General features: G+C 39.4%; 9 protein-coding genes and 1 long non-coding RNA gene across 25 annotated transcripts; 6 read left to right on the forward strand and 4 right to left on the reverse strand.

Moving 5' to 3' along the window:
• Positions 1 to 2,338: 2,338 nt before the first annotated feature.
• On the forward strand, positions 2,339 to 22,870 carry LOC148046023 (uncharacterized). Its single transcript, XR_015696452.1, has 4 exons — positions 2,339 to 2,614; positions 11,957 to 12,051; positions 15,804 to 15,988; positions 22,088 to 22,870. It is a non-coding gene; the product is annotated as an uncharacterized LOC148046023 (long non-coding RNA).
• On the reverse strand, positions 10,010 to 41,215 carry KCNA7 (potassium voltage-gated channel subfamily A member 7). Its single transcript, XM_014065088.2, has 2 exons — positions 40,046 to 41,215; positions 10,010 to 13,762 (listed from the first exon to the last, which is right to left on the reverse strand). The coding sequence occupies exons 1-2, from the start codon at positions 40,619 to 40,621 to the stop codon at positions 12,872 to 12,874; spliced, it is 1,467 nt and encodes a 488-aa protein (XP_013920563.1). The 5' UTR covers positions 40,622 to 41,215; the 3' UTR covers positions 10,010 to 12,871.
• Positions 41,216 to 47,564: 6,349 nt separating this feature from the next.
• Positions 47,565 to 59,478, forward strand: SNRNP70 (small nuclear ribonucleoprotein U1 subunit 70). 2 transcript variants are annotated; one of them, XM_087713669.1, is made up of 10 exons: positions 47,565 to 47,695; positions 48,594 to 48,750; positions 48,905 to 48,967; positions 49,153 to 49,207; positions 49,378 to 49,442; positions 49,934 to 49,996; positions 50,866 to 50,947; positions 57,000 to 57,101; positions 57,865 to 57,952; positions 58,603 to 59,478. In XM_087713669.1, the coding sequence occupies exons 2-10, from the start codon at positions 48,604 to 48,606 to the stop codon at positions 59,246 to 59,248; spliced, it is 1,311 nt and encodes a 436-aa protein (XP_087569795.1). In that variant the 5' UTR covers positions 47,565 to 47,695; positions 48,594 to 48,603; the 3' UTR covers positions 59,249 to 59,478. The 2 variants fall into 2 exon arrangements, with proteins under 2 accessions (XP_087569795.1, XP_087569796.1); XM_087713670.1 differs by having other exon boundaries at positions 47,613 to 47,683.
• Positions 59,479 to 61,758: 2,280 nt separating this feature from the next.
• LIN7B (lin-7 cell polarity scaffold B) lies at positions 61,759 to 73,883 on the forward strand. Of its 2 annotated transcripts, XR_015696453.1 has the most exons (7): positions 61,759 to 61,888; positions 62,390 to 62,508; positions 63,216 to 63,287; positions 65,636 to 65,845; positions 67,329 to 67,492; positions 70,625 to 71,888; positions 71,996 to 73,883. XR_015696453.1 is itself a non-coding variant. In XM_014065575.2 (6 exons), exons 1-6 carry the CDS (start codon positions 61,852 to 61,854, stop codon positions 70,644 to 70,646), a joined length of 624 nt encoding a protein of 207 aa, XP_013921050.1. In that variant the 5' UTR covers positions 61,759 to 61,851; the 3' UTR covers positions 70,647 to 73,883. The 2 variants fall into 2 exon arrangements, 1 of the variants encoding a protein (XP_013921050.1); XM_014065575.2 differs by having other exon boundaries at positions 70,625 to 73,883.
• A 22,717-nt stretch (positions 73,884 to 96,600) lies between these two features.
• Positions 96,601 to 161,982, forward strand: PPFIA3 (PPFI scaffold protein A3). 7 transcript variants are annotated; one of them, XM_087713671.1, is made up of 30 exons: positions 96,601 to 96,846; positions 108,886 to 109,189; positions 119,326 to 119,427; positions 120,845 to 121,009; positions 123,298 to 123,372; positions 125,959 to 126,039; positions 126,820 to 127,038; positions 128,720 to 128,866; positions 129,120 to 129,254; positions 129,433 to 129,516; positions 129,925 to 130,056; positions 130,748 to 130,810; positions 130,994 to 131,073; positions 131,542 to 131,686; positions 135,382 to 135,566; positions 136,395 to 136,617; positions 138,241 to 138,404; positions 143,541 to 143,686; positions 144,135 to 144,228; positions 147,094 to 147,175; positions 148,116 to 148,316; positions 148,464 to 148,526; positions 149,667 to 149,693; positions 152,100 to 152,275; positions 153,247 to 153,344; positions 153,519 to 153,694; positions 154,238 to 154,306; positions 154,396 to 154,549; positions 156,136 to 156,210; positions 160,619 to 161,982. In XM_087713671.1, the coding sequence occupies exons 2-29, from the start codon at positions 108,953 to 108,955 to the stop codon at positions 156,192 to 156,194; spliced, it is 3,582 nt and encodes a 1,193-aa protein (XP_087569797.1). In that variant the 5' UTR covers positions 96,601 to 96,846; positions 108,886 to 108,952; the 3' UTR covers positions 156,195 to 156,210; positions 160,619 to 161,982. The 7 variants fall into 7 exon arrangements, with proteins under 7 accessions (XP_087569797.1, XP_013921004.1, XP_013921011.1 ...); XM_014065529.2 differs by having other exon boundaries at positions 96,602 to 96,846; positions 154,396 to 154,567; XM_014065536.2 differs by having other exon boundaries at positions 96,602 to 96,846; positions 143,541 to 143,668; positions 154,396 to 154,567.
• Positions 161,983 to 165,880: 3,898 nt separating this feature from the next.
• Positions 165,881 to 172,210, reverse strand: HRC (histidine rich calcium binding protein). The gene is made up of 6 exons (XM_087713672.1): positions 170,885 to 172,210; positions 169,819 to 169,901; positions 167,247 to 167,315; positions 167,083 to 167,134; positions 166,551 to 166,587; positions 165,881 to 166,244 (listed from the first exon to the last, which is right to left on the reverse strand). The coding sequence occupies exons 1-6, from the start codon at positions 172,101 to 172,103 to the stop codon at positions 166,208 to 166,210; spliced, it is 1,497 nt and encodes a 498-aa protein (XP_087569798.1). The 5' UTR covers positions 172,104 to 172,210; the 3' UTR covers positions 165,881 to 166,207.
• A 15,701-nt stretch (positions 172,211 to 187,911) lies between these two features.
• Positions 187,912 to 225,307, forward strand: TRPM4 (transient receptor potential cation channel subfamily M member 4). 2 transcript variants are annotated; one of them, XM_087713673.1, is made up of 24 exons: positions 187,912 to 188,020; positions 188,108 to 188,175; positions 189,874 to 190,051; positions 190,614 to 190,794; positions 192,622 to 192,788; positions 193,192 to 193,369; positions 194,740 to 194,804; positions 195,851 to 196,033; positions 196,172 to 196,271; positions 200,975 to 201,090; positions 204,052 to 204,180; positions 207,345 to 207,474; positions 209,575 to 209,720; positions 211,052 to 211,164; positions 211,592 to 211,690; positions 212,122 to 212,478; positions 212,615 to 212,747; positions 213,652 to 213,826; positions 214,892 to 215,060; positions 215,885 to 216,066; positions 216,829 to 216,961; positions 218,440 to 218,512; positions 221,511 to 221,607; positions 224,755 to 225,307. In XM_087713673.1, the coding sequence occupies exons 1-24, from the start codon at positions 187,994 to 187,996 to the stop codon at positions 224,757 to 224,759; spliced, it is 3,204 nt and encodes a 1,067-aa protein (XP_087569799.1). In that variant the 5' UTR covers positions 187,912 to 187,993; the 3' UTR covers positions 224,760 to 225,307. The 2 variants fall into 2 exon arrangements, with proteins under 2 accessions (XP_087569799.1, XP_087569800.1); XM_087713674.1 differs by having other exon boundaries at positions 212,125 to 212,478.
• A 1,988-nt stretch (positions 225,308 to 227,295) lies between these two features.
• On the forward strand, positions 227,296 to 255,287 carry PNKP (polynucleotide kinase 3'-phosphatase). 4 transcript variants are annotated; one of them, XR_015696454.1, is made up of 18 exons: positions 228,704 to 228,826; positions 230,392 to 230,531; positions 233,043 to 233,089; positions 233,244 to 233,678; positions 234,670 to 234,749; positions 235,634 to 235,691; positions 235,778 to 235,885; positions 242,150 to 242,221; positions 242,331 to 242,379; positions 242,827 to 242,897; positions 244,559 to 244,651; positions 245,421 to 245,517; positions 247,014 to 247,075; positions 247,159 to 247,268; positions 247,374 to 247,461; positions 251,025 to 251,215; positions 253,425 to 253,486; positions 254,978 to 255,042. XR_015696454.1 is itself a non-coding variant. In XM_014065495.2 (17 exons), the coding sequence occupies exons 2-17, from the start codon at positions 230,393 to 230,395 to the stop codon at positions 255,096 to 255,098; spliced, it is 1,692 nt and encodes a 563-aa protein (XP_013920970.2). In that variant the 5' UTR covers positions 227,296 to 227,721; position 230,392; the 3' UTR covers positions 255,099 to 255,287. The 4 variants fall into 4 exon arrangements, 3 of the variants coding, with proteins under 3 accessions (XP_013920970.2, XP_087569801.1, XP_013920962.2); XM_014065495.2 differs by lacking the exons at positions 228,704 to 228,826; positions 251,025 to 251,215 and adding an exon at positions 227,296 to 227,721 and having other exon boundaries at positions 254,978 to 255,287; XM_087713675.1 differs by lacking the exon at positions 251,025 to 251,215 and having other exon boundaries at positions 228,677 to 228,760; positions 254,978 to 255,287.
• Positions 255,288 to 255,598: 311 nt separating this feature from the next.
• Positions 255,599 to 267,555, reverse strand: RUVBL2 (RuvB like AAA ATPase 2). Of its 2 annotated transcripts, none has more exons than XM_014065475.2 (15): positions 267,450 to 267,555; positions 264,455 to 264,503; positions 263,849 to 263,904; positions 262,823 to 262,964; positions 262,554 to 262,683; positions 262,094 to 262,160; positions 261,843 to 261,949; positions 261,246 to 261,339; positions 260,732 to 260,855; positions 259,406 to 259,500; positions 258,581 to 258,699; positions 257,839 to 257,958; positions 257,567 to 257,696; positions 256,390 to 256,504; positions 255,599 to 255,712 (listed from the first exon to the last, which is right to left on the reverse strand). In XM_014065475.2, exons 1-15 carry the CDS (start codon positions 267,462 to 267,464, stop codon positions 255,690 to 255,692), a joined length of 1,386 nt encoding a protein of 461 aa, XP_013920950.1. In that variant the 5' UTR covers positions 267,465 to 267,555; the 3' UTR covers positions 255,599 to 255,689. The 2 variants fall into 2 exon arrangements, with proteins under 2 accessions (XP_013920950.1, XP_013920942.1); XM_014065467.2 differs by having other exon boundaries at positions 255,599 to 255,715.
• Positions 267,556 to 269,093: 1,538 nt separating this feature from the next.
• BCL2L12 (BCL2 like 12) lies at positions 269,094 to 283,804 on the reverse strand. Of its 3 annotated transcripts, none has more exons than XM_014065455.2 (7): positions 283,727 to 283,804; positions 282,383 to 282,612; positions 280,488 to 280,855; positions 274,892 to 275,053; positions 274,132 to 274,238; positions 270,635 to 270,886; positions 269,094 to 269,947 (listed from the first exon to the last, which is right to left on the reverse strand). In XM_014065455.2, exons 2-7 carry the CDS (start codon positions 282,535 to 282,537, stop codon positions 269,900 to 269,902), a joined length of 1,092 nt encoding a protein of 363 aa, XP_013920930.2. In that variant the 5' UTR covers positions 282,538 to 282,612; positions 283,727 to 283,804; the 3' UTR covers positions 269,094 to 269,899. The 3 variants fall into 3 exon arrangements, with proteins under 3 accessions (XP_013920930.2, XP_013920934.2, XP_013920923.2); XM_014065459.2 differs by lacking the exon at positions 283,727 to 283,804 and adding an exon at positions 283,374 to 283,720; XM_014065448.2 differs by lacking the exon at positions 283,727 to 283,804 and adding an exon at positions 282,706 to 282,954.
• Between the last annotated feature and the right edge of the window lie 4,554 nt (positions 283,805 to 288,358).

The raw sequence follows: 288,358 nt of genomic DNA on the forward strand, positions 1-288,358 counted from the left end.
AAAAGTGATTGGTTTTGGGAGAAGGAATGGAGCTCAAATGGAGCTGAGCTGAACACATCTCTTTAATTTGGGAAATTCCACACTTTAGAAACAGTGATTCTACTGGGACAGAAATGACCAGATGCAAGAAAGGACTAAATCCAATTCCACAGTTAATGGTAGTTCTTGTTTGTGGGTTTATGGGCCTGTGATGATAGACTCCAACCATGTTTACTCTCTTTTTTCAGTTATCACAATATCACAGAATGTTAGGCTAGAGGGGCATTATAGGAAATTAGTAACTAAATTTAGTAACTGCATCAGAACTGGGTCTGTAAAACCTGGGTTTGTAGCAGCTACACAAGGGAATTTGGTGAAGTGATTGGCCTCGATTGACAAGAAATAATGGTTTAAACAAGATAAAAAGGGGCCACAGGGTAATATTGCTCACTTCTAGACAGCACTTCTTTGTACATCTAGAATAAATGATGTTCATTAATTTCCAAAAAATAAACAAACTCTGCAAGATATATTTTCATTCCATTTGTAGACATTGCCCCCTACTGCACACAATAGGAATTACAACTTTTCACTAAGGCTTAAATCTTGATTTTCTAACACACAGCCTCATGGGCTTAGGGTTACCGAAATAGAGAAGGGAGGTGGGAGGAAGAGGAGGAATTCTGTGCTTGTATAAGAAGCATTACATGATGTCCTACTTAGCCAAAAGGTTCAGCTTTCCTATATAGTATGAAATTATACAGAGCCTCTTTAAAAACAGAATAAGGGCTTTTTTTTTTGAGTCATCAGAAATTGCTACCCCCAGTTGGCATTCAATTCCACTTTGGGCTTTTCCCATATCTAAGCCAAGAAGAAGGTAACCCCCATTTCTCTCCCTAGCCATGTCTTGTGTTTCAGGACAGAGCTATTCTTAGCTACCATAAGATGCAGCTTGTTTATGTTGGAGGAACAAGTTTGGCCTCAGCTGACAGGGAACCACATGTGATTCCCTAAACCCAAAGTTAGCACAAGGCATGGCATGGGGTCAGGTAACATCTTGAACTTTCTATGCTGCCTACAATGACCTCTCCCTTGTGGATCCACCTATCTCCAGCCCAGTCCATCCATTACTAAAGACCTATGTTGGGCTCTTCCTTGTAACAACATTAATATACATTCCTCATGTCCTTCAGTTGGCAGAAAAATATTGTTAACATACCATGACTTTATCACACCTTAAGAATGTGATCTGGCAATGCTGCTGCCCTTACAAGAAACAATGTGGGACATTTCAGGACAGCAATTCACGGAGTGTCCTCCTTCACTTCCTAAAATGGGGAAAAAAACCATTAATTACTCTTCATATTGATGTGCCAGGTGGGATTGAGGGCTTGGGTGCTTCCTCCAGCTTCATCCTGCACTCCTGGTATGCTTTATTTATTACTTATTTTTACTTACTTAAACAGTGGGGCTTCAAACCACAGTCCCAAAATGAAGACAACCTCAGCCCACTTAATAACAAGCAAGCTGTATAAGCATGATCCTACTCTCACCTGCTCTTCTCAGAAACCCCGTGAGAAATCAACTCTAGAGAACTAAAAGGAAATATTCGTATAGGCCCACCCAGTTCCCACAGGACTGATATTTCCAATCTCTCCAGTGGAGGCAGGGCATTTGTGAGCTGTGCAAGGTTGTGTCCTCAACGTACCCCCTAGCATTTCCTACCACTTACAAACACACGTATTTTTCTTTTACAGTTTTTCGCATGATATTCATATTGTTATGACAATCTCTCAAGAAACTGGTAGACCATTATTAAAAATCTGCAATATTTAAAATGTTAAAACTGGTACAGAAGTAAAACTATCTTAAGGAATGACCTCATTACTGGCAGGACCAGGAAATATTCTGTACATATACTTCTTTTGGAAAGCAGCTGTCTATTTAATATGAAATATGAGCTACCAGGAAATTAATAAATCTATATTTAAAAATAGGATAATTTATACAATGTAAAACTGATTGTGGAGTTTTAAAGAACATACTGATTGTTGTTGCAGTGTTCTAATTCCCCAGATGATCAATGTTTCCATTAAAAACCAGAAAGAGGATGCAGAAACCAAGTATATGAGCCAAGGTGGCGCAGTGGTTAAATGCAGCACTGCAGGCTACTGCTAGATCAGCAGGTCAGCGGTTCAAATCTCACCGGCTCAGGGTTGACTCAGCCTTCCATCCTTCTGAGGTGGGTAAAATGAGGACCCAGATTGTTGGGGGCAATATGCTGACTCTCTGTAAACCGCTTAGAGAGGCCTGAAAGGCCTATGAAGCGGTATATAAGTCTACTGCTATTGCTACTTTCTCACCATCTGAACAAAATACCTGCAGATGTGGGGAAGGGGAATGCCTTTAGCAGGTTTAAGCAGCCAACAGAATTGGGCAGATGCCTCTCCTGCCTATGCCTTCCCCATCTCTATCAACAAGTCATTGTAGATGGTTTACACAACAAGGTGTGTGGCAGAAGAAGAGGGGAAGCACAATTTAATAGGCAAACAACTAAATATGACTTCTGCTTCCCACTGAAGTAGTCTGAGGATGAGATGGAGAAAGTGACATCATGAGGACGTCTCTTAAAAAAGTAAGTGAGGTGTCATAGATATGCTGTGATTAGGACTCATAGATGAGTCCTTCACCTCTAGTATATAGTATATTTCGCTAGACCTCCTTATCTGGTATGTATTATCAGGATGACTACAAGATGGGAGCAAAGTAAGAAAAGTGTGGATGTTTCTTCACAGCTATCTAGTATTTATCTGGATTTTGGTAGCCCAAATATGCTAACCTTACAATCTGCCGTTGTAGTGCAGAATTTCATCATATTAAATATTTATCCAAATCTTTAATAAGGAAATCAATTTAAATCATTATTTTTCTTTAGATATTAGGAAGAATTTCTTGAGGATAAGAGCTGTCAACTTCTTCCAATCCTGTTATGTTGCCTCACTGTGGTTTGGGTTGGGAGGGGTATTCTTAGGAGGGATGAGCAAACAACATTAGAAGTGTATACTAAGAATATATATTCCTAAAAGGGTCACTGAAAGTGTGAAGGTCATCCCAGCTGCCTAGTTAAAGCAAGTAGACACTGAGCAGACATTGGGCAGTAACAATATAAAAAGATTGTGAGGCTGATCATTATTCTCGGTGTTATCCCTAAGTATGAATTTGTTGCTTTTGAAATCTTTCAGCAACTATATTGGCCATTTTATATAACTTTTGTTTTATAATAATTCTGGTGCAAATATGTATATGGGATATATAGTTTATGAGGTGCAATAAATACCCATCACCCATCCTCCAATGTTTTACTTTAATCTCCAATAACCAGTTGATGGAGTTGAAGTAAGCAAATTGGATCCTATGAAGAAGCTGGATTGCCTACACTTGCTCTTAAATAGTACTTAGTGAAAAGCAGCATTTTTGCTGAAATGACTAAATGCTTTTAACATCTGCTTGGGAGGCTGAAATCTGGCAGGCATTTCCCCCCTCCTGTATTAAATTTCTGTATCTCAGTGGGCTGAAGAAAAAGCAAAGATAGAGTAATGGAAGGAAGAGTGGGCAGACATAGATCTATAGAAAAGAAGAAAACCTACTTTCTAATAATTCCTAATTTTTCTTCTTTTTCACCCTTTTTAAACCTTTTGATTTTATGGAGATGGTAAATTGTGAAAAGATTAACATTCTAAAAACAACAAAAAGTCATGATAACAATGTTACTTTTTTTGTTTGCACACACCTTAATTCAGGTTCAATCTCTTCCAGTAGTGATTTAATACTGTATACTCACCATACATATCTGAATTTAAAATTATAACAAGGCCATTTGTGTCCTAAAGCAGTCTTCAACTGATCTCAGCCCAAAAGTTGAATTATTTTGCATTTTGATTAAACCTCTTTCCTCTGTAATAAAATGGCAACATTTTAAAAAATACAATGCATGGCTGCCTCGTGATGTTAACAATCTATAAGGTGAGGCAGCTGCCTGATTTTGCCTAGAGACAGAATTAGTTTTGTAGTCAAATTAAGATCCCCAAGGTCTTAATCCAGGATAATGTTTCCATCCAGAAAAAATATTTTCAATGGAGATTGTCTCATTGTTCATGCTACCCATACAGTGCTTTTTAATGCCTAAAACTAACTTCTCTTAACATTTTACTTCTCAGTCATAGTGGTGTAGAGTATTTGTGTGTGTGTTGGGGGGGGGGGGTGTCAAGTCTGTCTGGAATTCAAACTGCTTATATTTAAACTTTGCTAACTCAGCAGAGGAGAGCAGATGACTCAACTGCCAAGACAGTTTATATCTTGAGAAAAGAAATGGGAGTTGTTGAGTTTGATTGAAAGAAGTTCATTCTAGGTTGCTCCTGAACTAATCAAAGGCCTTGCTATTTGCTCCACCCTCCAAATCTGATATATTTGCACTAAAATACAGTTTGTTTTGGCTTATCTTACCATTTCAAGCTGGAAATTATGATTTAGCACACCATTGCCTGAAACTAAGGTAGTAGGAGAAAGACTGGATGAGAAAAGCAGTTATAATGTTGGAATAGCATGTGGGAAACCAAGATTCAGGTCCACAGTCTGCCATAGAAGCTTACTGGGAGATTTTCAGATAGACACTCACTTTTAGCCCAAATTATCTCATGATGTCGAGAAGATGGAGTGTTCAATATGCTCTGAACAAAAAACAACAACAGAATATAAAACAAGCAAATAAATTCTTGGTCATTACATTAGAGATGTAATTATCTGCATTCACCCTCTATTTTTTCAGTAAATAACCATTTACCTGTACTTGAAATTTATTGTAGTTTGATAAAGGAAGCATATCTTCATGACAGCATAGATGATGACAGCTGAAAAATATATGATCATTTATAGTAAATGGCAAAGTTCTGTAACAATCTGTTTCTGAATATCCAGAATTCAATTCAAAAGGATTGCCGTGTGATTCCGAGATACCTGGTTGGATCTCATTGAATAGATCTAACATATAAACCTTCTCTTCTTCAGATAAGGTTATGGCCTAGAAACCAGTTTTGATGAAGAAATTTAGATTAATCCCCAATATTGATGATTCTACTAGTGCAAAAAATAATAATACATGATCCTCTTTCCTCATTTATCAAATATATTTTCATTTTTAGAGGAACTTATATAAGAGTTCCAATTTCTACTCATCAATGGAATTTCAATTTTCATTCCAAAATGGAAGGGGGGGGGGAAACTAAGCTAGATGTGAAAAAGACAGGGCAATTTATCCATTTTCTAAAAAAGCAACTGCTATATATATAGAAAAATGTGATTTAACCAACAATGTAGTAAAATGACAATGCTTAAGAGATTCTTGCCTAAATATCTGAAGATAAGGAACCTTGCTGGATTACCTTTGCTGGCAAAGAATCAAAATTAAGGTATTTGTAATTAAACACCTTGACAGTTGTCGTTTTATTAGAAGCTAAAGGAATTATTGATGAACATCTGGTTACGCGACTAGTGCAAAAAAAGAACTATATATGACAAAAAAATGATCTATTTATTACTAAAATAAGAGATGGGTCAGAATTGAAATTAGTGACATATATGGCCTTTTCCTCTTGTTTTCTATAGGTCCAAGACGTGGAGGATCAGATTTCAAAAACTCATAAGCCCCTATTATAAATATTTTAGGGTAGTTAACAGTATAGTGGAACAGTGCATGGTAGTAACAACTTCTTTAAACAAGAGTTCCACAATCAATCTTTATAACTACTATGTACTTTTATTTTTTTCCTTATACCTGGCCAGATAGCATTCAGATACTGTCATCCTGCCTATACTTACTTGAAACAAATCTACTCAGATAATCATACTTAACACATCCCTACTAGAAACAGTAAGTACAACAGGATGTAGCTTATCTGTCATGTTTTATAGTTAAGATTTATTATGTTTTGAAGAACCATAATTTAAGCAGCTAATTCTCAGACTTTCAAAAAATTATACAAATAGATCTGCTGGGGATGGGGATGGAGTAGATTTATTAGAAGAATTTTTATGGCAGGGAGTGCTCTTTTTTTAACGCTTTTTCTGCTTTTTCTCAGTGCTGGGAAAAGCATTGGCCGAATTTCTGATTATTCTGCAGTTATTAGTTATAAACTTTTTAAAAATCTGTCAGCCTTATTTAGTAAAATAAGCACTCACTACAGAAGCAACTTCTTCAGCTATATGTACCTCTTAGATCTGAGAACTAGGAAAGTTGGTTTCTGCTAAGTCAAATTGTTTTTGACTCTTTCTAAACCATGCTTAGTTGGATTGACCCAGACTCAAGATACACATAAGCCCTAGATCCTACACAGGTGGTTTCTTTAGTAAAAATAAACATATAAAGGTAATATGTGAGTGCTTCCTATAGTTTGTCCTTTGGCAATCACTATGTTATTATTGCTAACTATTATTAAAATTACTGTACTATTACTATTCAATATATTATACTCTATTGCTTTTACCTATTAAAGGTAAAGATTTCCCTGTCCAGTTGTTTCCGAATCTCAGGGGCGGTGCTCATCTGTATTTCTTAGCTGAGGGAGCCAATGTTGTCTGAAGACAATTTCCATGGTCATATGGCCAGCATGAGTATACAACGAGGTGCATGGAATGCTGTTACCTTCCCACAGATGTGATACTATTTATCTACTTGCATTTGCATGCTTTCGAACTGCTAGGTGGGCAGGAGCTGGGGCAAGGAATGGGAGCTTGCCACATTATGTGGCGCTCAGGTCTCAAGCATTAGCTGTCAGCTTTCCAGTGGACAAGCTCAGCATCTGTAACTGCTGAGGCATTGCAACCCCATTACTTTATTAAAATTGTCGATATGTAGTCCTCAATTTATGACCATGTTTAGAACCAGAATTTCCATTATAAAAGTGACTATTAAGTGAGTTATTTCCAATTTTATAATTTTTTGCCAGTTTTTAAGTAAATAACTGTAGTTGTTAAGTGAATCGCATGGTCATTAAACAAATTCAGAATCCCTCGTTTATTTTTCTTGTCAGAAGCTGGCTGGGAGGGTTGCAGATGGTGATCACATGACCCTGGGATGCTGCAACCATTATAAATATATGCCAGTTGCCAAGCGCCTCATTTTTGACTGTTTCTGTGGGATGCTATGATGGTTGCAAGCATGTGTATTGGTCATAGGTAACTTTTTCATTTTAATTTGAATAGTTGCTAAACTCAAAGTTGTTAATCCAGAACTACCTATAAACTATGCTGTGCACTATTACTAGTATGCATCCACAATGCCAGCATGTAGAATGTATTTTACCATTTTTTTATATTATGCTTCACCTTGCTGGGTTCTATACTTTTCTTCTCTTTTGGACCATCCATTCCTTCTAAAGAAAAAAAACAACAGTTTCTTTAATTTGGCTGATTGTCTAATTGCTGGTGGTTGCAGAGTTGCATAACACATGTCCCTTGTGCCCCCTTCCCTCACCTGTAACAGAATAACAGAGTTGAAAGGTGACTTTGGAGGTCTTCTAGTCCAACCGCCTGCTCTAGCGGGAAACCTATACCATTTCAGACACATGGTTGTCCAATCTTTTCTTCAATGTTGGAGCATCCACAACTTCTGGAGGCAAGACTTTCAACTGATTAATTGTTCCAACAATCTTGAAATGTCTCCTTAGTTCTAGACTGGTTCTGTCCTTTATTAGTTTTTGTCCATTAATTCTTGTTCTGCCTTCAGGTGGCTTTGGAGAATAGGTTGACCCCCTTGTCTTTATGGCAGTCCCTTAGCTAGTGAAACACTGCTATCATGGCAACCTTCTTCTTTTCCTTAAACTAGACATACCCAATTCCTGCAACCGTTCTTCAAATGTTTTAGCCTCCAGGCCCCTAATCATCTTTGTTGCTTTTCTCTGCACTCTTTCTAGAGTCTCAACCAGTGGTGGGTTCCTACTGGTTCGGACCAGTTCAGTCAAACCGGTAGTGGTTTGGCAGTCTGGGTCACTGGAATCGGCAGCGACCCAAGCCTGCCATGACCTTAAACTGGTTCTCCAAGTGGCACCATAGGTGCCACCATCTTGTTTTTTCTTTTGCGCATGTGCAGAACAGTTTTTATTAGACTGTGCATGTACATACTGTGCGCATCAGGCATGTGTGCATGGCGTGTGCACAAGCAAACCAGCAGTAGTGACTGCCGGAACTCACCCCTGGTGTCATCATCTTTTTTATATCATGACAACCAAAACCAAATGCAATATTCCCAAGTGTGGTCTTACCAAGGCATTATAAAGTGGTACTAACACTTCACATGATTTTGATTCTATCCCTCTGTTAACACAGTCTAGGGCTGCAATGGCTTTTTTGGCAGCTGCAGCACAATGCTGGCTCATATATAAGTGATTGTCCACTAGAACTTCAGGATCCCTTGTATGTATTGAACCAGGGACCGTTATTCTATATCTCTGCATTTTATTTTTCTAGACTAAATATAGAGCCTTATTTTTCTCACCATTGAATTTTATTTTACTAGATAGAGCTCTTCTTGAACCCATCTTCTGGAGTGTTGGTTATTCCTGGCAGCTTGGTATTGTCTGCAGACCTAATGCCTTTTCCTTTTATCCCCTTGTTAAAGTTACAACTTTACTGGCAACTCTGCCTCGGCCAGCATTTCCTAACTTTAGCCAATTTAAGATGTGTGGACTTCAATTCCCAGAATAGCACTGCTGGCTGGAATATTCTGTTAGTTGAAGTCCACCCATCTTAAAATGACTAAGGAGGAAAGAGGGCAGCACAAGTACCTATAATTTTGTTCAAGCCATCTGTTCTTCCACATGCTGATGGCTACAGCGCTGCAGGCTTTCAAACAGGTTTTCCAGCTGCACACAAAGCCATTGAGCTGAGACCTGCCTGAAAGATCCTGTTGCCCACCTCCAATGTAGTTTTATTAAGACATATATAATGCATGATAACATTTGACACTGATACAGATGAGCCTGCCAATTCATTGAAACCAAAGAAACCAAAGAAACTATAGACAATGAAGCATTTAGTTTACCATTAACATTTGATTCAAAGCATTATGGAAGAGAAGGTTAGCAAAAACTAGTCCAATATCCTTTTTATATCAATGCCTAATTATTATTTTCTGGAAAAAATGTGGAGACTTCAACACTGATGGTACTGTGCCAAAAAAAATAATAATGGAGGGGCAACACTCCCATGTTATACTGATGAATGTAAAGTTTATCAGTCTAAAGCAAATGTGGAGCATCCCTAATGACTTTTTGCAAGGCTCATTATGGGGAATGCTGGAAGCTGCCCTTTAGCAACTTCAGAAGGGCAACAGATTTCTCAACCCACATCCAACAGGTGTTTATAATTATCTCATTATCCAACAAAAGCTGTAGCAGCTTCCATCTGGATCCCAGCTTTGGAATGCTTATATATGTTAATTTCTTCCAAATATTTTCTAAGCTTTTACTCTAATCCTATATCCACAATAGTTGAGTAATAAATGCACATACATTTGTGGATGGTACCATTTATAAATATAGCCACCGTGACTATACTTAGCAACTATAGTGCAATTGTTTTGGTCATAAGCTACATCAGTTACTGAAATTATGCAGAGAAATTACATGCTACTCAAAATGTTTAAATTAGAGTTGGCCCAGACAGTATTCTTAGTTGTTAAGAAGGATCATTAACACCTATGTTCCTGGCAAAGGCACTATGCTACCAAATAGCTACATGAACTACATACTGTATCATGTAACTTTAAGATTCCTTCACACAGAGCATTTATGAGCAACAAGGTGGCAATTCTCACCAGAGTAATCCATTTCTTCTTGCACTTATTTTCATTGTTAGTAAGCATGCCTTTGCATAATGCACAGAAGGCATATAGATGTTTCTTTTCCCCCTCGCACACACAATAGTAAAATATTTTATCCAGAGAAGAAAACTTGCAAGAAATTTAGGACAAATAAAGTTAATTTCTTTAGACAATGCTTAACTAATCTGTAGAATTTCCTCCACAAGACATAATAAAAAGTCCTTTTTAAAGAAGAGACAAATTTATAAGCAGGGTTCTCTTAGTACATTTAGCCATAGTGTTTTATTTGTCTTATTTTTCAGCAAACCTTATTTTAAACATAGCTTCTCATTAAGTTTAAAATTATAATTCTGTAGTGTTTATGCTCTTCCCATTTCTTTCAGGTACTAGTAGAAAACAGGAATTCTTTTAAAAACTCAATTATTTCACTCATATATTACAACTCTATTTAAGAGCTGGTTTACTGCCAAGGCGAATTTTGCTCAATCGGTTGTATTTTTTGAAACACTGGGCATCAACTCCCAAACTTCCCAGGTTTTATGGGAGCCAAAGTCCAACTTACTCAGACAGCAGCACCAATACTGGAAAATAAATACTGTGTTGGTTTGGTCCAGCAGGCTCTTGTTATGTTCACTCTGGCTGACCCATTCCATTTGTTGAACCTTCCCCTTCCAAGAGGAAGATGCAAGAATCTTGTCTTCCTTTGCACCTCTTCACCCTACCCTGCCCATTCTTGTTAACAACATATTCTACATAGCATTACTTTGTCATTACATTCCTGAACTAAGAAATGGGCAGGGGGGTAATTTAACTGTAGCTATAATATTTTTTATACATACCACATTATCCACTTGCCAGCCATTTCTATTGTATTGCATTTCTGTTGAGATATTTGTAGCCTCTGTACTCACTGACACAACTCACACTATTGTTTAGATTCACTTATTCACACTCTGTCCTTTAAGCTTAACTGAGCTCAAGAAGCTTTTTTTAAAAAAAAATTATATAGTTCTTTTTGCCCTACTTTAAGATAAAGCAAACATAATTAAGAGAAAGTGCTGTTGTTTGACCAAAAATGTAAACTCTTCCCTTTCTCTCATTTTAAGACTACTGTGATACAAATTTTATTAATACAAATAAAAGTATCTGGGAAATGCCGGTTAGAGAGGTCTTTCTCTTTTTCAGTTTCACTTTTACCCCAGCTGATGGGTATTTATTATTAAGACTTTCAGAACCACCCTCACTTCCATTCCCCATGAATATTTCATGGGATAACTAAAAGGATTTACCTTTAAAATTTAACCCATTCATTTCCAGTTTAGTGCCCTCTCTAATTATTGGTCTACAGGTTTAAAAATTCCATCCAGAAAGAATGTAGCTGTAATCTAATGAACATGGAAGAGATAAAGTTGGAAAAAGCTTGTATTTTAAAACATATGTAAAAGAAACTGCTTGAGAATAGCTAGCAGAAAGTTAACCTGAATTAAAAGCTTAAGATTTTTAACAGTTATCTGGCTTTTGGTGGAAAAGGTCTGTGTTGTCCCTGAATGCACTTAACAGTGGTTAAATTGAAGCAGGAGAATTTTTATCCTATAAGTATAAAAAGCAATAGAAGAGCACAATGGATTGTGCATATTTGTAAGAAAAGACTATTGAGTTGTCCAGGAACAACTCATATTTTTGGCACCATAGGCAAAAGAAACAATAGTGCTGAATGAGGGATTAAATAATAATCAGTTGCTGCTCTTTAATGGTATTCTAAGGAGAGTCCGTATGTGATTAATGCACCAGGCTAGAAACCAGAAATTTTTGCCTTAGAGATAAAATCAATTGGGTGAATTTGGGCTCGTTGTTCTCTCTAACCCCAGGAAGAAGGTAATAGAAAACCACTTCCAATTTTTGGAAAACCTGGACAGACTAATCCTAGTAGTTGACACAAGTCAATGTGTCTCAAAGATATGCACATGTGCACCCACACAATGTCTGTTTCTCAATCTAAGCTCCTTTACCCTGCTTTTTTAAAAAGTTGGGCTGGTTTGAGGTATAGTTAACAGGGTTGATCTTAGTTTCAATGTTATATTAAATTATCCTTTTTCTTTGTAGGAGACTGAACATGGAAATAGAAGAATGTGCTGAGAAGAGGATTGCATTAAATTACAGAAATAATAAAGTAGTTTCTAAAACACATTATACAACTAGTATGGTTTTGCTATTGCTTAAAAAACAAGAGCAATTTTCGAAGTAAATTCCCAGAAACATGAAGGCAAATTATCTGTTGTATAATCTAAGTAAAGAAGTCCTATGTTAGGAAAGTAGGCTGATGAAAACCTGTAGAAGTACTAGTAGTAGTAGAAATAGTAGTAGTAGAAGTAGTAGCAACAGCAGTAGCAGCAGCAGCAGCAGAGTAGCAACAGGCCTTCTCTTACAGATGTATTTACAGTTCCTTCTTAGTATGATGACAATGTTGCTTGTAATATCCTGAATCAAAAATGACTGCCTGATAGCACTCCCTTATTTATCCCCACACTTGCTATTTGGGGTCTGCTTGTCCTGGGTATGTTCCATTGAACGATCCAGCAGATGTAACCCAAGAACACAGTACTGTGGTTTCAGGAAGGCATGTTCGTGCCCTTTTGAGTCACATAAGGATGGTAGGTAACGGGGTAAAGGGAAATAAAAGAAGCAGAAAGAGCCTTTTTTGATGACTGATTACAACTCCCAACTTAGGAAAGAACAATATGGCAGAATACAGTATGTGTTTGTTGAACTGCCTCTTTGTGATTTAATTCATTTTTCTTATTATATATAGTCTGATCCTTTGGCAGCCCATTGTAATTTGTCCCATTCCAAACCCTCCCCTCTAAATTAATCTCTGAACCCATTACAAGTTTTTAAGCACAACAACAGGTCAGACTTCTCGCTCATGGCCTTATTATGCAGAACTTTCAAGTTAAATACACTGAGATGAAGTAAAGAAAGTCATGTAGCAGACAAGAATTGCTTGGGTAGATGAGATGATCAAACTTGGGTCACAAGACGTTTGTTGGGTGCTTCTGAATTGCCTATAGGTACCATACCATCTAGAAATTCTGAATTGGGTACAGTAAGTTCTTTGTCACCATGTTTCTCTCTATGTAGAGCTTTCTCATGAATATGAACTTTTCTCTGGATGGCAGCAAGTTCTGGGGATGGTGGTGGGGTATATGGGCATGTTGTAATGTGGGTGTATTGACCTTGATCTTCACAATCAGTTTCTCGGTGATAAAAGTAGCTGAAGTTGGAGACAATGACAGGTACTGGAAGTGAGATAGTGAGTACTCCAGCAATGGCACAAAGAGACCCCACAATTTTGCCTCCAATAGTTTCAGGGTACATGTCACCATATCCTACAGTCGTCATGGTAACCACAGCCCACCAGAAGGCAGCAGGGATGCTGGAGAAATTTGATTGTTCGTGATCAGCTTCTGCAAAATAGACAGCACTGGAGAACAAAATGACTCCAATGAAGAGGAAGAAGATGAGCAAGCCCAGTTCCCTCATGCTGGCTTTAAGTGTCTGACCTAGGATTTGCAATCCTTTGGAGTGTCTGGAGAGTTTGAAGATTCTAAAGACTCTCACCAACCGGATGACTCTGAGGATAGCCAATGACATGGCAGGTTGACTTACCCCACGCTGGCGTGCAAACTCTGTACCAAGGGCAACAAAGTAAGGGATGATAGCTATAAAATCAATCATGTTCATGATATCCTTGAAGAAAGCTGGCTTACTTGGGCAGGCTAGGAATCGCACCAGGAGTTCAAAGGAGAACCAACAGATGCAAATGGTTTCCACAATGAAGAAAGGATCTTCAGAATGAGATTTTGGTGGCATTATATGCGGCACACTGCTATTCAAATGATGGTGCACAAGCTGTGGAAAGGAATAAAGGAAAACAGAACAACTTGATTAATGTGACTTAATTAATCTGAAGGATGTGAAGTACAAAACAATGATTTCAATTAGAAGAGATGGGCTAAATTGGTGAGCATATTAAAGCAAGTTTTTTCAAACTGGCAACTTAAGATGTGTTGACTTCAATTCAGTGGTGGATTCCTACCTGTTCGGACCGGTTCGGCTGAACCCGTAATAGTTTTGCAGCCTGGGTTGCTGGAACCAGCAGTGATCCAGGCCTGCCACACCCCTGAACCAATTGTCCAAGTGTGCCATAGGTAGCGGCATCTTGTTGTTTGCTTTTGTGCATGCGCAGAACAATTTTTATTTCACTGCACATGCACGCACAACGCACCCACAAGCAAACCGGCAGTAGTGCCTGCCGGAACCCACCCCTGCTTCAATTCCCAGAATTCAGGGAGTTCAAATCCAGAAATCTTGGAGTTGCAAAGTCTGAAAAATGTTACTAGAGATTACAATGGAAACACACTCAGAAGGCTCTACAATTGAAATGGCTAGGCCACCATATACTCTGCCTAAAAATATCAATATTTTTCCAAAGACAAATATGTTATGTGCCCATATATTGAAGTCTTCACAACTGTCACTTTATCATCATAAACACTGCCCTTGAATTATATTTCTACTGTACAGGTAGTCCTTGATTTAGGACCACAATTGAGCCCAAAATGTATGTTGCTAAGTGAGACATTTAAGTGAGTTTTGATCCATTTTATGACTTTTCTTGCCACAGTTGTTAAGTAAATCATTGCAATTGATAAGCTAATAACATGGTTGTTAAATGAATCTGGCTTCCCCATTGACTGCTTGTCAGAAGGTCCCCAGAGCACTACAACTGTCATAAATATGAATCAGTTGCCAAGCATCTGAATTTTGATCACGGAACTATGGGGATGCTGCCATTTTTGTAAGTATGAAAAATTGTTATAAGTCACTTTTTTCAGCGCCATTGTAACTTTCAACAATCACTAAACAAACTGTTGTAAATCGAGGACTACATGTTGCAATTTTTCCTAGTTCATTCTCACTAGCATGGCCTGCCCTTTGATTAGACAATAAAATTAATGAGGACAATAAAAGTTAATAATCACCAACCATGTTACTATGCTCACTGATTTTTCCTCGATTTAGTGTGCTATAATGTCTGGGATTGCTTTCTTTATCACTCCCAACTGGAATTGACAGAAGCAGCCAATTTTGCCCCATTTTATGACCTTTCTTGCCATAGTTGTTAAGTGAATCATAGTGGTTGTTAAGTTAGTAAGATGGTTAAGTGAATCTGTCATATTATATAGAAATAGAATAGAATAGAATAAAATTCTTTATTGGCGAAGTGTGATTGGACACACTAGGAATTTGTCTTTGGTGCATATGCTCTCAGTGTACATAAAAAAAAAATACATTTGTCATGAATCATAAGGTACAACACTTAATGATAATAAACAACAACAACAACAATATAATCTGCTTTCCTCATTGATTTTGCTTGTCAGAAGTTCACAAAAGTGATCCTGGGATCATTGCAACCATCATAAATTCATGCCAGCTGCCAAGAATCTGACTTTTGATCATGTGACAATGAGGATGTTACAATGGTTGCATGAAAAATGGTCATGTCACTTTTTTCAGTGCCTTTGTAACTTTGAACGATCACTAATTGAATTGTTGTAAATAGAGGACTATCTGTACTTCAGCATGCCTAAATTTCTTGCTATTATCAAGGACAGAGGGCTGAAATGAAGTCTTTCAAGCATGTACCAACTTTATTTGATGCTTGACAGTCATCTGATATGATTTCTGCAGAAATTAAAAAGCAATCCAATTGTACAATGAAGGGAAATGTCCAGGACTCCATTCTGCACAATGAACAAGAGTGCCCAAATAGAACAGGGCCAGTGTACAATATCGTATTTTGAAAATAAACAGAATATGTTTCAACATTTAAAGAGGGAGGACTCAAATCACCACCACTTCAAACTCTTTCTATTCCCCCATCCAGAGCTATTCCAGACAAATTCCCCTATTTCCATCACCCTGCCACATTGTTCCTGCATCTAAAGATGAAACCAGGAGAGCACAATATTTTACATCTCTGACAGAAGGGCAAGGTGAAGTTTGCCATACTGTATTCCCTTCATGGCTGTTCGGAGTTCTGGCTCAGGCAATGACGTGGAAGGATGGAAGGTAGGTTAGAGATTTTTAAAAAACTTTGATTTACCAGAATGGATTCTTGGCCATTGTTGCATACAATATGGTTAGTCAACTGGCAAAAAGTCTGAATTGTGAAGCAGAAATCTCCTATTTGATGAATCATAGTTCTGCCATTAACTTTAGGAGTAGTCTTATATGAACCTGTCTCTTTCCCATCTGCTATGTGGGTGATGGGGGTAATCATGTAATAAAATTTACAACTAAATCATGCATATGCAAAATTCTGAATCTTATAAAATGCTATACAAATATTAAAATTTTTTCACTCTATGCATTGCACATGTTACATATTCTTGTGAGATAGAAGGGGAAAATAATATGAAAACTGATGTGCTCCAAACTTAATTCAAGAAAACAGACTGGGGGGTGGGAGTGGGGAGACAGATTTGGAAAGAGATGGTAGAGAATATGGGATACTATGTTGGTCCAGTTATTTGCAGAAGGAATCAAATTAAAGTGTGCCTAAAGGCTGGAGAAAAGCAGAATGTCAAGGTCAGATGTTTCTCCCATCTCTGTCCTCTGGTCAGCTCTGATTTCTTGCCTCTCTAATTTTGACTTCTGTAGTGGGGCCTGCTTGTTCTGCAAAGGAGGGAAGTACCTGTTAGTTGTCTGGAATTTCTAAGATCAACATGGACTTGGAAAAACCCCAGGACTGAACTCTGTCTGTCTGATATGTTTCTAGAACATGTTGAGAATATTTGTTCAGCACATCCATATATTCATATCCCTGGGCTTAGGATATAAACAAAAGTATTTTTACTTCTTTGCATTTTCCACACAGTCTTTTTTGTTTCATTAATATTCCATCAGAGGGTTTGTGGCAAATCCACTGACATGTCACACACCTCTATCTATCTATCTATCTATCTATCTATCTATCTATCTATCTATCTATCTATCTATCTATCTATCTATCATCTACCTACCTACCTACCTACCTCTCTCTAGCAAAGGAATTACATTAATTGACTTCAGTCAGCTCTCTATGCTCAGATCATATTATACCCTATTTTCTACTTAGATGTTTATGTAATCAAATTGACATCATCTATCTATTAGAGGGAGGTATCAGCAGACTTAAGAAAATGCTAGGCCTTGCAGAAATGCACAAAATTTTCCATAGGCTGGTGGTGGTCAGAATCCCCAAGAGTCAGAAAGCTCCAATTGGAACTGCATATATTAAAATGGGGAAAATATCAAATCCAAAATGCAGGAATAGAATGACATTTGCTAGAAAAGAGTGCAGTTGTCTGGCAAAAGAAAATTCCACACTGCAATATATTCTTACTTTTCATGTCACACATATTTTACATAATACTTCAAAACACATATTTATTAGTTTCTGTGCTATACATTTTTATTTTTTGTGGATCATTATTTTTGCCTCCTCTGATCTTTTAAAAGATACTCCAATACACACTACATAGGCTACATAGTATATATTGGGATAGATCTACTAACTGCAGATGCAACTACTGTACAACTATTTTATCCCTCTTTTCAAATCTGCTTTAATTGTAAGGGACTATGGATGCATTCTTAATTTCCATCTCCTACTATACATTCACAAAAACCCTGCAAGGTAAACTTGAAATAAATAAATGATACAGATATTTACTTATTTGTAACCCATCTTTATTATTTTTACAAATAATTCATTGAACACTTCCACAATTCAAGAATATAAGGAAGAGAGAGAAAAAATATTTTTACTAAATTTAAAACATTAGCTACCTTTAAAAAAAAGTTTATAGTGAACAAAATGTTGAACTCAGCACAGTTATTTTAAAAAGTCACCACTGAAAACGCATTATTATTTTTTTGCTAGAAAAATCAGGCACACTCTGAGTAGGATTAAGATTAGGATGCAGCCTAGGGTTAAATCCCCACAGATACACAAATGTGCTTTCCTCCCTTCTTTGATGGAAAAGATATTGAAATAACTCATGCTGACCCACAGCCTAGCATTACTGCATCTCAGTAAAAAGGCCCAACACTGAAATGTAATGAGGAGTGGCATCAAGTTAGCAGTGGGCAGTTTTTCAGTTGTCCTTCTCCCTTCCTGCATTTCCTACCATCATGAAAACCAGCCCCTCATTTTTCTGCTGAACATGTGCTGGAGAAGGGCAACTTGGAGATGGGACCATGTGCAGCAACAGTCAGTTCAAATGGAGGGAGCAACAGGGTGATCAAAGCCCCATCTCTTTTTAACACAAATCATATGGATTGCACATACATGTGCTGAACTTCAATGGCTTAGTTCTGCCTGCCATTTTGAAGCCACTTATCATCACTGTGGATGTTCTTGGTTGGGTGTTCATTATTATTATTGTTATTATTATACAATTGTATCACAGCGGCCAGTTGTTTCGCCGGATTTGGCATTGGTTACTAGTCGGGCCCCATCCAGGGGCCTAGGACGTCATAAGGTATTTTCGTAATATGCGTGCAGATCCAAGCAGTGCGACTTTTTGCATTTGACTGATGGTGATTTTGTCAATGTTTAACTGTTTTAAATGTAATTCCAGTGCTTTTGGAATAGCACATAGTCAGCCAGATGTTCAGACTGGATTTGACATGTTTGTCTACCAAGGACCGGGATGTTTGATGGTGTTATAGATATTGTCGCAGGATGGAAGCTGTTCCAAGTAAAGCATAACCTTCTGCAATTGATGGCAAATTTGTCAATACCTATGGTGTTCAAATGGTGCTCCAGTTGTTTTGAGATTGATCCCAAGGTACCTTAGAATCAGAATGTTCAAGTCTGATAAATTTAGAATTTCCAAATAGAGAGGTAGCCGTTTAGATATTGTTCCAAGGGCTCCAATTACAATCGGGACAACAATCGGTTTCTTTTTCCACAGTCCTCAATTTGCAATATATAACTTCAATATGTATGTATGTATGTATGTATGTATGTATGTATGTATGTATGTATGTATGTATGTATGTATGTATGTTGCTTATCTTCAATTCGTGCCTCACCAGGTATTGCAATGTCAATGAACCAAACTTTTTTTCTTTTCAAATATTGTTATGTCAGGTGTATTGTAGGCCAAGTGCCTGTCAATCTGAATTCTGAAATCCCACAAGATCTTGACTTTTTCATTCTCTAGAACCTTCTCAACCTGATGTTCCCAGTGCTTTTTGCTGTACTCAAATCCAAACTTCTGGCACAATTTCCAGTGAATGATTTTAGCAACTCGGTCATGGCGTTGTTGGTAGTCAGTTTGTGAAATTTTGCTGTACCCACTGATCAAATGGTTGACTGTCTCATCTTTCTCATTACAGAGGCGACATTTGCTATTGGTGGTAACATACTGAATTTTTGAATTCATGTAATTTGTGGCTAAGGATTGTTCTTGAGCTGCCAAAATAAAGCCTTCTATTACTTTTTTCAGTACTCCTGATCTTAACCATTTCCAAGTTGCTGTTGTTGATTTAATCTTCAATTTGATTGACAGTCTGGATTGGTAAAAACTTAATATTTCAAGTCCTAACCAAGAACCTAAGAGCTGTTAAGGTAATGTCTGAGTATATAAGAAGCTCTGAGTCAGGTGGTTTTTTGCAGTCAGAATATTCAGGTCTGATAACTTCAAAATTTCCATGTATCTAGACAACCCTTTGGGTATTGCTCCAAGGGCTTCTATTACTATTAGTAAAACTATTGATTTCTTCCTCCACAATTGCTCAACCTCAATTTGCAGATTGTAGTATTTTGTTATTTTTTCTAGTTTTTTCTCTTTAATTCGTGCATCAGCTGGTTTTGCAGTATCAATGAATCAGACTTTTTTATTTTCCACAATATTGATGTCAGGCGTGTTGTGGGCCAGATGTCTGTCTGTTTGGATTTGAAAGTCTCAGAACATCAATTTGATGTTCCGAGTAATATTTGCTACATTTGAAGCAGTGGTGGGTTCCTACCAGATCCTACTGGCTCACCTGAACCGGTGGTGGTTTGGCGGTCTGGGTCGCTGGAACTGGCAGTGGCCCAGGTCTGCCATGCCCCCAAACCTGTTCTCCAGGCAGCGCCATTTGTTTTTCAGTTCTATGCATGTGCAGAACAATTTTAATTGCAGTGTGCATGCATGCACAGCACGCATCAAGCACGTGCATGCACACACACATGTACGGCATGCACACAAGCAAAACGGCAATAGTGGCTGCCAGAACTCACCCCTTATTTGAACTCAAACTTCTGGCAAAGCTTCCAATGTATGATTTTGGCAACTTGATCATGATGCTGTAAATGCTTGATCATGATACTTGATCATGATGCTGTTAGTTTGTGAGATTTTACTACAGTCACTGATAAGATGATCCACTGTCTCATCTTTCTTGTTGCTTAAGTGGTATTTGCTGTTGTTACTGACATGTTGAATTTTAGCTTTCATGGAATTGGACTGCAGGGCTTATTCTTAGGCAGCCAAAATGAAGCCTTCAGTTTCTTTCTTTAGCACCCCTGATATCATCCAGCTCCATTTTAGCTTTGTATCTACCTTTCCTTCAGTGTCCTTCAGGTATTGACTGTGAAGGCTTCTTTTTCCAGTTAGAAATGCAATGCTCAATTGTTTCATTTTGATATTCTGCTTTCAATCTTACTGTTTTCAAGAAGTTTCCCTTGAAGTTCACCTCCTTCAGCAGGGGCTCTCTTACTTTTTTTACATAGTCATTTAAGCAGTGTTTTCCACTTCTACAGTTTGTTTCACCTGTAAGAGTTCTCTGCCACCATGACATCTAGGCAATTACAATAGATCAATATCACTTTTTGGGTGCAGAGTATGATGATTTTCATTAGTTTTCTTGAATTTTGATCTAAGTTATCAAGTTCTAGCTGAGTCCAATCAATTATTCCAGCTGGGCATCGCATTACAGGCACTGCCCAGATGTTAATTGCCGTTATGATATTTCCTCCACTTAGCTTTGGTCTCAAACTTTTCTGGACTCTATGTATTTTGTTGTAGTAACTTCTTTGACTTGGATGTACAACATATTGAAGCTTCCAAAACTCCTAAGTAGTTGTACCATTCTTCTGGTGTTACTGCTTTTATCAAGTTCAAATTCATCATCTTCAACAATTTTTCCTGCCTTAACAACAATTGTTGCACATTTGTCAATGCCAAATTGCATCTCAATGTGTCTATTAAACTCCTCAGTGCCTTTCAGCAGTGAGCTCAATTCAACTTTTGTTTTTCCAAGAAGTTTTTAATCATCCATGTAGAGCAAATGTTAAATTTTCAACCTTTTTTTGCCAATTCTTACCCACAGTTTATTTTGTTCAAAATGCCTGTTAGTGGCACCATCGAAAGTACAAATAACAGAGTCATTTTGAATGACAAAATGACAATGAGTCATTTTGGAAGATTTCTCGTTTGAAGATTTGTTAAATTCACCAAGTTCTTCTCCACAGGCCATCAATTTAGTTTGCCAAAGTGTTATGGAAGTCTTCAAGAATTTTTGGATGTTGCTGCTAATTCCAAAAATATCTAAGCATTTCTCAATCCAGTTGTATGGGCCCACATCAAATGCTTTTTTATGATTAAGCCAGACCATGAACAAATTTGTTTGTTTTTTCTTTGAATTCTTCAAAACCAGCTTATTATCAGTTGGTCTTTGGTTCCTCTTGAATTTTTGCAACACCAATTCTGTTCTACAGGTAAAAAGATATCCATAAATTGCTTTGCAATAATGCCTGTAAGTAATTTGCATGTTGTTGACATTAAGTGATTGGCCTGTAATTTTCAGGTTTATTTCCCCTTTCTACATCCTCTGAATCAAAAACGTTCTTCCAGTTGTTAGCCATTTTTCACTTTCTGATGTTTTCAGAACCTGATTCATTTGGTTTGCTAATCTTGTATGCAACCAGAATCCATGCAGCTCCAGGTTTTTTTCCAGTTTTTTATATTCTTTGTTTGTTTTGCAACATTTCTTTTGTTATGTGAACATCTTCCAGTCACTTTCAACTTGCTTGATCCATTTTGCTTCTTGCTGTTTTCTCAACAGGTTCTTCCAAAATTTCACTTTCAAGTGTCTTATATAAATGATCCTTTTTTGCTTGAAATTGTGTTTTAGGGACTGACCAGAAGTACCTCAATGAGACAGACAGAAAAAAACATGGGTTCTGAAGAGTCTCACATAAATTCTGTCTGACAAACTGATGCTGATTGATCTTCGGATTGGAACTTTCCTGGAGAGAAAGTGAAGAAGGAGCTGCGTCTCATTATACCCAGAGGAATGTAACAGGTTCCTCATAGGTCAGAGATTGGCTCTCTGAATCAGCGTCGGGGGAGGCAGCATGGCTGCTATCAAGTCAGGGGCTTCTGGACTAAACATTTGAGCAGGAGCGGTGTATGAATGGAATATGAAACCTGGTAAGAAGATTAAATTAACCAATTGGCATAAATCAGAATCTGGAAAAGGCAAAGAATTTTGTGAGTATAAATAATATTGACGGATAAATTGGGATTTTGGCAGAAAGAAAAGAAAGAAGGGGGGGAAATTGTGTTTCAAATCATTAAGCCCAAATAGAACTGCTTGTTTTAAACAACTTGGAGACAGAAATGACAAAACAGAGAATTGACTAACTCATTGAAATACAAACTTTGAATTTTAGATTTGAAAAGATTGTGTCTTTAAAAGAGATTAATTGACAATTGGGAATTCTATAAAGGGAAAGGATAGGAGAAACGAAACTTAAAAACATACCAAGGAGACTTGCTTTGTTTGAGTTTATTCTAATATGCATACCTTAAGCAACTCTAATCAATGAGAGGTGGAAAGTAACAAGGAAAAAAAATCAAGAAAAAGCACTATTTACTCCACTCATAATCCTATCTTCTCTGGATTTAAAACTGGATTTAAAAATATCATACTGTATTTCTGGGAATCATCGAGTTGACGCAATATGGAACCATTTGCCAGAGAAAAGAACAAAGAACAAAGAAAGTGAAGTGATTAAGATGGCTCCCCCTTTTCTTCCTGTCCATTTTAGCTGAATGGGAATATGCTGGATCAGAATTGTGAAATAAGAAGAAACCTTGGAAAACCTGGAACTTAAATTATAATTAACTGTATAACTAATTGTAATCTTGGAACTGGTCATTATGGAAAGGTGGGAATTTGAAGAATTATGTCAAATTATAAAAAAAATGCATAAATCATTAAAATTAAGCCTAAATAGAATCTTGAAGTTAGAAACTGAGGAGATGCAGGAAATGAGGGAAGAAGAGGGGGAGGGTAATGAAATGGTAGAAATGAAGGAAAATAAAAAGCAGACAAAAGATTTCACTGGGTTTGACAGTGGCATAGGGAAAATTGAAAAGGGCAGATATGTCCCAACAAAGAAAAGGGAAGAGACAGGAAGAGAAAAGAAAGAGGGGGGGAAAGGAGTGATAAGAGAAAAGAGGAAGAGAAGACAGGGAGACAGAGGATATGCCAAAAGATGCAGAGTGGGTGGAGAAGAAGAAAGATATACCAAGAAAGAAAAAGCAGTTTAGAATTTGGGATAAAAGACTTACTAGGAAGAAATCAGATATTTAGAAATTGTTATGTGGAGAATATAAAGAAGAGGTATGTGATTTATTCTTTTACATGCTAATTAAACTGAGTTGCTAATTGATTGAATATGATAATGGAAAGAATTAAACATAGGTCAAAATCTATGAAATATAAGAATTCTTAAGATGAACAAAAGTGAAGTGTGTATTGCTTGTTATTATACATAACAGACTAGCGGAATTCTAACGAGCATTGAACAGCAAGGATTGTTATTTAAAGACAATTAAATGTAAGCTAAGTTAAGATATGGAAAAATGGAGCGGGAACATGAAACATACTTATAATGGAAAATTATTGAGATATAAAGACAGAACTAAAAATTGGGGCATGTAATGATATATAACTATACAATATTATGAATAGCTGGGAATTGTAACCAGGTCCACATTTCGGCCAAAAATAAGTTGGGTGTGTGTGTTTAAAAATATAATTGCTATATATGTATACTTTTTGCTTTTCTTTCAAAAAAAGGGGAGGATATATGTTAAAATTAAAGATGTTTAATGAAATGAAATTATAAATACCATCAACATAAAATGGAGCCCGCTCAGAAGCTGAAATACATCAAGTAAATGAAATGAAAAGTGGGGAAGAAAGTAAAGGGAGGAAGAGCGGGTTAGGAAAGAGAGCGGGAGAGGAGGAGAAAAAGGAAGAATGGAAAGGGGAGAGAGGAGAAGGAGAGGGGAAGAGGAAGTAGAGAAAGGATGACAGAGGGAAGAAAGGAGGTAGGGAGGAGGAGGAGAGTGGGAGAAGAAAGTGATGGATAAGGTACAAATATGGTCTATGGAAAAGAGCAGAAGAGCCAATAATCATTCTTGGGGATTGATGGTAAGATGAATTGGTGTAAATATTTAATAATATAAAACAATGTTGGTTACTTGTATGAAAATGAAAAAATAAAAAAAACTTTTTAAAAAATGGACAGATTGACATTAAAAAGAAAAGAAAAAGAAGATACAGAGTATTTTCGAACATGGGGCTTGTTTTATAAATGGTTGGACAGTAGAGGTAGAAATTCGGAGGGAAAAAATATTATTGTATATTAATAATTTGATTCAGACAATACACTGTTCACTAAGCATTTATGTATGTAATGTGAAAATATATAAATAAACTGTTTAAAAAATGAGAGTATTTGTTTGGGCTGCAGCCTGAATTATACTAGATTTCAGCTATTTATTCAACTGTACTAATGTTAAACCCCTGGTCCATGCCATCTGTAAGTTTAAATAAAATGATAGGCTATGGTAAACAATGACATCCTACTGATATTGCAATGAGACCAATATAGTGATCGTGATACTTACCAAAAATATAGTTTAGGATTAGAACACTTGGACTATCACTGTGCTTAGCTCCCTTTTAATCCCAACCAGAGTGTCAGGATATAAACTTGTAAATAAAAGGCACTTAGGATCAAATTGCATGAGTCCACAAATTCCTGAGTGAACAGAAGCTGTCGCCACCAATACATGGTAAAAAGTTAAACACAAGACCCTTCTGCAAATTCCAATGCATATCACTATGTACAATAGTTTAAAGTTTGAACATAGTGGATGAAAAGTATAGATACTCTTTCAGTTTAATACTTTGTAACACTCCCTTTGACAAAAATAACAGCTTTACAATATTTTCTGTAACCTGCTAAATATCTTTCTATTCTTGCTTTTGGATTTTTCCTCATTCTTCTTTCTAGAGATCTTCTAACTAAAGAGACCTAAAATTTTTAGGTCTCTATCAGTGATGGGATTCAAAAATTTTTACTACCAGTTCTATGGGCGTGGCTTGATGGGCTGGCATGGCTTGGTGGGGGTGGCAGGGGAAGGATACTCCATTCCTTCCCCACTCTAGGGGAAGGTTATTGCAAAATCCCCATTTTCTCCCGATCAGCTGGGACTTGGGAGGCAGAGAATAGATGGGGGCGGGGCCAATCAGAGGTGGCATTTAACGGTTCTCCAAACTATTCAAAATTTCCGCTACTGGTTCTCCAGACCTGGTCTGAACCTGCTGAATACCACCTCTGGTCTCCATACAAGGACTGTGTTATGAGATCTTTCAACCGATTTTCAGTAATATTTAAGACTAGGAACCATGAAGGCCTTTCCATAATTTTTATCTCTCTTTCATGGTTGGTATGAACATTATTTTAGATTGTTGTTTTATTGAAGTATCCACTTTTCAGCTTAGTTTCTTCATTAGTTTGTTTGAAAACAAACAGTAGTTTGAAGACCAAGAAATATATCTATTTGAATTGTCTGAAAATTGGCCAGATCTGCAAAACAGAATCTACTGATAACTGAAAATGGTCTGCTGAAGGACTTAGCTGACACTGTATCCACAGTTCAGATCTGCATGGGCGAGCTATCAGAAGGAAAGCAAACTGCAGAGAATGAGACCTGCTTATTGGTGTGTGTGTGTGCGTGTGTGTTTGTGTGTGTGTGTGTGTGTTCCTCCCAAAAGAAAAAATATTGTCTGTTTCACTATAAGTGTTATACATCACTGCAGGCAACAGGCAGGTCATTTGCTCATTTCCTGCTTTTAATCAAATCTGGCCATAGTAGACTTCTTACTGACGTCTGGCTTTACCGTTGGTCTTAAACTCAGACCAGCAAATCTGATGCTGGTTCTACCACCAGCTTTTCTTTTCTTATCATGCTCTTTCATAAAGATATTTCTAAAACTGAAAAAAAAAAAGTTTTCAAGAGACTAAAAAAAAAAAGCTGAGAAGAATGTTATTTTTTTGATCGTCACATTATATTATGATATGTATGCACATCACATATTTAAAGTACATTTAAAAAGAAAACATTTTGAAGAGCAAACAACAAATAAAACATCAATTTTTTAAAATGCTAAAATTAACTGAATTAAAATAATTACTCTGGGTTGAACACTATTATTTGCTCAACAACAAGCATGTTTTAGATTAAATGCAGTAATTACAATTTTAATATTGTTTTGCTACTATGGCCATTTTGCTGCCTGAATCAGAGTACAAGCCCACTCCTTTGAAAGGCAAGATATTCTGGTCAAATTGTTTGGCAGTGAAGCAGAAAATTAGACATGCCTACTCTGTAAGTATCTGCTACCTTTTGTCACATAAACTCAGCTGTCAGAGGCAACTGCCTGCTGGATGAGAATTTTGGCACTCCATACAATTTCCAATTAAGGCAACTTTATTTCACAGCAGAGAAAATTTAACTTGATGCAGCAAGAATCATAACTCAATTTAACCCTACCGGCTGCGGTCAGGCCATTACATAAAATAGCTTGGCTCACAAGTTCTAAGCAACCAGTTGTGGATACTGATGGTTTTCTCTTGATGGGGAGAACAAAATGAGAGGAGAGTCTGCAGATTATCTGTGCTTCTCAGTTTCTGAGAGAAGAAGTGCTATAAAGAGACTGAAAATAATATTTTGAAAATGATCTAAGGGTTAACTGCAATTTTAGGAAGAAAAAAGCAGTTATATATAGTCTGCTCCCTATTTGCACCTTATCACGGGAAAGAATTCATTCTTTGACTCCAAATGGAAACCTTATACTGTATTACATTTGGAGGGAGAAGGCTTTGATTCTGGTCCCTATGGAACTCTATCTGTACCATCAGCATTATGGTTGTTTTTTCAACACCATCTTGGAGCTGTTACATAAAACACAATCACTGAATTATGATTATATTTTAAGTCCTGTATTGTCTCTGGCCTTCCTCTATATGAAAAGGCCATGGAAGGATTTCACAGAATATTAAATATGTAACAATTTTTATTAAAATCATGTAAGTGCATATGAAGAGCATTATTCACTTCTGTGTCGCATTATTTAATATGAACAACTTGAAATAGAGTAAAAATGCCTCATTAAGCTTAATTGAGTGACTCACTCATATAATTCATAAATGTTTCTTGCTTTTTCTTTATATAATCTGCATTTCATCTATATTGTGATTAAAGTAATGTTTCCCCTTTCTGTCTTACATTTACAGCATTCCTATATTTATGTACAAAAACAGAAAAGATCCAGTAGCCTTTTTGGTGTCCCATACAAAAGTTTTAGTTGTTTAGTTTTTTTCTACCTATAGAAAGTTTCCGCATTACATAAAATCTTATGTCTCAATGAGTAACTACAGTAACAACCCAGCAAAGGATCTTGGGGTGCAATGAACCATAATGACCCGCAATATCCTTTATTATGATAATACTTGACTCATTCCAAATGTATATATAAATATTGCAAAAATATGGGGTAAGGTATTATAGAAAGTGTTTGTACTTTCTTGAGAAGGCTACTGAGCTTTAGACAGATTTAGGCCCAGTTCAGTGTCAAGTAGCCCTGCTTTTGCCTTCTATTGCACTAAGAGCTTTCAGCAATTTTTAAATTGTAAGCTTAATATTAATTACAGCATAATCTGTACTAAAGTGCTAGATATTATTCCCAATGCAACTGAATTACTCTTATATTTACTTTAATATACTGAAATATTTCAAAGATCTAGACAATGGCCCAGTTTACTCAACAAGCTAAGAACAAAAATGCCTTCAATAGTTTTGGCATTGTATATTGTATGAATTGGACCATTGTATGTTTAATGGACCACTATGTGTCTAATGAGAGAAAATTAACTGATGACTTCAAAATATGGCAAAGCAAATCATAGTGTGGAATAAGCTGTATGAATTTTATCATATATTACATGAATATGCGAAGACCATCAATGTTTTACAAGAGTATTTCTATGATTATTTCAGCACAGTGTCCTATCTTATATCATGTCAAATTAATTATTTAATATTATTAGGTCATTAAAGTTTATTCAAGCTGTATGCAAACATTAATAAGGAGCACTGGATAAGACACTAGTGTTTATGTAAGTTGAAGCAGATGCTAATTAACAGAGATGCATTTAAAAGAGAAAATATTTAAGTTAGTACGGGAGTACATTAAAGTTAACATAATTATCATTTCTCTTGGATGTTAATAAATGACATAGCATAATAATTTAACTAGCAATGAAGAAATAAAATCACTTGGTTGAGACATATTGTGCAGTGTCATAATACACTATGGTTTAGTTTCAGTTTAGTGTTAAATTCTGAACTCAGTTTTTGTCAGTTTATTGTGACTTATTGGTCTGACATAATCATGGCAGAACCCAGTTAAAAGAAATAGATCAAATAAAGTTTATTTGCTCCCAAAAATTGTATGGCTCATATTATTAGGGTATAAAGTGTATCTTGTTAAAATTATTTGTTGTCTGTACAATACTAGCTCACTTAATATGTGTACTGATGCTCACAAATGTTTTAGTATCTGGAAGAAGTCATGGTGAGCATTACTTGCATAGGATTCAAAATATTGATCCGGTTAGAAAAACAATGTATGCCTCCTTGAATCTGATGGAGATGGTAGAGGCAAGGAAATCTAGGTAGTTAGGCAGATTGATAATCAAAATATAAAGGAACTAGAAAAAAGGAACATGAAGGATCGCAGAAGTTTGCTAAGAAATGTAAATCAGATTATCACTGCCTGAGAGACCAGTGTAGCAGAGAAATGAATATTGAAGATGGGTCAGAACAGTGAAGTACTATACAACTTAAAAAAATGTCATTGGACCTAGAGATAGATGATATAATTGGTAAGAAATGGACATTGCAATCCTGGAAACCTAAATTAGTACACCAGCCAAATACTGTTCCGAAGATACAGTATATTTGGATTTCAATAAGGCATTTGACAAAGTAGGCCACAGTCTACTTCTTGGTAAGCTGAAAAATGGGGGCTAGATTGCATCAGCACCATATGGATTTGTAGATGGCTGACAAACCACACTCAATATATATTCCTTAATGGAACTACATCTACATGAGGGAAGGAAGCAGTGGAGTACCCCAAGGTCCTGTTTTAAACCGAGTACTCTTTAATAGAGTATCTTCATAAATGGTTTAGATGAGGGGATAGAAGGGAAATTCATCAAATTTGCAGATGATACCAAGCTGTTAGGAATAGCTAATATCCCAGAAGATAGGTTCAAGATCCAGATGGATCTTGACGGATTTGAACACTGGGCCGTATCAAAACAAAATGAAATTCAATCTAGAGAAAGGTAAGGTTTTACACAAAGACAAGAAAAGTCAAATGTACAAGTACAAATTAGGTGAAACGTGGCTTAATAGAAATAACTGCAAGAAGGATCTTGGAGTCCTAGTGGATAATAATCACTTAAATATGAACCAGCAGTGTGCTGCAGCTGCCAAAAAAACCAATGCAATTCTAGACTGCATTAACAGAGGTATAAAATCAAGATCACATGAAGTATTAGTACTGCTTTATAAGGCCTTGGTAAGACCACACTTAAGATACTGTATCCAGTTTTGGTTGCCACAATATAAAAAAGATGTTGGAAAAAGTGCAGAGAAGAATAACAAAGATGATCAGAGGTCTAGAAGCTAAAACATATGAAGAATGTTTGCAGGAATTGGGTATGTATAGTCTAATAAAAAGAAGGATTAGGTGACATGATAGCAGTGTTCCAATATTTAAGAAGTTGCCACAAAGAGGGAGGGGTGTCAACCTTTTTTTTTTTGCAGGTTCAATTTTTTTTAATTCTCTTACCATTTTAAGTATACATTCACATAATTGTTATTCTTCTTTACATTTGTCATACATTTGTTATTCCATTTAATAAGTTAGAATATACAGTTTGGGTTGCTTTATTTACCATCCCTTCCATCTGTTGTAACACCACCTTATTTTCCCTTTCTTTTCTCCCTTCCTCCCTTCTCTACTTCCTTCCTTCCTCGTCTCCTCCCCCTTCCTTCTTCCCTTACCTCTCCCCTACTCCTACTCTTACAACACAATACAATAACAGAGTTGGAAGAGACTTTGGAGGTCTTCTAGTCCAACCCCCTGCCTAGGCAGGAAAACCTATACCGTTTCAAACAAATGGCTATCCAACATTTTCTTAAAGACTTCCAGTGTTGGAAGTCTTTAAGAAGATGTTGGATAGCCATTTCCATCTTCCTCTTCCCTTTCCTACCCTCTCTCTCTATCTCCTTTCTCCCTTCCTCTCCTTGCCACTTTCTTCTTTCCCCTCTCTTCCTCTCATTCTCTCCTCCTCTCTCCCTTTCTTTTTCTGTTGTTATAGGGGTCTCTTTCAAATCTCAGTTTGTTTTCTTGCGATGGTATTTCCGCAAATATAATTTAGTATCATTTCTTATTCCCTTACCTTCGCTAATCCTATGTCGCCCCCCCCTTTATATCTCGCTCTTGAATATATACTTGTATATCTAATATTTTCTTTTCTGTTTTCCCCCTCCCTCCTTTTTTTCATTTAATAGTGCATTTTCTGGGTTCTGTATCTTCTCCTTACTTTCTTTTCTAGCTTCTTTTTTCTAGTCCATTATAAAATCTCCCCATGTCTTGAAGTACACTGATTTCTCTTTATCCTTTATTTTCAGTGTCAACCTGTTCATCTCTGCACAATCTAGTATCTTTTATTATCTCTTCATCTGTAACTTATTTAATTTCCAATTTGGGGCAAATACAATTCTCGCTGCTGTAATTACATGTATAATCAAATAAGTATCCTCTTTCTACTCTGGGATAATACCTAGTAAAAATATCTCTGGTCTAAATTATATTTCTTGTTGTAACATTTTCTCTAGCCATACTCTTATTTTAGTCCAACATTTCCTTGCTTCTGCACATGTCCACCACATATGATAATAAAAACCTGTTGTTGGTTGACATTTCCAATATTTCCCTGACTTGTCTTTTAAACATCTTTGCTAATTTTTCTGGTAACGTGTGCCATCTATAAAACATTTTGTATAAGTTTTCTTTGACATGGTTAATGTATAGTTCCTTTCCCACAGTTGTTGCCACTTTTCTAGCTCAATCATGCAGCCAAAGTTCTTTGCCCAAGATATCAACGTATATTCTAAAGCACCAGAAGGAGAAATTTTCTAATAGTTAGAACAATAACCCAGTAGAATGCCATGCCTTCAGAGGTTATGGGTGCTTCATCACTGAAAGCTTTTAAAAAGAGACTGGACAGCCATTTGTCTGAAAAGGTATAGGTCTCCTGCTTGAGCAGGGGATTGCATTAGAAAACCTCAAAGATCCCTTTCAACTCTGTTACTCTGTTAAAGCCAGAATTAGAATTTTTAATAGGAAGGACTGAAAAGAAAATTGCCTTCAATATAATTCTGTGCATAGTCTATAGGATTATAATATGCTATCATTTTGGATTAATCATTAAAGGTAAAGAAAAGAAATGATAACCTCAAAACTAGGTTTTAAAATGTTTATAAATAGACCATGCTTTATAAGAGAAAAATGAGTTGGCTTCACAAAAATAAGTTGGACTGCAGTAGTAGAATAACTCCATTTTCATGGGCATACATAGCTGGATGACTGCACTGAGACTGGAATGAAGTCAGAGGGGAAATGTTGTGTGTGACAGAGAGCACAGGATGGAAAAGAATGGGAGGATCTCTATGGTAATGTGCTCCAGAGGGATTCCCCTGTTGTTTTCAAAAGGTCCTTCTAGCCTTTAGAATTAAGAACTTTATATCATTTACCCCCTTTTTCTACTGCCATCAGGATCCCTAGTTGGTGAACTCTGCAGTATGGAAGATATTAATCCTGTTCATCTGCTTTCTCTAGCAGATAATTAGCACCAGTTGCCAGCAGGAAAGCCGACGCCAAAGAAATCTTGTTGGACAGAATCTGTATAAGCTATTTTGGATGAGTGAAGATCTGCAAGGTTGGAGTACAAGCTATTCAGGAAGTATGTGGGGATAAACAGGATAGCGCTGACCAGGAAATTCCTTACACCAGCTTTTCCTGATAGGCTATATTATGTGTATGAGTAAGTTTTTTTCCCCCTAAATGGCAAATTTAGGTGAGATTGGCACTTGTTGAAATTAGATTTATTTCTGATCCTTACATAGTCATGCATTTCTAGCAGTGGTGGATTCCGGATCATGTTGCAACCGGTATGGTGCAATGGGGCTGGGCGTTCACCACACGAATGCGTGCAGCGTGCACGCATGCGTACTTACTATCCGTGACACTCTGCGACACCTCTGTGATGTTCCAGCTGCTTGGCAGAGCGTTGCGCAGGCACCGTATCCTCCATGCGCATGTGTGGATGCCCCGAAAACCTTACTTACCGGTAAGGAGTACAGGCAGGCGGGCGGGCCCTCCAGAGCACCGTATCAGAACGGTACCTGGCATCTAATGACTTGATTTGGGGTTTACAGTATTCAAGATAGATGTTCCCGGCAGGCACTGGTACACCTGTACCGGGGCGTATCGGTCATAACCCACCACTGATTTCTAGTCAGTACTCTCATGATATTTGGACAGCACAAGCTTCAAAAAGATGCACAAGCACATCTATCCTGAATACTGTGAACCCCAAATCAAGTCATCAGATGTCAGGTTGTTATTTCTTACTAGACAAATTTGGTTCAAAATTCTTTGGAATGAAAATATAAATTTATATTTGACTTCTTTCAAACATAGCAAGAATTTCATTTTATTGTTCACTTTCCTCTTCACAGAGTAGAACTGTATTTTTTGAAATATGACTGTCTGCATGATCATCATAGATACTACTAAATATGAGAGAGATAGAAATTATCCTACACGACAATAGGAAGTGAAAGGGAAAAGCTCTGCATTTGAGAAACTGATTAATAGAATAGTGCAACGTGAAGAATAAGGTGAAAAACAAGTTTTTTTTAAATGAGTTAATTACAATTGTGAAACATTTCATTTTTTTACTCTGATGTCATGCAAGTGGATTCCACTTTCATTGAAGTTGAAGGAGTTCTATCACATTTCCCAAAAATGTACTCTTATTTTGATACCTGAGAAAAATACTATAACTTTTAAAATATTTATCATAATAAATTAGGACAGATTAAATTAAAATGAAAGAAAGAATTGTAGGTCTTATTCTCCTTCATATTCCTATTGCTTAGCTTTGTGGTTCTCAGAATTTTGGGTGGGTGGCATTGGTAGTGAAGACAATGCACACAGGTCTAGGTTTCCAGAGTTGAATGCCTCCTTCTTCACCCCAACTGAGACAACAGTCACATCTTCTTTCTAAATAAATAAATTCACTGGTACATAGGGAAGTTCTAGGAAAATGTGGTAGTGGAACAACTGGGCCCTTCTTGACCTCTCAGCAGCCTTTGATACCATCAACCATGCTATCCTTTGGGATCTGCTACAGAGCTTAGGACTGAGCGGCAGAGTTCTGTGCTTGTTTAGCTCCTTTCTCAAAGGCTGTTTCCAATCAATGTTGATAGGAAATGAGAGATCCAGCCCCAGGCCACTCCAGTATATCATACCACAGGGCTCAGTAATTTTTCTGCTTTCCACTCCTGGAGCTTCAAGATCCTGGTCTCTGACATCTTTGGTTCTTGATGGAGTTGAAGTACCCAGTTCAGACCTTATTATTCACAACTAAGAGGTTCTTTGCAGAGCTTTGGTATCGCACCAACTGCAACCTTTTCTAGATCAGGACTCCCTTTTCTGGGTCATTCAAGCCCTAGTCATCTGTCTTCTGAATTATCACAATGTGCTTTACATGGAGTTATCCCTGAAATGCATTTGGAAGCTTCAACAGGTACAAGGTACAGGAGCAGGAGCAGTCTTTGGGGCCTATAGAATGACCCATGATATATCACTGCTTTGCAAGTACATTGACATTGCAAGCAGATTTAAATTTCTTCATGGCATAGGTCCAGACCACTTTAGGAACCAATTCATCCCACTTGTGCTCTACTCGTGCCAGCAGAGGAGACCTGCTTAGGATCCTGTCGGTCAAGGAACTCTGCTGGGATCTCATCAGAATTCCTTGACTGACAGGATACAGAAGAAGAACCTTTTCTACCAGTCCTGTGGAATATCCTGCCTTCCCCACTATCCTTTAAGTTTCCCCTCATCCTCCTATCCTTCTGCAAGGGTCTAAAGATCTGGCTCTGCTAGTTGGCCTGGGGACTGAATGGGGGAGTACATCACAAGAAGTGGCTGCTAATTAGCTGAGCCCACTCCCCCCTTAAACTTTCCGTTCCCCCTTTGCTCATTTTTTTAATTTCACATTATTACACTCCCATTGTTTATTTTTATTCTTTTATTTCGTTTTACTTGTTATTTTATACCTTTTTTCCATTGCATTGTTTTAACCTCCACCCCCCCCCCAAGAGTAGCTCCATGATAAGATGGGAGGCATATAAATTTAGCAAACAAGCAAACAAGTTGCACTCATCTGCTTCATTTTCCAAAATGCAAGAGTTCTGTAAAATGTGTTTTAAGGAAAAAAAAGAATGTCTATCAATTCTATAAGAAATAGTGGAAAAAATTTAGGCTCAAGTCAAAATGGGCCAACTTGCCACAAACAAGATAACTTGATGCAGGACAATTCAACAAATACAAAAGTTAAATTAATTTCAGTGGAACTGTGACCAATAATAAAAGGTCAATCCAGAAATACAAGAGTTACAATAATTTTGATGAAAAGGTGGTCACCAATAATAAAAGTAACTGAATGAAACTATTAATGCAGCATTGAATTGTCCCACACTGAGTATTCCCATGGCAAGTTGGCCATGGCAAGTTGGCTGCAGCAAGATGGCCATGGCGAGTTGTCCTAGACCTGGCTCAAGTTGCTATCAACTCCTGGACAGATCTCATGCATTTTTAATACAAATATGGAATTGTTACTTCAAGGATTTTCCCCCGACTTCCCAGTATCAACTATAGCCATAGATTTTAAAGTAATAACCAAATCTGACTCTACTTAACTTTTTCAAGATCAGCCAAGGTTGGCTAGTGCACAACCTGCTGTGAATGGAACAAAGAGGAAGTTAAGAAAGAAAATATATTTGTTCCTAGAAGAGAAGAGAAATTCTGTTTTCTTTTCAAATGGTGGGAGCAGTCACTGGTGCAAAAGGACAGATACAGTGGTGATATGTGTTTACACTGTAGAACAGGGGTGTCAAACTTGCGGCCCGCAGCCCCAATGCATCACATGCTGGGCCCGCCTGGTTTAGTGAAGGGGGGGGGGAAAGTCCTGATACTTCACATGACACTGCTGTGACGACACAAGTTTGACATCCCTGCTAAAGACTGATTAAGACTTCTGATTGCCTTCTCTTCTGATGAAGATTGCAACTCCTGAAAGTTTCCTGACATCCAATTCACATAGATAAGCCAAAGAAGAGGTCAAGCTTTTCCTTGAAGATGTCCATAGCAGTGTTAGGAAAATGACAAAAAAACAACAACCCCACAACAGGAAGGTAATGGAAAGAGCAGGGCTAATAACTATAGCAATTTTGATTGTGACTTGACAGGAACACCACAGAATTGTAGAGATGTGGAGCTGGATCATATTACAAAGATCCTTTAATCCAGCCTGCTATAATGTGTAGGAAAACTAAACCAACCATCTTAAGGGGTCTACTCATTTTCTTCTCTTTTTTTGTTGGAAAACCAACAAATTCTGTAGATAATGTTGATTCTACAAGATAAAAGACTTATTCCAAGGAAAGGTTCAAATATGTCATCAATCTACTTCCAGCCCACCTTTCTTTATCAACTGCTTATTTGCTTTGACTGTAAGTAGTTCAGATTCTCATAGAGAACTATCATGGAATAAACTTGTACTCATTTAAGCAGCCTTGGTTCCTGTTTTTTTAAGCCTGATAGTTCCACTGTTGTACAGCTCTTTTTGTCAGAGGTTTTTCCTTACATTTAAATCAAATATGGGTAATTGTAACGTATACCTATTATTTCTGATCCTAACTTCTAAAACAATGTATAACTGTTTCTGACAATCTTCCTTAAAGCACACTTTTATATTCCTGAATGTTGATATCATGTCTCCCCACAGTCTTCTTTTTTCAATGTGAATTTCCCAATTTTCTTCAATGTGAATTTCCTTGTATCCTTGTGTCCCTGTATCATCTTTGCTCCAATGTAGTGCTTCCAAGCTATGAATGTGTAGCCTATATTTTCCCTCCCTAAATGGAGCATCTTATATTTCTCCTATGGGCCAAGGTGGCGCAGTGGTTAAATGCAGCACTGCAGGCTACTGCTAGATCAGCAGGTCAGCGGTTCAAATCTCACCGGCTCAGGGTTGACTCAGCCTTCCATCCTTCCGAGGTGGGTAAAATGAGGACCCAGATTGTTGGGGGCAATATGCTGACTCTCTGTAAACCGCTTAGAGAGGCCTGAAAGGCCTATGAAGTGGTATATAAGTCTACTGCTATTGCTATTGCTCTTAATTAAAAGGCATCTTGTCCTCTAAACCCAATCTTCCAATCAGTCTTCATTAGATTGCAATTGTTTGTTTTCGTATTTATTGCCAAACCTTCCAATTTTGTGTGTCCTCCATAAATCTGATAAGCAACCTAGCAATCCCATTATACAGATCATTTGTAAAAACGTTGAATAATACTAACTCAAAGATAGACATGGCAGGAGCCCATTGGTTACAGCTCCTCAATTTAATGTAAAGCTATGGATGCTAAATTTATGAATGCAGATAGCCAGCCTGTTGTAGGCCCACTTTATTGTAGTGTCTCCAAACCATATTTATCTTGAGCATACAGACAACAATATTTGTCATTTAGACACTCTGCATTATTCCTAGAATTTTGTGGTTGAGCGGCGATAACAATGCTCCAACCTGTACCTCTCTAAGAACAAAATATCCCCACAGTGCTTTTGTTGCATTAGGAATTATCCAGCTGAAAACATGTAGGATGACCATGTCTTATAAATTATATTGCTTTGAAAGGAAAAAGATGAAGCTATTTAATATCTGCCCTTCCTTAAAAAGATCAAGGTAAACTATATGCAAAGCTGGAGAATAGCTTTTATCCTTACAACAATTATGTCAGAAGTTGAGCTAAGAGATATTGAGTGATCAGAGATCACCCAATGAGCTCCATAGTTAAGCAGAAACTTTTATCTCCCTAGTCCTTCTTTAGACACAATAACAAACTAGTTCTGAGTTAAATAGAAGGAGAAAATGTATAATATTCTACTTTGCAACTGAGTTTTTGCTACAACTTTTCCTGGCTGAACTACTTTTCCCCTCTTAAGTGTCCCAGTTTCTTATTTCCAAAAGTATGAGACTCCGAAATGAAGCAGCTTAATAAGTGAAGTATCTAGAAACCAGCTCTCTTGAGTGCTCTTCTTTTATAACCTAGAGGGTAGAATTACAAATTTCACTAGCCAAGATCGAGAATTTCCAGAGGTTATTCAATGAAAGAAAAATTTAGGCTTTTCCTCCATATGTTGAATTTTCCCCTGAAAACTTTTCCCTTCCAACTTAAGGAAAACTTAACTTCAGAGCTGGTTGGGAATCAGACAAAGGACAATGTAAATTAACCACTGGAGAAAGCATTGTATGAAGCGGAAAGATTATATATTTATTTTATTTCATTCTTATTCCTGTACATCCCTACAGGTATTTTATCTCACTTTTTTTCTATCTTACTTTCTCTACGAAGTCTCAATATTCCCAATGTGCCTGGGGAATAATGGGAGTTGTAGCTCAACACATTTTGAAGCAAAACATGGAGCCAAGCTGCACTATTTGTACATTGATGATAAATGATCTACTGGGGACTCCATAATATGTATAGTCTCTGGGTACATTTTTTGTGGCAGACATAAAGACAAAGGCAAAATCAGAGCTCAGGTACTCATTGGGTTCAATATCTCCTATGTGTTACATCCTTACAGCCTCCTCTTCCAACTGTAATTTTTTTTTCAGTTGTCATTAGATTAAACCACCTGATCATTAACCATGTTCACAGGAAATGTCAAGCACATTTTCACCTAATCTCATTTAATAGCTCTTGGCTAGAAGGACTATTCTACAATTTCCTAAATTTTACCATCTTCTTCAATATTCAATGGCACAATTGGGTTTAGTGTGATTGAAGCATTCCAAAGATAATAGAGTCAAATGAAATGACATTAGTTACAGAAGGCACATGGTGGGTGAAGGCATACTCAGAATAACCAAAAACATAGTTTTAGCTGAGAGACTCAATCTCAATGAACAAGGAATTTATAAAAGATGCTATATATGTTGACACTGTATCAAAGAATGAAACTGCAGGAATTTTATGTTACTTTTTCATCTATCCCATTATCAACTATCTAGAGGTGCTGAATTGTTATTTCCCCAACTTTTAAAATCTGGGATTTGCAATCTAAACATTTCTGGAGAATACTACATGAATGAAAGCTGGTTTAGAAGTTGATGCTGAAAGTCAAACAAATCTGTCCATCTTGCTTTTATTTTGTTCCTTTTTGAATTCCAAGGTTCTGCAATCGTAGTACAGTTATACAGATTTTTATCATTATATTTCTTGCTGAGTCAACTAGCAACACAATCAGTCAATCCATCAGGACAAAGAATTTCAACTTTTTGTTTGAGAGGGCTGAAAACCACAGAGGCTAACCATTACAACATGGCAGCAGGTGGGGGAAGAATCAAAACACAGAATGATTAGCATTGAAAGAAAAATGTTGATTTATGAGGGAATATTACCTTACCGAGAGTTACTGTTGTCATTATTATTGCTGCAATAATTTTCAGCCCCGGTGCCTAACTTTATTCCCAACCCCATCACACAATACTGTAGAACAAATGGAGGCTCTGAAAGCCATGTGGAGCAGCAGTTGGTAAAAAGGACATTGATTATTGAGTAACATTATTCTAGACCATAATAGTTGGAGATTCCCACATTCTTTATGGCCTATGATATAATAATAGACACATGAAAAAGCATGACTATTTCAACTCATTCATTGGTGATTATGTTCGCAATCAGCTATGAAGTTTCTGCAATGAAAAGTATGGCCCACTGTAGTTAAAAAAGTGATATTAAAGAAATTAGAACCAAGATGGCATTGAGTTTTCAGATGCAGGCCAATAAAGTAAAGAAATGGTTGTATCATTAAGCTACTTATTTTTAAAAAGAATTAGAGAAGTGACAATTTAAAATTTGTATCTGATTTTTGCAAATATCAGATTTGTAATAAAATATTCTTAGAGTAAGGGTATCAGAATGATAAACTCTAACTCTTGAATGGCAAAAGTCTGTTAACAAAACTGCTGTTTTTATGATAGAAATAGAGGTTCATCTGAAGCAATAAGAGAATATTATATCTGAAATTCCTAAAACAATTTAAATTATTATTTGGCATTAGAGTAATTCCCCTAAAAGCTAGAATTCTACATTTATTGAATTGCAACTCTCATTATCATTAGATAAAACATCTGCTCTTGTCTAAGACATTTGGATACCAATTAGGGAAGGGGATTTTGAAGCAAAATATATTCTGAAATATCAATAATGATTATTCAGAGAAAGGAGAACAGAGAAAACAATATAATCGGTTATAGGAAAAAAAATCAATACAGCCTTCATTACTTACCGGCAAAGACATATCGGTCTCATCCCGAAACTCAGGTAAAGTCTCCAGGCAAAAAATCACAATGGAGATAAGAATGACCATAACTGAAATGATGGCAATGATGCGGGCAGCCTGAGAACTCTCTGGATGTTCAAAGAGCAGCCACACTTGTTTGAGGAATTCTCGATCAGGCATGGGCTGCTCTTCTTCCTTGATGAATCCTTCATCATCACGAAATTTAGAGAGAGCTTCTTCACCCAACTGATAGAATTTGAGTTCCTCCAAAAAAACATCAAGAGGGACATTGATTGGCCTTCGAAGCCGTCCTCCAGATTGGTAATAATACAGAATAGAGTCAAAGGAAGGCCGGTTGCGATCAAAGAAGTACTCATTACGCAATGGATCGTAATATTGCAAACGCCGCAGAGGATCACCCAGTAAAGTATCGGGGAACTGTTTCAAGGTCTTTGCTTGGGTCTCAAATCGTAGGCCAGAAACATTTATCACCACCCGCTCACAACAGTCCTTGTGGGAATGTCCCCCACAGTGGACGATGGGCTCACTTTCCCCTGTAGTCAGTGGCAATAGCTTCTCCATGGTAGAGCTGGCAGCTACAGAGAGCCTGAGATGATGTAGGAAGTCATGATTCGAAGTTCACCCAAATGCTGAGGCCTTCTCCAGAGAACTCCCAGTTCAGATATTCTATCCTGTATCCTTTCCAATATTAGTCTATTCACACTATATGTATCTCAGCTGGCATCTTTTCTCCTAATTCCCCTTCATCTATTTTCACTCACTGCTTTAAACATATCTGCTCTAGTTTCTAATTTACTTCTCTCCTCCTCCTCCTCTTGCTATATCATTTCCTTAGTTCATGCCATCTTCTTTCTTTTCCTGCCTTTCTCTTAAAGCTGATTTTCTTCAGCCCTGGATAATCACTCTATCATCTCAACACTACTCTCAAAGTTGCTTTGGTATTTCCAAAGGGGTTATAGCCACAACTTAGATCCCCCCTCCCCAACTGTCCTTCTCTATGTCCCCTTTCTGAGAACACCCCTGTCTTCCAGTGCCAGCGTCAAGGTTTCTGCCTGTAAACACTTTCCCTAGACTTAGGGATATCAGATTGCCCCAGGACGTTACAGACTCTTGGCCCCCTTGCCAAAATCCCAGCACCGCCTCCAACTCTATGCCTAAAAGCAATCCCAACAGCATCTGATCAGAAGAGGGAAGAGCTAAAAATAACTGAGAGTGACATAGGGGCAGGCAGAATGCCCAGGGCAGAGAAAAAGGTGGGCAGGACACCTTCAGGAGAATACAGAAGACTGCCAGTGAGAACCTTTGTGCTCCCCTATAAAGAGAAGTAGTGTTTGAGCCTGGACATCCCTGTCTTTCAAAGGAGGCTAGGGTCTCATGAGTAATATACAAGAGTAAGCAAAGATTGAGTCTGAACTCAAATGATACTCTGAATCATAAATTAGAGGTTGAAAAGATGAAAAACTAAAGCAAATTTAAGCTCTATCCTTTCCAGAAACAATCAAGTCCTTTCTGAGTTGTGATTTCAAGTCTTGAGAGATCAGAGGCAACACAAGTGTTGCATTCTCACCTCCCCCGATCTTAAGTATGCCTTATACACAGGCTGTATAACTAAAGTAACATAGTACAGTATGCTGTTTACATACATCAGAGAAAATATAGGGGAAAAAAATACAAAATAAGCAAAAAAATATTTCACAGTACTGAAATAGTCACATATTGTTCAGCCTGTTGTTCGAGTACTGACATGAATGTGATTAACATCAAGGTGTTTACTTTCCTTTTTGATGGTTCTCTAACTTTAAATTGGACTTTGACAGTATCTCTTCAAGAAATAATTTCCTGAAATAGAGGGTTGTTCTTGAACATGCTTTTAGATAAAGGATTTCCCCTGCATGACATGTAACAACCGTGCATAGAATTGTTTTTGGTGCCTTTAGATATTTAACTGGTCTCCTTTTTGACCTGCTTTAAGATCTGATCAAAAACACATTTCTCTTGCTTTTCTTTCAGGATGTTCTATTTGGTTCCTTTGATCATTGTCTTTCTGTGCTAGCTTTATAATTGCATACAGTACAGGTTTAACCCTCTCTTTCACTTTCCATTTAACGTATTGCAAAGTTGGCCCCAAACTTCTAACATCTCAGTTTTTCTCTCAAATTTGTTTAACTATAAAAACATACAGAGTCTGTTCACATTTGTTCACATTATCCAATATAATTTTACATTATTTTATCATTAAGATGTAGCTACCTGATATATATTTCAAATGTTTTGTTCCTCATTCTAAAATGTTATATAATATTAAAAAGAAAGCCTCCCACCCCCCAAAAGATTTAAAGCAAGGCCTTATGTTCTGAATTGAAAGGAAAGTTTATGGAACTAGATTATGAATCAGATCATCTTCTTGATTGTGATCAATATGAACATCTATTTCTCCATTTAAAGTATTTTGTATTTTTAAAAAAGATTTAGCTTCTTTTTCTAGTCTCATGCCTTCTACCCTTTACGTGGCTGGGATTCAAGATCCTTTGTCCATTTTTTTCACATTGATTTGGAACAAAAGGCCAAACTAGGTTTAATGATATTGTGCTAGCATTCCACAGATGAGAAATGTGCAGCTTTTTTTCCTGTAGGGTCCGGAATTAAGACTAGTCTACCATAACTGGTCTTCTGAACAACTGCTAAGGTGCCATATGGTATTTATCCAGAATTCTGCAGTCCATGTATGGTAATTCTTGACCTCTACTTTGTGTGCTAGAGGCCATACTCCATAAAATTGTCAGGATCTGAATAAAAACTTTAAATTAACTGATTATTAAGCGGAGTGTATATATTTTTTATAATTTGTTGGATGATTTTATGAAATAAATGAAACAAGGACAGACATTGGTGTATTTTTTCTAAGCTATATTAGCAGAAACAAATTTCTATCAACTTACAGTAAACTGGCAAAGATATGCAAAAATTCAGATAACTGTACGCCATAAACATTCAGTGGAAATCTTTTCACCATTGCTAATCTTAAGTACTACAATAAATATATCAGAAAAATTAAATTTGGAGTAGAGTTTTAAAATGATTGCCCCAGCTAATTCTAAGAGGCCCAACATTATTATTTCATTCTGCTTACTGTATTACAGAAGCTAAAAGAAAAAGTTAGTTGAGACCAAATCTGTAGCCAGAAAATGTATGGGCAGATGACCTTCATGCAAAGGAACAGGTGTGTGTGTGTGTGTGTGTATTTTGTGTGAGTGTATTTTAGGTGATGCTGTTCTATTTGAACATAAGGCCCTGCTTTAAAAAAAATTCAATTTGTGCATATTAACACACACATGTATAGGTGTTTATGTGAGTGTATGTGCATGCTTGTGTGTTTCAAACTGAAAACAATTTTCAAAAATGGATTAAATTAAAAATAAATTGGCTTAATACACTTTTAGTCTTCTTGCATGAATGTCTATGGCCGTGATGGCGAACCTATGGCACACATGCTGCAAGTGGCACACAGAGCCATCTCTCTGGGTACACGAGCTGTTGCCTGTTGTTCTTCCAGGTTCCGGCCAGTTGGTCTTCATGTGCATGGGAGCACTGGAAACCAAAAGAGCAGCTGCCAGGTATGCATGTGCGCACCTGGAAGATGAACTTCCAGTTTCCAGCGCCTGCATGCACACCAGCCAGCTGGTCTTTTCAAATGCACATGTGCCAGAAAGCAGATCATCTTCCTGGCGTGCATGTGCACACTGGGCAGCTGCTCTTCTGGTTTCTGGCATGCATGTGTGCTCCCATTTTGGCACTCAGTGCCAAAAAGGTTCACCAATACTGGTCTATAGAATGAACGCTTGGATATTTGAAATCTTGCAGAGGCTTTTTAAACTTTATGATCCTACTTTGTGTAATTGCTTGACACCATCACTGATCTTCCAAGGAAATGCTTTTACCTGGTGTTTTCCCCCTTAAAGTGAAAGAATAGGTTTTCCACAACCTTAACAGTACTGGTAAATAAGGAAGATGACAAAAAAAAAATGAAATACATTCTATTGAGCCACCTTCTGGACCTGTAATGCTGAAGCTTAAAATTAAGAAAATCTGATTTTTTTTAAAAGGAAAAGAGAAAATGTTAAATTACTTTTTCAGGATTTTTTATTTTATTTTAAATATTTAATAGTAATAGTTGAAAGAAAATATTTGATGATAAAAGAGAGAATTTAGTATAAAGGTAAAGGTTCTGTGCTAGTCGTTTCTGACTCTACGGGGGCGATGCTCATCTCCGTTTCAAAGCCAAAGAGCCAGCGCTGTCCGAAGACATCTCCGTGGTCAGGTGGTTGGCATGACTAAACACCCAAGGCACACGGAACTCTGTTACCTTCCCACCAAAGGTGGTTCCTATTTTTTCTACTTGCATTTTTACATTCTTTCAAATTGCTAGGCTTGCAGAAGCTGTTACAAGTAACGGAAGCTCACTCCATTAAGCAGCGCTAGAGATTCAAACTGCTGAACTGCCAATCTTTCTGATGGAAAAGCTCAGCATCTTATTCAGTGAGCCACCATGTCCCTTTTTAGTATATTTAGTATTTATACATTTAGTATATATATTTAGAATTTAGTATACATCAGTTAATCATCAGTTGATAAGAATACTACAAAGGATAAGTAGAGTTCGGGACAAGTTACAACAATGTTGTCAGAAAAAATATAAAAAGTCAATATGATGATTGTAGCAGTGTGATCAACACACGGTCCCTTTATATGCAGCTGTAGAAAAGAGATGATTTGATCATAGCTGTGATGTGAAATAAGTGCCAAGTTCCAGAAAAAACCTAACCATTTAGTCAGCATGCACAAAGACTGTAAATATCCGAAACAATATAGCATTAATTAGCAGGCACAGAAAAGACATTAAGCTTAACACGGCTCTTTGCTATTTTTTCTATTTTACTAAAGAACAGATGAATCAGAGGTGCTTTTACCAATTTTGTTACCTGAAAAATCCTGCTTCCTGCAAATTCCATCTTAATTTGAGGCTGAGCAAAAATATTAAATCCTAAATTTTCCATCTTCTCATCCAGTAAGTTCTACCTGATTTTAAAAGTAAAAGTAAAAAAAATATTTCTCCAATGAAAGACCATAGACTAGAACAACAGAAATGGGAATATTGTAGACCTATTCTCCAATGCATTTCACTGTTTATGAAAATGAGTTTAGTATCTGTTACTAGCCTCAGTGAACTCAGTTGGGCTCACAATTGTGACTTGTACACACTTTCAATTCTTAATATTCCAAGTTAAAGTGGCAAGTTTAATTATCAGAGGATTGTGTTCGTACTTGGCAATTTATGAAGTATTTTTGCCTGTTTTATATGACCCAAGACAAGTATTTAATTTGCGTAAGGGGCTTTTAAGAGATAAATAGTATCTCAATATTATTTTTATAATTTTGTCAGAAAAACAGATCTTTCATATCCTCATTAGACTCTGAAAAGCAAGTATAAATTGTCTTTCCCAAACACCTTCCCAAACAAATCTCTTCCTGCTAGTTGACCAATAGTGCCACCTATTGCCAGGCAATTCACTTAAAATAACTGTTTCCTAATATACCAATATATGGTTTTGTTTATACATCACATTTAGAAATTGTCCATCTCCCTCACAGAGTGACTCTGGGCGCTATACAAGTAAAAACATAAAAGCTATACATATATTTGGAGGCAATTAAGAATATAATTAAAATTAAAAATTCAAGGGAAAGAATTCAATGTGCTAACCAGTCCCATGGGCCCTAAAGAAGTAAACAGAGCCAAGTCTTCAGACATTTTTGAAAGCTAGGAGAGTGGGTGTCCATCTCACCTCTGGAGGACAATGTTTCAAAGGACAGGGGCAATGGCAGGAAAGCCACTCATCTTAGACTAACATTCTAAATGAGATATGTTAAAAATAAATATCATTTAATGCAGTTAATAAAGCTTCTGTGAGCTAAGATATCAGCAAGAAGTATCAATTGGCTTGAGAAACAGAAAGTAAATACAAAAAATGGCAAACCATGTGTATCCATGAAATCAACATGGATTTTGACTTGAAAGAGATTTTATTTTTCTAACTGGTATTCTAAAAAAAGCTGTGTGCAGCCTTTCCTCTTTTCTTCTTTTTATTTTTGTGATAATAACGAGAAGTGTTATTCTTTTTACTATATAGGAAGTTTATAAATAGAACTCCAAATGAATTGCTATAAAATTCTATCAATGGAGTGAGATATTATCATAATACAAACCTGAATGGATTACTGAAGATTATTCTGTCTGTAGTTGTTTTCATGGTGTATGTCTATTTCACTTGCTGTATTCTCTTCCATACCTCCTTTGATATTTTTTTCTCTAAATAGAATGTATAATTGACATATTTACACAGTTGCTCTTTTATATCCGCTTCTTTACAAAACGCAACATGGTCACTAAACGAACAGTTATAAATCGAGGACTACCTGTATTACTAATATTACATTCTAAAATACGAATTTGGTCTTCCTAAACAGATACTTCTACGCTCGGCATATTTTTTTCCTAATCAGTTAAGTACCAACTTTTAAGCTTCCTTACCCCACTTTATATAAGCAAGAGGGAGATTGAATTTTTTTTTTTGCTATACTGTATATATACTGTCCTGACACAAACTGCTTTGGTAGCCCCTGCTTCTCGTATTACAGTAATCTAATGGGAAAGTGGCAGATATTTGCCCCCCTCAGTGCTGCTGTCATTCAAGGCAAAATTGATTCTGTTTCTTCCTTGGGCAAAGAAAACCAATGCTGTCACTAACTATAACCATAACTAAGCTCTCTTTGAATAAGTCACTTAATTCAGTTACTTAAATCACTTGTTAATTCACACAAAACTAGAGAAGTCAGGAGTAATGCTGTCCCAGACTCTGCCACAAGGGAACAAAGAATAAGCCAACTAGATATATACGTGTTCGTAAATAGATCATTACAAAAACTGGCAAGCCTTTAGACCTGAACCTTGACGTGTAACAATCCGAAGCAACCTTCCGTAGCTGGCTGGATATCCGGGATCCAATACTACGGGAGAACATCGGCTCAGAGGAAGCTTTCCATTCCTTGATTATTTCTTATTACAGAAATACTAACGCAGATTCATACTCCTATAACATTTTACCTAGCACTGTTAATAATTAATTTAGCAATTTAGCTTTCCCCTTGGACCAGCGTAAATGTTTTTGTAAAAATATCAATAATAAACAATTAAAATGAGTTTTATTGATTTGGTTGCAAGCTGCAAATCAAATATCGGGAAAGTCGCACAGGATTTCCGATTGCCATCACTGAATCAATGCCCAATTCTGACAGCTCGGACCAATCCTTTATCATCACTGACTGGCGTACACGTTTAAATCTATAGACCAAGATAGTATACTGGGAAAGACTACTTTCTTCCCCACCGCCCGTGCGCGGATTGATCAGGTGACGGCAACGAATCAAGAACCGACGCGTAAGGATTCAATGGTAGTGATGGGGCATCGATCCAAGCATGCGCAGATTGTGCGCCCAGTAGGCCCGGCCTGAGGCGGCGGGAGTCGCCGAACAGCGGAGAGAGATCATCGAGGGTCACGACGGCTAGTAAGACACAAAGTGCGTCGGGGAAGCGCGTCTAGGCTATTGTTTTGTGCGAACCGGGACGAGGGCGTTTTCTGTCTCATTCATACGGAATGGAGATGAGGGGGTTGCTTGGGAATAATAAGGCCGGGGGGGGGGAGGTGTTGTTGCTGATAGCGAGAGATCTGAGGGCAGTGATTTTGCGCAGCCTCTCGAGGGGGGAAGGCCTGCTACCGAAGGGAGGAGGAGGAAGGAGGGAGACGAGCTTGAGGTTGTGGGTTAAAAGGGGAGGGGGGGCGACGTCTTTGCGCGCGCACTTTAGAGCAAATAAGAGGTCCAAGGGACTGCTGGGATAACAACGGCAGCAGCCGCAACAATCGGAAGCACGCGCGCTGCTTGGGTTCCAAAGCTCCTCGTGCACGTTGCCTTCGTGCAACGGCAGATGTCGCGTGTTTGACAGTCCTCCACCCCAGCACCCTGTTACCGCTGCGGGTTGTTCAGCAGAGGCGCGTTGGCCCATGAGGTGGAACCAGAGCTTGAATACTGAGGTGTCGTAGCGGTTTGTACCAATTCCTACTGTAGGAGGGACTTTTCAAAAGCTGCCCAATTGCACTATAGAGGACAGTCTGATTTGGACCATCCCTCTGGGATTTTTTCCCATTTCAAATAGTACATATGATGGAGTACTGAAGAAAAGCAATTTTCCACTTGCCATTTCAAAAAAATAGAACTTTCAGGATACTAAAGTATCTACTGTGTAAGTAGCAACAAAGTTCAAACTGGAGATATCCCACAAAACGTCAACTGTTGACTATTTTTACCCTGTTGCAGGCAGTTGTTTTTATATATAAAAACATCAGGGATCAGATCCATAGATTAGTTGCTGCCGTTCTTTTTTCAAACTTACTGATTTTTTTTTCTTTTTACATGACAGGTGTTTCAAGATGACGCAGTTCCTGCCCCCAAATTTGTTAGCACTATTTGCGCCCCGTGATCCTATACCCTATCTGCCTCCTTTAGAAAAATTGCCCCATGAGAAACATCATAATCAGCCATACAGTGGTATTGCTCCCTACATCCGTGAGTTTGAGGTAAGTCCAGTATTCTTGGTCTTGACTATCTTTGGCTTGTTGTTGTTTGGCTTGCTGCTTTTGGGGTCAGAATGACTGCTGTAGCAATTACTTCCTCGGCATCTTGTCTTTTAATTAAATATTCAGAGTTATTACAAAAGTGCTTCTCTTTTAGGACCCACGTGATGCTCCCCCACCGACTCGTGCAGAGACACGGGAGGAACGGATGGAACGGAAGGTATGTTACAGCACACAGTTAAATGTGAGGTATATCAATATTTGCTCTGATCCAAGTTCTGAAAATAGATTTAAGGAGAAGGATGTTGAACAGTTGAACCTTGAAGGATTCAGTTATCTTTCATGAGAATACACTGAAAAACAAGATAAACATTTCATATGTTTTCTTGGTCCCTTTCATTGCAGAGGCGAGAGAAGATTGAACGCCGACAGCAGGAGGTTGAAAGTGAATTGAAGATGTGTAAGTGAGACACAGTAGAAAGTTATGAAAAAGTTTTAAGTTTATTATTAACTTAAAGCTAATAGCAGTCATTTTAATTAAAAATGAGACCTGGCACTTGTGAAAAAAGATAAGTAGAAGTATATTTTTCTCATTTCTCCTCTAATTTGATTCATTATCTTTTCATTTAGGGGATCCACATAATGATCCCAATGCTCAAGGAGATGCCTTCAAGACACTTTTTGTGGCCCGAGTTGTAAGTTATTTCTCTCTCCTTCTATCAGTGCTTGGATTAAAATATATATAAACAACTTGCTACTTGCACTCTTTCTGAGCTCCAAATATTATTGCCAGTCCCATGTAATCTAGTTGATCACTTGTTGGGAAATGGGAGAAGTTCAGTTATTTTGTCACAGTTTGGAAACCAATGCAGCTGAGATTGGTCAAAGACAGGATAGGATTAATTTTATTACTCTCCTAATTCCATCCCCAAATTTATCAACTTTCCAAGAAAAAAATTTATAGCAGTGGTGGGAGAAGTAATTTCTGGGGTGAAGAGGGGTTTCTTTCCATTCCAGTTGGTAGAAAATATAATGCTGAGGTTTGCCATACATTCAGTTTATTGTATAAACTGACAACGTTGTTTACAAGAGCTGTTGAGGTACCAAATGAATTAGTTAGTTTCTTTAATGAGGTATCTTTGGTTTTCCATAAGTTTTATTTCTGCGCTTCCTACTTATTTTCCAGAATTACGATACAACAGAGTCCAAATTGAGGCGGGAGTTTGAAGTCTATGGGCCTATCAAAAGGGTGAGTAATTTAGATCAGTTCTCCAGAAGACATATCAGAATGAAAAAAAGAGGGGGGTATCCTATGTTTTGAGCATCTTTTGTACTCATAATCTAAGATAATATTCCTGTGTAAAATTTAACATTCCTGGTTTTGATTTCTTAAGGAAAGGAATTTGTGTTTTCTTTTCATATGGCAGTTTTCATATAAAAACATAAAGGAATTTCAGAAGAAATGTAAAGTAAGGGGGTGCACTATAATTTTTGGATCCTTAATCTCAAAAATTTAAAATTTGCAAAGGCAATACCAGCTGAAGTTTCAGACAACATAAACAAAACTCAGGAAAAGGAGGTAACTATCATAAGGAATCTTCCTATGGAAATACCCAGGTAAATCAGAATAAATGAACAATAATAATGAAGGATAGCTTAAAAGGGGATGCTGTTTTTCCCCCCAACATTCCCTGGTAGTCTCTGAAGTGATGGGATTCTTCAAAGTGTGTGGGGGGGTTGGGGGGGACTCAAATGAAGATTAATAGAAGGTGTCAGACAGGCACGTAAAGTTTCAGGTTTGATGGGTGGATTTTTAAAAATATTTGTGCATGGCTGAGAAGAAAAATTGGGTGTAATTTAGGGTTACACACACCAACACACACATTTGAAGTAATCAGTTTGCCTCTTAATATCTTCAGACTCTAAAAACATTTTGTAGCACTTTGCTGTTGCAGAACCCTACAAAACTGTCAAAATGTAAATAATAGATGTATAAGAAGTAAAAGATGCTGGTAACATTGGTAAAATTTTCAGTGAACCACTTGAAATCCAATATGATCTTCAAGTTGAAAGAACTCTTCATTGAGTTTATATGTCTGCTTAATTATTCCTTTCTAGATCTACATGGTATACAATAAGCATTCCGGCAAGCCACGTGGCTACGCCTTCATTGAATATGAACATGAACGTGACATGCACTGTAAGTCCTTTTATGGGATGAGCTAAACCTTTTCTATATGCATATTTTAAACTAAATTATTATAAAAGCATGTGTTTTTTTAAACACTGTTAATATTTTAAGCCCTTAAGTTATTTGAGGGCCTGGGTTTCCCCCAACAGGTAAGTACAAAGTGGGGGAGCCTAGTTTGGTTTGGCGAGCACCCAAGTTCCGTTAATGTCATTCAGATAGTATTTCAAGGGATCTTTATGATCAGATCAACAAAGTAATCTAAAAGGAAGGAAGGAAATTTTTATCCCCTTCTTAACAGATTTCATAATTCATGGAAGATACTGTATTAGATCTTTCTTGTTGTAGGTAAGGTATTTCTTTTGGAAGCAACCTTTTCATTCTTTATCTAGTTTTGGAAAAATCAAATTAACGTAGCTGGGGTGCCGCAAATTTAATATGTGTGCTAAAGTAACAGGCAACAGTTCCTCCTTATCTTCTAAATTCCTACGTATTTGGGATGGATCCCTGTAAACTAAGGGTGGGCAACTAGTCATATCAACATCTTCTGGGGCACTCTATAGTTATGCTTGCATTATGGGTCCCAGGAAAAGTTGCCCCTGCGTTCTGAACTGTTGCCCATTCTTTTATGTTTTTTTTTTAATTTTTAAAGAGGGAGAATGAATGCTATGAAGAAGTTCTTCTTCTGAAGCAAGTGTAACTTTGACCTGAAGTTGTGTTTTGAAAAGATGCTTTTGTTGAGAGGCTGTTGTGAGCGGGTTGTATTAATTCTGTGTTCTTATTGTCACTGCAGCCACCTTTCTGATGGCTATTGCCACTGCTGGCTTGCAGCTGATCCTTATGCTTCCCCTTTACAACATCTCATTGTATGGTTGGTATAAGGGTTTGTATAATTGGTAAGAACCTCAGTACCCAACACACTTCTATACACAAGCCAGGTCAAAGGCAGATGGTAGATAATATGGTTGAGATGGGGGTGGAGGGAAGGAAGGAATCTATTTCTCTTTTGGTTTCTGTAAACTGTCTTGCTGAATAGAAAGAGAAAAAGAAATAGGTTCCTCATGGTCTATGTTAGTTATACATTGTTCAGTCTGGATTAAAGGAGAGGGAGGGAACAACAGGCCAGCCATTTGTAGCATAACTCAAATATCCTGAGTGAATCCTCCCTCCTTAAGTCACACATATGCCATTTTATAGTCTTTATAATCTATGGATGGGGAGAAAAATAGGCAGAATCTGTTTTGAAGAAATCAAAATGCTTTGTTTTTTTGGTGACATATGAAACTGGTAGAGTATATTTCATATTGCCTAATCCAAAATAAATATTTCTTCTTAATCAAATTCTAATTGGATTGTGTCCATGTTAAAACTAGGTAAATCCATAGTTTGCCATGCCATCCAAAGTTCTAATGTAAGGTCCACAAAATAAACAGAGTTCCTATCTGACTGAGTTAATTCTTCAGAAGAACACAGACAAAACTAAAATGTTACTACTTATTATAAAGCATATAAAATATGTGACAGTAGCATTGTAATTTAACATGATTAATTACCTGATCATTCAAAATCACTGAGAGTGTATCTTCATAGAAAGAAATATCAGCATTTGCACAATTTCTATAGTGCTTTCTTGGTTAACATAAATATTTTGTCATCTACTTCCACAAAACAAAAATCTTTAACGCTGTCATTTTAAAAACAAGACAAACTATGGAGTGTGTGCATCTTGCTGTTAAATTTACTATTCTCCTAGAAACACTAATTACCTGGGAGGAATGGCTAATAGTAGCTGGGTTTGAAGGACAGATTAATTTAAATGGAAGTTGGCGGTCATCTATGAGTGTTTTTTATATACTGTATGATAGCTAGCTTAAGTGAACATGTTCCTAAAATCTTTAAAGTTGCATTTAAATAATGAACACATTCTTTGCAGTTGCTAGATTATTTGCATATGAAATACCAGAAGGTCTAGTTTTATCCTTTGAATTCTATATTTAGAAAATTACTTATCTATGCAGATATTTTAGAATAGATACAGCCTATTTTTTGGTTAAACTTGGGATAGATAAACTCAAAATGTCATAAAATGCACAGATTAGCTAGTAATATGTGTTTCTTAGGAGGGAGTTCATATTTTAGCATGTGTTCTGAACTTTCAGTTGATTTGAAGCAATACTGAGGATATCTGAGTTATGCTTTTAGTAAATTAATGGGCAATTGTACTTTAAAATCTAACTTGGGGCACAAAGCTAAGTAAGTGGATTTTCTTTAGCTACCCCCTGGTATGGCTTGTCAAGGCCATAATGAACCTTTAAGCGGGACATAGTTGGGATGTCTGCCTCAACAGAGATTCTAACTTATTGTTCCCTTAAATAAGGGTTTCCACATGAAAGCAGGCAACTATATCACTGTTGCTGGGTTCCTGGATAATGATAGTGAGGGCATTTCAGACACATCACACATTTCTTGCTGTTTTTTCTTGTATCTTTTTTTCTGTCTGGCTTCTTTAGTTTAGCTCTTTTAATTGTGTAGCATTCAGAGTTTTCCATTCTGCCTGAAAGAGGCTACAGCTAGGAATGTCAAGAAAGCTCATGGCTAACATTCAGGATTTATTTGGCCTCCCTGAATTTGTAGTTGTAAGGGTATCTTCTGTTAGATATATTCAGTCACTGGAATTGGGATTTTAAAATTAGGAATTAAATGGGGCCATTATCAACTAAACTTTTCCAAATCAAAACTCTATCTAGAAATGCCTTTCCCAGCCTTAAATCTTCTGGATATATAAGATTACCATTATTATTCCCAGAGTATTCTCTTTGGGAATTATTCTAATCCCTATTGTTGGGAACTATTTGGAAAGACTGACCAAAGCAAAGACAAGACAAAATGGTGAATTTTAAAAATTGACAAACATTCTTCATCTTAATTTTGTATTAAAATACTATTGAGTTGTTAAAATAAACAGTCCCAACTCCGAAAATTAGTTGCTGGCCCCTGAATCCAGGAAAAAATTATAAATTTTATCTTTGAGTCCCCCAAGGCAACTCCCCCTCCCCTCACGCTATTTGTGATAATCAGTATTGACCTGTAAATCATATAGTGTGATCAGTTTACATTGCTCCCTTGAGGGACTATCTAAAAGTTAAGTCTTCATGGAACCTTTCAATTCTATAGTTTTCCTTATTCAGACCAGATACCCAGCTGTGGCAATTCTGAAAAAATATGTAAATTGTCATGTAACAATCTCCCTAAAAAGACCATGTACTTCTTGCATATTTATTTCTTTTCATAAAATATGCCTTCCAATAAAACACATAAAAGAAGTGAAAATCAAATATCTCTTCCCTTATTATTTCTCCCCCTTGATGCTTACATATAAGCATATGGAAATTGGAAGAATTACAAGAATTTCTCTTTTGAGAATGGGATATCTGTATTAAAAATGAATGTTTCATCTCATCTTTTGGAAGACAAGTTGCTACCTCTAAGTTAAGGCAATAATTTGAGGTTCCAATTTAGTATTCAGAAGCTTAGAATTATAAATTTACTGCCATTAGTAGAATATAAGGGCTTTGAAAATAACTTTTCAGGCCTAATTATATGTAAATCAGATAATAGTTTCTCATTAGTTGCCCCCTTCATTCCATTTAGTATTGTTCCTATCCCATCAGAAGTCTTTGAAGTTCTGAAAAAACCAGAGGTGGTTTTTATGATAGGCCTGTTCTGCTTTATATAAAATGTTCTAGAAGGTAAGATTCAGTACAGAGGGTGGTTTCAGGTAAGCATGCTGCAATTCTTCTTGCCTCGGACTGACCTCTTCATTGGAAAAGGCCCAGCTTCGTCTCCTTTCTACAATAAAATGGTGGTGAATTAGTGACTCTGGTCTATTGGCTGCCTTATCTGGAGAGGAGCCATGAATTTAACTTTGTTTGTAACAGAGGATGGTGTGTCATCGTGTCCAACATCAAACTTGACTGATTCTCAGCCTGATGAGTGTCTTCAAAATGCAGAATGACCTTTTAATTATGGGAAACAATTTGGTGATGACAATTCAGTCAAGTTCCATATTTCAAATTTCCCTTTTTTTAATGGAGGAGGGAGGATGGCAGATTGTTGGGAAATGGATCTCTCATCTAAGCTTGTCTGAGTAAACTAGACAAGGTAAAAATGTTCTCAGGGATAAGATGCTAGAGTTAGTATTTATTTTCATAAAGGCTTTTGCCCAAAACTATTCAACATTTTTCTGAAGTAATATTTTTTCTCACTATACACTAGAATACATTTCTTTGAGAATTGCCATCCCCCAAGAGGAAATGGGGAAAAGCATTTCTGCATTATTTCTATGTGAACATTTCAGATGAGAAAAAATTTCTTTGTATTTTGTTTATGTGTCCCATGAGTTCATTTTCTTCAGTATGTGTATAACTTTGCAAACCCTATTATTTTAAAAAGTTTGTGAGTTTTTAAACGCAGCCACAAATATTTTTCTTGCAATTTTGTACAAACACTGTTTTCTTTCTAGTCTGAGACATTTTAATTAAGCCATTACATTTTAATAAATATCCCCCACCAAAAAAAAAAAAGTTAAAGAATCATTGTGGTTATTTTTCAAGGCTACAAGTAGTTTGATAGCCAAACATTTTTGGTACATTTTCTTAATTATCTGAAGTTGAAAGCTATTTTATTTTCCTTAAAAGGAAATATTTCTGAAATGTCTAGGTTGGATATTTAACTTTATCTAGCACTTAATTATGTGGCTTCTGTCATACTTACAACTCATTGCCACATATAAATGGCTTCTGTAGGTTTGGAACTGTAGGGTGAGACTTCTAAGACTTATGAGGACCCCTAAAGGATGAAATGTATCTAAGCTCTTAAAAGATTTTATCTAGTTTGGTGAAATGGATTGAGAATGGGGGAACTGGGCAGGGGCTGGCAGGGGTGGGGATCTGAGTGTCCGACTTCTGCTGCTGAGACAGGTAAGGCAGGGAAGGTCGGCTCAGCAGCTAAAATGCAAAACCCAAAATACCGCCCCAGCCGGGGGCGCCCGGGAAGGGGGGAGCTGCGCCTCGGGCCCCAGCGCTAGCAGCCCGATGCAGTGAGTTTGAGGAGTTAAAAGTTGCAATGGTTTTGTAAGTAGTTTCTCCAGGTAAATGCTTTTATTTCCTTATTACATATTAGCTGAACTTGCCCTACCCTTCCTTTAGCAAGTTGCTTCAGAATATTTCCCTTCCCTAAAAAATAACCTAGAGATTTGCAACTGGGTGATAGTGACAAGGGCAGTATAGAAGGATAAAGTGGGTTGGGTCTCTTAAGGGAGGGCACCAGCCAGTTCCTGTAGAGAATTCTTACGCTAATTCTTTGGTGCATATTTTTTCCAGTCAAACCTTCCACTACCTCTGTAACTAGAAGAAAAATCTATTTCCCTTTTCACTTCCCTTTTTCCTTGAGCTATTGTTCAGTTTAACCACAGAAGTTCTTGCTTTGAGTAAGTGATTTGGCCTAGGTTTTTTGGGACTGGCTGGTTGGGGATACTATTAAAAGAAAAGTAGATCCTGGCTCACCCTAAAGTGAGCTGGAAGGATTGGATGAAGGAATTGTTTTTACCCAGACTTTTTTCCTCTGGGAAAATGATGAATGTAATGTGAATGTCTTGACTGCTCAATAACATTTCCTTTTTTTGCAGCAGTAGAGTCTGGGGTGAGGGATTGCATTATGGGATGGAACTGGGCTTGCTCCACAATCTGAAGGATTCATAGCTGTTGATTTATACCAGTTTACTTTTGAGATATGCTCGCTACTTCCATTATTTTGCAGTAATGTAGATTTTGTTCCCTGCAAGCACACTATTTGGGTGTCCTGGAAACTTTAGGCAAAAATTCCCAAACCAGGTGTGGAGCAATCCCTTATCTAAGTAATCATTGGAGCCATAGGAGCTACCTCTCCGAATCCTTTTCATATGATTAGTTTTGGGGGAGGGTGGGCTTGTTTATGTACATTGTAGATAATGGCAATTCCATTTGCCCTTCCCTTTCCCCTGGATATTCCTCCTAATCTATTGCAGCGGCATACAAGCACGCCGATGGGAAAAAAATTGATGGCAGGCGAGTGCTGGTGGATGTAGAGAGAGGACGGACGGTGAAGGGATGGCGTCCACGTAGACTTGGTAAGCATGTGGAAAAGCATTACATCAAAGTCATATGCTTTAATTGGTTCCAAATGCCATTTAAAAAATAATAATAATAATGTACAGGAGTACTGTGTGTAGTTCAACCTCCCACATTAAGTTGTTCATATTTACTAAAGGTGGAAAAGTTTAGAAAATGATAAATAAAATTCAATACAATGAAGGGCAAGGAAATTAGTATTTTTTTTTCCTTAAAAAAAACTTGCATAGCATTATCAGCAGATTCAACCCAAGTAAATGATGTATTCTAATTAGGCTTTTGTTAAGCTATATTAAGGTGCTTTGTGATGCGTTTAGACAACATTAAGCCATAATTTGGACTGTGCTTTGTGGAATAAATTGTAATACTCTGGGTTTTACTTACCCCACGCCATGAGTGGTCTGGCACTTCATACTAAGCAAAACCAAACTTTTTTATGGCTTAGCATTAAATGTTAACCATTGTTTACAAAATATTATTTTCTTCTTGAATCTTCTGCATTAAACAGGATTCCCTTTCCTTAACTTTTTCTCCTGCTTCCAAGATGAATTATTTTATTGTATATATAATTCAGATGCTTTGAGTAGCTTAAATTTGAATATCTGATAAGGTTGTTTCCACAAAATGTCTAAATTAAACTAAACTGAGTAAGGACTCCTGCATGAGAATATGTTTTCTACTAATTCTATTACATTTTAACGCAGTCAGCTTCCAAAAAGAGAACACAACTGGAAATAACTTATATTTTCTTTTCATATGTAGGTGGCGGTCTCGGTGGTACTCGAAGGGGAGGTGCTGACGTAAATATAAGACATTCAGGTCGAGATGACACTTCTCGGTATGATGAACGGTAAGCCAGAATGTATTGGGATAAAATAGGATGGTGTTTCTACCATCATTCCTAATCTTAAGAGGTTAACTCTGTTTCCTTGTGAAAGCAACAGAAGAAAAAAACAGTCTGTTTGGTATAGTGGTTAAGATACCAGGTTAGAAAACAGGAAATTGCATTCTAATCCCATCATAAGCATGAAAGCTGATTGGGTGACTGGGCCAGTCACTCTCTTTCTCAGTCAATCCATATCTTAAGGTTGTTGACATGTTCATTGCCTTTTTTATTATTTAAAAAAAAAAATAAAGGCAAGATTTAAAAAATTGAATAACTGATTGCTTTTTTTCAAAATTTTATGTAATTCCAGCTACATGTTAAAAGCTGATAGTGAGAAGGAATCATCTGATATTTAAAATTTGAGGATTCTAAATTGAAGTAGAAAGTCTTTTATTTGATTAAAAAAATACATATGTACAGATTGGATAGATAGTATTTTTTAAGATACTTAGAAATACAGTATGTTTGTGATTTCATTCAAAGTCTGTTGATCACAATGGAAGCTTCAATTTTCCTTAATGAAGAAACTAGATTGTATTGCTGGTATTGTGTGCTCAGCCTGATAGCTTTTTCATTATACTTGGGTGATGCTTATTTTACCTTGGTTCTCTCAGGGATAGGGACCGTGAACGTGAACGTGATCGCCGAGACCGCAGCCGAGACCGGGACAAGGAGCGGGAACGCCGTCGCAGCAGATCCCGGGAACGCAGGAGGCGAACACGGAGCCGAGAAAAAGAGGAGCGGAAACGCAGCCGGGAACGGAGCAAGGATAAAGACCGTGAACGTAAACGTCGAAGTCGTTCTAGAGATCGCAAGCGAGATCGGGACCGGGACAGAGAAAAGAAGGAGGAAATGCCAGAAGTGGGAGAAGCCCAGCCTGATGAGGCTGTTGTTGGCGAGATAGGTGTAGAAGGGATAGAGGCAAAGCCTGAAGGGGAAGAGAAAGGGAGAGAGAGGGAGAGGGATAGGGAGAGAGAGAGGGATCGTCGGCGTGGTCATCGTGACAAAGACAGAGACAGGGATCGTGATAGAGAGCGCCGGCGTGATAGGGATCGAGATAGAGACCGTGATCGTGAACACAAGCGTGAGAGGGCTGAGCGGGGTGGAGAAAAACGGGAGGAGAAGGGGCAGGACAATGGGATGGGAGGAGCATTGGAGGAAACCAGTCAGGATATGTTCCTGGACCAAGAATCCATACAATCAGCTGATGGCTACTTATCTACTGAAAATGGATACATAATGGAGCCCCCTCTGGAGTGACGAATGGAGACTCTTTCTTGTCTAGCCAGGTGAGGCTCTGCTTCCCAGGCTGCTAGCCAATGAGGCCCTGTCAACCAGTTGAGGTAACTGATTTTAACTGGTTTTGTTTAGAAGGGTAAGTGTTTCAAGTCTGTTTGTCCCATTCCATTTCTCCTTAACATGTAATTTTCCATCAATCCCTTGTGTATTTGAATATTTTTGTTTAAACAAGAATAAAGTGTTCAAATGTTTTCTTCTTTGTGTGCAATGTATATGATATTGGGATAATATGAGAGGTGCTTTGCTGATTCTCAATTACTAGTAAGTGGGAGATTTGTTAAAGGTGTTTAGTTATATACCAAACTGCTGCTGAAAACACAGATAATCAGCGACCCAGGGTTTTACTTGTGGGAGAGAGGGAGGCTGGAGCAGTAAGCAGCAAGTAGAAAAGCATCAAAAGGTATTGAAAAAGTTCAGTTGTGTGCCCTTACTAGCTGGGAGCAAAAAGACCAAATACTATAAATAAAGTTCAAGTCTTTGTTCACTTATCAATAGAGAATGCGGTTTTAGCAAACTTCAACAAGATGCATTGAGATCAACCTGGTTTTGTGTTTTTTTGCATTTGACTGATGTGGGAAATGACATTAAAGAGAATATTTAGTTGAAATTACATTTATACAGAGACAGGAGAGAGAATAATTTCAAAGTGAGCAATACAATTGGAAGGTTGCACCTCACAATTTAAGTGCATTTTTAGAGCTTATTTGATCTAATTCTGCATTTTAAAACCTATTTTACCTTGCTTAATCTATATACTTAGGAAAGGGATACACAAGAAATTAGGATGCAATACTTATTTTAAGTTACTGGGCATGGTTCACTTTGCTTTTAGCATATAAGATTTTGTGTTGTATCTGGTTTTTTCAAACACATGGTTGAAGTCCCAAAGCCTAGAAGCTTATTATTTAATTATGAAGTGAAACATTCTACAGGGAACAAAACTGCACTAAATACCGTATTGAAATAAAACGCCTTTGAGTGAAACCTGACTCCTGGTGACTATGTGAGCAAGAACACTTAGTTTTTTGGCAATGTTTTTGGATATCTTGGCTCCTATGAAATTCACAACTTTCCATGAACCTATATTGGTAGTTAAAAACTAAAATGTAGGTTTTAGTTGGTACAAAATTGTCTGGAAAATTGCCAGGATTGAATTACTACAATAGAAAACCACAAGCAAAATATTTTTTTCATTGAAGGCAAGAGTATAGAGTGATACTTAACTGAAGTTATGCTTCCAAGCCCTCAGCTTCTCTGCTTCCACTTATATAACACCCAATACTGAAAGGGAGTCCATGCTTATTTCACAAAACAGTCACTCCAGTATGATTTAAATGATGGGCAAGTTCTTGCAATCAAATATAGCAAACAAAATACAGCAATTGTATTTGGCCCTGAAAGGGAAAAAATGAGAACAGAACAGTATGTTAAAAGAAATGTATGCAGGAACTAAAGGGAAAAAGATCTTTGTTGGTTTGCACATGAATTTTCTTCATAATGGGGTTAGATTTTTACAAGTTATTGACTTGTAGAATTGAATCCAATTCTGTGACCTCCATCACACCACCACAGGAATCTTGATTTGTTTGCCATGCATACTTTTATATGATATGCAAAGGCATTTTTACATGATTAAGCTATAGTCTCTGCTACATTATAGTAATGTTCTATTAACGATAAGGGTCTTCTTCAAATAGAACTTGACTCCTGGTGAATTGGGAACACATGTTCAGTTTTCTTGGTATGACTACAAGAAGTGGTTTGCCATTGCTTTCTTAAATCTGTGTACACCCTTGTTTTAAACTTCTGAGGTGTCGCTGTCCAAGCCAAATAAGCTTGGCCAAGTGCTGTTCTTTAATGAGAGTTTTGCAAAACAGTGTACTGTTGCATAATTAAATGACAAGCAATCAAAGTATTTGCTAACAAGTCACAGCAGGTTCCTCAGATATTCATTTAGGTAGCAGGAGTTGTTGGAAATGAGCTTTCAATATAACTAAAGACCTTTAGACGTCTGAATGAAAATTTAAAAAAAAATGTACAAGAGACCAATTTGTACCAGAAAGTCTTGCAAATTCTTCCTGAATGCAGAAATGAGTTTAACTGGCTCCTATCCCTGCGAAATAAAAGGCTTGACTGCTTTGATGTCGCGGGGAAGGCAGGCACCATGGGTGTATTTTGCTTATGTAAAGATTCATCCAGCGATTCCAGGCACGTTCGACTAGAATCCATCTTACGTTTAAGGGAAAATTAGGCACCTACTGCTTATGCACTGTCGGCTCTAAGCCAAATTATGGAGGAGGCATAGATTTAGAATCTATGAGAGTTGAACTTTCAGCTACCGGCTATCGGGCTTCGTAGCGCCTTCCTTTTTCTGGGCAACAGAAGAGACTCTTGCCTGACCTCAGTAACGCCCGGGAAACGGGGTCTTCAAAACACGTGCCCAGGCAGACACGCGCATCAGTAGCCCGGAGGTAGGGCTGCGTGCCGGCTTGCAAAATCCTACACGCACTTCCCACCCTTCCGCTTTGACGTGCGAGGCGGCGGTGGGGTTCTCGGACGTGAAGATGGCAGCGCTGGCGGAGCCTCTAGGGCTGGAGAGAGGTAAGGATGGAGATGGCTTTGCCTCGGAACGGAGGTTCGCGTCGAATGTGCCTGGTGAACCGAAGACAGAAATGGTAGGGCAGCCTCTGGAGCGAAGGAGGGGATGTGATCATAGCTGGAATCTAATCGCCCCGACTGGCGACAGAGAGGACGGAGTATCTGCAGACTTCTGGGGAGGGCTGGTGACATAAGAGTCGCCGTGGGTTCGGCGGCAGAAGAGCAGGGATGGAAGGTGAGGACATGCGGTGCTTCCTGCTAGAATATGGTGGAAACTGCTGCTAGATTTCCTTTCTGGCCAGGGCCCCGGTCGAGGAGACCCGAGCCAGGTTCTCTTCGTCTCTCCCCTTTCCCTAGGTAGTGAGAAGCAGCGCCCCGGAACGGCGAAAGCCAAAAGCCGTGGCTAGGTTACACTCTTCCTCCACTCGCCTTCAGTTCGGTCGCAAATGCTCTCAACGACTCCCGTTCTCTTTCTTGTATTAATATTATTATTTTATTTTGCAGATGTGGCTCGAGCAGTCGAATTGCTGGAGCGGCTGCAACGCAGCGGGGAGGTGGCCCCCCATAAATTGCAAGCCCTTCAGAGGGTGCTACAGAGCAAATTCTGTTGTGCCATAAGGGAGGTGAGACTGAGAAGTTTGTCCTATTTAAGTTGCCCCTCCTTACTTATCCTGCCTTCCATATTTCTGCTTGTGTTTAACCTCCCCCCCCCCCTTTTAGGGATGAGCTTCTTTAGAAAGATATTTGGGAGTTGGGGAGGCGGAGTTAAAGATGATGGTTAGAGTGCCAGTTTTTCAAAATACATTTAGTATAAATGCTGATTGGTTTCTACCCTGTGCTTAGGCTGGGCCAAAAGATGGTTAGGAAATTTTGTTGGAACCTAATCTTTATCTTATTGCTTATTAACCAGGCCCATGTTAAAAGGCAGAATGTATCTGATTTGAATGGGTATAAACAGCTATATTACAAAACAGACAGCATTTGTTCTGAAGGTCCTCTCCTCCCTTCCCAGCACCCAGTCACAATTCTTCATCACCTCCTAACATGTAATTTCTGGTAATTGCACAGTTGGTGTGATACATATCATGATAGCATTCTCCTTTCAATCCACCCCCTACCACCATTTCAACCTTTTACTCTGTATCAGATTCTCTCCAAGAATTTTGCTTAACCTCTTCCTTTTCTGGCTGATAGTTATTTCTGATTTTTTGATTCCTTTAGTCTCCCTTTTTCTTTTATTACCAATTGCATCTAACCTGGATCTTGAATTTTGCAGAGTCTTGCCATTGGAAAACAACTTCCTTATATCCTCTCTTGTATTTCTGGACAGGTTTATGAGCAGCTCTATGACACTTTGGATATCTCGGGAAGTGCTGAGATCCGGGCACATGCTACTGCTAAGGTAATTCAACAAGCTTGTTATGGTGCTACTACTGATAGTGCTGTAGAAGTCTGTATCTGTGTCTTGCCCTCTGCAAATCTAGAAAAAAGCACAACTCTTTAAAGTTTTTATTGACAAGTGCCATAAGCACATCCATGTGCTTTCAAATCATATTTTCCCCTTCAAATCTGCATCTCTTCTCCCCCAGTCCATTGATTTCCTGTTAAGGATTCAGGATATACTAGGGTTGTGTAATGAATTGGATTTGAATGAACAAAAGTGTTTTGAGACATATGGGGGCAGTCAGTAATATGTGTCTACCCTCCACAGCTGCAGTACAACCTGAGATATGATGTATTTGATTTCAGACATGTGTTATGCGCCTATACCTAGTGGGTGTGGGTGGGCAGGAGTAATTCCATAACTTTGCATTTCCTTCCAAAATGAAATACATCTGGCATTAATATCTCTGTGTAAGACATCTGCTCATGTTGTGCCTGCTTTATTGTTATATTTTCCCTTTTGGTTTTCTAATCCAGCCACCAAAACCTGGCTGTTCCGGCAGGCCTGGGGCTGTTGATTAATGTCCAGCCCCACCTAGACAGAATGGATGGTGTGTAATTTTAATAACTGTATTTTTATTCTTAATTTTTTTAAAAAAAATTAATCTCGTTTCTGTAGGCCACCCAGAGTCCTACGGGATTGGGCGGAATACAAATTTTATTAAATTTCAAATAATCATTACTTCAATGTGTTCAGTATAATTAATATTTATTCATGCTTGGTCAAATATTTTGGGAATGAAACGTGGATCAGGAATTTTTGAAACAATTATTTTAAATACTGGAAGAATGTGAACAAAATAAAATGATGGCTACCTATACATGTCTTTGAGTATCATAGAAGTAGGTCATTGGTAGTAACTCATCCTACTGGGTCTATGTATTCTTGGAACTCAAGGCTAAAAACCTTTCATTGTGACTAAAAAAAAATAAAAATAGAAATATATCTGTTGTGAGAAACAGTGTCACATTCCTTAAAACTTCTGAAATGGAAATGGATACTCGTTTATTTATTGCCTCACCTGCTCTTCTACCAAAAACGTTCTCTGAGGCATTACATAAAAATAATTCTTTATAAAAATAAGTATCTTTAAGATTCATAATTAAGGGATATGACTGAGCAATGACTGCAGAATGAGAAATAAAAGCTCTTAAAATATCAAATTGATACATGATCATAGATCATATTGACTTTTTAATGTTACAGTAAATGTATATAGAGGGAAGCTTTGTCTTTTTCCTAACATTTGGTAAACTGTTACCTAATGCTTGTAATTTATAAATTCTTATTTTTTTTCTTTGTGTTTCTCTTCTCCTTCCTTGGTTTCTGGTCCTCTTCCTCCCCCGCTTTCTGTTTCTCCTGAAAAATAAAATAAAGTAGATAGGGTGGCAGCAACCATACAATTAAAACCTCTCTGCTTTTTAAAGTGTATTGCACTTGCGACACACATTAAAAAGGAGGTAGAGCTTTGATTGTGTGGTTGCAGTTGCCACCTTCACTCTTCCTCCTACTGTACCTCTATATTTGAAGCAAAGGGGATTGGGAGGAAGAAAATGAGGTTGGAAGTTTACACCTGTTGCATGTATAGAAGAAACTCATATAGTTGCTACATGGTATTGATTTTCTTTTCAGAACTTAAGCTCCCTTTTTGTTTTTAAACACATTTCCAAAACCAACATATAGAACTATTTGGTTCACCGACAAATGTGCGATAGACATATGCGCACCGACAAAACCGCGACGTCAAAATCGCTAATTGATTTTCAACAATAGCGCGACGACAAATGTGCAATGACAAAATCACACATACGTACGTTATAACCCTAACCCTAAACATTTTTCAATTTTATTGTCATTGCACTTTTGTTGGCGCGATTTTGACGTCGCAGTTTTGTCGGCGCGCATATCTCTATCGCGCATTTGTCGGGTCACGGAACTATTTAAGTTATCCGATTTGGATTAAGTACAAAAGGAGCTATTGGAAAAATAGAATTGAAGGAAATTATGTAATTTCAATATAGACTGAAAAATGAATAGAGCTGGGTATCTAGCGTAAAACAGGAATGGTCACATTTTAATTTATTATCTCTACAATATTTGTCATTAAATGCTCAATTTCCACTAACAGTCGTGCTACAAAGCTATGTGCCAAATTGTGATAACAGAACATGGAAGTAACCTCAAATATAATTTCTATGCAGAAATTTGTTTACAGTATCAGAACTAGAAATTCTTTAAAATTTGTACTGTTTGGTATGTTGTGATTATTGACTTGGAGTCTCCTGGTCTTTCCTTTGTGTATGCAGGCAACGGTGGCAGCCTTTGCAGCTAGTGAGGGCCATGCGCACCCCCGGGTTGTCGAGCTGCCAAAGACAGATGAGGGCCTAGGCTTTAACATCATGGGGGGCAAGGAGCAGAACTCTCCCATCTATATTTCTCGCATCATCCCAGGAGGTGTTGCTGATCGCCATGGTGGGCTGAAGCGTGGAGATCAACTGCTGTCTGTCAATGGTGTGGTAGGTATTGTGTGAGAGGAGACATGGGACCTTCTATGTATGTATGGCAAAGAGGTAGAGATGTGCATGGTATTTTGGGGCACTGATTGTCAACTTCCTGATCCCAGTGAAGGGTGAAGAACAAGTGCGTTAGGCAGACAAAATGTCTTTCAGCAAATAGTGGGATAGAATCTGTTGCAGAGTTGAGGGGAAGACAGAAAAGATTGACTAGCCTTGAATTATTGATGTAGAGTGAGAGACTGAGGGGGATTGTCCCTAAACATTCACATAGTTCTATCCAGTAATATCTGCAACGAATGCCTTAGCTTGGCAGAATTCCTGTCAATAGGTGAAGTAGCATAAGCATACCATTCTGCGTCATTCCTGGTTCCTGTGCCTGACAAATAGAGAGGTGTGTACCTTCTGCCAGTCTTATCTAGTATCAGGTGGCCTGGGAATAGGGAAATTTTAATTTCCTACCATTTTTCCAGAATTGCTCCAGGCCACTGTAGGAAATGATAAACTGTCATTTTAATTTCACACAATACTTCGGCATAATGCTTCATTGAGCAAACAGAAAGGCAGCTCTCCCAGACCCACTTCTCTTCACCCTTAGAACGTTGGGAAAAAATACTTAAAGCTCAGAATAGGCATCGGGTGAGGCTTGTAGTGCTGAAAAGTGCCCAAAATGTCCTCTGCTTACGCTGGGCTTATGATTTAATAGATAGGTTGGTTAAGGATTTGAGAGCATTTCAATGAGCAGAACCTCCATTTTGGATAAATTACTTTAAAAGTTACGATATTTTTTAGCAATTATTAAGGTTTATAGCAATTTATGCATGAGGAAAATAATTTATGACATGAAATAAATCTATATATTGATTATGTAAGACATCAGTTTGTATTACAGGATATGTGGTAGCGGAGATAATCCCCTCTTCTGCCTTCTCTTAAACTGGCATTTCCTAAAACCTAAGCTGGTACAATTCTCTGAACTACAGTCCCAATATATCCAGAGGGCATCCATTTGTAGAAAAAGCTATACATTAACAGCAAATCTTTATGAAGCCAAAACTATATAATGCATACTCTTAATAGAAGTCATTCATTGGAATATGGGTCCAGAAACATCTTTTTGTGAAAAGATGGACACTACTATAAGTTGTAGCAGAACCTTTCCTTACAAATCCCAGCTCAATGACAAGAACCATGCTTATTGCCAAAGAAATACAGGCCAAATAAGGGGAGAAATAGTTTGAATGATCTTTTTAGAGATATTATTGCCTGGAAAACTGAATAACTACCCTCTCCTCTCCGTAGCATTTTTGTCTGAAGTAGCACTTAACATAAATTTGTAATTTAAGGTAGAAAAGGTGGCAGTTCCTCACCGACCCCACCAGTGATGTGGGGGGGCAGGATTGTGGGCAGGATTGTAAGAGGAACGGTCCTTCTCCCCCTTCCCTCTCCTCCCAAAGACCCTGCCTTTTTGTCTCCCATCTTGTAGAGTGTGGAGGGGGAGCAACATGAACGGGCAGTGGAACTTCTGAAAGCCGCACAAGGCACAGTGAAACTGGTTGTACGCTACACACCCAAAGTACTTGAAGAGATGGAGGCACGCTTCGAGAAGATGAGGACAGCACGGCGCCGGCAGCAACACAACAGTTACTCGTAAGAATTGATTCTGAAATAAGTGTTGAGAATTGCAGGTACCCACCAGGTTGCCAGCTTTTGTTTCAGAGGCAAGAGAAGAAGTTGGTGGCTTTCCCCCCTCCCACATACTCCCCCATTCCTGAAAACACCAGCTTCTGCTTGTGCTTTAGAGCAGAACTCCCCAACCTTTCTTGCACCAGGGACCAGTTTTGAAAGAAAAACTGTCTTCCACAAACTGGGCTGGAGGGTTTCACATGCAACCTAGATCTGTTCATGCACAGATGAAGCTTCGCTCGCTCGCCGCTTCTGTGGCCTGGTTCCTCACAGGCCATGAACTGGTATCAGACCACTGCCCAGAAGTTGGGGACCACTGCTTTAGAGGATTGTCTTGTCTTCTAAGCAAAAATATTATGGAGTGGATGGTTAATTTTGTGGGTTTTTAAAACACATTCAAAAGAGAGCAATATTTATAATGTATCTTTTACTGAAGCAGTTCAGGAAGATGGTTTTAAGTTCATTGGGAAATCTAAGAAAAAAGCTCATTCATTCATTCATTCTATTTGCCACCTATATCTCTATAGGCCTATTGTGGAGGCCTACAACAATAAAATGGAAAAAAATGATATAATGATAACAAAGGAGAAAATCAATAAAAATAGTGCAAATACAATAATATGGAATTAAAAGGATGAGTAGAAGGGAGAGCAGGAAGTGCAGAGGGGAGGTAGGGTCAGCAAGTTAGTCCAGAAGCCACTTCCTATATTTTACTCACCGATTGGGTCCCCAGGCCAACTGGCAGAGCCAAGTCTTCAAATTTGTGGAAGGATAGGAGGGGGGGGGCAAATCTTACTGGGGGGGGGCAGGAAGTTCCAGAAGCCTAGCATTGTAACAGAGAAGGCTCTTCTCATGAATTCCATTGGTCAGAGTTCCTTGACTGACAGGATCCTCAACAGCCTCCTCTGCCAATATGACTAGGGTGGGCTTGTTTTAGAGGGACCAGAAAGTTCATCAGGTAGTCTGGACCTCTACCGTGGAGGGCTTTAAAGGTCATAACCATAATTTGAACTTCCATAACTTGGAAACAAGTGGCAGCCCTGCTGCTTGTGAAGCAGTGATGTAACCTGGATCATTCTACAGGCCCCAAAGACTGCTTATGATGCTGCATCTTACATAATTTGAAGCTTCCAAATGCATTTCAAAAGTTGCCCAAGGTAAAGTTCATTTTGTTAATCCAGATGAGAGATGACTAGGGCTTGAGTGACCAAGTGCAGGGAGTCCAGATCCAGGAAAGATCAGAGTTGGTGCACTGGTCAAAGCTGTGCAAAGGCTCTTCTAAACACAGCCGCCACCTGAACTTCAAGCAGAAGTTGTAAGTTCAGCAGAACTCCTAACTAGTGTAGGGGTTGTGAACTGGGTCTGAATGGGGTACTTCAACCCCATCCAGAACTAAGGATGCCAAAGACTTGTATCTGGAAGCTCCATGCACCCAAAGCCACCGTCTTGCCATGGTTCAGTCATAACACGTCCCATATCCAGGCCCCTACAGCTTCCAAGCACAACAGAGCAGGAGTATCAAGGACCACGGGCCAGATCCGGCCCACAGGATGCTTTGATCTGGCCTGCGGGGCCGCCCTGAAAACAGAGAAGCACTGGCCCGTGATGCCTCTGCCAGCAAAAATGGAGCTCAGGAAGGCCACATGCAGCCCTCCTGAGTTCTGTTTTCACCGGCAGAGGGTTGGAGGAGGCCGTCGCAGCCGAAAATGGAGCTTGGGAGGCCATTTTCTCTGACATAGCTCTCGGGCCACCACAGACATCCCTGTCATGAGTGATGTTGAGCTGGCCATGCTAACTCCGCCCCACCGAGGTCAAACACGTCCCTAATGCGGCCCTCAATGAAATTAAGTTTGACTCCCCTGCCGTAGAGCTACCCTCATCACCAGGTTACCAGGTGGATATGTGAAGTTGAGTATCATCAGCATATTGATGATATTTCAATCCATGGTGATGGATGATCTCACCCAGCGGCTTCGTGTAGATGTCAAAAATAAGTGCAGTGAGTACCAAGCCCTGGGATAAGGCATAAGAGAGGCTGGATCTCTTGCTCCCTATCAATACTGATTGAGACCAACCTTGGAGAAAGGAGCTCAACCAGCACAAATGCATGTTGCTAAGTCCTAAGCTACGAAGCAGGCCCACAGGATATCCTGGTCAATGGTATTAAAGGCTGCTGAGATGTCAAAGAGAGCCAGGATGGTTGCACTACCTCCATCCCGCTCTTGCCAGAGATCATTCACATGTGTCATTCAATGTGATTTCTGTGTCAATAGCTGTGCCTGAAATCAGACTGAAAGTTTAAACATTGTTTTCAGAGGTTCTTCTTGATACAGAGGTTGTTATTTAGGAGCACATTTTCTCTTTCCAATTAATTCGATTGGAGCCATGACTCAGGCTGGGATTGTAATAGAAGATGGAGGACCGAGTCTATTTTCTCCAAGCCAGTGTCTGAATTTAAGTTTTTAACACACACACACACTGTTGCCAACTTTGCAAATTGTATGTCTAGTTTGGCTTTCAGTGGAATTATCAGCCAAGCATTCAGCTCGGGACTAAAACAAACTATTTGCAATCCAAATCACTTAAAACGGTGTTTCTCTGCAACTTTAAGGGGTGTGGGCTTCAATTCCCCTAGCTCGACAGCTGGGTGGGGAATCCTGGCAATTGAAGTGCATGTATCTTAAAATTTGTTGAGATGAAGAAACACTGATTTAAGCCACAGTGAACAGATCTAGCTTCAAGTTCCAACAAATCTGAAATGTGGGTTTTCATATATTCTGACTGTTAGATATTCTTGTGAAAATCTAATTTTTTTACTCAGTCTTGAGAATTTTGGCTGTAAGTTTCTCTAAGCAGACGTCTATCTGCTTAGAGACTTCTGAAACCAGTGCCTGATACTTCCAAGTATTACCTTGTCATTGCTGCAGAACTGAAGGGGCTGGGCTAGGTATATGGAAGACTAGGTGTTTGACTCCATCAAACTTATATGCTCTGAGAATAGGGGGCACTTAATATTGGTTCCTGCTTGGTTATACATAGAATCCATACCATGTTGCTGTCACAAATTTGGGGTTTTTTTCTCTTTCATTCCTACAGATCCTTGGAGTCCCGGGGATAAATTTGCACAAGAGTTAATTGGGCAGCTGATGAACCTGATCCATCCTCCCTATCCTTTGGAATGGTTTTATCTGTATAGCGGAGACATATTTATCTAGTCCCTTTCCCTGAGTTGGGAGGTGGGCTTCAGTGTACAGTATTTATTCTTTACATTCCTCTTATTTAAAAAGATGTTCGGTGTAAACAATTCTATATGTTTGTGCAACACCTTAACCTTTGTGAAACTGCAGACAATAGCTACAAAACTACCAAGAGAATCATCCAAGCCTCTGATATATAGAGCTATGAAAGAAAAATATACTCTTCCACAAGAAAACTTAAAGGTGCATTCACCACTGTAGGCAAAGAAACTCCATTTATCCAATTTTCCAGCAATTCCCAACATCATTGCTGCACTTTTGGTATAGGAAAGGTTTTTATGTTAAATAAGCAGCACTATTGAGATGTACCGTAATTCTAGATAAAGCATTAGACGTATTCTGTATTCATAACATTGTTAGGTGTCCATATTGTTCTTTCAGTCCTGCTTCCATGACAGGGTTATTGTGAGGAAAAAATAACAAACAAACATGTTGTATGTTTGGTGCACTGATTGGGAGAGGCTGATAGTAACAATAGCAACAACTTGGGAGGGAGAAGATAATCTGAGGTCATTAAGATGATATCATAGTTAATCAAAACAATTTTATTTAGTCCACATTAGAACATGATACAGCATTTACAGGAGACAGATATGGGAAACACCAGTTTCAGCCCACTTGATTGTCTCTCGGTCTTCTGCTCTGTAAAATGAGAATATAATTGCCCAAGATCTAAAAGAGTTGGAGTAAAATTCCATGAAGGAATGAATTACAGAATATTTCTGAGATACAAAATACTACAGATATATGCATAAATGAAGTGTATTCCATTATGGCAGTGGTTCCCAAACTTGGCAACTTTAAGACTTGTGGACTTCAACTCCCAGAATTCTCCAGCCAGCTGGAGAGTTGAAGTCCACAAGTCTTAAAGTTGCCAAGTTTGGGAACCACTGCATTATGGTATGAAAGAGGAGAGAAGTTCCCACTCCCCCAGTGACATCAGAATAGAATCTATAGTATGTTTTATCAGCTGTTTCCAGCAGGGTTTCTTATCCTTGGAAGCTTGAAGATGTGTGGATGTCAACTCCCAGAATTCCCTAGCCAAAATGTTATTCTAAACGTATTTATTTGGAAGCAAATTTATTGGGGACTGCAAGCAAGATGTAAGTGGTAACCTCTTATTTTTTTATCCCTTTGTGTTACCCCACTTTTCACTGCCTCCAGTTTATTCTCTTCCTCTGACCCCCCCCCCTCCTTTCTACCTCCCCAGTTGCTGGCCAGAGGAAAGGAACCAGCAGCATGAACAAAGTGTTTGCAGAGAGCTTTTGTATCAGGTTGAGCTCTAGAGGTTTTCTGTCCCTCTTCCTTTTTCATGGCAGAACAGCAAAGTATGGAGCAAGGGAGGAATAGTGTAGGAGGGAATGCAGTGTTTTTTTATCTGTCTACCAGCAGGAGGGGATATTACTACAGTGATGAACTAAAAACCACCCTTCTAGTTTTATTCAGCAAGCTAGACTGCATTCTACAATTCACACAATCCAGTTATTATATTAATTCACTGTCTGCTTGCACTTTCGAACACTAAGCCAATAAATTAAGCCATGAAAAACTAACCAAGAGGAACACTAATCAAGCTGCATATGTAAACCCAACTGTTAGATCTTTTACTCACCTGGGTCAAGTAGATGTACCAACCTAACTAAAGAATTTTAGGCTGAGATAGCCATTGCTGGGAGTTGGCATGAAATTGATCAAGATTCAAAGCCTTTAAATGGTCATGGAATGCAATAAGGAAGGGCTGAAACAGAGTCTGTGTACTGGCATGATCAAGACCTCTGATTTTCATGGAGGAGCATGTGACAGGCGTGGTCTTCAACTCCACTTATGCAATCCTTGGGTCCAGCTTAAACCATTCATTTACCAACAGTTCGAAGTTAAAGCTGTACTGAAAAAGTGACTCATGATTGGCTCTTTTGTCTATGACTGTGGAAGCATTTTTGTATTCGGGATATCAAAATTTGGGTGTTTGGCAACCGACATGTATTTACAATAGTTGCATTGTCCCAGGGTCACGTGATCACCATTTGTGACCTTCCCAATCAGCTTCCAATAAGCAAAGTCAAGTGGGGGGGAGCACATTTGCTTAACTGTCACATGATTTATCCCAACACCTGCAATGATTTGCTTAACCACCATGGAAAAAATGGTCATAAAATTAGGACCGAGTCACTGAACAACCTTTGCTTAGCAACAGAAAGTCCCAATTATGGTTGTAAGTTGAGGCATACCTGTACTGCTGCTACAACACCTACTTATTTTGCTGCCAAACCTTGACTGTGTATTTATAGACTTTTAGCAGTGCATTTTTTTTCTCTCTTCTCAAAGATAAGCCCATTTCTTATCAACATGGAAAATAACTAAAAGAGTCCTCGCCCGGTACATGCTTGGCAGCTTTTTAACTCAAAATGCAATATAGAACAGACATCCACAAACCTTTTTAGTTAATGGCATCCTTGGTGGCTTTGTAATTTTTTCATAATGCTCTGAGGCCAAAACTGTGAACTATCTTAAATTAATAGTTCGCTTGCTGTCTGACAGATGTCAAATATCACTGTGTTTTCCTTAAAAAATTAAATATTCCATGATGCCCCTGTGACTTTGTTGCCACATCCTAGGATAGAAATAAAGTTCAAACCTAACCTTATATTTAATCCTAGAGGAATTCTGCTTCTAAAAAATAAATCATAAAACTTTGAGGGAAGTTGAAATTATACTCCAATAAATCTGTTTGCATTCTTCAAAACCCCCATGAGAAAAAAAAAAGTTAGATCTTTACTCTGCATGCAGTGGTTTCCTCATGCTGATATTAGTTATGTTGTTCTTCCCTGCTCTGTTGAGGATGTGGTCCATATGCAGTATTATGGTCAAAGAAGTAGGCATAGTTTTCAGTGTGTTGGCTAAGAACTTAAACAATCACTAGAAAGCTTGCTATTTAAAAGTTTTGAACTTGTAGAAATATTTGTTATCATATTGTATCTTTTAAGTCCCAGGAAATGTAGAGGACTCCTGGACATTAGTACTGTGTACCTCATTATTTAACCCTTTCCTCTCAGGGGCTATCCTAATGAAACCCCCACTCCTAAAAGTGCATTAGTTGGGAATACCAAGAGTGTACTTCCTCACCCTCCAATCAAATAATAGCTTTGGCTCCTTTTGTGGGGGGGTAGAGAGTGGGGAGGCACTAACACTTTGTTCTTGCTAATTATCTGTCTACCAGTTGATGCTATTTGTGCTTTTTAAATCCTTGTTTTATCCAAAGATGCACTTAATTAGTTTAGCCCTGACAAGGTTTCATGAGCAGTTGATTATTTAAAACCTCACCCAGAATTAAGCTACGGCTGATGTTTAATTATTATAGTCTGCCCTATGTTAGTATAATAAGCATCAGTAAGAAGGATTCAGAATGCAAAGAGGATCTTTAGAGAGACATTCTTTCAAGATCTCCATCTGCCTATGGGGATTGATACGCTTGTAATTGTTATATCATTGTATGGCTTGTCTTTAAACCTTCCTTTGTCCTGTCCTATTTGGGAAGTACTCTTCTTCACACTGTTGTTGACATAGTTCTTGTAAACAACCTCACCATAGAGCTGCTTGCAAGTAACCACGTTGTCATTGTTCCTGACATACATACCGTATACTAAATTTTTAAAAAAGGATGAGGGAAAAAAAGGTGAAAGATTTATACGATCTGAAGAGAAACCAGAGTATGGACGAGGAAATTATTTGGCTGGGATACACTACGACCTGACGCTAAGGACCACCTGATACTACTAGGTAGTCTTCATCATTCTTGGAGCGAAGAAGTGCCAGAGTTATTTGTGAAATTGCAACAAATTAAAGATGTGTGTGTAAATACATTAGTAAATGAAGCATGGTATTTAAGAGAGCAGCCTTGAAACCGAGTATAGTAATATCCCTGGCATTTTTCTCCTCATGTTGAAAAAGTTGTGGAGGCAAAAGTGTTGGCATCCCAACTAGAGAATTATGATACAAATGTATGTACCAATGCTTGAGAAGCAACTTGTGTCCCGGGCTTTGTCTGGTCAAAGCAAGTTAAAGTTATTGTCATTTACACAGAAATATACTCTTGTGTTACATTACAGGCTGGTCAATTCTTCTACAGCAGGAAGGCAAGTGAAGAGAAAAAATGAAAATAAAATGTAAGAAAATGAAATTCTGTTTCTATGGGAGCATGATGTAGGTGTGACACATGGTGATGTTCCTAGAAATAAGGCCAGAAATGGGTGACTTATTTTACTAGTTGTATTACTTCGAGTGGACTGCACATAGAGATGTGCTAGCAGTGGCTTGTCTTCCTGCTGGTTCCCACTTTCTTTACTCCAGATAAATCCATATACCACTTATTGCCAGGAAGAAAGTAAGTGGCAAGTCCTTTCTGCAAGTGGCTTAATGTGTCAGTGAGATGCGTGTTCTCACTGTGAGCACCAAAGGTTCATTAAGAATCTAAAATCATTATTATGTATAGTAAGCTCAGAGATTTAGGAGAAAGTGAAAAGAGAAGAGAAGGACTGAACATTCCTTTTTTGAATAGGCTGGTTTCAGACACCTTCAGCTCAAGAACAATAATTGCTCTCTCAGTGAGGCTATCATTTAAGTACACATTTACGGAACATGTCTACCCAGTCCAGATCTCCCTCCCTAAAACAGTATATTGCAACAAGTGTCCCTGACCTCCATTTGCTGTTGAAATCCACTTGGTTTTAGCCCACTGGCTGTTGGTTGGGACTCTGTCCTTATCTTAACTTTAAAGAGGAAAACACAAAAGAACAGAACACCAAAATGTGGACCATTATCAAAACTCACCTGAAAGGGAAATCCCATTTGGCTCTTTAAGGTTTGAATTTCATAGGCTTCTGTGTTCTCTGCCCATTATCAATCATCTGGGATTGACAGGTCAGCTACCTTTCCTTTCTGTTATGAATTCAAGACCTTGAGTTAATTGAGAAAATATATATAATAACATTAACATTGAGTAAATGCATCCCGTATTCACAGAATTGCTTCTAAATCTGTATTTAGACATTATATAGCTGAGGAATTTTTTCAATGCTTCCCCCCCCCCCAAAAAAGACTACAAATATGATTAATTGGAAAATGTCAGATAGCCGTTTGCCCATGTTAAAGGTAGATTTTTAAGGCATGGCTTGCGCTTTATATGGGGCTGCCCTTGAAAAGTGTTCGAAGACTTCAGCTAGTCCAGAATGCAGCTACGTGAGTGATTGTGGGTGCACCTAGGTACACCCACGTTACACCTATCCTCTGCGAGCTGCACTGGCTGCCCATTGGTCTCCGGACTCGCTTCAAGGTGCTAGTTGTTACTTATAAAGCCCTACATGGCATCGGACCTGGGTACCTGATAGACCGCCTCCTGCCAATTACCTCCCAAAGACCAATTCGATCGCATAGGCTTGGCCTTCTCCGGGTTTCATCTGCCAGCCAATGCCGTCTGGCGACCCCCCCGGGGAAAAGCCTTCTCTGTTGCTGCTCCAGCCCTCTGGAACGAGCTCCCCGTGGAGATCTGGACCCTTACTACCCTCCCGGCCTTCCGTAAAGTTACTAAGACCTGGCTGTTTCGGCAGGGGGGGGGGCTGTTAAAGCACCCAGCCCCGTCTTAATTGTGACTGTTGTGGATTTTAAAATTGTTGTATTGTCTTATTTATTCCCTCCCCTGTTTATTGTGAGCCGCCCGGAGTCCTTCGGGAGTGGGCGGCATACAAAACCAATAAACCTAAACCTAAACCTGATCATGAGTGCTTTGGTTGTAAGTTTCAAAGGAAACATACCTCTTTTCCAATTAAGTGCTGGAACAACACTAATATGGCCCCCCTCACCTTCACATGGACATAAAAATCAATAATGTCATAATTGTACATTTATTATTTACATTCAAACATACTTACAAATATATTAAAAAGAGAATAGGTACTTCTGTAAAAGATAATAAAAACAATAATACAAATTAAAATTAGGTTTTGTAAAAGTTTTAAATCCCCCCCCTTCCCTTTGAGCTCCATGGACCCCAGAATAATGTAGTGGCTGCACTCCCCTCTCCTGAGGCCTGCTCTTTTCTACCCATTTAGAGCTCTGGCAAGATTACGGCTGCAGCAATATAGTCAGACAGTTTTTATAACTATTTTTTTCAGTAATAATTGTTATTGTATCAGTAATTGTAATCAAATAATCAGTAATTGTTTTTTAAGAACCACTACAGCCTGAGTTGCTGTTTGAGAAACACTGTCTCAAATTTTAAAGCGATTGGGCTTCCTATTAGATAGCGATATATTTATATCAATATAAATGTTTGCCTCAGACTGACTTGTGATTGTGTGTGTGCATAAATGCCTACATAGTTAATATAATGGTTAAGATGTTAAACTGAGACACCCAGTTTGAGTTCTGGCTTATTCCTCTGAATTCACCTGAGTGACTTTGGCCTAACCCTCTTCACAGAGCCATCCCAACCTATCCCACTTCACAGGATTCCTGAGGAAATAAAACGAGAGGAAGCCCCCCAGGTATACCATGTTGAATTCTCAGAGAAAGGCAAGATAGAAGTGCAATAAATAAATAATGTCTTATGCATGCAGTGGAAGTTTTCAATGGTTTATGTACCTGTCAGGATGATCTAATGTTAGTGTTTTCCCAGCAACAAGAAGTCTTTATAAAATTTTGCCCCATCATCTCTGTCAGAAATCAATCCAGTTTGAACAATTCAATCCAAATATGCCATTTCATCATGAGCGCAGCTCAAACTGCTGGAGGTAGGATCTTAACAATACAATTTTAACATAAGAGAAAAATAACTATTTTTTTTACTATTTACCATCTACTTTATACATGCTATATCTGTTAGAGATTTTTTTTTAAAAAAATCCTTCAAAAGAACATTAAGCACGAAACAATAATGAGAACAAAAGAAAATTCTGTAAATATGCCCAGATAAAATCAGTTAAGCAAATAATTGAGGCTACTTTAAAAATTAAGATAAAAGCAACTTAACAAAACAGAAGCAATCCTGCAACCAGGAGAAGAAACAATTCATTTTCATCCAAGTCTGAAAGGATTAAGGGCTCAAGTAGCTACCACAGAGAAGGTGCCACATTCGTAAAGGCCCCTTTTTATAGGCCATTAATCCTCCAACTGATGTTCATGTGGTGTGCTTCTCATTTTCTTGAGCAATAAGAAATTTCAGAAGCAACAATAATAGGCTGATTTTCTTTTGGAAGGGAGAGAGAAGACCAGAGGCTTAACGCCTGTCTAGTTGATTTATGATCATGGCACAAACAGCAGAAGCAGAGGTTAGCAGGTACTCCTAAAAGGCAAAATATCAGTGGAAAATAATTTGGCAATGAGCTCTCCTAAACTGCACACTGATCAGAAGTCCTATCTCTTTGCCACTAAAATAACTGCCAATTGCATATTTCTCACAGATTGGCTCACAATATATACTAAAGCTAAATTTAAATTCAAAGAAATAAAATTGTTCGCATACCATGGTATGCCCAAATACATAGATAATACTATGGTTCAACCAATAATTTGATTCACCAACACATTAAGGCAATGGCTGTGTCCTCAGAATCACCTAGCCTTGTGGGTCACTGGGTCTGGTTCCAAAAATGTTGGCTAGCGTCCCTATAATGAGCATCTTCTCCAAACTCGTACCCTTCAGATGTATGTTGAATAACTCCCAGAACTCCCTACTCCATGCTCTATAGAAATGTTGAATCAGCACTAGTATCATCCTCAACCAACATAGCCAATCATGTTTTTATTTGTATAATGGGACTTTAATCTATCTATCTATATCTATATCTATCATCATCTATCTATCTATCTGTGTGTGTGTGTGTGTGTGTGTGTGTGTGTGTGTGTGTGAGAAATACCACTCACGCATCATCACAAAATCTCCAGAACCGTAAAGCCTAAAAACTTGAAATTTGGCATGTATGTTCCTCTTGGCTTCTAGATGCTCACTTAGAAAGGATTTTTCAAAGCGACCATCAGAGCATTAGTATTTCTTATATTATTATTAACATGCTCTGATGCCAAGGAGTTAAATGTTCTACTCCCCCTCCCCACCTGAAAAGAACTCTTCCAACTGCCACATGAGTGTAGACGTGGTGGCCAGGGCGTGACTCATCCAGCCTGCGGGCTGGGAGTTTGAAGAGGATCAACGGGGCCAGTTTGAGGGAGAGAAGGGGATAAGATAGAAGAGGTCTCTGTGGGGCAAACTTGAGGAGAGTAGGGGGATAGGAGAGGACAAGCTTCTGTGGGGGATACTTGAGGGAGAAAGGGGGAGATGAGAGGTTTATGTGGGGCAAGCCTGAGGGAGAGAAGGGGAGAGGAGAGGCCAATCATAACTATTCATTAATGTTCAAGCTTTAACTGTCAATTTATCAAGCCCAATCACATAGTTCCGTAGTGAAGCACGGATATCCAACCAACTAGTTTTATATAAGATTTTCTGCAGCAAAGCTTAAGCTCTCAGAAAAACTGAAATAATTGGCTTTAATAGCCCTCTTCTCTCAATTTACCTACTGGTCGTTAAAGGCCAATCCACATTTTCTGCTTGACCCATTGTCAGTAGCTCTTGAGTGCAGAAATAGATACAGGTAATCCTCAACTTATTACAGTTTGCTTCGTGACCATTTGAAGTTGCAACGGCGCTGAAAAAAGGGGCTCATGACCATTTTTCACACATATGACCATTGCAGCATCCCCATGATGTGATTTATATTTGGATGCTTTACAACTGACTCACATGTATGATGGTTGCAGTGTCCTGGGGTCAGTGATCCCCTTTTGCAACCTTCTGACAAGATCAATGGGGAAACCAGATGCACTTAACAATCATGTTACTAATTGAACAACTGCAATTATTCACTTAACAAATAAATGCAGCAAGAAAAGTTGTAAAATGGGGCAAAATTCACTTAACAATTTTCTCACTTAGCAACCTAAATTTTGGACTCAATTGTGGTCATAAGTTGAGGACTATCTGTACTGTCTTCTTCCCACTCCCAGCTCATTGCAAATGCTCCCTGTTCCTGTATTTTCCAGATCTGATAATGGAAACAGCTGTTTTCCACACCTGAGCTACCTTAAGCCCTTCAGCATACCTTGTGCCATGAGCTTTGTTCAATTCTAGAATAACAACATAGTTGTGATTATCTCCATGATCTGGCCTGCTTCCTTCCTGTTTTTGGCTGGGCAATCTGGCTATATGTTCTCTTCTGGGCAACAGTTTCTTTTTTGTTTTGTTTGGAATAATATCTTATAATTGATCTAACAATGACCCATTGAGTCCTATCTTGAACCCTAGAAGCTCAGGCTCCACTTAGTCCGTACTTCTCCCTGTAAGCACTGGTTTCATTTCTGTTCAGGTTTAGTGAAGCCTGCTTCCCTTGCTTCCTCATTGTCTTTATTTTATATTTGTTAATATCTCTAAGTTTTAACTTGGGAACATTTCTACTCTATATTAAGCTGACCTATCAGTTCTTCCTTGTTACACATTTTCCATGGACCTATCAAAGTGAAAGAACAACCTGTTCCTACTGCTTTAGTTATCATAGCAATAGTACCATGGTACCATAAGGGAAAAGGGAAAAAAAGGGTTTGTCATAGAGTCCATCAAAATATGTGGGAAAGAGGTGTAAAGAAGTGTTTGTGCAGATCTGGAAAAGCAAAAGAAAGGCATGGAGATGGCAAGGAGGAAATAAATTCCTAAAAAGAAAATAATAAGCTTTGGTGGCTTCTCCATACAGGACCAAACAAGATAGGATTGGCTTCCCTGCAGAGAGGGAATGGGAAAGAAGTAGGGGAATGACCAATCAGGTTTTTTGGTAGTTTAGACCAGATTGGGCACCAGCCCAACTCCACTGCCAAATCACTGCAATCCCCACGGGAATTTCTGAAGTTGGCTTAAGAAACAGATGGATGCAGTATGGGAGAACTCCAGCAGCTTAGGATGTAGTGCAGTATGGCAGGAAGAATCAAAAAGACCATTGACCATTTGGTTTGGTAGGTTCTGAATAGGCTGTTTAACTGAAACACCCTCTCCCCCCACATTCTCTAAATTTTCCTGCTTTCATCTGCACCACTCCCACCCATCATGGCAATACAAGTCTGAGCTGGTTTGGTGGAAGCTGCATCACTTGAAAATGACAACTTAGGCATTTAGATGTCCAACACCACACCCCTTGCTTTCATTCATATTCTAAACCTCACTTACTTCCAAGACCAAAGAAGACAGCAGAAGTCAAATTCTGCTCTGCCCTGGGTTTGTCACCTAGATATTGAAATCTCATCTTGCATCAGAGGAAAAAAAATCCAAACCAGAATGGAGACTGCTCCCTGCCCAGCAGCTGCATGAGTCACCTCTTCTGTCCTTCCCAAGTTGGTTGAACCAGTTGGGTTGCCCTTTATAGATTCTCCATTAGTAGGGATGGTGAGAAGGGAGGAGCCATGCCTCGTTCACGGGGATCTTACAGAAAAGCTTTTGAATTTTTGCTGGGCTCAGTTGAGTTTCTGCTCCTCTGTATTGAATCTTTAGCATGCTGCCTTTTTATAGGTTTATTTGTATCACAATAGCTTTTTAAAAAATATGTTTTGTATGATTCAGAATGCAGGATTCTCATGGACGTCTTACAATAGGCTTTGATATTCAAATCCAGCATTGGGTTTGGCAGGGATAGTGTGGATGGGGATTTATCTGTTTATAAATTGATAATATAGCCCATATAAATCCCAAATATTAATTCATTAATAAGAAAAAATATTACAATTGTGTAAAAGTTCTACGCTAAATGGAATTCTGGCTTTTAGAGGATTAGATCCAAGTAATTCTTGACTTACAACAACATTGGACCAGAATTATTGTTGTTGAGCTAGGTGATGGTTAAATAAATCATGCCCAGTTTTGATGATGTGACTGTGAGGATGCTATGACAGTTATAAGTAACTTTTCAGTGCCATTGAAACTTTGAACAGTCGTTAAATGAATGGTTGTAAGTTGAGGAGAACCTGTACTTGCAAGGAACTGTGATAAAACAGTAAAAAGTTAGAACATCACCTGATCCTCTTTGGAATTTTTTTTAAATGGAAGAAGAAAAATATAATAAAATCTTTGAGTACAGCTCAAATACTGGTGACTTTGTGGATAGAGATATGTAGTTGCTCAACTATATGACATGATTTGTTCTCCAATCTATGTTGTTGTTTTTGATTGGCCTAAACCCTACAATTATTTGGTGATCTTCCTTCCAAATGCAAAGTCAGCCCATTCCTGTTTCAGTCATCCAAGGCCTTAATTGTTATTTACACCAGAAATGCAATATATCAAATATGGTCTATTAGATATATGTAGAGTAGAGTAGAGTAGACTAGAACAGAATACTATGTTCTATATATAGAATAGAATGTTCTATATAGAGAAGAGAATAGATGGGTTGAGAATAGAAGAATTTGTAGAGGACATCAAACTGGTAGGAATAGCTAACACCCCTGAAGATCCAGATGGATCTCAACAGAGATGAACAATTGGCCCTATTTAATAAAATGAAACTCAGTATAGAAAAAATATAAGGTTTTACAATTAAACAATAAAAATCAAAGGTACATGTACAAATTAGGTGAAGCTTAATAACAGTAACGTTGATCTTTGAGTTCTAGTGGACAGTCACTTAAATATGTGCCAGCAGTTGCTAAAAAAACAAATGCAATCCTAGGCCACATTAACAGAGGGATAGACTCAAGATCACATGAAATGCTACTACCACTTTATAATGCCTTGGTTAAACCACACTTGGTTGCCGCAATAGGAAAAAGATGTTGAGACTCTGGAAAGAGAAGAGCAACAAAGATGATTGAGTGCTGGAGGCTAAAACATATGAAGAATGGTTGAAGGAATAGGGAATTGGGTACGTGTAATGAAAAGAAAGACTGGGGTGGCATGATAGCAATGTTTCAATATCTGAGGGGCTGCTATAAAGAAAAGGGAGGTCAATGTATTTTCCAAAGCAACAGAAGCAAGACAAGAAATAATAGATGGAAACTAATCAAGGAGAGGACCAACCTAGAACTAAGAAGAATTTTCCTGACAGAACAATTAACCAGTGGAATCACTTGCCTTCAAAAGTTGTGGGTGCTCCATCATTAGAGGCTTTTAAGAAGAGACTAGACATTGTCTGAAATGGAATAGGATCTCCTGCTAGAGGAGGGAGTTAGATTAGAAGACCAAGGTTCCTTCCAACTCTTGTTATTCTGCTCTGTACCTAATCCTGACAGATATGCAGAAACACCTACACTTAAAAGCAATAAATTATATATTTATAATATAAAGTTCAACATAATTTTAAAATGATGATATAAATAGTACAAATAATATCTCCAAGATTAATACTTTCTTCAGTCATAAGTGGGATGAATAGAACAAATAGAGGCACAGAATATGGAAAAATCTAGTCAGACAGAAAAAAATGACAAATAAGCTTTGTACTTTCATTTTTGCTTCTTCTGTCTGACCAGGAAAAAAATCCAGGAATAAGTCTTCCAAATAAATATTTAAGAAATACGAAATCTAATTTCAGAAGACACGACAGCAAGAAGTTGCCAATTTATATACTCTTCATCTGAGACTAAATTAAATTTAAAGGTTGGTAAGACTTATTGAAGTGATGGCACATTGAAAAAGATCGTCTATATGTTAAATAAGATGGTTGAACTCTAAAGAGTCTTCATTACCTTTCAGAATGCAATTTTTCTAAGATCTGAAATTTAGAGTTCAGTTCTGAAATTCTTCTAAAAGTATGTGAAATCCTGAAGGCATTTTGAGGTCCCATCTAATGGTGTTTGTTTGGTTTTTTTGCTAAGAATTATGTTGAGTATTGATCGGATAACATAAATGGAGTATCATTGGGAGTAGAAAACTTTCTTAAAGGAACTGAATTCACCAGAGGCAGATTTTTTATAGCTGAACAAAGTATTTGAAACTGGCACATCCTGTTTTTTTTTTTTACCCATGCAACAAAATGGTTATTTGGTTTAGATATTATAATCCTTTTATCTTATGCTTTCTCAACAAAATTTGTTTGGAATAGAGTATATGATCTGTTCAACTGTGGGCAGATGGCTTTGTCTTTAACCTTTGCAAGCTTGATCACTTTGGGATCAACATTCTTAAAAGTCAATTAAAATCATATTTCATAAATGAGAAATTAAAGTAAGTCTATCCCTTTGCATATCCACACTGCTTCCAAACACAATGATGCATTTTCTTTACCTCACTATCTGATGTTGTTTACATAAAACTTCCCAGGTAACTTCAAGATGAAAGAGTGGAAATGCCTCATCCACCAGTCAACTACTTCCCTGAGATACTGGTTTAAGTAGCCCACATCATTTTTGATCGATTAGATCTTAATCTATAACTCTTTTCCTTTTGATTGTTCTCTCTTTCTTTTAGCATTCCCTGTGTTGACACCCACAATTTCTTGGCATCTCCTAAACTAGCCTCTTGGTACTAAGACACACCCTACTCAGCTGGCAGTGAGGTTCTCTAGTGCTCCTCCTCAAAATAGTTGCTGTCAACTCTACCTTTAAAGCATTTTGATGGCAATGAGAGGATTTGAGCTGATTTGGCATCATCTTTGCTTAATCACTACTTATTTATACGTCAGTTCATACTCCTATTTCTCTGTGAGAGAGATTGTGGAGAAGCTGAGATTGTGGAGTCCCAAGGGAGTGGGCGGCATACAAATTTTATTAAACTCAAACTCAAACTGTAAGAATAATGGAAGGAATGTTAGACATAAACAATCAAGAGGCAGAATAAGAGCCTGTTGGTAGTTTAACTCATAAAAAACAACGGAGTCCAGGTGATAAGAAATCTCAGAAGAAATATTTCAAAATTTAATTTTTGCATTAAGTGAACTTGCTAAACGAGACTAGAAAATTCCTCTTCCAGCTTCTAATATTCTGTATTTATCCTAAGATTAATATTAAAGACATCTTACTGAAGTTTGTATAATTCTTACTTCCTTAATCTTGTACAAATCTGTCTTATCTTTCTTTTTTGTTTTAATATAACTTGGGTTCAATTGTTATGAGACTTCTATATTCTTAATTCAATCAATCAAAATAAATACTGCAGAAATTAGAACAAATACAAATTTGTGAGCCTATATGTTTGTTTCTCTTTGGTAAACCACAGCAGAAAATTATTAGAAATGCACAAACAAACGTAAAAACATGAAGTTCCATTCCATTAGTCTATCATTCTCCTTGGTAACTAACATCTAGTCACAATTCCTTATTTTTATTTACAAACAAATCAGGAACAACCTTAAAGAAAAGAAAGTAATAATGTAATCTAATTATATTGTAGATGAAAGAAGGGCCAATTTCTAAATCATTCTCTCTATGTTGCTAATCTTTTCTTGTTCCTCTGCAAATTGGTAAGAATCTTCGCAATCTAAAAACAAGTCAAGTCCACTAACAAAACTATCATGATCCCAAATAGTTAGCAAAGATGAAGAAGGGAACACCACTCTCTAAGTAGTTACCCTGGACCAAATTCATGTATTGGCTTTCAGATTGATATGCTTCTTTGTCCTTTTTTTTTTTTAAAGTTTTACCCTAAGGTTCTTGAGTGAAGATTTGAAAATTTCCCATCATCACAAGAAACAATAATCCAGGAAAGTGATTTCGACATTACAGAATGATTGTTGTGTGCACTATCTAAAATTAACCTACTGCTACTATGGAGACTGGGTGTGGAATAAAAAGGACATTAAAAAATATCCAGATATGTACAGAAATAGAATCCAGCAAGAAGTCTCTGGAAAAATAACAGAAACTTGAAATTGGAAGGGGCAAATTAGACTGTCCAATGGTGCCTCTTGTTCCAAGCTGCCAACCATAGCCTCCCATACAATTGGCTGTCCAGCCTCTGCCCGTTTGAACATCTAGATAATTGGCTCCGTTATTGAGCTGCTTTTTCTACTAGAATTCCTCCCACCCCAACCCCCAAATTAAATTGAAATCTGCCTTCTTTTACCTTAAATCCATTATTATACGTCCCTCCCTCTGCAAGAAGACAGAGAAACTTGCAACATCCTTTCAGATCTATGCCTCCTCCCCAATTTTTCTTCTCAGTCCCTTCAGTTTTATTTTAATGGGCTGAATTTCCAGTCTTCTGATCATCCTCAGTGAGATGCAGGAATGATCAGATAAAGAAGTTGTATCTCTCCATGCAGAAGGATTCAGATGTCATTTGTGATGTCTCCAGGCAAAGCTAGAATAATCCTTTACTGCCAATGGACAAATGGTTTTATCCATTATAAGACTATTCTAATGTTTCCTACTTGGTACATATGAACAAACCTTAAAAGCAGAATATTCTTCCCCACTGAAGATTGAGGCAGAAAGACTGGTGAAGTCAATGAAGGCAGGACAAGCAGCCATTTTCTCAATTAGAGGAAGCAGCTTGGCAAGTCAACCTATTCCTTTGCACCGGCCCTTCCTGTTCTGAAACACTCAAACTGGAGAGACAGGAGATCAAATAGAGTATATTATAGCTTCAGCATGCAAAGTGTACATTATAGGGTGATAATAATGCAGGCAGAATATTTGAATATGCATTGAAATGCATTTGAAGAGACATTTCTTATATTTCACTTGTGATTTCCCCAGAAAATTACATGAGTATCAACCATGTGCAGCAGAGGTTTTTCCTCAAAAATTACCTCAGTGGGGGGAGAGGGGACAGGCTAGGTAGTACTGGGAAAAATTGCCTCCTTCCCAGCAGCATTTTGTTTGGTTTGGTTTAGACTCAGGATCTGGAGAAGGTGAGGGTTGTTCCATTTTGCTGATGGCAAAATTCATAGTCATTTTATGGAGATTAAACTGTAGGCCATAAAAAAGGAGGTCTGAAGGAAGCAGCCTCAGTCAGACCCCAGAGGAGTTATGGCCAACTTTTCCCTCTTTGACATTCATCCTCCTTTCTCTTTCTTCTCCTGATGACTTCTTTCCCTTCTCTTTATTCCCCACATAGAAGGCTATCTGCTTGGGAAGAGGTGAATCACTTTTGCCAGAAGGCTAAACCGATTGCTTAGATGATACTAAGACAACATTTGAGTTCCTGTAACCAGCTGAATCAAACACTATCCACCAAGGCCTATTTTAGCATAGTCCAATACATAAATATAACCATAAAGTGTCATCACTCTCCTCTTTTCATTTTGTTGTCAGCAATAAAGCATAGAAGACTAAAAATGGAACATTCATTGTTTCAAATCAAGAAAGCAAAACAAGGAGTCAGACAAGTCCTCTGTGCTGTAGAAACAATTGGGGCACTAAAAACCCTATGCTGGCTGAGGAATTTGGGGAGCTGGAGTCCATGGGTCTTAAAGACAATTGCTTAGGGCATTTAACCACCTCTCCCTCCCCCGGGAGGTCCCTTTGGCTTATGAGGAAACTTCTCATGGAATTGTTTTACTAACTTCTCCACTTTTAGGTTCTAACTTTTCACCCAAGTAGCTTCAGACAAAGGGTAACCCTTCCAATGCACTAAATACTATAAGTGACCCCTGTTCAGCCTGGAGTCCATGATTTTTTCCACCTCAGATTGTGTTTCTCCTTCTATCACTACAGGAGGTGAGAAAGCTTGGGTGGATGGTCTTATGATGGACTCAATTACTAGTTTCAACAAGCTACAATGAAATTCAATTTTCCCAGACTTCCCAGACTTCTGAGTAGACTGAGTTGAACTGTAATTGGGTTAACTATCTTCACTATTGGGAATGGATCTAGAAATTTTGGATGAATTTCCTTACTAGGCATTCTTAATTTCATGTATTTGGTAGATACAAAAACTTTGTCCCCCACACGAAAGGGGGTTTGGAGCGAGCGATGTTTATCAGCTTGCTTCTTGTAGGCTTCTGCCGCATCTGCTAGAGCTTTCTTCGTATTCTCCCATCCTTTCTTTAGTGTGTCCATCCATTCATTAAGAGACATAGAGGAGGCATACAATGAGGAGGGAGGTTCTCTAGGCAGCTCAGGCATGGGAACAAATTCCATGCCACTGGTAATCTGGAAAGGAGTTAATTCAGTGCTGCTGTGGACTGCATCATTGTATGCCACTTCAGCAAAGGGTAGCAAGTCCAACCAGTTGTCTTGCTGTTAGTCCACATAACACCGGATGTATTGTTCCACCACCGCATTGGCCCTCTCTACTACGCAGTTCATGCTGGGATGAACCTCTGAGCTCAGTTCTTGTGTGAACCCAATGGATCTCAGAACCTCTCTACAGAACTTGGCTGTGAACTGGACTCTGTGGTCTGAAATGATCCTTTTGGGCACTTCGTGCAGGCGATAAATGTGTTTCACAAACATTTTAGCTAATTTCTTTGCAGACGGCAACCCTGAGCAAGTGATGAAGTGTGCCTGCTTGGAAACCAAATCAATAACTGTCCAGATTACTCTTTTCCCACTGCTGTCTGGGAGTTAGACAATGTAGTCCATTGCGATCTCTTCCCATGGTCGGTTAGGGCTGGCCACTTGTTGTAGTAGTCCAGGGGACTTCTCTGGCAGTGGTTTCATTGTTGCGCAAGTAGCACAGCTTTTTATGTAATTTTCCACCTCCAATTTCATCTTTGGCCACCAAAATTGATGCCTGGCGAGGTGGAGCATTTTTAGGAATCCAAAGTGGCCTCCTAGTTCCGCCTCATGGCTTCGCTGTAGAACTTCCAGCCTCAAACCTATGGGGATGTACAGTTTGGACCCCTTCCAGGCTAATCCATTTTCCATTGTTAGGATATCTTGGTTATTGTTGAGCCACTGGTCTGTTGGGAACGCCAATTTCATAGCTGTCATCAGCTTATCCTGGCTTAGGTTAGTGACTTGGGCTGCCTTTTGATGGGAGGAAGAAATGATAGGGTGAACAACTTCTCTCTTCTTACTGTCGTCCTGTGGTTATCTCAACAAAACATGCCCCAACAAGGTTTTTGGTACTTGTTGGACCCCTGGGGTTTTTGCTCTGCTGCAGGTGCTGCAGGTTCTGGGCTCTTGGGTTCAATCATCTCTGGGTGGTCCTTTTCCTCCACCAGTGGTAGTGGCCCAAATGCAATCATCAATTTCCTACTGCCGTCTTCCCACTTTATCATAGGTTTCCACTTGTCAAGCCATGCAAGCCCCAAGATAATATTTTCTGGCATCTCTGGAGCCACAATGAATCTGAGAAGCTCATAGTGACGGCCCACTTGTAACTTTACCAGTTCAGTTATTAGCATGGCTGGGGCCCCTCCAATTAACGGTCCAACTACCTGCTCAACCCAAATGGGACAGGCTAGAGGTCTTGTGCATATGCCCAGTTGCTTTACAATCGACATGCTGATTAAGCATCGAGTGCAGCCAGTGTCCACGACTGCTTCAACTTCCCCTTCCACCCCCGTCTCGGGTATTTGGAGGTTGAATTGGAAGGTGAAGGGGCGGATGGGCGCACTCAGCATTGGGCCCTCTTCGGCATTTTTTCTCCTCCGAGGCCTCCCCATTAGTAGGACTTTTCATCACCTTATGTTGGGGATCCTCTTCCAAAAGGTTATTGGCCCAGATGACTCTTTTCTGGTGGCATCTGGGGCCTTCTCTTTACTGCCGTGGCGGTTGGCGTAACTTAGGCGCTTCCTAAGTTTAGAGATGTAACTCGGTTTCTGGTGGCATTGGGACTGGAGCCAAGCACTCTGATGCTCTGTAACCAAGTTGACAGCAACAGTAGCATTTTATTGCCCCCCTCCCACGAGGGAAGGAACCTAGTTACATCTCTAAACTTAGGAACCACCTCATCACATTGTTCCACTATCCATCCTGCAGCTTTCCCCTCATTCATTCCTTTTTCCATTGTCGAGAACTCTTCTCTGTAAGGTGCGGTAAGAACCTGTTGGGGCATTGCAGGTGCTACTGGAACCAGGGGGAGGTCAATCACTGGTTTGGCCACTGACCAGTTATCTGCCATGGTGCCATCTGCTGAGGGAAGACGGGTGCCCACTGGCATCTCTGCCATCCATGACCTGGGGTTGCTTGACTCATAGGTTGCAGTTCAACCATCAATGGCTGGCAGGGGGGTTATGGGCCAAGGACCCCTCTGCTGGCTTGGAAGATTTTCCCATGTTGCCCAATGGCATCTCTGCCATCCATGACCTGGGAAGAAAGCCCAACCTGGTGGTGCTTGATTAGTGAGAGATGCTGGCCAAATCCCTTCTTGCTGGCTGCTTTGAATTCCCCATCCTGATAGGGAATCTATCTTCAACTCAGTTGCAGGGTAATGGGTCATTTCATTTATTGCTGTTTGGAAGGAGTCAAAATCTCCACTCCAGTTTTTCCCCCCAAGCCTTGGCTGTGGAAGGAGGGGGGTATGCACTCACATTTAGTTGTCTGAATTGGTCTGGGAGGCCAAACATCTTGTCGCTTCCAGCCGTGTGTAGAATAAACCTTTCCAGCTCCTTTCGGCAGCATTCTTCCAGACACTATGAATCTTCAAATAGAGACTCCTTCACACTTCGAGGCTTTGCAAAGAAGCTTCAAACATAAATTCTTCTGCACTTTGAAGTTTTGCAGAGAAGCTGTGTCCAGCTAATTTTTCTTCGCTGATATTTTACGCTGACCGTGTTAGTCAGACCTATCCTTAAAGTCCCAATTTAATAAGACAGACATGTTGGCACAACTGTGGAATCCCAAATCTAAAAGCTTCCTCGGATTCCCACTCAGTTCATAATCTTATCCCCACACCCATAAATCCATCACATGGTCCAATCTTCTTTAGCCACGCTGGCATTTCCACCCATCCAATTCCGGTCAGATGCAGAGGTGCGGAGACAAAGAATGATCTTGGGCTTCTAGAAAGGAATGACAACAACACATTCTACAATTCTACTCCTTACTGTTCCCCCTCTCAATTACTATACTAATGAAACAGCATAGGAAAAAATAGTGTGTGGCAGGCCAAAAATCCTAAAAGGAAAATTACTGCAGGCCCGACAATAGGTTTCACTTTCCACAGATTCAAACAATTTATCTCAAGATGTCAGGATTTTACAGCTCAACCCTATAGCTCAAGTTGCAGATGATGATTATAAGGTTCCTTTTTTAATTAACACATGCCCAGCAGCTCAGAGTCTGTATGAAGAATGGAATATAGTGAGAGTATAAAGTAATTATTTATACGTACATACATACTCATGATGCTATTCACATTTCAGCAAGCAATGTTATGTAGAGCACAAAAAAAGAAATAGCAAGTTAAAGTATTTAAAGACAAATATATATATTTAAAAATCACTCTATCTCTTCATTATTTTTTATCCTTGCAAATAACTCTTGCTTCTTCCACATTTATGCATGGCTTCATACATTGCCTTTCTTCCTTAAAATTTTCATCTTTGTTTTCTTGAGGATGTTATCAATTCTACCCAAGCACACTCTTGACCCATTCATTTTCATTTGTATACATACATTTTTGCAGTTGAATCATTCTTTCTCTCCATATTACCAAACCAGCTCAATAGATTTCTTTCATACTAGTCATTTTGCATACACGTCATACTAAAAAAAAATAAGCAGAAGCACAACCCTATTACAACCCTTTTCTGACAAGTAACTTACTACATACTACTCATTACCTTTCTGCAAGCATTTGTATGTCTTAAAATTTCTCCATCTATTCATCTACCGAAAACATATTTTTCATCTACCGAAAACATATTTTTCATCTACCGAAAACATATTTTTCCTTTCCACAAACACAACTTTCTCATATTAACATATTTGCTAAAGAGGAAAAAAAATGTATTGCAGTTCTTCTCAAACTTTGCTCATATTTATCTCCAGTATTCTTTAAACACATTTCCAGATATGTTTACCAAATTATTTCCTTTTTCTAGTACCGTAATTCTTGTATTTGTTCTTGCTATCTTTCTCCTTATACACAGAAACAATGGCAATATTCTTCTAATATTAGGCACAGATGCACTCTTCATACATATTAACTGTCAATTCTGTAGGCAAATGACATCAATTTTATAGTATTCTTCCAGTCATACCAGCCTTATAGGCAGCCTTTTCATTTTTAACTTCTTCACAGCACTTATTATTTTTTCATTACTTTTTCTTCAACACCAATATGTAGCATAGCATAGCATAGCATAGTGTAGCTTAGCATATTAGCATAGAATAGCATAAGCATTAGCATAGCATTAGCATAACATAGTGTAGCATAGCATAATAGCATAGCATAAGCATTAGCATAGCATTAGCATAGCATTGGTTTATGATGTATATTTTCACTATTCAACATATACCCACACTGTAGTTTCATTCCAAACCATGTCATTCCTTTCATTTTTAATTCCATTCACTCTGCTGGAAGTTCTTTGTTTAGCCTTTTATCTATTTCCAAAGCAAATATTATTCCCCTCAATATTGCTCTGCATATTTTCTGTCCTTCTTAATTTTGCTTCTTGATCTCTTTGATTATATTGCAATTGTTTTCTTCTCTCTGAATAGAGTAGATACTTTTATCTCTTTCTCATGTTTTTTCTTACACAAGATCTTTATCTTTTATGCTTTTTATCCAATCCACAGCTTCCTTCAGTGCCAATGTATTTTTTTAAAAAAAATGTTCTTAATTTCAAAAACATGCAGAGTAAAATATAAACAAGAAAAAAAGAGACTTGAAAAGAAAGCAAAGTCAAACAGAAAGAAGATAGAAGTGTAATAAGAGAAAGAAAAGAAAAATTGCATTAAAAAAAAGAATGACTTCCAACTGTCTTCAGTACAGATATATGTAAAAAGGCATCCATCTCTTACTCTAAAATTATCAATAGCCTACATTATTTCTATAATAACATATTCCAATTATCTTTCACTGGCAAACCAGACCAGGCTTAATTTTTCTTTGAGGGTTCTTCAAGACTTGACATAGAAGAAAAATATCCCATAAAATATGGTGCCTCAATAAGGTTTGCCACTTATGAAGTCTTTGCAACTTTTAACATAAGGTGGTTTAAGGGGATGAGCCTCAGCTGAAGGGTTTTATCACTTTCAAGTTACCCTAAGTGACAGGTCATTGCTATGGAAATGTTCCATGAGCGCTGTTCATTTGCACTATTGCTAAACATGAATCTGGTGCTTGTCTGGAAAAGTGTTATAGAAATAATATTCTTAAAAAATAAAGCAGCATGGCTAATAGGCCATTATTTGGACCCAGGATTGGGCAGAAGAAAATATTTGATAAATACTACTAAGCATACAGCCCTGCTGGCCCTGGGCAACACAACATACCGGTAGAAATGTTTGTGTCTGTGTCTCTCTGTCTGTAGTACTTGTTATATTTTGTTTCTTAGTTTAATATAAGATTTTTAACTTTCCACTTTTTATTATATAGCTTTTCAGTGACAGGTTAGATTTCTTTTTTAACTTACACAGCTCTCTCATATAATAATAACAAAAAACAGCAGTTGTTATATTTGGTTGTGTTTTTCTAAAAGAAATTCAGTCGCTATATTTTTGAAGTTTTATCAATTTTTTAAAATAAAAAGTGAAAACAGGCATGCCTGAAGCAAACTAAGATGGCCAATAAAGCTGAGCAGATCCTACACGCAGAGCCACATCATCAGCATCCTCTACAATGAACAATCCAGTAAGACTTGGGTTGGGAGAAAGTAATGAGAGTATTCAAACACTGAAGGCTGCCTCTGCAGTGGGCTGGGATAAGACAAAAGTGGTATCATGTAGACATCTAATTTTAAAACAGCTTCAATGGCATCCTTGTCCTTTAATTGGTGGAGCATGGGATGAATCCTTGGGTGTACAGCTACTATATGCACTCTAAGCCCATTCTGGCCATTAAGCCACAAACACAATCAAAATTTGATTTATTTCAAACAGTACCATCTATCTTACAAGCCAATGTGTTGTTGCTTACTTCCCACTAACAATGAGGAAGACAAGTTGTTCTGACACATAACATATGGATGTACAATCTTCCAGAATTAACTCTATCTGGGTGTCCAAAGGCCCTCTTCCTTGGCTTGGTTCAGTTTTGGAAATGTGCTTATGTTATCAGTATTGCGCTATTAATTAATTAGATGTCCTTTTATGGAGGTAGTACACTTTAGCTTAATTTATACACATTCTTAAAAAATAAGGCCCTCTGTCCCCTCCTGGCAAATGTCTTATAACCGCTTGTCTGTTTTAAGTCACAATGATGGACTAGGTCAAGGTGATATTCTTTTTCCCTGTCAAGTGTGCATTAGAAGGAAAACGGCATTTCCATCCAAAATTTCCCTTCTTCCCCTTTATAGATGAGGAAAAAGGCAGGACAAACTTGGGGGAACAAAAGTTAAAAGAGAAGTCAAGCACCTGCAAGAGAGGTCAAGAGGCATCTAGAGGGAATTCTAGTTTGATTGAGGAACACTTTATGATGGACACATTCCCATCACAGAGGAAATCAACTTCCTCTGAAATGCTCCTTTATTATGAAAACACCCAATACATGTTTGAAAAATATCTACATTGTTACTCTATTGTTTACAAATTATTCTTATCTTCTTATAATAATAGGAGAGTGGATCCGGATTTCAGTAGATAGATTCTGAAGAACAGCTTTCAACATTTATGCACTGCCCATTTCTTAGCTGTATGGGAATTTTATAAATGCATGAATCCAAGGTGTGTATATAGTTCCCTAGAATATTTTGTTATTGTTGATTGTATAAGTAGGGGATGCAGATTATTTTTATGATCACTTGCACAATATATGACATTAATGTATGTGTTTTCTTGGTTTTTCTGCACCTGTAATTGAAATTTTAGGGAAAGGTGTATTTTATTTTATTGCTATGTCACTGTCTATGGCCACACACTGTAAATGAAGTTTTCTGTTCTTTCCCAGGTTTATCTTCCTATATGGAATTATCCTTTTGAACTCTGCTGTTTAATATATTTGTTTGTGAATTAATATTTACTGAGGTTTGCTGGCATGCTTCATTTATCATATTGTTTTTGCTTGCATGTGTTAATATAGCTTGGATAGTTACAACCTTGTTGATTATTATCTTGGGATTTTTGCAGACTTTATTAAAAGTGTAAGTCGTTATTTAGTCATCTCTCCTCTAAATTGCATTTCCTTTAAAAGGGAACCATGTAGCACCAACCCTTAAACCCACTTCTGCATCCTCATGCTGTCTTCTAATGCCACCAAGGTCTGTGGCTGCATAAGTACTGTACCCAATTGGCTTGTAGCCACGCACCACTGAATTTTAACTAAACAATTACATTTAAAAAACTGACTACATACCAAACCCACTTAAAGACAAAATTAAACATAATACACCTGTCCTTTTGCAGTATTGTCCTGTCATTTGTTGCCTGTTTTGCATTCATTGTCTCTTTAAGAATGTTTAATGAAGGAAGGAAGAGCACATTTGTCCCATTTTTAAAGAAAATGTCAGGAAAATTAACCTCTCTGGTCTTCCAAAGCATTTATGTGGGGAGAACGTAGTGTGCTGTACTGCTGTTGATTCAGCGCTAGCATTTATATAGCACCAAAAATAAAATGTGTTATTCCCCTCCACCTCACCATCTGGAAAGGACTTTAATGATGCATGTGCTGCCTCTCCATCCCTGGATTGTCTTCTGTGTTGCATTGATTTGCAGTTCTTTGGCTTCATGCATTGATTTTTGCACTTTCCCCTACAGCATCTCTTGACATATTTCCATTTCTGGGCTGGTTTCCCTAAGCAAGCACATTTCATCCACAGTGCCAGCAAAGAACACCTTCCCTTCCAGGGCTATAGGTTTATGTTTTGTTCTTGAGAAGATTGCTATAGTTTCCTGCATGAATTTTCTTCCAGAAGATGAAAAAACATGTTCCCTGAGCTAGTTCCTTCTCTCCATCCATGCTTTTCTCAAATAATCCTCTTCTTCTCTGAGGTATATGCATAGGACTTCCCCTCGGTTAAACAGACTGATGCATCATTTTCTTTCATAGTGGGCGGCTTGATTAATTTCTCTTGATGTCGCATGGACTGGTGCATTTCCTCGATTGCTGCTTCCCTCTTCATAATACATGCATGAAACGATCCTCTTTTTGGGGTGGAGTTGTGCATCTTCAGGATAAAGTAATGTGCTTGATGCTTTCTCCAAACTGCTGCATTTTCACAGGTTCAGGTGTTCTTCCAGGTAATGCAAGTAGCCAGACCCTTCCTGAATTGTGTTTTTTATGCCAATGGAAGTATTTGGTGCATTTTGTACACTGGTCGACGTCTCTTTTTTTTTAAATCTCACCACCGGGTTCCCTTCGATTAGTTAACAAGCGCTGGAATATTTGTTTGGGCCAGAACCCAAAGACTGCTTGCTTTTTTTGTTACTTCCCTCACCGGTTTTACCTGCGATGCATCTGATTTTTCTTCTCCTTCTCTCCCCCCCACCCTTTTTTTCCTGAAGAACCACTGAATGACATCATCCTAAAAGTCAGCCCCGCCCTTAGGCTTCCCCAATTGGTTTCTCGTGTTCCCCTCCCGCCCACTAGCTCCTCCATCCATTGGTTTGGCCTCCTTGCCACTCGGAGTATGGCTTCCCCTCCCATCTCCACGAGTGGGCTGTAACTCAGGGTCTCCCCCGAAGTATGCGGGTAGCTCGTTGGGCAGAGTACACGTCAGTCAGGACTTTCTTAAAGGGGCAGGGGCACCGTAGCTTTGCATTGGGCAAAGGGGCGGGATTGTCTCCTCCTTTTGCTCTCTGGATCTGCTTGGGCGGGCTAGAGGGGGGCGCCAGGCGGTGGCCGACCGGCCGGCCGGGAGGGAGGGATGCCGGAGCTGGGGAGTGGATTCTCCCGGGGGGACGGGAATCAGGATCCATCCCTGAAAGCCGGGAGAAGGGGCTAGGCATCAGCCCCCTCCCCCCCGGCTGTCTCCTGCATCCCTCTTGAATCAGCACCATCACCAGCAGAAGCAGCGCCGCCTCCCCCGCCTGCTGCAAAGGCAGGTAAGAACCGGGCTCGTGAGCTCCCATCTCCTCCCTGGAAACCTGCGTTGCGCCCCGCTGCTTCCGTCCTCTCTGTCCTTTCTTAGGATGCTTCACCTCTTCTAGTACCAGCTGTTCCCTGCCTTCCGCTGAAACCTCTGCTCCTTCTCCCTTTCGCAGCAGCGCTATCTGAAATCGTCCGGCTCCGCATCTCTGCTCCCCCCCCCTCCCTTAGCTCGTTTGGCTCAATGTCTCACTGGTTTCCGCATCCCCGGGCTCCCGACGGCTTCCATTGCTCTCCACCCGCGCCGCTTCACTCTCACCCTTCTTGCTTTGCACCTAGAGCACCTGCGTCTTTCCCACGCACTCTGCACTGAGCCTCAGGAAGACCCCCAATATACAGAGGAGATCCCATAAGCCATAGCATCCATAGTCTGCCCCCCCCCTCCCAGCCACCCAGATTCTCCGGCAGGCTCCGGGCATCTCATTTTTCTGTCCAATCAACCACCAAGGCTTCTGAGCCCATTCCCATGAGATTGCTTCTTGTTTATTCTCTTTTGCTTAACCTGCTCTCCCCCAGCCACGTTGTCTATTACCTCCTCCTATCCTTTTCTGGGCGCCCCCTCCCTCCCAAACAGCTCCCAACATCTTTTCTCCTGGAAGCTTCTAAAACCCTAGCACCTAACCCAGCCTCATTTTCCTATTTAGCTCTCTGTCTGCCAAGGCACTCTAGTTCCTAAAACAGATGCTGACCAGCTTGGACTCAGGCGCCCAACCAGGTCAGTTTCACAAGGCCCTCTATAGGAGGGGGCTTCTGCCACTGTCAGCCCTTTGAATCACCATCCCCAAGTGCTATGCATCCCACCCATTTGCCTCATGTCATTGGCTCATCAAAAGTCCTCTTATCTTTCACAGCAGCCTCTCATGTTCCACATCCCTTTAGATCTACCTGTAAAATAGTGTCCAATCCATGAGAAAAGAAGGCTTTTTTCAATAGCTGTTCACTATCTTCTCACCGGCCTTGCCTGTGTTCTGCTCAGCTGTCAACCCCTAAGCTCTTACCTACCTCCATAGAGAACTTTTGGTTTCTACCCTGCAACTGCATTCCCCAATAGCACTCCTCTTTTCTGATGTCATCTTATCTGTGCCTCCAAAGCCTCCAAGACTGAAAGGTATCAAGTTTCAATCTCATACTTACCCACTACTTACACTTTGTCTCTCACTTTAGCCAACATCTCCTTACTTTCCAACCTCCATTTGACTTCAAGTGCAACACCCACATTTATGCCTTAGCAGCCTCTTTGTCCTTTGCCAAAGGGTCTGCAGTCTATTTCAGTTTACACCTTTACACGTTTACACGCACATCCCATGTTTTCATGATGGTCTTACTCCATTATTCCTGTCTATTTCAGAAACTTTTTTCCCAAGTACTCCACAATTACCAATACTATTTGCTCCCCAAGATTCAAGACATGTAGCCCTAGATGATCCTGCCTTCTACCCGATGGCAGGAAATGTTCACCACATTAAGCAATTATATGATTTGCTTGGTTGACCTTAGTCGGTTGGATGAATGCAAACATTGTAATTTGTAAGCCATGTTTATGATTTGCTGTGTTGCTTGATGTGTATTATATAAGTCAATAATTACTTATATAATAAACCATGGTTAATTATAGTGTAGTGTGATGTATGAACATAATTCAACTTTTGATTCCACATCCATACCTGCATCTACTTTTTTCTTTTTTTAAAAAAAGCCTCTGCTTCCAGCACAACATCCAGCCACTAGTTCATTTTTCTCTTCATCTTTTGACTCTCCATATGTATTGTATCAGATCAATATTTTGGTTATTCATTCATTCATTCATTTTGCCTATTCATGTTTTCATCTCTCAAACATCTGCACTGAATTCTCTTCAGATGTCATTCCTATTTCCCAGATGTTTGCCTGGGAAATCCTTTCTTGCATCCACAAATCAGACAATGTGTTTGTTGGATGAGCTGCTCCTGCTAAGACTCCCTCTTGCTATATATCAAGGCTATAGTACCATAGTATATAGAAAAAAGAATATGCATGATGCTTTGATAGCACACAATATTATGGGGTCTGTATTAAAATATCTATTTGCAGCCAATAGATTACAATCTCTTCTCCAAAGCCTAAAATTCTTTATATGAAGTTAAAAGTTGGAGTGTTTCCTCTTGTGGTCTCAGGGAGTTACATTTTCTATCCTCATTTCATGCCTATTGAAGGAGTTGATGGATTTGCTGTCTGCTTCCTATTTTTGCAGTCAAAGATTTGACAGCCTTCCATAGTTATTTTTGATAAACCCATAAGACCCAAATGAAGATACCATGTAGTTTAGACACTTGAGACAGACTCATAAGCGTACCTCATGCACCACCTCTTTTTGGCAACTGTGTTCATACAGGTTTTTGATAATAAATATTTCTAGGGATTTTTTTAAATTCTTCCCATAGAAATGTTTATGTAATTATAGTTGGGGGGGGACATTTTTAATTTTGTGGGCACAATACACACATACTGACACAGATTCAAACTTACGTACAACAGTGACCAGTGTTGTAGAGTAACACAATAATATTGCATAAGTGTTTGAATGTGCATCTCTGAACAGAAGAATTATTCCTTTACATACTTGCAATCAGTGAAATGTACATATCCATTTACCAAACTGTTGGAGATGAAATGGTAAGGGTGGACCTCTGTTATAACATGTATGAGCAGAGGTATTGGAAAATATTTTAAAAATACAATCAGTATTACGAATTCAAAGTTCTTTCCTGTGCATATTTCTCCTGGAATATACATGTTTACAGATGTATGTCCATATTAAGTGTGACATACATCTTATTAATATGTTCCAGGTGCATATAATAGAATGATATTTGATTCTGAACAATTGGTTAATGAAATCAAAACGTTGTTTCTTGCATTTGTTTAGAATCACAGCAATGGATAGATTCTCCCATAATAAATATACTATTTTTAACTACATAAAATAGTTTTCATGTTTCATTTCTTTACCAAAAGTGTAGTTAAACTATGAAGTTCATTGCCATCATCTATGGTTATGGCTTTTAAAGGAGACTTGACAATTTCATGGGGGAGGTTAACACAACTAGTAATCTTCAAGACTGTTAAAGCACTTCTTAAAGCACCAGAGACATACCTTTAATAATAGCTGTTGGAGACCAACCATGGAAGAAGATTGCTTTGTGGTGCTACTTCTGATCTTCTCCAGTGCACTAGCTTAGCCCTTGGGTGACACACAATATTAAACTAAAATGTGCTCTTGGCCGGACCCACCTGAATTCTTCTGTTTTTATACCTCTGCAATGACCCTTGACTTCGTTGACATTCTCCAAGACATGCTTCCCCAAACTCACGAATAAATATGAAGATTGTTCCTGGATTTCACAGGTCTTATCTTTGTTCTGCCACATGTGGCTATGAATCCAATCTATACTGTGACAGCAAAGATGTTCTGATGGAGGCAAATGGAAGTTGGCATTATTGCACAAGATTGGAGCACCTCCATTTCTGTCCCAATCCTAGCAGTGCCTTTATAGGCTAAATGTGTCTGATGAAATTGTATATTAACTTCCAAATATATTGAAGTTTTTCATTCACAATAAACTCATATTATTTTACTTTTATATTAGATTACCATGGTTTGGAATGATTTTACCATTCACCCTCCCTTATAATTCCATAGGAAAAAGTCTCTAGATTTTGCTAGGGTGGGTTGACAAACAAGAAGATGCAGTTACTGAATGAATGAATGAATGCTGTGCAAGAATAATTTTATTAGATGTCATCTTCACTTCTTGAATCTTCACTTTCTTATAAAGTCACGAAGATTACAAATTTGTTGGTTTTGGAATAAAAAAGAGTGAGAGATTACCTGAATGTCCCCTTTCATATTTCAAGTATAATTCTAAGTTTTTCGATGTATTGACATACTAGCAGACATTTACTATTGATAATGATTTGGCTTTCACAGCTTTTGTAATATTCTTTTGCAATCCTCTTTACTTATTCTTGTCTGCAAGTCTGAAGAAGGGAGACTATGAGAATCATCTTTCCAGGTCTTCCCCATTGGTTGCAATTGCTACAGTTTTGTGCATACATTCCCATTGTGGAGTCCTTGGTCCTCTTTGAGCTTGCCAACTGAGTTGAGAGAGCACCAAGGATTCACAATTCAACTCTGAGCCACAAATATTCTCTTCTATTGAAAGCTGCTATTTTTAGTTTTTTTTTAAAAACCCCACCTTTATTATTTTTATAAATAACTCAAAGCAGTGAACATTCCTAATACCTCTTTCTCCTATTTTCCCCCCACAACAACCATCCTGTCAGGTGAGTTGGACTGACTTCTCACCTAGTTGGCTTTCGTGCCTAAAGTGGGATTAGATCTAACCTGGAGCTTTAACCACTAGACAAAGCTGCCTTTCTTATTACTCTAAAGGTAAAGATTTCACGCACATATATGTGCTAGTCGTTCCCGACTCTAGGGGGCAGTGATCATCTCCGTTTCAAAGCCGAAGAGCCACCGCTGTCCAAAGACGTCTCCGTGGTCATGTGGCTGGCATGACTAAATGCCAAAGGGGCATGGAAAGCCGTTATCTTCCCACCAAAGGTGGTTCCTATTTTTCTATTTGCATTTTTACATGCTTTCAAACTCTAGGTTGGCAGAAGCTGGGACAGGTAACAGGAGCTCACTCCGTTATGCAATGCTAGGCATTCAAACTGCTGACCTTTCTGATCAACAAGCTCAGCCTCTTAGCCACTGAGCCACCGTGTCCCTTATTACTTATTACTCTATTTTACACTATTACACCCTCCACACATCCATCTTTATTTTCTTTCTTTCTTTCTTTCTTTCTTTCTATCTATCATCTATCTATCTATCTATCTATCTATCTATCTATCTATCTATCTATTATCTATCTATCTATCTATCTATCTATCTATCTATCATATCTGTCTATCTTCCTTCCTTCCTTCTTTCCTTCCTTCCTTCCTTCCTTCCTTCCTTCCTTCCTTCCTTCCTTCCTTCCTTCCTTCCTTCCTTCCTTTCTTGGTTCTGGTATGCCAAATAAATACCGAATGTCCCTACGATATGTGCTAATGGGCAATGTTTGATTATTTGAAGTAGTCAACTGAGGTGTCTCACTTATAGATTGCTACAGCTGCTTCATGCGTTCTTAATGTTGGAGGAGAAGAAGAGGGACTATATGCAATGAGCCTTGGTATGCAACAAGATAGCATAAAGCTTTACTATCCCAAAATTTCTTTGGTGAGCTCTTTCATTGGCTTGAGGTGAAGTACCGCCAATGAGACTCAATTTTGATTTTTACTGCTTTCCGCTTCTCTTTTGACGGAGTTTGTTCTTGGTTTCCTCTGAACTTGGCTTCAGTAGTTATGATTTATAGGAAGAACTAGCCTTGAATAGCCTAAGTATTCTTAACTAAAACAAGTGCATTCCCTTCTGAGTTCTGCCTGCATTTTTTTTCCAGCAGGTTTGGAAGATCATAAAATAGAATCCTGTTATTTCAAGGATTAACAAGAATCTTGTTATTTCCAGCAACATGCATCACACCAAAAGAAGATTGGATCCCTAATAACAGTGCTGAAATTCATTTGATTAGCCAGAATAGTATCAGGAGCTAAATCTTGAATTTGAATTTTACTTTATTTGTATGCCGCCCTTTTCCCTGAGGGGACTCAGGGCGGCTCACAATTCAAGGGAGGGGAGAGAGACAAACAAAGTTACAGAACATAAAGATCATACACAGCTAAAAAACACAACAATCATACCATTCGGAGCGGGGCTGCAAGTCTTTAGCCCCAGGCCTGTCGGAACAGCCAGGTTTTAAGGGCTATACGGAAGGCCTGGAGGGTGGTGAGGGTATGAATCTCCATGGGGAGTTCGTTCCAAAGGGTCGGAGCAGCCACAGAGAAGGCCCTCCTCTGGGTAGTCGCCAGTCAACACTGGGCGGCTGATGGAATTCGGAGGAGGCCTAGTCTGTGGGATCTTATTGGTCTAGTGGAGGTAATTGGCAGCAGGCGGTCTCTCAAGTACCCAGGTCCAATACCATGAAGGGCTTTGTAGGTGACAACTAGCACCTTGAAGCGAATCCGGCGATCAACAGGCAGCCAGTGCAGCTCGCGGAGGATAGGTGTTACGTGGGTGAAACGGGGCGCACCCATGATCGCTCGCGGGCTGCATTCTGGACAAGCTGAAGTCGCCAAATACTCTTCAAGGGCAGCCCCATGTATAGCACGTTGCAGTACTCCAGCCTAGAGGTCACAAGGGCACGAGTGACTGTTGTGAGAGCCTCCTGGTTCAGGTAGGGACGCAACTGGTGCACCAGGCGAATCTGGGCAAATGCCCCCCTGGTCACAGCTGACAAATGGTGTTCAAAAGTCAGCTGTGGGTCCAGGAGGACTCCCAAGTTGCGGACCCTATCTGAGGGGCATAGAATTTGACCCCCCAGCCTGAGAGATGGAACACTTGGCCAATTTGTAGGAGGGAAGCACAGCAGCCTCTCGGTCTTATCTGGATTGAGAACAAGCTTGTTAACCCCCATCCAGTCCCTAACTCTTATATCTTATAACTCTTTGGGCCAGCTGGAGAGAAGTTCTGGCTTTGAAGAGAGGCAGATCACCTTTCTCTCACCTGAACTAGATTTCTGAGCAACATGATTTATAGAAAGGGTCTTTAGATCAAGGGAGGGTTGATTGTGAATACCTTGCTTGCAGTATATGGTGTGAGTGGGTATTAAATTTAAGTAATTGTGTGTTAAACAAAGATGTGTTGAAAAGAGGCAAATGGAGGGGCAGCGGGATTTGCTAAGCTCCATACTATTTATTATACTGCACTGTATTATTTTTTAATTTTATATGGAGTTTTTCTTTTTTTGGTCTGCTTAAAACCCTAAAGCTGGCTTTGCACAATATACTAGTTAACATTGAGTAGCATAGGTTATGATTCAGCATGCTGTGGGAACCAGGCCATCCATTTAGCCATAGTATTTGGAGACTGAAAGCTTATAAAACACATAACAGTTGTGTTTTGTTAACCTGGTTTTAGTGTGCTGTGTAACCCCATCCATTCTGTGACTGAAGGCGGGAGGAATAAATGAACCCGCTATTCCTCAGAGTCATCCTTGCTCTGTTTATTGCACTATAGTTTATATCTACAGCTCCGTGTATATATATATATATATATATATATATATATATATATGGCTGCTTAATATTTTTATCTCCATTATTCTAGAAAAATATTCTGCTTGGGGTCAGCATTTATGTGCATGCATACTCTCGTGTCTTCGCAAAAAAGATCACAAAAATATATCCTGTTATGCAGTGCACTCATATATTTCTGTCCGTCTAAGGCTGTGGGGCTTGGCCTGAAATTACCTAGCTGGTCCAGTTAAAGTAATATTTGAATCAAAAGCTTTTCATGGAAGCAAACAAAACAAAAGGAAAAGATATGAAGATGTAGTTTCTACATTAGTACAGGTATGTTTTCTGGAAGACACAGGTTTTGGGAAGGGCCTGAATATGGAGGCCATTCCAGGCCTAAAACGTAGCTTGGCAGAAGGTTAAGAAGCAGGAATATAGTAGTAATGGTGCTGGAGAAAATGTGTGTACTGACAAAATGGGAGGTATTGTAAGACAAAGACTCAATTCAGCATCAACAGAGATCACTATTTCTTTTAGAAGTGCCATGCTTACAATGAATTAGGTTCCCTATCCAGAGTGCCAATGATCAATCACATAGATAAAAGGAAAAGGAGGATACTGATAACAAGAGGCTATCTGTCCTAATTCACAGAAGACACTTATCTTTTTCAAAGATTGTTGGTCCCAACCTGGTTGTACATAGAAAGATTTGTACGAAAATAAAAGCCTTAAAGCTGCCATTACTAGGACTTGGATACTTTCCTCAACTGACTTTCTCTTTCCCTTGGTGTCAAGATGCCTTCTATGTTTATTTAAATTATACCAATTCTTTTTAGATTGCATTTAGAATATGTTAATAATTGAATAGTCTGTTCTATTTTATGATGTGTCTCCTTCCTTTTGTAGGATATAAGCATCACCTCCTTGAAGAGAAGATACAGGGCAGAAATAAAAGGAATTTCTTGTGGGGCAGAGGAAATGGTTTAGGGAGATGTAACAGATGAGAGTTAGTCCTTTCATCCCTCCCCTTATCCTTACTGAATTCACATATGGTACTAAGCATTTTGTATGACTGCAAACATATCACTTGTTAATAATATCTCTGACCCGCCCAATAATTGAAGTTTCTTTGGTTTAATTGTTATGTACAGGCTGATTCTGAACCCACTTCCTATATTATAAGGGACTGTGGTAAAGGAAAGTAAGAATATTAAAGTTTATGATAAGACAATTGTCCTAACATTCTACCTCAACCTAGTTTTTTCCAGAGGAGTTAGATTTCAATGTGTGTGTGTGTGTGTGTGTGTGTGTGTGTGAGAGAGAGAGAGAGAGAGAGAGAGAGAGAGAGAGAGAGAGAGAGTGTGTGTGAGAGAGAGAGAGAGAGAGAGAATTGTGTTGGAATATTTGTTGGTATAATTCATTATGATCAAAAGTAGACATATTTTATGCTTTAATAACTTCTTTTTGGCTTCTACATTTTACTATAAAATCCATTGACTAAACATTAGATAGCAGGAGGGAAATAGAAGGCATAGTAAGGTTTACAGATAGTCCTTGCTTAGCAACTAGTCAACAATTCAAAGTTATAATGCGTCCCAAAAAGGTAATTCTGAAATTCTGATGGCCGTATACTGCTCCCCTACAATCATAGTCACATGATTGTATTTTGAGTGCTTGGCAAATGGCTCGTATATAGGCCAACACATAATCGTGATTTTTGCTGCTTTTTGCTGTTTTCCATTGTTTACAGTTTCCAGCAAAAAACTCCTATTGAATAAAATAGATTTGTTTAACTATTTCAATGTTTGCTTAATAATAAACCACCACAAAAATAGTTAAAATCAGTCATATGGTGACGTGTTTAATGACTGCCACAATTTACCATCATAATGCCATGCTCAATTATAACTGCAAGTCAAGGACAACTTGTATTCTATTTTACTACTTTTGTGTGTGAATAGAAACTACATCTAAATTATATAGACCGGGGGATTTGAGCACAAGACGACTCTAATCTTTAGTAGAATTCCAAAAATAACTAAGTAGTACTTTTAGTATCTTTAGTAATATAGGATTATCATAAAACTACACTTTGCAAATTTCAGTGTATGTTATTTAATTTTACATTTTACTTGCTTTTGTTAAACTGCTGATAAGTCAAAAACTTTGCTGATCTACTGCATATCATCCAAAGACCTACGAGTAAATCCTGTTCTACCTTCTGTGCATATTTGATCTATGTGCCTGTTACTAACACACAGAACAGGAATGGCAGCTTTCTATCCAAATAATTGGCACAGGATTAAATTGTACAAACCTTTGAATCAACAAAATGCTACACTGTTCCTGGAAACTTCCCTATACCCTCATAGGTGTCTATTCCATTTGTAACGAAAATATTGCACCAAAGACCACATGGAGACCCTTGTAATTTTCAGTCAATCCTTTTTCCACATTCCTTATTTCTACTATTTACATATAAGTATGTTCACACAATAGACACTACCCACAATTAACTTGTCAGATTTTGATAAGTTTGAATTTACATGGTACATAGAGTCATAAATTAACTAGATGGGTTGGTTGAATTTGCTGCACATGTTGATTAAATTGTGCTCAGCGAGTTTATTGTTTTATGAGTTCTATGAACACAGCCATTTATATCTTTACTTTCTACAATAACTGATACAGTTTTACATTTTGAGGCTTAGGTTAATATTTTTGTTCACCTTAGAATTTGGGAGCTTATGATAGCATAATTGAATTATTTTTGACTGTTCTATTTATAACAGGTGTTGCATTTTAATTTTTTAGTTTTAAATATACAAAGCCTAGAAATCTGATAGGGAGTAAATATTTTAAATAAATAAATAGTAACATGTAAAATGGTAAAAACTGAATAGAAAAAAACAAATGAGATATGTAGCACATAAATCACCAAATAGCAATCCTTAAAAAAAAAAAAAGCTGAATTTTATAAAAAAAGAAGACATATTTCTGGTTCTTTCTTACTAACTAAAAAGTATCAGTCCTCCAATCCAAATAATGTGGAGTGCTTGTTGCAATGTTTTGCAGAATCCATTATATTAGAATAAATTTAAGATTAAGTACAGAATAAAACTAATTTGATGGATAATAAGTAAGCATCTTGCACAATATTTATTACTCAGTACAAAATTTACAACTCTGTGATATGCTAAGCAAAAATATTCAGTTCCTTGACACTCTTATTTTCCTTTCTAAGCTTTTATCCTATAAAAAAGCATCATTATTACTATTATAAAATACACATCATGTTTTGAATATTTAAGACATATGAATCCTAAGCAATCCACCAGTTTCAATAGATAGGGAGGGAGTTTGGTTTGTTTTTTGTTTTAACCTTACTTTGCTGAACTAAGATATGAATTTAGAGATATATGGCTACTGGTCTATATACTTCTAGAAGTGAAGGAATGGCTGCATAATTCCTGGAAATTGATTAATTTGTGGCACACAGAATTGAGACAGAATTGGCTCTAGGACACTTCCCCAATCAATTACCTCCATCTATTTTAGATTACAAAACCAATCTTCTAGGTATTATAGCCAATAGTTAGTAGCGATTTGCTATTCAAAGCCATTGCACAGGATGGAAAGATGACTTGCCCTGAAATGGGGTTGGAAATCAAGGCGGGGATGAGGCTGGACTGGTTTCTGGCATCTCTAGTTCCCCAACCGGCTGAACTTCATGCCTGCCACGTGATTTTCTGCCTCTCTCCATCTGCTCACAAAGTCAATTATTTCAAGCTCTCTTCTCCTTCCATTCCTCTTCTCCCTTAGTGTTGGAGAACATTAATGTTCTTCTTCTTTCAGTGTTGAAGAGGAACCGATATTTTCACTTGGGAAGTGGTGACAAAAGTGCAGCACTGACTGTGGTAACATCCATGATCCCATTATTTCCATTTGTAATAAATTAGCAGAATATGTGTGTTGTCTTGTCTGCTGATTCCAGACCCTGTGTCTGTAAGCTGCTTTTCCATCTCCCCCCGCCCCACCAGCTATACTTCCAAACTAGAATTTATAGCTGTCTGAGTTCAATTTATCTTGCCACGTCAAATGCTTGAAGCTATGGTGGGTTTTGGCAACAGGCTTCAAGCCATCCCTTTTTAAGGGTCCTTAACCCTTCTTCCTGTTCTCTAAAATATCCTCTGAGTGTCTACTTACCGCTTTGGGATTCTGCTTCCTGCATCAGCTCAGACTATCCTAATATTGCCAAGAAATTGTCTGAATTTAAGGCATTTCTTCTAAATACAGATTGGACAGAAAGGCCCATCTGCCTTTATTATCATATTATCAGCAAATCCAAGACAATGCTCATGTTAACTGTGAATTATTTTGGAAAATCATTGAATCTTCTGTTCAAGAGGTGCTGAGAAGTTCTTAGTGTAAACCAGGGAGGAAGTCATATGGCCTATTTGATTTTATTCAGTTTTAACTTCCAGCAGTTCTCATTAGCTTGACCAACAGTGAGGAACGCTGGAAATTGTAGGCTATACCATTTGGAGAAGTCCACTTACAATTCTTATAGCTCAACTTGGTCAATGTAATTGTCCCAAATGATGATAATAGCCCATCGTTGTAAGGAATGGCTTCTTCCACTAGTTTCTATTCAGTCAGTCCTTTTAATCAAATAGTCTGCAATTAAACTTGGGACTCTCATTGTGCAGAGTATATATTCTTATCTTAAACTATTATTCCATCAGTTACTGTCTGAAATCAACATTCTGGTTTGATTCTTTTCCTACAGATTCTCATTTTCCCAGGTAATATTTGATATTTTTTCTTTTCTTTTTCAGAATCTAGAGGTACTATTCTGTTCCTTCTAGAGGAGCCCTCAGGGCATCCCTCCCCACTTTACTTGGCATGATGATGTGCGAAGTGATGCCAACCATTAATGAGGACAACCGCCGTGGTTCGGCCTATGGGGCCGATGATGCCAATTTCGAGCAACTCATGGTCAACATGTTGAATGAGCGAGAACGGCTTCTGGAGACTTTGCGTGACACCCAGGAAAGTTTGGCTACCTCCCAACTCCGCCTGCGTGAATTGGGTCATGAGAAGGAGTCACTTCAACGTCAGCTCAACATTGCCCTCCCACAGGTCAGGAATGGGGATGTGAGAATAAAAGCTGGAAGGTTACAAAGCTGTCTTGGTAATAGGAGTCTCAAAATCTTTGCTGCCTAGAAAAATTGGCATCCAGTGGGTGGGCTGAATGTGCACAGTTTCTGAGGTTCTTTGTAGTTTTTCCAAATTGTAATTTGGTTCTTGCATTAAGTAATTCATTCATTTTATTAATTTGAAATATTTTATCCTGCTTTTTACTGGATAAGGCTCCTAGAGTGATTGATAGAAAATTCTGTATAATAATAATAATAATAATAATGTGCCATTAGTATAGTCATAAAAACAATGACAATGATATTTGCCCTTCCTGTCTTTCTCATTGGATAGTGGATCATAATGGCCTTCAAGAGGAGAAACAAGCCTACTTGGTGATTGAGGAGAGAGGAGAAGAGAAATAGAGCCCTGTATTTTGCACATTCCTAAGAGAAAGCAATGATGGCAGTTTACTGCATTGGCTCAAAAGTCTTTGGAGGAGGATAGAGTTGCTCTGGGCAATTACTCAGAGGCAACTCCCTCTAAAATATGGTTCAATATTTGGAAAAATCAGATAAACCAGAGGTGAAATTAGAGGCCAGAACTTTTCATTTAAGGCAGAGAAATGAATCAGTGGAAATGTAAATTCCAAGAATTATTTCTGCACATTGAAATTTCCCACACTTACAGCTTATTTTGAAATTGATTCAATGAAAAAAAAACCAATGAAAATATGTTACTTGGCTATAAGATATGGTTAGAAGAATTGGGGTAATGCTCTATGAACATTCTCTCTCTACCACCTTGTAAAGGTTTTGTGCTGGCTTTTTATTCCAGTGCCTCTAGTGATTTCTGTGAAGGGCAGAGAATGGTCTTGTTGAACAGCAAAAGAGGAAAGCAGTTTGTGACTGTTCTCCTCCCTGACACACGAAGATCAGCCGATCTGAAACATTTGTATAATTTAGATATGGAAAGCCACTATAAGAATTTTATTTTCCTTTTGTTAAGTTGTGACCTGCTCTCAGAAACTGACTGAACAGTAGTTTTCTTGAGAAGGTTTTTCAGAAGTGGTTTGCCATTGCCTCCTTCCAAGGCTGAGCGAGAGTGACTGGTACAAGGTTTCTCAACAGATTTTGTGCCCAAGACAAGAATAGAACTCATAATCTCCCAGTTTCTGTTGCCTTAAGCAATACCACTACCAAACTTCTGCTCATTATAAGAGTTGCTAATAACAATTTCCTGGTGTCAGAGGAAAACAGATTGAAAAGAATACTGTAGGTCAGAAGTGTATTTTTGCTTATTAGGGGGCTCCAATTATGAGTGGCAAGAAAGATAAAAATCAGTGATTTCTGATTATAAAAAATATAGTGATTTCTTTGTTCTACCAGAGGATGTAGTTCAAAACTACAAAAGTGCAAATCTCTTCTCCTTGGGCTCAATATACTCTATAATCATATTGTAATTTTGTTTAGAGTAAATTTAAGAATATTTAATTTTTGAAAGTATCACTTTGGGTATCCTGCCTGATGCCACATATGGGCACTTATTGGATTGGGCAAATAAACTATGTAACAGCCTTTTTCTTTTAAAATAATGCATGTATTGATAACTTCTTTTTCATATCTTCTTTTCTTTTGATATCTTCTTTTCCTATTAAGGACCTACAGTGCAGTTCCTAGCAATTAGATAGAACTCTAATACATGAAATTATTTTAGAAGGAAACAAAGGAAATGTAACAGCCAGCAGTTTCAAAGCAGTAAAATTCAGAAAATGCTTCACAAAATAAGAATACTGTGATATTATGCTTTGAAACTAAGGTGCCAGATACTTGAACACGAAAAGAAAACAAAAGAAAAAGACAAGACAATTGGACAAGAGGTTAAAGGTAGGGGTGGAGATAAGATGAGGAGACACTAATTGTTTTTCTTTAGAAAGAAAAAATTACCATGAAACACTGCAAAAAATGTACTTACAATAGCTCTACATGTATAGGATATTATTTTTCCAGCATCAAAAAGACTAGTTTTTCAGAAACAATTTTCCAACAAATCTTCATTTTCAAGATCACTCTATATTACTGGTTCTATATTAATATAGAATTGACAATGATGCACTTTCCAAATTTAATCATAGAAATGTATGGCAAGTCACGTGATCTACAGATTACAGTGATCATAGATTTGAAAGGGCTGGATTGAAGCCAATTGCTGGAATCAGGAAATAAATAATGTAAATCTAGGCTCTCAAGTTTATTGATGTACTATGGAAACAAATAGAAAATTTACAGAGCCATAGTATTAAAAAAAATTGAATGACTAGTGTAGAAACAGCATCCTTTTCAGAAGAAAACCACCCCTGAAGAAACTCAAAAAGCTTGACAATTGATTTTAATGCTGTGGCTGTGGGACAAAGGAACTGAGGACAAAAAATAGGATATGTTCTCCTTTTCCTGAATATCTGGTAAGTCTACTTGAAACCAACAGCAAAGAAAACTGGCACATTTCTGACAGAAAGTAGTTCCCCACTTATGTCCCTCTGCATTATAAAATGGCTATTTTTAATTGGCTTATAGTGAAATAGGAGTAGCTCTGATTACTATAATTCATGGTGGATTTATATCTTCTGGATATAAATACCAATATCTATCTACATACAAATGGAGATGGAGAATGATAGATCTGAAAATGAACAGTTATGGAAGTCTGCAGACTTCCCATCTCTTAACATATGGGTAATCTTCAACTTAACAACCACTAATTCAGTGACTGAAGTTACAATGGCACCGAACGAAGGAACTTACAACCAGTGATCAAAATTCAGGCGCTTGGCAACCTGCCTGCAGTTACGACCGCAGAGGCACTTCAACTCTCATCATCTGCCCCATGTCCCCCACCCATCCTCCATCTGTTCTTCCTGACTTCTTGCTTTTGCTGCTGACCAAAGATGCCGGGCCTGCTCCTACTACTGGCCACACAAACTGTTTTCCCAAGATCACGCATGGCAAATTCCTTGTGAGATCAGGGGAAGATAGTCTCACGTGATAGCTAGTTCATATAGAACAGTGTTTCTCAACCTTGGCCACTTGAAGATGTCTGGACTTCAATTCCCAGAATTCCCCAGCCAGCGAATATATCAGTGTTGAGAAACACTGATATAGAATAACAGAGTTGGAAGGGACCTTGAGGTCTTCTAGTCCAACCCCCCTGCAGGCAGGAAACACGACACCGTTTCGGACAAATGGCTATCCAACATCTTTTAGACTTGCAGTGTTGCAGACTTGCATTCACAACTTCTGGAGGCAAGTTGTTCATTTGATTAATTGTTCTAACTGTCAGGAAATTTCAGTTACCTCATGAAGGACTGTGGCAGGCTTGCCTCAGCAGCAGCAGGATCACAAAATTGATAAAAATGAGCTGGAGCAGCAGAATGCAGGGCAGCAGGAGCCTCAGACGGCATGAAAATAAGGGCCACTGTGGCTTGGCCTGGGCTGGTCTTGCTTCCTAGGGCTCAGTGGCTTTTGTGCCACGCTGCTGGGCCAGGCTTGAACTGGGCTTCATGTGGTTCAAAAAGCCTTCCTGGGGTGCTGCAACTCTAGCCTTTTCTCATAGTGCAAAGGGGCTTTGTGGTGCACTGTGACTTTGCAAAAAGCTTGTAATCCCAAAGCCATAGCATACCAAGAAACCCTTTAGCCCCAGCATATACTTTCTCCAGCTTTCCTGGGCTTCACTATACCATGACACCCTGTGTGGGCCAGCCCAGGCCTCCCTAACCCTCTCCATGTTCTTCCATTTTCTTTACTTGGGATTCTTGCCTCTTGCTGCATAATGTCATGTGGGTTTGGGGATTATGTTGGCAACAGGGAATGCCTGATTTGCCATAGATAAGCAATGCTGTCATGTGACTCTGCAATTTACAATCACATTGCTTAGCAACAAAATTCTGGTCCCAATTGTGTTGTAAGTCGAGCACTACCTGTAAATTTTGATGATATGTGGGAAACTGGATTAAGAGACTTAAAAAGGAAAAGGTCAGATCAGAGACAGCACAGCTTGCAATGGATAGTGGTGGGGCAAGAAGATCAGAAAAGTTTTTGGGGCTGTAAAGGAGATGGCGGGATAGAGATATACTTTCATTCTTGCTTTACCTTAAAGTAGAATTATCTTGTCTGTCTGTGATTCCTATCTGGTTTATCCCATGAGGTCGACAGTAATGGATTGACATAGATATTAACTTTTATTTACATAATACTGAGAAATAAAAAAATGTATGCAGATGAAATGAAATTGGTCCAATTTGAAAAGTGGAAACACAAATATTTTGGATAATTTAATTTATTAAACTTGAATGTTGCCTGATTCTCAGCAGTTCTAATCCATTGCATTTTGCACTCTTCTGTTCTGGCCCCTTGAATTCTATATCATTTTTGAACAGAGTTCTGCATGCAAAGAAATGTGATAATCAGGGATACAGCTAAGGCCATGCCCATGGTAGTTCAGAGGTCCTTTTTGCTCTGACATTTTATTCTCAAGACAGGAGTTGAGAAAATTAAATTCATCATTTGGATACAAATTATTGTTCAAACAATGATTCTTTAAATATATTGCCAATTTAATATTTGTATATATGATGCAAATGCTAATTTGAACTTACCCAATTTTAATGCGACTATTCACATTTCTTTTCAAAAATATATTTTAAGAGGTAAGCAGATATTTATTGCTACAATATGGCATTTTATAATTGTCCAGTCACTATTCCATGCTGAAGGACTCCTGCCATTTTTCAATAACGTTAAAGATGAAATAATTTACAAAGTTTTAAAAAACAAGAACTTTGTTGAGATCCTGTATGTGTGAGTATACATTGCCATGTGTATTGTTTTGTGTAAGGAACAATATTTTGGTGCTTCATGTTCCTTTTTTGTTTCTTGTGCAAATGAAAAGAAAAAGGTGATATATGGGAAGTTATGAAATCATTATTAGTTTAGAACATATATGCATTTTTTCTGGAATTGTAGCATTAAGAATAGGCTGCCCGGTACTTTAGCTGTCCTCAATCAGTCAAAGGAATTGTGAGAATTAGCATCTGGATGACACCTGACTGCCTACTATTATCACATACATTATAATAACATAGCTATAGTGATGTATTTGACTATTAGCCATAAGAGTCCTGAAAATCTATATAGCTGCCATTTTGACATGTGGTCCCCAACATATAAGATGGAAATGAGTGGATTGACTGGAATTTTGTGAATGTCAGGCTGCCGCCCTCCCACTCCTCAATTTCTCCTTACTGCCACATGCCTTGCTCTAAATTAAATCCAAACATTCCGGATGTGGAAGAGACTTTGGAAGCTTTTGCTAAGAAAAAATAATGTAAAAAAGAAAATCTGGCTGTAGGATTTAAGATTCCTGTTTCTGAGCTCTTAAAATATTGGAATAATTATCAAAAGCATAATTTAAAGCACACTATACTGTCCTCACATTTGCTGGATTCGACTTGTTTGGATAGCAGTTTTTTACACATAAAAAATAAAGCAAAGCATTTCATTGTAACTGTCTTTGGCTGTTGCCTTCAGTACAAATTCAGAGTTTCATTTTTATATAGTAAATGTTTTTATATAGTAAAAATAAAATAGTTTTAATACTTAATCAGCTTTTGAATCAATATATTTTCAAAAGGCATCAAGGTGGATAAAGGATTGTCATATCTACAGTAAGGTTATAATAAAAAACTTTCATACATTTTATTTAAATTTATGTTGTATTGCGTTTAAACAATATTGGCTTAAAATAATTCTAATTTATACAATACACATATCTCTATATAAATTCACATAGATATCCCTGTTCACTAAAACAATAAAAACAGTAAACCTAATAATGTCAATCATTTATACAAAAAGAAATAATTTAATATTAATAATAGCAGGGTAACTGCACTTTGTTTCTTACCACTCTCTTCGCATCCTTCCACATGAAAGGTTCTGTGTGATGCTAAATCATGCATGGCAAACTAAGTAGGGAAAGGAAATAAAAAAATAATGCAAAATAATCTCTTTGCAATGGAGAAATGAATTGGTGATAACATGAGTGAAATTCAGCCATAATAAACATTAAATGTCACAGACAATACAGAATCAATTAATGTGTGAGGGGTAAACAGGCAAGCCATGATAAGAAGGGATACAATGCTAGAATTGTTGGATATCTGAATTTTATATAAATCAGTATAGAACGAATTACAAAACATCTTGTTTGAACTTGCTTTCTTTCCTCATTCCATCCATAGTTTAAAAACATGGGTTTTTGAAATGAAAAAAATCAGAGTGATGTTTGAATTACATAACAAGCAAATTCTGGCTATCTTTAAATCAAACAGATTCATATAAATTCATAGCCAAACAAAAGAAGGAGCAACCAGTGATTTAGACTCAGTAGGTTTAGCTGGTGTAGAGAATCAGTATTGTTGAATTACTTTGTGATATTAACAGCAGTATATTAAAGATGTTACAATCTAATAGGGGTATCTGCAAGGAAGGATTTAAAAAAAGTCAAGATAGCAACTCAATGATCAACAGAGCGGGGCTTCATTCACATAATTGCAGCTGCCAACTTGATTTTTTTTTTTTACCAACTCTTCGGGACTACTTAGTAATACTACTTCAAAAAAGAAGTTTCTGAAGAACAACACTGCACATTAGTGCAAAGATTGAAGCTACTGCCGGAAGCCCCAGAGGATGTCTATGTGGCTAAACAGTATAGGCAGTCTTTGAATTGTGATCAAAATTGAGGCCAGAATTTCTGTTGCTAATCAAGGCATATGTTAAGTGAGTTGCACCTGATTTTATAGCCTTTCTTGTCATAGCTGTTCAGTGAATCATCATAATTGCTAGGTGAATCATTGGTCATTAAGCTAATCCAAATTCCCCCCATGATTCTGCTTTTTGGAAGTTGGCTGGGAAAATCCACAAATAATGATCACATGACCCTGGGATGCAACTGTCGTAAATACATGCTAATTGCCAAACATCCAAATTTTGATTGTGTGACTGTAGGAAAGCCTTGATGACTAAGTATGAGGGCTGGTTGTAAGTCACTTTTTTCAAAGCAGTTGTAACTTTAAATGGTAAATAAATGAATGATTGTAAGTAAAGGACTACCTGCAGGCAGGCAGAAAGAAACAAGGAAAGGAGGAAAAGAAAAGAAAGAAAAGGAAGTGAGGAAGGAAAGAAGGAAGAAAAGGAAGAAAGGGAAAGAAAAGAACACGAGTACCTCAGTATGGAGAAACATCATATTTATATTTGTACTAGAAAACCTTTTAATTTGACATAGATCATCTGCAACCTATTACACTGCAGAGCTTCTTCACCCAAACACTTTTTTTGAAGATGTTGAGCAAAATAAATGAAATAAATAGTGGAATAATAGTAGAACTACAAAATCAACAAGATGCTAAAGTGCTCTGGGACTGTGAAATTCCAGCAATTAAGTATTTATCACACAACAATTTTTGATAAGGAAGACAATATCTAGTGGACATGGCAGTACCTGGAGGCAGTAAAATAGAAGAGAAAGAGTTGGGAAGATGGCAAAATACAAAGACTTACAAATAGAAATAGAACAACAACGGCAAAAAAAAGCAAAGGTAGCAACAATTGTAATAGGCATCTTGAGTCCAGTCCCCATATTGGAGTACCTTGAATCCCATTGACACTGACAAAATCCCCATCAATCAATTACAAAAGGCAGCTTTACTTAGAACAGCTGACATCCTGAAATGATACCATTAACATTATCAAACAACATCTGCCCATCCCGTATCTTTGGGAAATATTTGATAGGTGGACAGAAATACCAAATCCAGTCTAAACTATAGTAATATGTATTTATTAGTTCCTTCAGTCACTGAAACAGTTTCAAGTTATGCTTTGTAAAAGAGCAGGTGATCTCTATGAAGAAAAGATGTGCAAATGAGTACATCAATATATGAATACTCTGTAAATCACATTTGCCAAATGTATCCAAAGGCACAAGGGGCAGGAGAGAGAGTAGACTCTTCATGAAGTGGACAGAAATTCTGTTTTAAAGTACACCAGTATGAACAATCAGATATTAGCACTGCAAGCACATAATTACCAAAATGTTAATAGAAACATCCTGGAGACATTGAAGTTGAACATGTCCAAAGAAAATGAATTGTGTGTTCTATATTAGAACAAATACTTATTTTCTTCAGAAATGTGTAGAGATGATCCTATTATATTTAACAACTTGACTACAATGCCAGCATGCTGGTCTTTGGGAAATAAACTAACATTTGGTCTTATGGTTCTTCTATTGTACTGAAACTTCTAAAGGGCTATAATACATTTATTTGAAATAATTAGCTTCTGCAACCTGGTACCCTCCAAGTACATTGAACTGCAACTGTTATTTCTAGTTGAGAAGGGAAAGAAACTAAAGACAGCATTCTATTTTACAGTACCTTCATTACATAATAGCCCAGAACAGATCGAGCAGAAAACCATGATTAGATCTGACTTTTAAAGAGACTAAGCAGTGACAAGGGTAACTCTACTTAATCTTTTCTCTCACCCTTGCTGTCTTGAATCTGTCTTTCCAGAACTAAACACTACTTACATTTTGGCTTTGCTTGGAAAAAATATGTATAATGCAGGTGTAAGTCATTATGCTATGAACATAGCATTTTTACTTTATATGAAAGCAAAGAAGGCAAAATTTTGGTTCGTTACAATAATACTTGATGAAAAAAACATGCGGTACATATTGATACTCCAATCCGACTTTTCTCTCACTTTTTTGCCCGAGTTGCTTTAATAGATGGATTCACACATTATGCTTAAACTCATGAAAAATGGTTGGGCATATGTTTGAACTCAGATACTGCAGTTAGCAAAACATCTTTTTATTATAATACCATGTATGAGACAGAGCATGGTGGTTTATACAATAAGCAAAATATTGCTTAAAAGAAATGAATATTTACTTGGGTGTATGAATCCTACCAATAGTTTTTAGAATGTTATCCATCGCACTTTTTCTATGTACTTACTAGCCTGGGGTAGATCTTTAAAAGTTGACCACACTGCTTTAGAAGGAATAGACTATTCTACCTTCTCTAATCAAAGCATGAACCTTTTCATAAATTAGCAAACTTGGTCCATATGCCTGTCTGTTTCCATTCAGTGGCTGAAGAAAGTACTGACCCAAATGAAAATTCAGTTAGAAAACTCAACTGTGGGTATGCAAGATATTATTAAGCATCAGGGTTTCAAAACAAAACAAACACCTTTGTCATTCTGTTCAACCATCTAATGTTAGATGTACAGCCCACTTTCCTTGGACTGTTATATAGGTAAACCTTCAATTACAACCATTTGTTTAGTAACTATTGACTTACAACTGATCCTCATAATTACAATTTTTGAAACATCCTCATAATCAGGTGATCAAAATTCAGGCGCTTGGCAACCAACCTGAATTTTTGACTCTTGCTGCATTTAGGGGTCACATAATCACAATTTCTGACCTCAAATGACTTCTGACAAGCAAAGCCAATGGAAGAAGCCAGATTCACTTAATAACTAATGACTTACTTAATAACTGCAGTGATTCATTGAACAACCAAAAAAAAGTAAAATCGGGCACTTCACTTAGCAATTGAAATTCTGGTCCCAATTCTGGTTGTAAATTGAGTACTGCTTGTGAATGTGATCCTTAGATTCCTATGCATCTTTGTTTAGACTTTTCTCCATTGTTATGTATGCTGCATTATGGAACATTTTGCTTTTTTATTCTTTGTACTCACTTTAAATCTTTGACTTACTCACTGGTCCTATTTGCATGTCCTGGTTAAACTGTTAGTTTATAATCAAGGCCAAGTTGCTTAAACTGAGTTCCAGAGTTTGACTCTCAAGAGAGTTTCAAAAGCTGCCAGCAAATTGTATTATAGAATAGGCCAGAAAAATAAAAATAGGATATTTTCTCAATCTTCCAGGGATTTATTCAAGGAGAAAAATATACTATAACATGTACAATCAATGCATGAAATGAGAGTCTCTTTCTCCATTTCAATGCTTCTCTTTACCACAACTATCTATTTTTTCTACTAGGAATTTGCAGCACTTACTAAGGAGTTGAATTTATGTAGGGAACAATTGTCAGAACGTGAGGAGGAGATCTCAGAACTAAAGGCAGAACGGAACAACACACGGGTAAGATCTACAAGGAATACAAAACACTGTTTTTCCATCTTTATTTTGAAGTCTAGAATTTTCCAGATTCTAGTATATTAATTGGTAATATTAAATGACAGCTTTCCCCAAACTCAGTCTACTACTTTCATATAACAAATATATTTATTGATATAAAACACTTTTCCTCAAAACGGATTGTTGACATATCCCATGTATTTTATAAGATTACTTTGATGTCCTATGTTATTGATACAAATATACAGTATATGATCCTAGATACCACTCTAAATAACTGGACTAAAGCCTTGTACACAGTCAATTTTCCTTTCTCATTATGTTATTTTATTATATATAACTATGTATATGCACTGGTAAAATGCTATACAAAAATAATTTTGATGCAGATGTGTGTACAAGCAAAAGGAGATTTTGTAATTTTTAATGTCTATTATTTATTTTACTTAATAGTTGTACATTCAATTTGTCTATTTTTAAATTTTTCATTAAGAAGTTCTCTTCTTATTTGCTCCCTATTCCTAGTCTCCCATTAGAGTAGAACTTAGCTCCTTCTGCTACCAAAAGCTGCCCCCCCCACTCCAGTGGAGCTTCCATCTGTATCTGAAAGCAAAACTGTCTTTCTGTCCTTGCTGTTGGAAAATGGCACCATCTTGGCCCTAATTTATCTACCTATGGAAATGGATGTTTGAAAAGAGGAAAGATTGCAAAACAAATGAACGTTTGTGCAGAGTCCTGCAACTCTGATGATTTTGGCATTTGCTATCCTTCCAGTGACTGTCCTATCAGGGCACAAATACATGAAGGGGTAGTTTTGTTCTTTACTAAATGAGGCTTGCAAACATGTGCTTGCACTATAGAGAGAAATTCTCCCCAAAGTTGAACAAGAGTTCCAAATCAGGAGAATAGTCAAGTGGAATCTGAGGTCAGAGCTTGTAGCAGAGTTGTCAGCTGGCCAGATTCAATGTCAGGATTGGGAGATTCATGAGTCAAGGTGCACAGAGTGGGAGTTAATAGGTAGTAGTTGTCAATGGAAAACTTGTTCTTTTGCAGTAATTGAAGCAATCGGAGTGGGGTGGAGACTCTTTCTTTGCGAGCAGTCTTGCAGCACACCTTTGCTCTTCTCTCTTTGCAGCCTGCTAAGGTCTTTTTTGGGTGGGGGGCAGTAATTCTGTACCCTCATCATCTGAGTGCAATGGCAGTTTGTCTGCGGAGGTTGGCCCACTTCCTTTGCCTTCTCAAACAGCAATCTGACTGCTGCAAGTGGAGCTGGTTGTTTCTCTCTGTCAGCACTTCAGGAGCTGGCTCTGGAGCTGACTGCTTGTTGTAGGTTCCTTCCTCTGACTCTGAGTGAATCCACTATGACAGAATTGTATCTTCCCCATTCTTTCATCTTCTTCATCTGTCTGCTTTTCCTTAGCTGCTGCTGGAACATCTAGAATGTCTAGTATCACGACATGAGCGTTCCCTTCGCATGACTGTAGTGAAACGTCAAGCTCAGTCCCCAGCTGGAGTCTCCAGTGAGGTGGAGGTGCTGAAGGCTCTCAAGTCACTCTTTGAACATCACAAAGCTCTGGATGAGAAGGTGAAAACATTATTGACTGGGGGAACTGGGAGTGCCTGGGTTTTGGAGACAGGGAGCTCTACCTATACTGTCTTAAACATTTCCTTCATCATCAGCAAAAGTGGCTAAAATTCATGTAGAAGCCCTCACTATGTGAAGCAGCATTTACGGGATAAATTATTTTTTATTGTTCTCAATAAGAATTGTTCTCAAGATGCCAAACTGAATTGACTGAAGAATCAAGCAGAGGCACAAGGCACAAGGCAGAGACAGTCAAATATAGGATACATTGTTTAATTTTTTTAAAAAAAATGCTTATTAAAAGTTTTATAGTACTGAAGGATAATATCAACTGAAATCAGAAAGAAAGGAGTAGAAAGAAATGTAAATTCAAAATGTGAAAGAAAATGAAGGGAAAAAAAACAGGAGAGGAAGAAAAGTGATTGAAAAAAATATATGGAAAGAAGTGATTCCCAGTCTTCCTTGCAACAAGTACAAGCAAATTAATATTTCTCCACCTCCTATGAGGTTACATACATAATTCCCTTCTTCCCAAATCCCACCTTACCCATTCATAAATCTAAAAATCATTATAGTTCATATCCAAATGTTGATAAAAATCCACATAGGGTTTCCAGAGTTTTATAGAAATAATTCTCATTTTAACCCTGATCAAGTCAATTTTATATTCTGTTCTAACAATCTTAATCTTTAATTCATCAAGTTGCTATTGTGGCAATCTCCATTCAAGCTTTTCTTCCTCTTCAAGGCTTTAGAAACCTTTTTTTAAAACATCCAGCAATAAGTCCTTGCACAGATCATTTTCCATTTTTTTCTTTATAATTTTTAATTCCACTCTGATTATCATCTGTTTTGCTCTCAGTGTAGTTTCTTTTGCAGGTCTTTAAAAATCACTTGAAATGTCTCAAGCGTCATACTTTTGTCATTTTGTAAATTTCACTTTTCCTTTTTCCTGCTTGGAATTTTAGTCCCCAAAAGTGCCGATTTCTGTATTCATAAAACCTCATGCTTCTTTGATCCTACTTTCAACTTTCTGCCAATGATCTCTTTCATAATTGATAAAACATCTCATGTTCTCACAAAAATATTTTTTGTGTACTCAGTTTTTGAAAAAACTTAACAAAAATCCTAATACAGATAGTCTTCGATTTACAATCATTCATTTAATGACTATTCAGAGTTACAATATCACTGAAAAAAATAATGAATATTTTTCACACTTATGACCATTGCAGCATTCCCATGGTCATGTAATCAAAATTTGGACACTTGGTAACTAACTCAGGTTTATGAAGGTTTCAGTGTCCTGAAGTCATGTGATTACCTTTTGCAAACTTCTGACAAACAAAGACATTTGGGAAGCCAGATTCACTTAACAATCATGTTATTAATTTAACAACTGCAATGATTAACGTAACAACTGTGGCAAAAAAAGTTGTAAAATGGGTTAAAAGTCATAACAACTGTTGCTTATATAACAATATAAATTTTGGTCTCAATTGTGATCATAAATTGAGGACTATTTGGATTCCATTTTTATGTAGTCCCTTAATTCATTTAAACTGAGCCACAATGGCTCAGTGTTTAGAATGCAGTACTGCAGGCTACTTCTGCTGCCTGCTGGCTGCCTGCAATTTGGCAGTTCGAATCTCATCAGGCTCAAGGTTGATTCAGTCTTCCATTCTTCTGAGGTCAGTAAAATGAGGACCCAGATTGTTGGGGGCAATATGCTGACTCTGTAAACCGCTTAGAGAGAGATGTACAGCACCATGAAGCGGTATATAAGTTTAACTGCTATTGCTAAAACCTCCTTAAATTACATTTTTATTTAACTATTTGATTTATTTGTTATAGTCTAAACTGTTTAAACTGTTCATTAATTCTTCTTTTTTGGGATGAAGTATAATTAGGTTAAGTTATATTCACCATATAGATTTTCAAACTTTTTGCTTGGAAGATCTCTTGTAAATCCAAAAGTGAGGTTAGACAAACCCAGTATCCTTAAAAAGGCTGCACCAGAGTTTAATGGCTTTCCTTGTCTCTCAGTGCTCAGACCTGCAGGATGAATGCTGCCTGTGATCTTGCGAAAGCAATTATGTGGCACCCAAGAGGGTAATTTCTTGCCCTTTTCTTGTTCAGAGAGGTTCTGTTGGATTAAGCCAGTCCATAAGTTGCCACCACAGTGGCATCTCTGGTGTTTCAGAGACATCTAGTTCACCATTTTCTCATCTGGAAGTCCAGCTATTCCTTTATTACTTCACTAATTGTAACTGTCTGATTCATGGCAGGTTCGAGAACGGCTGCGAGTGGCATTAGAGCGTGTTGCAGTATTAGAGGAGGAGCTGGAAATATCTAATCAAGAGGTAAGAAAGAGGTCTTCTTTCTATCTTTAGGGATATTATGGGCACCTAAAGAGTACTACAGAAATACTTTGTCACACAAATGTAATCTGGCGAGTCTTTGAATATCAGTGATTTCACATGAGAAACCAATGATTTCACATGAAAAATCAGTGATTACACAAGAGATTTTTTTCTTTGGAGATTTTGTTGTGAATATAATGGAAGGCAAGATAACACATAAATGTAAATTGGGCTGTTGCCAGAGGCTTATTACTTGAAAACAAATTATTTAATATATTTTCAGAGTGTTTCCAGAGGTCCAAATTTAATACTCATGTCCAGGTGTTTATTGTTTGAACTTGCTTTTCTATGTCGGCTTGTGGGGCTGAGATGGTTTGTTTAAAAAATATCATTGGCTATTAAAGATGTTTATTTATTCCAGTCAACTTCTACAGAGTATCTGATAGCCGGATCTTTACTTTTATATTTACATCTGCATTATCTCAAAAATATTGACCTATCTCATCTCTAAAGCCATAATTCAAGTAGTTAACGTGAAATACAGTTTATAGACTTTAGAGGACAGTTCATTTCTTGCACTAAGCTAGTGGTGTCAAAGGCCCAAGCCCCAGATCTGGCATGCAGGGTGCTTAGATCTGGTCAGCGGGGCCACCCTGCAAACAGCGAAGAACCAGTCTGCAATGCCTCTGCCAGTGAAAATGGAGCTCAGAGGGTTACCAACCTTAGCTCTGTTTTCACTGGCAGACCTTTGCAGGAGGCCATCACAGCCAAAAACAGAACTTGTGAGGGCCACAGGCTATACTCACAAGCTCTATTTTTGCTGGCAGAGGGTTGCAGGAGGCTGTCGCAGCCAAAAACGGAGCTCAGGAGCCCATTTTTGCTGGCAGAATGTTCGGGCCACCACAGGCACCCTGACACGAGTGATGTCGAACTAGCCATGTCCATCCTGGCCTTTAAGGTCAAACACAACCCTGATGTGGCCCTCAAGATATTCAAGTTTGACATCCCTGCACTAAGCTATAAAGTGGTTTGGGTTTAGCTTAGAATCTTATTGAAACCTATTCAGAAGCTAAACTGATATACTTTGTTGAAATTTGGGTAGCAGAAAAAGAGTTGTAGAGGTGATTCAGCTATGATTCTTTGAATTCTCAGTGCAGCATCTATCCAGATTGTGAGTGCTAAGAGCAGGGAAGGCGTTATGGGCCAAGAGATTGCTATCTTGCTTCTTAGAAAAACTCCCCAATCTGGGAAGGATTCTAAGACCTTTTACCCAACACTTGGTTAAGGAGACAGGCTAAGGGTCCTGTTGGTAAGTCACCATCCTTTTGTGCTTCAGCTTCATTTGAAGTAGTCTCAAATATGAAGTTGGAAAACTCCAGGGCAGTAGCTTAGAGGATTTTATCAATCACCCTAAGGTACTTTGCATAAGATTAGCTCAAAGTTTAATGATCTCAGTGACAATTTCTATCTGAGTCTATCTCAAACTGTTATTAGACTTAAGACATAAAATAAAGTACACTGTGACATGGGTTTTATCTCTCCTTGAGAAAGAAGCACCCTGGATATTAGCATGTTGAGTTATAGTTATCCTTTGTCATGGCCACATCATCATCTGATGAATATGGTCACATTTTGCCATGCTTCCTGATGCATGGTCTTTTCTTGAAAATCTAACATTCACATGGAATTTGAGACTTGGGAACAAGGACAAGATGTATCATTGTTTAGCCTTCTACATGAGCTCTTGATAATTGCTTATCTTGGCTTATTTGGAAGAACTGAAGGAAAGAGTGACTGCATCTTTGTATGATAGAGTGGGACTGTTGGAGGCAATCATCTGCCCATTCCAAAAGCGTCCACCTTCTTTGGATATTCATATTTTAGGTAACAACTGTTCAGTCACAAATAGCCTTTTTGAGCAAGATGCTTGAGAGATTGGAATTTGTGCAGCTGCAGATATTTTTGGAGGACACCAATTGTGTTGGCCTTTTTCAGTTCAGTTCTTCAGTTTTGAGATAGATAGGTAGATAATCCTTTACAGAAAAAAGACAGAAGGAATGCAACTTCACTGATCCTGCTTGATCTCTTAGGAGCTTTTGATTTCCACTACATATTGAACTTGATATTCTTGTAGACCAACTCTGAGAATTGTTTTAAAGTAGTTATACTGCAACTTTCAGGAAGATTTCATAAGGTATTGGGTTATGGTACTATTACAAAGCCTGATACTGATATCATGGGTACCAGAAGACACTTGTTTATTATTTTGTGGGAACTGACCACATTGACTTCTTGAACAAATCACGGTTACATAAAATCTTGACATGTTCCTATGATGAATGTAGTTAGAGAATCTAGATGAAAACTCCTGATAATGAAACAGTGTAGACATAACATTTTATGCTGGAACGTATGGTTAGTAATCAGTATGTAGTGTTGGCAATATATTATCCATGCTAAAAGAATCTTCACTGTTGCTGAAAGATTGTCCTGGTTGTCATCTATTTCTTATTCATTAAAATTAATTGTATGTAATTCTACATATCTCACTTTTTAAAAATCTCATTACCTCTTTCCAATCTGCAGTCTCTTTCCCTTCGAGAGCAACTTGCCCGACGTCGATCTGGCCTAGATGATTCCAGCAAGGAAGGAGATGCCCAATTATGTGTAAGTGGATCTAGAAGGCAAATTTGAGAGGAAATAGAAAATGATAGTAGAAAGAATGGTGAAATGGTATAGGGCTTCCTGCTGAAATAGTTTAGGGCCTGAGCAGAGGGTTGGACTTGAAGATCTCCAAGATCCCTTCCCAACTCTGTTATTCTATTAAAAGCTGGTTAGATGAAGCATGCATATTCATTGAGCCCTTCTATGGAGACATTTTTAATTTTTATTGGGTTATGAAAACTTCTTATATAGCAATTGTGAGATATATTTTTTTAATGTCCCTAATTGCTCTGGACATTTTTTTTATTTAAGTTTCTTCTTGCTCTTTATGCACCCTTACTTCCTCCTAACATCATGTTTCACTAATAGTGAATCATTAGGGCTCCAGGAATTGCGAAGACACCTTGGGGATTACTCTTAGCTTTAAGGCATCTTGGTTTTTAGTGTGCTTCATGTGGGAAAGTCAAAAGGAGATTATAAGATGTGAGCTTAACATGTGACTGTGTGTAGATAATGTGGCAGTGCTGTTTCTTCTGACACCAATCTAATCATATAAATGAGGTTTTTTTTTAAAAAAATTCCCTCTGCCTCCCCAGAAATATCACTGATTTAAGCTAAGGTATTTTTTAATTTGTTTTTGCATACAGAGCATGATCACTATACGTTATTTATAGGTCTCATTTATGCAGTGAACATGAATAGTGGTGGGAGGAGGGAAATATTCATATCAAGCAGGATTAACTTATAATACATAAATCTCTTCTTACTTGCTTTTTTCTTTAGGCCAATGGATCTGGGGCTCTTGATTTGGGGCGTGGAGGTCGGGAATCTGAGCTAGAAGAGGTTTTGGAGCGCCAGAGAGGAGAACTATCCCAGTTGAAAGAAAGACTTACCATGCTCTGTCGGCAGATGGCAGAGCTGGAGGAAGAGTTAGCCACAGCCCAACGAGATGTTATTAAGTCTGAAGAAATTAATGCCAAGTTACAAAGAGATCTCAAGGAGGTAAAAGGCAATAATTGGTATTCCATTATACTTTATGGCAGATTACCTCTTATCTAGATCAAGTGTTTAATTTGACCTCTTATGGGTATGTTGGAAAGTGCATCTTTCCAGTTAATATGAGTAAGACCTTTGGGAATGGCAATCTAAACCTATCAAGAGGGCACTAAGATAGGCAGGTCTGAAGCAAATAAATACTCAAATGTCCCAGCTTATGAAATTCAGAAGATGGGAATCATTTGGAGAGAGTTTTTCAGAGAAACATGTTATTCAACTTGTGGATTCCTACAGCATAACAGGTTATGAAAATGGAGAAGGCCAATATAGTAATCAGGAGTTTTTCAGACGGGATTAGTAATAGCCAATAATGTAAGGCTATATATGAAGCTAAGTGGCATCTATATGTAAAATACTAGACAACCCCATGAATGAAGGCCAATATATGTGTTCTAAGATAATGTTGCAGAATCCAATCTGGGTCAGTCACTAGGACCAGACATTTTGTCTTCCAAGCTTTTGGATTCGTACTGGAGAGAAATTCCCTGAAGATGAGCTCCAATTCAAGTCCGCAAGCTCGTAGAACCCATGACCCATTGGGAAGTGAGGAATCAGAGATTCCTCAATGCCTTCAACAATAGCAGAGCTCTAATGCACTGGAAAAATTCTTTAAAATTCAGAAGCATATTCCCCTTGAAATATCCCATACTAAACTATATAGCACAGTCAAACATTTAGTAGTGGGTTACAGGAAATGCTTTATGACATTTTGTATTACATCACAAAATACATTATGATAATTTTTATGTCGTAAAACATTTTATAAAATTTGACGAATTTTAATAGCATGGAGTCACAGATTCTGGATCTTTGACGCTTCATAAATTAGCCCATTTGAAGTACTCTGATTAAAAACATTTCGGCCCATGGTGGACCTTTTCACCCAGTTAATGGTTACAGACACAAGAGGTTTAGTAGTATATAGGTGGAATCTCGTAGAGTTTTAGAGAAAGCAAAGAAAACATTGTAAAAATGATCAAAATTTACTTAATGATCTCATGAGTTACTTAACAACTGCAGTGATTTGCTTAATAACTCTGGCAAAAAGGTCATCAAATTGAGTATAATTCACTTAACCACCACCTCACTTAGCAATGGAAATTCTTATTGCATTTGTGGTCATAAATTGTTTGTTTTGTTTTATTGATCTAATTGAGGACTAACTGTATGCTAAGTGGCTTCATGTCATGAAATGTATAGTTTTTGCATGTAATAGGTAAATTAACTGAAAAGTAATAGAATATGTAAGAATATAATCTAAATGTACAAAATATAATCTTAATTTCATTCATAATTAATAAGTGGAGAATCTGGGCAGAGGTTTATTATATTTCCAGGCAATTGGAGAGAGTATAACTCTATTCGCCTCCTGCCATTTTTAAGAGCAATAGCACTTAGATTTATATACTGCTTCATAGTGCTTTGCAGCCCTATCTAAGGAGCTTACAGTTTATTGCCCCAAATGGTCCTCATTTTACTGAACTTGGAATGATGGAAGACCTTGAGTTGATGTGAATTGAACTGCTGGCAATCGGCAGTCAGCAGAATTAGCCTGCAATGCTGCATTTTAGCCATTGTGCCACCAAGGCTCTTATCCTTTCCTTCTCTCATGTGGTATGGGTAACAGGCATTAGCTCAACGAGAAGATATGGAGGAACGAATTACCACACTAGAAAAACGTTATTTAAGTGCTCAGCGGGAGGCAACATCCCTTCATGATGTCAATGACAAACTGGAAAATGAGTTGGCCAGTAAGGAATCCCTCTACAGACAAGTGAGTTCCTTCTTTTGCCTTTTCATCATTCTATTTATTACTATTATTGGCTCCAGTATCCCCTTGTTAATGTCTGGTTGACCTTAATGTGCATATTCTGCATATCCTGCAGATAAGTTGGTAGTTGCCCATTTTCCTCCCTGCTTCTCCATGCATATTGCTAGTGGGTAATACTCAGTTACTTATATGATCATTCACCTTGCAAGGTTTTGTTTCTTGACAACCCCTTAAATGTATTTATTTATCTGCGTAGAGTGAAGAAAAAAATAGGCAGCTACAAGACTGGCTGGAAGATGCCAAGCAGAAACTTCAGCAGACTCTTCAGAAGGCTGAGACTTTACCTGAGATAGAGGCCCAGTTGGCACAGCGAGTAGCTGCCCTTAACAAGGTAATGTGCAAAACAAGAAAGAGATTGAATATACCATCAAGATATGTAGGGAGGGAATGGCCAATGGAAGACTGATTGTTGGTGTTTGAAAACAAGTGGGAATTGGATAAGTGGGAGGATTTTGAGTTTTAAGAGAAACAAAATATGGCTGAATTCTCTCATTCACTTCTTTATCTAGGCAGAGGAGAGGCATGGCAATTTTGAAGAGCGTTTGCGTCAACTTGAAGCCCAGCTGGAAGAGAAGAATCAGGAGCTCCAGCGGGTGAGGGCATGAGTAAAAAACTTGGTAGAATTACGTGGATATTGGAAGCGCCAGACTATTGCTGATGAGCTATGGTTCAGTGCACATGCCTTGTATGAAAAATGTTCCAATTTAATCTCATGTCTGATTGAAAACAATGGATATTGCTACAAATCCTGGAGAACTGTTCCCAGTCAGTATTGACAATAATATGCTGGATGGACAAATGGTCTTTCTTGGTACAAAACAGCTTCCGGTGTTCTATTTCATGTGCAAGGGGAATATAACTGAAATGTATATGGAAAAAAGGGATCCTGGGTGTTATGAAACTGGAACCGTTGATTATAGACAAGAGGGTAAGATAGTAGAATGGAGGAATGACCTCCAGACAATCCTTTTACTTTTGTTCTCTCTCTTTAAAAAAAATAGGCACGCCAAAGGGAGAAAATGAATGACGAACATAACAAGCGCCTCTCAGAAACAGTAGATAAGCTACTATCTGAATCCAATGAACGTCTCCAGTTGCATCTGAAAGAAAGAATGGGGGCACTGGAAGAGAAGGTACATTTTTCTGTAGGCATGAATTAGATTTGTAACGTGGGAATCAGCTATCTATAAATCAGCTGAGTGAGAATCCAATTGAAGGAACTGCTAGAGGTCAGGAATATCATACCTTGAAACACAAAATAGTAACCACAATCTTTATTTTTCTAAAATAAAATGTACTGGATATTTTGGAGCTTAGGTATTATAGGTAAAAGCATAGTAACTGTTGTTTGAAGCAAAACAAAACAAAATCTCTTAGTGGCCATTATGGATGGTTTTTGTTTTGTTTAGTCATAAAGATGATAGCCATTATTCTAGCTGCTAAAGAAACTGATCATCCAAGTTCTTGAATAAAAAGAGCCCCAGAAGTCTAATGTTTTGAGAACCAGCAAGTGAGGCTGCTTAGAGACCATTGATTGTCAATTGAGAATTCTAATCTTAGGTGGGATTTGATTGATGGGTGGGTATTTGTGACAGAAGAAGAGGCAGAAATGGTCATAAAGCAAAAGCTTAAATACCGGTAGAAAATATCTGAAATTATCCTTCATTTCATAACCTGCTGTAACACAGATTGGTTCCATCTTGACGAACAGAGAAAATGTATTGCATCTGTAGAGAGGAAGGTATGTTGAGTTACATGTAAAAAAATTACAATATGTTTACTCTCATTAAATTCTTTTGTTTCTCTCATTTTATCCCCATTAAGAATACACTAAGTGAGGAAATTGCCAACATGAAGAAAGTACAGGATGAGCTACTGGCAAACAAGGTGATAATTGAAGTGTGTGTGTGTGTGTGTGTTGGGAATCTCTAAGATTAAAATTGGAGAGAAACATGGAGTATGAGGCTGGGTTAATAATAAGGAAAGTTTTCAAGTTATTTAAAGGGTATAATGGAAGGTCAGCTAGCTTGCTTTCCAAAACTGATCTCCTCCTTTGACCATGACCTGCAGGAGCAACTATTGGCTGAGATTGAGAGGATGCAAATGGAGATAGACCAATTACGTGGACGCCCAGTCTCTACCTATTCTCGGTAAGGAGGCTTCATGCTTTCAGAAAACAACCAGTGCTCATTGTCAATATCCAAGTTCTCAAGCCCTGCTAGTTAATTGCTGGGTTCCCACAACATGCCGAACCACTAATTCTCAGTCTATTCTAAACTAATATTTAGTGTTGCAAATCCAGCCAATTATTTTAGTATTATTGTTAGTTAAAGCTAGAAAAAATGTTCTATATCTACTGTAAAAATGCCTTTTGTAATATGTTTGGCTTACTCCTTTGCACTTCCTCTCATACCTATATTTTAATGATATTCTGTGCCACGATTACAACATTTTAGACTTCTTGAAGAATAGGACTAGTGTTTGTTGGTGGAACCATGTGTAGAAAAAGGGCTGAAGTTTTGATTAAAAGGGGAGCTCTAGAACCTGAATGGAATAGATCTTTTCTTCTTCCTCCCTGATTATTCTTGCTCACAGTTCTTTTTCCCTGTTCCACGGAGGTCTCTGCCAGGTAGCGTGCTGGAGTTGCGTTATTTCCAAGCACCCACGCTGCCGGTAGGGGCCCACGTGGACCATTACAGCAGTGCTGGTGTGGCAAGACGTTCAAAGAAGGGGCGCTGGACTGTCAAGGATGAGGCTACCAAGGTATGGATTGTCTGCTGACAAATGGATATGTTTATGAAAAAAACTGAACCAAAATGAAAGGGGTCATCAGGAAGTTTTGAGATGGTATTTGTGAGATGTTTGCTCAGAGTAGCTTTCCCTAGCCTGAATTCCTCCAAATGTGATTACTTTACATAAGTTTCCAGCCTCTGCATGTGCTGAAAAATTTGAGAATAGTTATTCCAACATTTCTGATTAACAATGTAGGTAGTCCTCAGTTTACAACTATTGCTGAACCCAAATTTCTGTTGCTCAGTCAGTCAGTTAAGCAAATTTTGCCCCATTTTATGACTTTTCCTCCGTAAAATAAATCATTGCACTTGTTAAGTTAGTAACATGGTTGTTAAGTGAATCCGGCTTCCCCATTGACTTTGCTTGACAAAAGGTCACAAAAGGGGATCATATGATCCAGGACACAGCAACTGTCATAAATTTAAATCAGTTGCCAAGTATCTGAATTTTGATCACGTGACCATGTGGATGATGCAACAGTCACTTTTTTCAGTGCTATTGTAACTTCACATGGTCACTAAATGAACTTTTGTAAGTGTAAATTTTCACTAAAAAAGCTTATTTCGACTGTCAAATTAACTTCCTCTCATGATTTGTCTAAATATGGATGTTAGCTATTCTATACACTGAAGCAAGTAGAAGCTAAGCTCATTAGATCCCATATCAAAGTTCCTAATAATATGAAGTAATTTGTGAGTTGGTTTCTGAATATTTCATTACCGGGCTAGGTAACACCTTAGCGGAGTTTAAGGGATCCTACCTATCCTGGCAATGAAATGTTTGGAAACCAACCCACAAACTCAGAGAACAAATTCTCACCCTCATCCTACACCTGAGCTACAGATATTTTCCACTATTGCGAATGAAGTAATTGTCTTCTGTAAGACTTGGCCATGGTATATTCTGGTCTTCATTATCCATTCAAAGTGGAAACTGAGAAGAGGCATTTTATTTGGCCTGTAACCTAAAGGTGCTTTGCAAAGGATGTTTCTGTGCCATACCTGAAAATACATAAGTTGCAAATGAAACATTTAAGATTCTAGATTTACCAGATCATCACATTCCTGCTAATTTGGAAATGGATAGCTGACAATTATGGCTCACACTACAGCAGAATCCATGTGTCAGAGAACATCTTTTATTGCAGTTCCTGCTAGAATATTTCAACAACTCTCTTCCCTACAATTCTTGGCCACAGTCATTCTGAATTTTTAGCAATCCAACTTTTTTTTAGAAAATTTCCGCATTGCCTTCTGCCAGTTCATGACTCTAAAACAGATATCCCCTTTAGATGTATTGCAATAAAACCCCTATAAGCCCCCAGCAGCATCTGGAAAGCATTGAAATGACGAAAGGAATGGTTCAGCAGGGCTGGGAATTAAATCTGCTTCAACCCTCCTCTCTTATATTTATTCTGTCAGTTGCATTTAATGCCCAATGAAATCAGTGGGACTTGAGAAGTAATTGTTTTGTCATTTATTTCATTGAGATTTGTACAACTAATGTCTAGGTCGAGTACACTCACTGCAATAGGATATGGGAAGATGCTGGATGAAGAATAAGGAAGGGCTCTTTTTGGAGGCATCTCAGGAATCTGCATGTCTTTTCTGCATTTTAGACACATAAGGATTTCTTATACTTTTGGAACATTGAATATATAACTTTTGTTCCATCATGGAGGTAAAAATGTATTTGGGGGCTCCCAGATGCTCTTTCCAGCTAGAAATCAATCAGGTAGTCTACTGCACAGTATGGGGATATTAGCTGTATTGCTGTGCTGCATATCATACTCTGGAATAAAATATTTATTTTTTTCCATATGGAGTGTAATTAAATTGAAATATATATGGGTATCCAATCTCCCATAACCCATAATTATACAAACATTAAATATTTTCCTGTAGAATATCAAACCCTTCATATATGTGTAGTATATTGATTTGGGGTTTCATGTTGCTTATCTAAGTAGAGAATACCTAATTGCCAATAACAGCTGATTTATGGGGCACTGATGATGTAGGAAATATATTAAACTGAAAAAGGAATAATTAAAGCTGTTAAAACAGGGAAATGAAGAAGAATGTTATGGAATTACTGAGCTTTCTTTCCATGGTCAAGTGATAGGCTCTGTTGTTTAGAAGTGGACATAGATTCCAGAGGAAAAGATATTGATTTCATTGAATAGGTAGCACAGCTAGAGAAGATAGTATCAAATCTAAGAATGTAGATGTTGCTTTTATAGGACAATGTGCACAGAGCATAGCAATAATTGTAATGTTTTGCTTTCCATTTTCCATGTTGTACTCATTCTTATTTTGTTTCTGTTCCTTTTTTTGTGTACTCCATCTGCCACTGGACATACACCTGGTAAGTATCTTCTGATGTCACTTTAGAGGAATGAGTAGTAAAACAGTACTGGAAATTGGAAAGAGGGTAATCATATCTCTTATGGAAGTGGTCTCCAACCCCCAGTTCCTGAACTGGTACCGGGCCACAGCATGCCAGAACCTGGGCTGCGCAAACAAGCAAAGCCCCATCCACCAGATACAGGCAGCATGGGAAACTACATCTCCTCTGGTCTGTGGGAAAATCTGTCCCCATAGAACTGTTTCCTGGTGCCCAAAAAGTTGTGGGCCGCTGTCTTATGGGCATGTTGCTATCTACTGAAGCTGGGTAGCCTTTATCAGTGTTTTTCATATCTGTATAGTAGGAATTGTTAACCTTTTCAAGCAACATATACTTGTCTTTCTAAGGTTTTTTCCAAAGTGTCTAAGCTCATGTGATGTTGCTAAATTTCACAAGGTCTTGTACTAGGATCATGCATAGTAATTGGCAGATGATACAAAAGGGTGTAAAATAGGGTATAGGTTAGAAAATAGAAGCTGAATTCAAAATTTTCTTTGTATGTTAGAAAGGTGGACTGAAAAATAAAATAAAAGGGAGAAGAGGGGAGAGGAGAGAAGAGGAGAGGAGAGGAGAGGCGAGACAAATGTAAAGTTCTACTCTTTGGGAAAAAGCAACTAAAAGCACAGGAGAAAGAAATAGGAATGCAAGGTACAATGAAGACCTTCTTAGAGTTATAAGTGATCACAAGTTTAATGTGAATCAGCACTGTGACACAACTGTCAAAAAAAGGTAAACACAATTTTAGGCTGCATTAAAAAAATTTACATTTTAAATCAGAGGCACTAATAATAGTCCTATTGCAATCTGCATCAATCAGGTCCAGTCTCAAATACTGCATGCAGTTCTGGTAACCAACTTTTGGGCCTTATAGAGAAATAATGGAATGAGAGAAGATGGTATGCAGGGCTATGATAGCATTTTTCAAGTCCATGAAAATGTGCCATAAGTAAAGTCAAAATCATTCCTCTGTATTGCTGTAGTACAAAAGATGGAATAACACAAAGAAAGTTATGGTTCAATATCATGTTCTAAAAGCAGTTTAGAGTGGAAGTGTACAATTTCATGTAATCTCATGAACTGTGGTTTTTAATTTTGGGTGGGATGGGAGACTTCAGGGTGATCTTAACATTGTGAGCATCCTGATTCTTGTGGGTGTCCGTTTCTGGTTCCTGCTTTCTATTAACTAAATAAGAAAGGTGGGATTAGACTTTCTCTTACCATCTGTTTTTCTTTCTTCACAGGCCTCCCCCCCTATTCAGGAGTGGGAGAGGGCTCAGCAGGCAGCTGGAGGCTCCTTTGAGGGTGGGCTGGATGGTTCGGATGAGGATGAACGTGATCCTCTCTTCAGCTCAGCTGATCTGCTGTCTCCCAGCGGACAGGCTGATGTACAGACCTTGGCCATCATGCTACAAGAGCAGCTGGAAGCCATTAACAAAGAGATCAAGTGAGTTGTCCTGCCCAGACATAGCATGTGCAGCATGCATGTGCAACGTTTTTTTTCCTGAATTATAATTCTCTGCACTCCTGCTTGCTTGACCAAGGTGTTTTTGTGCCTTATGTTTTATCTTGAAACGATTTCACAGTTTTAAGGCTTTTCCTAAGTACAATGCCCTGGGTTTTCAGCACATGTCCCAATGCCCATGTCCCAATGCTCTTCTATCGGTACTCAAGAGAGTACCAATTTAGTCCCTGAACAGACCAATCTTTTTGCTTTTAAATGATACATTTCCTTTAGGTGGTATGATAATGTGCACCCTACATTGCAACTAAAAGGAGGGTCTCTTTCCATCCAGCCCTGTATTAATTGTGCTAGAGCAGGGGTGTCAAACTCACGTCATCACGGTGGCATCACATGACATATTGGGACTCTCCCCCCCCTTTGCTAAACCGGGTGTGGGCATGGCCAGTGCAAGATGCATCTGGCCAACGGGCCCGGAGTTTGACAGCCCTGTGCTAGAGGAATATCAAAAGCAATATCCTTTGTTTATATATATAGGATATAGAACTGTTTCTCAACTTTAGCAATTTTAAGATATCTTATGTTATTACGAATATTACTTAAAATTATTATTTAGAATTATTTTATATAGTATATTGCTCTACATCACAAGGGCAAATAACTAGTGGATTATGGAGTAAACGAAACACAGTCACTCCATTTAATTTCATGCTGGTAGCGTATAGTGCAAGTGTAATTTTTAGAAGAGAAGGTAAAACACATTACGCTGATCACCCACAAGTTACCATATTTTTTCTTTGCTGGCTATACAAGACTGATCCAAGAGGAGAAAGAATCCACTGAACAGCGAGCAGAGGAGATTGAGAGCCGAGTAACCAGTGCCAGTCTGGATGGATCCTTGGGGCGCTACCGTTCAGGCACTTCCATTCCTCCCTCTGTCACCAGTTCAACTCTTGCCAGCCCTTCTCCCCCCAGCAGTGGCCATTCTACACCTCGCTTGGCACCCCACAGTCCAGCTCGTGATGGAGAAAAAATGGTACATTGTAAATAGATCTAGGCAGGAGATGGCTGCACATAGCTGCCTTCATACAGTTGTTTCATTGCGGAAACATTGATGTTAATCACCAAAGGGTGTACTGTAGCGGTTAAGAGGTTCAACTAGGACTATAAAAGCTCAGGTCCCATCTTCAGCTTAGAGTTCCATGTAACTATTTCTCAGTCTCACAGGGTTGTTGTTATACAGAAAAAGGGAGAAGGGGGCCATAACACAAGCACATCCTTCCTTTCGCTCACATATCAAATATTTTACCCACTTCACATCCCTCTTCCTCTTCCCAACCTACTACAGATATGTAGGAACAAGAAGGTAGCGATCTATTCTCCAGCATTTGTTTGATTATCTTCTGCTTGAACCAATATGTTTATCACAGTGAGCCACAGTGGCACAGTGATTAGAGTGGAGTACTGCAGGCTACTTCTGCTGCCTGCTGGCTGCCTGCAATTTGGCAGTTCAAATCTCACCAGGCTCAAGGTTGACTCAGCCTTCTATCCTTCTGAGGTGGGTAAAATGAGGACCCAAATTGTTAGGGGCAATAGGCTGACTCTGTAAACCACTTAGGCTGTAAAAGCACAGTGAAGCGGTATATAAGTCTAAGTGCTATTGCTATTGCTATCAATAGTAAAAGAAAATACCGGTTTACTTCTGGTGGCTCCTTTTATCTTGTTCATCCACTCTCTACTAGAAAACTGGCCAGGACTCTCTCTACTCCCAAAATGCACATATTTTGTTTCCAAGGGCTGCATGTAGTGTCCAAGTCACAGGTTGTCCATTTGGGATCCCAGTTCTTCAATGATACAGAGATCTTTCCCCATCCTATCATTTAGCTACAAGTGTTAGGGAATAAATCCCAATTTTCAAGGGTCCAGATATTGGTTTTGGAGGCAATAATAAAAGTTTACCTGACACCTAAAATGGCCATTATTAGAAACAGTAGGGATTAGATAGGCCTTTGGCTTGCTTTGTTCAGCCTTCTCCTCTTGTGGGCAAATGTCACTTGTTTAAAACAAATTCTTTTTTTAATTGATCAGTTACTTGTGGTGCATGTGTGTTTAGAGCTTATTGTCATTGTTATTGCAATAATTGGAAGGACATCAAAAGAGAGGTATATAAAAAAGAAACCCAATTTATGAACAGTTAGTTCAGCTAAATTACTTTTATATTGAATGTAGCCCAGGTTTGGCTAAATTTTTGCTTCTTAAATTAGTAAGGGTTTTGTGCAGGACATAGAAATAAGGAATAAGGTTCCCCTCAACATATGTTCAATCTATAAAATGATCTAATTGCAGAATTAATTTTCTGGTTTTCTGGCTGTAAATCCTGATTTTTCTCATAAACCTCAGCAGCAGCCAATTTTAGAGCAATACTCTCAAATTCTTGTTGAGGTTGTTAAACAAGGAATCAAAACCATCTGCAGTATTGCCACAATCTTAAAACAAAAGTTTCAAAAATGAGATATTACAATGCACAATTTTAGTCCCAAGGGTTTGTGACCTTCACTCCTATGCAACTTGAGAAGCTCCCAGAGAGCAGCATCTTCCTCCCCATCTGACAACAGTGACAAATGGATATATTTTTTGTACCATTTTCTCCTCCCGGCAGAACCATGTTGCCAAGGAAGAGATGCGGAGCTCTGAGGAGAAGGCCTTAGCATTATGCGAACCCCCAACACCTGCAACCCCCCGTACAATGCGTCTCGAACGTATGACTCAAGCATTAGCTCTACAGGCTGGAGCCCTGGAAGATGGCAGGGACCTGAGGACCAGGTAGGGGCTGGCATTTTATGTTTTTTTTTAAGGATGTGGCAAAAAGGAACAAACAGGCCACAAAGTCATGTACCCTGCCTCCAAGAGGTCCACAGCTGAGTTCCACAACCTGGACAGGTGGATTTATTAGTTGAGCTTAATTACATTAGAACAAAGTGTCAAAAGTCCAACTTCTAAGCTCAAAACTGTTGCTTTATTAGAATTGCAAAGCTCAACCGAAATAAAGGTGCATTGGATGTGTTCCCTACCATGAGTTATTTGTAAAAACAATAAAGGCAAAATACAAATAAATACATAAAAATATAGTATTGTGACATAGCAGACTTACAATGAGCAGGAATAATGCTAGGTTAGAATCAAGATTATAGTCATTTATTTATGTTTTTATTTATCATATTTGAGAACTGTCCATTTCCCTCACAGTGGTCAAGGTACGATAAAAGCATAAAACAGCATGTAAAAATTTTGAAGAGCAAGGAATGTTAGAAATTAATTAAAAGGTGGGAGAAGGACTTCCAGGGCACTAACCAGTCACATGACTACATGCTCTTCTGCTCACCCCATCTCTGCTCTTCCAGTTTCCCTGCCTAGCTGGCCACATATGAAGGCAAACACTCAGAGTCAACCTGAGGACAAGGGTGGGTCCCGTAATGCTTCAGTTCTCACTCACTCAGCCCAATGGGGACCCAACTATTAATCCCCCTCATGAAACTATATCATCCTTGTTGTGTATTTGGATACATGAGAAAGGGCCAGCAACCACTTTGCTGGGCCCTGTTTGGTCAGGAGTCATTGGAGGCTGTTGCTAGCCTCCATGACATACCTAATCTGTCCTGATTGGCCGAGGTACTGCACCAGCAGTTGCTGTGCAGTACCCGGCCCCTGATGGGTTAGTGTATTGTTACATTTCATATAAATACCTTTGGCGTTCGTTCTGTTCTTTGAATCGCTAACATCTTTAATAAACACCTATTTCTGAATCCATGGCTCTTGCGTGATCCCTCGAACAAATACACAAAAACTGGCGACGAGGATGGGATCTGGCGATTCCGCAGGGCCTGGAATGAGGAGAGAGCAGTCGCAGCGCAACACCATAGGCTACCTGATTAAACTACAGTTGGAAGGGCTCGTGAAGGACCGCCGGACCCCACGGCCAGCATGCGCCCAGCTGAAGCAGTTACCAGCACTCGAGAGGCTTCAATCTGCGAAAGCCAGCTGGAACTGTCTGGGCCCGAGGTCGTTGGGCTGCCCGTGCACCTCACGGAGCAAGCCAGCTGTTCCGGTCGCCCAAGTCGCGTCGAGATCCAGAAACTTAGCCTGCCCGCGGAGGCTGCCCACCAGCCAGCCAGAACACATTAAAGCCTCGTTGCCTGACCCAGAGAGAGAGAGAGAGAAAGAAGGAGGAGGACAGAGGCGTGTCCCTGCCGTCTGTCTCCTGCCTTGCTTCCTCGGCCTCCCGTCTGCTCCGCGCCACAACGAAGGGAAAGGAGATGCCTGCCTGACTCGGAGAGAGAGAGAGAGAAAGAAGGAGGAGGACAGAGGCATGTCCCAGCCGTCCGTCTCCTGCCTTGCTTCCTCGGCCTCCCGTCTGCTCCGCGCCAGCCTCCTCGGCCGTCCGTCGCCTCTACGGCCTCCCGCGGCCTCCGCGACCTCCCAGAAGGGCCCCGATGTCTCCGCGGCCTCCACACCAGCCCTCTCGGCCTCCCGTCGCCTCTACGGCCTCCTCGGCCGTCCGTCGCCTCTACGGCCTCCCGCGGCCTCCGCGACCTCCCAGAAGGGCCCCGATGTCTCTGCGGCCTCCACGCCAGCCCTCTCGGCCTCCCGTCGCCTCTACGGCCTCCCGCGGCCTCCGCGACCTCCCAGAAGGGCCCCGATGTCTCCGCGGCCTCCGCGCCAGCCTCGTCGGCCTCCCGATGCACTACGGCCTCCCACGGCCTTCTCCGCCCTCCCAGAAGGGCCCCAAATGCCTCCGCGCCTGCCTCCACGGCCTCCCCGAGCCTTGCCGCTGTGCCACTCCTCCGGCCAAAGCCTCCCGATGCTGGGAGGGAAGCTGTCATTCCCTGCGAACTCCGTTCTCTGCCTGGAGGGAAAGCCGCCCCTCCCTGCCTCCCCGCGAGCCTGCTTCCCAGCGGGAAGCCATGGAGCCTCTCTCAGCGCTCCTCCTAGACCTCCGCGCTGTCTTGCCTCAGCTGTCTTAGCTGCCTTCAGGGGCCTGAAATCCCTCCTGCCTGCCTCACCGATCTCCATGCTGCCTGGCCAATCCACACCTCCGTGAAAGCTCTCAGCAAGCCGGGAGCCGCCTCCAGGGCCGTTTTGCAAGCCAGGACTGTTAAAAAACTCTGTTGGGCATGCGCAGTAAAATTGGGGGAAATTTAAATAAATAAAATGTGTGTAAAGCAACTTGGGGGAAACGAAGAAATGAGGAACTTAAAATGGAGCTAACAAAGGGTGTACTTAGCTGGAGGGAAAGGGGAGGAATGAAATCTGAATTGAGAAAAGGGAAATGTAAATTGAGCTAATAAAGACTTAAGTGTACTTAACTGGAGGGAAGGAGAAACGTAATGCAAATAAATTAGCTGGAGGGAAAGGGAGGAATATGAATTGAGAACTCGGAAAAAGTGGGCTAATAGAGAATAAAGTGTACTTAGCTGGAGAGAAGGAGAAACGTAACGTAATGTGAATAAATTAACTGGAGGGAAGGAGGAACGTAACGTAATGGGAATAAATTACTGGAGGGAGGAGCAATGCAAATACGAATAAATGAGCTGGAGGGAAGGAGAAAGAGACATAGAATTGCTTCTTAAGTGAATCACACACACACATGTATTAAGTGAACCACACGCACACACATGTAGTTGTACATTCAAGGAACTGATGTGTGATATTAATTAATAAAAATGGGGAAACTGCTTGAATGAATTAATAAAAATGGGCACTTAACCTGGGGAAAATGTAAAGGGAAATTTTACAATGTTCTTGAAATTTCAAAGTTGCTAGTTATGATTTGTGGGTCCACCCCCCCCCATCAACAGATCTGGGGGGAAGGGGTGTTGTGTATTTGGATACATGAGAAAGGGCCAGCAACCACTTTGCTGGGCCCTGTTTGGTCAGGAGTCATTGGAGGCTGTTGCTAGCCTCCATGACATACCTAATCTGTCCTGATTGGCCGAGGTACTGCACCAGCAGTTGCTGTGCAGTACCCGGCCCCTGATTGGTTAGTGTATTGTTACATTTCATATAAATACCTTTGGCGTTCGTTCTGTTCTTTGAATCGCTAACATCTTTAATAAACACCTATTTCTGAATCCATGGCTCTTGCGTGATCCCTCGAACAAATACACAAAAATCCTCTTTGGACATTCCCACTGACCAGTGGGAGGGGCACCAGACTCACTACCCCTCTTTTCTTGGCTCTCAGGAAAAGAGTGACTATGCATACAACTGTGCATACAACACCTGCAGCAACACCGACTCTTGGGCTTCCACCATGTCCCTCTCCCTTGAGAGGAAGACCCACCATTAACACACTGGAGGGACCTCCTAGACCGCCCTGCTTCCTGCCAGGGGCATGGAATCTGCACTCTGGTCTGATCTGTAGGAGAGCTTTGGTGACAGTCCTTAATGGAGGCTGGTGTGGGTCCATCCACCAACTGGGATTCTGTGGTCTGATACTGGCCCAAAGTCATTTATTCAGCTGCTTTCCCAAGTGCTTGCAGCAGTGCAGCGGTTTCTGTGTCTGGCTGCCTAGTTATCCCTTGGGCGCCATTTCTCTTGGAATCAGCCTCTTATCTGTCTATCAGGCTGGCCACTTTACTTCTCTTTGAACTAACCCTCGCATGCTTATCCAGCAGGCTACTCAGCCGACCTGCACCGTCCACCATCAGCTTTGCTCCTTGCTTACGTATGCCAAATCATTGAACTCCCTACCGCAGCTAATCTCTCCAATGAATTCTTCCAGGGTTCAGACAATTATCTAGTTCTTCCCTCTGGGTGGTCAGTAATTCAGTTTGTTCCCCAACTGATCTTGGGCCTCAGACTGTCAAGTTGTTTCCCTGCTTTGCTGCCATCCAGCTGATTGCCACCACCATCATGCAGCTACTCCTGATGGCTCTGATATTCCTTGGCATTTCCTGGTGGTTCATCAGTTGGGCTTGGTAGCAAGGTTACCAAGGTCCTTCAAACCTCAGACAAATAGTTGTTCCCTTACTCCACCAGCACCTAGTCGATCATCATTGTTGCTGCTGCTGCTTAGCTGTTTCCAGTAGCTTTGTTCTTCCTGGCATCTTATGGATAGGGCTTGTTGGCTTGGTAGATCACTATTTCTAGCTAGTTTGATTCTTAGTTTTTCCAGGCATCTTATCCTAAACCCCAAGAGAGCCAGGAAAAGCTCTTTTTATATAAAGCACAAAATAGATAGACAGACAGACAACATTCCACATGAAAATCAATTTCTGGTTTTTCCATGGCCTATTTATATTCCACTGAATTCTGCACAGAACCTTTGAATTGAACCTATAAAAAAGTATACATTAAATGAATGAAGGAATGGCTGGACATACATTCATACACGAATTACCATGTATCTATTTTTTTTTGTTTCAGCTTCCTAATTTGGGGCTTTCAAAACAAATTGTTTTTATTTTTCTAAAGGTTTGATATTGGAAATATTTGACTTATCTACTAGAGACCTCCCTAAATTCTAATACTAGATACCAGTCAGTTGCTTCTGACAATGCAGTATAGCTGAAACTGAGAGCTTCAGGAAGAGATCTGTTTTGAAGAAAGAATTAGTTGCTAGAGAAAAAGAGATGATAAGTTTTGAGTAAAAGATAATGTGATACAAAGACAAAACAGGACTTTTAAGGTCTGAGTTCACTCAAGACACTTATGTACAGACTTTAGTTTATTTTATATACCATACTATGGCCAAATAAATAAACATGGTTATGGTGTCACTTATATGCTTTGATCTTAGTTGAGTCTCCAAGCACACTAGCCTACCTATTTTGTCTTGGAATAGCATGTTATACCAACCCAATCCAGGAGGCAATTTTAATATTGGGACAATTTAATGCTGTCCCTTTTTATATACCATCCGTATAGTATTTCTAACTCTGATTCTTTCCTTTGTCACAGTCTGGGGGCAGATGGCACGAATAGCAGTCAGGATTCCCTACACAAGTCCACCAAGAAGAAAAGCATCAAATCTTCCATTGGGCGACTCTTCGGCAAGAAAGAGAAAGGGAGGCTGGGGCAGTTGGGCCGTGAGTCCCCCTCACTTGGTATGCTTTCCCCACCCACAGACTCAGTTTGATCTTTTTTTTCTCCCACTAAAACAAGCCCAACTCGTTCCCTGTAAATGTAATTCTATACCTATATCCTTGTGAGCAAGGCCTCTGTTTGAATTTATAATCCAGAACATCTGGAGCACAGCGAGTTCAGAAAGGCTACTCACAACTTGACTTTTCTGTCTCTTGTCAAAAACACTCTAAAACAATTAGGGGGGAAAACCAACCTCTTGCCTTTCTTTAACTCCCTTTAACTTTGGGTTGCACTGGAATGAACAACATAGATGCTGCCAAAAAATTAGTCTCTGCTATCTCCAGTCTGTGATTTTCACCACACGGAGAAGTAGCTGCATAGGAATTCTCACTTGAAAGTTAAGACAGCCAAGGGCGGCCATCATGTGTTTCTATTTCTCCCTGTTTAACTGCCCCTCTTTCTTGACAGCTGGCACACCATCTGATGAGATGTCACCTGCAGACCCCCTGGGCCTTTCCAAACTCTCAGGACCTGTGGACAAGGATCGTAGGAACAAAAAGAAGTAAGAGCAGGGATGAAGAGGAGGTCTGATAGAGACTCAATAGATTTTTACCTGCAAGACTCCAAAACTAGCTTGGCTTGTGAAGTCACTGGGTGGTACCCGGAGGAAGCAGTACTGCACTTTGAGCAGCCCCACACTTGCCTTTGTAAAATGGGAATAAGTACATGTAAAATTATAATATTGAATGTTAAACTGGTTGACATGCAGGAACCTATATGGCATATCATACATGGACTTGCAATATATATTAACATTTCATCTAGATTAATAAATCACAGTAAAATATGAATATGAATATCTATATTCAAATACCAATGTCTAGGCCATTTAACTATTTAAGTGCAGCATTATGTATAGGAAAAAAATCAGATATAGCACCAGTATATGCTCTCAGCTTATAGCAGTTCACAACGTAATATAGAGTTTGATGTGGGACCCCACAATCACACTGAGGGGAGGATACTATTCCCCATTTATATAATAAGTCCTGGCAGATGCCGTGTGAGGTGCAAATTTTATTCAGGATTGTCCATTGCTGGCATGGTAGTTTCAAAGCTTGGTAGGTTTTTTTTGTGGAATCATTTATATGTCTTCCTACGTTTGGAAGTTCAGGAATCCATTTGGCTTTCTATTGGGAATCTGTTAAATGTCGGTCATCCAGGTGCTTTTTCTGGTTTTTCTTTGAAGATATTTTGCTTCTCATCCAAGAAGCTTCTTCAGAGTTGAAGAAGCTTCTTGGATGAGAAGTGAAATGCACCTTTCAAACAATCCGTGTTAAAGTTGTTGAGTAGATGTTGTAGAAGTGACAGTGGGGCTTCCTGGATTTGAGTCTTCCTGCTGACAAATGAGGAAGGTCAGCATGCACCAGTAGGAGTGAGTTGTTCATAATTTTTCAGTATTCTGTCACAAGTGCATCTTGCCTTTGTAAAGCTGGCAGTGCTATATGGCTCAGAACAGGAAGGCAAGAAGTTAGAGAAGTATGAATACATCCACTTATAATCCTCATGGTGTCTTTGAGTCTGGCGTCCAACTTACTAGTGTGGCAGCTGTTAAACCATAAAGGGGCACAGTATTCTGCTGTGGAATAGACCAGCCCTAGTGTTAATGACCTGAGAGTGGCAGCTGAAACTTCCCATTTAGTTCTGCATAATTTCTGAAGTATATTGTTCCTAGTATTGATTTTTGCCACCATATTCTGTAGATGTATAGTAAAGGAGGGAGTCCAGTCCAACGTTATTCCCAGAGTCTTTGGATGTCAGTTATAGGGAAACATACTGCTGTTTAAGTAGACCTTAGGGGCTTTATATGCTAATTTGTTAAGGTGGAAGCACGTAGTTACTGTTTTGCTGTGCTAGGAATAAGCTTCCAGTCAGTGAATAATTTCCCCAACATCTTAAGATCTTTGGACAGGAGGCTATCTACCATGTGTTTTGTTGTACTGCTATGGGCAAATAATCAGCATTTCCAAATGTGTGTCTCCCTTGTCACCGGCATATTTGACATATTTAAATTGAACAGTGTAGATGCCATTACAGAGCTATGTGAGAGACTATTACTTAGTCTTCCCTTACTTACATTGTCCTTCATTATTATCTGAAAAGACCTATTACTCAGATGTTATTAATTAATTGATAGAGACTTTTGCATGTCATAAAACGGCATTATACTGGGTCATATGCCGCACAATTAGTTCTTCCAATTGGTGTAGTTTTTAGGCCTCGATGAAATCTTCTTCAATATAGCTTTTTAGATTTAGCACCTGAGCCACACAGCTCTGGTTTTGTTGGAAGCCAACTTGTTCCATGGACAGATGTTCATCTGTTATAGGACTATCCTGTTTAATCTTTCCAGGAGTTTGTAACATAAGCTCAAACGGATATTGGGCGGTAGCTTACAACGCTCTTTTGTGGTTTCTCATGTTTTAGAAGTGATATTATTTTAGGTTTTTGGAACTCTGCTGGAAGGCAAACTACTTGAAAACTACAGCTGAGAGAAATTTATCAATCTAATTCCATGTGCGCCTCCTGATACCCTATTTTCCCCAAAATAAGACCTCCCCAGATAATAAGCCCAATCGGGCTTTTGAGCCCATGCACTAAAATAAGTCCTCCCCTGAAATTAAGGTCTCCCTGAAAATATTGCAACAGAAGCAGCCATGAAGTGACCACGCTCGCTGCCTCCTGCACCTCAAAAATAATAAGACCTCCCCAAAAATAAGGCCAAGTGCTTATTTTGGGGGTCAAAAGAAAATAAAACCCTGTCTTATTTTTGGACAAACACAGTATTATTAGGAATTCTGGATGAATGCCATCAAAGCCTGTGGTTTACCGTGTTTCAGGCTATCAATGGCAGCTTCAATTTCTTTTATAGAGAAGGGACAAGAGAACTTAGAATGTGTTCGGCTCAGCTGCTGAAACACTGAAAGTGCTCTCTTGATGAGAGTGGAGTGTCCATTTACCCTTGGTGCTTTGGAGAGAGATACGATTTGAGAGTCGTTGTGGGTTTGTTGTGTGGGTTGTCTAGTTCCAGTAAGTTTCCTTAAAAAGCTCCATACTTTCCTGTTGGATTTGCTGAAATTTAGTGATGCTATGTCTGGTTTCCACATCTTATGTTGAGTTGCATCAAAGCTGAGTAAGAGATCATTAGGGAACTCAAGATCACTGGTCTGTAGGAAGGTCTGATAGAGTCCTTTAGCCTCTTTATTCCATCCTGGGATGTACTGTCTTCTGAATCCTCGAGTTATATGTCTTTTTGACAGTACAGGCATAAAAAATTGAGGATCAGAAGGAAAAAACAATCTTGGGATTTTCAGAGGTTATTTCTTTCCCCCCTAATTCTTTTTGTTTCTGTATTTTCTGTGCCCAGGCATGAGCTGTTGGAAGAAGCTTGTCGACAAGGGTTGCCTTTTGCTGCCTGGGATGGACCTACTGTTGTCTCATGGCTGGAGGTAAACAGCGTGGATGAAAAGTCAGATTCTGGGAAGATGGTTACTTGCATCAAAATCACACTAACTCTGTACCATGAGCAAATTACAGAAACCCCTTTTATGGTTTGTGTAGCATAATATATAAATGAGGTTCCCTGATCTCAGTATTCAAAATAAGCCAAGAATTCAAAGCCCAAATCAAATCTTGACTTTTAGCTGTGGTTTAATTGCAGCGGAAGCCATTAGAACCCCCTAGTTTATATGACATGTTCAGTGAATAATGGAAGATGCATCTCTGATTGGTTTAGCTGTATTCCATGGCACAAGTCATATAGGACCAGTTGTGCTTTCCATAAAAAAAGTACTTAAGAATTTGTTTTAATATCATGCAGGAATCAGCAATTTTTACGGCAAAAAATCTAAAACTGCACCTTTTGTCAGCATAGAACCTTCCCACTGTTTGTAAAGTTACAAGGAAGAAAGGCTCGCACAGATTTGGACTGGGCTGAGATTAAATGAATTGATTTTTTGGAATTCAGCCTTCCCTTCTTTCTATTCATTAAAACAGTCTGTATTTTTTCATGCTTCCACTTGAGCCTAAAAAATGTTAATGGTTGCTTTAATAGAGCAGAGGGTTTTTTCTGCTGCATTTTTTTTTTCAAATACTTTTTGAAGCAGCAGCCAGGAGTTTCAGAGAAAAAGATTGCTTTTTTATTACATGCAGTATCTCATCGTGATTAAAGGAACATGGAGCTGTGAACTTCTTCCCACCCCCAACGGAGGCAGTGAACATTAAATCCCACCTGTTAACAGTGGATTAAAGGGCAACATTTGCTCATCCAAGAACCAACAATTGCATGGAAATTCCACCAGGGCCAAATGAGACCCATGGGTTAGGGATTGATTTCCTTCAGAGCTGCATAAGTATTTACTTAACCTATCTTCCCATTTACTCTGGCAGCTGTGGGTGGGCATGCCAGCCTGGTATGTGGCTGCTTGCCGTGCCAACGTCAAGAGTGGTGCCATTATGGCCAATCTGTCTGACACAGAAATCCAGCGAGAAATTGGCATCAGTAATCCTTTGCACCGGCTTAAGTTGCGTCTTGCCATTCAGGAGATGGTTTCCTTGACCAGTCCCTCAGCTCCTGCAACTTCACGTACAGTAAGTGATGGGCTCTTTATGCACTGCCCTTTACTGGGCCTTCTCTTGACTAGCAGGGAATCTGACAGCTTTCTGCTTTCTCTACGTGTTAAGATTCACAACTGCTTCCTTCCTCTCCTTTTTTCCCCCCTTTACCATTCTTGCTAGTCTACTGGAAATGTGTGGATGACACATGAAGAGATGGAATCTCTCACAGCCACAACAAAGCCAGTAAGTCTTTGAGTCTTGAGTCTTTGCTACCAGTCGTGTCCTTCAAATCAGCTGCCTTTCCTCTTAGGGTCCATGTTGTGGCTGTTTCCAGGATCTTATATTGCAGTTTCCTCTGTGTGATTTTATATGTATGCATGATTAGAAAATTAGATGGCACTATCTTTTGATTGCATCTTGTCAGTAGTTTTCCTATCAAAGTTTACAGTTTTCTTCCTATTATTGATTTGGCAGGAAATCCATGCTTAGGGACAACACTTGGTGAAAGCATTCAAGTTTCCTTTTATATTTGGAAAAACTAGTAATAAATATTAGTTCAGTGTAGGCCAGCCTTTTCTGACTAGTCCCCTATCGTGAACTAATCCAATGTTTTCCAATCTCAGCAACTTTGAGATCTGTGAACTTCAACTTCATGCCGGCTGGGAAATTCTGGGAATTGAAGTTCACATATTTTAAAGTTGCTGAGGTTGAGAAACACCGAGCTAATCTATCATTCTGTGTCCCCATGGGAATTCCTTAAAAACTGCAGTGGGACTGTGGGATCTGCACGGTTGCCAAATTTAAAAAACAAACAAACAAGCTATCATTGAGTGAAACCATTTGAGATGATGCACTCGGCCTATTACCTGGAAACAAGAATAGCAACATAAGTAATTTATACAGCAGAGTAGTCACTCTTTCTTGAGCTCATGTGATTGGCTCCTTTAATCCTAATTTCCTTGGGGACTCTGCAAATGCTTCTGTTTGGAGACTGGATCTCCAGATGCAGCAAAATGAATCAATGGAGATGATTATACTGGTTCACATTGTAGGAGACCTTTTTATTGGAAGAGAGTAGGAAGAAATAGTGTAGCCCAATTCTCTCCCTATGATTCTAGGTTTTTTCCTAAGACTCTCTCTCTTTTTTGCATGACAATAGTTGGGTTCATTGGTTAATGTAATGGGATCCATACCCCTCACCCATCTCTTTTTATTGCATGTGTAGATTTATTTAAGACCAACTGGAAATTGCTTACCACAATGGAGACATTTCCATTAGCTCTGAGCTTCTGTGATGTGTGTTTGTGAAAAAAGTACATCTCAAGATTGCCTTAATGATTCCTTTCTACTTTCCTTCTTGCTTTCCATTTAATCACTATACAGGAGACAAAGGAAATCAGCTGGGAGCAGGTATGGGCGGGATTCACATGCTGACTCTCTTAATTTGCATGTGTTTTTATGTATTTATTTCCTTTTATGGTTAGAGAGCAGGGCTGATGCTAAAAGCTCTTGTACTTCATTAAGTGAATGGATGATATAATCAGAATGTTATATGTAGCTAAATGAATAAAGGTGACAGGAAAATGCATGTATCAAAAACATGCTTCTTACAAATTGGTCTTAAATCAGTGCTGAAATTCATAAATTCAGTAGAATTATTTTAGCTCCAATAGGTGTGTTTGTTGTATTGGTTATTTGAAGAAATTCTATATAAATATTTGTTTGAATAGAATTATTTACTCACATGCATCTGATATTTCATTACACTAATCAATGATTGTGACAATGTTGGAAGAGAAAAACAATTATATGAACCTTTTTGATTTCCACCCTTTTTTTGTCCTGCTTTCCACTTATTATGGTTATCTATCCCCTGCTTCTCTATCTTCTCATGGCCAGGAAGAATCTTGTCTGAGGACAACTGCATAAATTAACTAGAAGTTCTCTTCTTCTGTAAATAAGTGAAGAGGAAAAAGTGTCTTAAAACCTCTCGTGTGCTGGTTGGAAAAAATATTCTTCACTGGCTGTACCTTAAGTTTTGAATATCTATAATTTAAGAAGGTTTTGAAGAAACTAGAACTGATTCAGGAGAGGGAAGGGAAGATAAGCAATAAAAAAAACTGGAAATTAAATCTTGCTCAGAGACGTTAGAGAAATATAATAACATCCTTCAAGTAACTAAAGGACTGCTACATAGAAGATGGCTAAGATCTGTTCTCTATTGTGTAAAGATACAGAATAGTGATTTTAAATTAGAAGGGCGAGATCTGTTTGAATGTAAGGAAAAGATCCTAGGAAGAAAAGCAGTTCAACAATGGAGCCAGTTATTTAGGGATCTCATTATTTCCCTTTCCTGGCTAAATATTTGCACAGGCTAAGACAAGACACCTCTTTGTGATGCTTTTAGCTTGTATTCCTCTTCTGAGCAAAGGGTTAAATTCACTGGTCTCCTACCTCTATACTTCTGTTACTACAGCCTTCACAGCTTGTGACCCCATCTATAGGCAACTGTTTCCCATAGAAAGATTTCAGACTAAAAATAAATCTTAGAGCTTTATGAAAAAGCTGTTTCATATCAGATCCCAGATTAGAAAATTATTCAGTACTGGACCTTGACTGGAAACTTGTTCTCTCAACTTTTTTCTGCTTTTATTTAAGATTTCTGCTTTGTTTAGCAAAGCCCACAACATTTTTTACACTACTGTTCTGTGACTCACTGTTGGGATTTTACATAGTAATAAAACATAATTTTAACTATGATTTGTTGAATGTACAACAATTCCTGAATTTTCTCAATGTATTAAACTAGGGATAGTTTCCAAGCCCCAATGACTGGGTTCACATGGCACCATTTCGAGCAACATTTCATAGAGCACAGTATCTGGAACCTGCCGCTGAGTCAGATCTACAGTCCATTTGCGTCAATACCATCTGGATTGCAGATGGCAACAACATTTTAGGATTTCTTATATCCACAGTGAAGGGTACCGAATTCAAAAATAATCCTCCAATTCCCCAAATATATTTTAAAACAAGCATTTATCAGGCAACAGCTAACAGCTAAAATGTTATGTGATGAAATGGTATAATTTTAACTCAGCATCTGGAATACAAAAAGAACATGGAAAAAAAACCCTGTTTTTGGAAGGCACCGTATATATTGCATTTAGAATGCCATCAAGGAAATATTCTATGATGGACAACTTGTAATAAGAGAAAACTTGGAACAGTCTTCCCAGTTACACTTCCTTATTTCCCATGGCAGGGAGAAAGAATTGTCATGTATTATATCTAGGAAAGACTGCCTTAATGTAAAAGTGTCTACAGCAAGACAGAAAACACAGGCAAGTTCACATAGTAAAGGAAGAGAAAGCCATTAACATATACCAACTCCAAAGTCTTTTCCATTTTATGCTCATAACAGTCCTATAAGACATTGACTTGCCCCAAGTTCGCAAAAATATATTTGGGCTAATATCAGGTTAGTTACTGAAATTACTTGAAGCAAATATTGCAAATTAATAGATATGGATTTATAGCAAATACTCAAATATTGCAAGAGCAAGAAAATGGAAACTACAGTGCAAATCTCCAGTATATGGAAGGAAAGAGAGCACATATGTTCTCACTCAGATGTTTTGTTAACCCAAGATGCTTTACCACATCAGATGCATTTAAATAGCACACTAAGCTTTGGCCTGTTCCTTGGGGGTTTATATATTGTGAATCCCCCCAAAATAGGCTAATTGAGTGATTGGATTAGGTTTATATTATACAAAAATAGCCCTTCAGGGTGTCCCTTTTCTGCTTTTCCAGATCCTGGCATATGGAGATATGAACCATGAGTGGGTTGGAAATGATTGGCTGCCTAGTCTGGGCTTGCCTCAGTACCGCAGTTACTTCATGGAATCTCTAGTTGATGCCCGGATGTTGGACCACCTTAACAAAAAGGAACTACGGGGCCAGCTCAAGATGGTGGACAGCTTCCATAGGTGAGAAGAGCAAATAGCTTGAGCCTTCCATGTGAAAGAATAGATTCATGTTACTGACACAATTTACAGCACTGTGTTTGTGAGTCATGCATCCATATATGTGTGTGTGCAAAGTCTGTAATTTCAACCAAATATAACATTATTTATTAATGTTCATCCACTTACAAAAGATTCTGGAATTGCAGTTTCATGTGGATATTAAGATTAAAGCTGTGAGAAGTGGCCTTGAATATCACCTGCTCTTAGCCATAAAACGGAACACTTAGAACTGAAATCTTCAAGGAAAAGCTCGGTACGAACAACATGGGAACTGAAAATTTACCAAGACTCCCTCCGTTACTTAACCTGGATCCATCATCATCATCCTGTTGGGCATCTGCTGCAATCCTGTCTTTTTTTAGCAACATCATTCTCAATGGTGCAGTTAAGAAATGTACAGTAGACAATGGATATAATGATCTTGCCAGGAACACTGTTTTTATTTATATTAATATTTATTTTACACACACACACACATACACACACACACACATACACGCCTGGATTTTGTCCCAAAGTCCTGCCCTGCTACACTTCCAATCAATGCTGGAACTGAGGGAAAACATTTCAATTTCTACCAGTGCTCAAAGAAGTGCCTGCTGAATGTGGAGTTTTCGTCAAAATGTGCAGAGTGGCATTGCAATGCAAGCTCCACCTCTTATATACATGTGTGCAATATCACAGTGCATGTACAGAAGGGGTAGAGTTTGCGTCGCAATGTTGCAACACACGTTTCATCATTTGACTCCCTTCCCCCAACAAGTCGATGCCTCTTTTTGGGAAATTGAATGGGAACTCCAACTCCATGATCAAGCTACCCAGCATTAATTAGTATTACTGCTGCAACTCCACCAGCCCTTGCAAACTTAGTAGATGATCCAGAGTGAGCCATTTGCCATTTCTCTGGTGTAATTTATGATATATCTTCCAAGGGTGAGCCTTCATTATGGAATCATGTGCCTGAAACGTCTTAACTATGACCGAAAGGAACTGGAAAGAAGACGAGAGGAGAGTCAGAACCAAAACAAAGGTAGATAATAGATGAGAAAAGATAAGAGCAAGGGTTGCCATTGAGCAGCATCTACAAATCTGAATTGGGGAAAGTAAATAAGGGACGGAAATGAAATAGCTAGAGTGGGTGGATCATAGGATTGAATTCAGTGCTAAGCTTGTCTCTTCCCTTCCCCTCCCCATCCCTTTCTAGATGTGATGGTGTGGTCCAACGAGCGCGTGATGTGCTGGGTGCAAATTATTGGGCTGAAAGAGTTTGCCAACAACTTAGTTGAAAGTGGGGTGCACGGAGCCCTCCTGGCCCTGGACGACACCTTTGATTGCAATGACTTGGCCCTGCTGCTGCAGATCCCAACCCAAAACACACAGGTCAGGAGTAAGCTTAGGGAAGCTGGATAGTGGAGGGGAGGGAAGAGAATCAAGCAGTCATAAGCTGTGCCTAATGCTTCCATGACAAGAAGAAGGGAATCTTGAGCCTTTTTCAGTGCAGCAATAACCACCTAGGTTTTAATTCTTTAGTATGAGAAGTAGGCATCTTTGACTTCAGTCATAAACTCAAAATCCCCTAATTTTTTCTTTCTGAATTCTTAATTGACCTCTGATGAGATGTTTGTGATTGGTTAGTTGGGGGAGCATGTACACATTTCCAAGTTTTGTTCATTATTCAATTGCTTTGATTTCTATTTAACTGGAATTGTCTGGGAACCATGGGCACTATGTTGCTAATGCATATTCCTAAATCGCGTCACACTGTCCTAACAATTGCACCCAAAGGCCCTTTTTCTCCATTCCTTAACATTTTTGGAGAAAGGAAAAAAGTGGAGGGCCGAAGGGAGCACTGCTCTTTACAGAACAACAAAGCAATGGAAAGGAAGACTAAAATAATCTACTTTAAAAAAAAAAAACTCCTAGGCTCGGCAGATTTTAGAAAAAGAATTTGGGAACCTCATCACCATGGGAACAGACCGGCGACTGGATGAGGTGAGTTCTCCTTTCACCAGAGTCTCTAATCTTGAGAGACATCCTCACGCTTTGCTTTTCGACCATATTTGTTGCACTTTTGTCTCTAGGATAGTGCCAAGACCTTCAGTCGTTCCCCATCTTGGCGGAAGATGTTCCGGGAGAAAGACCTCCGTGGTGTCAGCCCTGACTCAGCCGAGATGTTGCCAGCCAATTTCCGCACAGCCTCCGTGGCCTCCATTACCTCACCCGGGGTGCAACTTCGTAAGATGCAGCCAGAGGGTATTTAGACACAACTCTTAGGCTATCTAGGCCTGCATTCTGAACCAGAGTGCACAGTGCGGGGTTGGGGGTTGGGTAGGGAATCATGTTTCTTTAACTTCCATTTATGTATCAAAATATTATTTAGGCAACTTATCCAATACAAACATAAAGTCTCTTTAATGTCAAGCTTAGTGGACACATTTCTATGATTTTCCTAATAATTATATAGAAATAGTTTGTTTGCTTTTTCTCCCAGGATTTTTTTTTCCCAACTTTTCAATCTATCTTACAGCTCTGGGATTCTCTGGAAGTCATACCTCCAAATATTGAACTGGCCTGGCCCTACTTAGCTTTCAAATCCAGACAATGATAGTTAAATGCTGCCATCTGGTGAAGCTGCTTATAAAAAATATACATAAAAGAATAATAATATAAAATTAGAAGCTTCCTGCTGTCAGGAAAGTATGTTATTTTTCCCCCACTCTCTATTCCCAAGCTAATAAGGAATAGAGTGTTCTCTTTTTCTGGAACTTATTCCTTTTTAATTGAAATTATAAAATACAGATGAAAATAAAAGTAGTAGGAAAAATGGAGAATAAGAAGATAAGTAAAGGAAAAGAATTGCATCAAATTTTTAATTTAATAACTTAACAAGAAATCCTTTTATATAACAACAGTTTAATCAGCAAAACCCAAAGTGAATATTTTACTTTTTTCTATCTCAACTAGCAAGTCCAGAACTAGTTTCCTGGTAAAAACAAAATTGAATATATTCTTTTCTCTTATTAAAACCCTCAATTTTGTCATCTCTGCTAGCTCCATCACATTTTCCATCCATTTCCTCTATCATGGGAGTTGATGTATTCTTCAATTACTATGCATAAGGAATTCTTGTTGTGATCAGGAAAAAAAAGTTCAGCTACACTTATTTCTTTCACATTATCATAGCAAATTAATCTGGGGGTTGGGAAATTTGTGGCTCTCTACTACCCCATCTGTGTAGCCATTGGTGACACATGCTGGGAATTCTGATTCAGTAACAATCTAAAGTCTGCAGATTCTTCAATTTTGTTGTATATACTTATGAAAAAGGCACTTGTAATCTGTACTGCATTATACTGTCAAGACCACTGTCTTTGAAAAGAACCATTGTGGCATAAAACAGGATAAAGTGAACAACCTTTAAGTTGTTGAAAGAAGCAGTTCATCTTCCTAGAGAGCCTACCAATCCCAGTTGCTTGAACAATGACACCAAATAAGTGGAGCTACTGTTCTCTCTCATGTTTACAGAGAGGAGCCAATGTTTAAAAAGCAGTGTTAGTCCTTATATTTCAATATTTGTGTGTTTCCTAATATAGAACAGTGAGAAAGGATGAGACTTCTCAACAATAATGACCAGGCTGAAGACCACAAGGCCTGAGGGTGCATGCCATGGGTTAGGAAGAGAAAACATGTAGGCTGTTCCTTTGGCCCACACATGATCTAAGGCATTAGAAGTTCAGGACACCTTTGGTCAAGAAGTATTTTTTAAAACTCCGGTGGATATATTTATTGAATGCCTTCCTCTCCTTTTTTTCTCTCCTCAGGGAACTCATTAGGTAGCCAACGGACAGACAGTATGTCAGTGAGAACGTATTCCTGTTAATGCCAAGATGGAGGAGGTAGGATACTGCTTAATAGGACACCTTACAAACATGCAATGCAAAATACATCCATATGGTGTGACTATGTCCAAAGGTTGGATTAGCATAATTTGAATTCTGATCTTTCTTTTTTATTTAAAAACAACAACAGTTGAACAACATATAGATAAAACAACCTAGAAGGAATCTGCCCAAAAAGGTTTCAGCAGTATGTTTGTCAGTGAGAAAATGCAATAACCAGAACCCAAAAATTGACATGAATTATTGTTATTAGGATTCTGTTATATCCCAGTATAATGAGTCAGTTTTTTCAAATAAAGGACACAACCTCAAAATGAAGAAAAACCTGTTAATTTCTATTGGAAACAATCCACATTTAAGTTAGATAATAATCCATTGGATCTAGTCCATTTTTGATGACTACATGAACATATCTATGTTGCTTTTCAGTATGATCATATTTGTTGTTGCTGTGTTCTGGGATTTTTAAAGCCCCAGATCTAATCTATATTTCTAGGATTTCCTGATTTCCTGCCATCCTATTATTATTATTATACAATTGTATCACAGCGGCCAGTTGTTTTGCCGGATTTGGCATTGGTTACTAGTCGGGCCCCACCCAGGGGCCTAGGACGTTGTAACATATTTTCGTAATATGCGTGCAGATCCAAGCAGTGCGGCTTTTTGCATTTGACTGATGGTGATTTTGTCAATTTTTAACTGCACAAATTCCAATGGATCATTTGTGCTACTGAATTGTGCCGCAATTTAGTCAGTCTGCGTGATTGTTTTACAGCAGCTGAGTATGTGATCAACAGTTTCATCAGCTTCTTTGCAAAGTCTGCATTTGGCATCATCAGAGGATTTTTCGATTTTGGCCTTAATGGCATTTGTGCGGATAGCTTGTTCTTGCGCAGCCAGGATTAGTGACTCTGTTTCTTTCTTTAATGTACCTGTTGTTAACCATAACCAAGTTTGTTCACTGTCCACTTTATCTTTTATTTTTTCCAGAAATTGGCCATGCAGTGCTTTGTTCTGCCAACTCTCCATTCTTGATTTTATCACATCTTTTCTGTATTCTTGTTTCGTCTGTTGGGCCTTCAGTAGATTTTTGTTCTTTACTTCGATTAATAGATGTTCTTGACTTTCTTTTAAATAATCAGCCAGTGCATGTTTTTCTTCTTCAACTGTTTGCTTCACTTGTAATAATCCTCTGCCACCTGATTTTCGGGGCAGACACAGTCTGTCAGTATCACCACGTGGATGTAAACTGTAGTGCATTGTCATTAGTTTCCTGGTTTTTGGTCCAAAATGTCCAAATCAGCTTGTGTCCAGTTAACTACACCAGCTGTGTATCTTATAACTGGTATTGCCCAGGTATTTATGGCCTTGATTGTATTTCCACCATTCAATTTAGATTTCAAAATTTTCCTAACTCTGTTGGTGTACTCTCGCCTGACAATAGTTTTTACTTCTCCATGCTTGATGTTATCCAACTGCAGAATGCCTAAGTATTTGTAGGCTTCATTTTCTTTGCATTTAATTAATTGGCCATTGGGCATTTCAATTCCCTCACATGCAGTGATTTTGCTCCCTTTTATGGATACAGTGGCGCATTTTTCCATGCCAAACTGCATTGAAATATTGGTGCTGAATACTCGGACTGTGTTTGTCAATGATTGGATTTCTATTTCTGACTTTCCATAGAGTTTCAAATCATCCATATATAGTAAATGTGAATTTTTTTCAGCTTCTTTGGCTGTTTGGTAGCCTAATTTCATTTTTTTTAAGATTACTGATAGTGGGATCATTGCGATGATGAAGAGAAGAGGTGAAAGTGAATCACCCTGGAAAATTCCTCGCTTGATATTAACCATTCCGTAGCTCTCATTCCCTACTGCCAACTCAGTTCTCCATTGTTTCATCGCCTTTTCAGTAAAATATGTAATATTTTTGCTAATGCCAGTTGTTTCTAAGCATTTTATGATCCAACTATGTGGCAGTGAGTCAAATGCCTTTTTGTAATCAATCCAGACCATATTCAAGTTCGTTTTTCTGTTCTTACAATTTTCTAATATCATTTTATCAATTAGGAGCTGATCTTTTGTGCCCCTGCTCCTTCTGTTGCCTTTTTGCTCTACTGGCAAGATGTTGTTTGTTTCCAAATAATCCATCATATTATCTGCAATAATGCCTGTGAGTAATTTGAAGGTTGTTGGCAAGCATGTTATTGGTCTGTAGTTTTCAGGTGTTGTTCCTTTAGTTGCATCTTTCTGAATCAAGTATGTTTTTCCAATTGTCAACCATTCATCAGTTTGGCCCTTTTGTAAAATTTCATTCAGTTGCCTGGCCAATATTGTATGTAAACTGGTCAGATATTTGAGCCAGAAACCATTGATCCTTTCCAGGTGATGTCCAATTCTTTACCTTTTTTTACTCGATTTTTGGCCATCTCAGTTGTTATTTCTAATATTTGCATTTGTTTGTTGCCAATGCTTTATTATTATTGATTATTATTGATTATTATTATTGATTATTATTGATTATTATTATTATTATACAATTGTATCACAGCGGCCAGTTGTTTCGCCGGATTTGGCATTGGTTACTAGTCGGGCCCCACCCAGAGGCCTAGGACATCGTAACGTATTTTCGTAATATGCGTGCAGTTCCAAGCAGTGCGGCTTTTTGCATTTGACTGATGGTGATTTTGTCAATTTTTTAACTGTTTTAAATGTAATTCCAGTGCTTTTGGAATAGCACCCAGTGTGCCAATTACCACTGGAGTTATCACTGCTGGTTTGTGCCATAGTAGTTGAATTTCGATTTTTAAGTCCTGGTATCTTGCGATTTTTTCATGTTCCTTCTCGGCGACCCTGCTATCACCTGGTATTGCAATGTCTATGATTGTGACCTTATTTTTCTCAACCAGTGTGATGTCTGGTGTATTATGCGCCAGTATTTTGTCGGTTAGTATACGGAAATCCCACAAGATCTTGACCATCTGATTTTCGGTGACTTTTTCAGGCTGATGATCCCACCAGTTTGTTGCTGTTTTAATATTATAATTTTTGCACAAATTCCAATGGATCATTTGTGCTACTGAATTGTGCCGCAATTTATAATCAGTCTGTGCGATTTTTTTACAGAGTTTCGCTATTTTCCAGATGTCCCCGCCACAACATCAACCGGAAGTCTTGCATCCTATTATTAATCAGATCTGACTCTTCTTAGTTTTTTAAAGCTCTACCAAAGTTAATTCGGTACTGCCCCATGTTAATATTATTGCTGTTGGATAGCAGAGACCTTTTCAGTAAAGAATCAACAAAATGAAATAATCTTTTTTTTTATTTACTTTTCTAATAATTTTGTAAGTCATTTTCTTCCCAGTCTTCAGGTTCTCATTGCCACCTCCCAGCCTCTGCCAGTCATGAGTAAGAGAATGGTAGTATACACAATCTTGTATGGTAGTTGTAAATTATGGGATGGTTCAGTTCCAGCTGCTGGGTAGTAATTTGGGGTTGTTGATTTTGGACCTTGGCACTAAAAGTCATTGTTGCTATTGAGAATAGTAGAATGCACTGTCTCTCACCACTATTTGTTGTATATAATATTTATAAAAACTTTTAAATAAGAAGATAAAACTAAAATAAATTAATGTATAATAAGGAAAAAAGAAAGACATTAAAGAAGCAAAAAGTGCAAAGAAAAAATTTGAAAAATAGAAAAGAAAGAAAATAATATAACGAAGTTTCTTCTGATATCCTTCACAGCATTTATAAGTACAAATATATTATAACCTCTCTAAGTTACATCACATTATTATTCTTTCTATAATATATTCTGGTCTAATCTTCAAAACCATAAATCACAGATTTTTATTTTTATGGGGGGAAAGTCCGTAAGTAGCTTCCAATCAACAATAAATGTAGCTTTTTTTCTCTAAACAAATAATCTATCTGTCTCTCAACACCATTCATACTGATGATAACAAACAAATATACAATTCTAGATAGTAAAAGCTGCACATTAAAAATGAATGCTTTTTTTTATCAAAGAGCAAATAATCTCAAAATATTTTTTTTTTTTGCTTTCTTGACAAAAATTGTTAATGTTCCTTTATTTCTGTTTTCTGCCGGGCTAGGAGCCTGTAAATTTCATCTATAGCAACAGGCAAAATAGGCATTTTCTGCCTCTATGTTTTCACAGTTGCGGGTAACAACCATTATACTTTATCCCTGAAAGATAGGGGTACTTTAACATCAGTAATACCTCTCACTAACAGTTGCATATAGCTGACAGCCTCTATCTTGAGCATGGCCAACTGTAGACCTCAAGGCTAGAAAAAAAATTGTTAGCTTTTTGGAACTTTGCGTGATCTGAGATTCATTTTTTTCCTTACTTCTCTTTCTCTTTTTCTTGCAAGCTGCTGTCCCAGTTATGTGTGACCTCCCTGCCTTGGGCAGGTAGACCCCTCTGTTGCCGCCGCCGCCGCCGCCTCTCCTTCTCCATCATGTGCTCACATGAAGGTATGAAGAGCTGCTGCTGCTGCTGCTGCTGTTAGCACCATCGCCGCTGCTGCCACTGTTGCCAAGAAAAAATATGGATGGGAGATCCTGGACATACCGACCAATCAACTAACCAACAACCAACCAACCAACCAATCAACCGTGTTCCTCCCAGGTGCCCTCTTCCTAGTAGCAGCAGTGGTCGATGGTCAATGATGAACTCAAAGGACTCAAGCCAAGGAGGGGCTCCTTCCCCAGTTGCAGAGGGAAATGGCCTTCCACCTCGGCCTCTATTTATTGTTGTTGTTTGTTCCGGGCAGGGACATAAGAATGTGAATGAGAAAATGTGGTTGCCCACGCATCCTATCCCGCTGCTGTGCCACCAGGTCTTTCTGGTGGAGCAGGGGGAGGAGAAGCCTCTATTTCCTGTTGCCATGTGCCACATATTGGACCAAGCAGCCCATCTTGGCCAGTTCCCCTTCCCTGCCCTGCCATAGGTGCTAAATGTTCCGCCAGCACTTTTCCTTTCCTTTCCTTTGCATTGCTGCTATGAAGGGGTCCAGTTTCATCTCCTGATGACAAAAAAATAAAGATGGTTGTTCAAAGGCCAGTTCTTCCCTTTCCCTCCCCCCCCACCCGCCCTTTCCCATCCTTCTTCTCAACAAGGGAAGAGCATGGAAGCCAGGAGGAACAAAGCCAGTGTACCTCCCTCTGCTCACACCCACCCCAAAGAGCAAGTTGCCCCCAGGCCTGATACACAGAGCTTCAAATTTTGGATGCCTGCTTCTTCTGTCCAGAAGCAAGTGCTTCTCGGCACAAGTCAACAATTAAAAAGAATCCCCCCTTTCTCTTCTTTTCCCCTTGCCTTTGCAGCTCCCTGTTCCTCCAGATGAGAGAACGCCTGAGGAGGAAGGAGGAGGAAAGAGGACTAGAAGTTGTCACCCAAACTCTCTTGGTGCTGGCATGAAGCAGTACCAGTAGATAGGTGGTCCATCTGGTGTGATGGAGCATCAGTTTTTTTTTTCTTTTCCTTTTTTTTTATGAGAGCAGAGAGTGGGGAATTCAAGTCCGAGATGCTCAAACTGGAAAGAGTAGACCTCAGCCTGTGATGGTCACTGGAGTTAGGACTCTGGACTTTATTGATATGGCACACAGATCTCCCTTCCTCCAAGACTATTGTAATATAAGAGTTGTATTTTCTGTGTATATCTGTGCTGTGGAATCTCGTGTAAATTGAATTTCTTTTTCGACCGCCATTACAGGTTCTCTGTTAATTTAATAATGTGTCCAGCTACCCCTCTGCCCTGCACGCCAATAATTTTTATTTGATGTTTATATATTTCCACCTTTCTTTTTACATTTTTATTTCAGTTGTTCCCTCCAGGGAGAATGTGTGGGTGTGAGGGGGCAAAGCAAAGGGGTAGTTTTGCATGAAAAAAAAAATGGGTAGGGGAGGGGAAAAATACAATCTGGGAAATCAAATCTGTCAGGGAGATTGTGAGGGGTAAGCAGGAAGCTGAGGTACTGGAGGAGCTATCTTCTGGTCCCCTTCGTTCCCGTTTGCTTCCAGGGAAGGCAGAGAGGGAGGGTTACAAGGGGAGTGAGCTAAGAAATGTTTTTTTTTAAAGGAAAAAAGAAAACAAAGTTTGAAAACGTTTTCTAGGATCTGCAGATTTTTCTTTATGAGCGAGGTACAGAATTGACAAAAGGATCTCTGTCTGCTTTCTGTGAGGCAGTTCCTGGCATTCTTTGCTTCCACTGTATTCTAGCCTTTAAGAGCCCACCATTCTTCTAACAGAACCAGGTGTTGGAGCAAGATTACAACGCTCTCTTGCTCAGCCCAGCACTGCTTGTTTTCAGATCCTGCACCCAGAGCCTCGCCTATGGCACTGCAATACTGTAAACTACTTTCAATACAACCAGCATTTAAAGAGTTAAGATAGCAGTGGGAAGCATAAGGCTTATAGATACATATACTGCTTTTATTGTAGATACAGGAAAATAATAATGTGGAGCAGCTACCACAGATCTAGAAATTCAGTACATAATAGTGCCAGAATTTAAATCTTAGGTCTTTTTCTTCCACTTTTATTTGGTAACAAGACTTCTTGCCGCTTATTTCTTAGTCTTTGAAGGGAAGGGCACCAGAGCTACATCTTGCTCTGGTCTTTAGAATCTTGTTTTCCCTTTCCAACGTTAGCCTTTCCACCTGGCATGCCACCACTCTACTAATAATATGGTGCGTTCTATGATGTAATCTCAGTATTGATACAAAAGGACCGGGAGCCACCAAGGATCAAGTTCCTACTTGGCAATGGAGTTCAGTGGGCGACTTGGGGCTACTTGCCATTTTCAACCCAAACAAACGTACAGGAATGTTGTAGCAATAAAAGAGTGTGTGCTGCCCCCCTCTTTCCTGTCACCAACTCTCCACATGGCATATTTCAAGAGCTCCCATCCCCAACTAACCCTTCCACTTTTAATACTCCCATAGTTTTATTTTTCCATTTCTTCTCCTACCTTCCACCACTAATGTCTCAATGCACTCTGTCGGCTCCCCTGATTTTCATAGCACCTTCCCTGTCTCGGCTGTGTTTCAGTACTATATCTCCTATTCAGAAGGCCTTGTCCATTAAATCCAAAGTCTATTAAAATTGAAATCCATTGAACAGTGGGTAAGCAAGCAAAGAAGCACCCAGAATGTGGAATTTAGTGTCTTTCCAGACTAAGCAATTCTTAAGCAATTACCTTGAATTTTTCTGAAGCAATCACCTAATGCTAATGAACTTCATGTGTTGTTCAGATGATAATTCCTCTACTTCTAAAAATCCCCATGGTTTTATTTTTTTTTCCTTTTTACCAGGATGCGTGGTTCCACAAGGCCATTGGATTTCTTGTGGAGGAGCCATCCATCTAGAAGTGTCCTAGTTAATAATCTCCAAACTAACATAATTGGAACAATAAGAAGAAGTTTAGGTTTTTATTTTTTTCCTCCTGGCATCTGGTTAATACTTTGTGTGCTCATTGAATTCTTTGAAAACAGGATACATAGAAGTCAAAAGCCTTCCGTTCAAAGGCTTTGGGTTTTGGCAGCCTCTCTTAATGTCCAAGACTCAACCCATTGCTTTCTTCACCTCTTCAGTGACAACTACTTTCCTCTTATATTAGAGGGGGGAAAAGATATGTCCAAGAAACACAGACTTGGGTTCTATTATCACTGGACACCAATATGGTTAGGCCCCTTTCTCCCTATAATCAACTCCACTCATGGTCTCTACAACTCTCTATAAATACACTGTTCTTTTCATAATAAGGATGGGCCTTGTGTCAGCTTTCCTAGTAGCACTTCAACATCTGCTCCCATCAGATCATAGGTCTGCATTAGTGCTCAGATTGTGTATTCTGGTAACTTGGTACCATCCGCAGAATGATCTATTGTGGATATATCAGATATAGGCTGCAAAATGAAGAGTGCAGTATCTTTTTGCTTCCAGTATACAATGGCTGTCAGGATCTGCCTAGCTATAGAAGTCCTACTAACTTCAGAAACCCACATTGGAAGCAAGTTTTATTTTAAAACACATTAAGTGGTCAATTCTCACTAAAAAGGTGCCACTCTACAGAATTTTAAAATATAAGGGGTGGCTTTCTTTTCCTTATGCAATACAGAGGATCCAAGGAAGAACTAATCAAAGACAAAAAGCACAGAAACAAGACATTGCCCTATTATTCATGTCGTCCCAAAGGTTTCCTCCATTTAATGAAGAAAAAATAGATGCCCCTTTCCCAATTCCCTAAAATGTTATCTCCTAGGATGACCAAATCCCTTAAGGCCACTTCATAAAAGGGAAGGCTATGGAGAAAACACACAGCAAGTTTAGAAGCAAGTTTTAAAGTTTATTGTTCATGAAAACGAGACAAAGTGAAGGCTATAAATTAAATTTAAAAAGTCTGGAGAAGAGTATCCATCATTGGAGTGGAGAGAGAAGATTACTTTTATTTGAACCAAAGCAGGTGAGTCTCAAAATCTGAGGTCACAAGGAAGCTCAGATTTGAGCTTGGAGTCTATGTAGCACATTTGTTTTCAGATTCTGTTCACACTTTACTTCTTGAAGCAGTAGGTTCTATCAACACCCCCTGACCAAACTCACTCACTCTTTTGTTTTGATCTTGTTCAAAAATCTACATCTGAACAAGAGAGACAAACCTTTAATTAACCTCAGCCAAGTTCTGTTTTTATCCGCACTCTCAGTCTGTGGGATTCAGTACTTCAGCTGGAGTTCCCTATTTGGTTTAATGGATCCAATTTTGGCTTCCTGAGATTCAGTGCAATGGCCAGACATCAGATGCAGAAAAATGGTATGATGCAAGAAGAGGAAAGATGATAAAACAGATCATTTGTACTATTTGTCAAGTGAGGGATGCTAGCTAATATATAAGCAAAAATGGCTGAGAATGGAACACAAGGGGGGGGGCTGTAAAATAACTCATTTCTTAACACCTGGTTAAGAAGATTGCATAGAATTCTGTAATTGTTTTTTTTTTAAAGAATAGGGTAGATAGCCTATGGCTGACCCTATGCGGGGGGGGGGGGGGGGGAAGAAAGTTACTTCTGGGTCAGCATTAGAGTGTTGGGCAGAATATTTTTCACCAAACCAAATCACAATTCAGAAACAAACATTGATGCAAACTCACACTAGCATGAATCCTCTCCTGTTCTGGCTCATTCACTAAGACCAGAGGTCTTCAAACATAGCTGGCTGGAGAATTCTGGGAGTTGAAGTTCACAAGTCTTAAAGTTGCCAAGTTTGAAGACCTCTGACGGACTTCCTCTGTCTGGTATTTTCCATTGTAGCTGACATTGAAGTTGCACTCTTACAAATCTGGAGGTCATGAGTGAGGGAAAACAACTACAGGATGAATAGTTGACCTATTGCTCAGAAATAAACTTAAAGTGTGATGAGGTTCTTAAACATTTAATTGCCAAGGAAATACAATAGACAATATGCATTCCTTAACTCAAGGTGAAATATCTTGTTTAAAATTTGATCTCACTTAACATGCCCTGGCATGCATAGGACAATCTCCCTGCCCAAATAAAAACCCAAATGCTCAACAAGACAACAGTTCTATGAGTCTTCATCCCAGTAGGAAATTTATTATTATTATTATTATTATTATTATTATTATTTTAATCAAAAGCAATTTTAAAAGGTAGATTTTTAGCAGCAAATAAAGAAGCTGTGTAGATGATTTGTTACATCTCTCCCCTTTTTTTTAGCTCACTTGGTATCAACTCTAAGCTTCTTGGCTGCCATCTGAAGAAAGATACCCCCCCCCCTCCCACCTAAGGACAAAATCAATCTTAGGAAGCTTTTTGCAAAGATGAGGAAGAGGAAAACATTGCTGAAAACAACAGCCATATATTTGCCCTTGTTTACTGTTTGGCTCTAAAAGTCAAGGTGTCATCATCTCCCCTAATTTTGTCTTATCCAGAAGAGGGCGCTTCAGTGTTCCTGCTGCTCAAATATGGTAGTGATTGTCCTGCAAAAGGAAAGAAGATTATTTTGTTCTTGATGGTGGTGATTTCCCATTGCATTGTTATTACTATAATTTTACATAACTTTATTATAATGCAGCAATGACTTTTTAAATTTACATCCTGTTCCTCCTAGAAATCATCAGAGCAACACTCAGATAAAGGAACATTACTTATCATACTCAAGGCTGACCCAAGTTCTAAATGGAAAGCTTATTTAAAAAATCAACTAAAACCAAGGCTGCAAAATCAGATCTGAAGAGGAAAAAAAGGTCTTTGTGCTACTATGGAAGGAGGAGGTTCTCACTTACTGAAATAAGGCTCCAGATAATTCATCTACGATGCTTCCTGCATAAAATAGAACAAAACAGAGGTTCAGGTTTCCAGAACAAGTTCAGGTAGATAAGGAGATTGATTGTTAATTTGCATCATCTTGTCTCCAAAAAGCATACATAGGCTGGGTTCATACATCACACCAAACCTTGCCACATGCATGCTGAATAATCTTTTCTTCATCAAATACAGCCTGATATATACTGTAGTTCATTGAATAAACCACAATTGAATGAATTTGCATAACAGACAACTCTTCGCCATCATTTAAAAACTGCAATGGCTGCAACCATGTAAGATGCTAAGCTAAATAAAATATATGGCTTAGTGTGATACAGTGTGTAAATTCAATTATGGAGATGTCGGGGGTAGGAAGGGTTAGGGTTAGGTTTCTTCTCAATGACTTGAGAGATAGCAACTCAACTGAACTCAGGTTTAATTTTTACACCCTGACTGTATTTGACATTCCTGTCCATTAAACAAAAATAATAATAATAACCTACAGCTCACCTGGTGCACAGGCTGTCTCACACACAGGACAAATGTAGCAGAAATGACAATACTGTGTGAAGAAAAGAACACAAGTGTGATAAGGTTACTGAACATTCATGAAGCCAGACTTGCAGGAGAAGAAAGAGAAGAAATTATGGAGGCAGAGAAACTGAAATACCAACCTGGCAGCTCATACAGTAGTCACTGCTGTCTCCATCTTTACAAGGGCACTTGTCACACTCCCCACAATGCTGAAAACAAAGAAAGGGGAGGAAGAAAAGAGGTAGTAGGATGCTTAGTTGGGGGGGGGGGTGAAATGTCGAAATGTTTGCAAAGATCACTCAAACCCAGTAAGGATTATAGATAACCCTCATCCCTGCACCCTGGAAGAATATGGGTGGAGCAATGCTCAAAATGACAGTATAACAGAGTTCGAAGTGACCTTGGTGGTTTTATAGTCCAACCCTGTGCTCAAGCAGGTGACCCTATACCATTTAGACAAATGGCTGTCCAGTCTCTCCTTAAAAACCTCCAGTGCTGGACAGTAGTAGGATTCATGTTTTTTTTACTACTGGTACTGTGGGCGTGGTTTGGTGGATGTGGCATGATTTGGTGGGCATGGCTTGCTGGGCATGACAGGGAAAGGATACCTTAAAATCTCCATTCCCTCCCCACTTCAAGGGAGGTTACTGCAAAAATCCCCATTTCCTCCCAATCAGCTGGGACTTGGGACAGCAGAGAATAGATGGGGCTGAGGCCAATCAGAGGTGGTATTTACCGGTTCTCCAAACTACTCAAAATTTCCGCTTCCAGTTCTGCAGAACTGGTCAGAACCTGCTGAATACCACCTCTGTTGCTGAAGCACCCACAACCTCTGAAGGCAAGCCCATTGCACTGGTTAATTGCTCTTAATGTCAGGAAATTTCTCCTTAGTTCTAGGTTGCCTTTTTTGTTTTTGTTTTCAATTTCCATCCATTGCTTCTTATCTTGCCTTCTGGTGCTTTAGAACAGTGGTCTCCAACCTTGGCAACTTTAAGACTTGTGGACTTCAACTCCCAGAGTTCTGGAACTCTGGGAGTTGAAGTCCACAGGTCTTAAAGTTGCCAAGGTTGGAGACCGCTGCTTTAGAAAATAGGGTTGACCCCTTCTTCTTTGTGGCAGCCTGCATATTCTGCTGCATAGGAGGGCAGCAGAATTGATGTATTAATTATTTCAGCTTACATACTGGTTCATTTGCCAAAACTCTGAACAATTTACAGTAAATAACACAAAACCAAAGCATAGGAAATCAATAACGGAACTATAATAATAGTAAAGTTTTAGAATAGACACTTTACTGATGTACTGTTTAAACTTCAGAAGTATAAGCATTTGTTGAGGAGCAGGGCAGTTCGCTATTATAATATTGTATATTTGTATATTTGCACATGTGTACATACACACATACAAATAAATACTCTAAATTTAGATATGCCAGTGCTTTAGCACATATGTATACTAAAAAAAACCTTTAAAAGCCATATTCAACAGATCTATCCAAACTGCAGGTATATATTAAGGGTCTGCAATGATCAAGTTGCACCTGTTGGCAATGCCTTAAGGAAGATGGATTTTTTTTCTTGGTCTCACATCTGATTTAAAGAGGTGCTGACATGCTCAGCCACATGCATGCTGAATAATCTTTTCTTCATCAAATCCAGTCTGATATATAGTTTCTGTCTGTCTGTTTCACTCTTGCTCTTCTATCTCTCTACTGTATCTATCATCTACCATCTCCCTCCATCTCTTTACCTAATCAATATATTTATGTCCATACACACACACACACACATGCGCACATGTAATCTGTTAGTAAATAATGTAAGTGAAAAATTAATTTTAATAAAACAGTCTTGAACCAAAGTGTTTTTCTAGTTTCTTTTCCTTTGTTGCTTTTCTTTTTGTTCTTTTCCTGCTGATGCTATTTAATACCATTTTAAATAGCATAAATATATAGCAAAGATTTTCAGCAGCTTTCTAGAATAAATATGAAGCTAAGCGGGCGGGAAGAAACAAGCTAATTTGCTGGTGTTACAAAAGTTTAACTATCTTTGGAAATATGGTCAGTAAATCTGTGCCGGGTGAATTATCAGAAAATGTTGTGTGTATGTGGTTGTATACAGACATACCCAGACATATAAGACTATTTTATTGTTTTTTTAGAGCAAATTCTGAGCTCATCTACTTCATATATGGATACTATATAAGCAGAAACAGAGTGCATATGGCAAGGGAAGGACAAGCTACACGTGCCACATTCCTATGTGACTTGATCTTTGCCTGCCAAATTACTGCCTATGAACCAGACTGTTTAGATGAGGAGCAGACCTTCTTCGTTGATAAGAAGCAAATGGAATAGACTTTCAGCATAGACCTGACCTAACCAAAAATAAGGAGAGAAAAGGGGGAGAATCCATGCCACAGTGCAATTCCCAATGCTTTGGTGGAAAGATAGAGGCACAGAAGTCATCCTTGTGAACTGTGTATTATGTAATGCTCTCAAATTAGTTTAATGTGAATGAAAAGCCATTCCGCTTTGGGATTAGAATAAGAATAAAGAACCAGGGATCCTTCAGAATTTGCTGAATGAGAACTTTTACCAACTCTCAACATGGGCCATATTAGTGGAGGCACTACAGGTCAGCAACCTGTAGTAGGCTCCTAACTGGGAACAATAAACTATCAAAATCATATGCAAAGGTTTTCCTGCATTACCTTGCAGAAGGCACAGTAGTGACAAACAGAACCTGCTTCATACTCATTGTCTTCGCCTTCTTCCTCTTCATCCTCATCCTCATCTTCAAATGAAAAGAGAAACAGAGACAGCTCCATTATGGTTGTTCTCTGGTTTTTTTTTTGGTAAGCTACTTCTAGAGACTATTAACAGAGTAAGAAATGGGACCCAGAGAGCAGGGACTGACAAGAGATGGTTGGATTTTTGAGTTTTCTAAAGAAAGTATAAACTTCATTTGATCTGAAAAGAGGCTGAAAGCCAAGAATAAAAGAATTAGATTATTTACCTCACCTTACCACAGTACTGTAGTAGATCTAATTTATACTATTTACAGATAGTGTGACCTGCAGTGCTATAATTCCATGCTATAACTAAATTCAATTATAATTCAATTACAGCAAGTCTACAATTGTTGCAATTATAAATATGATAGCAGCGCTCCAATATTTGAGGGGCTGCCAAAAAGAAGAGGGGGTCATCTTATCCTCCAAATCACCAGAAGGCAAGACAAGAAACGATGGATGGAAACTTAATCAAGGAGAGAAGCAACTTGCAATTAAGGAGAAAATTCCTGAAAGTGAGAACAGTTAACCAAGTTGCCTTCTGAAATTGGGGTGTTCCATCACTGGGGGCTTTTAAAAAGAGTCTAGACAGCCACTTGTCTGGAATGGTACAGGGCATCCTGCTTAAGCAGCGGGTTGGACTAGAAGACCTCCAACATCTCTTCCAGCTTTGTTATTCTGTAATTCTGTTATGGATGCTGTAGTCCTTTACACTTGGGCTGACAAGTGGGTAAAAGCTGGAATAGGCTCGGAGATTGGATTGATTGGAACAAAATTTTCAGGTTCTCTGAGAAAGGAGACTATGATGGCAACTGAAACATGTATTGTTGGCTTTCCTCATTATATCTGCTTTTTTCAACACATTTTTTTCCCCAACCAGCTGTTCTCCAGATTGTAGGTATCAAATTTCTTGTTCTATAATGGCTTGAGACAAGATTTCCCCCATCAATCATATACCTCCCCACAATATTTACACATTTCTCACCTTCTTCCTCTCTGTGGTGCTTTTTGGCTTTTTCTTGGGCCTCATGTTTGTGATGCTTTTGTCTGTGTCGTTCATGCTTATGCTCATCCTTCTCCTTAGAAAGTACTTCATCAGACTCTTTTTCTTTACCATCATATTTACGATGGTGATGATGGCTACTTTGGTGATGCGACTTGTGAACTGTATCTTTATCATCATCATCATCATCATCATCATCATCATCATCATCATCATCACTATCATTGCTTTCTTCTTCTTCGTCTTCTTCTTCTTCACGCTGATGGTGATGCTTATCATCATCGTCAGCATGCTTTTGGTGATGACGTTGATGATGACGAACATCATTGCCATCATCATCATCATCGTCATCGTCATCATCGTCATCATCGTCATCATCGTCATCATCGTCATCATCGTCATCATCATCATCATCATCATCATCGTCATCATCATGCTCTTCATGATGTCTATGATGGTGGTGTTCGTGTTCATTATCATTATTGTCATCACTGTCATCATCTTTATGGTGTTGGTGTTGGCCATGATGGTCATGATGTGACTGACTGTCATCATCATCTTTATCGTCGTCATCATCGTCATCGTCATCATCATGCTTTTGATGATGGTAGTGATGCTGGTGTTCATCATCATCTTCTTCATCATCATCATCATCTTCTTCTTCTTCCTGATGCTGATGGTCTTCAGGATGGTGCCTCTCTTGGTCCTTATGGTGGTGGTGGTGGTCTTCATGATGTTCCTGATGATCATCATCATCATCATCATCGTCGTCGTCATCGTCATTGTCATCGTGATGATTTCCATGATGTTTATCATGATGATGCTTATCATGACTTTCATCATCATCATCATTACTATCATCATGGTGGTGATGGTCTATGTGGTGATCAGCACTATGAGGATGAGGATGTTCCTCTTCATTGTCATCATCTTCATGTTGAGAATGATGACTTCCTTGGAAATGTCCAGCATCCTTATCCTGAGCAGCATGATGGTGAGCATGTTCATCATCATCACCATCATCTTCTACATCTTGATAATGGTGTGCATCGTGGTGATGCTCTTTGGGATGATGATGTTCATTTCCATGGTATTCTACATCGCTGTGGTGATGCTGTTGTTGACCTTGTGTTCTAGGAAGCTGGAATGAACAGAGGAGGACCAGAAGAAGGCCAAGCATACAGACTTTCCAAGAAGCCATGGTAAAAGCCTTGCTGCTTCCACCCAGAATTCTTAGTGGAGATCCCAAAGACAGGCAATCAGGAAAAACAGACAGCGCACAAGGAGAACTCAGGGGTAGAATACTGTTTCCAGTTAGGGCTTATGTGAGTGACGTTTGCAGCTGGCCTAGATTAGCCCTTCAGCTCACAGCCAATAGCTGCCAGGCCCGGCCTCCGGGATAGATGAGAAAATCAAGCCATGGGCTTCCTGCCATGCCCTTATATGACAACACTGGGCTGGAGTTGGGAAGCAACATTAGGGAACTAAACTCTTTGCCATACTGCCAATCTATTATTAGCTGCTCAGAGCAACTGCACATTAGTCCCTCAAAGTAGAAGCCAGCAAGTTTTAGTGCAATGAGAAACATGAGCTACAGCTCCTAGGTGTGTATCAGACTGAGAAGTGTGTAATCTAACAGAATCCTGGTTTCTTTGATTGTCTGGGATTAGACGAAGGGAATCTGTCCTTGAAAGGAGAAAAGGATCTTGTGGATTTAGAGCTGATAGCGGGATTTCATTCAACCAAACAGCCTAGAAATTGGGCTGGAGAAGATGGTAAAAGAATAACAACAAGTAGCTTGTTCTAAGTGCTAGTGTGTATATGTGTAATTATTTTCATTGGAATGCTGGAACATGACCATTTTAGTTAAGATTGCACTAAAATAAAACAACATAGATACATTGTCAATATTTCCTTCTTTGATTTCCTGGTATTGGATGAAGGGCAAGGCTGGCATATTTGTGAATATCCAAATAGTGAAGTGCATGAATAAGAAAAGATTGGAGTATGATGTAAAAAGATTTGGAGGGTGAGGTTGAAGGGAATCATGTGGTCAGAAGTTAAAGAGATGGTCCAGGGTATTTAAAGAGGGAGAGAGTGACCTGGAAGGGACACACATTCTCAGCAGTCTCAGGAATGTGCTGATGGGTCCTGGGAGCTGAAACTGAATCCAAAGGGCCGCCTGAGATCTATAAATACCTGTGCAGCTCTACCACACTCCTACTGATCCTGGTGTTCTGTTCTCTCTATGAGAGTGGAAGAAGGGCCCATAGCAGGTTGTGTCAAGCTAATCAGACTCTTCAACACCACCAGACTCTAGGAGAGATTTAAATGTAGTGTCTTTTGGGCTTAGGCACGGGGATAAACTACTCAGGTATATATGCTATACCCAAATATCAACACAAAGCGCAAAGGAAAATTCATGCAACAAGACCTGATGAACAGTCTGCTCTTTTCCACAACCCGCTACTCTTCAGATGTCTTTGGAACATTGCTCCCACATTACCCCAAAGGTGCTTTTTCAAAAGGCAACTGGACTTTTCCTTGAAGATGTTTCACTTCTCATCCAAAAAGCTCCTTCAGTTCTGATTGAAAAATGAGAAGTGAAACATCTTTAAAAATCCAGTTGCCTTTGAAAAAGCATCATTGGGGCAACCATGATATGGGTGACTGAGAATCTCCATAGATACTCCCCCCATTATTTAGCTAAATTGATTCCCAGCACATATATAAGATACTTCCCAGATTAGGGAATGCTGATTTGTGACAATCTCTTTTCCTTTTGTTCTTTTCCTTTTGCTCAAGTTTCTGAATTAGCCTGTCTGTGCTTGCTTCATCAGAGAATCCTATTTCTTTGGCACCTAAAGATAGGAATTGCTTAATCTTTAATAATCTAGACCAGGCCCACCTAATAAACAGGCTAAAGCTCAGGCTAAACTTCAATAGCCTCAAAAGAGACAATCAAAAAGAGCCAAACACTCTTCGCAACCCAGATGAGCAGATTGAACGCTAGACCAATAAAAGTAAACAATATCCCAATCAAGGAACTATCAACAAGACAAACAAACTAACAATAAATGACAGCCTAACCAAGGAACCACCAAGAACACTCCCACCTACAGTGATAGGGCAGGTCACTAGTATATATAAAAATAAGAGCAAACCCCACTCCCTCCTAGCACTGATGCTGCTGCCTTGTTTGGTAATGAAATATCTGCAAGAAAATCACCAATTTCATTGTGTATGAAGGACTTGTCTAGACCTGGAATTTAAGATCTCTTTGAAGGTAAAAAAGGGAAAGCACTAACTGCCAAGAGATCCCACTCTGCAAATAATCTCTCTGATTCTGAATAATTCTAGCTACATTTTGTAGTTTATGTGCCAATGATCTGAGTTCTTAGCTAACTCCGGCATCTCTGCTAATCACACACAAAGCCGGATGTTTAGGGTTAAGTTTGCAAGAATTCCTGAACTAAAGGAATGAATGAGAGACAGGAAAAGATCAAACTTTTAGTTCAAATCAATGCTTTTCATCAAAATGGAAACAACAAATCCCCATTTTTCAAATGGTGGGTTTTATTTTATTTAAAATGTATATTTTCCCCCACATGAAGACACAGTCTTTCAAAGTGAGACTGCTGAGTGCCATTATGTAGAAGAATTAAAATAAATGAGTTGCCCCAGTGATGGTACCAAAAGAGGAAAATCCTAAGAGTAGGATTTTTAGTGGGATACATTTGGCCTTTAGATCAGGGGTGTCAAACTTGCATTGTCATGGAGTTGTCACTGACGTATCATGACTTCCCCCCTTTGCTAAATTGGGTGTGGGTGTGGCCAATGTGTGATGCATGTGGCCCGCAGGCTGCAAGTTTAACACCCTGTTTTAGATTGTACACCGGAAATGTGCTAAAAACCTAACAGATCTGGACAAAAATGAAATTTGATTTAGTTAATATGATAATTCCCCATGTATTAGGCCTGCACGTTAGTTAAGAAAGAAGCACAACTAGGAGTACTAGTTCTATATTTATTGCAAAATTAACTGAATATTGCAAGATTGAAAGTATTTCTCCTCTCATTTTATTCTCCGGAAAACTAGAGAAAATCCCTTCTAAGCTAGAGAGAGACAACAATCACTGGTTTCATTTGAGATGATTGTGAATTTGCATACAGATGGAAGGTTGAATAACTGGCCCTGTGGTGCAGCTGGAACAATCTGGAATGAACACACTTAAAACAGTAGAGATAGTAATAGATTTTAGGAGGCGCCCTCCTATTCTACCACCTCTTACAATATTAGACAACACAGTATCGATAATAGAGATTTTCAACAATAGAGAGCTTTCTGAGTTCTATAATCTCCCAGGACTTGAAATGGACAACTAACTCCACTCCACTTCACTCCACTCTACTGAAATATTTTGCACACCCTCCCTTTTTCAATGGACTGAGAAAGCTTCAACACACTGGTCGTCTATTCCAGTGTTTTTCAACCACTGTGCCGCGGCACACTAGTGTGCCGTGACATAGTGTAAGGTGTGCCGTGGGAAAAACACTTTATATATAATCAATATAGGCACAGAGTTAAAATTTTTTAACATTTTCTAATGGTGGTGTGCCTCATGATTTTTTTCATGAAAAAAGTGTGCCTTTGCACAAAAAAGGTTGAAAAACATTGGTCTATTCTACAGCTCTCCCTCCAGTCTCTCAGAGTCATTCGGCATGCTATTAAACCACATCATTTCTCCCTTTTGCCACATTTTAAAGAATGAAAAGTATTCTTTTACAGGGAAAATATTTAAAAATCAAATTAACTATCTCTGCACTGTTGTTAATTTTTCCTTAACCATTAGCATAATCCACAATCGATAAGGCTGGAAACTATGTTGCAAGCAAAGATAAATACTAATGAAGGAAAATATTGTAGGTTAGGGTGAAATGAAGGCTGGTAAGCAATGATGCTGTCATCAAGTTTGGGTAATGAAATGTCACCAAAAAAACAACCAAATTCAGAGAGCACCAAGGACCCCTCAAAGGTAAATAGGTAAAGGTAAAGGTTCCCCTCGCACATATGTGCTAGTTGTTCCAAACTCCAGGGGGTGGTGCTCCTCTTCATTTCTAAACTGAAGAGCCAACGCTGTCCGAAGACGTCTTCGTGGTCATGTGGCTGGCATGACTAACACCACTGGATGACATCGCCAGGTCTCGCTGCTTTAGCAGAGTAAGGAAGATACTCAGAGATGATTCACACCCTGGTCAGTGTCTCTTCGCACTTCTACCATCGGGCAGAAGACATCGAAGGATAGCCAGCTGAACAAATAGGTTTAAAAATAGTTTCTATCCTTGGGCTGTCAGACTCTTAAACACAACCACAATCACTCCACGCACACACGTATGACTAGTTTTTCTTTTTCTATCTTTTTTTCCCCTTTCCCCTAATTATTTGCATTGGTATTATTCTTTATATTATTTATGTTGTTTGTATTTATTGTGATGAATTACACCAGTGGGCTAAAACCAATTTTGTCACATTTATTTTGTAAATGACAATAAAGGCTATACTACACTATACTATGACTAAACGCCGAAGGTGCACAGAATGCTGTTACCTTCCCACCAAGGTGGTTCCTATTTCTACTTGCATTTTTACGTGCTTTCGAACTGCTAGGTTGGCAGACTCTGGGATAAGTAGCGGGCGTTCACCCCGTTACATGGCACTAGGGATTTGAACCACTGAACTGCCAATCTTTCTGATCGACAATCTCAGCATCTTAACCACTGAGCCACCGTGTCCTTCAAAGGTAAATTACATTGTTGCAAAAGATTGCTGAGTCAGGCCCAAATAATTGACAGCAGAGCTAAAACTGATTGAATCAAGTAAAAGAGAAAATCCCTTACACAAACTTTCTTGAACTCACAAATGAGTTACCCCAACTTAATCCACACACCAAAGAAAAGTATCTGTAAGCACAAGAAAAGTTAATTAAAAATTGTATTCACTAAAGTTACATGCTCACCAAATTAAATATCATATAAGATACATACATACTCATATACTACACCTCCATAAAGATCACCTTCTTTATAAATATTTCTAGCCTCTGTACCCCTATTTGTAGCCACCTTTCAAGGGCAGATTCCTTTCTCTTGAAATGAACTACCTTCTCTCCATGTAGCGTGCTTCTCATTCTTCTTGTGAAACTTGGGTTTCTCTTGACAAAATTGTCAACACAAAAGGTTACAATGTGGCTGTAAATCTTATCCCAAAGAATTTCATGAATTGCAGTTATGCCTTATTTCTTTGGAAGATGCTTCTTCCAATGAGAATTTGCAACAGAAGACAGTGCCCCACTTGAAGTAATCCACAGTATCAGATAGCAGTGGCATGCAGTGGGAATGCTTGGAAAAGAGGTTGGTGGCCTGGGTCGCTGGTACCAGCAGCGACCCAGGCCTGCCATGCTCCCGAACTGGTTCGTAGGCACCACCACCTTGTTTTTGCCTTCTGTGCATGTGCAGACAGAACTGAGCATGCGCAGGATGCGTCCCTGAGAGAACAGGCAGCAGCGGCAGCCAGAACCCACCCCTGGCTTGGAAGTATTGCTTTCATATCTTCTCAAACCATAATCATTTCCTGTGAGGTCATAAAAGCTGAAGTTAATCAGTGATATAAGTATAAAGGAAATGCTTGGGGCTGAGTGAAAGCTATACTTCCATTCATGCTTAATTTGCAATAGATCCCATCAAAACCAATTAGATTAGCTTCTAACTAGAGATGGACAGAACTGAGTTGAAAGTCCTCTTTTAGACACATGGGCATCTCCAAGCATTCTTGGCATTAGAACAAAATGCTTTTTCCATAGCCTGACCGACACCCTTGATTTAAAGGTAGACTCACACTGCCTGCCTGAAATAAAACAAACCCTCAGGAATGCTCCAAGGCAAATTTTTCCCAGTGTTGCCAATCAAAATACACTGAGGAGCTAGTCTTCCCACTTTAACAATAATAAGAAATAAAATGGGATAATTATTGAGGAAATGGGGAAGGATGCAAATGAAAGACGATCGTGCCTTATCTAACTAGCCCAGTGTTTCTCAGGCTCAGCAAGATTTATGATGTGCAGAGTTCCCATAATGGATGGATGGGAATTCTGGGAGGTGGAGTCCACATATCTTACATCTGCTGAGCGGAGGTGGTATTCAGCAGGTTCTGACCAGTTCTGGAGAACTGGTAGTGGAAATTTTGAGTAGTTCGGAGAATCGGTAAATACCACCTCTGACTGGCCCCACCCCCATCTATTCTCTGCCTCTGAGTCTCAGTTGATTGGGAGGAATGAGGATTTTGCAGTAACCTTTCCCTGGAGTGAGGAAGAAATGGAGATTTTACAGTATCTTTCCCTTGCCATACCCAACAAGTCACGCCCACAGAACCAGTAGTAAGAGAAGCCCACCACTGCTGCTGAGTCTGAAAAACACCGCTCTGGCCTTCCCTGGTCATAATATTTCAGGAGTAGAGCATAGTGATTATCCAGTAATAATTCCCCTTAGGAAGTTTCACAAGAGAAATATGTTCTCTGACAACCAGAACAGACTTTGCTAGGCTACACAGCAACACAACATAACTTTCAGTGCTGCCATATTTCAAAAATATTATTCCAGAAAGTATTGGTGAGGAAAAGAAAAGCATGCAGATTATATATCAGAGTGGTTAAAAACAGTTTTAAGAAAAGAATTGCTCAAATGAGAGTGACAGGTGTTAATTTGAGAAGCCCCAAGCAGCCTATACATTTCTATTTTCCAATCCTCAAAACTTTCTCCCAGCTTTGGCAAATGGTTAAAAAAATACTAAGGTTAAAAAAAAAATCAGCAACTCTTAATACTTGATATTCTGAGGCAGGAAACTTGTAAATACTCTAGCTTTATCCCAAGCAACACACATTTAAAAATAAAAAATAAAATAGGCAAGTACAAACCTTGAGGAAGAAAAAAAATCTGAACAATTCTGGCTTTACGCATAACTTTTCCACATCATAACTTTTTACCTCCCTCAAAATAGGTTTAGCAAATGGTGGCACACTTACTACTTAGAGAGCCAAGAATTGGAATCTCTTATAACTCTTTGCTCCCATCTAGTGATCATTGGATTCTTACAGCCCACATATAGATACTCAATTATAAATTCATGTATATTCAGGTAGTACTTGCTTAATGACTTAGTAATCATTTAAAGTTATGACTGGGATGAAAAAATAACTTTAAGATCAGTCTTTGCATTTACGACAATTGCAAAAGCCCTGCAGTCAAGTGATTGAGGCGTTTCACAATGGAAGGATATTTTCAACTGCTACAATATCCTGCAGTTCACAAAAATAACAAATGGAGAGAAAATGAAATTGACATATAGTCTATTTCTATTGTCTGTGATATTTTATTGTCCAGTCAATGGCATTCCCCCACCCGAACACACACCAAATCCCCCAGTCACATGCCCAAATTCATACAACAACCTGCAGTGCTAAAGTTTAAAACACAATTGCACAATTAATCATTTTAACTGAATTTCTCCAGAGAAATAAAGCTTCCTACAGGCAGAAAAATAGCATATAAATGCTATTAAAATATATTTATTAAAATATATTTCCCCTATTTCTCTTAAAACTGTCAATATAGGAGAGTGTTTAAAAATATGATTCCATAGTACAAAATTTTCACCACATTCTGCTGAATGCATAAACTCAGTATAATTATTTCTTAGGCTGGCTGCAGTAGTTATGGTCCAAGAACAAAACTACACAATGCATCAAATATTTATTATGCTGCTGTTTATTTTTTAAACAATAGTAGGCAGCCAACTTATTGTTTGGATAGTACAAATACATACAGCTGCCCAACTATTTTATTTGAATTACATTAGCCGTCCGGACTCCTACGGGATTGGGCAGCATATAAATTTATTAAATTACAATTAATTAATTACAATTACATCCTGCCTTTTTCCCAGGAACTAAAAATGATTTTACATTTCTTTTCCTCTTATTTTAGTTTAGTTTAGTTTAGTTTAGTTTATTGGTTTTGTATGCCGCCCACTCCCGAAGGACTCGGGGCGGCTTACAATAAAAAGGGAAGGGGGATAAATAAGACAAAACAACAATTTAAAATACAACAACATTCACAATTAAAGTGGGGCTGGATACATTCAACAGCCCCAGGCCTGCCGGAACAGCCAGGACTTAGTAGCTTTACGGAAGGCCGGGAGGGTAGTAAGGGTCCGGATCTCAACGGGAAGGACCGGAGCTGCAACAGAGGCCCTCCCCCGGGGGGTCGCCAGCCAGCATTGGCTGGCGGATGGAATCCGGAGAAGGCCAAGTCTGTGCAATCGAATCGGTCTTTGGGAGGTAATTGGCAGGAGGCTGTCTCTCAGGTAACCAGGTCCGATGCCATGCAGGGCTTTAAAAGTAACGACTAGCATCTTGAAGCGTGTCCGGAGACCAATGGGCAGCCAGTGCAGCTCGCAGAGGATAGGTGTAACGTGGGTTTACCTAGGTGCACCCACAATCGCTCACGCGGCTGCATTCTGGACTAACTGAAGTCTTCGAACACTCTTCAAGGGCAGCCCCATGTAGAGTGCGTTACAGTAAACCAGTCTTGAGGTGACGAGGGCATGAGTGACTATCTGAAGGGCCTCCCGGTCCAGGTAGGGTCGCAATTGGTGCACCAGGCGAACCTGGGCAAAGGTCCTCCTGGTCACAACCAACAAGTGACTAACATCAGCTGTGGATCCAGAAGGACTCCCAAATTGTGAACCCTCTCTGAGGGGCGTATGATTTCACCCCCCAGGCTAGGGGATAGAATACCTGGACCATTTTTGGGAGAGAGCATCAATAGCCAATCGGTCTTGTCGGGATTGAGTGCAAGCTTGTTCGTTCCCATCCAGACCCTTACAGCCTCTAGGACTGGCGCATCACTTCTACTGTTTCACTGAGTTGGGAGGGGCGGACAGATACAGTTGCGTGTCGTCCGCATATTGGTGGTATTTAATCCCATGCCATCGTATGATCTCACCCAGGGGCTTCATGTAGATGTTAAATAGGAGGGGGGACAGGACCGAACCCTGCGGCACCCAAAATTGAGGGGCCTAGGGGTTGACCTCTGCCCTCCAACCAACAGCGACTGCAACCTGTCCGAGAGGTAGGAGGAGAACCACCATAGGACAGTGCCTCCCACTCCCACCTCCCGTAACCATCGCAGAAGGATACCATGGTCGATGGTATCCAAGGCCACTGAGAGGTCAAGGAGCACTAGGATAGAGGAGTGACCCCTATCCCTGGCTCGCCAGAGATCATCGATCAGTGCGACCAAAGCAGTTTCCATGCTGTAACCAGGCCTGAAACTGGACTGAAAGGAATCCAGATAATCGGTTTCATCCAAGGACCGCCAGAGTTGAAAGGCCACCACTTTCTCAACAACCTTCCCTACAAAGGGGAGGTTGGAGACTGGATGATAGTTACTTAAAATGGCTGGGTCCAGAGAGGGCTTCTTCAGGAGGGTTCTCACCACCGCATCCTTTAGGAGGAGCGGGAAGGATCCCTCCCAGAGAGAGGTGTTAACTATCCTCTGGATCCAGCCACATGTCACCTCCCTACTGGTCGAGAGCAGCCAGGAGGGGCACGGGTCCAGTATACAGGTGGAGGCACTCACTGCTCCCATGGCCTTGTCCACTTCCTCAGGAGCGACAAGTTGAAACTCGCTCCATAAAATCCGCTCAAGACCTTCCCCCAGTACCTCGGCTGGTACCATGCAATTGGAGTCCAGATCTGTCCGAATCCAAGCGACTTTATCCATTAGAAACTGAACAAATTCCTCAGCTCTACCGTGTAAAGGGTCGCCCGCCTCCCTCCCTTTCAGGAGGGAGCGGGTTATTCTAAACAAGGCGGCTGGGCGCAATTCAGCGGATGCAATAAGAGCGGCAAAATGCGCACATTTCGCCCGTATTGCCACGAGATAGGTCCTGATAAAGGCTCTCATCAGTGCTCAGTCTGATTCAGAGTTACTGGCCCTCAAGCGGTGCTCTAGGCGTCTCTCATCTCCCGGAGTTCCTCGGTAAACCAAGGAGCCTTCCTGGATCCGCAACCTCGGAGAGGCTGCAAAGGTGCAATCCGGTTTAGAGCCCCTGCCGGCGCTGTATTCCAGGCAGCGACTAAGGACTCCACCGGATGGTGGACGAGAGCGTCAGGTATTTCTCCAAGCGCCGTCTGAAATCCCATAGGGTCCATCAGGCGTCTGGGGCAGAACCAAATCAGTTCCCCCCCACTACAGTGGGGGATTGGTTTCCGAAAGTCAAGCCTCAGTAGGGAGTGATCAGACCATGACAAGGGCAAGATCTCAATGCCCTTCAAATCTAGATCACGTCGCCACTGCTCCGAGAGGAATACGAGGTCAAGTGTGTGACCCGCTGAGTGAGTCGGACCCCGAATGACTTGGGTTAAGTCCATGGCTGTCATGGAAGCTATGAACTCCTGCGCCCCATCAGAGTGCTTGCCGAGCAAAGGCAGGTTGAAATCCCCCAGCACCATAAGCCTGGGGAACTCTACCGCCAGGTCGGCTACTGACTTGAGGAATGAGGGAAGGGCTGTTGCAACGCTATTGGGAGGTAGGTACGTTAACAAGAAGCCCACTTGACCCGCGAGGTTCAACTTCACCAGCAGGGACTCACACCTGACAAGCTCTGGAGCAGGGATCCTACGAGGAACTAATGACCCTCGGATGATGACAGCCACTCCCCCACCCCTTTCTGGGGCCGCGGCTGATGAAGCACCTGAAACCCTTCTGGGCACATTTCAGTGAGGGGAACTCCTCCCTCCGGGCTCAGCCAGGTTTCAGTAATACATGCCAAGTCTGCCCCCTCGTCTAATATTAGGTCCCGGACGAGGGGAGCTTTGTGAACCACAGACCTGGCATTTAGCAACAACAGCCTGAGACCAGGACCCTGACAACTCTCGCAATCTGGTCCTGGAGGGGAGCTAACAGGACCGGAAGGGGAGATTGCTGTGACGTAGCGAACCCTCCTTCCCCGATAATGGCTAGCCCTGAAGTTCCCGTTGTACCTGCCCCTCCCCGTAATGACCATATTGCTCCAGCCCACCCCCGCACCCATAGACCCCATTTCCCCTCTCACAGCCTCCGCTCCTTCCGGCAGGCGATTTATATCAGTCATTCTAGGACGCAAGGTAGGCCTGGGCCCCCTACAATTTCTGCAATAGCACTCAGTGGAGGAGGCACCAGGCTGTACTCTCAGTCCTCTCATACATACACAACCACACACCCATACATTCCCCACATAAGTCAGTTAAAACGCAGAAAATACAACAATAATGGGATTTTTAAAAGTGGGTACAGACATCAAACAGGCACACCATTCACACCACATTCATAAAATTTGCAGAGCACTGCACTAGTGCGGTTTAAAATAGTCAGTGGTGCAGAGGGAGGAGGGAGTGCTGCTCCGCCCCTCTCTCTTCCTCCAAGTCCCAGAAAGACACCCAAGGCCAAAGGTCCAACGTCTGTGTTGGGTGAGATGGATGTAGATGGAGGGGGGCAGGGCGTAAACGCCAGATGTTAACACGCGGCAACTTCGCAGTCTCACACCCTCCAGATCAGGATGTAATTCAAAATAACAGCCAACAACAGTCCATAGGAGGTATATAGCTGGTATGCAGGGGACTGTCTTATCTTCCCCCTCTCCTATAGGCCTGAAAGGGTCCAAAGTCTGGGGGTCCAAAATTTGTTGGTGGCTGGAACAGATCGAAAGGAAGGGGGGTGCGTCGGTTGTTAAGAGGCCAAGTCCCCACCCGTGTTTCTGCCATCCTCTTGCGCTCCTTCCATAAACCGAATGCACCACACATACACAGACCATGGTGCCCTAGGAGTTGTATTCGATGGGCGCTGTCCGAGTTGGTGTTCCAGAGGCAGTGACGGTTAGCAAAACGGTCGGAGGAGGTTAGACGTTGAAGGCCAAAAACGGATGGTTGCAGGCCAGGATAGTAGAGAGTCAATGCTGGTCAAGGGAACAGACGGAGGCTCTGAAGCAGCGGGGGCAAGCAGAAGACAAAAGTTTGTTAAAGTATAAAACTCAGACACGCAGAGGAGCAAAGGGGAGAGGCTGCGACCGCGAGGGAGGCAAGCAAGATGGAGGGAGGGGGGGCATCCAAGGAGGGCTACGGTGGCGGCAACCACAGCCGGCCGCCCGATCCGCCTGAACCCAGTCAGGTCCAAATAGATAGCTCCCCACTCCTCCGGAGTGATGATGAGTGGTAGTGTCCGTAATAGGGTCCCCAAGGCTCACCGCTTGGCTGGATAGAATCAAAGAAATCAGATGAGAACGCAGCTGTCAGCAGCGCAGCGACGCCATCTCCCCCTCCAAGCAAGTAACTCCGTGGCCGCTGAGGATTACGCCATTCGGGATCACTCAGAAGTGGCAATTCTTCCGGATGACTAGCCCTCTCATGTTCCCTGGGTTCCAGTCCTCCCAGGGGACCTTTTTAGATGGATTTCTGGCAGATTCCGAAGGCTCTCCAGGACTCCATTTTGCAAATATACTATCAACTTTCTCTTGACAAATAAAGGTTGATAATTATATGTGCACCTAGACCAGGGGTGTCAAACTCAAGGCCCAGGGGTTGGATCTGGCCTGCAATGTGGTCGGATCTGGCCTGTGGGGCAGTCCTGGAAAATGTAAGGAGACAGCCTGCATTGCTTCAGCCCGGACTATGCAATGTGAAGAGGAAACATGCCAGCAGTTTGGGGAATGGTGTCAAGCTGGCCACACCCACCCAGTCAGCCACACCCACTCATTCCCAAAGTCAACCACAGCCCTGATGCAGCCTCAGTGAAATTGAGTTTGACACCCCTGAACTAGACAATCCATCCATGACGCCTTAGGTCAGTAATGGCGAACCTTTTCGGCACCGAACAAAAACTTTGTTTGCTCATCTGGGCCGTGACCAGGGAAAGGAGCTTCTGATTGAACTTTGGTTTCCAGCGCACGTATGCACACTGGCCAGCAAGTCTTCCAATTACTGCCGCACATGCGCACATGCTGATCAGCTGTCCGGCTTGCATGCACATGCCAGAAAATGGAAGACCAGCTGATCATTGTGTGCCCATGTGTGCCAGGAACCTGGAAGAGGAATGGGCGATGCCGCGTGTGCCAGACAACATGGCTCCGCATGCCACTTCGGGCACATATGCCATAGGTTCGCCATCATGACTTTAGATCATCCTTTCGGAGATATTTCCTTATCTGATTCTTTATTTCCTTCAACAATAACACAAAATGTAATGCAGAGCCTTCACTGAAAGACTGCAATATATTCAGGGATGTATTTGCCTTGAAAATAACAGGTGTTGATATGTATACTATAGTCAAATGTCAGCATAGGATATGTTGTATTATATATTGTATTATGTCATAGACTACTTTATGATAATATTGTTCATTTTTTTAAATTTGTCATGTCAAATTTTTAATCCCACAGTCATCATGCTGTGCATTCTGTTACTCCATTTGAAATGCTTTGGTTTAAAGGTTTTGCCCTATGGCGCATTGTTTCACCTGGTTAATGGTTACAGGAATCAGAGTTTTAGTAGTATGTAGATTAGACAACCCATGCCTGTTGAGTCATAGATTCAGAGACATTTCTTTACTGGATTTCTAAATGCTTTCAATGATGACAGAACTTCTAGTGTACAATACTCACTGAAAAATCTGAGATATATCTACCTTATCTATCTTCAAAATAGCCTATGTTAAACTGTAGAGCACAGTGAAATATGAACACAGGATATTTGTTTTTTGTTTGTTTGTTTGTTTGTTTATAACTTTTATATAGCCATACATTTTTCTACCGACTCTAAATGGCTCTCAATCAAGGATTTAAAGATTTATAAAATCATTTAAATACACAACCAATTAAAACATAAGACATTAAAATAACAAAAACATGGGATCAATCCCATGTTATGACATAAATATGCTTTATGATAATATTTATGTCATAAAATGTTTTATAAAATTTGTCACATTTCAATTTCTTGGGAGCCATGGATCCTTGATTTTGGACACATTCTATAAGCCCATTTAAGGCACCTTGGTTCAAAACGTTTTGGCTTATAGTCCATTGCTTCACCCAGTTAAAGGTTACAGGAATTATAGTAGTATATAGATATCTATTTCTTCTTCCTCATATTTAAATGTATCTGTAGTCCTGAAATCATCCAAAGATGAGTAAGTTGGGTGGGAATGGCTTTGCTTAAGATCTTCCTTTCCCTGACCTGTTTCAGCAGGATTAGAAAGAATTCCAAAAGCCAAGTTTTGCATATTTTCCATAACTTGTCAGAAAGAAAGAAAGAAAGAAAGAAAGAAAGAAAGAAAGAAAGAAAGAAAGAAAGAAAGAAAGAAAGAAAGAAAGAAAGAAAGAAAGAAAAACATGCCTGAACCCTGTTTCAGAGCAAGCATTCAAAGGTGAGATGAATAAAGGTTTTAGAGTAAGAACTCAATCCTGTATTATGGAAAGCTGAAGCCTTTCCCTCCAGATTTTGGTATGCATTTGCCCTTATGTTAATTAATAACTTAGCATTTAATAACCAATACTTTTTGTAGGACAGGATAATTTATTGAAAGCATTTCCTCTCTATAGTGTTCATATACTTCCTAAAACATCACCTCTGTTGTTAACCCTTCATCCCACACACTTTTTAAAAATGGAGTGGCGAACGGGGGATCAGCTTATCTGATAGTGCTACTAATACTCCTTGTCAGGGCAGGTACATGCATGTTGGCAGTGGACAATCTTCTTGGGGATGTTAAACAGTCGCTTTTGAGTAGTGTATTTGAAGAATTCCCACTTCAAGGCTGGGGTTTAAAACTACAGAATTTGAAGAAGGGAAACTTAGAATTTCCCACTTGACATTACACAGGGAATCCATCAAAAATCAAAGTGAACTGGGCACCTGTTTACAGCTCTCAAAATGATGGGGAACTATGTTTTATTTCTACTCAAATTATATAGCAGTTATATCTTGTTTACATATCTATTCATTTAAATAGGTGCATATGCATAAGGTCAGTGCTTGAATAGGGAAAAGAAAGAAGAAAGATGAAAGAAGAGGAGGAGGAGGAGAAAGAGGATAAGAACAGGAAGGAAGGAAAAAGAATGAAAGAAAGAAAGAAGTAAATAGAAATATGCTGGCTGGGGAAGTCCACACATCATACAATTTCCAGGTTGAGAAATACCGCCCTAGAGTGAGTGTAATTGATTAAATAAATAAATAAAGCCCAACCCTTGCTATAAAGCTTTTACTGTCGTCCTTTTCCATTTGCAATAACAATGTGATATCCTGCAAATCTCTCCCACCCTCAGAGGAATTAGAAATGACAACAGAAAGAGAGAAAACCTCCAAAATGAACCAATTCACCTCAGTTCTCCACCCACTAATAGCTCAACACTCCATGCCCAATTAAAGCAAATTACAGGACTTGATTGTTTAAATGCAGGGGAAGAAAAACACTTCCAGACTTTCTAGCACATCTGTTGCCTGTACAGAAAGAAGCCGATTAACATATTTTTTTAGATTTTTTTAAAATCCCACCCTTATTATTTTTATAAATAACTCAAGGCAGTGAGCATACCTAATGCTCCTTTCCTCCCCCTATTATGAATATGAAAATTGCAGATGGCAGAGTGAAGGTATGAACTGGGTAACATTGAGAGGACTTTAAAGTAGAATTTCACTGTTGAACATCTCAGTGCCCACACCCTGACAAACACACAGACCCATCAATAATACAAATAGTGCTAGGCAGATAACTGTTGAAAATCTAGCTCTTGGGGAGCTTCATTCTACCCACTGGGTGGTGTTTATCCAGTTCAACAAGTTCCTGCATAGGGTGCGGTACTGCTGCCAAGAGGCTGGATTTGGAGACTGTTCTTCCTGCTTGTTCTCTCACTCACACACAGGTTTAGATTAGACAGTAGGCACTGTGGTTTGGGACTTCTGCTCCAAGCAGCCTGTGGCTGTGACTGATTGCTCTGCTCCATGGCCACTTCCAACCATAAAGATCAGGTATTGGGTCTTCAGTCAGATGTTTGGTGTGGATTGAGTTACCTAAATCTCTGGAAGATGCTGATAGTAACTGTGATTTATTTCCAGGCATGGATCCCCAAATATTTCAAGAAGAAAGTCTGTACAACTTTCATTGAGCAACCTAGTGATATAGGGTGAGTAAAGCTTGATTTTCTTTCTCTGTTCTTTGAAATATATGTAAGCGGGCACTTCTAACACCCTCTGAGGCTCATTTACAGTTTAGCATTTCTAGTTTTTCTCTCAAAACTGCACTTTGATCCCCATGCGAGACGAGCTTCACTCATGCTAACCATATTTTACATTTCAGCACTGCTAAACTCTGGGTAGAACATTTGGCTCAATATATGCAGGGCATCCTACGTGCCATGATTTATTCCAGTAATTTTCTCTTTCTCACCATTGGTTTAGTCATCTTTGGAATTAAAGCATTGCCTCAGGATCTGGCTAGTGAGTTGTGAGAGAACGTTAGCTACTATTTCCCTGGGCATCCCTCTGTTTTGGAAAACAGAGTTGTGGGTGCCTGAATCCTTATATTGGCTTCCTAAAACAATCAGCTTTAGTCAGGTGACATGGAGAATGATTTTTGTTGATGCCTAAACAAGATGCAAATTAAATGAATTTTTAAATGGCAATGTGAAATGTCATCTTGTCATCTTGTCTTTTGGTAATAAAATTCTATTTCTAACCAGCCTTCCACACAGTTTCCCTCTGTTTTGCTCTCTCTTGTTCTCTCTGCCTCCTGCCACTTCCACTCTCCCATGGCTTCAATTCCTAGTACCTTTTTTGTTTCTTCATCCATGACTCTCTTTCACCTCTGCCCTTGTTGTAATGCTTTAACTCCCTTCTCTTTCTGAAGTTGTTGAATTACATTTTAAAATGCATGAACATCTCTGAAAGATGCTAGAAGGTGCAGTAACATTCAGATTGAAGTACCGGTATTTATATTTGGCAAAAATTATCCTATCCCATAAACATCATTACATTGCATAGCTCCCTAAATATGTATTTTGTGTATTTTGTCATTTCTTTTATTGTTTATATTCCAAATATCACTTTCTGAGCAGGTCCATCTTGAATCTTCTTTTTCTGAAGTTAAGCTTACATTGTTCCTTTAAATTTCCAAATTTGCCAAATTCTTTGTCCTTCCTGAATATCATTCAATTTGCTTATATCATGAATAAGGGATTTGTTCACCTTCACAAATTCTTGACACCAACTTCCTTCAGCATCAACCATTTTGGCCAGTAGCCAGAGATGCCAGGAACTAGAGCCAAATGTCTACAAAGCCATGAGTTTGTTCTATATCATTACACACACACACACACACACACACACACACACACACACACACACATATTCCCCCCTGACTATATCTGAACATTACTATACGTTACCTATATCTGAACATTACTGAATTACTGAGCAAACTGGAAAGCCAGTTTGCAATAGTAATTAAGACACCAGGCTAGAAACTGGGAGATTGTGAGTTTTAGTCCTATCTTTGGCCCAAAGCCAGCTGAATAAGCTTGAGCCAGTCATTCTCTCTCAGCCTTAGGAAGGAGGCAATGGCAAACCAGTTCCAAAATCTTGCTAAACAAAATGCAGGGACTACTCTCCCAGATTCAACATTGACACAACAGAACACCCCCTCCCAAAGAAAAACCTCACTCCGCTGAGCATTAAAATATGTAAAAGATAAAGGAGAATTTGTTTATTCATTTATTGATACTTCATATTTCTGAACCACCCATCTCCCTCAAGTTGTTATACTGGGTCTCAGAGTTATAGGTGCAACCTTGTTCTGATCCCTTCTCCATCAATCTGTTTCACAGTGCCTCCGATTTCTGCCAGTGTGGCAGCCCTCGCAAAAACCATACATCAGTAGCCATAGAAGATGCTTTTGGAGCAGCCATTGTCAGCAAATGGGACTCAGCACAACATACCACAGAGAGGCCAACGGATGCATATGGGGAGATAGAATTTCTAGGCACTGGCCGTAGACCAAGCAAGGTGAGCTCGTGATAGGACAAGAGCTAAACTAAGGATCCCAGAGGATGAAGTTAGGATTATGGCAGGAGATTGTGGAGCTAAAGGCAAAGCAACTATTTCCCAACCCTAAATGTAATGACAAGAAGGATGGTATATTTAGTCAAGGATGGCCCAATGATGGGATATTACAGGATAAAGCAGGAGCAGCTCAGAAGGACGTGTGACATCCTGAAGTAGGATGAAAATCCATGATTCCCTTCATTGTTTCCACCTGCCAAATTTACCCTTGTATTGACCATATCTTGTGCCTGGTTGTTAAACTGGCCACTTTCTAGATAGCTGTTTGAATGGATGCTCATAGCAATGAATTGCCATATGGCCTATCTTTGCAGGTAAATATCCCAGACCTCTTAAAAAGGAGCATCTGGCAAAGTCTCTCAAAGTCATATAGGACTAGTAGGAAGAAAGACAATGAGTCCAGAGAGTAAGATACATGGAGTGTAACAAAAATGGATGACTCTAGATAAAACTATTCAAGGTTTGTACTAGCCTCTTTGGTCTAATCCTTTGTTCTCCCTTGCAGTTCATTCGCCTCTCTGACTCATCTGATCCTGCAAATGCTTATGCTTTAGTAACACATCACTGGAAAATCCCACACCCCAACTTGGTGGTGTCAGTGGTGGGAGGTGAAGGTGAGGGGCCTGTAAGGGCCTGGCTCAAAGATGTTCTGAGAAAGGGGCTGGTTAAAGCAGCTCAAAGCACAGGTAATCTCTTCCTGCAGTTTGATTTAATTTTACTAACCATTTTAAACATCAGTGCAGAACAAGGGGCTGAAGCTTTTGAAGGAAGCCAATAGCTAGCTTGACGTGGGATACATTTGAATAACAATGGTCGGGTATGCTAGCCTATCTTTGCTATTGAAACAGAGGGAAAAGGCTTTCTTGAAAGGTTATTGAAAGATATGTGTGCATATTACATAGCAACTAGGTAAACCTAGGTAAACATGCTTCTTAGTTTAGGTTTCTTGAATATAAAAAGAATAGGAATATCTAGCATGTTTTATAATAGTGTATTTTCAATGTTATACGAATCTGACTTGTTCTGTTTTGCTGCATAGTTTTTTTAATTACAGATGGAAATTACTGGTTAACTGCTTTGCAGTTATTAGAAACCTTCAGAAAGATGGGTTTTATAGCACTGGGTGAATTTCCTTCTCTCTCTTTCTCTCTTTTTTTTAGCAAAAGAAGTTTTAAAATACAAATTTAAGGTTTTTAAATCTTGATTTAGACACAGCCCAAGGTTGATTAGAATGTTGACTTTGTAAACTTGCAAATGCAATAAGGATCCAGGTGGCTTTGAAATAAGATTCTGAAATTTCTTATAAGAATCTTTCCTGTGGGAAAGTGCTGTTATGTTCTATTTTTTTTTAAAAAAATGATAGGATGGAAAGGTTGAACACTCGAGGGAACACGAAGAATCTAAACATTACTCTTAAAAGAGAAGAACATTTAAATTTGACTTACTAATGCAGAATGAAACAAAATACTTAACACAAGACACATTGAAGGGTATTTTTGAACAATGGACCCAGAAGTTGATTGTAAGAATGTTACCATTATAGATAATTTTTAAAAGATATTGTGGAAGAGAAAAAAGATTCACCAGACAAGATTGAAATTGATCTGAAAGTGGTTTTTAAAATGAAAGGCTATAAAAATATATGCAAAAAGGTGCTACACTGGATATATAAATAAAACTATTAAAAGGAATATGCTAATAACAAACTAAAAGAGTGACGAGGATAGCTTTCTTATATTGGATTTACAAAAGGGTTAAAATTTTGAATTTTTTTGTGAGGAAAAAATGAATAAAAATCAAGTTCTAGGACATTGCATAATACAGAATTTAATTTATGAACTGTAACAATAAAGTCTTCAGTTTGCTGAGTGGCTAATTATGTCTGCTTGATCTAGCTGCTTCTACTAACAAGATGTGCAGGAAAAATACTGTAACCTTTGTTCCATGCTTGGCAAATTGTATGCATTTGATCAATACTTTTCTGATACAGCCTATTGCATGAGTAAAGAAAGGTGTGGAGGGATAGTGTAATTATTCAGCAGGGAGCACACTTGCATGGACAAATTTCTCCCTCCCTTAAGGGTGCCTTTTTTATATGCATAATAGAGGAGTTTCTGTTTGTGTAATAGCAATCATGCTTGAAAAGATAACGCTGAATCTATGGATGGGTGGGTGCTGGTTCTAACCTGATTGATCCTTTAATGGGTACCTTTTTGAGATAAGAGTTCGTACTGTAACATGGACTAAGATTGCAATTTGTTTAATGGTCATACACGGCCATTTCTCAGTCATGTGAGCTATTGTAACAGATCGAGCTGTGTGATAGTAATAAAGGAAATGTTCAGGTATAATTCTGATAGCTTGGTTTAGGATTTCACAGTGTGGCCAAAAAGTCTGATCATGTTTTTCATCATAATTTCTTAAACTGTCTTGTGATCATTAAAAAAAAGAATAATACTTAATTTAGCCCATATGCTTATAAAGTTCTTACTGTATTTATTGCTCCTATGCAGGTGCCTGGATTATGACAAGTGGTCTCCAAGATGGTGTCGGCCGGTATGTGGGGGAAGCAGTGAGAGACCATGCTATGGCTAGTACCAGCCGCAGCACTCATGTTGTAGCAATGGGCATTGCTCCATGGGGTATCGTTGAACAGCACCATTCTCTTGTGAACCCCAAGGTAGGCGGGCTGGAGAAGGGAAATGCTAATAGGGATAATGAATGAAGGCTGGGAAGTTTAACACAGAGTTACAGATTGGGGAGGGTGAGGTCCTAAGACCATGGGTACCTCCTGGAACATGGTCCATAAGAGCCCCCACTCACGTTTAATATAAAAAATGGGAAAATAATACATGAAGAGTCAATTACTTTAAATGTATTTGAATAATTTGATTAAATTAATCCAATTAATTATCACAGTGCTGGCTTTACCAATTCCCCCCCCTTGCAATGCATGTTCTATATCTGCCACTTAATTCTTGATCTCTCAAAAGTTGAGTTCCTAATTTACCTCAAAGGGACAAAAGACAATAATGCCTGTCTTTACCTCGTTTGATTAATCTGCTTCTTTTTTTATCCTAAAGGGTTCCTTCCCAGCACGTTACCCCAGGACAAACCCTGTGAGCCCTTTCTGCCCTCTAGATGCCAACCATTCTGCCTTCTTCTTGGTGGACAATGGGACACTGGGGAGAGCAGGCGGAGAGGCCGCCTTCCGAGCCCGTTTGGAACGCTATATTGCCCAGCAGAAAGTGGGAGCTGGCGGTGAGGAATTTCTTATATAAACAGGAACATAAAACATGGAACAGGAAGTTACCCTGTTTACCATGCTTCCTGCAACAGACTAATAGTATTTTCTTATCTTCAGATGCATCAGACTTCAGTTTCTATAACCCTTAGATAGCTAAAACTAAAGAACATACGAATTGCAATTTAATATATTTGAAAGTCACCAGATTTCTGTGTTCTGTTCTACATCTTTTAAAATGTGGCCAAAAAGCTAGCTTTCTCAGGATGCAGTATAAGCTCTGTGGTCAGGTGCCTGCCTGGAGGTGAGACTTCATCCAGACTTAACTTTTATACTCTCCTCTGGTTCCACTTCCTTTCATTTTTGCATCTTTACTTTACGAGAAGAAACCCCACCTGTTTTGTAAATCTCTGACTCTAATCTGCTTGCTGACTCCACTGTGTCTACAATAATAGTTTATCTTTCCTGTTGATCGGAGGATACCCTCCAATTCTTTAAGAAATACAATGTACTGGCAAGCCTCATTACATATACTTTGCATCTAAATATTAATCCTGTTAATTACTCCCAAGGCAGACCACAACCAGAGAGCTGTTCTGGTTAATGAATATTTACTCAAAATTATATGGATTGTTCCCCTATATCTTTATGCCCCAGATCAACTTTTTAAAATAGAAATTTGTTTTCTTCTGCACTGAGCCTGAAAAGCTAGGCAGTTTTGAACTGGGATAATACTTACACAAGGAAAGGAGTCCCTGCAGATTTTACTCAGCTAGTCAGTGCTGACTAAAGGGGGCCGTGCTCATCTCCGTTTCAAGGCTGTTGAGCCAAGGCTATCGGAAGATGTTTCTGTGGTCAGTGTGAGAGCTATTTCTCCCCAAGTACCTGTTAATTTACTTGCCATTTGTGTGTTTTTGAACTGGTAGGTGGGCAGGACCTAGGTGAAGATGGGCACTCACTTTGTTGCTCAAATGTTTGGTCAAACCTGGGCTGTAAGCTTTCCAGCTGACAAGCCCAGTTCCTTAACCCTTGAGCCATCACACGGCTCAAGAGATGAGCCTGCACCACCACTTACATGAGAGACTCTAGAAAATCCCCTTGTTGTAGGCAAGACTGAAAAAGTAGGAAAAAAGCACCCCAATAGAAAGCAGTGACAAATCACTTTCATACTAAGGCCAAGAAACAATATGATGTATCTATGTCATTCATCAACTTAGCTCAAAATCAACTTAGTTTGAGGGTATCGTTATCTTGGCCTTACTTTCTTGCCCGAGTGGTAGCAAAAAATGTTTGCATTTGAACTTCCAAGATCGTTTTACTCGGACTTGGTTTGGCCACTGTTCCCTTAACTAATTTCCCCCCATTTTGCCATTCCTCCACCCTATAGGTGAAGGGAGCATTGAGATTCCTGTGTTGCTGCTGCTCATCAGTGGGGACTCAGCCATATTCAAGGTAAAGGAATTGGGATGTTGTGGAAGAAGATGAAGTGTCTTGAACAGAAATAGTTTCATCGTCAGACTTTAGGGAAGTGGTCCATAGTTCCACTCCAAGGATAAGAGGGTTAAGCTAACACATTTGGATGTGAAGGAATGTAACCTTCTTTTTCCAGTGAAAGAGTGCTCCATAAAAAATTTGGGAGAGAGAACAAAATTAATTTCAGGAGAAAGCAATAATAAAATTATTGTTCAAAGTTGCAGTTACCTAAATATGCTGGCGTAGGAAGACAAAGAACTGAAGAAATGAATAGACCAAGATAGAAACTTTGGTTTTCCTATGCATAGAATATGTACTATGGGGGAAGTGTGTAGCAATAGCAATAGCAGTTAGACTTATATACCGCTTCATAGGGCTTTCAGCCCTCTCTAAGCGGTTTACAGAGTCAGCATATCGCCCCCACAGTCTGGGTCCTCATTTCACCCACCTCAGAAGGATGGAAGGCTGAGTCAACCTTGAGCCGGTGAGATTTGAACCGCTGAACTGCAGATAACAGTCAGCTGAAGTGGCCTGCAGTACTGCACCCTAACCACTGCGCCACCTCGGCTCATAAAATCTCTGATGCAATTCATTTGTGTTAAAAAAAACAAAGAGGAAGGAAAGATTCTGACAACTATAGACAAGGCATTCTGGAAACAAACCAAGAGTTGGAGAAAAGGATCATGAAATGTGAGATAGCAATTATCCTTATGGAAAAAAGTGTAAAGGGAAATATATATCCAGGTTTTGAATTCTTAAAGATAGGTGAGATGATAACAATGAGAGGAGAGAGTTAAAGATGTGAAATCATGGGAGTTGAGAACAGCAATGAACCTGATTAGATGTGAACAAATTAAAATTCAGAGGTCAAAGAGGAAGACAATGAGGAATGGCTGCGGTTGATGAAGCTGGTTGGGGATGATCAGAGAAGATGAAACACTGGATTGAGGAAGGCTGCCTTTGTAGCGCCTTCCTAAAGTGCACGTGACTAACATCAGTTGCTTCTGTCTTGTTCATTTCCTAAGCGTGTATCAGAGGCTGTGCATGCCTCCATTCCCTGCCTCCTTGTAGCTGGATCTGGGGGAGCAGCAGACTGCTTGGCTGAGTTGTTGGAAGAGACACAACCTGGAGAGTCCCTGAAAACTCTGGCAATGAAGAAAATGCAGGGAAAATTCCCACACCATGACTTGGAGGAGTTGGCTGAGCAGGTAAGACCTAATATGTAATGCCTTTCCATCTCTCCTCTTCTTTCCGTCTTTGTTTGTCTGTCTGTCCATCCCCCCTCTCCCTCCCCCCTCTCTCTTCCAAGATAAGCGTACTGACTTTTCTACATGTCTTCTTTTCAGGTGGAAAGCATTGGGAATCTGAGGGAGTTGGTGACTGTCTATTCAGACCAAGAAGGTTTGGAAGAGTTTGAGACTGTCCTGCTTAAAGCTCTAGTGAAAGGTAATTAGTTCAGCACATAATACAATACAATAGCAGAGTTGGAATGGACCTTGGAGGTCTTCTAGTCCAACCCCCTGCCTAGGCAGGAAACCTTATACCGTTTCAGACAAATGGCTATCCAACATCTTCTTGAAAACTTCCAGTGGTGGGGCATTCACAACTTCTGGAGGCAAGCTGTTCCACTGATTAATTGTTCTAACTGTCAGGAGATTTCTCCTCAGTTCTAAGTTGCTTCTCTCCCTGATTAGTTTCCACTCATTGCTTCTTGTTCTACCCTCAGGTGCCTTGGAGAATAATTTGACTCCCTCTTCTCTGTGGCAACCCCTGAGATATTGGAACACTGCTACCATGTCTCCCCTAGTCCTTCTTTTCATTAAACTAGGTATATCCAGTTCCTGCAACCGTTCTTCATATGTTTTAGACTCCAGTCCCCTAATCATGTTTGTTGCTCTTTTCTGCACTCCTTCTAGAGTCTCCACATGTTTTCTACATCGTGGTGACAAAAACTGAATGCAGTATTCCAAGTGTGGCCTTACCAAGGCATTATAAAATGATATTAACACTTCACGTGATCTTGATTCTATCCCTCTGTTTATGCAGCCTAGAGCTGTGTTGGCTTTTTTGGCAGATGCTGCACACTGCTGGCTCATATTTAAATGGTTGTCCACTAGGACTTCAAGATCCCTCTCACAGTTACTACTATTAAGCAAGGTACCACCTATATTGTACCTGTGCATTTCATTTTTCTTGCCTAAATGTAGAGCCTTACTCTTTTCACCACTGAATTTCATTTTATTAGATAGTGCCCAATGTTCAAGTTTGTCAAGATTCAACATATATCCCTAAATCAAAGATAGGCAGCTTTTTGCATAATAGCAAAGGATACAAATATGCAGTCTCATACAGTGCGTTGGACACTTTTACATTAAATTGAAAAGAGGAAAAAAAAACCTTCCATCATCAAACCCCAAAAGGTTTCAGCAGTCTTATGACTGGAATCTCATTGAATAACTGAAATCATACAAGACTTGATTTTATTGATGTGTGTGTTTCTAAAATGTGTTAGCTTAACATATCGTATCCAAGAGTCATAATGCCAGACTTCAATAGTTAGCTTGATTTCCCATTTTTCTCAAACCTTATTTGAGTGTTAACACCACTTTATAATGCCTTGGTAAGGCCACACTTGGAATACTGCATACAGTTTTGGTTGCTATAATGTAAAAAAGATATTGAGACTCTAGAAAGAGTGCAAAGAGTAACAAAAAGATGATTAGGGGAAACTAAAATATCTAAAGAACAGTTGCAGGAACTGGGTATGTCTAGTTTAATGAAAAGAAGGAAAAGAGGTGACATGATAGCAGTGTTCCAATATCTCAGGGGCTGCCACAGAGAAGAGAGAGTCCAGCTATTCTCTAAAGCAGTGGTCCCCAACCCCCGGTCCATGGACCGGTGCCGGGCCGTGGAGTACCTGGCACCGGGCCGCGCAGCGGCCCGGGGCCATGATCGCTGCAGCGGCCGGGGGCCATGCAACGGCCGACTCTTCACTCATGCAGCGCCGTCGCCGGAGGGGGGGAGCTGCGCGGAAGCACAGGAGCAAGTGAGCCGAGGAGGAAGAATCCCCCGCTACTACACCACCTCCTCCCCCTCCCCGAGTCAGCCGTCCCCTCAGTGAACGCCTCCGCCTCTTTCTCCTTTCTCGCCTCAGTCGGCTCGCCTGGAAGCGAGGCGAGGAGGGGGCGGACCATGCGCTGGAAGCGGAGCCCTTGGAGGCCCTGGCGGCTTCCCCGCCCGGCCTTGGCTTGTGAGAAGGAACGGCGGGAGAGGGAGAGAGAGAGAGAGAGAGAGAGAACGTCGGGCAGCTGAGGGCGGGGGGGGGGTCTTTTGAGGGGAGATGGGGGGCAGCGCACGGTGGAAAAGCGGCGGTCTTGCCCACCCCTTCCCTGCCTCCCGCCTGCTCCAGTTGCCGCAGCCAGGAGTGGGGGCTTGGTGCCTGAAGTCTCTTGCCTCTCTTCCAAACAATCAATGTGTCGTCGCGAACAACGCCCCCCCACCCCTGCGCGCACTCAGCGGGCCACGGTAAAATTATCAAAGGCTGACTGGTCCGCAGCGATAAAAAGGTTGGGGACCACTGCTCTAAAGTACCTGAAGGCAGAACAAGAAGCAATGGGTGGAAACTAATCAAGGAGAGAAGCAACTTAGAACTAAGGAGAAATTTCCTGACAATTGGAACAATTAATCAGGGGAACAACTTGCCTCCAGAAGTTGTGAATATTCCAACACTGGAAGTTTTTAAGACAATTGTTGGACAACCATTTGTCTGAAATGGTAGAGGGTTTCCTGCCTAAGCAGGGGGTTAGACTAGAAGACCTCTAAGGTCCCTTCCAACTCTGCTATTCTGTTTTATTACATCCCATATTTCATAATTCAGATCGCATGAAGATACCTTATAGACGCCATCATCAGTTATAAATATAAACACAACACAGTAAATAACCCTGTATGCATTTAAAAAAGAAAAGCACTTAAATCAGGGAGACCTTCTAGGAAGAGAACAATATTAGCCTAAGCTGGTGCAAAATTGGAAGGAGCACTTTTTCCAACTAACATATTTTATTAAAAGACCTAAGCTTTTGTGGGCAGCTCAGAAGAGCCTATGGATTTTAATAAGATTTTTTAGTCAGATGCTATTCCTTCTAATTTTAAATCAGGTGAAATGATTGTGAGCTTCATTCTGTGTGCAGGTAGTTCTTGTCTTACAACCATTTGTTTAGTGACTGTTCAAAGTTACAATGGCACTAAAAAAAGTGACACTGTTACAACCTTTGCAGCATTCCTATGATCAAGTAATCAAAATTCAGATGATTGGCAACTGGGTCATATTTATGACAGTTGCAGAGTCTCAAGGTCATGTGATCAACTTTTGCGACCCTCTGTCAAATTAAAGTTAATGGGGAAGCCAGATTCATTTAACAACCAGGCTATTGATGTATCAACTGCAGTGATTCACTTAACAACTGGGGCAAAAGAGGTCATAATATGGAGCAAAACAAATTCCCACTTAACAACAGAAATTTTGGCTCAATTGTGGTCATACGTCGAGGACTACTTGTACTCTGTTTTGGCATGAAGCTACTGTAGTTTCTAAGCCCACCATATGCAGAAAGCATTCAGTTTCTTGATTTTAAAGGAATGCACCATGCCTCCACTCCACATACCATTTGGCATATGGCTGGATCAGGTAAATTAGGGGCTTCAGTAAAAAAAATGATTACCCTTCCTTTTAAATAACCAAACTCGGTTCCAATCAGTTATACTTTTTTATTATTATTAGGAGGAACAGTAATTATGTCTTCTTATTTTAATATAATGGAAGTTAATGTTATATGGAATATTTAGACGTGAGAGTTTTCAGGGGAGCTTGTTCCCAAAGGGTGTCTGTTGGATTCAGTAAGATTCCTGTTCCTAGAATTGCTGTCCCCAACTACATAAGAAATATCACAAACATCCTAAGATGATAGAACTCCATAAGAAATCTCCCTGACAACTCCATTCTATCTACCATGTATTGCCACTGGCAATAACCTGTATTTGTTATTTATTAAGAGCCATGGTGGCACAGTGTTTAGAATGTAGTACTGCAGGCTACTTCTGCTGCCTGCTGGCTGTCTGCAATTTAGCAGTTCAATTCTCTCCGGCTCAAGGTTGACTCAGCCTTCCATCTTCCAAGGTTGGTAAAATGAGGACCCAGATTGTTGGGAGCAATATGCTGACTTTGTAAACCACTTAGAGAGGGCTGTAAAGCACTGTGAAGTGGCATATAGGTATTCTCAAATCAGTGGCACAGCCATGAACGCACATGACTCCTAAATATGCAAACATCTTTATGGCTGTCTTAAAATACAATACAATTTTCTCAACTCCCATTCATGAAGCCCCTCCTTTATTTGAGATTAATTGATGAGATAGCATTATATGAATCCATGGAAATCAATCTGGCGTAACATACTATTATGATTTCAACAGCTTGGTTAGACATTCCTATATGACTAGACAGTGACTATGTTATGACACACTTTTGACAGTGGGTGATTTGGAGAATGTACTAGCAATAAAATAAAGGAAATCTTGGAGGTGATGTCATGCACAGATTACATCAGATGCAGGCACCCGTTCCTATCTCTTTCTCACTGAAGATATAGATAATCCTCAGTTTATGATCCTGATGAAGCCTGCTCATTGTGGTCATAATTGACCAACCTGATTTTACAACTTTTTTGAGACAAGTGATAAGCGAATGCAGCAGTTGCTGAGCAAACCAGTTGTTAGTAATGACTGGTTCCGTTGAAAATGAGTAACTGCCAGTTTTTGACAAAAACATAACATGCTGTCGTGTGACTGCGGGATGCTGCAAACAATCACAAATGCAGATCAGTTGTCGAGTATCCCAAATGTGGTCATGTGACTGTGGGTGAGTGCCTGTTGGAATTTCAGAACTGGGTCGTAATTATCCCTGGAAAACTCCATCACTAAGCATTGTAAGGTTGCTAAGTCGAGAACTACATATAAACATTGCAAAAACTGACTTAAAAGTGCTGTAACTGTTTTACCAATAGTCAGCCAGGCAGAAAAATAACTGACATTTACATTATAACAAAACTATGAACAATGATGGCTGTACTTCTTTTCTCTCCTCCTGGCAGCATGTAAGCGGTCAAGCAAGGCCACCTGTTATCTGGATGAGCTACGCCTGGCGGTAGCCTGGAATCGGGTGGACATTGCCAGCACAGAATTGTTCCGTGGGGACATTCTCTGGGAGGTGGGTTGCAAGCATGAAATGCTCTTACTTTTAGTACTGGTTCGGAACTGGGAGTGTGTGTGTGTGTGTGTGTGTGCTGGCTTTGCTTGCTTCTATGCATGCCCAAAACACTGCACATGTGCAGAGCATCCGTAATGACATCTGGGCAGGTGGGCAGAGCCTTCCGCCACCATCACTACCAGTTTGCCCAAATCAGAGCAAACCAGCATAATAGCACCTCTGGTGGGGTTGGCAGACTTGTTTTAGTTTTTAATCCTTTACTGGAACATACCCATCTCCCCCCATACCCCTCTTTACTGGAACATACCTCTTCCCCTCTGTGGAATAGAGAAAAATAGCCTTGAATTAAGTTGTTTTGAGTACATAAAGAGCCTTTCCTATGTTGTGCCTTTAGTGGACTCTGGTTTTCATAACTTCAAAGTGGCATATGGGTTGAGCAGATGCTTATGGGGATCATTTGATTGTGGAAGGTTGGCTGGAGGTGTGCATAGCATGTGCCAATGTACACCAGACATGCTCAGAAATATTGTTTAGCACTCATAAATAATTGGTACTCCAGTTTTAAACAAAATTCCCTATACTTTTAGAAAATCAAGATGAGCCTGGTAGCACTTTCCTAAATTCCCATTTTAAAAAAAGATACAAAGTTTTCATCAGTTGGTAGTATGTAGCTCACAAATATATGTGCCTTTTAATAAAATCTATAGTCTGGATGGAGTCACAGAAACAGTAAGTGTGAGCTTAAATGGACTCCAGTGGATGGTAGGGGACAGGAGGGCCTGGAGGAATGTTGTCCATGGGGTCATGATGGGTCAGACACGACTTTGCAACTAACAACAACAACATGAATCTGGAAAACTGCTACTAGGCTCCTCCTGATTTGGGAGGAGGCTCTCCTCCCACAATGTCCATATTTGCAAGATAATATTTTTTGTAAGTACAGTGGTGTCATTCAATTATTTTAGATTTCAGACATAATGTTTTCTTCCTTCAATAAATTCTGAGATTTGGTAAGCCACTGTTGTTGCATTTGGAAATCTCTGCCCATTTTATGGATCCTTGGATTCTTTCCCTTATGCTGGGGTGAAGAGGCTATATTAACTAACAAGGAAGAAGGAAATGAGTTGAACATTAGCCACAAATTATTTGGGAAGAAGCAGAATATGGAGAGAATAGGGAATGCAAGGTGAATCCTTTATTTGAGAGGCAGAATATGGCCGTTGTTCAGCCCAAAAGCTTTCCAGAATGGCTAAAGTGTGATGATTGCTCTGTCAAAAGTCTTACTGACTTTGAGAATGACACATTGCCAAGGATCATCAGGGCTGCATCAACAAATGTTGCTGGCTAAAGTGAAAGATGGAATGGTACCCAGAAACAAAACTGAACTTATCTCAGTCCTGGTGATGGAATAATGTCTTCCAGCATAGCTGAAGGAACAGTCAATTAAGTGCTGTGTGAAAAGACTGCTCTCTGATAGAAGAGAGCAATCATGGATTCATGAAAGAATAACTTGTTCTCCTCATAACCCTGCAAATTGTTGTTATCACACTTTAGCTAATGGAGTACCCACTTTGATCTCTAAGTAGCTGCAAACATCTACTCCCTTGGGACATAAATATTTTATTCTTATTCTTCCTCTATCATTTCTTGCAGCCCAGCCTGCTGGAGAACCCAATGCGTGATGCATTGCTAGGTAATCGAACTGACTTAGTGCGCCTCTTTGTGGAGAATGGCTTGGATGTAGGACAGTTCCTGACATGGGGAAAGCTGGAACAGCTGTATGCTGGGTCCCCCAAGGTCTCGCTGCTGCGCCAGCTTTTGGAGCGATGCCAAGGGACAGGCTCTGAGCCATCCTCCCCTCCCGAAGACTTGCTGCTGGAACGATCTTTGCCCGATTGCCATTTATCTCATGTGGCTCTTATTCTGCATGAGCTACTAGGGGATGTCTGTGCTCCTTTTTATGCAGGACTATACCCTATTGGCCACAAAGGGATAGGGGTAAGTAATAATATTCTGTGTACATTCGATTAGATAGGGAGTTCATGAAGACAAGTAGGATGCTTTGTGAACTGGGAAGCGTGAACACCAAGACACTCTAGTCGTTAAGATATTGGACTGAAAACAGAAAGAACAAGATTCCTGACTCTGTTCAACCACGCAGTTCACTAGTTGTCTCTCTCATCCCAGCTTATCTCAGAGGTTTATTGTTGTGAGGATAATACATGCGGAGTTTACACCTTGTTCATTTCTCAGCTTGACTCTCTGAGGGAAAGTGGGAGATAGACTAAATAAATATGGTTCTCTTATGGTTGCTGCTTTAAGCCAAATTTCTTTAGAAGAGGGCATCATTTTAAATAAAGCAATTTCAAAAAACGTGAAAGGAACCTTTGTGGTTCCCCAAGAGTCAAATCTCAAGAAATCTTTCCAGTTTCCATTTCCTCTCTATAACATTCTTCTTATCAGCAAAAGGATGAGAATTCTCCCAAAAGGACTGGCTGAATTGGAGAGGCATTGAACCCTTTGAACTTAAATGACATGCTTTGCTTCAAAAATCACTTATGATGCTGCATTATTTTTCCAAAATAATTATTGATTTTAAAATTGAAAAATAGATCTATTTTATCATTTTACATTTAATAATAGTAGAAGTTCAAGGCTGTATAATTCACAATGCTTTAAAAATAGTTTCCAGTTTCATCGTGAGGAAATGTTTTGAAAAAAAACAGGCAATGTTTTAAAAACAGCTTTAGTGCCTGAAGGGTTTGGAACATATTAAATTTACACCCTCCCCACAAAAAATCTCTGTGGATTTCTGATGTTGCTAAGGGTAAAGTTTGGGTTAAGTTTTTGTTTCAATTTTGATAATGAATTTTGATTAATGTATGAAACCAACCCAAGACAAGAATGTGTGTCTGTGGATGTTTTCTTTCTCATGTTGATCAAGATGTCTTCTCTGCCTAGAAAAAAGGATTATTACCGAATGGAGATTCCTCATACCAAAATGAACGGTCACCAAACCCATGGACTGACCTATTTATCTGGGCAGTGTTGCTGAATCGAAAAGAGATGGCAATTTACTTCTGGGAAATGGTCTGTATTTTGATATGAATCTATCAATAGTATTTGGCAATGTCTCTTACAGAATATCGTAGAAATATTATGTCGCAAATGCATAGAAAGCAGTGGTGAAATTCTATTTTTTTTACTACCAGTTCTGTAGGTGGGGCTTGGTGGGCGTGGCAGGGGAAGGATATTGCAAAATCTCCAACTCCAGTGAGAAGGATATTGCAAAATCCCCATTCCCCCCGCCCACTCTGGGACCAGCCAGAGGTAATATTTGCCTGTTCTCCAAACTCCTCAAAATTTCCACTACCAGTTCTCCAAAACCTGTCAGAACTTGCTGGATTTCACTCCTGATAGAAAGGATGATATAACTGCTATGAATTCCTCTGCCACCACAGAACCTGATTGAAACTTGATGGCTTGCTGAGCCATCAAGAATGTGATTTCTTGTCTAAATAATCACATCAGTACTTTCCTTCCAATTTAAATTCAAAAAAAGTTAAGCAAAATAATTGGTGGGCTTTCTTTAATAGAAGGTAGGGTGTGATTAGAAATGTAGGCAGATATTGTAGAAATCATGGTTGTTTAACTGTCCAATTGCTTGATTAACAGACACTGTGACCTGTCCATGCCTGTAACCTGTCAATCAGTCTATTTCTGAACATGAGTTTAGCGCTCTTTTGAAAGAGTGCTAAACTCATATTTAAATAGAAGGCTGTCTGGCAGGTTGCATATATGGAGAAAGAGCAAGAGATGAAGCAACAGGAAGCTCTTACCGTCTATCTGGTAAAGTTCTTTTCATCATCATAAATGCCCTTGTGACTTGTGAGCTTGGTAAGGGTAAAGCAAAAGGGCCAATCAATATCAAACATGTTCTTTCCTTAATTAATGTTGTAAAGAAATAGCAATGCATTGCAACAGCAAATGATAACACCAAAAGCAGCCATAGAGTAGGTAAAATAACATGACAATCCTTTCCTAAAGTGATAAAAATAGTGACTACTATGACCGCATGGAAATCCTTTGTCAACAGAAGCAGAAGAAAATCTGTTTACACACTTAGTGATTTGCTGGTCTCCACTGTAATAAAAATTCATTGAACACATTTATTGGTGACAACAGCTTGTAGCTAGCAGAACCCAACTCCTACTTCAATTTAAGTTGACTTTCTTGAGCAGTGCAAGACTACTGCTCACAGGTCTAGTGCTCTTTCAAAAAACACAAAACCCAACTTGACATTTTCAGTTCTGAAGCTTCTTAAAGGAGAAGTGAAACATTTTCAGGGAAAATCAAGAAAGTCCATTTGCCTTTTGGAAAAACAGCCTTGGGACAACCATGACCTGGATGATTGAGAATCTTCATAGACATTAAACCCATGTATAAAGAGCCTACACTTTTATATATGCGTATATAAAGACCACACAGGCATTTTGAAAGGCATCAGGCAAACATTAGGGGCAAAATCCACCATGAAACCTAGGTTTTTATTTTCTCTAGTAGCTAAAAAACAATTCACCCTGGAGAATAGCACCCAATGGCTAGAGGAGAAGGTCACTCTAGGAGTCAATAAGAGCAGAGGTAATCCTAACTAACCCTTGGCCACATCATCAACTACATTGCTGATGAAGCATCCTAGATAACACCCATGGCAAAAGCCATATCACAGGAGAAGAGGGAAAGTGCTACAATAAAAGTGGAATAACTTTAAGACAACTTTAAACTGCTTCTGTTGTAGGCTAGGGATGAGACAAAATCAATGTCATTGGGACATCCATTTAAAAACCTCCCAAATTGGCTAATGAGTCATGTGGATGCTGTGACTAGAAGGAAATAGGGATGGCAGTCATTCATCCCATGCTATATTTCCTTTTTTGGGGCGAGCAAAAACAAGGAAACAACGCCACCCACAATTGTCATAGTGCTGGTGGAATAATAATGGATTGGGGTGAAATGACTGGCAATGGATGGTAATGGATAGTGATGAAACATCTGGGCTACAGAAGGGAGAGAGTTGAATCCAGAAGCCATAAAAAAAATTAAATATTTCCAACAGTGGGAAACTCCCTACCCTACAGCTCCAGAATAATTGTTGCCAAATTTCTTCCCTTGTCAAAGCTCATCCAAGCCTTTAGTATTGTGGAATCATAGAAACACATTGCCAGATCCAAATTAGCATGGCACTGATGTGTAGATGAGTGAAACCAATTCAGGAAAATATTCCTATTTACAGTATCTCCCTCCCTTTGACTCGCTCTGACTCTCTCTCTCTCTCTCTTTTTAAAAAGAGTTTCTGTAGCTCCATCAGCAAGTAGTAGTCAGAGGGTGGGAGAGTAAGTGAAATCCAGGAATAGTACAGAGGAAAAGAGAAAAAGCTAGTGAATTAATTCGGCTGCTCTTACCTTTAAAAATGTGTCTACTATGATTCTATGGGTCTCATCTAGTTGCTGTCTTGGGAACAGAGTGGATGGGATAAGGGAGAAAGCAGAAGAATATGCTTAGAATGAAAGTCAAGAAGTTATTTTCTATGCCAATGTTGTCTATGCTTCTTAACAGAAACATTGCACAGAAGGATGTATGAGGTTTTTCAGTAGTGATAATTTTCCAAATTGAAATTGGAACTGCTCAATAAGCAAGTGCAAATAAAATAAAAACAACAGAGTTCTGTTGCTGGTATATTTGCTTCATTATTTTTACCCAGTTTCCTGTCTGCAATTATAGATAAACTCGAATAATCATTTTTTCCCTCAGCATTTATTGCAGTTTATTTTACAGACATAAAAGTTCCTGAAGGAAGAAAAGATTGGGGGCAAGTTCCTCCATCTGTTTCTTTGATACTTAAACAATTCTTTAGTCAGTTTCATAATTAGATGAAGCCTAATATCACTCAATTTCTAAAATCTTGGTCAGTTTCATGGTGTTTATTATATTTTTTGATTTTTTTTCTTTGTTTCTACAAGTAGCTACTGTTAATTTTTTCTAAAAAATATTTGACAGTGTTTCACAGTGCAGGGATGTCACAATTGCTCAAAACACTTTTTGTAAACATAGTTGGAAAAATAAATATACAGCAAGAAGATATGTTGGAACATATGCCATTTGTTTTGTGTCAAAGGAGATATCACAATGATGGGTTACAAACCCATGCAAATCTTCCAACTTATCGAGGCATTTTCTTTTTCTTTCAACCTAAGGCACCTGATGCAGTGGCTGGGGCATTGGTGGCAGCAAAAATACTGCGGGAACTTTCACATCTAGAGACAGAGACAGAGGAAGTGGCAGCCCTGAAGGATTTAGCAATGCACTTTGAAAACTTGGCTATAGGTGAGAAGTGGGAAAAGAGATAATGGGAGAAAGGACTGCTCAGGGGGTAGGGGATGATTTGTGACATAACTGAAACTTAGTAACTTTAGGTTGTTTAGACTTCAACTTCAAAAATTCAGTTGAATTCCGTATACCTTAAAATTTCTGATGTTGACAAATGCTGGTCTAGACCAACAGTCTAGATATACTGATCTAGTGAACCCATAATGACAACAGGCATATGAGAATTGACTTCCAAGCCATCCAAAGGATGCAATAGGATGGAATCTGTTGGTAGAAGGTGGAAGAGATTATTGGCATAATACAACATGCACTTCTTCATACAGGGGAATATAGGAAGAGGAAAGTTATAATAGAGTAGGTTGTAACGCTATAATAGAGTAGGTTGTAACGCTCATGAAATAAAATACTTTATGGAGAAACCCAGTGATAGGTTCCCAGGTTTTCCTGAAAATTGAAAATTGTACAGTTTGGCATTTAGATGAAATAGATTTTAAATCCCTAATTACTCAAAAATAGATTTTCTCGTAGGTTTCAGATGATTAATTTTTGCATTGACAGTCTCCACTAATTTTTAAAATTGATGTACATGGACAAATTTTGGAATTGGTGAGAACAGAGAAAAGTATTTTTCACACTTCAGGTTTCTTTTTTAGTCCACCAATAAAAGGCCCTATTTTCTGACCGGTGGAATGATGTCAAAGCTGCTCCATCTCAAATCCAGTGTTTCTTAGTCCCCTATCATGTATATTGCAAAAAAAAAAACCAAAAACCTTTTGCAATATATTATATAGGCATCCTAACAAATGCATGTTTTCTATAGGAGCAATTTCTTACCATAACCTCCCACATTCCAACTTAGTTTTAGCGATTCATTTTTTTTAGACAAGAGGGACAGTTTCGCATTTTTACAACTGATTCATTTCTTTACTTTCATCACTTGAAAGAATTTATATGTGAAGGTTCGATGTCATGTTGTCAGTTACTTGGGAAAACTTTAATGAAAAGTTACTTGTAGAAGTTTCTGAATGAGGATTTGGGGTCACATTGTGTACTTGACAATAATTTTTGAGTTTAAGGTAATTTCTATATTATCATGGAGCTGCCATGTTCTGCTCCAGGCAATGAGGGTTCTGCTCGGGCAGCCAGTTAACTCCACGCTTGGGAATATTTTTCAAATCAAGTTTATTGTCAGGAATCCTTAATAACAAAACTTACAGTTCAGTAATGAGGTTCTTCTGACTTTCCCTGATCTGTCCCTTCACGTGGTGTAAAAAGACATTAATTCCTCTAACCCATGCTGCTGGTACAAAGCTGCTTCTGCTAGTGCTGATGGCGATTCAGTGAGTGCGAAGCAACAAACAATTTCCCCGGGCAAAATACCCACTGCCCAATCAGGGAGCACAGATGTGGTCACATGCTATGGGACTACGTTTCCCACAAGGTAGTTGCATTACCCATGAGATTGCTGCTTAAAGGAGACAGCTTCTAATTTTTAAATTAACTATACACTGTTGGGACAGCACATGCCATATCCATGGAGTTGCAATATTTATTTTTATAATTATTTTTTCATTGCCTTCATTTCTAAGTTTCTTAGATGATTGTGAGCAAATGTAGACAAATATATAGGAATGTGTGTATTGGAGTACTGTGTGACAATGATTTTCTATCATTTTTGTGAACTGGAAAACTCAAACAGTTCTTATTTGAGAACAAGAACATTTTAGTAAGTACAAAGGACAATTGATTACTGACTTAGGAGCAAGGGGAAAACCTCTGATTTTGATCTTCTCTACGAGCTCTAAACTAGCAAAAGGGTAGATTTTAACAATATGAATATCAGTATGAATATGGGAAAGATTCAAAGATAGCTCAAAATTATTTCCAATTAATGTGGACATGAATTGCAAAGTCTTAGCGAACTGATGGTTTGGTTTTTTGGAAGGCTTTGAGTGTTGTAGTACCATAATATTAATCTTGCTGTATTATTAACAGTTCCTTAAATTAAGGAGAGTTGTGAATTGTGCAAATGTTCGTAATTCCTTGACTTTTTATACTCAAATATCTCTCTCCTCCCTCTTAACGCCACAATTCTAGGAGTATTCAGTGAATGTTACCGTAACAGTGAGCCACGGGCCTACAAACTACTGGTGCGCTGTTCCCACCTCTGGGTTGGAGCCACTATCCTCCATCTGGCTCACCAGGCTGATGCCCGTTTCTTTTTTGCACAGGATGGTGTCCAGGTATGACCATACAGATATTCACTAAGCTACTTACTTTCCAAAAGTGCTGGGTGTTTAAGGATGAATATTGTCACGGGATTCCATCTTGTATTTGATCTGCATTTTGTCCCCTTGGAACTCTTAAAGCGTGTGTTCAGAAGGGAATTATGGTCCCCAGAAGTTGGTGAATAAATTAATGGTGCAAAGGGCTTGCAGAGAATCATAGGTTCCTATCCCAAATAACACAATAGTAGGAATGTGTTTATTAGAAATTATCTGCCTGGGATCAAGTTTTCATGGAATAACATTTATATGAGACTACTTCCCATTGATGACTATGAGTTAGGTGCCTTTAGGTTCTGGATGGTTAGATTTATAAACTGCAGGGCACAAGTATTGTTAAGTACTACATGGAATGCTAATAATATTGGGTTGAGGATAGTGAGGATAGTAAGCAAATAAAATCATTATAACCAGAGGTCATATAACAAAGGAATGGCATAAAATAGAATAACATAGCAATAAAGCAATAAATAGTAAAATTATAAAACCATACTATATAGATCAATAGAGGGAACTTGGCCTTAGCTTAAAAATGAGAGGAAAATTTGGAAATTGTGGCTAATAGTATTTCCACACACATCATGTTGATATAGATATCTCAGTCGGACCAATATTTTTCCTCCATTTATAGCTGCCCACATACTGAGCTAGCAACAGTCTCTTCCGAATTAAGCATGTTTCCAGATGGCCAAGTGCCTCAAAATCTGAGTCTCAGCAGCTGATTCCAATCTTGGGAAAGCTCCTCGGGAAGATGATTCTTCCAGTGACAAATGATTCCTGGTGGATCCCCCACCCTGACTAAACTCTTCTCAGAAATAGATAAAGCATGTGTTGAATTTCCTAACTGGAAACAAAGCATAACATACCCAATCTTTTAAAAGGGCAACTAACAGGAACCTGCTAATCACCACACAATTAATCAGCTAGACATTTATTCTAAGCTCAATGTTAGACTTTTCTAAAACCAGAAGATTGGGAAGGAGAAATAAAACTTTTTCTTCAGATCAGGCAGGATTTCCAAAAGTACATAGCACGGTAGACCACTGCACTCCTTTGAAGGCTCTTATTCAAAAATATAACAATAGGCATACAAAACACACCTTTGTCAATTTTATTCACCTTATCCCTGCCTTTTGCTCAATTGACAAGCCCTGACTATGGGAGAAACCAACTAGTACAAATATTAATAAGCACCTTCTTAAGCCAATCATTGAATTACATACAGTACTGACATTATGGCTTGTCTCTGTATTTTTCAGCGCTACCTTTCTCTTGTGTTTTTCTAATAGTCCCTGCTTACCCAAAACTGGTGGGGAGAAATGGACCGAAGTACTTCTGTCTGGAAGCTACTTCTCACATTTTTTTGCCCCCCTCTCATCTTTACTGAACTCATTACATTCAGGTGGGTGCTACTGAACATGGTTGATTTACACTTAATAGTGTGGCAGAAAGGAAGGTGTTGTTCATTGCTGGGAGCCTACAATGTAGTTACTGTAGTTATTTAGTAACTGCAATTCCTGAATATCAAATGTACCGAGTATTTCTTTATATAACAAGAGCACAAATAAGTATTAGCTCCAGGGCAACCATTCTCTTTTGAGCGGCCCTTTCAAAACCTGCAATTGACCTGCCCGGGGGGGGGGGTGGGTGGGTGATTAGTCCACCTACCAGAACAAATGGAACAAACATATTCAAATCTTAAGTTCTTGTCCCTGGAATTTCTAGCAGTAAATTTAATTTCTAGCATTAACTTTTATGGCTAAATTTAAGCATCTGCATTTAAAATGTGGCCAGGTGGTAATTCTGATCCGTAATGTGATCTTTAATAGGAGCATGGAGGATGATCTGCAGCTGGATTCCTTGGAACAGTTTGAATTGGACAGTCTTGATACAGATGTGAAAAGTACCATCGGAGACATGTTGTCTGAGTAGGGGGAATGGTCATGATCTTGGGAACTTGGGCCTGTGGGAGGGTGGAAGAAATATGGATTATCATAAATGAAGACTGTTGATGCAGTGGGGCTGATGGGTGGCCTGGATCTCTTCAGGATATTTTTTCCCTATGAATATCCAGCTTTTGCCAAAAAATAATGTAAAACCAGAGAGTGGAAACTCTGGTCCTTGAAATTTAGGTGAACTACAACTTCTAGCCTTCCCCACTGCCTAGGTTTTTTTTTAAAGCACACTTCTTATTTATTTAAACTGCCTCTTTTCAGAACATTTTGAAGTTGCTTACAAACATTTATTCATATGCCAATATATTTTATTTAATGAATTAATTACTCACAGCAATAAGAGTCAATTTATTGGTGGAACTCAAACATTTCTCTCTTCTTTTCCTTTTCATATCTTGACTCAGAAGTTTGGAACCTCCATTCCCTCTTTCTGTTCGACAACTGTGGTTACGACGATGGCATCAATTCTGGGTGGCACCTGTGACAGCATTCCTGAGCAATGTGGTGATGTACTTGCTCTTCCTCTTCCTCTTCTCCTATGTTCTGCTGCTGGATTTTGACCCTCCACCTCCCAAAGGTCCATCTGGCACTGAGATAGTTCTGTACATCTGGGTTTTCACACTAGTCTGTGAAGAGGTGCGTCAAGGATGTTTTGTGGGATCCCAACCTTTGTTGCAGAGAGTACGGAAGTACTTCCTGGACACATGGAACCAGTTTGATATCACGGCCCTGCTACTCTTCATGGTAGGGCTAGTGTGCAGGTAAGTGGTCTTCTGTATTGTAGAGACTGAGCTGATGAGATCAGCGATTAATACCCCTGGAGATAAAAAGGAATGACTTGTACAGTTTAGAATCGGTTTCTTTTTTCTTTTCTTTATACCACTGTCTACATCACAGGCTGTTTCCTTCATCATATGAATCAGGACGCACCATTCTGTGCCTGGATTTTATGATCTTCACGCTTCGTCTCATCCACATCTTTGCAGTCAACAAACAGTTGGGGCCCAAGATGATTATCGTTGGCAGGATGGTGAGAAGGTGCATTTTTGATGCACATGGAATAATACACAGAAAGAGGATTGTTGAATATGCAGGAGGGCTGTTTGTTTGCTTAAGAATGAACGGACAGTGTCCAACGAAATTTAAGCCAAATGCAAATGAAATAGGGATGCAAAGGCTATTGGATTTAACATAGGAGAGCAAATTGTCTTTCAATATGGCAATTAATTGGCCCACCCCACTTGTGCTGGCAGAAAGACGGTGTTGATCAAGGAATTCTAGATGGCTGGGTCCAGAAGAACCCATTCTGTCATAATTCTTGCCCTTTGGAACATGATGTCCTCCCCCATCCCCGATAGGATCTGCCCTCACCACCTTGGCCTTCCAAAAAGGCTTGAAAACTTGTCTCTGAGGGCCATGTGATAATGGGGGTGATACCGCCTTCCTGCCTTCCTGCATACACCTTGTTCCCTTTCATGCCATCTTTGTTAATTTTTAAGTCAATTTTAATATTAATGTTTATTTATTTTCATGTTTTAATGCATGCATGTCCAAACTTTTGGCTTGTCTGAGCAACATTGAGTGAAGAGGCTTGGGCTGCATACAAAATGTATATATTTTATTTTTTTATTGTTCTATTATTTTATTTTTGCATTGTTTACATTTCCTTTTTATTTCTTTGTTTTTTATGGTTGTGATCTGTCTAGAATAGTCCATGGTAAGAGAGGCAGCAAATAAACTTAGTAACAACCATATAGTAAATATGGCTAAAAAAAAATTACATAATAATGTTAAAAAAAATTACAATCTTGTGGGGCTACAGGTTGGACATGTCTGTTTTAATGTTTTATCTTGTTGCTTTTATTTGATTGCAAGTAACCTAGATGGGTGAGATCGATGGCATAATCTCCTTTGTTCTCTCCTTCTCTTCCTAGATGAAGGATGTATTTCTGTTTCTCTTCTTTCTTGGAGTGTGGTTGGTAGCCTATGGGGTCACGACTGAGGGTCTCCTCCTCCCCCACGATAGAAGAATCCCTTGGATATTTCGACGTGTTTTCTACCGACCTTTCTTGCAAATTTTTGGACAGATCCCACTCAGTGAAATAGATGGTGTGTATTTTGGGACTGCTTACTAACTTTTCTGATTTTCATTCAGTTTGGCCTGTTGAAACTCAAGAAAGAGTAGTGCAGGTTTATGGATAGAGCACCAGATAGGCCTGCTGAGGATTGTTAAAGAACTCCTTTATTTCTTATTTACTTACAAAGACTCATTTGATTTGATTTCTGTGCTGAATGCAGAAAAAAGATAGTGCTTTCCATCTCTCTTTGACAGTCTGCTCCCTCACCTGCATGGAATGCATGGTTAACTATGGTGATTAAGCTAGTTCTCAAATATATGACACAGGTAGCCTAGAATGGAAAATATAAAAAGCAAGGCAATTACAATATTGAAAGTATTAATTAAAAAAAAAAAGATGGAAACAATAAAGATGGCTTTTGAACGGACTTAAAGAGTTTTTCATATTGTGCATTATGAATATAAGGAATTCATTAACTATGAAACATTGACCAATTATTTAGATCACCTTAGAATGAGATTGGACAAGAGCTATTGGCCATGACAATTTAGAAGTTTCTTTAGAGCTGTAAAGGCCTGTGGCGAAAAAAAGGAAATAATTGGAAATATTTTTATTCCCCCCCTTCATATTTTTACACAAGCTTAGTAGCATATTTCAGAATATCAAATGCTAGCTGGCAAATAAGGAGAGATGCTGTTATCTTTATGAAGGGGTCTGTTTGAGAAACCTATACCTTGTGTAAAGTATTTGGATGGCTATTGATAGGAACGGGATTCTGCATTCAGCAGGCTAATTTGATCCAGTAGATAATTTTTAGGGTTTTACCTTTCATTCCAGAACAGCCTCTTCAAACCAAAACTTTTGGGCCACAACTCCCATCAGTCCCAACCAATATAGCCATGGTCCAGGACTGATGAGAACTGTAAGCCCAATACAATAACATGTAAACCCAAAGAACTGAAGGAAACCAAATCTTGAGAAAAGTAATTATGGTAAACACTTAGGGCTAAAACAATTCTATGCAAGAATTCTGTGCACTCTTTCTCCTTCAATCTATGACTTCTCTCATTTTTTTTCCTTTGATATTCTTCCCTAGCTACCCAGATTACAGCCTCAAATTGCACCTATGACCCTTTAGCCATCTTGATTGAGGACGCGATCCCTTGTACCAATACCTATGCTAACTGGCTGGTGCTCATTCTTCTTGTGATCTTCCTGCTGGTAGCCAATATTCTGCTCCTCAACTTGCTGATTGCAATGTTCAGGTATCACTACCTCAATTCTACCAACGCAGGATTAAAAAAAAAACTTACAACAAAGTTCCCTAGTAAAAATAATAATAATAATAATAATAATAATAATAATAATAATAATAATAATAATAATAAAATTGGAATAAGATTATGGTCCAAACCTAGTTCAATGAGACATTATAATTTTCAAAAGTAATTTAGATTGTATCTATTTTAGCCATTTCGAGTTCAGTTTTCAACAAAGTATTTTCAAAAGAAATATTTGAAGAATAAGATTTGTTGAATTAATTATATGATCTTATTTCACACATGGCAGTTTCATATATCTGTGAAAATACATTCACAATATTTTTACAACTTTTTCCATGGTTCAAGTTCAGGGGAAAGCTGAAAAATATTTGCTGCTAAGCAAATATAATGGCCATGGATGATAGAACAGGAGGGCTGCACCTCTACATTTTCTGTAGCCCACCCTTAATTGTTCTGATTAAACAGTATGGTCCCCAATCCTTTTGTTGAGATTTTCATGTAGAAAAGGAAAGTCTACGATTGTGTTGTAGACTGGGGTGGGTTCATTGCGCACATGCGTGCGCAGTTGCCCAAAAAGCATCTGTGCATTTGCAGAAGCTTTAAAAAAGGGGAGGGAAACATGCCATGCCAGCCAGAGAAGAGGTGTATCAGGCCTGGGTCACCACCGGTCCCGGCAACCCAGACTGGAAACTGGTCCAAACTGATAGGAATCCACTTCTGGTTGTAGGGATGAGCCATTCGGTTTGAAGTTGAATCCTCCAATTTGGAGAAAGGTAGGACTAACGTATTGTTTCTTCTGCTAATAGTTACACGTTCTCCAAAGTGCAAGACAACAGTGATATTTACTGGAAATCACAGCGTTATAACCTTATCTTAGAGTATCATAGTCGGCCTGCATTGGCTCCACCCTTCATCCTGATCAGCCACCTACATCTTTTGTTCAAGCGTCATATCCGCAAGGTGCCGTCAGCAAAGAGACATGACTTCTGTGAGTGCTATAGGCAATTTTGGGATAGATAAGAGATAACCTACCTAGGAATGCTGGAACTCTTGCAATGTTAACCAACCTACACAACATCAAATATGGGAAGGTTGTTCAAGGTCATTCATTCATTTGTTCGTTTGTTGTCTTTATATTTTGCCATTCAACTGAAAACTCAAAGGTGGCATAATGAGACTTTCCTATGTTCTTCTCCACAAAATAGAATTACAGATGAGGAGCAAGTAACTAGTTGAGCACTATGTAGTAAACTCTCTAATTGAGAGAGCTGGGGCTCCCCATAAGGCTGAAATCACTGTTCTACATCAGCTCTTTGTGAATATCAAAAATGATTAATTATAACTCTCTGTTATTAACAATCATTATCTCCTTCATTCTGCACCGAATGTGTTGTCAGACTTTTGGCTCCTTCCCAAGTTTTCCACTCCTTCCAAGCAAGATTCTCCCTCTGTGACAATCATTAATAAGGTCCACTGGTGGAACCTCTTCTAACCGGTTCGGTAGATTTGACGAACCGGTTCTACCGAATAGGTGCGAACTGGTAGGAACCCACCTCTGGATGAGAGAGATAATGAACATTTCCGATTTATAACTAACAGATCCATTAGGGCAGAGACATGTATTCTACATTAATTGGTGAGCAGCCATTTCTTTTTACCAATAATAGACAGACTTGCAGGTAGCTGTTTACTAAACTGACTTCTGAATCATTATCATTTTGTGAACCGATAATTAATCTATTTTGGACAGTGCTAGAACTCTCTGAGATCCAAAATAGACGACTACTGACGTGGGAATCGGTACAGAAAGAAAATTACTTAGTAACCCAGGCTCGACAGAAACGTGACAGCGACACTGAGCGACTCCGGAGAACTTCCCAAAAGTAAGAATGGGGAATAGAAGACAATAAAGAAAAAGGAGGAGGTTGAGATTAGGGAAGGACTGATCAGTTTAAATCCAATTTGAATCAGTTTCAATTAATTATCAAGGGATTTTTTCATACTGAATTTTTTTTTTAAGTTTGGGGAAATAGCATTAAATGTGTATTTAAATATTTTCTTTAAAATGCAATTTAATCATTTAATTTCAAAATACGCATTTTAAAGTGTATTGAATCATGAATATTTCATTGAATGCAAAGAAATGAAAAATCCAAAATATAAGTGCATTTACAATCCCACCACATTTAATCAGAATGTACAGATCTAATCAGTTTACACTAGAATTTGAGATCAAATTTCATACTCATCTTTAATTGGCACAGAAGAAAAGCATATTATAGACAGATTTCCTAAACCTGATTTATTTTAGATATTTTGGGTAGCTTCTTCCAGAGATATTGCTTGGGAAATGAGAACTAAGTTTCTATGCATACCGCATATGGAAAATCTTCCCTGTTTATTGATTAACCATTTCTAAAATCAACAATAACATGGTAAAATGCAGTCCAGCCTTTCTGGGAGGTGCCTTATACTTCATTCAGAACCATCACCATTGCATGTGTGTGTGTGTGTGTGTGTGTGTGTGTGTTTGCTTGTGTGTGTGTGTGTGTGTAGAGGTGGGGGCTGTTGCTTTGCAGACTTTCTGGGTGGTGCATTTTTCTGTTAAGTAAGAACACTTTCTTCACCTTGCCTGTGTTCCAGATATGATATGGAAATTCCCATATTTAGGAAGACCCACTATAAACCATAGGATTCACATTAGCTATTACTAGTTTGTCTTATTCATTTCAATGGCTCTAAGTATGAACTATTAACCTTGATGCATGCATAAACCAATAGCTTTGCAAAGTGTTCACCCTTCCTTCTAAAAAAGCCTGTGTACAAATTCCTAAAATCCAATCTTTCTGCCTAGATGTATTAGGTTTTCCAAAGTTTATTGAAACACTTCTAGTATCCTTATGTGGGGAAAATGAAAGCTTTGGAATCAAATCTAGGGGACTATCAGAGCAGTGGTGGGATTCATTTATTTTTTTTGCTACCTGTTCTGTGGGCGTGGCTTTGTGGGCGTGGTGTGGCTTTGTGGGCGTAGTGACTTTATGGGCGTGGCTTTGTGGGCATGGCAGGGGAGGGTTACTGCAAAATCCCCATTCCCTCCCCGCCCCACTAACTGGCTTTCCAGCTCCGTTCTCCTGTTCAAGGCAATAAAAGAAGATCAGCTGGGAGGCTGGGAGGCAGTGGGGGGCGAGGCCAGCCTATTTGCCAGTTCTCCGAACTACTCAAAATTTCCACTACCTGTCAGAACTGGCAGAATACCACCTCTGTATCAAAGAGGATAAAAGATTGCCTCATGCCCTATAGAGGAAAAGGAAGGGTGGATGTTTCCTTTCTTTGTAACTGCCTCATACCTCTCATTCTGCAGAGTCGATCAGGTTTTAAAGCAGCTTTCTGATATCAAAGAATCAGAGCGACATCTGAAGAACCTTGAAATTCAGGTATGGGGACAGTAATGGATCCTTTGAAATGGGAAATGGGAGGGAAATAGAACCCTTGGGGAACTGATAGGACAAAGGCTTCAAGGTAGTAGCAAAGGTGAAAAGTAGCAGCAATAGATGAAAAAAGACCTGTCATGTTAACAGAGAAAATTCGGGGATGGAGGAACATTTGGCCTTCAACATGTGCAGCACCAATGTTCCCTCTAATTTTTTTTTCAGTGTGAGCAGAAAAGTATAGTGTTTGAGCGGCATATTTTCATGCCTGAGCACCTGAATTTTTTTCACAGATGTCACCTAAGACAACAACAAAATCGGTATTATTTGAAACTCAGTTATGTTTATTCAAGGTACCCTTAAGATTCCCCCCATCTTAAGATTCCCCTTCTATTAAATCTATTTTGCATCATTTGTACTAACACCACATTTGTTTCCAACTTCCAAGTCCAGTTTAAGATACACTGCTAGCATTAGGCTTTAACATACAAACAGCTTGGGATCATGCTATCTGAAGGGCCTCTCCTTCAGATAGCTTGATAGATGGCTATAGATAGTCCACCAAATTTTAAGCTGAACAAGTGAGGTCCTGTCGTCTGGTTTCTGATAGATCAGAGAGAGATGGGCAAGCAGGTGGCCTATAACTAAGTTTTTGTTAACTTTAAAAAGATGTTACATCAGACTACAATACAAGTAATTAAATGAAGACTAAAATAAGTGTTTTGGCATATTGAGCTTTTTATATTTCTTTCTTATATTGCTTCCTTAGTTGAGAACTTGCTCCTCAGCTTACTTACGCATTAACTGTTTGTTGCTTTTATGGTTTCTTCATTCACTGCTCCATCTTCAGTTTTTTTCACAGGGGGCAGGGCTGCCGTTGAAGACGCCGACGAGCCCCTGCCTCCACTAGAATAACTGCTGCCTCCTCCTCCTCCAACAGCAGATAGGCCGGTGATGGGAGTTAAAACACTCCTTTGGCCATAAGTGCAGGGAGGCTGCCAATCTGAACTTTGATCATGTGACTCGGGGACTGTAATGGTTTTAACTTATCTTTGTTGCTGGTGTTAAATAAATTCCACCAATTGTTACCCAAGGACCTACTCTAATCCAAGTGATTCTGTCCCTCTTATTGGGACTAGCGGAATTATCTACAGATCACTCCAGGTTTGCCTTTGTTCTGAGTCCATTGAAAGAAGAGGCTACTGAAAGGGATATGCTCCTTATTGAAGGCAAAAATCAATTGCTGAATTATTACCCATATTTCATGCAAAGATTTGTGATGAACTGGAAAGAACAACAACAGTGATTTGGGAAATTCACAAACTAAAGAAAGGCAGAGTTGGTATTTATATATTGGATTTCCAGACATTGTCAGGGATATGGAATGGAATAAACTTGCTTTGACCAGTTTTGGAAGAGACTTGCTGACAAATTGAGAAATGAGTTATTGGCATATGAGAGAGTTTGGAGAAATTGTTCCAATGTTGTGTTGTAGTTGATGGGCAATTAGAGGAGTTGAGACACAGAAGAAAGAATAAGAGAAAAGAGCTTTTATAGTTCTCTTCTCTCTAGAGTCCTGGCCCCAGAAAGTAAAAGCCACCAGGGCAGGGCGCCCCGCCTCTCCTCTCCTCGCCCGCCCCCTCATGCAGCACCCCGTCCGCTGGGCTGCGCCAGAACGCAGGTGCTGGACCCCCCCCCACGCCCGCTCGCCCCTCTGCGGACCAGGTTCAAGTTAGGGGTGCGGCGGAGGGAAGGGGAAGCAGGTCGAAAACCGCCGCACAGAGGGGGCGGCAGTGGAAAGGCAGCCAACCAGCCTGCCACCGCCGGCCACCGTCAGCCCCGCCGCTCTTCCCGCCCCCTTCCCAGCCCCACAGTCCAGCGGTCGCAGCGGAAGCAGCCCTGGGTCTCCGCTTCTGCTCCCCGCATTTTCTGGACGGGGTCTCGCAGGAAGGAATCCCCTCTCCAAGGGATCCCCCAAACATGGACTTGAAGAGCCATGCTCTTCAAAACAAGTCTGGGGAGGTCCTTTGCAGGCGGCCAGTTCTAGCTGCCTGCAAAGAACTTCCCCACGTTTGCTTTACAGAAATCTCTGCGCGGCAGATAGAAACTGCTGCACGGGGTTTTCTTGCCATGTGCGTGGCCGCGCAGCCACGCACCTTAGAGGGAACAGTGTGCAGCACCTATACCAGTGATGGCGAACCTTTTTTGGCTCATGTGCCAAAAGCAGGGGGGGGAGCGCAGGGGAGCTGTGCACGGGTGTGCCACACCCATAATGTTATGTGCATGACCCCAATGTCCATGCACGCACAACCAGTGTTCTCCCCCATTTTGGGGCTGCTTTTTTCGCCCTCCCCAGGCTCCAGAGGCTTTATAGGAGCCTTGGGAAGGCGAAAACAGCCTCCCCCGCCACACCCAGAGGCTTCAGGAGCTTCCATAAAGCCTCCAGAGCGTGAAAAACTGGCCCTTCGGGCAAATTGGAAGTTTGGGAACATACTTCCGGTTTGTCCATGGGGCTGTTTTTCCTCCTCTGAAGACTTCAAGGGCCTTCAGGAGGCTTCCCTGAAGGCTCCCGAGGGCTAAAAGCAGCTCTACGAGCAAACTGGAAGTACGTTCAAGGAAGCCTCCGGAGGGCGAAAAATGGCCCCAAAAGAAGGCCGAAGTCAGCTGACAGGGCAATGCCTCGTATGCCCTGACAAATGGCTCCATATGCCACCATAGGTTTGCTATCACGGACCTCTACCAACCAGAGCTGCTGGATGTTGTAGTTCACCAACCACAGATGTCTCCTCTAAGACTAAAATTGCATTCCCCCCCCCCAAAATGGATTAAATACATCTAAAGAAATCACAACTGGTTTCAACAATGTTTTATTTTTTTAAAAGACACACTGGTATGCTAAGCCAGCAACAAGGTAATCACAATATGGCATAAAATGACAACTATCTCACATGAACCTTCAAAAATACTACCTCCCAAATAGGTTTATTTCATTTACTCCCATTAGATGGAGTATTGTACCAGTGCCTTGTCTTGGATGGTAGATATCTTGGCCCAGAGTGACCTAGCAAAAGGAAAACAAGTTCCACCTATTCAGAAAAAAGGTAAGTGGACAGGAAAATTAAGAAATACTTAAGGATATTTAATAGACAGATAAGCATTATTCTAAGGTAAAGAATAGCATTTATCTATGCAGATCTCTCAGTGTGCATGTTCGCATGTATTTACACACATAGTCATATGCAAAGTTTGCCATGAATGAACTTGTGAGGCACAAAACTACAAAAAATCTTCATAGGCATAGGAATACTTAGTTCCTTTTCATATTTTCATCTAGAGGGCAAAAAAAAATGGGAAAAAATGATCCAAGGCTCCTCTAGATTTGATGAGGCTGCCATGCAAAAGAATATGTTGCAAGAGAATTAGAAGCCAAGATGCTAGTTTTTTAACACCACTCTCAAGTTAAATTTATTTTCAAGTTAAATAAACCCTTCTCAAATTTCTTGTGTGTCCAATCACACTTGGCCAATAAACAATTCTCTTCTATTATGCAAAATATGTTGGGTTCAATAAATACATTCCTCTGGAAAGCTTCCTTATTGGTTAAGGGTAGTGAAATCCAGAGCAGAAGGAAGTTAGTATTATTCCAAAGTTCCATCATACTCAGATCAACAAAACAGACAGGAAAGAATGGAGCATCTTCTTTTCTTTTGTTGGGTTAGGCTAAGTTGTTCCTGTACCTTGATTGATGTCATTATATTTATTTGCATCCCTCCTCTTTTCTTATTATCAGCCTTCTTAGGAAAGGTGTGTCACAGTAGCTATAGATTTACATGATTTACTTCTTTTTTGGGCCACTTCCTACACAGCTTCTTTTTGGGCTATTGCAGAATTAATTATATGAATTCTGACAGTGACAAAGAATCACTATGGGTCTTCCCACAGCCTCATTGTGAACACAGAGAGTACTAACACTACTCCCCTTCTGAAGTAGTCTTTTTTCACAGCTCTTGCAAGAAAAGAGTGGTAAAGAAATAATCTGGAGCATGATGTGCTACATTGATTTAGAGATAGTTTTACTTCAACCTGCTCTTCACCTCCCAAAAAGTGTTACTATTTAAAAAAACACCAATTATACATTAAAAAGCAGTGATTTAATTGTACATTCAATTGATGCTATTATTTACTTAATTTCTATGCTATCACAATTCACATTCTTGACATTATGTTTAGTGGAGCTTGAAATACAGGTTTAAGAAAATTATCTCCCTTTTTTAATTAACTGCAGCTGCACTGGATTTTCTGCATTTGCCTAATTAAAATCCATGCAAAACAAAGATGGGTGTAAGTTGTGGTGAGAAGGAATACAGCAACTGCTGTGGGGATGCAAATAACATGCACTCTTGATTAACTAGACTTTCTAGTATTACTGGACAATTTGAGTTCCAATATCAGAATGTGACAAATTACAGCTAGGTTACTAAAGCTCCTGAAGGGAACAATAATTAGATGCAATGGCACCCCAAATCTTCCTGGTCCTTAGTCCTCTTTATTTCTCACACAAGTTCTTTTTGGTAAAGACCAAGTAGCATCAGTTGGAGGGGGTGAAAAGGGGTTGCTAACTATCAAACTAGTTTCCAAATAAGAAATGTGGAAAATCAAATGATTTATTCTTCTGCTGAGAAAAATCCCACTTATTTCGGAAGAAACACACCCCAACAAAGTAGTAGCTCTAGACCAGTGGTCCCCAACCTTTTTATCACCGCGGACCAGTCAGACGAGCCTCCCTCGGCCTTCCGGACCGGCGGGTGGGAAGGCGGCCATCCTGGGCGCGCGTTCCGCAGGGCGGGAGGGGGGCCTTCCTTCACGCCAAGGCCGACAGCCCGCGAGGCCGCCCCGCCTCCTCCTCCTCGGCCGCCGGGGGAAGGGAGGGGGAACCGACCCCACGATCCGTTCGCTCGGGCAGCCCTTTTTCCTCGCTGCAGTTCGGCGGGGGAAAAAGATGGTGCCGTGTCCTACTTCGGGCGGGCGGGCGGCTGGCGCGGCGGAGGCCGGCTGCTTCCAAGGGGGTGGGCCTCCGCGCCGCGCTCCATGAAGGGAAGAGGAGGAGAAGGCGGGCTGCGGCCGAAGGGCCCCCGAGAGCCCCGCCGGCCTGACGCAAAAAGCGCTTCGGCGGAGCGGCGGGGGGGAGGGGCGGGAGGCAGGTGACACTCCAGGAGGGGGGGCAGAGCTGCGCCGCGAGTCTTACGTAAAGCCCCCCCTCCCCACCTCGGCGGAGGAAAACATCTCCCACCTGGGTGGGGCTGGCGAAGCGCCTCTCGGAACGGCGAAGCTCCCCAAGTTCCCCCAAAACGGCCGTGCTGCGCCCCTCCCCCCCACAACCTTAGTTTCTCCTTGGGAGGAAAATGCAGTGCCGCCACCCCCTCCTGCCCCCCCTCATCATTCCACGGGGCAGGCGGGCCGGGCGAGTCCGCAGACAAAGTTTCGCCTCCCAGGCAGCCTCCGCCAGCAGCATCCCAAGTTCGGGCCGAGGCCGCCGCCGCCGCCGCCCCCTCCCTCCCGGGGCGAGCAGAGCAAGAGGGCGGGGGGGGAGATCGGGCCTCCCCTCGCCCCCCCAGCCCCGCACATCTGGGGCGGCGGGGGGGGGCAGAGAAAGGGCGCGTTCATGAGGACTACAAAGTTGCAAATATGGCCCCCGGCGGCTGCGCGGCCCGGTGCCAGGTACTCCACGGCCCGGCACTGGTCCGCGGACCGGGGGTTGGGGACCACTGCTCTAGACTAATGACCACAATTGAGCACCAAATTTCTGTTGCTAAGTGAGACAGTTATTGAGTTTACTGTATTTTATTATCTTTTTTGCAAGAGTTGTTAAGTGAATCACTGCCATTGTTATGTAAGTAACACCAAATGAATTTGGCTTCTCATTGACTTTGCTTGTCAAAAGGTTGCAAAAGATGATCCCATGATGCCAGGACATATGAGTCAGTAGCCAAGTAGCTAAATTTTGATCATATGACCAAAGGGATGCTGCAACAGTTTTGTGAAAAATAGTCATAAGTCACTTTTTTAAGGCCACTGTAAAAAAATTTGAACGGTTATTAAATGAACTGTGTAAATTGAGGACTATCTGTACAATTTATCTCATCTACAATTTGTTTAGACTAATGAAATCACTGCCCCCTAGTGGATTATTTGGATGTAACAGAATAATAAAGGAGTTAACCATCTTTTGCTGATCTCTTTTCTTACAGATTGAACTTTTCCATGGCACATGAAAAAAGACAATGAAGAAGTGTCAGCTGCTGCTATTTACAAAATCCCAAATGTGTCTCAACACTTGATGCCTCAGAGAATTGAAATGTAGGCTTCAGCAGGAAATGATTGAGATAATCCAGGATCACATTTCAATTCAGCTACAAATACCCTACATGAACCCAAGGTTCAGTCCATGGCATTCCTATCAAAAGAATCTTGATATAGTAGGTGATAGGAAGGTTTTCTTATTGCCTGAAAGCGCTAAAGCTATTAATGAAAATAGATAATGCAATGGCATGACTTATTACAAAACAACTTTCTGTATTCTTAAGATAATTACCTCCATAAGTCTTCATAAGGACAATCCAAGCTGACATTAATTTCCCAAGTGTATGTTTCCTTGACATCTCATTCTTAGTTGTCTTTGAATTAGCCAAGGGGCCAATGCACTTGGTACTGTACAAGAAGAGTAAATGAAGTCATGTGTGATACCATTTTCTAATATAACAATGAGTAGAAACTAGAACCTTTCTAGAACATTCATCAGATTCACAGCCAACAGTATGGTTGACATTTGCAAGCCAAAAGGACATTCTCCTAATCATGTAATTACTTTTGTTTCTTGCTTGAGAAGAAAACATGATTTGTTTATACTTTTAAATTATACCTACTAACTAGACATTAGGATTCTAGGTTTTAAAAAAAAGTTAGATCACCCAAGACTTTTGATTAACCCACTCAGTTCTGGGAAATACAAAGAATATTGTATCCATTTAAACCGGCACATGACCAAACATCCTTTATATGCAAGAGAGCAGTAGTGGGATTCAATTTTTTTTACTACTGGTTCTGTGGGCGTAGTTTGGTGGGTGTGGCTTGGTAGGCATGGCAGGGGAAGGATACTGTAAAATCTCCATTCCCTCCTGATCAGCTGGGATTCGGGAGGTAGAGAATAGATGGGGACGGGGCCAGTCGGAGGTGGTATTTACTGGTTCTCTGAACTGCTCAAAATTTCCACTACCGGTTCTCCAGAACTGGTCAGAACCTGCTGAATACCACCTCTGCATAGGAGTTTGCCACAAACAAAAGGCAGCAATCCTCAGTATTTACCAGTAACCTGAATTTCCCTCTTGGTACTTTCAACATAGGTGATGTCTGGTCAGTAAAACAAATTGTACTTTTTATGTTAAGAAAACCTATAGCAGTATACATTAAATGTCTTTTCAGACAGATGAACAATTCAGGTGCCAATTGAAAAATCTGCTAAATGCTTCACTCAGGTCACAAACACATCCTCGGGTGCTGAATAAACACAGCCATGGCGATTTTCCCTGCCACGGCGATTTCCCCTTCTGTGCCATTTTGTGTGTGCGTGCACGCACATGCTCAGTTTGTCTTGCTTCTGGTCAAGACCAAATCAGGTGCCGACCAAAGTCCTGGAATGGATCATGGTTGGCACCCGAGGTCCCACTGTGTAGCCATGGCTAGGAAAAGTTAAGTGAGCAAAGGAGTTACTGAGAATCAGGCATTTAGTCTTTCCCCTGCACCATTATTAAGTTTAAATTGTTTCAAATATGGTTAATTTCATTGAGAAATCAATATTCATTGTATCAGGTCATATATTTCCTCCTGGCTATGTTAGGAGCAGCTTTATGAGGACAATAATTTTGAGCTCTGCTGCTTCCTGCCCATTTCCACAGCTGTTTTTATGTTTGTTTCTTAAACCCAGCAGACAATCCTATCAAAGAGGATCCTAGCTCTCCATCATATTTGATATGCCCTGACCTGAGGTCAAAAAATCTGCTGCTCTCTTAATGGAATATTGATTCTCAGCTTTGTTTTTAATAATGGGTGTCTTCCCAGGACTCTGGAGATTAGCAAGGGGGGTGGGCAGAAGTCTTGGTCAGTTACAGATAATTGCAGAATGGTATTATATTGCTAAAAGATAAAGTTTGTTCCAGAGAATAATTATAGCATTTAGTTATCAATTTTAGCCTTCAGTCTTTTTAGGGTTTTTAAACTGTGAACTTGTTTGTGAATCAAATGGTTATTGAAAGATATTTACAAATCAAGTCGTTTATACTAAATATTTTTTTTTTACAAATGTCACTTTTATGGTTAAATTAATATTACTTCTTCTAACATTACTAGAAGTACATAATAGAATGCATAAGTTTGGAATCGTAATAAACAAAAGGAAATTAGTGTTATTAATCATGTGGTATTTTATAATATTTTTAATTAAATGCATTTCATGAAAAATTAAAGATATTTTTTTAAAAATTCAGAAATCTTTGAATCTTTTTGTACAATAATTCCTGATCATCATCCCTATGAAATCCCCTCCCCAAAGTAAACTGGTTCAGATTTAGAATAACCTTAACGTGGAATCTAATCACATATTACCAAAAAGGGGTAGAAAGGCATAGCTCAGTGTTTCCCACTCAGCTAGTATGCTATACAGACATGTTCATACACGCCAATTCTCACTTTAAATAGGTAAGCCTTTCTGCCCACCCCCACCCAAGTTGCTTTTTGTTTGTAAGAGCATCACGCTTGAAAAAAACAGGCTATTTTACTGGTTATTCTTTAGGAGTGACCCAGGTCATTTCTGGCAAATTACATATCCTTTTATCATAGGAGCCCCTTCGTTTCCAGGGATCAACGTGAAAGGGAACCAAAGTTACCGGAACTCATTTCCAGTCCTCCTCGTGCACCTCCGGAAGGGGGCCTATTCAAAGCACCGAGCTACCGTAGAGATAGGAATAGAGATTCATATATTATTTCCGACTTGGCCTAAATTGCGACCGCGCTTCACTTAAAATGCAAAGTCGGCTGGTCTGCCGCCAACCAGTCCGTGGAGTATGAAGCTGTTGCTTCTGCGGATCGCTCAGCACCGAATTTGGGCTGGATGGGCCGCCGGGAAAACCATTTGACTAGATCGACCTTTGCCGCAGCCTAAGGTGTGTTTGGGGAAGGTGATTTGTTGCTACTCGATGGGCAGTTTTTTTTTAAAGAACTATTACATGACATCAAACCATTTTTTTCATTCCTAGCAATTCCACAGATAAGATTTTCTCAATGACGATCTATCCTTATAAGCAATTTCTAACCCTAACGTTCTGAGCACAATCGAATAACCAGTGGCTTTTCCTTCTCCACCGCGGCTGGGTGTGCTTCCCTTCTTTTTCTCCCCCCCCCCCCTTCTCCCCCTTCCCGATGCGTTGGCGGACAACACTTGGTGGGAACCAGTGGTGGGAACTGTTCATTATATCTGGAGAGCACCAGGTTGGGGGATGTTGATGGCGGAGGAGGGCGGGGGCTGCAGTGTGGGTGGCAGCAAGGACGCAGGAGAATGAAGGAGTTTTAATCTTTTCCCTGCAATCTGTCTTCGCGATCCAATCAAGAACTGCATGGAAAACTCTTGCTTCCCCACGCCTGCGTTTGTGCGAGCGGTGGAGGAGAAAAACCCCGTAAATTCTAATGATGAAGAATCATTCCCTGCGGGGATGGATGGATGGATAGACAGACAAATAGACAGACAGACAGACAGACAGACAGACAGACAGACAGACAGAATGAATGAATGAATGAATGAATGAATGAATGAATGAATGAATGAATGAATGAATGAATCAGAAAGGATTGAATTCCGAAAGGGGATGTGCCCTCACTTAGTGTGGCTTTGTCCTGGGCAAAAGTGTGCGGGGCCGCAGCTTTAGAATCTAATGGAAATCTCCCTCTAAAAGCAGATTGCTTTTCTTCCAGCTTTATAATTGTTTGCATCCTTAGGACATGAAAATTGGATGGCTTTTCGTTTTCTCCTCCCAGTGAAGATAGAATGTCTTTCTCTTAATTTTCTACTTCTATAGAGAGGGGGATATTTCAGAGGAAAGCTACACAAACTGTTTCGTCCGAGGGCGGATGAAGTTCACTTCCTATTTGGATCGGTGGAAGGTGTTGTTCCGCCTTTCGGCTTCGTGTTCTGGAGTAACGTCTCAGGTCTTCATGTTTCTACGGATGCAGAATAAGATTTTTATGGTCCCATTTACTAGTTAGGAACGTTTGGTAAGGTGGAACTTTTGCTTCCCACTTCACGTGGGCAACAGAACCAGAAAGCCTTTCATAAAAAGAAAATCTCTTTCTAAACGCGTAAACGTATATAATCCCAGTCCAGGTTGAATTATTTCCTCTCTTTTTCCAGTCTTTGCTTGGCTGCTACCCAAAATTTTAGCTCATTTAGAATTGGGCTGCCCCAAGCTTCTTTAGGGATCTGTGAAATCAAAATGATTTGCCAGATATTGAAAATACTTGCAAACATTTTAAACATGTTTTAAGTGTTTGCAAGTACTTTCAATATCTGACAAATCATTTTGATTTCACACATAAGTGTCTGTCTGGATGGTCTCTCGTCACAAGAGACCATCCAGACAGAAAGCCCAATATTTTACTGTTGCCTTTGTCTACACAAATACTACATTATATATATATATATATATATATATATATATATATATATATATATATATATATATATATATATATATATATATATATATATATATATATATATATATATATATATATATATATATATATATATATATATATATATATATATATATATATATATATATATACACACACACACACACACACACACACACACGTGTGTGTGTGTGTGTGTGTGTGTATGTATGTACGTATGTATGTATGTATGTAGTATTTGTGTAGACAAAGGCAACAGTAAAATATTGGGCTTTCTGTCTGGATGGTCTCTTGTGACGAGCCGATGGACAGAATGGAAGCAGTTAGCTTCCTCCCATAATTGGGCCATACCAGGGATTGTGACTTTATATATTTATTTATATATATATATATATATATATATATATATATATATATATATATATATATATATATATATATATATATATATATATATATATATATATATATATATATTTCAAAAATAGGGTTTTTGTGAAAAATGCTTTGTTGACATCTCATATGAGTTTAATGTTTTTTTACATGATTCAATAAATACTCTGCAGATGCATTGATTTTAATTTGTAATAGGACATCAATATACAAAGAAAAGTGTTTTGGGGTCCTCCATAGTTTTTGTAAAAGTGGGAAGGAATCCTAGGTGCAAAAAGTTTAAGAAACACTAATTTAAACAATATATTCAGATAATTTAAACATTTAATGAATATTCCTTGTAAGGGTTGATATCTATCTACCTTATTTTCATTTGGCCTACCACTTTTTTCATTTCTCTAGTTGATTTATAGCAATGTTTCTCAATTTTGGTAGTTTGAAGATAAGGGATTTGAACTCCTAGAATTATCCAGACAGCCATGTTGGCTACAGAATTCTGTGAGTTGAAGTCCACACATCTTCAAGTTGCCAAGGTTGCAAAACACTGATTTAAAGTCTCTGAGAACAATATTTTCTAAATTTAGCTTTCTCTTCATGCAACAACTTCTCAACCTACTCTCAAGTTCAACACATGGTTTTAGTGTGGGATGTATTTCTTGCATGCTTCAGTGGGATTTGCTATATAGGGAATCATGGAAAACTAAGCATGGCACTGTGTTGCTTGGAAGCCAACTGTCTCTCATTACTTTCAGGATGCTCACCAGTATGCAGTGCTTTCTCATCAGTCAAGATAAGCGACATGATCCAGTTCTTCTGCCTGATGGTGTGACTGTAGTTCTAGGCAGGGGTCCAGAAACCCTTGTCACTGATAAGAAATGTTCCCGAACTCAAGGTCTGTAAGGTTTTCTCTTTTTTGAAAAGGTATCTGTTAACAAAACATTGCCTTCAGGAGCAGGTTTTTTTCTTACAAATGAAGGCAAATATATGTGTCCCAGGATAATGTTGGGTGATCGACCCAGATCCAACAGTGTTGTCTTCTGACTCTTCAGACTCATACTGGAATCTCTCTTCAAGAAACTTCTCTCTAGTAGAGTGTGTGCTTTGTGTTGTTTTGTGGGTGGTATTTATAAATTTTTTCTACTATCCCAGTTATTTCACTGACTGTCATAACATTTGGTGTGGCTGAAGTTGTGTACCATGTTTTGAATTCTCCCTGTGCAATATTATAATTGGAAAAGAATTGGTATTCTGTATAAACCATGTGAGGAATGTTGAAATTTAGCTAAGATTCAATTATCTGGGCTGTTACAGAAACTTGCATCTTTCCCTATGTTTTACCTTTTAGAAATCCAAAGCTTTAATATTTTTGTGCTCTATTTTTCTTATTTTGGCTATCTTTTCAAATGCAATATAAATTTCATCATTATTAACTAGTTGTTGAAGAGAATGAGAAGATAGAGATAAAACTGAGGTCAGGATTACTAAGGATTCCGAAGTTATGAGGTAAATAACATTTGTTTTGCTCTTGTTCTCTTCCTTTATTCTCTACATTTCTCTTTCCTTTTGTCTATTTCTCTCCCCTCTATTCTTCCCCAACATGCTCACCATTCTTTTCTTTTTTTAAAACATTATCACTCCAGTTCTTTTGGTATTGTCTTATGCACATACCATATTTTTCAGAGTATGACACAAGGTTTTGAAGAGGCAAATTTAAAAAAAAGTAGGGGGATAGAGAGGGAGAGAAAGAGAGAGAAATACAGTAGGTAGGTAGGGAGAGAGAGAGTAGTTAGGTAGGTAGATAAAGGGATAGAGAGAGAGAGAGAGAGAAATACAGTAGGTAGGTAGGGAGAGAGTGTAGGTAGATTGGTAGGTAGAGGGATATAGAGACAGAGAAAGAGATAGATAGAGAGAAATATAGTAGATAGGTAAGAAGAGAGAGAGTAGGTATGTTGGTAAATAGAGGAATAGAGAGAGAAATAGAGAAATAAGTAGATAAGTAGGGAGAGAGAGAAAGTAGGTAGATAGGTAGATAAAGGGATATATATATATATATATATATATATATATATATATATATATATATATATATAGAGAGAGAGAGAGAGAGAGAGAGAGAGAGAGAGAGAGAGAGAGAGAGAGAGAGAGAGAGAGAGAGAGAGAGAGAGGGGGGAGATAGAGAGAGGGATAGAGAGGGATAGAAAAATACAGTAGGTAGGTAGGGAGAGAGAGAGAGTGTGTGTGTGTGTAGAGAGGTAGAGGGAGAGAGAGAGAGAGAGAAAGAGAGAGAGAAATACAGTAGATAGATAGGTGTTTCTGCTGACACAGCACTTGATCAATCTAATTCTCTTCAATCAGATAAAGAGCTTTCCAAAAGGGGGAAAAAAGGTTTTTGCACTCTGCAAACCTTCCAAAAACAGCCCATTTTTTTAAAGGCATGAATAGCCTTGGGGGGGCTTGCAGAGTGCTCCAGGAAGAGGGGGGGAGAAACCAAAGAGAAAACAGGCCCGTTTTTTATCAAAAAAATTGCATACATAGCCTTATGGAGGCTCAGAGTGTTGCTGGGGGAGGCAAAAAACAGCCCGTTTTTTTGCTCGTTGCTGCCCTCCCCAGCCCCCAGGAGCTCTCTGAAAGCTTCCATAAGGCTATGCACGGCCATTTTGGTGAAGGGGCAGGGCTTCGGGAAGCAAAAAAATGCTGTATTCAGTGTATAAGATGCACCCAGATTTTCAGCCTCTTTTGAGGAAAAAAAGGTGTGTCTTATACTCTGAAAAATACGGTATGTTTTCTTTCTGAATTGCTTTATACATTGAACTGCAATTTTGAAAAGTGTCTTGCAGAGTCAAGTCTTGAACGTGGACACACATTCAATTTTGCAGTTACTAAGATTGTTGGATGAGCAGGTACAAAAACAGCTAGTGAAGAGATTGGAGCCTGGAAACCAGGCTTCTCATCAGTCAGCAGAAGTGCTGATTTACCACAGGCCTATTAATTACTTAGAAGGCGAGGGCTGGACAGCACAAGCAAACAACAGCAATCAACATATCTCAATCAACATCTAAAAAGCCACATACAACATGTATTGTAAATACTACACAGAGAACAACACACACTCTGCTGAAAAGAAGTTCCCTGAAGATAGGCTCCAGCATGAGACCAAAATCTCAGAAACCATTGGTCCTGCTGACTGACCCAGTTTGGGCCCTGCAGCTTTATCCTGGGACATGTATATTTCACTTTCATTCATAAAATTATCTTGGTCCAGCTTTGAAGCAGAATATAAGATTACTTGGAACATTTCTGTGAAAGTTGAACTGAATAGTTCTAGAATCAAAAAGCTTTAACCTTGAAATATTTTTCACAAGCCTGAAAATTAACTCCGTCTTCTCTTTTTCTGTTCTCATAGTGGAATTGCTGGCAAATTATGCCTACCGGTCAGTTCGAGTCACACAGGTGAGTTGGGGGAAAATTTGGAGTGTTCTGTTTGATTCCAAAGGGAGCTTTTTGTACAGGAGCGCAGAGACAGTTTCAAAATTAACCACCCATCCTCTGGGTATAAGAGCCAACTGACCAGGCATGACATTCTCATATTATTATGTGTTGGCAGCGAGGTATAAATCCCACATCTGTGGAAGAGATACACCTGCATTGTGGAGACAGCACAACGCTCCAAGAAGGAGAGACTCTGCGCCTGGTAAACGGACTGTATCCTTATTGCATCCGCTTTGAGCAAGATGACAACTCTGCAAAGAAGAACCCACTGGAATTCTTCTGCAGCAAGCAGAATCAGCAGAAGGCAGAAGAAGATGGCAAGGCCCCTACAGTCAAACGTCTCAAGGTTTCCTGTCCTTCTGAAGAAGAGGATGATGATGACTCATTTATAACTGAGAAACTGAAGCAGTTGCAAGAGACAGCAGCACAGGCACAGGCACACTCTTCTCAGAAGCCTGTTTCAAAACTGCCCCCCCAGCCGTCTGATTCCTGGGAGGACCATGGCAAGCTATTGGTCTTCACCAAAAAAGGAATAGTATCGAGTACTAAAGTAAGTCTCCTTGCCTGTTACTTCGAAATTCAGCTTCAAGAATACTGCTTATTCGAGTGTTGCTCAAGAAAAAATAGGACTATTTCTGCATTCTGTCCAGTTCTTTGAACTATAAAATAAAGTTTTATGTAACTGATCCAGAGTTATACAAATCAAATATAAATCTATCTCTAATAACAAAGTAAAAGTTTCTTTTATTTTTGCTCTTTGTTTACAAATGCAGAGGAATAATGCACAGATTACTGCACAAAGTAAACAAAGTATTTATTAATAGACAAAAATATTTGTAGCTAAGATTGAGCATTGGGATTCTTGCTAGCATTGTTACCTAATTGGGTAATGAAATTTGCAGAAGAAAACAACTAAGCTCAGCAAGAACCAAGGACTCCATAAATATTTATTTGCAAGTTCCATTGAGTAAAACAAACCTAGTATCGCTTTTGGGAAAGCACCTTTTATCCAGTGTGTTTCAATTAATTAAATACATACACATACATTTCTGTTGAAGGAAGCTCCAATTTCAATTATTACTACACTGCCATAATTCCAAGAAGTCCAGGGAATTTGTATATTTGGGTGATTGGATGTTGTTAAAAGAATATCTTGCAAGATCTCATAATCACCGAGACTGTCAAGCAATGTCCTGATTTTTCAAAGTCTGGACATTTTGCTTTTTGTCTTCAAAAAGTCTAGCAAACCAGTATGGCATACTGGTTAAAGTAGTGGATTGGTATTCTTGTTTACATTCATACATGAAAGCTCATTGGGTGACTTTGTGCCAGTTGCTGTCTTAGCCCAACCTTTCTCAATAAGAGTTATGTAAAAAATGGAAGAGAAGAACACACTATACTGTATACGCTGCCATAGGATCTTGAATGAAAGATGGGATAAAATGTAATAAATATATGAATAAAAAAATAAGGCAAATAGTGTTGACTATGGGTGGTTGGTGAGTGTGGATGTGAGGCTTTTTTGGTGCTTTTTCACCCAGGTGGCAGGGTTTGACCTGGATGGAACTCTTATCACAACAAAATCTGGAAAAGTGTTTCCTATAAGTCCTGATGATTGGAGGTAAGCACAGAGCTAAGGGATGTAGAAGGCAGAGCAGATTTGTAGACAGCCAGTTAGTTGGCGTGGAAGTTCTTTCTTAGATGAAGAAAGTGAATGCTAGATTTGAAAATCTGCTTTCTTTGAAACCTGTGGAATCTTTCTCAACCCAATGTTACAAAACTACTAAGCAGATGAGGTCTGAGGAAGAAGGGCAGCAGGCTGCCGTATCTTTAGCTCCTTGGAGCAAGGGAAGGGAAAAGGGTGTAGGTCACTGTTCTCCAAACTGATTCCTTTCATATTTTTAACTACAAAAAGAATTTGGGAAGGCTGTTGTAAAGGAAACCCTAATTCTTCATCTGTGTTATTAGTTGAGTCGTTTTTATTAGAAATAAAGTTTTAATTTGCATTTGTTTTGTATTTTTTGTATTTTTAATACTTTCATTTGATTGTGTTGATAATTGGTCACTTTACCAGAGAATATAAATATTAAAGCAGAGCCATTTAAATATCAGGCCACTGAAGTCACGAGTGTTCTGCCAGGAAAAACTGAAAACCTCAGCCAACTTTGACTCCATTGGAAGACCTCATTCTCTACCTCATTCTCTAGCCCTGACCTAACATGCCAGGATTTTCATTAATGTAAATGGAGGAAGAAGGGTATTACATCACCTGGAATTCCTTTAAGTCAGATAGAATATTTTTTAAAAATGGAAAAAAGGAGAATGGGGCTTAGTTATGCTTCCACGAGGAAAGATGAAATACTATAAGAAATACTTAGCGCTTTTGCAGAGTAGAGGACTAAAAGTGAATTTATAGTGCAATTTCTGTGTTAAGAATTACATATTTTTAGTGATAAGAGCATGAGCATATAGACAGCAGCCTTAAAATTTTCCCTTGATTTGCAGGATCCTGTACCCTGAAGTACCTCACAAGCTGAAGCAACTTCAGAGTGAAGGATACAAGGTATGGTCCTTCTTGTCTCAAACCCATTTTCTGTGTTAACCCTTTCTCGCTGTAAGTAATCTCTCATCTTCCCATCTTATCGGCAGCTTGTGATCTTTACCAATCAACTGGGCATTGGCCGTGGGCGTCTTAGGCCTGAAATTTTCAAAGCTAAAGTGGAAGCTGTGATTGAGCGATTGGGTGTCTCGTTGCAGGTGAGTTGCGAGGAGAGGCAGTACCTCGCCCAGGTTGCTCGGCAAAGCGTGCAGGTTGAACAGGGGGGCTTTGAATGCTTATGGCAAAGTCCAGTTAATCTCATGATTTTTTTTTCATTTTCCATTTATTTGGCTGCTCATCTCATCATGACAACTTTAGAGAGCTAACAGCAGTTAAATAACCATTATGCTGCATAATATGACACACAGAATGAAGAAAATGTGAAAGAGAAAATATGGTTTCAGTAAAGATTTGGACCCAGAAGGCAACGATGGAGGAGCATTAAGAGAATGTGTAAAAAGTCTCAAGGGTTTCTACGTTGTAGCACCAAAATTGTAGCAATTTCTAGGAAGAGAGGTTTGCTTTATTCTTTATGTAATGGCGCCTCTCCTAACTTGAGAAAGTAAAGACTCTTGAAATGGATTATTTCAAAAGGAACCTTTGATCAAGCAGGATGGAAACCATTAGAAGCAAAGCAGCATCTGAAAACCTTTAGGCCATGCAAATGGGATTAAGCTGATAATGACCCCTCCCCTTTGTCCGAATGCAGATTCTGACCAATACACAAGTGTGAAGATGCTTCCTTAACTCTTCTGCCCTAGGAGTCAATAAAGCACACGTTCCCATGGCTATCTCTAATTAGACATCAAAGTTATATATTCCACATGGCTACCGTAAACATCCCTCCAGAGATGTTGGGACCTTCAGTCTCCTGGTGACAGGAAACCAGTTGTAAAGTTATAAAACTCAGTTGTTTTAGATGTAGCTAATGATTTAACTCCGAGGCTCCCCTCCTTCCAATTGAATGGCAGTATCACTTTTAGGGATCTGACATGCTGCCGTTCTTTTGAAAAAGGAGAGATTCACCTGTGAAAAAATAGGAAAAGAAATTGCATCATAGTATTTTAACAAGGTTTGCCTGGGTATTGGGAGTGAATTTTTCAATAGGGCAGGGGCCCCTAACATGGTGTTTCTCTACCCATTCATTTTGGGCTGAAGGTAAATGCTTCCAAGCAACTAAGTATTGGGTTTTCCCCCTGTGGATCCTAGAATCCCGGATTTCCTTAATTTCAAAATGTTGTTCGCCTTCTACCATCATAGGAACAGGAGGTGTAGGTGTATGTGGTCTGAGTTGTGAGATTACTTCTCGTTTGAGTAAACTAATGTGGAACACTGGATGGATTTTCCTGAGTGTCTTTGGTAGGAGTAATTCTACTGTTACTGGGTTAATAACTTTGGTGATCGGGAAAGGTCCGATGAAATGTGGTCCTAATTTCTTCGATGGTTGCAACGACTTCAGGAATTTTGTCGATAGGTATACTCTATTTTCAACATGGAAGGGTTTGGGATCTACTCTTTTTTTGTCAGCTTGAGTTTTGAAAGCCTCTCTAGCTTCCTGTAACGCTAATCTAACCACTGGCCATGTGTAGGTTGTCTATCCATTCTTTTAGTGAGGGGATGGTGGGTTCCTCTGTGGGTAGTTCAGGCATGGGGTTGAAATCCTGGCCTGTTGCTACTCTAAAAGGGGTGAACCCAGTGCTTGAGTGCACAGCATTATTGAAGGCCACTTCTGCAAAAGGTAAAAGATCAACCCAGTTGTCCTGTTGAAAATTAAAACATCTTGGGTATTGTTCTAGAACCATGTTCCGATTTTCAGTTTGACCATTGGTGCATGGATGGTGACTGGAGCTCAGTCCTTGGGTGGTGCCCAGTAAGTTTAAGAATGCCTCCCCAAAATTTTGAGGTGAATTGGACCCCTCTGTCAATGATGATTCTCTGCGGGGCTCCATGAAGGCGATAAATGTGTATCTGGAATAACCTGGCTAGACTTTTGGCAGTTGGGATCTTTTGGCACTGTATAAAATATGTCTATTTTGAAAACAAGTCTGTTACAATCCAAATGCCAGTATTCCCTGCGCTTTCTGGTAGTTCGACAATAAAATCCATAGCTATCTCCTTCCAGGGTGCTAAGGGCTCGGCTACCTTCTGTAACAGTCCTGGCATTTTGCCTTGGTGTCTTTTGGCTGCCGCACAAATTGGACAGCTGGCTACATAGCTCTCTATGTCCTTTTTTAGTGATGGGCACCAAAATTTCCTTTTAATTAGATGTAAAGTTTTTACAAAACCAAAGTGTCCTGCTAGTTTGGAGTCGTGGCACCTTTCCATTAAGTACAGTCTTTGGTTGGCTGGAACATACAACCACCCTTCCACTCAAGCTATGTTATCTTTCATCAGACAGCTGTCTTTGTGGCTCACAAACCATTCGTCAGTGGTTAAAGCTTGTTTAAAAGTTTGGGTGGTGTCATTGTTCTCCAGAGTGTCCCATTTTCCCTGGGATCTGGTGGTTACTCTAGCGGCTAGTTGATTGTCTTGTATCATGGGTTTGATTATGTTTATTGTATTGCGGTTTCCTGGATAGTGCATCTGCCAGGAAATTTCCCCCCCGGGAGGTATCTGAGCATAAATTCAAACCTTTTAAAGTACTGAGACCATCGTATTTCTTTTGGAGAGAGTTTCCTTGGGGTCTTTAGAGCTTCTAAATTTTTTATGATCTGTCCAGACTTCAAAAGGGATCTTACTCCCCTCTAGGAAATGTCTCCAGGTTAAAAGAGCCTATCGAACTGCATAAGCCTCTTTCTCCCAAATGGCCCACCTTTGCTCAGATTCATTCAATTTTTTGTAGGATTTGTAGGATTTGTAGGATTTATTATAATTTATAGGCCGCCCTTTTCCCTGAGGGGACTCAGGGCGGCTTACAAAAACACGGGAAAGGGGGTACAAAGACAAAAAGCATAAGACAATACATAATATTAAAAAATAGAGCACAACATTCATTCATCATTCGGGAGGGGACGAACTAAGATTTTTATCCCCAGGCCTGACGGGATAGCCAGATCTTAAGGGCCGTGCGGAAGGCCTGGGCGGTGGTGAGGGTGCGGATCTCCACGGGGAGATTGTTCCATAGCATCGGAGCTGCAACTGAGAAGGCTCTCCTCCGCGTAGTCGCCAGTCGGCACTGACTGGCGGATGGAATTCGGAGGAGGCCTACCCTGTGCGATCTGATGGGACGCAGGGAGGTAATTGGCAGAAGGCGGTCTCTCAAATAGCCAGATCCACTACCATGGAGCGCTTTGTGAGTGGTAAGTAGGACCTTGAAGTGCACCCGGAGACCAACAGGTAGCCAGCGCAGCTCACGGAGGATCGGTGTTATGTGGGCGAACCGTGGTGCGCCCACGATCACTCGCGCGGCCGCATTCTGGACTAGCTGAAGTCGCCGGATGCTCTTCAAGGGCAGCCCCATGTAGAGCACGTTGCAGTATTCCAGCCTAGAGATCACAAGGGCTCGAGTGACTGTTGTGAGGGCCTCCCGGTTCAGGTAGGGCCGCAACTGGCGCATCAGGCGAACCTGAGCAAATGCCCCCCTGGTCACAGCTGACAAATGATGGTCGAAACTCAGCTGTGGGTCCAGGAGGACTCCCAAGTTGCGGACCCTGTCTGAGGGGTATAAATTTTGTCCCCCCAGCCTGATTGATGGAACATTAACCAAATTATTGGGAGGAAAACACAACAGCCACTCGGTCTTTTCCGGGTTGAGCACCAGTTTGTTAGCTCTCATCCAGTCTTTGACAGCCTCAAGGCCTTGGTTCATCACTTCCACCGCTTCATTGAGTTGGCACGGGGCGGACAGATACAACTGCGTATCGTCCGCATATTGGTGGTATTTTATCCCGTGCCTCCGAATGATCTCGCCCAGCGGTTTCATGTATATGTTAAATAGTAGGGGGGATAAGACCGAACCCTGCGGCACCCCACAAGTAAGGGGCCTCGGGGACGATCTCTGCCCCCCCACCAACACCGACTGCGACCTGTCCGAGAGGTAGGAGGAGAACCACTGCAAAACAGTGCCGCCCACCCCCACCTCCCGCAGTCGTCGCAGAAGGATACCATGGTCGATGGTATCGAAAGCCGCTGAGAGGTCAAGGAGAACCAGGATGGATGCATGGCCTCCATCTCTGGCTCTCCAGAGATCATCGGTCAATGCGACCAAAGCATTGACCGATGCTTTGGTCGTGTAAGTGCATGGTTGTAATTGGTCTTCCTCATTTTTCTGAAGTAAGATGGCTCCTATCGCCACATTGCTAGCATCTGCTTGTATGATGAACGGTTTCTCTGTGCCAGGTGCTTTGGATCGGTTATGCTGAAAACAGCCTTTTAAGTTTTTCAAATGTCGTTTGGCATTCCATTGTCCAGTTCAAAGGCTGCTTCGGTTTCGGGTTTCCCGCTCCCTTCGTTTTTAAGAGCTTGGTGGAGAGCAATTTGGACGAAAGCGGGGATAAACTGCCGGTAAAAGTTTGCAAATCCCAGGAAGCTTTGCAACTGGATGGTTCCCAGTCAAGTACCGAGTGGACTTTCGAAGGATCCATTTCTATGCTCTGGTGTGAAATGCGGTATCCTAAGTAATCAATTTTTTCTTGGTGAAATTCGCATTTGGAGAGTTTAGCATAAAGTTTTGCAGAGCAAATTTTGTTCAGAATCGCCCAGACTAGTTTTACATGTTCTGCCTTGGTCTCAGAATATAATATAATGTCATCAATATAGACTATGCAGCCCTTATATAGATGCTCCCACAACACTTTGTTTATTAATTGAATAAATACTGCAGGGGCCCCTTGTAGCCCAAATGGTAGCATTTTGAATTGATAGCATCCAAGAGGGGTGTTAAATGCTATTTTCCATTCATCTCCCTCCTTAATCCTGTTACAGTAGCAAGCCTCCCTTAAATCCAGCTTTGAAAAAATTCTTCCTTTGGCTAGGTATACTAGCATATCCTTCATGAGTGGGAGAGGATATACATTTGCCATACTGATTGAATTTAAATTTCTAAAATCAACACATAAGCATTTGGAGCCATCTTTTTTTTCTCTCGAAACAACACCGGGGCTGCAACTTTTGGTCAGGCTGGTTCAATGAAACCCCTTGCTAGGTTTTTTTCAATGAATGCCCTCAGTTCTTCCAACTCCCTTGGAGTCATGCTATACATCTTGGGTTTAGGGAGTTTATCCCACATGGCTACCATAAACATCCCTCCAGAGATGTTGGGACCTTCAGTCTCCCGGTGACAAGAAACCAGTTGTAAAGTTGTAAAACTCAGTTGTTTCAGATGCAGCTAATGATTTATGTATAATACTAATGAATGGTAGTATCACTTTTAGGGATCTGACACTTTCTAATTAAGAATTCAAGCAGCAGATTATGACATTTCCATTGCATTGTCTCATTTGCTGTCCTTTTTTAGATGGGTTGAATTTGCAATTCCATCATTCCTAATATTTGGCATGGAACTCTAGGGAACTCTATTCTATTTCAGAGAAAATTTAAAGGTAATAAGTAACCATTATCCTGTAGCTAATTTTGTTATGTTTTATTTTGCATGTTATTCATATCTCTGTCAGATGCTTCTCTTCCATTTTATATTTTAATAGTATGGTTTTTATTTTGTTATTAAGATGTCTTGTGGGTCCATTAGGATTTAAAGGAAAACTATACCACAAGTAGCACGTAGGTTTTTATGTAGAATTGTTTTTGGCAAATTGGGGAAGGTTTCTTATCTCTCCAAGCTATGTTCCCCTACAGCCTTTCTTTTGGTTGCAATAAATAAATAAATAAATAATAAATAAATAAATAAATAAATAAATAGAAAAAAGAAAGAGAAAGAAAGAAAGAAAGAAAGAAAGAAAGAAAGAAAGAAAGAAAGAAAGAAGAAAATAATTATAGCCATTGACCCTTAGTTAAAATGAATGGCCGCTTTGCTCCTTCTCTTCAAAAGTTGTATCTGTTTGCTGCTTGTGCACTTGTAATCTCTTACAGTTGCTACAGATACATTGTCATTTTGAAGTCATAAAAGATGAATCAGGCGTCCCAAATGGATAATCTTGCAGAAATGTTCCAACTCCTCATTCATCTATGTTCACCTGTGAGGAATTGAGTGAAATTCATTAATTGGGAGTAGACTAGTAACTATTAAATAATTATTTATATAATTATAATTAATGAATAATTATTATAATATTGGGAGTAGAGCAGTAATTATTAAATAATTATTTATATAATTATAATTAATGAATAACTATTGTAAGATTCAACTCAGATCATGGACTGGGACCTAAATGGTAATTGCTAAAAGTAAGAATCCGCTTCTGAGGGAAGGATGGAATCCAGACCCAACTGGAATATTCACTTTTATTACATCCCTTTCTCCGCAGGTCTTTGTGGCAACTCATTCAGGAATGTACCGCAAACCTGTCCTTGGCATGTGGGATTATCTGTGCAAAAAGGTACTAAAAGAGGGTGTGTGTATGAAAAGGGCTGGGAAGGAGCAAAATCATAGTTTGCTATTCCATGTCTGGATTTTCCCTTTCTCTCTCTCTCTCCCCTTTCTTCAAGGCAAATGGTGGCTTAGAAGTGTCTTTGCAAGAAAGTGTCTATGTAGGAGGTGAGTCAAGCATAAAGGAAGCAATAGCAATAGCACCATAGACTTATAAACCATCCTGTAGTGCTTTATAGCACTCTCTGAGTGGTTTACAATGTTAGCGTATTGCCCCCAGTAATCTGGGTCATCATTTTACTGACCTCAGAAGAATGGTAGGCTGAGTCAACTTTGTGTCTGTCAGGATCAAACTTCTGGCTGTGGGCAGAGTTAGCCGGTAGTACTACATTCTAACCATATGCCACCAGGATGAGTTCCGCCACCAGGAAGGCCATTTGATATAACAATAGAGAGTAGATTTGACTCACTCTCAGAAAGTACTTATCCTGGCCAATGATACTTTCTAAGCCTTCAAAATCAAAGCCCAGTTTTTAAATTTATTACTGATATCCAAGTGATCAGTTTCCCATTTCATGGCAATGGGTGTGTTCATATCTTTCTTCTGTTTCATAGATGCTGCTGGACGTCCAGCAAACTGGGCCCCTGGACAGAAGAAGAAAGATTTTTCTTGCAGTGACCGTCTGGTAAGAGAGAAAACTTACTCCTTCTTATGTCTTACAGTATTTCTTGTCTCGGGATTAATCATATTGAACTTCTGGGATGAAAATATAAATAATTTGAAAACATCCATATCCCTTGCTGTTTCTTTTGTCTTTAATCCAATTTTCAAGATGATTAATAAGTCTCTAGTTGTCTATATAATAGTTTGACACAAGCACTATGTGTGCAGAATTCTGTGTGACAATGGGTTTGCCTTGCAACTTTCAGTCTGATTCAGAGTTTATGAATTTATTTTTTTCTCCTCTGAGGTAAACCCAACATTTCAAAAATATTTCAAAAATCGGTAGCCTATTTTTCTAACCATGTTAGGTACTTTTTAATATTTTTCTTACTTAGTTACTAAAATATTTTTACCTCCCTCACTTAATTTTCCCCTCTTTAAATATCTAATATATCATATAAATAAATAGGAAAACTTAGCCAGAATTATATATCTGGTCACTTCTTTGAATGTAAGAATTGCCAAAGTTCAAAATAATTATGCTAAATTATAGAAGTCATAATTAACCTAAACAGGGCTGTAACATTATGTTTCTTGGGGCAGACAAAGATGATTAAAGGTCTAGGAAGGATTTGGCAGTCTAAGCAGTGAAAAATAGGAATTTGTAGGGGTTTATTGTTGAGAAAAAAAATGCAGAAAAGTTGCAGGGATATGCAATTCTCCACAGTCAGAGCTAGCATTGCATCGGCATAGAATATAAGCTACGAGTTGGTAGTCTTCACATCTTCATCATTCCTTCCAATTTACTCATTTTCATGTATAAACAGGAATCCTGTGACTTTGGGGGTGCTCAGATTTGTAATTCAGCAATAGTCAGCAAGACCCACAGGTTCTCCCAGCACTGCTTTAAGAGCTACAGTAATTATTTTCTGTATCAAAAATTATAAACTTCTGAAATTGAAAAAAAAAAAAAAGCTTTAGCTTTATATCCAGTAAGAAATTTGGCAGCCAGACTGAACCTTTTTCTTTTAAACTAAAACACATGAAGAATGGCTGCAGGATTTGGGTTTGGCTAGTCTAAAGAAAAGAAGAATTAGGGAGATATGATAGTAGTATTGCTGTACTAGAGGAGCTGCCACAAAGAAAAGGGGGTCAAATTATTCTCCAGAGGACAGGTCAAGAAAAAATGGTTGGAAACTAATAAAAAAGAGAAGTAACCTGAAATTAAAGAGAAACTTCCTAACGGTGAGGACAATTAATCAGTGGAACATCTTACCTTCAGAAATCGTGGACGCTCCATCACTGGAGATTTTTAAGAAGATACTAGACACTCACATCTGAAATGGTATAGGTTCTCCTGCTTGAGCAGGGGGCTGGACTAGAAGACCTCCAAGGTCCCTTCCAGATTCTATTCTATTCCTGCTCCAAAACAAGCTATTATCTCTTAGTTTGTAAACAAGAAAGAAAACGTATCAGTAGTGAAATCTCCAAGGGTGAAAGATTATATGCTTTATCTCAGTTTTGGTCCCACATTCAGATTTCCAGCAAACTTAGAAACATGACGCAAATTGAACAGAATCAGAGGTAAACTGGATAGATCTGAGCACACATATCTTCAGGAGACCAGAAAAACATTTTCATCTGCTTCCTCCACATTAAAAGCTATCCTGTTTATTCACACAGTTTGCTTTGAATGCTGGCCTTCCCTTCTACACTCCTGAAGAATATTTCCTGGGTTGGAAACAGGCACCATTTGCACTCCCCGACTTTGATCCTGTGAGTCACTTCTCTGTCTCTCTCTTTTTAAAAAAACAACAACCCACCAGCTTCTCTTCCAGCATTTATTTATTTATTTGTATCAATATTGTTTATATTATGTATTGTTTTATCATAAAAAGTAAAATAATATGGGGTGCTATTCCTTCATCTGGTGACCATTGTGAGGATTGTACTTCCAAAACACTGGAAAGAAAATGGGATGCCGACTGTTGAAGAATGGATTTTGGAACTGACTGAATTAGCAGAGAATGGCGAAATTAACTGCCTTGATTAGAGATAATGGACTAGGCAGCTTTATAAGAGACTGGAAACCGTTTGCGGACTTTTTATGATCATATGACATCATCAAGCGGTTTTCTTGGCAAAAAGCAGTTGCCATTATCTTTTGGCATGTTCAGCAAGAGGTTGAAGATAATTAAAATATTGACTGGATCAAGACTGCCTAGCTTTTTGTCACTGTAACTTGAGATCATCTAGAAAGTGCACCAGGTTAAAATAATGAGTTGTTGAAAACAACAACTACAAATGCTGTCTCTTTCACAAACTAGCCATTATTTTAAGCTATGTTCGTTTACGTTCTCATTACATTAGTACTCTTGAAAAATGTGTGGTTTTTCACATTACTGATAAGTAAGATCTAACAAGCTGCAAAACTAGGAGAACAGGTAAAAAAATTAAGCACATTCAAGATTTGCAGAGCACATCCAGAATTCAAGTTTGTATTCTAGTATTAAAACACTGATTTTCTCTTTAACCCCTAATTTAGCGAGCATTGGACCCTAAAGCTGAACTGTATGATCCACCCAGTGCCTCCTTGATCTCATCCTCCTCAGAGCTGGTTATAGCTGTTGGCTTCCCTGCTGGTGAGTGATGATCTTTGCAACCTCAGCATTCATGCAGTGTCATCTTCAAATATTAAGGTTAATGGGAGAACAGTAGTAATGCAATACATGAAGTCTTCAAGGCCTGAGCTTCTCTGAGCTTTTGGTCTTGTCATCTGCCAGGAGATTTCCATAGGGCTCGAGTGGTGAGCCCAGAACTAGTTTCACTCACAACCATTCGATGAGCCATGTTGGCACAGTGTTTAGAATGCCAACTGCTGTTTGGCAGTTTGATTCTCAACGGCTCAACATTAACTCAGCCTTCCATCCTTCCGAGGTGCAGTAAAATGAGGACCCAGATTGTTTGGGGGTCAATATGCTGATTCTGTGCACTACTTAGAAAGTGCTATAAAGAACTGTGAAGTGGTATATAAGCCTAAGTGTAATTGCTAGTTGTATACGTTTGTCTAATAAGTGGTTGATTAGTATAGAGTGCACTATGAAGTCTAGAATTTAGTTAATGACCAAATAGTTCATTTAATCATGAGTTAATGTGTAAAGAAACCTTTCAATCTCATTTCAAGAAAATGAGATAATCTGTACCTCAGAAGAGGTTTGTGTTGTAGAAGAGGAATATTCTGAAAAACACATTTCCTTTTCAGTCTTGATGTCTAAGAAATGAAGATTATGCAGTGATCCTGTTTCAAAAGAGAAACAGTGATTGGAACTGATCTATTGGCAAGTTCCAGGAAAATTCATATTTAATTTAAGAAATTCTATGATGAGTCCCACATTCAGTCTGAATCCTGTTTTCCAGTGTCAATCTGGAATGTCACACAGCCCTACCAGATAAGAGAATATTTGTAGCTCAGGGTTGAAGTGAGGGTCTTTGGTGCTCTCCGAGCTTGGTTGTTTTCTTGCAGACATTACCTGAGCTAAATAACATTGTCATTGCTAATAGAGAGTAGGCTTTGCTCTCATTTTACATTCTAGTGGTTTGCCCTGTTAGTTTTAGTAGGAGTGGTGGTTTGGTTGGGCTGTTTATTGTTAGCTTGTTTGGCAATTCCATAATTGGGATATTGTTTGCTTCTTGATTGTTGGCTAGTTAGTCTTGGTGTTAACTGTTGCTAATGAGGGTGTTGATTGCTGGTGTGGAGGTGTTAGGGGAATTTTGGTTCCCCCTTTGGCTTGTTGATTGTCTCTTTTTAATGATATATTGATGTTGTTGATGTCTATTAATGACCAATTTGCCATTGTCAAGCTTCTTGGAATTCTCCAGTTTTTGGATTTGGTTTGGTCAAATGTAGTCCCAGTTGAAACTGGTTAAGTCTGTCCAAGTGTTGTGAAATTAAGGAATTTTTATCGTGCCTTTTGACTACTAGTTGTGAATGTTGCAAGGAACATGGATGCTATTTTTTAAAAATGTATGCACGTATTAAGGCATGTATTGATGATGTTCCTTGAGTTCTGTTGACTTTTAGAAATCTCTGCTATACCCCACTGTTCATACTTCCTCTATCTTTTCCTGCCCACTCCAGCTGGCAAATCAACTTTTTTGAAGAGACATTTAGTCTCAGTTGGATATGCGTATGTCAACCAGGTAAGCAATGAGAGATTAAAACTCTTCTCGTCCTGCTTTATTGCTTGCTTCGTTCCTTTATATCTTGCCTTTCTCCCTTTAAGGACACCCTTGGTTCATGGAAGAAATGTGTGGCATTGTGTGAAACATCATTGCAAGCAGGAAAGAGTGTAGTAGTGGATAATACCAACCCAGAACTGGAATCGAGACGCAGGTAAGGTTCATCCCTTAAGTTTAGTAGATAATGTCTAAGCTGCAAGCCCAAAGATAGAAAATAATCAGATAAATTGAGAAATTAAAATGCTGTTCCCTTATCTAGGTACACTGAATGTGCTAAGAAGGCCAGCGTTCCCTGCCGCTGCTTTCTTTTTACTGCCTCACTGGAACAAGCCAAGCATAACAACAGAGTAAGTACTTTGGATCATTGTTTCTCAATCTCAGCTATTTTAAGATGGGTGGACTTCAATTCCTAGTCAACCAGCTCAGTCTAGTGGTGGAGGCACCGCCAGAAACCAGCAAGCTGCAAGTTCTGGTCCTCCTTTAAGTATAAAAGACAGTTGGGTGATTTTGGGCTAGTTACTCTGTCTGAGTTCAACTTGCCACACAGAGTTTTAAAAGGTAAAATAGGAAAAAGAAGGAGTATTAGGCTTGTTCACCATCTTTCATAATAATTAATCTTGAACTGTGAAAATAATAAAGGCAGAATTTCAAAAAGTCCATCCATTTTAAAGTTGTTGAGATTAAGGAACACTGCCTTATACCATGATATACCTTCTTCACTTGGGAAAGCAAATTTCTTTGAATCCAGTCCCCATCCCCACTCCCCCTTTTGAGGACTTGCAAACTTTCCTCCTTTTCTCTTATAATCCAACAAGGAATGTAATTCTGGAACCATTGGCACAGGGCAGTACCAAATGTCAGTTGGACTGCATTTCTCTAAGTCCTATGGATGAGTCACTGATGGGTTATATTCATGTCCAATCTGCCCTGAGACTTGAGGTTAAAGTTGAGGTCACTCCCCTCTGCTTCCTCTGCATGGCTCCAGTTTAATTGGTCAGTGTTCCAAAGAAGAACCTGGGAAGGAAGGGTATAGGAAAGACAACACCCCAAACCCCAGGACCCTGACTGACCCAATAGCCATTAAATCTAGCTCAGGACCCTAGCAAAGCACTCTTAACAAGGGTGAGAAGTAATTCATCCCACAGGAGTTCGAGAAATGCAGTTCAGGTAAGACCAACTGACATTCTCTGAAGTAGCCTGTGGGAGGAGTCACTGATGGGACATGTCCAAGTTTGATGTTCATGAGAGGGAATCACTGGGCCTGAGCCCCTCAAGTGTCCAGCATTCCCTGCAGTACCCTCCTACCAAAAGAGGCCTCAGCTGAAATGTAAGTGTCCAGCCGATAGTGTCTGATGAAAGGCAAGGGCGAAGCCCAAGTGGCTGCCCTACAATATCCTCGATGGGCGCCTGGGTCAACCAGGCTGCAGACATGGCTGCACTTCTAGTGGAGTGCGCTGTGATGCCAACCGGCACCGGAAGGCTTCGTGCCTCATATGCTCTAGTGATAATCCATCTGCCTAATCCATCTGCCGATGGTAGCTGGTGACACCCTAGCCCCTAGGGTGGAGGGCTGGAAGGAGACAAAGATCGCCTCCAACTTCTTGAAGTGTGTTTCAGATAAATACACAGTGCTTTCTCAAGGCCAGGCGATGCCAGGACCATTCCCTCTCCTTGGAGGGCACCAGACAGAAGTCCGGGAGAACCACCACCTGAGGCCTATGGAAAGGAGAGTTAATCTAGGGCAAGAAGGAGGGATCAAGCCTAAGAACGACCCTGTTGTCATGAAATTTGCATAGGTCAGCCCTAGATGACAGGGCATTGAGTTCTGATACGTGTCTGGCGAAATTAATCGCCATCAGAAAAACAACCTTAAGGGTGAGGAACTGAAGACTTATTGTCCTCAAAGGCTCAAATGGAGCCTTGGTCTGTACCTGGAACACCCTGGGTAGGTCCCATGTAGGAAACCGGTGAACCACGGGTGGCCTAAGATTAGCCGCCCCTCTAAGAAACCTCAATGCCTGGGTGCTGCGCTAGGGAATGAGAGCCCCCCAGGGACTGTAGCAATACTGCAACATGCTTCCTGAGGATGTTGTGGGATAGACTCTTCTCAAGACCATCCTAAAGGAACACCAGCACCTGCGTTGTCAAAGCCAGATCCATCTCTGTGGACCGGCACCAGGACACAAAAGAGGACTAAGTCGCATTGTTAATGCGGGTGATATATTGCCTACGGGATGCCTCAATGGTCTTGATCACTCTGGCCAAGAATTGGGCCGCCCTCAATTGCTCCCGCTCAAGTGCCAAGCAGTCAATTGAAGCCACTTGGGCTCCGGATGAACTAGGTTCCCTTGATGCAGAGCCACCTTCCCTCCCCCCTCCCCCCCATGGAATCCTTCAATGGGGAAGAACCAACAGCCCCACCAGGTCAGCAAACCAAGATCGCCAGGGCCAATATGGTGCTACAAGGATCACCTCTGCCCTCTCTAACACTAATTTCCTGAGAACCCCGGGAATGAGAGGGAGAGGGGGAAAGGCGTAGAGGAGACCCGCTGGCAATCTGCAATGCAAGATGTCAATGGCTACTGCCCCTCGAGCTGGGAACTGTGAGATGAAGTTCCGGACCTGGGAGTTGGACGGGGTAGCAAAGAGATCCACTGCTGGCCAACCGAACCTCCAACAAATGTTGTTGAAAATGCTGGGATGTAACTGCCATTCTCCGTGGTCCACCGTCTTCCTGCTGAGCCAGTTTGCCTGCTGGTTCTCCACCCAGAGATATGTTCCACTTGTATCGACACAAGATGCCATTCCACCCAGTTTCCCAGTTGCACTGCCTCATCTCAAAGTACAAGCAAGTGAGTGCCCCTTTGTTTGTTGACATGGGCCTTGGCAGCAACCTTGTCCATCAGGGCCAGGACATGTTGATGGCTGACCCTCGCCCTGAGCTCCAGCCAATTTATGTTTTTTCGCAGGTCCATGGGTATCCACCAGTCTTGGGCTATCTGGGATTCCAGGTGAGCTCCCCAACTTAAAAGACTCACATCTGTCATCAGGACCAACCTGTCTGGCTCCCTGAACAGGGAGCTCCTGGCAGCGCTGGGGACACCAATGGAAGGGCAGAAAAACCTGGGGCGGCACAAGAATCTTGTAGAAGGCATCACTGGTTCTGTCCCTCTGGTGGGGAAGTAGTAACCATTGCAGCTCCCTGGCGCAGAGGCCCATGGTACAATCATGATGCACGAGATAAACTTTCCCAGGAGCCGAGAGAGAAGAATTACAGGAACAGAGCATGCCTTGCAAATCTGTTTAATCAACCCCAGAATACTGTCCCTACAGTCCTGAGAAAGGAACACCTCACACTCCACTATGTCAATGACAGCCCCTAAATGCTGAAGTCTAGTGGTGGGGTCCAGATAACTCTTCACAAAATTGATCGAGAACTCCAGGGTCTGCAAGGTGTTAATCGTGCGACCCAGATCTTCCTTAACCAGGTCCGAAGTCACTGCCTGGATGAGGATATCATCCAGTAGCACTATAAGTGGACCGGAACAGAGCAGAGATGACCCATGGCCACCGCCAGGACCTTGGTGAAGGTTCTGGGAGCTGACGTCAAGCCAAAAGGGAGAGCCCTGTATTGATAATGGATCCCCTTATAGGAAAACCTAAGGAACGTATGGTGTTCTGGGAATATCATGATATGGAGGTATGCCTCCGTGATGTCAATGGATGCCAGGAAGTCCCCTTGTCTAATCCCCTCAAAGATGGACTTTAGGGACACCATCTTAAACTTATGATATACTAACCTAGTATTCAACACCTTCAAATCCAGGATCACTCTCCAACTCCCTGAACTTTTGGGAACTACGAACAAGTTAGAATAAAACCCTAACCTCTTCTCTCCCTCTGGAACCAGCTCCACCACTTGGATATCCATCAGATACTGAATAGCCTTGTGCATGAGCTTACGTTTTACCTGGTTCCTAGAGGAAGAAAAGAGATGGAATCTATTCGGAGGATGGGAGCGGAACTCTAACCTCAACCAAACCTAACAGTCTGAAGGACCCAGGATCAGTGGTGGTGCAGTTCCAGGGATCTGAAAACAAGGTAAGGCAGCCGCCATTCGGGTGATCTGATCCAAATCACTTGTTTCTGTGGTAGGGACGGCCACCCGCCCCCTCGAAAGCAATTTACTGGGCTGCTAGTACCTGTCCCTGTCCCTAGAGTATTGTCTGTCCTCTTGCCTTGAGTATCTGGGGAAGAATATCTCTGTTGTTGGAAGTGTTGGCCAGGAAGCCGGTATGGAGGCCTCCTTGGATAAGGGGCTGGACACTGATCAGAGAGCTTGGCCATGGAAGGGAGGATCCTGCACTTATTTTTATCTTCCACTAGAATAGGATCAAGGTAAGCACCAATTTGTCTCCGGCATACTCAGCCGCTGCCAGGTTCCACTTTGATCTGGCATCTGCCTGCAGCAACCAGAGAAGATGTCTGGATGCCACTGAAGAGGACAGGGCTCTAGAGGAGTACTTAACTGCATCCAGCGTGGTGCCTGCTGAAAACTGGGTAGCCACCATCAGCTTCTTAATGTCCTGCAGCAGCCGCACATCAGAGGATGTGCGCCTCTCAAAATGGCCACCTTCAACAAAATGGCGACCGCCAACCATGCGATCCGATGCTTCCAAGTGAGCTCTGCCGAGCTGCTCCTCCAGGAGCCTCTTTTCTGATCTAGCAACACCCCCCCCCGATGGAATAGGGGGATTGTGGCTCCCAGCGCCCCTTGGCGCCTGGCCTGGAGCCCCACAACCGCCCAGCAGTACGGTAGAGCCTCACAAAGTAGCAAAGCACAGCTTATGCAAGAAACAAACACACACACACACAGACGCTAGGAGAGGAGGAGGAAAGGAAGGAGAAAAGAAGGAAAAAAACAAACACTCAAGTCCAATTTGAAGCAAAAACAGTACTGATTCGGGCCGAGACTGAGATTAAATTGGAGCCATGCAGAGGAAGTAGAGGGGAGTGGCCTCAACTTTAACCTCAGTCTCAGGGCAGATTGGATATGAGAATAACCCATCAATGACTCCCCACACAGGCTACTTCGGAGAACTGTGTATAAATTGTGGCATTTCAGAAATAGATGAGGTGCAAGTACAGATTAGAAATGTGCCACTGTTCAGATTTGAAGAAGGTGCTTCAAGAGACTTTGACAGATAGCATGGGTGTACCCAGCACATCTTTTCAATATTATTATTATTTTTTTGCTATAAATCACACTTTTGCTTAAAGATGAATGTAGCATTGGTAGCTTGCAGTTTCTTCTAGTACAAGTATTCTGTCTTTGAAGGTGAAAGATCTGATTCTCTAGTCTTAATAAGACCTGACAAAGCCCTTCCTAAAAATTATTTATCCCACAAGCCAAATTAGTATCTGGGTTCTCTGTAGATAAGTGATATTCTGTTGTCCCTCTCCATATGTACAAGAACTTCTTGATTTAAAATATTCCAATAAAGAAGATGTACTGCCCTTAAAAACTTAACTGAACTTCCTGCACATCCTAACCCTTGCTGTATCTCCCTTGCACCTTCTCCCAGCCTCCCCTCCCCTCCCTTGTACATCCTCTTGATCCCTCCTTGACCCTTGTCAACCTCTCTTGCACCCTCCCCTGCCCAGCAGCAGCTACTTACCTGTATGTGAGCCACTTAGGGCTTGCATCTTCCCACTGATTTGGGTTATGAAAAGCCGGCAGGAAGTTGCCCTTGTTAACAGTGGCAACTGATATTATTATCACTAAAAAATGTCATGGCACTTTTCAAGCGCATCGCTTAGCAGTGGAAATTCTGATCCCAATTGTCATTGGAATTTGAGGACTACAGGTAGACTTTGACTTACAACTGTTCATTTAGCAACCTTTTGAAGTTATGTTACTGAAAAAAGTGACTTATGGCCATTTTTCATATTCACGACCATTGCAGCACCCCCATAGTCATGTGATTAGAATTTGGATGTGTGGCAATTGATCCGTATTTATGAATGTTGCAGTATCCTGGGATCATGTGTTCATGTTTTGCGCAAAATCAATGGGGAAGTTAGATTACCTTAACAACCTTGTTACTAACTTAACAGTGGTGATTCTGCAAGGTTGTAAAATGGAGCAAAATTCATTTAATCACTTTCTCACTTAGCAACAGAAAACGGGCTCAGTTGTGGTCATAAGCTAAGGATTCCCTATACTGTATTTGTTTTAAAAATTAAGTATTGTCCAATTTATTTTCCCCATCGCTATCCCCTGCTGACTAGAACCCTTTTTCCTTTTTAGTTCCGAGAGATGACAGAGAAAGACCATGTGCCAGTCAACAACATTGTATTGAATACCTATAAGTAAGTTTCTGAAAATCTGAAAAGAGTGAACTGGAATGGAAAATTAGTCCTTCCTGGGCATCTATTCTTCCCAGAGTAGTTAAGTTACTTTTGTTGGAGATTTAGAAGAGTTAGCTAATTATTTCCAAAGCTGAATTCAAAAAGCTAATTTTCAGTGCTAAGTTACTGATAAGCTTGCCCTGCCAAATATAATCAATGAGTAAAATTCCTCCTTTTCTTTATTTGTCTATAAAGAAATAAAACGTGCATATCTGTAAGCTTCAAGTGGGTGAAATTGGAAAGTGTAGGGCAACAATTGTTCAACTAAGTCAGGGGTGTCAAACTCAAGGCCTGTGAGCCAGATCCATCCCACGGGTGCTTAAATCTGGCCCATTTTTGGCCTCCCCAGCCTCCAGTAGCACTCTGCTGGCCAAAAATATGCTGCATGGGGACCTGCTGCTGGAGGCTGGGGAGGCTGAAAATGGGCCACATGGGAGTTTTGCAAGGCCTCTGCATGGCCCGATTTTGCCCGAATGCTGCAGAAGCCAAAAATAAGGCACAGGGGGGGCGGGCTGTATGGCTCAGCCACACACCATTTGGCTAACAAAGTGCTGCAGAAGACCATCCAGGCTGAAAATTGAGTGTGGGGGGGGGCATGCATGGCCCCTCTGCACCCTTTTTGGCTGGCAGGGTGCTGGAGGCATCGGTCGTCTCTCCACAATGCTGGCCCATGGAGAACTACAATGCTGATCCAGCCCTCAAAGAGATCATTTGACACCGCTGAACTAAGGCAATTCTAATGGGCCAATATACAAGAATGCCAGAATCCATGATCCCCATGATAATGAAATTTGGGGAAGTTGGAATCCCTTCAGTGCTATGCCTTCCAATTATACTTCCATGAACCTACAGGTTGTGTTATGCAAGGAAAGATGGGAAAGACATACCCCACCTTGTTTCCTGTGTCCCTCTGGTCTCTATGGCCAACCAGCCATTGGCTGCTTTGCAACTGAGGTCAAAAATTACATTCTCTCTAACAGTGATGGCTGGTGAGGAAAGACAAGGGAACAGCTTCAGTGTTTGTTGGAGAGATAGGATTCACTAGGGGGAGGGGAAGTGTTGCCTTAGGTGCACTAGCTGTTGATAGGTAAGCCTCTTACTCCTGGAAGGAGGGGGCCATTTGGGACACACTGGAATGAGAAGTAGGGGTGCAGTTTTCCTCACAGTTCCTGGCTCCCTTTGTTCCACCTCCCACCTGCAGGGACGAGATAGAAGAGACTTGACTGGGCCTCCTGTGAAGGGGGGGGGGGTTGATGCAAACCTGTCATTATTTACATCTGGAAAGAATAATTACCCAATAGGTCATGGGGTTGTCACCATCGACTTGCTTTCTTCAGGCAGCTTTCTTGGGCACTTTCCATCCTTGCAAAAATCCAATAGCATGGTTAAACAAAGCTCTGCAAATATCCCCAACCCTGGGGACTACTTAATGATTATTTTTCTTTTTGACAGGAGTAAGTATGTGGAGCCATCCCTCGAGGAGGGTTTCTCTGAAATTCTCAAGATTAATTTTGTGCCTCAGTTTACAGACTCCAAATTGGAATCACTTTACCGGCAGTTTTCAGAAGGATAAACCAACAACGTAATATTGAACATGATTGTTTTACTGTCCTGCCTTTGCCAGAGAAGGCACATTTATGGAGTGCCTAAGTTCTCTCTGCTGGTCAAACTTTGTAACTGGCGCAAACTTTAAAGGGGGCAGAGACATTCCTATGATGACTTTTTTCCAGAAGATATGTGAAATAAAATTTTGCAAGTCAAACTGCTGTTGTCTTTTCTTGTAAATCTCTCCACTCAACAATATGGGCTATTTTATAGGTGGGGGGGGGGGGGAGGAATGGAAAACGATAATGCCAGCAACAGAATTAATTCGTCATTGTATATAATAATTCTTTTATGAGAGTCAAAAGGTTGTGTCGCAGAAAAAAAGCTTGCAGAATTTAAGACTTAAATCTGTTTTAAGGAAAGCACCATATTTACAGAGCAAAAAGCAGTAAAGACACGTAGGAAGCAGTTACTGAAATACTAAAAATGGTGATTTTTGTTGGCTTCGCAATTCAAAGCAAGCAGAAATTCAGTAAATTCTGTTTTATTTGTATAAAAAACTAACAACATAAAGGAATATCGATTCACACTCCCGTCTGCTCTGGGTATTTAAATTTCATCATGTTGTATCCATGGTCTCCCCTTCTGAAAAATAAAAATAAAACATCAAGATGGAGAAACTCTGCCAAGATTATTTGGGGGACGAGTGAGAGATCATCCTCAGTAAATAAGGATGTTGTTTAAGAGGACATGGTCTTAAAATTTTAACTCTATGAAGTTCCCGCGTAATCATAGAATTCTTTTTACAAAATTATATTAGGAGGCTTCCAGCACTCAAGACCAATGATCAAGTAAAGGGCACTAGAATCAAAAGTACCCATACTTGTCAGTCTGCATCTTGGATCATTTTGTACGATATTCCCATTTCATATTCTGTTTAGCAGCTTTCATACTTTCTGGCAGACAAACTATAACAGGATGGCCTTTTGCTATGGAAAAGCTTGCTACATCCTCAATCATTCACATTACCATAAAAGAATAACAAACATAGTATGTGGAGTCCTAACCTTTGATGGCCTGGCTGAAGTTAGAGCTCAGTTGTTTGCAATTAATTTGTATGCTTGCTGATTAAGTCTTAATTTCAATAGAATTAGTTCATATAACATATTGCCATAATGTACTTTTGATAGATAATTTAGCACATTGCTTTTTTTAACAGCACAGTATATAATTGTTGCCATTAGGAAAAATGGCTGCTAGAAGGGAACGTGATTTTGGGACTGGGACTCTGATTATTCTTCGCTCATACTTTTACTCACTGAGTTCATTAAACATAAAAGCATCTTGATATTCTTTCATGTATTGAGTGGAGCGTGACTCATCCAGGAACAGGGAGTATACACGCTTGATGTCATCAACCTGAACTTCTGTGCCCTGAGGACATAAAAAGAAAGAGTCAATATTCCTGGCGCACAGGTAGAAACCCATGAAGATGACCCTCACTAACTGCACCATTAAAATAGTAAAACTGTTCTGGTCATGACAACTCTCCATCATAAGTATACCATAATTATTGTGAAGATATGGAATAACTGCCATAGGTTAATGATGATGGATAGTTTTATGTCATGTACAGTATTGGTGTTGAGTAAGGAGAATATGAAACTTGCACAAAACAGCCAAGAAAGGTTCCTTTCGAAAAATGTTTCCTCATTGATGACTATGAAGAAGACATGTTATGAACAAGGGTTCCCAAAACAACACTGTTTTCATGTTCAGTGGATGAAGCAATAATGCCCCACAGTACTGGGAGGTGTAAGACAACTACCAACATGGAAACAACCAACATGGATGGATTTTTCAAACTTTGTTGGGCAATATAAAATTCATGAGAATCTAGACTTCAGGAGCATTGCAATCAATAAGATATCACAAACATTTTCCACACAGATTCTTTCGGCATTCAAACCTAGCTTATTCTGGTAAGATTTTCAGTTTGGTAGGAATATAAAAAATGTGCAGGAAAGTGAAGATTTAAGTTCAAGTACATAAACAATACAAATTGTGAACATGCATTTCCTTCTACATGTCTGAATCTCTGGGTAAAAGTAAGAAGCCGGAATGTGTTTTCTGGACTCAGTATACAATCATCAAGACTTCAAAATTATAACTGCACTCCAAATTTTCAAATTGTCCTTATTCTATGACTGTCAGTTCTTATTAATATTTTTTTGAATAAATAAAAAGTTTTGTTAATACACTTTTAATCTTACCAATGTACTGGGAAATTTTTAAAGCTATCTATAAACAGTGATATAACTGTCTGTAGTTGTATGTATGTATGTGTGTGTGTGTGTGTGTGTGTGTGTGTGTGTGTGTGTGTGTGTGTATGTATGTATGTATGTATGTATGTGTTCTTGGCCATCAAAAGACCTTGAGCAATGGCATAGTCCATTGTCAGAAGGCATTGAAACACTATACAAGGTCTGAGCTTACCTTTCTTTTGCGACACACCAAGTTGGCTGCTGTAATGAGCTGGATGGCATACCGCAAGGAAGTCTCCAAACCAATGCGGGTTAATACTGTGTAGGCATCTTCATTCATCTCAACATCTTCCTCTTCACACCTGAAAGAGAAGCCTGGCGGTAATCAGCATAAGAATGCCTCATTTCAAGTAGAAAAATTAACTATTGTTGTAGTTGGGAAGGGGGCAACTGTGATACAGGCAATATATTTCAGGCCAGAAGCTGATACAATGTGCGCCTCACCGGATTTTCAATATTTGTTTTGTCTCCTTATCACTGTATGGAGAGGTTGAAATAATCAGCATACGATCCAGCAGGTCAATAGGAATGCCATGGGGGCTTTGATAGTTGGTGCCACGAATCCTGCATTGCAAGGAAAAGAAATTGATGGGGTCCACAGGACTAATAAGCCAGTAGAAAGAATATCATGTAAATATAATGCTAAGAGCTCATCTTTGGACAACAGGTTTTCCTTCTGCACCTTTAATGAATATAAGTTAATCTTCAGCATTTGTTACCACATTCACCTCTGTTTGATATTATCCCACTAAAAGTCACTACTTGAGAACAATGGTTTCTGTGCAATCTTAGCTGACTTTACTGAAAACACCCATCATATTTAATACTTTATAAGAATTCTCCATTCGACAATGCACTATGATCATACGTAATCTTTCTTTCAACTGTATCCTTGTCTATCAATATTTCATTGTCTTCCTTCACTGCATATGAGCATTTCTGCATCTCATTGCAGCTCAATTTTAATCTCATTGAAAGGGAGTAATGATCCATATAGGCATTACAATCATTTCAGAGTCATAATGAGCCTATCAAAATTATGAGAGGCAATCAATTATGCAGGGGAAAGAACAGAACTGCGGCCTAGACTAGAGTTTACAGAATTTGGGTATTGTAGAAGCTGGTTTTTAATGCATTTGTCCATAATGAAATCTTTCAGCTAGTCACTGAATCACCTGATACCAACCTGGTTATGCCACGATTGGTGGCCATGATGAGGACAGGTGCCATGTCACTCTCCAGGGCTCGATTAAGAAAGGAGAAGCACTCAATATCCAGCATATGGACTTCATCAATGAAGAGAACCTATAGAATTAGGGAGAGAGGAAAAATCACATGGGAGAAGGTTTACTCTTCCAGAACTTTTAAGTCAGAGATAAAATACAAGTAGTCCTCAATCTTCCTAAGTAAGACTAGCAACTCTTCTGCTAAATTAAGTGGTTACTATGTAGGAAATTACATGACCGTCACTGTGCTTTCTGGCTGAAAGCCAAAAGTGTATTCAATTTCGCTCTTTGGCTTTTGTTTGCCTCCTAACCACTCCTCTGCCTTTCTAACTGCTCAAGGAGCTTATTATCTTTCTTATTGTGAAAACAGCTTAGGTTTTTTTTTAATCCCTTCCTCTGCAAACTTTCTGTTCTGCCAATGAGGAAGCAAGTGATTTCTGTAGGCAACCTTTCCTTTTTCATTACTTGCTGCTAGTGCAATTGCACTATTTTTAATGTGTACAAGAATAAAAGGCTTACTCTCTTGAAATCCCTTCTTTTCCAATCTCTCTGCTCTACAAGTTAATGGGGAAAACGCCCCACAGGTCAAGCACAATGCGTGCTGGTGGTAATCATGATCAAATGATTGAGGGACACTATAAAGTCATAAATGCTCATAAATTGGCTGTAAAAAATTTTTTGCAGCAGCATCATTAGTTTGGTTGCTGAATAAATGGTTAGTAAGGACTACAAAATGAGGGAAATGGTGTGGAGATTTAATCTACATTCTAAAATGTACAACTCACCCCAGGGATCACCTCAGCTTTGCCTTCTTCTCGCCATTCTGCTACCTTTGCATTGATCTGCTCCCGTACTTCTGACTTTATTTCTCCTGTGTCACCTGGAAATATAGGATTAGAAATGAGAGGAAACATGAATCGTTACCCATACTTTTCATCTTTGTATGTAGATGGAATCTAAAAAACCTCATATTAAATTAAGAGTGGAGAGGAGAGAATATATAAGAATCGTTTATCCTTTGTTATTTTACTTCTTTTCTTACTAAAATGTATTAACATTATTAATATAATGTTAAAAAGCAATTTTTTAGAAATGCAAAATTATACACACACACCCTAAAGCCATTTTCTGTTTTATGGCTTGGTAGATATTTTCTCAGTTAATAAGTTCAATGATTATAATTTCAGAAAATACTACCCAAAATATTTTTTGGTAAATAAATAAAAGAATAAGAGGATCATACATTTCCCATGTATCTAACTATTGATATAATTTCAATACTTGTTGAAATACACAGTAAAATATCATTGCATCTGAATTATCTAACACTTACTGTTAATTACCATTACATAAATATCACAATCCTTAGATATCCTATATCCTCTGCATATAAAGTGCCAAAAACATAATTTTTACATTTTTAAAATAATAAATAGCAATAGCAATAGCAGTTAGACTTATATACCGCTTCATAGGGCTTTCAGCCCTCTCTAAGCGGTTTACAGAGTCAGCATATTGCCCCAAACAACAATCTGGGTCCTCATTTTACCCACCACGGAAGGATGGAAGGCTGAGTCAACCCTGAGCCAGTGACATTTGAACAGCCGAACTGCAGAACTGCAGGCAGCTGAAGTAGCCTGCAGTGCTGCATTCTAACCACTGCGCCACCTTGGCTCTATGTTCCATGAATTCCATAGGCTTAAACTTTGAAGAATTATGATATGGAATTTCCCCCCCCCCCAAATGTTCCATTCAAAATTTACATTATACTGAAATGCTATTATTTGTGTTGACCTATAAGACATAAAAATTATGCAGGAACTGCTGTCCTATATTAAACCTATTGATCTTTTTTACCAATCATATAACTATAGTGAATTATAATTTCTACAACCTCCAGCCACCATAAAATAATGGGATATGTGATCCAACTGGCATAAAGAAAACTAGATTGACACTTAACAGAAGATGTCTCTTATAGATATGTATATTATATCTTATGCTATCTTAGCAACTTGAATCCAATGTAATAGCTACTATCTCTTCCTTGACTGAAAATACCAAACACCAGAGTTTGATAATCTCCCTTTTCTCCCACTCCATTTTCCTACCAGAAAAGAGCGCCAGAAATCCTTGAGTGCGGCTATTGATGACATCAATTTCATGTAGTGAGACTGTATGCACGACTTCCTTGCGCTTTTGCAGTTCTCCATCAGGGCACTGCACAAACTTTGTCTAAATCAGACAGATGTAATTAAACTTGAATCCTCCTTATCTTATTGCTTCCCAGCCCAGCCCTGTAATTCCGAGCTCAGACAAAAAGCATCTGAAAAATGTATACTTATAAAACTATTATAGCATTCAGCTAAACCCAACACTATCTACTCTCCTAGAGCTAGGATGATGTCTTTATGATTCCTGCTTCCTAGGATTCTTAATCAGGGACTAAATTCTTTATCAGGGACTTCTGCCTTCAAAGCAAAGCCTCCACATCTTGGCCACAGTCTATAATGCCTGTAAAAGCTGTCCATCTCAGATCACAATTCCTACCTCCCCACTCCCCATAATAAACCTCGGGTCTCTTTGTAGCCTCCCACAAATTTACCTTCTGCCCCATGGCAATACCTGAGAGCCCATTGCATCATAATCCCGGGCCCGTGTGAAGGAACGTCCTAGTTTGGTAATCTTTCCTGTAGCTTTGTCTATAGTAATGACATCCCTGTAGAAACAGACAGAAGTAACTTTGGATTGGGCCTGGCATTCAACATTGAATGAAAGACATCTCATGAAGAAACTCAGTGTCTCCCATGGCATCAGAAGTACCAGCTAACTTCTCTTTTCTCTTCTGAAAGAAGAATCAATAATTTTTTTAAAAGTATGAACTTATTTTTTGTTCCCCATCTGTTATCCTTTTTGCTTTAACACATATACGCTTCTCATTGTATGATCTCCATTAACCACAATGATAGCAGTGATAAGTTATTCCAATATCTGCTGGAGAACCGGACACCGAAGAATTAAAAGCACCGGACCAGAAAGACTGACATTCAAATCTGTACTTGACCATGGAATTCACTGAGTGATTTTCAGAGTGTCTCTCTAAAAACCAGACAAATAAAAAAATTCAAGTCTTTGCCACTGCCTATCTAGTATAAGCCCTTGATTTTCATCTGTCTTATGTTGTCTCTTGCAACTCTTTCCCCTTCTTTGCCCAGAACTCACCCAGCTTGCACTTTCTCCTTAGTCAGTGACTCTATCATCTTGGTGCCCAAATCATAGATCGTCTCCATCTCTGTAGTTTTCAAGGTCAACTTCCCAACTTTGGCACCCTGCAACAGGAAGGGACCAATCAACTTTTTCCAGTGATTGTGACCTTAATGAAGATGCTTTTATAGACAGTTTCAACCAGTACTGGGCAATTGGAGACATTCAACTTCATTTTCCCCATATTATTCTATTCTAGCTCAACTCACAGAACCAGTTGCTGGACGATCTATTTGAATCTCAACAACTTCACCTTCAATTATCTCTGTTTCTTCCCTGTAAAAAATCATTAAAATGGTCATTAGAAAAAGAAAAAGGACATATGGTAACATGTCTCATTACATTACTTTTGAATAAAAAGTAGAAATATAATTTCAAAGTCAATCAAGAAACTTTTTTATTAGTTTCTACTTCCCATTTAAACAACTAAAGCTATAACTCTAGTTACAGCTAATTCAGAGTAATTGCACAGTAATTGACCAAATATCATTAAAGCAACCCAAAAACTATTGCAGCTAACAAGCTAAAATCAGCGTATAAGTATTGCATAGATATAAATAGTAAAATGTCTGTTCATTTCCTTAGGTTGTTTAACTCTCTGGTCCTTTCTGTTGGAGCAGTAGACTCTAATCAGTCTTTGGAGAATACAAATTCATGGCAACTTCTTACTTAATGCGGACACCAATGGAACGCCGAAAGGCCTGAGTTAGTGCCTCAGTTTTGCTCATCTCCAAAGAGAAGATTTCACTCCCAGAAATTGCTGTAAAAGGAGTGTCAAGACCCAGTGCTTGGGCCATGCCTGGAAGAGAGACAATAACATGGTTACTACAAGAGAATGCAGCCAGAATTATTCAGAAAAGAGATTCCTTCATGTTGATAGATCCATTATCATTCAAGATATCAGCAACTCATTGCTGGTTCCTAGAATTTCCCCTTACCCATGGCAATGGCTGTTTTTCCTGTGCCTGGCTGGCCGGCAATCAAGACAGCCCGACCAGCAATTTTGCCTTCCTTTATCATTTCCAAAATCACCCCAGCAGCTCGACGAGCAGCCAACTGTCCTACCATGCCCTGGGATACCTAACAGGGAGGAGAAAAAAAGGGAGGGAAATGGACAACTGGGAAATATTTCTTTTCCTTTATTTCAATCCTCACAAAGCATATTTCTCACATTTGCTTTCTGACACTTGACCTATTAATCTCTCCTAATTGCAGTTTAACACTATTCAAATACTGCATATAATGGGTTATATATTTAACCCTATATTAATTGCATTTTAGATTGCAAAATTATAATCAGGAACTTTATCTTTCCTGCTTATTTTCGATGACAGTAGGAGATAGTTAAGATAAATAATTTCCTGGAAAACATTCAAGTAGTAAATTGTATTGAATTTACTTGTAAATAAAAATGATCAGAGAAAAATTAATCTAGAACTGACCAGTCTTTATCTTAATAACAAAAAAAACTCATATTCCCTTGTGTGTGGAGTGGGGTGTGAATATTGATAGTTTTGACATGTTCAGTTACTCAGTGACCCATTTGAAATTATGACTGGCCTTCTAAAAGATTATTACAACTCAGATTTGAAGTTATGACACCAAGTTCCCCCACCCCCTAGCAGTATTGCGATATGTATAATACAATTGTCTGAAGAAGTTACATGTTTTTTTTTCTTAACTGAATAAACATTTATATATGTTCCACATATTTTTGTTCTTTAAAAGTTAAGATAATTTATTTATAATGAAATTCATTTATCTGAAAAACATTAGCACAGATAAAGCCAATTAACTGAATAATTTGGCAAATGAATAATTTTTCTTCTCTTGCAGTTTAAATTTAAACACTAAACCTCTCTCAATTATTGCACCTATTATTCTACTCAGTCACTTTAACAAACTGCTTTTTCTCCCAACTTCAATAAATCCAAAAACTTTCTGAAAATTATTTTCTCAAGTACCTGTCTGGGTTCCAAGGTATCATCCAAGCCAAGTCCTCGAATGTGGGAATGAGCTCCTGTGCACATGAAAGAGAACGATTACTTGAAAAAAGGTTGGTGACATTGAATATTGGAAGCAGACAATTTTCTGGAGGCTTTATTTAATATTTTTTATGGGAGGGCAATTTCCACAGGTGATGATGCAAAGTTGTTGAGGCAACCTCAAGTAGGTAGATGGAGATAGTTTTGGGAAGTTTTTTTGAACTCTTTTTTTAATTAGAGGAAGGTGATATCTGCAGTTAATAAGCCTACCTAAAGATCTATCTAAAATGTTTCATTTTCCTTACTCAAAATAAAGTAGATAATTTCTTGTCCATTTTATTTGGAAGTCATGAATAAAAGAATCTGTCCTGAGACTCAGCATTGACTGCCTTGCTGTATACCAGAAGAATCAAAATTACAAAGCCATCTAATTGTACAACAGCTTTTGATTTGGCAATCATTTCCATACAGACAGTAGCACATTGATTTGTTAGATTTGTCACATAATTATTGATTTAATAATAAACTTCCCCATGGGAATAAAATTGGAAATTGTTCTAGGAAGAGGCAGCAATGAACACATACCAATACGCTCAATCCGGGTAACATCGCGAATTTCAGGAACTTTTGTAGCCTGAGAAGAAAAGAGATGATGATGAGGTTGCTCATATATCAAAATTATTCTGTCCTAAATCTCAAATAAGTAACATATTTTGATCTGAATTTTTGAGCTAAAGAGACAGAGAACAGATCGCTCTCTATATCTCTTTCAAAACATGCATCCCATTTGGAAACACCTCATATAAAGTAATATAAACTGTAACTGTGTGGCATCTAAACACAAAATGAGCTTTAATACTGCCAAAGGTGTTTTCAAGAATGCAAATGACCAGCTGTTTGCAAGGAGTATAAATCCTTCTATTCCCCATCATCCAGTCAGATATTAAAAAGCTTCTTGGATGAAAAGTGAAATGTTGTCAAAGAAAATTGTCTCTTGAAAAAAAAACACCTTTGAGACCTCCATGAGCTGCATGACTGACAATCTTCATATACACTGAGCTACTGAGATACCAAATGTGAACTCTCTTGTCATCTCACATCACTCCAAACACAGAATATTATATAATTAGATCACATGTTGTTGGGAAATGTCCAACATGACTCCCAATCAAGCACTTGATAAAATAATCAAGATATGTACATGTGTGTGTATGTATGTATATATGTGTATATACATATACATATATACATACATACATATATATATACATACATACATACATACATACATACATACATACGTATACATATGTAATTAGTGTTACAACCCCTGGTATGCCCAAATATGGGAGGAAGCTTACTGCTTCCATTCTCTGTCTATCGGCTCGTCACAAGAGACCATCCAGACAGAAACCCAATATTTTTACTGTTGCCTTTGTTACATTTGTGTTGTATTTGTGCTGATAAATAAATAAATAAAGGGAGACTAGTATAGATCGATTTCAAGCTATTTAGTATGGCTAGTTGATGAGAGCTAAATAGCTTGAAATAGATCTATACTAGTCTCCCTTTATTTATTTATCAGCACAAATACAACACATATACATATACATACATACATACATACATACATACATACATACATACATAGAAACAGAATGGATGGAACAAAATAAAATGTAATTGGAACATGGAGACAAAGGAAGAAAAAAGAAAGATAAGCAAAGAGATAGAAAAGACAAGCTGAAGCAGCATTGTACTGTGAATGAGGTCAGACTGGAAAACTGAAGAATACAGTACAGTAGCTATATGAATGATAGAATACATTTGTGTAAATGTTGTAGTTGTGTGAATGCACATATAGGTAGCCCTTGGGTTATGATTCCAATTGGGACTGGAATTGCTGTTGCTAAGCAATGTGGTTGTGTAATGTCATGTGACTGCATTGCTTGGTGATACTTCCTAACTCCAAGATACACAAAATCACTAAGCAGAAAGAGGTATGAGTTCCAGGTAAGGAATGTGAGTGGGGAGACTGAGGGCAGGCCAGCATAGACTGCACACAAATCGCAGGAGGCAGGGGAAGGCCACCACATGTTCTGTTTGAGTTGTAGGAGGCCAAAAGATATCAGGAGAGGCTATACAAAGGCAGGGAAGTGCTGTGAGCGGGAGAAAAAGAGATAAATGATTTCCGACCTTTCCTGCTGGCTTCCCCACTGCTGAGTTTATTTGTGGGAAATTGACAGGGTAGCTAGTAAATGATAATCACATGACCACAGATCCCTGCAAGGTTCCTGCCATAAACTGATCACACAGGTGCTTGGACTGTGATCACATGACCACAGGGGAACATCAATGGTCAGAACTTTGAGAACTGATCTACATTTAAAAAATTCAGCACAACCATAACTTTAAACGGTCTCTGAATGAAAGGACACAAACGGAAGATTTTGTGAACATGAGAACCAGAGCAAAAAACAATGTTCTTAGAATATCATGGTGGTTTAGTGTTAGAGATAATCTAGATTAAAATCCTTACTCTTAAATAATTCAAAATATGATTTGGCAAACTATACGACCCCTACCCCCATTCCAATTTCTGCCATGAAATTTTCAGATCCTGTATCTGGTGTTTAATAGGATCCATAATTGCTGGGGCAACAAGAATTCTCAGATATCTATCAAACGACTGTTTTGGATGTTGTTGGGGGCACTTTCCCATTCTGATAGTGGAGAAATAGAAATCCTAATCAGAATCATTGGGAGACAAGTTAATCACTGTATCACCTCCCTCCTAGCAGCCCTGGTATAATTTACTCCGGAAAGGGGATAAAATGAAAGTTGTAAGAATATGCAGTAGATATATAGTCTAGCACAGCATTTCTCAAGCTTGACTACTTTAAAATGAGTGGATTTTCAGATTTCCCCCAACATGCTTAAATAAGTAACTGAATTAATGTATCTTCAGAATCTATACCCTAAACCATTATTAAATTTCAAAAATACATTAGGATAACCTTAGCCAAGCTACTACACGTGTTGTGCAAACACTATTGCTAAGTCTCAACCACCCGATTTAACATTTTGTGAACTCAGAACGAAATCTGATCAGCACAAGTCACCGCACCGCTAAGAATCTTGCTGTTATATATTTCAGAAATCCCAACCTAGCTTAATAAGTTTAAAGGACAAACTGGCAAGTGGCGAAACAGAACTAGGTAAACTCCTCGGAGTTAAAGTTATATACACATAAATGCAATTCACACGACATGGAAATGTATCCCAGTCCCCAAAATGCTGTCTTCCCAAAGAGCCTGTTCCCACTTTTGTCACATGGACTGGCGGCGAATGATAGGAGCTATAATCAAATGCATTTTAAGCAAAGCAGTCAGGCAGGACCCTCGTATTTTCTAGAAGGGAGCGAATGGGGAGGAGGACTAGTGCATCCCACGGGGGTTACTCCCGACTCGCTCCCCCCATCAGAAGCTCAATGACGACCAGAGACCCGGAGTGTCCTCGCATGGGAGAAAAGAAGGTTAGCCGACTCTCTCTCTAGAACTAAAACGAGGCTGTTGCTCACCGCGGCCGTTGCCATGCTGCTATTCCTGCAACCCTCCTCTCGCGCCGTGTGTAAGCCTCAGCCCGCTCCGCCTTCTACAAGTCACTGGAGGCCGGGAGCAAAAGCCGGAAACAGGAAGTGCCTCGGTTGAATTTGCAGTCGAGCTTCTATGTTCTCTTTCCATGTGATTTTTTCCGACCGCTCTAGCTCGCCTCTCGGTGGAAGTGCGCAGAAACGCTTTCATTGGTCCTTTGCTGGCACGATCGAGGTCAACCCGCCTCTTGCTCGCTCGGCACCAGTTTCGATAACGTTTCGATAACGTTTCTCTTAAGTGTGTGTATGATGTGCTTGTACTGGAAAAAAAGATTGGAACTGCTCCGTATGCCGTTTTGGATCAGTTGAGGAACGGAGCAAGTAGCAATCATGCACCTAAAGATGAATTTCGGGGGAGTAATTCAGGGGTCATTCAGGAGAACAAATCATTTAAAAAAATATGAACATTTATATTCAAACATCTCCCGAGTTTTAAATTATTAGATTAGTTTAATTTTTCTTCTGCAACGTGGTGCACTAAAGCTATCCTTGGACTGTAGAAAGTCAGCACCCAACCACTCTCCTAGAGAATGAAATATTTTTGGGAATATTAAAAAAAGGCAGGACAGAATATTTCCCCTAAAGGAGAAATGGAGAGAAAAAATATTGAGGCAGAAACCAACACGAGTCTCCCTGCCCCAAGCACAAACAGACTATTTTTAGAAATGCAGATTTGGTAATCCATTCAGAAAGACTGGGCCAGATAGAAACTCCAAATAAGCTATTAGGCCCACAAGATTAACTCAGACACTGAACCTAGGATTTGCGTTTCCCCTTCTGCCTCCACAGCCAGCCATGACCCCATAGAAATCTGACAACAGCCATTAGAATATTATAGGATATGTTCTTGCATATCTTGCATATAATATCTTGCAATATTATAGAATATTATAGGATATGTTCTTGCACAGGAATGGGAAGCTCAAATTGTGGCACGACAAAACCGCGCTAGTCAAAATCACAGTGATAAAATCGTGGCGCTAAAGCCGTGACGTCATCACCGCCGCGACAACAGCGCGGCAACAGAAGGGCGCTTTAAAACGGCACCGCGGCAGAAAGCCGACTTCAATTAAGGTAAGGGTTAGGGTTAGGTTTAGGGGTTTGTTTTAGGGTTAGGTTTAGGGTTAGGTTTAGGGTACTGAGTGCTTGGGAATGCGCAAATTTGCCCTCCGCAATTATGTCATCGTGGAAGGGTCGCGTTTTTCCTTAGCGCTTAGAACGGCGCGAATTAGTCTTTGCGCTTATGTCTCCGCGGATAAGGGCTTCGCGGATTTGTGGTGGAACCAGCTCAAATAAGGTATAAAACCCACCCACTCTCAACTCCATTTTGTCATTGTCCCAGAACTGCACGCCGCGTGTATTGGTTCTGTTCACCAATAAACTGAATCTTTCCAATCAGCCTCCATTTTATTCCCAGCTTGGAACTGGACTTGGATATTTCTTCCAACACAGGATTTCCAAACTTCAGTTCCATATTAGCACAGCCAAAGAAGAGTTGGTTATGTTTCATCAAATCATTAGAATAGGCTTGTCCAAAGAAAAGTACTAAGAAAAATATTCGACACCAAAATATAATCTTTAAATTTTTATTTAAAAAAAAATCACAGTGCTTCAGGGAAGCTATTGCTGTTAAACATGCTTCCATATCCCTGAGTTTTATATTAAGTTTCTTTTCTCCTCCTATTTACACAGAGTCCCACTGAAATTAATATGAGTCTCCTTCAAGTTAGTTTCACATAGGAATTCTTTTTCTTGTTCTAAAATCCCAAAATTTCTCAAGAGCACCTTAGAACAAAAAAAAAAGAAAAAGAAAATCAGAACAAGGCAAAGGAACATCTAAACATTTCCTTCCATCCATCTCAAAATAGGGATAAAATAAGATTTGAGTGTATCTATTTAATCTCAAGTATAGAAACTGAAGAAAGAAAGTTCATCTTGAGTGAAAAGAAAAAAAAACAACCCTTCCTCAGTAAACGCTACTTGGAAGAACAGAGGCTGTCACCAAGGGCATCACTTTTCTTGCCTCTGATGGTGGGCATCTCTAAAGAACAGCCTTTCAGAAATACTTTTAACAACTGAAAGGTTTATGAGGGAGTAACTGCTTCATACTTTTGCAGAAATACTTGACAATAAAATTTGGCATACTGTGGTCAAATTTTGCAATTCATTCCAAACACAGAAGATTAGAGTTGGTTTCTGCTAATTCTTAATATCTTTGAACTAGCTTCAGTCATGGCTACTAAAACAAATGTCCCTTTGGATTTAGCTTAGGTGGAAAGACACAAAGATCTTTAGATGCTAGCAGCTCTACCCTGCACTCAGTCTTCTGCAAACAAGATTCATCATGAGAGCATTGCCACTGATGCACGGAAGTTTGTTCAGTCAAGTTGCATGTCAAATATCTCCTCCTGGGCTACAATGTTCTCCTATAAAGAAAAAATAAATAAAGAACAGCCATTTTCATTTCACTGTTAAACTTCCTTTCTTTCTCTTTCTTCACGCTCCAACTTTGACAGTAGACAGAATTATGACATATAGTGTGGGAAACCCTCTTGTTTTAGAAGACAAAAACATGGCTCAGTGTATTTGCAGCAATACTAATACATTATTATTCCATTGGGATATCAAAAATATTAAAATGTAGTCCCTTGACAAGAAAATATCCCTGTAGTAATTTATAATAATGAACCTTTTCTTTTTTTGTAGGAAAAAATAAATTGTCAGCTGCCATTCTGCAACATAATTGTATTTGATAATGCAGGGATAGAGAACACGTTCATTTTCTCTCTCTGTGTGTGTGTGTGTGTGTGTGTGTGTGTGTGTGTGTGATCTTCTAATATAGAACTAAGATGCTTATGGTATGAGCTTTTAGCTGCAGCATTTAGACAATGTATTCAGCTAAATAGGGTGTCCAATTTTGTAACCCTCAAAAGCAGACAATTTACAGAAGAGATGACTGTTTTTCCCCAAAGTATTTAATCAGACCTCAAGTCATCTTAATTATATTTTGAGCAAAATAATCAGGATTTCTTTTCTGCTTCATTTTTGGGGCCCTTTTTATGTGATCTGGCCTAGCATAAGTAAAACCCAAGGAAACATATTTCTCTACATACCCAACCACCTTGCTGTTGCAGCCAAGGTATGAACATATCCATATACTGCAAACTGTAGCCCATGAGGGTATGTACGGTGTGACTGTTGATGCCAGCCACTTTCCTTGTGAGTTCCATGGTAAGGGCTAACTTGGCTAACTGAGGGCTAGAAACTCCAGGTGGGGTACGTGATGTGAAGGCTTCAGCCAGGTGAGTAAAGCTGCGGTAGGAGAGGCGGGAGATAGTGTTGCGTAGCAGTGGGTCAGCTTCAATCTGCCAATGAAAGAAAATGACATGAATGGCAAGAATTTAAATGTTAAAGGAAGCTTTTTAAGGGACAGCTGTAATTAAAGAGAGGTGATTTCACTGTGCCCCAGATAAGAAACGTCTGAGTTGGAAGGTTGAGAGGAAACCTAATCGGAGCATTCAAATATGTGAAATGTTGTTGCATCAAAGATGAAGTACAGTTATTTTCTTTTACCAATAGGAATTGAATGAATGTCAATGGCAAAGGAACAGACAAAACATTAGGAACACTTTCTTATTGATAAAAGAGACTTATGACTTGATAGAGGTGAAAAAAATAATGGCTGGACAGCTGTCTGCTTGAAGTGCCTGAGTAGGACTAGACAACTTCCTATTCTTAGGAACATTCTACTATTTCTTATCTTTCATTTAGAAACTCTACCTCAGAAAGTTTATGGAACTCAAGGGTATATTCATTAAACAATATGTACTTAACAGAGTCATCTTTTTAAAAAAAATCAATCTAGTCCAGGAGTGAAATGCTATTTTTTTACACTTTTTCTTTTCTTGGAGAGTAAGAAAATATGGTTTCACAAATAAAAAACCCTGAACATATCAGTCGAAAGGAAAAGAGAATTTGGATAGCATGCATACAATAAATCCTACTATTTTCAATTATATTCTGCTTTTATAATGTTTCAGAATTCAGGTGGTATATACACATTCTCAGAGGTTACTTATCCCAAAATTAATCAGCCTGTATTTGGGAAATCTTTATCTATATGAAGATACACTTTTATTGTCTATGTGGGATGAAGAAAACATAAGATCCCACAATTACATAGTTGATCAATACCACAACAAATATAAATATTTGTTTTACATATGTAATTCAATTCTAGAAACTTTTTATCTAAATGCTTTGAACACTGGAGTATCCATAAGGGATTTGCAACTTTGGATTTGCAATAGCTCCAGCAAAGGTATATAAAGCAACTCTGAATCTTGAATTATCTGCCTCTATGGTACTTTCTGGAAAATATTACAACTATTAAAAATGATGAGAAAAGGCTATATAAAACAATGTCTCTTGCAAAAATACAAATCCTATACAATGTAGAACTTCGGTTCAAGTGCCCTATTTGCTGGTTTATAAAGTTTGTGGATATGATGAAATGGTATATTGTTGCTTGAGTGTAGGACAACTAAACACTTAACTGGGCATTTCTTTATTAGACAAGTAGAGCTATATGAACTACAAAAGGGAAGTAGTGAGGGATGGGCAGTAATCAGCGGGACAGGAGAAAACTCATTTAACAAAAGCAAAGACGGGCGGGGAGAATTAAGAGCAAAAGTTTACAGTATGTGAAGAGAAGCACTGATAAATATTATGAAAAAGAGTCAATCTATAAATAAGCATGATACTTTGTTTCTTTAAATTGAAGCCATTTATACCCATGTTATCTGTTCATACACTGTTTTATTAAATACTGTAAAACTTTAGTTATAAATATCAGATCCTCCAAGTGATTGAGAAACAGTTTATATCAAAACCACCCCCATCCTAAGGCAAACCAAAGACGCCCTGTATTCTGAAATTCTGGACTAAGAAATAAGAAGTAAGCTATTTTATTGAAAGACTTTTATGATAGTTGCTGCTTTTTATCACAAATGCTTCTTTTTAAAGTTTTACATTATGTTCTGTTAATTCTCTCATTCTTAATTGTTTCTACCGGTATACATTTTATAACTGTCTTGAATTTATTGAATTTTTATTTTTTTATTTTCCCATCTTGAGATGATTGTAGTCATGAAAAGCACTGAAAAATATATTAATTGAACAAGTAAATTAATATGGCTACATTCAGCTAGTTATTGGAAGATTTACCATATTTTTTGCACTATAAGATGCACCAGACCACGAGACGCACATTAGCTTTAGAGGTGGAAAACAAGAAAAAAAAATCTGCCTCTACCTCCCAGCATCCATCCAGTATTCATCTGGCTAGTGACTTGCAACAATAACAAACAGCCTGGTCAGCTTCAGTTATCGCAGCCCTAGCAACTGGCTTGACAGGGCTCCACTCCGTTGTGCCCACCATCAATCAACTAAGCTGAGCAGCTGCCAGGGAACACTGGAGGCTTCGCTGTTTGGTGGTTGGATCGGCCTCCCAGAATACTGCTGATCAGTTCTACGCAGCGGGAATAGCCGTCATTCACTGCCGTTTGGCAGCAATAAACAGCGTCGGCAAACGGCGATCCCCCCTGCCTATAACAGCTGATCAGCGGTATTCCAGGAGGCTTATCCAACTGCTGATCAGCTGCTTGGCAGCAAAGGCTCCAGTGTTCCCTGGCAGCGGCGACAGGCAGTGCTGATAGGGCCAACCCTTTCCCCCCCGCCGCAATATTTGCTCTATAAAATGCACAAATATTTCCACCCATTTTGGGGGGGGGTCTTATAGTGCAAAAAATATGGTATTTAAAAAGCACAGCTTAGCATTCAGTCAGAGACAGTGGGGTAAATGATCTGTTTAGTGCAACTATAGTAAATTGTACTTTTTTCAGAATAGATCATCCCTAAATAACTATTAGGGTTTTGCAATTTTACAGATTTGATTTTAAAAAATGCTTTGGAAGGTGTAGAAAAGCATGAAGTCTGAGACTCAATAAAGTCTCGATATCTGTTTCTACAATTGCTCCAATGAGTTGCAGACAGATGCTGTATTCTGACTCACTCTGAAACATTTATTCCAAATCAAATCTGAATAACTACACAGTCCAAAAAGAAACCCATACCAAAAATATGACCAAATTTTTTTCCCCAAACTGCCTTATTCCACATACCTAATTAAATGTTAAGTTCAATAAATCACAAAACAGAGAAAAACAAATGGGTAGATTCAGCTGTGCACGTTTATATACACCTGTTAACTTTATGTATCACACAAAACAAATGACTTGAATATGAAACCTTATATCCCGAAAAGCTGCCTAGTTACTTTGAGGTAAAATGGGCAGGCTATAAATTTTATAAACGAACAATAAAAATAAATGCAGACAAAATAGAAACATTAAAGATAACAGGAACTTATTTGAAGACTTGGGGAAAGTCCAAGATTTACAAAACTTAGTCAGAAAAAAAGGATGAATATATTTGGCAAAGTAACCCAACATAGTATAAAATTACACACAGCAGCCACAAAACACCTAGCGCCTGGCTCTGCACTTTGAATGTCAATACTTTATGCAGTAACTCTTTGTTGCATGTGTACCTTTTTATTGAAGACAGAAGCCTGCTCTTCCAGAAGGGCAACCAACTTCTGAAGGATTTGTTCTTTCTGTTTCTCATCCAATTGTTCTGGCACTTGGTCCAAGGTAACTGAGTAAAACATATTATTGTCATTCCAAAATATAAACAGTATTTCCCTGCCACATAGATGTCAAAATAACGGCATGTGTATTGTAAAGTCATTGCATAAATATTATATAATTTGTCAGATTATATAATATTTAAGATCTGAAGGAAATATTCATATCACTTTGTGATGATATCACGGTGTACTTGTAATCATTTGATTCCTATCATCCCGTAACTACTTATTCATCAAAGGAAGACTAGTTCTCCCCTAAACAATTTAGATAAATGGAATTAAATTAAATTAATAGTTTAATTTAAAATGGAGGAATCTATTTAGATTTGTAAGATTGCTGTAAAAGGACATGAATTGTTTCATCTAAGCTTCATTTTTCAGGGGGAAAGATTATTTTAAATTCTGAGTCATTTTTCTTTCCATATGATTTGATATGTACTTCCTCCAAAACTTAGTTCTCTAATCTGGTCCTTTTCACATGTATTGGCCAAAAATTGGCTGGAATATTGAGAAATTAAAGTCTCAACAAAACAGGAAAGTTACAATGAGTACAGGAAACACCTGATTCAAAGATCAAGAAGGGATTTCTGTGTTATCACTGTTATATATGCAGAGTTTTTGAATGAGGCAGTTTAAACACACAAGAAAATAAATGTAATACCTGAATTGTCAGAGATAGCATCTGTGGAAATTGTAATGTTTGGATCTTTGGGAGAAACTGAGCTTTTTGCAGCTATAGGGCTAATCCGTTGTTGGTGTTTCAAAAAGTAATCTAGTTTCTGAGCCACCAGAGTATAAAACTCAGCATCCTCAGCTTCACCATCTGGAAAAAAAGAAAGGAAAGTTATTAAAGCAAAGTGTACACACACAAAAAAATCAAATCCTATATCAAGGAGATTACAGAAACAAGTGAATAGCAAAAGACCACAAGGTCAATACAGTACTGTACTAACATGATAAAAGTTCAGATTCCATCAAATCAAGTCCAGTTTCTAGTAATATCTGAACAAGTCTGCATAGTTTTGATAAGAGCAATAGGGAAGTGTTTTGCCATTGCTTTCTTCTAAAATCTTTTTTACTTCCCATTTTACTTTAAATGCCTGATAGGTTGCTATCAAGAACTAAGCTGGTCTGCTCCTACTTAACCTTTTGAGATCAACCAAACCAGCTAAGTGTTGCCATCTACTGAGGCCATGATAACTTGATTATCTGTCAAATAACTATGTAATGCTTGTTCTTCTGTACTTTATCAGGAAGATGATTAGAGATCCAGTTTTGTAGCAGCATTTTAACCATATTGAAAATTGATTATACATAAATAATTGCGCTTAAAGTCATTCCAATAATTATTAGAATTATGTAAGAGAAAAGAATATTTTTTCTGATGAACTTAAATGGAAAATTCCATTTAGAGGGGATAATTTGGAAGAAGTAATTTTCACTTTTAAATATCAGAGATTTTGAATTCTGTTTAAAAAACAAAAGATTTTGAGGAAAATAAAGAATTGGAAGAAAGGCAAATGCAAGTGACAATGAGAGATGTGACTAAACAAATGCCATAGCAAATACAATATATTTAAGGTGATACCTTGTTGGGTGCTACAGAGGCGAAGTGTTTCAAGCAATTTGAAGTTACTTTTACGAAATCGTAAGAATTAAATTCCTGATACAGAGTTGCATGGAAAAGCTTATCTTTCAGATTATATAAACAAGTTACACTGCTTTTTAAAGGAGTTGGACTGGCAATAGAAAGGTTCAGTTCAAATTTACCTTAATCATAGAAGCTGCCAGGATCACTTTGAAATTATCATTCTCTCTCAACCCAACCTGTATCATAGGACTGTTGTTGGGGGAAAATATTTGAGGAAGATCAGCTTATATATTATTTTGAGCTCTTGAATGGGCCTGAGTTCTAAATCTTACAAATAAATGTTTATTTCAATTAATGATCACTCTGTCCTGAATGCAGAATATCATATTATAAAAGTACTGTATTTTTTGGAGTATAAGCAGCACCTTTTTTCCTCAAAAAAGAGGCTGAAAATCTGGGTGTATCTTATACATAGAATACAGCATTTTTTGCCTCCTGAAGCCCCGCCCCCTTCAAAAAATGGCCACGTATACGCTTATGGAGGCTTTCAGAGAGCTCACGGGGGATGGGGAGGACAGAAATGAGCAAAAAAATGGACGTTTCCCCCCCACCAGCCCCCAGCAGCACTCTATAAGCCTCCATAAGGCTATGCATGCAATTTTTTTGACAAAAAACAGGCCCGTTTTCGCAAAAAACAGGCCATTTTTTGCTCGTTTCTGCCCCCCCCCCGGAGTGCTATTCATGCCTTTTATTTGAAAAAAAAATGGGCCCGTTTTTGTGAAAAATGGGCCGTTTTTGGGAGGGTTGCAGAGTGCAAAAACCTTTTCCCCCCTTTCGGAAAGCTCTTTAGTTAGAGTGATTGATGAGAATTACATTGTGCTGTACCAGCAAAAACAAGTCTTAGATGCTGAAGGTTGTCAGCGATTTCCTTCTACAGCACATGGATAAATACACCTGGAAACATCTACCTACCTACTCTCTCTCTCCCTACCTCCTATTGTATTTCTCTCTATATATATACCTCTATCTATATACCTACTCTCTCTCTCCCTACCTACTGTATTTCTCTCTCCCTCTCCCTCCCTACCTACTCCCTCCCTACCTCCTACTGTATTTCTCTATCCCTCTATCTACCTACTCACTCTCTCTCCCTACCTTCTACTGTATTTCTCTCTCTATCCCTCTACCTACCTACTCTCTCTCCCTACCTCCTAGTGTATTACTCTCTCTATATATATCCCTCTATCTACATCTACTCTCTCTCTCTCCCTACCTCCTACTGTATTTCTCTCTCTATCCCTCTACCTACCTACTCTCTCTCTCTCCCTACCTCCTACTGTATTTCTCTCTTTATCCCTCTATCTATCTATCTATTCTCTCTCTCCCTACCTCCTACTGTATTTCTCTCTCTCTCTATCCCTCTATCTACATCTACTCTCTCTCTCTCCCTACCTCCTACTGTATTTCTCTCTCTCTATCCCTCTCCCTCTATCTACCTACCTACTCTCTCTCCCTACCTCCTATTGTATTTCTCTCTCTCTCTATTCCTCTACCTACCTACTCTCTCTCTCTCCCTACCTCCTACTGTATTTATCTCTCTATCCCTCTACCTACCTACTCTCTCTCCCTACCTCCTACTGTATTTCTCTCTCTCTCTCTATCCCTCTATCTACGTACCTACTCTCTCTCTCCCTACCTCCTACTGTATTTCTCTCTCTCTCTCTCTCTCTCCCTCTACCTACCTACCTATTCTCTCTCTCTCTCCCTATCTACCTAATGTATTTCTCCCTCTCTCCCTCTCTCTCCCTCTATCTACCTACTTACTTTTTTTTTATTTGCCTCTTTGAAACCTTGGTGCGTCTTATACTCCGTGCATTTTATACTCCAAAAATATGGTATATTTAAAGTGGGAAGTGATTGTAAGACTATATTAATATTGGAGTGGGAGTGTTATTTTTACATCATGACATCAGTTTGGGGATCTAGGGGTAAAAAAGCAAGTTATATGAATATTCTCAAGGGGAAATTCAATATTTATGAAACAATTGGAATTTTTGAATGACTTCAGATTTGCCCAATAAATTACTACCAGTATTGCCAAGTATGAGCTTCACTAGGAAAGCAGTAGGTAGTAGAGCTAGAAATTGTATACATGAAATTGAAGGACAAGATGCTCTAAGTCAGTGATGGTTAATCTTTTTAGCACCAAGTGCCAAAACTGGAGCGTGCGCATGCCAACGAGTGCGCCAGAACCCGGAAGAGAGTAGCTAGCTAGTGCACATGCACGCCAGACCAGCTGTCTGGCGTGCATGAGTGCAATGGAACCCGGAAGAGCAGCTGGCAACAGCACTGTGCCCACAGAGAGTGTGTGCCACCTCTGGCCAGCATGCCATGGGTTCGCCATCATGGCTCTAAGTATAACTTCCTTAATCCAATAATTATTTTTTTCTAGAGAAAAATATTGTATATTTTCCATTGATTTAGGGAGTATATCCACCTTTTTTATTCTTTGCCTACCAATAGAATTACTTGCAGCTCAAGGTTTCCTGAAACACCCATATTTAACACCTATCCAATCTTGCTTTAGTACAAGAATTGGGCATTTTAAAGATTATTAGACTGCTACAGGTTGTACAGTTTATTTACAAGTAATCCTCAACTTACAACCACAGCCAAATTCACAATTTCTGTTACTAAGCAAGATAAAATGAGTCATGACTCATTTTACAATCTTAAGCAAACCACTAAAGTTATTAAGTGAATCGTGTGCTCGTTAAGTGAATCTGGCTTCCCCCATTCTGCTTGTCAGAAGTTCGTTAAGAAGGTTGCAAATGACAAGCCTAGGAACCTGGGATGCTGCAACTATTGTAAATACATGCTAATTGCCAAGCACCCAGAGTTTTAGCATATGTCTGGGGGGATGTCATCAGTGTGAAAACTGGTCACAAATCACTTTTTTTCAATGCCGCAGTAACTTTATATCATCAGCACTGTCTATCATGGACCTCACCCATTCTTAGGAGGTCCATAAAGGGGGCATGCATAAGCGCACCAACGTGCCTACCGACCCTATCTTATTGTCCCCATTTATCTGTTTTGCTTCCTTTGTTCATGTTTATTGTTCATATCTATCCTTGTTATTTTCTATATGTTTGACAAACAAATAAACAAATAGTTGTAAGTCAAGGACTATAGTATTTCTTAATTTTTCTAGCTTGGTCATGGGCAGTTGGGCATGGGGAGAACATTCAAATGTTCGGATTGGTAGAGGAATTAGTATTCTAAAGTCAATCCAAAAGGTTAAAACTGCTTTGTTTCAGTGTAAATATGTAGAATATCATTTTCCTAAATTCTGTTAGCTATTGTCCAATTTTAACTGACCTCAACAACATGAGGCCTACAATCTGTCTAGCTAAGGGGAAGCCATGAAAAATGTTCTTGAGCTCTGTGAAAAAAAGGCAGGACAATATTTTTTTTTAAAGGTTTAAAGGTTTAAGAGTTTTTTAAAAAATTAGCAAACATAGTTATAGTCTAGCAATCGAATCCCTCAAAATAGCAATAGAAATTGCTTTCAAATTTATTTGCTAAGGCACTTTTTGAAGTGACTATTTGGAGGAGTCAATAATTTGCCAATCAGGTCTTATAAATAGGTAACTTCTTGTTCCTTTGGGCTCCAAGAATAAGATGATCTTTGTATATGCAGAGAACTATGAAATGATCTGAAGTGGCTTTCAAATAAGTTATGGAAAGTGGGAAGGACTTCAACCTTGGTCTAAGTGCATTAATAAGATGACTGGGGGCTGCATCCAGCCTGGAGTCAGAAAGTTCCCATTACTTCAAGAAAGTTGAAAATATATTAAAAATAAGCACATATAAGCTCAATGTGATATAATGACCATAACACTCATCTTGGAGACACCAAGACTCAAATCTTTGCTCAAAATGAACATTGGAAAGATAAAACATAACTTTATCTTATTCTTCCTTCAAGAAGCCAAGATATACCATGTTTCCCCGAAAATATGACTTACCCTTAAAGCAAGTCCTAGCTTGGTTTTTACACGTGCGTCCAATACAACCTCTACCCGCAAATTAAGCCCTAATTAAGATCCCGCACATCCCTGGGTGCAGGGGTGGGGCAAGGCACACTGGTAAAAATTAAGCTAGGGTAGGGATGTGGGTGGTGGAACTACCCTACTTACCAGTCCTCACAAACCCCAACACCTGTCTCGTCTTAGAGGCCCACTTCTTTTGCGGCTGCTTTTCGCCGCTCACTTGTGTCGCCCCTGGCCTCAGTTTTGCCATCAGAGGCCTTCCGGAAAGCCCTCTGCAACCAAGAAATGAAGTCCAGATTGATGTGTGCATCGCCCCTGGCCTCTGTTTCCGTGTCAGAGCCTTCTGGAAAGCTCTCTGCAGCCGATAAGAGAACTCCGGATTGATCCAGACCTGTGAGGAGGTGCTGCGTGCATCAATCCAGAGCCTGTTTCTCAGCTGCAGAGGGCTTTCCGGAAGGCTCGGATGGCAAAATGGAGGCTGGGCCCCACGAAAATAAGAACGGGTCTTATTTTTAGGGAAACACAGTATTCCCATCTATCTTTCCAAACAAGGCTTGAACATCACAATAAAGAAACAAGAAGAAAACAAAATAAGGAACAAAGCGTCATACTCCCTGTTGTCTGGGCCTCTTCTGGTTCAGCTGCCTGCTTTTTGCAATAGCAGGTGACAAGAGGCAAAGTGTCAGGCCGCCTGGGGGGAGCATTGGGGTCCGTTATCTCTGCTGAAGCAGACTTCTTCTTCAGGAAGCCCTTGAAGGAGAAGGGGCGCTTGCGGTGGGTCCCTTCAGGTCCTGGCTTAGATTTCTTTAAAGAGTCTCCAGGGCAGGGCAGATTGTCCGAGGGTCCTCGAGAACTGGACCGCTTCTGCAACAGGTGCTTAATGCTGGTGCGGAAACCATGTTTTTTCCCTTCCGCAGAGTTACTTCCTTCATGGGCAGGACTGCAAGCAGGACACTCTGGAAAATGTTCCACAGGGGACCTGTAGACAGAAGAAAGCACACTGAGAATGGGAACCGTGGTCTGTTGTTCTACTCTTCAACCTCCTTGGTTCATTTTTGTCATTTTTTTGTTTGCATATATTTCTTCACTTATTTTGTAAAAGATATCTCTGAGCTGCAAAGCCTCATGAAACTGAAAGAATAGAACAGAATAGAATAACAGAGTTGGAAGGGACCTTGGAGGTCTTCTAGTCCAACCTCCTGCCTAGACAGGAAACCCTATACCATTTCAGACAAATTGTTATCCAACATCTTGAAAATGTCCAGTGTTGGAACATTAACAACTGCTGGAGGCAAGTTGTTCCACTGATTAATTGTTCTCATTGTCAGGAAATTTCTCCTCAGTTCTAAGTTGCTTCTCTCGATAATTAGTTTCCACCCATTGCTTCTTGTTCTGCACTCAGGTGCTTTGGAGAATAGCTTGGACTCCCTCTTCTTTGTGGCAACCCCTGAGATATTGGAATACTGCTATCATGTCTCCGCTAGTCCTTTTTATTAAACTAGACCTACCCAGTTCCTTCAACGGTTCTTCATATGTTTTAGCCTCCAGTCCCCTAATCATCTTTTGTTGCTCTTCTCTGCACTCATTCTAGAGTCTCCACATCTTTTCTACATTGTGATGACCAAAGCTGCTTGCAGTACTCCAGGTGTGGCCTTACCAAGGCATTATAAAGTGGGATTAACACTTCACGTGATCTTGATTCTATCCCTCTGTTTATGTAGCCTAGAACTGTGTTGGCTTTTTTGGCAGCTGCTGCACACTACTGGCTCATATTTAAATGGTTGTCCACTAGGATTCCAAGATCCCTCTCACAGTTACTACTATTGAGCAAGGTACCACCTATACTGTACCTGTGTGTTTTGTTTTTCTTGCCTAAATGAAGAACCTTACGTTTTCACCATTGAGAAAATTACAAGAAAGTAATAAAATTGTTTGTGAGGAGCAGCAAAACAACACATGTGGTAAAGGGTTGGGGAAATTAGTTTAAAAAATGAAGCAGGGGTAAATATTGAGGTAGGGAAAAAACTTTAGCCATATAATATTAAAAGGATGAATTAAAGAGATGGGTACGGTAATAGTGTTCTGGAGAAAATGAGTCTCAAATTGCTATTTTGTCTGTGAGGGCAGAGATACTTGAAGAAGTGTTTTTAAAAAATTCTGAATATCATAGCATTTCTTGTCAAATTATTTAAGCTTCTTGTCTCTCAGTTTTCAAACTCCTACTTAAAATCAGAACACTTTCTATTAGGCCAGAAGATTAAACCCATAGAATCCAAAACTAGAATTCAAATTTCAACACCCTTACCATCTATAGATTATTAGATTTCTGCTCAAATCCCACTATTTCACTGTTTCTCAACTATGGCAGCTTGACATTATTTAGGCTTTTTCAGAATTCTGGTAGTTGAAGTCTGCACATTATCAAGTTGCCAAGTTTGAGAAACCCTGCTCTGTTTATTTCCCTTCTTTGCAGATAAATCGAATCTTCAACTGTAAAAGCCATTACCTGGACATGTAACTTTGGGGATCATGGTAGCCACGACCGACATGTCCTGGGGCCCCATCCTTTCCACTGTTTAATGCTCCTTGCAAGAATGCTTCCAGCACCAGTCGTGTTTCCTCAACCACCTTCCTCCTAGGGGGCACTGGACTTCCAGCCATGAGCTTGGAACTATGAAAGGCTGGGATGGTACTTCAAAGCAGGGAAGAGACCTTTCTTCTCCCAACTACCATTACCTGTGAAAGGGAAACAAACCCACAGAAAATACTGTATTAGTTTTTACTCTGCTGGCTGCTTTTTTTCATCATCTCTTGCACCTGCTTTCTCACCGTTTCCCTGGACAGTTCTTAACACACCATGGTCACGTTCCCTTTCTCTCCTGAATTTGCAAGAACTTTATTCAGCTTATGCCCAAAGTTGAACATATCTATTCATCCTTCCTGTGGGATCCAGAATCAAATCACGCTAGGATGGTTGCTGTGCCAAACAAACACACATACTCAGATAACACTTGCATCACTTTCAATAGAACAATAGAAAAAAAGCCGCTTCTTTGCTCCACATATGATATTCTTCTTTTAGGATTTTTATTTATTTCCTGTGTTTTCTCCAATGTAGGAAACATAATTTTGGACTACATAATTTTGTTTATCTTCGCAGCTTTCATGGGAAGTAAATTACATTAAGAGTTAATATCAAACAGTTAGTTGTGTGATCAAATGGAGATTTGGAAATAGGTCTCTCCAGTCCAACCATTTAACCCAGTGTTTCTCAACCTTGGCAATTTTAAGATTCCTCCATGTTGGTTGGGAAATTCTGGGAGTTTAAGTCCATACACATTCCTTTATCTTAAAATTGCCAAAGTTGAGAAACACTGCTCTAGCTAATACATCTCTTCTTCTGCCTCTTTCATATGCTTCTTAAAACTTCCTTTACAATTCAATCCTGCCACCATAATCACTACTCTCTCAAAACCGCAGCAATACATCACACTTACAATACCCGGAACTGGTGTTTTCTTATCAGATCTTTCGATTTATTTTCAGATCCTCAACTCAGTTTCGGTCTAAAACTGAAATCCAACTTTAAACCCAACCTCTAGAAAGAGGCAAATTGAAATGAGTCCGGCGGAATTTCTAGAGCAGACGGGGTGAAACCTGCATTTCTAGCTTCTCCTCATTCATTGCCTCTCTCAGCCCGAATCTCTTCTCCCACCTTTTGCCCCTCCCCACCCTATTTTGGGATTAAAAAACTCCGTTTCAGGGTGGACTGTGCCCGCTAAGCCATCACTCTTCCCCAGGAGAATAGATTTAACCCACAACCACTAGAGCAGGAAAAAAATATATCTACTCAGCCCGAAATATTCTCCAGCTCCTTCAAAAAAGTTCCTCTTGAAGTTTGCCCTACCGGTCTGCGCATGCGCACATCATTCTCCGCTGCTAAGTGGCAGTTTCCTCAAACTTTCATTCCTCGGTCTTCCGCGAAAAGAAATTAGACTGAGACCATGGGCTCTGCAACCTTCGTACACGGCTGCAGCCATGGATGCATGCAAGCTCTGTATCCCGGGGGTTATCCCCCCCACCTCACCCACGGATTGCCCCTTAGGAACTGAGTCGCTATTGTAATGGTCAAAGCTGGAATCAGCTAGATTGTTTAGACTGAAGCAATCAGAGAATTTTTTTAAAAAAATATTCACCATCAGGAAGATAAATAAATCGTATTGAAGATGTCAAACAGAAGGGACCTGCTGATTAAATGCAAAGGCTGATGTAGCACAAGAGAAAATACATCTGTTAATTGAGTTTGGAAGTATGTAGAATGTGTAATTGAAGGGTATTTTAAACATCTTAAAATAGTATGTTATATTCATTTTTAACTTTTTTTTCCATAAGGAGGAAAGGGAATCTTTGGCTGTGTCCTAATCATTTGTTGTTGTTGTTGTTGTTGTTGTTGTTGTTATGAGATGCATTTGAGATAGGGCATACATACTACCCGACCAACAAGGTTATCCAGGGAACTTCATGCCCAGCTAAGATTTATTTTGAATCTAGCCCTGTTTTTTAAGTTACCACTGTAATAACTGTATTGCAGTGTTTCTCAACCTTGGCAATCTGAAGATGCATGGATTTCAATTTTGGGAGTTGAATTACACTCATCTTCGAGCTTCCCTAGCTGAAAAACACTGCAACATGGAAGACAAACAATCTTACAGCTCCCTCACTCATCAGTCTGTTTTCAAAGGATGGGAGGAATAAATATTTATCCTGTATAGAATACAATTTTTAAAAAGGTGGATTATGCTCTTCAAACCATACTTTGAATTCCACTCCAACAAAATGCCACCAAGCCCAAACCCATGCTTGCTAGTGCAGGGTTAGTCATAGAAGAACTTTGATCCTGGAACTATTTTATGTAATTATTTATTTCACAGATGTATATGGTTGCCTATGTAAAATATATGACCCCGCATGGCTAGCAAGATTAAAAATTGATGAAATGATAAGATATACAAAAAATATAAAATGCACAGCAGCTGAGAAAATTATAAAAGCAATAATTATCATTCACCATAAACAGAAAATGGCTTCATTGCACATAAATGGCTGCAGGATTGCAAGCACAAAGCCAAGTCCTCAGGCCTTTGCAGATCTTTAGATTTGTATTTATCCAATGTCCTTTGATATCTTTTAAAGTTGTAGCCATTACCATATTCCATTTTATGTTTATCTAGATATAACCTGAGATGAGATGCCAAATAAGGTTTCAGTGTTGTAAATAATGTATCTTTTTATTTTAAATAAAGATAACTTCATATTCAAGATGACTCAGACAGTTATGGATATTATCTGAAGTGTGATACCACAGCAACTTCAACTGAGATGATGTAAGATGTAACATGATATTTAGAGAAAACAATGGACAAGTGGAAGGGAATATTGGTAATTACATGCAACTTCAAGTTTACCTAGGATATAGAGGTAGACTATTAATTGGGTATATAAAAATACAGATCTTGGAAGGAATCAGCAAGGGAATTAATCTGCTGACATTGTATTTTTGGATTACCAGAATATTTTTGACAAAATATCTCGCCAATGACAGTACGAATAGTTGTCACTCAATAAAATGTGAACAGACCAAATTTTGATTAACAGGGGGACATACAGTTTTGTAGAGGCAAATGATGCAAGTTGAATCCTACTGTGAGTATTGTGTCCAGTTCTGTGCACCTCCCTTCAGGAAGTACTAATTAAAATCAGTCCAGAGAAAAGAAAATAATCAAAATCAGAAACAAAAAAATGTGGACCATGAGTACTGAAAACTGAAGGTAGTTTCCTGCCATTCTAATATAGGAAACAAATGAAAACTATAGTCAAGGTTCTAAAATAGATCTAGAAGAGGTAACATGCATTAAAAAAAATTAGATTTGTCTCCACTTCCATATAAGATGCAGAGCCATTTTTAGGCAGACCTTGGTTTCCTCAAAATATTAAGGACAGCCCTAAAGATAATCCAGTGTTGAATTAAACTTTACAACTTTTAGAGTCTATAGTACAGTTTTAGTGTATTCAGTAATAAGAAACCAATTTTTGCAATAAAGGTAACTACTTTAAAGCAACAGCAGCTATGAGGTAATCACGCTTACCGCCTCCTACACCTCAAAAATAATAAGACCTCCCCAAAAATAAGGCCAAGTGTTTATTTCAGGGTCAAAAGAAAATAAGATCATGTCTTATTTTCGGAGAAACACAGGTATTGGTTTTTGAGAGAGTCATAGCATACACTATTTCACAGTAATTCTCCCATTCTAAACACATCCCTCTAGTAAAATGCACAAAGACAAGCTACATTTCATCTATCGCAACAACATCAATGAAAACCCTAAAGGTACTTTTCAAAGAAAGAGTTGGAAGGGACCTTGGAAGTCTTCCAGTCCAACTCTGCTTAAACAGGAAACCCGGTTCCACCACAAAACCGCGGTAGACAAAAGCGCGGTCGACGAAAGCGCGTACGTGACGTCATCACAGCACGACGAAAACATCGTGCTGTGAGCGGTAAATTTAAAATTAAAGCGAAAACCTTACCCTAACCCCCCCAAACCTAACCCTAACCCTTAACCTAACCCTAAACCTAACCCTTAACCTAACGCTAAACCTAATGCTAACCCTTAACCTAACGCTAAACCTAACGCTAACGCTTAACGTAACCCTAACCCTAACCCTTAACCTAACCCTAACCCTAACCCTTACCTTTATGTGAATCGGCTTGCTTTAATTTTATTTTAATTTCAATTTAATTTATTTTTAATTTTTTTCATCGCGCTGCTGATGACGTCAGGTACGCGCTTTCGTCGAGCGCGGTTTTGTCTACCGCAGTTTTGACGGGTCACGGGAAACCCTATACCATTTCAGATAAATGGTTGTCCATTTCTTCTTTAAAATACCCAGTGGTGGAGCACCCACAAGTTTCAGAGGCAAATCATTGCACTGAGAAGCTTCTTGGATGAGAAATAAAACATTTTCAGGGTGCGGGGAGTGCAGTTGCCTTTTGAAAAGCACCTGTGGGACAATCACGACCTGAAAGATTGAGAATCTCCACAGACATCAACAATACAATACAATAGCAGAATTGGAAGGGACCTTGGAGTCTAATCCAACCCCCTGCCTAGGCAGGAAACCTTATACCATTTCAGACAAATGGTTATCAAACATCTTGAAAACTTCCGGTGTTGGAATATTCACAACTTCTGGAGGCAAGTTGTTCCATTTATTAATTATTCTTACTGTCAGGAAATTTCTCCTCAGCTCTAAGTTGCTTCTCTCCTTGATTAGTTTCCATCCATTGCTTCTTGTTCTACCCTCAGGTGCTTTGGAGAATAGTTTGACTCCCTCTTCTTTGTGGCAACCCCTGAGATATTGGAATACTGCTATCATGTCTCCTCTAGTCCTTCTTTTCATTAAACTAGGCATACCCAGTTCTTGCAACCGTTCTTTCTTTTAGTCTCCAGTCCCCTAATCATCTTTGTTGCTCTTCTCTGCACTCTTTCTAGAGTCTCCACATCTTTTCTACATCGTGGTGACCAAAACTGAATGCAGTATTCCAAGTGTGGCCTTACCAAGGCATTATAAAGTGGTATTAACACTTCACGTGATCTTGATTCTATCCCTCTGTTTATGCAGCCTAAACTGTGTTGGCTTTTTTGGCAGCTGCTGCACACTGCTGGCTCATATTTAATGGTTAACAAAAATCTTGTCCTGTTTAAGGCTATTGATTTGTTTATTACATTTTAAACTTCAGATAGTCCTTGACTTACGACTACAATTGAGCCCAAAATTTGTTAAGTGAATTTTGCCCCATTTTACAATCTTTTTTTGCCATAGTCATTAAGCCAATCACTGCAGTTGATACGTTAGTAATCCAGTTCTTAAGTGAATCTTGCTTCTCCATTGACTTCTTGCAAAAAGGTGATCATGTGACCCTGGGACACAGCAAGTCATAAATATGAACCAATTGCCAAATAACTGAATTTTGATCACATGATCATGGGGATTCTATAAAGGTCGTATGAAAAATGGTTGTAAGTCACATTTTTCAGTGCAGTTGTAACTTTGTTACAACTTTGCCCTTGTAACTCTATATAGTTGTAAGTCGAGGACTACCTGTACTCATTAGCAACTGCTGCATAAATTCCTTTTAGTGGTATTATAATATACATTAATCTGAACAATTATAAAATGTGTATTTAATAAAACACCCATATTACAAAGCTTATGCCCATCTGGGACAAGTGAGATCTTATCTATTAAACTGTGAATTGCACTCTAATTTGAAACAAAGGAAGCTTCTTTCCTTTATTAAAATGTTCCCTGCGCATTCAGATGAATATGTAAATTATCTGCTAGCAGTTAGACATTCTGTACCTATAAAGGTGTACTATAACAAGATTGCCAGTCCAGGACAGATCTGACTCACTATATATGT

This window comes from Thamnophis sirtalis, unplaced genomic scaffold, assembly GCF_051295495.1.
Source record: "Thamnophis sirtalis isolate CommonGarterSnake01/CBP01778 unplaced genomic scaffold, rThaSir2_p1.2 scaffold_4, whole genome shotgun sequence".
Lineage (NCBI taxonomy): Eukaryota > Metazoa > Chordata > Lepidosauria > Squamata > Natricidae > Thamnophis > Thamnophis sirtalis.

Bases quoted from the DNA above. Each gene is read 5' to 3' on its own strand.
- LIN7B (XM_014065575.2), top strand. From the start codon at position 61,852: ATGGCAGCGCTGGCGGAGCCTCTAGGGCTGGAGAGAG. The intron at 61,889-62,389 runs GTAAGGATGGAG...TTTATTTTGCAG, and splicing joins GCCTCTAGGGCTGGAGAGAG to ATGTGGCTCGAGCAGTCGAA. The intron at 63,288-65,635 runs GTAATTCAACAA...TTGTGTATGCAG, and splicing joins GGGCACATGCTACTGCTAAG to GCAACGGTGGCAGCCTTTGC.
- KCNA7 (XM_014065088.2), bottom strand. From the start codon at position 40,621: ATGGAGAAGCTATTGCCACTGACTACAGGGGAAAGTGAGCCCATCGTC. The intron at 13,763-40,045 runs GTAAGTAATGAA...TCCTTTCCACAG, and splicing joins AGACCGATATGTCTTTGCCG to CTTGTGCACCATCATTTGAA.
- TRPM4 (XM_087713673.1), top strand. From the start codon at position 187,994: ATGGCCACTTCCAACCATAAAGATCAG. The intron at 201,091-204,051 runs GTGGGTTGCAAG...TTCTCTGCCTAG, and splicing joins GTGGGGACATTCTCTGGGAG to AAAAAAGGATTATTACCGAA. The intron at 204,181-207,344 runs GTCTGTATTTTG...TTTCAACCTAAG, and splicing joins CAATTTACTTCTGGGAAATG to GCACCTGATGCAGTGGCTGG.
- SNRNP70 (XM_087713669.1), top strand. From the start codon at position 48,604: ATGACGCAGTTCCTGCCCCCAAATTTGTTAGCACTATTTGCGCCCCGT. The intron at 48,751-48,904 runs GTAAGTCCAGTA...CTTCTCTTTTAG, and splicing joins CCTACATCCGTGAGTTTGAG to GACCCACGTGATGCTCCCCC. The intron at 49,443-49,933 runs GTAAGTTATTTC...CTTATTTTCCAG, and splicing joins CACTTTTTGTGGCCCGAGTT to AATTACGATACAACAGAGTC.
- RUVBL2 (XM_014065467.2), bottom strand. The intron at 262,161-262,553 runs GTAAGAAGTTGC...GATTTTTTACAG, and splicing joins TCCATTGGTGTCCGCATTAA to GGAAGAAACAGAGATAATTG. The intron at 258,700-259,405 runs GTGAGTTGTACA...CTAATTCTATAG, and splicing joins AAGCTGAGGTGATCCCTGGG to GTTCTCTTCATTGATGAAGT.
- PNKP (XM_014065495.2), top strand. From the start codon at position 230,393: ATGCTCACCAGTATGCAGTGCTTTCTCATCAGTCAAGATAAGCGACAT. The intron at 230,532-233,042 runs GTCTGTAAGGTT...CTGTTCTCATAG, and splicing joins GAAATGTTCCCGAACTCAAG to TGGAATTGCTGGCAAATTAT. The intron at 244,652-245,420 runs GTGAGTCACTTC...CCCCTAATTTAG, and splicing joins CACTCCCCGACTTTGATCCT to CGAGCATTGGACCCTAAAGC.
- HRC (XM_087713672.1), bottom strand. From the start codon at position 172,103: ATGGCTTCTTGGAAAGTCTGTATGCTTGGCCTTCTTCTGGTCCTCCTC. The intron at 167,135-167,246 runs GTTGGTATTTCA...TTCTTCACACAG, and splicing joins ACTACTGTATGAGCTGCCAG to TATTGTCATTTCTGCTACAT. The intron at 166,245-166,550 runs GTAAGTGAGAAC...TTCCTTTTGCAG, and splicing joins TTATCTGGAGCCTTATTTCA to GACAATCACTACCATATTTG.
- PPFIA3 (XM_014065529.2), top strand. From the start codon at position 108,953: ATGATGATGTGCGAAGTGATGCCAACCATTAATGAGGACAACCGCCGT. The intron at 138,405-143,540 runs GTAGGGGCTGGC...CCTTTGTCACAG, and splicing joins GGCAGGGACCTGAGGACCAG to TCTGGGGGCAGATGGCACGA. The intron at 148,527-149,666 runs GTAAGTCTTTGA...ATCACTATACAG, and splicing joins TCACAGCCACAACAAAGCCA to GAGACAAAGGAAATCAGCTG.
- BCL2L12 (XM_014065455.2), bottom strand. From the start codon at position 282,537: ATGGCTGGAAGTCCAGTGCCCCCTAGGAGGAAGGTGGTTGAGGAAACA. The intron at 280,856-282,382 runs GTAATGGCTTTT...TTCTGTCTACAG, and splicing joins CCCCAAAGTTACATGTCCAG to GTCCCCTGTGGAACATTTTC. The intron at 274,239-274,891 runs GTATTACATTTA...TGTTTTACTCAG, and splicing joins TGCTATCTCTGACAATTCAG to TTACCTTGGACCAAGTGCCA.